Genomic DNA, 265,625 nt, shown 5'->3' on the forward strand with positions numbered 1-265,625 from the left:
TCTTCTCACTTCAAAGTGAGTGAAATTCATTAGAGCACATTCTGCAGGTGGAGGACTGAAAAACATCGGTCTAATCAGGCTAAACTGTCTGCTAGGAAAACAAATCGTCAGCACCAGCTGCATCCTTTTTTATTTTTTTACAGTGAAATAGAATTATGCGTTCAGTAAGTCATAAGAGTTATGAGACTAATGAAATGCACAGAATGCCACAAATGTCAGTGCGTGATGTTGGGATCTTGTGTGACAGACTCAACACAAAATGGTGCTGAATTCTGAAGCGGGAGGAAGAAGATACATGGTCTAAAAATCTTAAGTAATTAAGACCTACGAAGTTTAAAGTGCCTCCTATTTAGCTCTGAGTTATTACCTTGTAGAATTGCTTTTTTTCCATTTACAGCTAAAAATATTTTGGTTTATGTCTCTACCAACTTTGTACATTTTAACCTTGTTTCCAGTATTCTTTGCAAAATAATTCATTCGCAGCCTGATTAGATGAAGAACACAAATAAACATCAAAAAGATTCTTGACTGGATTTAAGTATTGTTGACAAGAGCTTAGTCATTGTAACACATTGTTGTAATTTGATCATTCAATTGCAGCTCTGTTTGTATGTTTAGAGACATTCTCCTGCTGTAAGGTGAAACTTCATCCATTATATCAAGTGCTGTGCAGCCGCTAACAGATTTTGTTTCAGTATTGCTCTGTATTTAGTTCCATTCATCCTCCCATTCTGTCTGGCGTTCCTGTCTCTGTTGAACAAAGCATTCCTGCACTATGATGCTGCCACCAATATGTTTATTGTACCGTGCTTGTTAGTTTTCAGTGTTCCGTGTGTGTTGTTAGCTTTGTACCACATGGAACATTTTGAATATGGGACATAAGCCTAATTAATTGAACCAGAGCACCATCTTTCATGTTTGCTGGGTCCTCTGCATTACTTTTGCTTTTTTTCAATAACCACTTTCTTGTTGCTGTCCCTCTTGCATTGGACAGTGAGTGCTCTGTGAGATTATCAAAGCTTGGGAAGTGATGGTACTGTCAGGAATCCAGCGTGCTGTGTCTGTGTGGTGGGTTTTCTCCCACCACACTGATTTTTCACCAGAGGGAGCAGCGCAGCATGGTCCTGCAGGTGTTCTGCAGGTGTGCTGCTACACACCTGCAGATCATCAGGCTCATGAACCAGAGGTTAAGTGGAGCTGGTGATCAGTTCTCCCCTCAATGCCTGAGAATTAAACCAATGCGGTAAAGCTCTAGCTACCTCGCAGTTCTCTTTGAGATTTCCTTGTACTCACTTGTGTGAAGTGTTTGTTCTCCTAGAAAGATAACCTCCATCAGCTCCTAGGACCTGTTCTTTTGTGCAGTTACCTGGACTGATGTACTTAGACTCTCTCTGAGATTCTGGATGTATTATCCAACTGGCATCACATGGTTCTTTCTCGTCCTAACAGCCTAAGAGCCTGTCTGCTCTACTACATTCACCAGCTCCAAATTTCAATCAGGGTTGATTGATGCCCTCCATCAATCAACCCTCTCCGGTTCACCCAGTGCTCTCCAGGCTTCAACCTCCACACAGAACCATCATTTCTAGATTCTGCCTGGCAAACTTTCATCTTCTCCACATGCTCCCCAAGACCATTAATTTGTTTTTTAAATCTTTAACTTTTTATTGTCTCCTGAGAGTATCTTGCATGTGGGTCAGACATTTACCTAAAATCATGACAGTTTTATAACCCAACCGTACATAAACTTTGTAAGTTTATTTCTGACCAGTTTACTACTTTCATTGGTCCTCATGATGCTCTTATGATTTCCTCATGATTCTTTAATGTTCTTTAACAATCATCTTAACAGAACACATTTATACCAAGACAGTACTCTACTTACTGCTACTGAATTAGATTTTATTTAGGGGTGTCAGTAAAAGGGGTCAAATTAAAATTTGTTTTAGGATTTTTATTTGTAACATTTAGATACATTTTTCAGGCTAACATCCTAAATACAAAATATTAGGTGTAAATAAAGGTCTAACTACTTCACATGTGAATGTGTGCTACATTGAATTTGTGTGAAAAAACTCAAGGGGTATGAATCCAAAGTGCTGTAAATTGAAGATTTAGTCTTACAAATAGAATCCACAAAAACAGCTTTAACCAGTTAAAAATAAAGAACCTTTATCGCCTGTTTTGCCAGAAATAATCGCAAATTAAGTTCTAGCTGATAGTTTTAAACCCTAATAGCTATAAACTATACTATGTTTTGGTTTGGTTTATTTATGACATAATATTTCTAGAGCACTTTACGGTTCAGTACACTTGGCCAATGTATGTCTTGGGGGAATAGAGAAACATATTTGATATTCTAGAGTTTTCACAAATTTGAGACTAAATCTGGATTTAATAGATGCTATAAATGAAAGAGAATTTGACCTGTTTTTGCCAGCTTTGTGGAGATTTACTGTGATATGGAACAAAAAGGCAACTGACTGACCCTCACTAATCTCTTTGTTTTTGTACTGTACACATAAAACGGCTGAGAGGCAAAGCTTCATTTGAAAATCTGGGTTCATTCAGTGTTTCAATGACAAATGGAAAAAATTACATATGCAGCACCTCTTCTAGCGCTTTGTTGGAGAGGAGAATTGGAAAACCTTTGTTTTTAGTCACCCAAACCGCAGTAATTACGTCATATGGTCTTCTATTTGGTTGCTTTGGAAATCATGGACCACATCCTTTAACTGTGCTGTGTGCCACTAAATGGATCTTTGAATGAGAACGTGTTTACAGCAAGGGTTGAAAAGGTGTTACATTGTAAGCCATATGAGAAAATTAGCTTCTAAAAGAAAAAAAGATGTTGGAGCAAAACCAAAAACCACCATCTCAATAAACCACTCCACAGAAACGTAAAAAGGTTGCATTAAACCACATTTAAGAAAATAAAATAATAAATTAGGAGCTCAGAATAAAATTATGTAGTCACCTCTCAATAAAAATGAGTTTAATAAAGTGTGGGCACAGTGTCTAAACTCTGAGAAAGCCCTGAGGACTTGCAACACATGTTAAAGTTTAATGGCCAAACGCCTAGGTGTAGGAAATTATTCAAATATATGGTTTCACTTTTTCCCATGACACTTTCCACATCCAGTAAAGATGCAACTGCAGACAAAATCATAAATCACTCATTGAACATTCTTAGACCTCTAATGTTCCCAAGGTCTATGGTTAGCTGTGGATTTACATACCTCTTAATACAAACACATGATTTTGTTGGATTTTCTTAAGCTAAGACACAATTGTCTTAACCTTTCAGAGACTTATAAAATAAAAGCACAGCAATTCATTAAATAAACCATTTTCACTCTGATTTTGACCATTTTGAGAGGTCAAAAGGATTAAAACGAAGGTAGCTATTTGGAAAATCCACTGAGGTACAAACTGTTCCTGGACAGACTACTAATTAATTCCAGATTAAGATCCTGAGAAGTAGGTTTAGACAATGTTTAACATATTAAAGACAGATGCTGTATTTTGTGGGAGATAGTGGAGCTAAACTAAACTAATGTTCAATTCAGGAGTTATAATTCAGTCATTCTTTTAAATAAAACAGACATGCATACAAAAGTGAATCTTAGGTTGCCCCTCAAAGTACCATCTTAAAAGTTACATTTTCCAGCAAAAGTAATTTTGTTTCCTCAATTTTACATCATAACGAACTAAAATTACAGTGAAGAATATAAAGTTCCAACACCAATTATTGGTACACCTGTGGATGAAACCTATAATCATCTTCTACTGCAATCAGAACAATAACATGAAAATAAAGGTGTTGGTTTTTTTTTTTACATTTCTCTTTTTGACATTTATCAGAGTTCCCAGGAACTATTAGTGTCTGTTTTCTTCAAGTAGAAATAACACAAAATACAGAAGACTGTTTGTTTTAGCCACAAGCCACTGAGTTGGATGAGGACCTAATTTTATTTTACCACCACCCACAGTAAGCAAGATGGTAACAGAGATTTAAAAGAAAACATATTAAACTCAATGTTCCAAAACTACTGCAAAGATTGGCCTCTTGGGATCAACAAGTCTGCATAACAATCTTAAGATGGATCCTCTAGAGCAGGGGTGTTCATAGTGCGACCTTGCAACAATTCTGGGAGGGTCCTTACGTTCAAGAACAGCCTAAATTTAGTTTGGCAAATATGCAAGACCCTTTTTCTGTTTTAAATTCACAGTGATTTACTCATCCTTTGTCTGCAGAAATCTGACCACTGTGTTATTTCAGTAAAATATAGTGATTCGTTTATTGTTTATCTAGCAGGCAAAAATAAAAAAAAAAGAAAATATTTTTCACAACTAAAATGAGAAAGAAAATTACAAAAAGGTTTGTGGCCTCTGGTGTACTTTAGACTTGACATTTTTGGTCCCTCTGCCAAAATATTTGGACACTACTTATTTAGAGAGATTATGCAAACAAGATGCTTCTCCTAGATTTTCCAATCTTATTAAATACTTCATTTAGCAGTATGTTTAGTAAGGACATATTGACAGCAAGGTTGCCAATAATCATAATCATCCCATTAAATATTTATTGACTTTGCATGTTTTCCTTTTACAATTAATGTTCTTGGTAACACTCTATTTGATAGGGTGGGCATAAGACTGACATGATACTCTTATAAACATAACATAATAGCTGTCGTGAACATGAAGGAATCTTTATTAATGTCTATGACTCGTGTCATGAAGTGTCATTCGGTAAATAATGACACTTAATGCAAAGTTGCTTTAAAAGTTGCATTAAAATTCATTAAAAGTGCCAGCTTTGCATTATTTTATAAATAATGAAACTTTAATTCACAGGCAGACAGCAGCAGGGACAATCTCATTCCTGTGGTCTGGCACAGTCAGGATGCTAAAGAGAACTTCAGCCACCATTCATGTAGCAGCGTGATCCACAGATTACCGCATTGTTTCAGCAATTGCCAACTACCACACAAACTGCTTACAGCATGTGGAAAGCATTTTCCCACACGAGAAAGACTGACCATGTGGCAAAGTTACAAGATGCAGTCAATAACTTTATTGCACCACTGTGAAGTGGATTTTAAAACGACATGCACATAGGCAAATAGCTCAAATCAAAGGATTACAATGGCTGGCTGTTGCTTTTAATAGAAGCTCAAATGTACCTGGAAAGCATGAAGAGTCTGGTCTTAGGTAAAGATTGGATAACCTTTAAGATGTAAAATGGGTTAACATGAAAAAGAGCCACTTTTCTGCTGGAATTGTGAGTAAGAAGAAACAATTTAAATGACCTTTTAGTTTTAATTTATGAATTATTCTCAATCAGCTGTGCAACCCACAAGCGTAGCCTCTTGAATTAACCTCTTATGAGTGTAACAGTTAAGTTTTAGTGCATGGCACAGACTCCCAACATCTCTGACCTGCTCCTAAGGCTCTTAAGCGTTCTTTTGTAATTACACACTCATACCAATAAAGAACAGCAAAAAAGGCTCAAGCTTCATCAAAGGCCAACCATGGTTAATCTTAGGGCTTTTATCACCAATGCCGTCTTTATTCCATTAACAGTAGCTGCACAGAAGTTGACTGTATCCAGAGGCATGTTTTTTTTTCTGATTTTTCCTCACCTGTGACTACAAGTTAATATTAGTAGGTGGCTACATCTGGTATATCTTCTCTGTTCTATTTTAATAGTTTTGGTATTTATTTCCAAGAATACATTGAGCAATTTGCCAATTGGAGATCAAAATGAGCATCATTTCCCTAACCCTGAGTGAACCCTCTTGCTGCCAAGCAACATTGATATTAACTGCAACGCTATCGCAAGTCAGTGTTGGTCTAGAAAAGCCAGACTGGTGTGCATCTAGTTCATTTGTGAGGTTACTAAATTATTGAGGAGAGAAAAATTTATTTATTATGAGTTCTTTATATTGTGTGAAAAAAATATTGTTATTCTGTACTGAACAATTACAGAAGAGCTGCTTAGCATTAAGATTCCTTATGAATCTGCTGTTTCTATGCTGGAAATGTGAATGCAGTAAATTGTCTGAAAACATGATCCACAGAACGTAATATTTTTTGCAGGCTCTAACACATGTTGCCCCTTTGACCTTATAGCATGGCTGTTCATAACCTATTAAAGCTCAACAGGAGCTCTGTTCATTGAGGCCACCACCTGACAAAAAGACAGAGTGAAGTAATCCCTGTCAGAGTAGAGCACATTTAAAGAGCTAAGCATAGATAATAACCTCTCCGAGTTACAAAAAAAAAGGAAAGGAAGGAAGGAAGAGAGAAAGGAAGAAAGAAATGTGCACAGTGCAAAGTACCAACTTGACACACTGCATCCACTCATCATGAAAGTTTACAGGAATCACACTGACTCCAAGGATGAGAAATTCAGAGAGATCTTCCAAAGCAGAGCAATGTTATTGATCAGGTGTTCTGTATTGGACCTCCGATGAAAGATTAGTTCCTTTGTGTTTGTACTACATTGCTGAGATGAATTTTAAACTGTCATAGCTTTTGTTTGACTTTCAAATATTTTTGCCTCCTTGAGATAGAAAGTCTTGGTTTCAACAGGGAAATCAATGCATAAGGTCAACTACTTGAGACACACTTTTATTTCTACACTCTTAGGTGAAAAGAATGGATGCCAATATTGATGTTTTTGGGGAGATAACTGCCCTAGAGCCAACTCAAATCTGAAAATGGAACAATGGCCCCTCAGTAATGTGCAGAATAAACAGTGAACTGTCCCATGAGTAGCATATGAATGAATTGGCCCTGCAGTTATTAAAACAACTTAGTAGCAACATTCTGAAGGTCATACACTGAACATATCAAGAAAACAAATAAGGTGATAAGTGAAGAAGCATAACTTTTGTAAAAACACATAAAAGTAAGCAACAAGTTCAGGACAGAAAACACATAAAACTCTGGGAAATGTGTTTTTCAGATGTTCCAGACTCCTTTAGCTGTTATTTGTTGAAAGAAATACTTCTATTTGTGTACAAATGGAATAAGCAGTATCCAAGTATTCAGGAGCGATTATTCAGAGCACATGATGCTGTATAATACACAAAAAAAAATAAAAAATCAGCCCTGCTCACTCTTGTCAGAAACCTTGGAATACAGTTTTGCACTACAAAGTCACCTACTTCCAATATTTAAAGAAATCTGACTATGATATAGAATTGATTTTATGAAATTGTTATTTTTAATTTGCTATGGTGTTTACATACATTCAGAGGTTTATTTATACTGGTATAGTTGAAAGCAAAGTTACAAAGTCCTTCCTAAAAAAATATTTTCCTTCACACAGAAGTCATTGCTCCTAACCTCCCCAAAACGCCTCATTTGCAGTTCTATCTCTTTTTTATTTTCCTTGACGACAAATTTAGAAAACATATCTGCATAATGCTTGCCTTGTAGCTATGGTACACAAAAATAATAATAATAATAAACAGCTGCTGAGCCATATTTCAGCATTTGATCGATGGGACCAAACTGGGGCCTCTGTGCTAAAATGAAACAAGAATTTAAAATTAAATCCTCTAATACAAAACCCCAAACATTCAACCATTATCCCAATCCACTCAAAGCCCCTGAGGAAAATGAAGCACATATGAAAAATGAATGAAAGAATCCTTATTTGGTAAAATGTTTATTTTCAACAGAGATTATGAAAATATAAAAATGTTCCTGGTTCAGAGCTAAATAACACCCTCCTCCAACTAAGTTTACACTCACACTTTACACATATGAAAAAAGCAGTAAATAGATGTGCAGTTGTATAACCGTATCTTTGACCCTTAGTCAGACCCAGAAGCAGAAGTAGATCCTCCTGCACAATCAACAAGATTACAGCAAGTAGTTTCTTAATAGTAAATCAACAACAAAACACTTGTCTTTTCCAGCAGCTATATACATATAGCAGTAAAAACAGCTGACTAAATTTGCTCGAGTTCTGTTTGGGTTGTTAGGTGAGGGTCGAGACTTGGCAGTGGTTGCTAGGGTAACAGGGTTCAGAGCTGTTACCCTGAAACCCTAATTGTGACTAATTGTGACTGAGTAATCAGGAGGTTTTTGGAACGGTTTGTTTTCCACACACTAAGAAAATGCTAAGTTTTTGCCAAAACGTTACTAGGTTTGTTTGTTTTTAAGCACTTGGACTGTTTCAAGAAGCAATAGACACACAAATGGAGATAAAAAAATGTCCAGAAAGTAAAATTTGCATAATAGTCGAGTCAAGTTTATTGGTATAGCACATTTCAACAGCAAGGCAGTTCAAAGTGATAAATACATAGGGAATATGTTGATTAATGTTGAAGTTGCCAAATCAGAACTAGGACCAAACATGGAGACACAGCATTCAGTTTTTTCAACCAAAAATCTGAATCAAATTTCCAGAAAACCGCAGAACAGCTGAAAATCTGAGTTCCTTTAAATCAAGGCTTAGAGCCTACCTGTTTAGAGTTGCCTATGATTAGTGGTAAGTGAAACATTGATCAACATATTTGATGTGTATTTGCCTGGTGATTTTGATTATGGCCTTTGGTAAAATGAACTGTTTACTGCTTATTTCATAATTGATGATTGTGTGATATTTTTGTGATGCAAAGCGCTTTTGAACTGCTTTGTTGCTGAAATGTGCTATACACATTAGCTTGACTTGACTTTGTTTGAAAAGTTATATTTACAGTAACTAATTTTTAAAAAATTGTTATGGGAAAATGGGAAGCACAGTTATATTTATTTTGGAGAGCTGAAAATCCACAATCAGCTGGAACAGGCAAGTGTGCATGTTTCTCACCCATTTTGAACCACTCTGGGTAGGGAGCCACATAGTTATACCAGGAAATTGCCACTGACTATGGAACCATGCTAAGGAAAGAAAAAAATAAATCCTAAAAAGAAAGGCAAAATAGATGCTAAAACATGAATACAGATATTTTTAATGGCTTTAGTCTTTAACATATTGTCAGGTTGGTAGCAGTCAATCACTCCTCACATGATGCAAAATCAGTTACAGCTAGGAGGTCGGTACTAAGCCAAGTTTCCATGTTACAGTCATGTTTGATTGCATACAGCCTGAGTTCCACTTTATAATATTGACATTTATTTTAAAATCAATTTTAGTTGATGCTTCACCTTCACTGTCACTAAAGCTCGGTGCTTTGGATTTGCTTTATTAACCACACAAAAGGAGAAGGGGCTGGGGAAGTTTTCAAAGTAAAGCCCTGATAAGAAAAAAGGAGTCGGCTTTGGATTTGCCTTTCTGGACATGGCGTAGGTTTAGAGATTTCCACGCTTGTCGTTATCACGGAGCATGATTTACACACAATCCTCAGTGCAATATGGTGGTGACTCATTTCTGCATATGTCCAAGCGATTCTATGGTTCATATCAGCTCTTCCAACACACTGCCAAAATGATTCTCAATGGTTCAATGCATCATGTCTCAGTTAAACCAACTCTAACCTCATTCTTCTCTTTGAAATCCGGTGTGTAGCCGACTCTGACTAAGCTCCTCGTTTTCAGCAAGCACATTCACAAAAGTGTCCATCTGCCTACTCCTATTGTTTTCAGCGATCACTCAATGTTGCTCACAAATAATCGTTCAGTGGATGCTTTGGGGCGATCTTTTAATCTGTAGCCCACATTCTGACAGAAAATGAATAAAAAAAAACACAAGACTTAAATCTAGTTTTGTGTTTTGTATTTTGTATTTTTCCTTATTCCTAATGTTAGAACGTGGGGCTCTATTTGTGTGTTGATGAAATGAAGAAGTGTGTCCACAGCCCCACATTTGACAAACCTCTTGAAATTAATTTTCCAGGCTCTGTCACTGTTTAATCTGCAACACAGCACTGCACTGTGGTTTTCTGTGCTTTTACCCATATTTTAACCAATGTGGAGCAGGCATTTCCCAAAGCTCTGCAGCCTTTGCTGCTGTTGACTCCCACACAGTGCAGCTCAGGGCACAGTGGAAAACATGCAGTTTTTACTGTTAGACAAAGTTAAGGGTTTTTTTTTATTAGTTTCTTTTTTGTAATTTTCTCCATCCTTTTCTTTGTTCACTTTGTGAGTAATTCTTCTGAAAACTTAGAATGATCATTGCGAGTTTCACAACTGATTCATCTGTTATAGTGTCTGCATAAAATAATGTCTGTGCTGTTATTTATTTATTTGAATAGCACATTTCAGCAACAAGGCAGTTCAGATATACATTATGCAAATTCTTATTTTAGAAGCAACTAATTATTCAGTATAGCAATGCTGTACCATCGGTACTTTGTAGCCCCATTTGTACACCAACACCCCATCAAGGCTTGCCCTGAGCTGGCTTTTACAGAGATAAAATGAACCTGAAAAAATGAGTTTTTACACTTATCCTAATTATTTTTAGTAATAAATACATTTGCAATTCATGAGATAAACACAAACCAAATGATCTACCAAACATCGCTGAGGTCTCTTCAGCTAACCATTGGCAAATTGTGATGAGCTTCAAAGAACTGAGTCAACTATTCATATCAAACACCACCACATTTTGACCCCTAGCAAATGTCAGAATAAGGTCAAGTTAAACACTTCATCGTGGTAAATTTAAATAAAACACTATCCTTATGAGATGTTGGCTTTATATCATATGCTATTCTAAAGTATTCAGGTTTTAGCATTAATAATAATCACATTAGCATGAATAGACACCGAAACAGAACAAAATGAAATAGTTGGGCACATCTCACTCGAGATATATATATATATATATATATATATATATATATATATATATATATATATATATATATATATATATATATATATATGTATATATATATATATATATATATATATATATATATATATATATATATATATATATATAAATGGTAATGGCGAACCAACCAGACATTGTCGTAGTGGATAAACAACAGAGGAAAGCCGTTGTGATAGATGTAGCAATACCAAGCGACTACAACATCAGGAAAAAGGAGCACGAGAAACTAGAGAAATACCAGGGCCTCAGGGAGGAACTGGAGAGGGCCTGGAAGGTGAAGACCACAGTGGTGCCTGTGGTCATCGGGGCCCTTGGGGCAGTCACCCCCAAACTGGACCAATGGCTACAACAGATCCCAGGAACAACATCAGACATCTCAGTCCAGAAATGTGCAATCCTTGGCACAGCCAAGATACTGCGCAGAACCCTCAAGCTCCCAGGCCTCTGGTAGAGGACCCGAGCTCAGAGGATAAGAACCACCCGCGGTGGGTGAGAAGGGAATTTTTTATATATATATATATATATATATATATATATATATATATATATATATATATATATATATATATATACAACTGTAAAACTTGAATGAAAAAATGTAAACTCAAACTTCTTTCATTTACAATATTTACTCTTCCTTCCTTGCAAAGACAATGTATTTCAGCCAAGATTTAGATTCCAAATGCAGGAAGGAGTTTCAGGATTGCTTTAAATGGTCGTGTGTTTAGAAAGAGTGCAGTGGAAGTAATCAAACAAATCTGGCTCCTAGGCTATGAGGCTGTCAAACATTTCAAAAGTTCAAATCTACTTTGTCTGTTTAGTGAGCTGCCTCTTCAAATCTGAAAGAAACTTGGCAGAAGAAACTTGCCGAGCAATGTAAAACTCAGTAGTCAACTATAACAACATATAACACAGAGAACCAGAGGCTCTACACCACTAAGCAGGATGGATTACAGACATGTATCTTTGTGCCAGCTTGCTTAGTATGCCATCATGTGCTCAAGTGGGACTTTTCCACCGCCCAGCAACAAATAAAACATCTCCCTCAAGTTCCATTTTATTGTATTTTTCAATTTGATGTACTTCTTGCTTTTGAGAATTTGAGCTTAACTGTGTTTTTCCTTGTCTGTAACTCAATAAAAGTACATACATTTCCAAATCTTTGCTGGCACTGCAAAGGTTCCTAACAAAAATATTTGAGCTAAAAGTTAGAAATAAGAATCATGAAAACTTTTTTGTTTTTCCATGCAACCTAGCAGGATGCAGACACATCTAAGTAGCATCATTGCATATATGCATACTTGATCAGTTAGTGTAAAATAGCTGTTACACACTTGTATGAAATTGCTTGTAAACCACAATAGCCAGCTGGATTCTTGAGCATGTTTTCATCAGCACTATATAGGACCAGAGCTTTGCATGATTAACTTTCTTGTGGGGTTTGGTTTTCTAATTTACATTGCCATAAAAACAAAAAGTGAATTGTTTATGCTTCCCAAGTTCATATACCACAAATTCCCCAAAGTCATTATGTACTGAATGGGACATGTACCAAATGATGCCAGGCTTGATGCACATGAACATTATTATGACTTTAGGATTATGATTATTCTGTTGATGAATGTGGGTTTGAAATGAAAAAAAGGTCACATCTCGGGCCCCGTACATGCCCATTTATGATACATTTCACATTTTGAGGGGATTTATTCTTTGCAAATCTATGTGTTCTCTTCATTTTCATAATGCTATTACACCACTGTGTATCTACCTTATGTTTAGATGGCGTAGGAAGATGGGCTGTGTAGCACTCACTGCCTCCCAACATATCTGATAGCAAAGCAAAGAAACCTGATTCAGATCTAAATGAATCTATGCTCAGAAGAAAAGTACATATTTCTTTCATTTTTGCTTTTTTAAAAAAAAAATTACACTTATATCTTTTATGTAATCAAAAAACAGTAATATCAGACAAAGATAACCTGATCAAATATAAAAAAGGTTAATTTCAGATATCCAAAAGGCCTCTCCAATCCATCGAGCCTTATCAGATAAATTAATTGCCCTCTAATCTCTCTACTTTACTCCATTCCCCTTGCACATTAAAATACAGACACAATACATTATTTTTGAGCCTGAATAGCCTGTTTAAGATCATATCTTGGCATCCCAATGCAATTTGAATTTAGGTATTAAAATCTTTTTAAACTTTTTATCATAATTCAGCACCAAAAACACTCAAACATTACCCCCACATAGAACAGAACATTCAGTCCGTTACAGTTTTGGGTTTTTAGGCTTGATGTGTATTTTGCTTTTATCAATAAGTGATCACTGTGGTAGATTAGCCACCACTGCTATTAGCCACGCTAACACGGTGGATGATTAGCTAATTTAAACACCTGCTCTACTGATGATCTGTCCAAAACACACCTTATTCCACAGCACATCTATTTGTTAAGTTTGTCAAAGTCACGCATAATTGACCTACTTCCCTCTCCCTCACTAGTTTTTTTTCTTAGTTAAAACTTATTTCTCACCTTATGATTTAACGTATGGATACTCGCGGATGAAAAATTGATACCGAGAGGGGAAAAAATTGATAAATATCGTAGAATCGATATAATTATACAGGCCTACAAATTTATGGTCGGCATAAAATTAAATAATCCCAAATACGTCATTTGATAAAAGCCTCTCATAAATGATGGTGTTGTCGGCTGTAGAAATTTACCCAGCAATCGCTGGATCGCCAGTTCAATCCCTGGTCTACCTTTGAGATTTCAGTTTGATATATAAAAGGCATTATTAAGAAACCAAAATATCACACCAGCATTCTATTCTTTGTAAAAATTACTTTTGCAGTCTGGTTTACGGTTTTACATCGTAGATATAAACATCAGCAAAATTTATTTGTATTGTCAATTTTAGGGTAATTGGCTGCTGGCAATATTACAATATTTTTATATGAATTTTACAGTTACTTAGATTTTTACAATAGATTTCTGTGTTTCCTAAATTTCATGACTGTCAAAATCATTTGAAATATATATTTATTAAGTTATGGTATTTTCTACGGTAATAAAGTGCTTTTTGTATTACAGTCAGTAACTGTAGGTATTTTTACATTTTTTAGCAAAAATTTACAGTTTTTTTTTTTTTTTTTTGCAGTGTTGACTTACTGTAATTCCATATATTTTCTATGGTAATATAATGTTTCGGATATTACGGTCAGTAACTGTTGCTATTTTACCATTTTTTACAGTAAATTTACGGATTTTCTTTTACACTGTAAGAGAATATGTGCAGTTAAAGATCTGAAGTCACTGCTGGATAGAGCTCAAGAATCATTATGTCTCTGACAGAAAACTGTTCTGACTGCTGCCAACTTGCAAAATCTCTTAATCTATGGCTTTGGGAGGAATCGGAATCATATTTCTTTTCTAGTTCTTTTATTTGTGTGTTATTCTTTGTGAAATTAAGTTGTCTTATTGAACTTATTACACAATTTTGTTGTGCACCACTGCACCTATTGAAAAATAACTTCCCCTCCTAATCTTTTTTTCTCCAGGGCCAATTTTGGTATGCTTTTTCCATTAGATACTATACACACGATAGGAAAAACGGCTCACTGCCAGATCTAGATAAAACTGCAGCTTCAATGAAGCAAAGGCTTTAGGATGTAATTAGAAATGCAAAAAATTTTAAATATTTTGTAATTAAGGCAGAAAGGATCACTTCTAAATAGTTTTAAATGTTTTTTCTTGACTTGGAAAATGAGTCTCTGCTGGTGGAATATTCATGGGGTGGGGTGACGGGGGGAAGATCTTTCAACAGCCAAGAAAAAGATTTCACAGTTGTTAGAGCACAGAGTTTTATGTCACTAGGACAAGACACTGCCTGTCAGATTTGTTAAAGCAGTTTATGCCTTAACATGCCAAAAAATACAAACCAGCTGCAAAACAGAAAATAATGCATGTAGATTCATGCTGTTCATCCACACAGTCTTCCCAAACTGTTACATGAAACTTACAGTATGTGCTAAATTCAAATGCAAAATTCACTTCGAAATCTAAACATACACATTTTCATGTGATATTTCTCTTCATGAGTGTTTTGTTTTAGTTGACCAGTTTTGAACATGTTATTATATTGGCTGCTTCATCGTTAGTTTTATGGATTTGGACATTATCTCTCCTAGATAAAGTAACTGCAGGAATTATTGTTATGACTAACTGCTTTTCATTGCATAAAAATTACTACAGGCATTACTACAGACTCAGAGAATATAGCTGTTGTAATGGAATGTATACAATTAACTTTGACATTAATACAATACATTATTGTGTGTATTGTATTACTAATACAATGCATACATTGTCTATATAGTAATTTTATATTTTTGAGTGTCTTGAGATGAGATTTGTTGATAATATTTCATTTTGACAGTTGAAAGGGGTAAAATAAATACATTAGAAAATATTTGATAGTTCAGGAGTAATGGCAGCCTTCTATATGTAAGGTTTTAAGATAAGAATATAACTTTATAAAAAAAAGTTATATTCTGAACTTTTTGTTCAGAATATAATTCTAAATAAATGTTCTGTTCTTGTTATTTTTATTTATTTTATCTGTCCTTATTTTTGCAGGCAAATTTTATTGAGAAACAAGGTTTCTCTCACAGTCCAAAAACTGACTGTTAAGTTAATTGGTCTCACTAAATTGCACTGTCTTAGTTTGTGTCTTCATGGTTGTTTGTGTACTTTGATGTGCTTGCAACCTGCCCAAGATTCTCATGGATGGGATGGATGGATGAATATTTTTGGCATCAGAAAATTTGCTTTAAGTTTTATATGGCATCTGGAAAGAAACTGCTGCAAACAGAAAGTCTAATTTCTTCATATAATGTTGGGATCATCTGAATTATTAGTCTCCAAAGAGAAAATTATACAACGCCTCCTCTCCTTTCCAATTGTTTTTGCCATAAAAGACAAGTTCACAAGAGGCACACTGAGGTGAATTATTCCCAGTTACTCAGAGATCAGTCACCCCACACTTGTGTGGACATAGTGCCAGTACATGTTGCTGTGTATTAGTCAGAACCAAAATTTTTTAACAAGGAAAGTCTAAAGCTATGAGTGATGCCACAAAACAGCAGCAGCTGCCCATATCTGCAGGAAAGAAGATCATTATTCGAAACAGATTCAGCTTTCATAAACTTTCACACAAAAGCTGTTCTCGTTGGTTTTTGAAAAATCTGGTACACATCCAATTAAATGACATCAAGAAAAGTGACTGTGACTGGCACTAAAGATAAACTCCTTCATTGTTTTATTCATGAAGTATTTCAGATGCAGCAAGTCTGGTTTATGGTAAAAGAAATCCCAGATCTAGAGTCAGAGCAGAATATTGAAGATGAAACAATGTGTGCATAACATGATTAGTTTTATTTGTCAACGTCAGCACATAAGGATTTCATCTAATTTAAGATGCTCCACCAAACAGGACATCCAAAAGTTTTTACATCCCTGGAACTTTTTAACATTTTGTGTAATTTAACCATAAACCTCAATGAATAAATAGGATTTCATTTGAGCAAAACAATGTCGAAAGATAAAGTATGTGCAGTGTTCAAACTATAAATAATGAAGCGGCTCCTCTGAGTCAATATTTCTTATAACACTTTTTTAATGCAGTTATGGCTTAAAGTCTTTTATTGGAAAGGATATTTATAAGCTTTTTACATTTAAAAACTAAAGCATTAACCCATTGTTCTTAATAAATTAGCTTAGGCCTTTTCAAGGAGCATCTAGGAACATCAGTTTTTACAGCTTCCTGATTAGATTTAGGTCTAGACTTTTCCATTCCAATACATGCGTATGTTTTGTCCTAAATTTTTCAAAAGGAGCTCTGGTTCTGTATTTCATGTTGTCAGTTATGGACCTCCACCCCAGTCTCTTTTACAGTTCCTAGCCTGTTTTTTCTCTATTTAAGTTTTTTTCAATTAGGTGAACTCTGAAGTCAATGCACTGGTTTTTATTTGAGGGCATTCGATGAATGCATACTATCAAGATTTTGCATTTGCATTGTATTTTGTTGATTTCATTTCATTTGGATTATTAAGTCCAACTGAAATACTTTGAAGTATTTAATCATGAGCTGACAAAATATGAAAAAGTTAAAGATGTGTGAATACATTTGTGAGATAATGTGCATCAAAACTCCTACTGAAGAAAATGAAAGCAAGACCTTTCCCAGCTTTCATCAACACCTTATCACCATCCGAATTATGGTCAAATAATTGACAGAGTCCAAATTATAACCAAAAACAAAGGCCTCTAAAATGGGCAAACATTGCCGGCATAAACAGAACTAATATCATTAGACAGAAAGTGATAAAAACAGGATCCTGATTGTCACTCATGCTCTATTCCTCCATGAGGCACAGAGCAGAAAAAACATTTGTCAGAGAATTTTACCCCCAAAATAAACAGAATTACCAGCCATTCTGAGATGTGTTTTGTAATGACATGGACATTGAGTGTGCAGAAAAAATTGATTTGTTCTTGGGTCATTGTCTCTGGCTGAAAAGAAATAACTTCATTAGAGCGAGCGGGCACACTCCGAGCTTGGATTACTGGAGCAGGAACTAATACCGAAAGGAAAGGAGAGTAGAAACAAATGAATTGAAATGGAATAAATTAGGCGAGGGTAAACATAACACAAACAGCAATTATTCAAATTGTAAGAAATGAAAATGTCAAACACATGAAATCCATGTATTATTTATGTTTCACTTTATACCACACAGCAGTTCTGAAACAGAGGTTTTGAAGAGGTAAACTCTTGACCTTCATGTACTCTGCAAAATTATTTAAATCAAATTTCATAAAAAAAAAACAAAAAAAAACAAATCTGAGTCATTATCCAAAGAAATTATTGGATGCTGCTAGCTTTGACAACCTAAATGTTTGCACTGCATGAGAACTGTTTTGACCTTTTGATAAGACAAGAACAAAAAAATAAAAAATACAAGAGACTTTCTGAATGTCATATTAGACCATGCAGTATCTTGTTATACTGCAACAGTTTTGTTGAAGCCACTGAGCCTTGCAGCAAGTGATTTTGCTGCAGAGGAAGTACTCTGTCAAAATGTTCTTTCAGTTAGCTGAGAATGTCCGTGGATTAGTGCTGTACGTGCTCTGCATGCACAGCTGTGGACCTTAACAGACTGCTGACGACCTAACATGTCCACCCATTTCTGTCAGAAAAATAAGCCCGAAATAAAAATGCTTTGCCTGTTTCATGATTCTAGTATATAAATTAAACAGTGTACAGATATTCTGCAGCCATTTAAGCCTATTTTAGCAGCCAGGCGAAAGAATGCCATATTTTCTGCGTGAAGTTGTCATGTTTCCAAAGCAGAATGTCCATTTTATAGCATCAACACAAACTTTTCTTCACACAGATGCATCGTTTGAGGCCTGTAAGAGACAAGTCAATGCATCTCCAACTTTGTATCTCTCTCGCTTTCTTTGCTGTCCTATCTAAATTCTCTTGTCCCTGCAGTCTGTCAGGAAATGCAATAGATTCACTGACTCGTTCAAGCCGCTGATAATGAAAAAGGATAAGAACAAATATTGGAACCTCTCTCTGTGTAAGCCTCAGTTGCCACAGAGTCTTAAAACTTTACATTATGGATGATGTCATTGGCACCACCCTGTATTCAGAGTGTATGCTATAATTTATCTGGTTTATGGCTCTGTGCCACTCTGCCACATGGTTTTTGGAGAGCCTCTTACAGTTCTGTATCTGGATATAATTTAAAGCAGCTTGTGACGTCAGGACTCAAAGTTAAGAGAGTTGTAAGAGGCGCAGCCAAAAACAATTTCTTGGGAGATTTTCAATTATTTCTATCTGTAGGGGCTGAGAAGGGCAGGATATGTTGGCAGCACTGCACAAAAGCTTCAAACAGACCAGTTCAGCATACATTTGCTACTTTATATGTGTAGTAATTGTGAAATGGTTTGCATGTCCCTCAAATGGTTACTCCATATTTGCCTGAAGGGATTTGAGTAGGCCTGACCTCTATAACAGCGTCTTGCAATTCCAGCACCATGGAAACACTGGTAAAATTAAGTTAAAAAGCATGTTTGATGTTATCAGTACATGTTGTGATGACAAATAACTAGTTGCTCAGGAAACACAAGTTCCCTTGCCCACTTCTTGATATGAGTGTGATTGGTCATATCCCCTGGAAAGCACCTCATCAAGAAAAGTGAGTTGTGTTTATTTGCATGATTTCTCAATGGGGAACTTGCCGTTCGCTGTGTTGAAAAGTCACATCTTTTCATACATACAGTGAGCAAGTAACTTCTCCAGTGATTTTCTGCCCAGGAAGAAGACAAATACAGTAAACATAGCCAAGTGTATCATCTTTAGAGAGAGAACATGGAGGACATGTTGTTCCGGTTGTAATGTCCTCTCTTTCTGCTTCCATTTTATTCACATAACTCTACCAATTTTTTTTTTGTTGAAAATATTTGATGAATCATGGAGATAATCACAAAATTGTTCAAATCTCATGTGTAATGTATGTTGATTAACATAGCAGATTATGATCTCTGAATGAACCAAAATAACTCTAAAACAACCGCTCTAGATATTATTTCTTGGAGTAAAAAAAAAAACAAAACTAAAAAAAACACACTTTTGTAGTAGACTTTACATAAAATATATAAATGACTCAAATTATTGCATCAAACATCACCATGAACACTATGGTTGGTGTGAAATACAGTGGCAGATCGCCATACAACCAGCTACAAAGTATAAAACCACAACAACCTTCAGCTAGAACTTATTGTCTCTCCTAACTAATTAGGTCTTATTCAAGCATTACTATCCTTGAATTCGTGAAACAATCCAGTAAAACTGTTATATTTTGTTGTTGGCCACTGACGCATTCCCTGAAGGCCACATTTTCTGCAGATTAGGGAGACATGAGAGCATAAATGTCAGGCACATTTATTTCAGTTTTCTTCTAGACATATTTTGCCTGGCAACCTTTAAACTTTTTTGGACAAAGAGATGCAACAATGCCATCAATTACTGCATCATTTTAACATGCATTTATGCAAGCTACGGAGAGTTACTGCTATGTACTGTTTGTCTGCTGAAACATATATTACATTTAATAAGCTAGATATGCTGAAATGCATGTGGTGATGTTACCACAAATCCAGCCATTGACCAAATTTATCTTTTACTTTCGATATGTTGGGATGAAAATACTGTGATTTCCACTTCCTGCATCAAGGCCATCATCCTGCCTGCTATACTTTCAGCAGATGCTCCGCTAAACCCTCTTTAACTGAAAATTTCCTGCTGTGAGCACATATTGTAAGCAGTGGCTGCAGGAAAGGTCTGGACCAGATTTCCATCAAATTCTCCTTAACAGCTCAGATGTTTTTGTGTGAAATGGCTTACAAAGCTTCAAGGACAAGAGATGTACAAAATGTTAAAGTGCAATGAAAACTAGCACCAATGCTTCATTTTTTACCACCTTTAGCAAAGTAAAACATCATCCTTTTACAAAGGAGATAGCACAGTTCAAAGTTTACATATTTCATCAGCTTCAGTTTCACCTCTGCAAACTCAAGTAAAAAAAAAATCATGTACCACATTTTCTTGTCCTCTTTACATTTTTCATCAAGGTTAAAGAAAAACTTTTACCATCTATGACTTCCTCTCCTCAACTACTGAGCATAACCCCAAATAATGATCAGATACGTTCAAGTTCAGCCTGTAACCTGTTCTCACAACTCCAATGGATTTTAATTTCAGTTTTTCAGTTTTTGTCTCGTCTTCAGTTCATTTAAGTGAACTATTATGGCATTAGAATTATTGTAGTTATTTCATTAGAATAGTATTACCTTTTTGTCCTTTATAACTGTTTGGTTTTTAACAGTCTTTTTCTCTGTTGTTGTTACAATTGTTTTTGTCTTCCTCTGCGCGCTGGTTTTCAGTTTGTGTGTAATCTTGCCCTGGCTTCTCACTGTTCCTCCTTCACATCTGAGATTCATCCCTCAGTCAGGATTAAATGTGCCGTATCCCATGTTGACTGGATGGTCAGCCAGCCTGCCTTATTAAATTAAGAGAAGCCATTTTGATTCTTTTGAACATTGTAGCATCTCTTCAAACTGTGTCTTTAACTAAAGGATGCAAAAGTGTAATTGAGTTTATGCTATCACACACATGCTAATTTTGGTGGAGATTAATTTGAATATAGCACATACAATATATATACAGCTAAATATGATGGCAATTAAAGACCTTAGTCAATACCATTCAAACAAATTTCCCAGTCTCTGGCATAAAGATTATTTTATTGATGATAGATTATTTATTGATTATTTTATTGATGCTAAAAAGAGAATTTTGCTGACTTACATTATAAGCTTATGCTTTCTGGACAATTCATTATGCTCAATAATCATTGTATTTCAAATACAAGTTACAACTGTAAAATCAAAGCCATGTTGTTCACACAATACTCTCTGGCAGTAAATACTTGCAGTATGATCCCTGCAATGTGGAAAATATTCATCACCAGCCATCTTGGCTGCATTACTGCAGTCGTAAGCGCGCATACTTATGCAGCCATGTTAGTGTCTTTCACAATTTTTCCCTTTGATAGATTTTATTTCCCTTTTATTTATGCAGAACATATGTCCCATACGGGTGGAAACATTCTTAGACAGATTCATTTTTTTAGCAAAACAGGTCTCTGCAAGGAGAGTTTGTATTTCAATGGGACAACTTATACAAATAAGTATTCAAAAATATGCAATAATTTATTACAAGACAAAAACCTGGAATTTAAGGTGATTATTAACTGTATGTCAGTGTTGGCTTTATCTATGCTAAAATAGTCTGAGTCTTATATTCTGCTTTTGTAAATCTTAAAGTCCTACCAAGTTAAAAAGCTTTATTTCAGTATTTATTTTTTTTGCCACAACTGAAAAGCATCCAGTGGATGAGTTTAAAATGTAGCCACAAACTTTCCTGCTTCCTGCTTAAACACTTCTTAGTCATCATACCAGGTCTAGCTTCTCTTCAAATGCAGTTTACAAACTTCAAGGCTGCTAATTTACTCAAGTGGTTTTCTTGTTCTCCGGGTACTTAGTCATGAAAAGGTGGCATATTATGTTGTTAGAACTAGTCTAATTGTTTCTGCATGGGGCAAACTCATTCTGAGTTCACAAACATAATGAAAGACTGCATTGTTTTTAAACTGCCTGCATAAGCTTTGTGTCCCGGTTACTGTGAGTTTAATTCAGAAAAGGTTTAAACCACAAACTTCTGTCTTTTTAATTACATTTATATTTGATAGCCTAAACCAAAGTTCTGCATAGTTCTGAAGTAGAAGGAAATGACTTTCACATTTTTTAACAGATTAAAACCCAAAATGTGTTGGGTGTCACTCAGTCCTCTGAGGTAGGTCTCTATTGACCTTGCACATTTGGAACTAAACCTTTTAGGCCACATTGTTCAAAGCCATTTCATTTCATTTGTAGCTCTAACTGCAGATTCTAATAGGTTTTCATACAGCATTTCATTGTATTTGCTCCATCTGTCTTCCCATATCATCCACCATGTTTCAAAACAGGTATGGGGATTGAGGGTGATTATCAGCATTAGTCGTGTCTTATTTTGGTCTCTTCTGAACAGCACTCTGTGAATTATTCAAAGCTTAAGACATAGTTTTTAAGCTGGCTGGACTTTAACCTTCTCGATACTTGCAACGTTTCCAAAAAATATTCTTCTAAAATGTTTTTCAGTAATTTAATTTAGTGAAGAACATGTTTTGCTTTGTGATCTCAGCTTACAAATGTTTTACACAAAGGTTTGTCTTAGATTTTCAAGGCGAATATTAGTTTTTTGTCCTAGGCTTTTGTTTACATTTTATATTTGGTAATGTTCCATTTTCTGTTGTCTTCTGTACGACAAACTTGGCTTTAGTTCTAACTGCCACATCTGCATTGCTATAGTCATTTTCTTCTCAGAATTGTTCTTTTCTCAAATTCCTCTCTTTATGTTTATTATCTGCATTAAGTGCTGTTAGAAGTCCTTTTTTTTCTTTCTATTTTGTATGTAATGCACTTTTGGGCTGAAATTTTCTGGATTCCCAGTCTCACCAAGACAGGTTGTTTACCTTATTTACCTTCCTCCTGAGTCCAAGTCTGCATTTGGGCCCTAATGCACACACAGCAAATGTCAATTTACAGAGTTCCACTAACATAATGCAATTCGGTGCTGCCCTAGTATCAACTGGTGCCAAAATCTGAAAATAACCCTTTGCCAACAATCAACTGAAGCACTCTTAGCCAAGCTGCTGAATCACTCCAAGTCAAGTTCAGTTTGAGAAGGGTTTTGCAAACTGAGATTAAATCTAAGTATGGTCAATTTAAATGGAAGTTAAGGGCACTTTATTCCCTAATTAGGAAATTAAAAGCTGCCAGGCATACTGTAAAATGCACATTTCATCCCACATTCTGACATCAGTAGAGTACCTGTAAAAATTTCTTGCTCTTTTGCCACTATAAGATGTTATCCCATGACTCCTTTGCGAGTAGGAGTGAAAATTATTTATATGTAAATTTGCATACTTTTAATTTTAGATGCATATAGCCAAACACTTCCAATCAAAATAGCATTCCACCCTAAAGCCATGCTGTGACTTCATTTTCTATATTCCTTTTTTTAGTCTGACACCATATTAAATTTCTTCTGCAGCATAATGTCAGAGGCAGGCGCTTGTTAGGCCTCTTCATGCCTCTTTGAGCTTGACATTATTCTCATTTCTTAGCAAAAGGCTTGCTAAATTTTAAGAAAAACAGAATTAATGAACAAGTCATTATTTCTATCCAAACAGGCAATTTTTGCTCAGCTATTTTATGTATAAAATATGGTGCGATATCAAAATGCTGTTAATGCAATCTCATGAAAACAAGTCAAACCCAGAAATGATGCTTCAAGTTAGTTTAAATTGCTAAAAGTACAGCACACTGTGGCTGACTCTGTCTGCAGGCAACCTGAAAAGGCAATGCACATCAGGAGGAGCCCTGCCAGAAGCTGTCAGAACTTTCTAACACATCTCAGTACTTTAGATTAAACCCATAATTAGAAATCTACAGAAACCTCTGAGCTGCAGTGATACTGAGACAAAGCCCAAGTGATCGAATCACGTCAGGCGGTGTTGTTTTAGTTTTTCATGTTATTGAGGTCGGATACTGACAGAAAGAGGAATGAGAAATGTGGAATTTCTGCACATCGTCAATCACCCTGATACACATTGCAGACAGTGGTTTATGTAAGGCTTATGTAACATACTCACTCATGTTCCATTTGCCAATTTTAACCCTGCTTTCATAATCTGAGAGGCAATTTAAAAGAAAAGAAAGTATTTGTTATAATTTGCTTTAAATTACTGGAAATAGTACAATAAGAGATTAATAGAATAGCTGAATATGTGAAATTGAATTTTAGAGAAATCATATTTTAGATTTAATTTGTTTCAGAATCGTCTTGTGGGTGTGCTGGTGGCTTCATTATCCTCTCTTTTAACAAATCTTTTTGAAATTGAGCGGACTAGTTGCAGCACAAAGAAACAGAGGGACAGTTTGTCGTGGCTTGATCAACCTCGCTTTTGTAAAATTGTACACTCTTGTTAAAGAAATTGACGAATCTTAGAAAAGCCCAATTTAATTTAACTTGCAACATTAATTCTAAACAAAGAACAGTTGAGTTTTTGTCTGTTGAACAAGCTACGGGCTACGGATGCATTCAGATGGATTTGGCTCACACATTTGAACAATTCTCATTAAAAAAAGCAAACAGGTGAAAACTTATGTAAACATTTTTGGCCTTTCAAATGAGTAAACAAATCAGCATATAGCCCTTTTTATACATAAACCTGTTAAGGGGTTTACTGTGGAATCTTAATGTGAAGAAATTCTTATTTGACTAATGAGAAAATGATTCTCAGATGATTCTTAGGTTGCTTTAATGGCCTTTGAAAAACATCAACTAATCCCCCTATTAGACTAATTGCCATTCTGCCTTTTGTTTTATTGCCTCATAAAGATATGCAGTTTAAGGAAGTTGGCCAAGCTAACACTAAAAAAATCAATCAACTTGTATAGTTCACCCTTTGAAAAAAACTAATGGCACAAACACTTCTTTTCTGTGCTTATTTTGTTCAAATACAAAATCTAATTCAGCTTTCCATGCACATGTTTCAGATATGTCCTAAACTGGTGTATAGCCAAACTAGAAAAACACACACAAAGCACAGTGATTTGGGTTTTTATATGCAATTTTAATTCACATTTTCAGGTTTTACTTGTCTTCTGTACAGCTGCAGAAAATCCCTGAACTATATTTTTAGAACTCTACTAACTTTTTGGATAATTACGCTGCAGGAAAAGCAAATGCACAGAAACAGTTAATGAAGAAGACGAAGGCAAACTGCAATAGACAGATTTTATGTTGAAGCACCAATTATATATCCTACAGACAGCTGCAAACAACCACATCATCTGTTATGACTGCAAAGAATGATCGACATGCAGAAATATCAGTGTTAGTCCAGTCGAACTAGCTAGTTTCAACATAATTGCACATAGAACATGATTAGCGGTAGAGTGAGATTAACCACTAGATTTGCATAAGTCACAAAATGCGCTCTATGAAGCAGTCAATTTGTATGGCTAGTGTTCCAGTGGTAGAAGCCAGAGCAGTCTAATTTTATGTTTACGTGTGACAAACAAGTGGCGAAAGCAATAAAAGTTTAAATTGTGAAGACTGATCACGATGACACTCAGTAGTATCCGTTGTGGCTCATGGATCATTATTGTCATATTATGACTCAAACATATGACGCAGATGAGGTCTCCATCTTGCAAAAGCTCATCTAACTGGATGAAAGTGTTTTAGAATGCAGGAAGAAATCCGTTAAAAGCCTTTTACCCAGCACAGTGTTCACAAAAGCCAGTAAATCACCTTGTTACCAGGATCTCTTGTTACCAGAATTGCTATTCTGGCAATACATTAACTTACCATTGGATCCCCTCTGATATGGGGTGATTTTTATTATGGAAAAACTACATATTTTGTTGAAATCCCGTAATAATTTTTTTTCTTTTTATATCACTATGGTTTCTTCATTCTGTTGATGTTCCATTATCAACAATATCAGCCACTTTCCAAAAAGTGATTAATAGATCCAGTTGTTTTGAGATAATTTCTTGTTGTCAAAAGTTCAAACAGAAAAATACTATTTTAGTATGGGAAAGGGATAGAATTAGGTATTTCCAAAGATTATAACCATATGCTTACCATGTGAAAGTCTTTCTTCTCAATCCTAACTCCTGCATGTCAAAACTCTGAATAATCACCCCTGCAGTGGAAAGAATGAGAGCAGTATTCCTCAGCAGGGGTAGGCGATCTAATGATGTCTGCTGTTTCCTCGGGAAAAATATGCACACACTCTGTGACACTGTGAGTCTAAGACATTAGATCACTCTTAGCATGTTAGTGCATGTACTCATCATGCTAAAAATCTAAGCAGCTCTTTCTTTAGGACATTCTTCTCCAGTAGCTATCTGGAGAAGGTTGACCCTGTTATTAAATTGGTTTCAATTTCACTTTTAACTTTACTGGCAGAAATTTTAAATACAAAAACATTTCTCATTGTATTTCTGTTGCACCCAAATTAGTAGCTTTGGGAATAGAGAAGTAAATATTTAAATATATTACAGGTCTAGCCTGTATACATTTGGAGTTCACATCACTCAGTGAGTGGTGTATTTTTGCTTCTTTTGAACTAAACTTGACGTCCTATTACATTGCTAACAAATTACACAGACATACAGAACTCAGTATGTGATGACATTTCACTAAATGATAAACATAAAAATTCTAATTTCGACAGCTGTTCACAAGATCAAATCACTAAATTGTGCAATCAAGAATTGGACATTAAACCTTGAAATTTCTAGACAGCTCTTCTGAGCAGGAGCTGTCCCGCATTTTCACAGAGACAAACGCTTTACTTTGGGCACACCACATTTGCGAGAGAGCTCTCGTAATAGTTTATCTGTAGATGTCAAAATGTAATACCCTTCCAATTATCCATACAAGTTTGAGATAAACTGGGGCATTATGTGTTCCCCTTTAGGACAGAAGAAACCTTTCTTTCTTAAGCTAAATAAAAGTTTGAGTAATCCTCTTGGATTTACCAGAAAATGCATTATAACTGAGACAAAAAAACAGGACTGTTTCTAAAGCTCATAAAGCTTTTTTTTCCTTTTTTAAATGTGATCCTAACAAAGAATAAAGAAGATCAGCTAACATTTTTGTACTTTAAAAAACCCTATCATTCATGGTAAAGATAATAAAACCAGGTCATCATTGAACTTCTGCCCTAATATATTCTGAATACTAAAGGTAAACAAATATATTTTATGTTATTAACATATTATTTCTTAATAATACATTTATGCTTTGCACGTACTTTTTATGACATAAGAACTTAAGTGGCTTTTACACTTGAGTTAAAATATAGGGGTTTTAAACCTTATGTTCTGTGACAATATGTTTTTGTAAACTAATGCTAATAAACATGAAACATCTGAAGAGAGAAGTATAGTGACCATATTTTTGCTCATTCTAAATAAAAGACCATTTCATCACCTTTAAGAGGTCTCTATGTCTGATCCATTCTTGATGCATCCTTTGCCTCTGATGACCTTTATCATTTTGACTTTCTGCAGGATGCTTTGGTACCAGCCTGGTGCTGTTGCACCACCACTTATGCATCTGTGTTGCTCGTTCTAACAGGCCAGCTTGTTGTAAACCACATCACTTACATACCCATCTTTTATTTGCCTCCGCACCAAATTACACTCAAACAATTCCTACGGGGTACTGAGCTGTTTTACACATTGGCATTGCAATATTTGATGAACCTCAACAAAGAAGAATCATTGAGGATTTCATTAAACTACACACTACAATGTCCTTCCGCAATAAAAAGTGTCTGTTTTCTAAATTACCATTTGATGAGTTCCACCCTCAACAAGAAATCTACTGGGAATCATCTCTACCCATCCTGTTTGCACAAATACTAAGTATTGTTTCATGATAATTTTATGATTTACCATACAACCATATTGAAAAATTAAGTTATCAATTATGGTAATTGCAACTTTATTTATTTTTAGATGAATTATACACAGACACAACTAGAGGCAACAGACTGCAGTGGGTTTTATTTAAGAGTATAGAAGTGGACTTATGCATGTTAAAGTCATGGAAAATCCCTATGAAATATATTGACGTTTGTGGTTACAAGGCTCAAGGGAGGGGTATGAATACTATTGCAAGGATCTGCAGTTATTTTATGAATAGTGCTAATATTTTTTTTATAATGTTAGCCAATGTGCTGTTATTTAGCAATATAAATTAATGCTTTTTTATTTATACCGACAATACTGTGACTATTGGGATTTATTTATTTTTATTTTTAATGTAATAAGATTTACCACACTGCAAATACTTCAGTCAAATGTCATTTGCTATTAAAAAAAGTATAACATTTTTAAAAGTGTGTGCCTAGACTGTAATTACAGGTCTGGTTTACAAAAGGGCATTTCAGGTTTATATGTGGTCACTTGTATATTTCTCAGGAGTGTAATAATGTTGAATCATATACGCCAACTTGCAACGGATGTGCGAATTAACACAAACTTGGTCTTGGTTCTGGTTTGAGTGAGGCTTTTTTACGGGCCGGCCCCGGTGGCAGTCTGGACCAGACTGAATGCAGCCTTTTGAAAATGACGGAGGGGCTGTAATCTGAGAGTAGCACAGAGGTATTATTAGTCAAAAACCGAAGCGCGGCACTTGAGACGTCCAGATGTTGCGTTTGAGGCACCAGGCAGAGTCGGGACTACAGCCACGCCGAGGAAAACTTTTTTACTCACCGCTCTCCTGCTCGCCAGCGGTGATGCAAGCTGTCCAGCTGGGTTAAAGAACGAAAAAGAGAAGCCGTGACACAATTTCACGCCACTTTTTTGGTTTGTTTGGAGAGGCGGACGTTGAAACTACAGCCAAGCTTCAACTAACTGCGCAGTTTGGAACCTGTTTGCAGTGTTTGCGCTGAAATGAAATAGCATTTTAAAAGTGCATTTTAGCAAGTATTTAAACCCTGTTTTTTTTTTTTTTTTGCACCCTGCAGCAAGTTTGCATCATGGCTTTTGTTCACTTGCTCTTAAGTGCCTGGATGTTGTTGCAGCCAGCGTGCGGAGCTTTTTACCGGGGACCATTACATCCGGAGATGTCTAATGGCACTTTTCATCATTATTTTGTCCCGGATGGCGAATATGAGGACAACGACGACCCAGAGCAGTGTCAAATGCTTTTTAAGATGACCGACGAGCGAAAGTGCAGTCTGGACGAGGATCAAGACTCTGTCATAAGGGACGACTTCACCCTCATCAAGCGGCAGATCGAGGACTCGGCGCGGGTGCTGGAGGGGATAGGGAAGAGCATCTCCTACGACCTGGACGGAGAGGACAGCTACGGGATGTATCTGCGCAGGGAGACGGCCCAGATCGGCGAGGCGTTCACAAACTCGGAGAAATCTCTGCTGGAGCTGGAGGTGAAGTTCAAGCAGAGCCAGGAGAGCGAGCTGAAGGAGGAGCACCGGCTCAGTGACGACTTCCTCACCATGATCGTGCACACACGGGACGCCCTGAAGGAGACCCTGGACATCTCCCTGGGCCTGAAGGACAAGCACGAGTTGCTGTCTCTGATCATCCGCAGCCACGGAACGAGACTGAGCAGACTGAAGAACGAGTACCTCAAATTCTAATAGGAAAACAATCCCTTCAAACTTCCCATTACATCACTTTAAATATTGTTTTTATTGTGGAGCGTGACCAGGGCCGGATTTAGAAAAGTGCTGGGCCTTGGGCTAAGTCCACTTTTGGTGCCTTAATCTCACATAATTCATGTGTTTCATGCATTCAAATTTCAATACATTGATCATTAACGGATGATCTGATCCAAGTATTTTTTTTTTCTTAACGTGTCCTTCCATTTCTCATTTCTAAATAAAATACATACCTGGCATCAGTTATATAATGTATAGAATTATATCATACAATTCAAAAAAGTGTTATAATGCGTTATAACAAACATCAGCGTCTTTGGGCTGAAAGACCAGCGGGGGCCCTAAAGAGCAATCAGTGTCTTAGAGAGTCAACTCTTTAAATTTATAGAACAAATGTAATACATGTTTTTTATGTAAATTTGTTACAATTATTTAGGTATAGCAAATCTATTGTTTTTTATTTCATTAAAAAATAAATATATTTACAATAGTGAGTAAGTGACCAGTGTAGCTTGAAAGGATTGACAGTTATAGTTTTCACAGTGAGTAAAAATAAATTGATCGAAAGTATTAATTTCAAAGTTCCCAAATTAGAAAACTATTTTTAAATTTGTGTGAAATGTGAATATGTTCAATGCAAAATGGGTTCCGCCACTTGTCAGAATTAGTTTTGCGGTCAGTTAAATTAAATAAATTGTTTTAAATATTTTTAAAAAATAATAAACTGAATTAGTATGCGTAATTATGTACCTGTAAAAAAAAGTCACTAGAATCTTTGCTCACAGTAATAGAGTATTAGAGATTAAAAAACAATCTGGGCATACAGCTTTTAAACTATCTCTTGGTAAGAGTAATTGAAAATTGAAAAATATATTTTTTTACTCTACTAAACTGGATTGTAACCACAATGAACAATGAATTATTCACATTTTTATAAGCTGTCAAGTGCCATCATGGTTGTTTTCCCCAGTATATGTAAATGACATATTGGGGATGCAATTTCTTTTTCTGCCACATGGAAAAATCTTAATGGATCAAACTACTGGATATCCTGGCAAGACAGTCTAAGTACCTAGCAAATCATAAATAATAGTTATTTGACAAAACAAAGATACATCCTCATATTTGACAACGTTTATTTTTAATTATCTAAATTGAAACTGGCTAATGGTTTGCACACACACACAAAATGTAAACACTAAATGAGACACGGGTAGTATTTCCATTGTATATTCCCTAGATGTCAAATATTGCCATGCTGGCAATGCTGGATGGATGGATGGATGGATGGATGGATGGATGGATGGATGGATGGATGGATGGATGGATGGATGGATGGATGGATGGATGGATGGATGGATGGATGGATGGATATGGATGGATGGATGGATGGATGGATGGATGGAATTAGAGCTAGAGGCTTTGACTTTCAAAACATAAGATTTAAGTAAGTTTTTAATATGTTTTGCGGATTTATATAGGAATAGAATTAAAATCTAATCACATTGCCCAGTTTATAGTGTCTATACTATGTCCTGAATGCCTTGTGCAGTGGAATAGCTGACCATAGTCAGGGTGAAAAATCCTATAAAAAGAAACAATATTTGTGTCTCTTTGACCCTCTTGAAGAAGGTTTTTCTGAGAAAATCAAAGAATGTTTACATGTGCATCGAAGCATCAGTTGTAATTTTCTCTGGCTTTGTTTTATTGGCTTGCAAATGTTGCACAATTTTTACTGTCTAAGTGCTAAATGTTGTGACTTATGTTTTAAAGTGGGTGCCCCTTGCTGTGCTGTTTTGTACAAGGAGTGTAGTCTTGTAAAAATATACAGGTTAATATTAAAAGTAAATACTGTGAGTACCTTTATAACAGAATACCTTAATCTGTACTAGTGTTTATGTATTTTTTTTTTCCAACTCAAGGAACACACATATCTGTGTTTATGTTTTTGGTGTAATACTTTGACAGTCAAGACTGCAGGCAGCACTCATGTACTTTTGAGTTTAAGGAATAATCTGTATGACAACATACTTAATCGACTATATTGTGACTTTTAAAATAAAGTAATTAAGTACAACGGACTGCTGAGTTGCAACATGAATCAAAGCATTTTTCCCAGCATTCTTATTTTTATCCATTAGTTTGTAATGTCACTATGATACGCAAGATTCTCATTAAGCCTTACCAGTGAGGTCCTGTGGCGCATGGGGGACCCTGTGATGTAGCTGTGGCACACACATAATTTATAGCATACAAAATATTACCACATGGTTGAAAATGACAAAGTTCCTACCATGTTTGCTTAAAACACTTTGAGGTCTGCTAAGAATTATATTCTCAGGCACTGGCCTAATTACGTGTGCTTTGAAGGGAGAAGCTGCTTACTGGTATTTATGGGGAACAAAGTTGTAAGGGTGCGTGTTTTAGGTGCTGCGGTCGGCCTTACAAACAGCCTGTTTGTTCTCATCCAGTGAGCTGTAATCTACTATTTGTTTGTTTATTTTAACCATGGTTCAGTCTTTGAAGGTCACAGATAATGTTGCATAAACACTCTGACACTTTGAGGCAAAGGAATTAAAATGTCATAACTACATAATGTTAAATACCAGGGGTTGTAAATTATGTAACCGTTCAGTTTCGCTCACAAAGACTTTGTGCCGACCGATTAGACAAAGCATGTAACATACAGCTGAGGAACCTTTAACCTGATTTGTATGTTTCTGCAGCAAGGGGAAGACACCACTTTTCTTATTAAAGTTTAAATAGACAATGGGTACCATATAGTGGAAAAGTCATATATTTAACAGGCATCTTTAAGAAATACCACAAAACAATTAGCTTTATTCCAAAGTGAAGATGTTGCTTAAATTTATATTCAATATTGATAATAATACTATATAAGTTAGCGTTTATCATGAGAGGGCAGAATTTGCTTTGCTCAGATTAATTATTTAGTAAAGGTTTTGTGTTAAGTTAAATTAAATTTACAGGAAGTAACTAAAAATTGTTAATGTAGGTGCATTCTTCCATGGTCTCACTAAATTTATTGCAAATAATATTTTGCTGCTAAAACTCATTTAATTTTGCAGGAGCTTAAGGCAGTAAATTTTTATTATGTCAATGCACTAAGCAGAAATTACACTTCAACCCAATGACTCCACGTCCATTATTCAACACACCTTCCTGCTGCAAGGTGAGTGAGTTACTCAGCCTTTGAAAATTATCTCTGCTCCATAATGATTCTAGCAGCTATCTGTTACCTTGGGTTAATTATTGCAAAAGGATGCTTTTAAAGCTCGGATATGAGCGTATACCATTTAGGTAAACAATCGTGCTGTTGCAGTCACTGGAACAAATCATCCCTGCACCTTCAGAAAAACAAGGCAAAAATAAGAGACAAGAGGTAAGACTGAATACTTAAAGGTTCATATTTAATCTCCATGCTTATGAGTTTTAGCATTCAAGTTGTATAATTGTGAGAGATTTTAGTTTGATCCAAAATGTTAAATGCCTATAGAATTCTTATGAATATTAAATATAATTTCTACTAAACATTGTTCAAACTTAATAAAACTATGCAAAAAAATGTTGCAGCCTCAAAATTAACAACTTACTGACAGCACCAGCATACTGATGTTAATTAGATTACTACAGCCACAGTTAGACAACAAAATATTTCTTTGCAAAAAAACACTTAATTTTAAATAACATTTTTGCTTCAAATAATCTTGAAATACATGTCTAACAATATGAAAGTAAGCTGACAAACTGTCAAAACTGGCTTAAACTGCATTTATGTTACAAAGAATTTTTTCTCTCTCATTTTAGCAATGAGTTTGTGCTTCACTGAGAATCTTTGTCTCCCTTAGTGGCAGTGAGGCAACTGTTGTAGCCAAGCCCTTCTCCGGGTTCAGTCTGTTTCTTTGCTTTGTTTTGACCACAGTCATTGCAGAAACAGGGGTCTAACATAAGTATTTGAAGGCAAATGGAAGAAATGGCTCCACAGCTTCCTCTTTCATGTTACGGAAGAGTGTTTCTTTTCACACAAAATCCACTGTCATGTGGCATGAACAAACCATCTTGACATTGGGAATAATTGATTATTTACATTTTCATTTTAGAATAATAAAACTAGGGGTTGCTGTGGCGGCTTGGAGGTAAAGCACAGTCCTCATACGAAGGCCCTAGTCCTTGACGCGGCAGTTACAGGCTCCAGTCCCGTTCTGATGACCCTTGTCGTATGTCTTCCCCTTCTGTCATTACCAAACTTCCTGCCTAATGACTCTCAATGAAGGCTGCTAGAGTCAATAAAGAGCAATGAAACTGAACAATCTACAAATTTTTGCATGGGTACTATTTTTTAACACTAAAAAAAAAAGTACTCCTTGGAATTCCTTACAATATTCTCATTTGAGAGTCAGTCAGCTAGGCATCTTTAGAGGGGAAATCTTTGCTCCTAATTTTTAAAGATCAAAGAGTAAAATGGGGTCGAATACTTTTACAATGTACTGCAACTTCTATTTCTTGATCATTTCAGTTTAGTTTTATCTTCATAATTGTGGCCTCATGTTTTATTGTTAATTATAGTTAGTTATGTCACACTTTGTCATTTTAGGCTAAATTACTTATTATTTTAATTCTCGTCTTGTTCGATGTCCTTTTTTTTTTTTTTTTTCAAGAAAAACTTAACATAACACTTACAGTATGTCCTTGGACAGTGGGAACATACAAACTCCAGGTAGAAAGACCCCAATCCAGGATTTGAACCAAGGACCTTCTTGCTGCAATACAACAGTGCTGTACTGAACAACTGCACTATCCAATTGCAATTTGTTTTCTTGTAAACCGTGTACCAGTTCACTCCTCTCAACAGCCTTTTTGATGCAGAAAATGCATCAAAAAGGCCTTTTTTGATGCATTTTCTGCATCAAAAGACAACAGCCACATCAAAAACAGCCACATTTCTCTTCTAATCTGAATATGGTTATTTCTTCCCGTTTTCCTCATTATGGGGACTTGTCTATGAATGTTATAAAGCCACCTGTTTTTCTTTCCCATTGTATCTCCACTCCTGACCTTTTGTGTAATTACTGGTTTAATTTCTTCTTTACTAAATGGCATCATTATATCAATTTGACTTCTATTTGTAGCATGCTTTTCATATTTGTCTGCCTGCTTGTTTCCTTTTAGTTCTTCAAGAGAAGGTATACAGTAATTATTAAAAAGTAACTATTAACCTCATCGCTTGAATTCTTTAAGGTTGAATTTCCAATAATATGAGTGGCCTGCTGTCTGAATTTTTGGTTTCAATGAATAAATTGATGAACTATAATTAGAGAAAACTAACCTATTGGGGTAAAGACTTCCTCAATCTATCCCGCAGCTAAGATGATTCCCAACATTTGTCCTGCGAGCGCTGAGATTTCTGATCAGTTACAGTTAGTAGCACTGTCGCCTTGCAACAAGAAGGTCCTGGATTCAAATCCCAGCCTGGTATCTTTCTGCATGAAGTTTGCATGGCTTCTCTCTGGTCATGCCAAAAAATGACTTTATCTGCTCTTCTTTCAATTAACATAGGTGGAGTTAATGCTACAGGTTACATAATAAATTTTCTTATAGTTTTGTTTAAACCTCTTTTTTTATGAATCAAGATTAAAAGACAGAACTAGTTAGCCTAGCTAAGCCTAGTAAAATAATTATAGAGAAGATGGCAAGAATTTGCTGATAAGGATAATGTATTTGAAATTAAAACCTTACTTTGATTCTTTGAAGCCACCCTGTGTGGTGAAATTAATATTGTTTAATATATAGTTTCAGTGTGAAAGCAGGCCCGTAGTTGGTTTATCCGCTAGATGTGTGTCTGAGAATAGAAAGTAGAGCAAAGTTTACACACACGCTATGATTGTCTTGTCCCTGTCCACCCCGGCAGGCACGGCCGACCTTTCACCTACTTCCCCTCTCAAGCTAACAGCTGCTGCACTGCTAAAGACAACAAACGGCCGGCGTTTACAAAATACAGGTAACGTTTGTTATTGGCGACAATTTGAGTGTTTTCACTGTTTATTTGTCAGCGCCGCTTTAATTCATAAACCTTAACGGAAGTCGGTAAATAAGCCCACGGGGAAAAGAGGGGGAGTGTTTGTTTCGCTTATATGTTTTTAAACTGGATTCCGGATGTAGCTTTAAAAACCGGCTTCATGCTAACAGCCTTGTTGATAGCTCAGTCTTTAAAGCCAGCAGCTGGCGGCTGTATATGGGATTTCTTGTGAGGCTGTTTTCAACTTGAATGTCGGTGAACTCTACGATAAAAGCTGTGTGTATGCTGTCAAACACCGAGTCACGTGCAGTATAATAGTTGCATGGTATTAAAATATTATACTCTTGCTTTTAAACATTATCAGTAATTTGATCCTTAATGAATTGAAAATTGTTTATTTTATCAAAACTATTAAAGGCTAATAACTAATGTAGTATACATTGTTATGACCAGGGATTGTTTGTTTTTCGTTGAACTAAACTTATTTCAGTTTCATGAAGAGGCAAGTCTCTACACACCCGATTCAAATGGATGAGACCTGTAGATCTTGATGCCTTGCTGAGGAATTAGTTCAGAATTGCAGAATAGAATAGAAATAACCTTTATTGTCCCTCAGTAGGGAAATTTAGGTGTTACAGCAGCAAAGTGACAGACAAGTCCAAGCATTTAGATGTACACAAAAACATAAAAATAGGTCCGCGAATAATAGCAAGAGTAAGAGCAGTAAGAGCAAATTTACATAATAAGAAAATACTGTACAGTTATTTAAAGTAACTGTACAAATAACAGTTTGGAGCAGAATTTGTTAGCAGCGATGGTTATAGAGTCTTAACTGCTGGAAGGAAGGACATACTACATACACTCCTTTGTGCACCTAGTATTCAGCTGTCTGTGACTGAAGGAACTCTTCAGTTCAGCAATAACTTCCTTTACTGGGTGGGAGACATTGTCCAACAATGATGCAATTTTAGGATAAGCTTGTATCTAATGAACTAATCTAACTGCTTCCTCTTAGCTCAGATAAGCTGCTGCTCCAACATAGAAGATGACTGATGTCACCACAGAGTCAAACAAAGTCTTTAGGATTGATCATTTGAATCAGCTATACTGGAGCAGGGAAACATCTAAAACATGCAGGACAATGGTCATTGAGGACAAGATTTGGACATCCCTGCTTAAGATGATTGCTATGAAGCAATATTTCTCAGCAATGGTTCCCAGGGCCCACACCCCTTCATGTTTTAATTATCTCCTTCAGCACAGCTGATTCAAATGATTTTGTTACCTCTACAGCAGGCTATCAAAGACTCTGTTAATCACCCATTCATTTAGTGTGGCAGTAGGGAACGCCTAAAACGTGTAGGACAGGTCCTGCCGACTAAGGTTGCGAAACCCTGATATAGAGCAGCAAGTGTGTCCACCTACAGGCCCCAGGAGGTTGGTAATGAACAATCATTTGACTGAAGTGCTGTAAACTAGGCAACGAACCTAAAGCATGCAGGATACCGGCCGTAATCCTGTATATAATCCTTCTATACAGGATTATTACTGTTTTGATACAAATGATTTAAAAATGTAAATTTTGACAAGTTACAACCACAAACTTTACAATTAAATGAGACACATGTAGACTCTTACTAATTTAATTGGAAGACTTCTGGAGCCAAATGATAGCTGTGGATATTTTTTATGGATATCAGAGTAAAGGGTGGGCGATGCATAAATGAATCCATGCATTTTAGATTTTTATAAAGAAATGTTGAAAATAACATACATTTGCATAAGTTGGCACTGTAACATACTTGATTACGTAAAGGCAGACTAATTCCTATCAGGTAAGGTTTTGTTTGCCTTTTTTTTTTTTACATTAAAGTAGACTTAAATAATTCTCATAATTTCTTTCTCCTTCTACACTTTTTTTTAGTACTGGTGATTAAAGCTTGGGAAGAGCATTTAGAAATGTGGATGAGTACACTTGCACGTTTTGCTCGTCCCGTCTTTCAAAGGAGCCCCTCCCCATTGGTCTGCAAGGCAATGAAAGCTTGTCGTAGGATGGAGCTGCCTGCACCAAGTTTCTGCATGACACCAGTACATATTCGCAGACATCAAACCCTCGGTTCTGCCCCCATGCCTGTGGCTTCTCACTCAATGAGACATGTACGTGCTCTGGATGAGGAGAGGCTGATGGCGGTGGAATGGGAAGATGGAGGCCAAAGCTTGTACCCATTCACCTGGCTGAGAGACAACTGCCAGTGTCCGCACTGCACCCTGCGGTCAGCTGAGGCCCGCTTGCTGTTGATGGCTGATCTTGATATCCACACAGGAATGGATTCTGTGGAAGTTACCAAAGATGGCAAGGTTAGTTGTTACCTAACTCTCATCTATTTCCTATGGTTGATTACTCTTTCCAATATTTTATGTTGGAAAAACATTTTTTGCTTAGTTTTAAGCTCTTTACATTGTGTGGTGTCAGCCCAGTATTGAGTAAATGGGATCTTGTGTTCCTTTGATTTTGAGTTGCTGTTTCAAAAGGTTTTACAGCTTAGCAGTTCAGCTATTTGTAAGTAGTAAACAGCGCTGGTTTTGTTCATTGTTGCCTTTGTTCTTAGCCAACAAAGTCAACAAGGAACAAGTACCAATGAACAAGAAATTTTAATTTCTGCAGCTATGATATTTCATACTTATTTGTAGTAAATGAGAAAGTGGCTGCACATGTAACATAACCCTGCCTGGCAAAAGAAAAAGTCACCACCTGGATTTAATTGAGCAAATAGGTACAAGCCTCCAATTGATTTGTTACTGGATGATTATCTTTCAGTTGGCAACAAGTTACTTATCCCCAACCACTGCAATGGGCTGCTCCTCACTTCTTAACAAACATGCTGAGACACACATGCTGTGGTTGTGGAAAAGATGCTAGTCTGTTTCAGAAGGAACAAATCATTGGCATGGATGAAGCTCAAAAAGACATCTAAGGATATTCCAGAAACTATAAAACTTTGGTTAAGAACTCTGCAACGAATTAATAAAAACTGGAAGGAAAGAGGGAACTTGGAAAAAGAAATGTGGTCAGAATAATACCCCAGAATGATTGTGGTTGGAGATCACTTAAATGTTTGAAATCAAATTGATAAAAAAAAACAATGGTGGAACTCAGAGCTTTACTTAATTGTAAAAATAAGAGCATTTTCACACACACAAAGCAAAGGGAGATCAAAGCTTTGAGACTGAAAAACTGTGTAGCCATAAGAAAACCACTAATCAGTGAGATTAACCAAGGACAAATGCTTTAATTTGCAAGGTACTATGGAAGATTGTCAGGTGGTGATGAGTCTACATGTACCCTGTGATGGTCTGGAGAAGGCTTTTCGCAGTGGTCAGACTCTCCCATCATCAATATAAGATCTTGGTGAAAAAGTAAAACAACATTGTATGGAAGTAAATCTTCCATACAGAAGCTTATGAATGATGTAATCTAAGCTGAAGGGGATAAAATATTGTGCGTGACCGTTTTTTGTAGGTGATTTGTTTTTTGCCTAGGCAGTATAGATTGGTTGATGTTTTTTGGTGGTCGAGCCTTTTGCCTCTAAATTTAGCAATGATTTATGTTTTTGATCCACAAGGGACACTAGAAATAGTTTATTGATTGTGTAAATATTCATCATATTCCCATGATATTATCATATGTTTAATCCTTTATAAAACTGGTGTATGAGTAAGTGCTTAAATGTTCTTTTAAAATATGCATTTATTTTGTATTAGAGCAGTTCTCCTTATAAAATGTACCTAAGTACATAAACTAGATTATTATTTGCTTTTGTATTTCTACTAGTGATGTGTGTTAAATTATATGCACACAACTTTGTGCTCAGGTACTAGAAATAGTCTTTGCCAGGACGAGAATGACTGACCTCTGAGTGCAGCTGCCTTATGATGAAATGCTGAGGTCAAACAGGGAGATGGTCTAATTTTGGTAGGCTAGCCATGAACCTTAGGTCCTCCAACAGAATCATCTCTGAGCTGCCTGCTTCTCCCTAAGGATTCGGCTCCTAAAGTGGGACGCAGCTTTAAGCAGATTCAGTTTTGACTGTTCCAACCATCCAGGAGAGTCATCCTCAGATGTTTTTTTGCCTTTGTTATGTAAATTGACTAAATTAACCCCTGTATAACTTTCTGTTTGCACTGTACTTACTGTTCTTGAATTCCTTGAAAAGTTCATTCTTGCTTTTAGTTATTTAAAAATACTGAAACTCTGACTTCATTAAGTGCCTTTAAATGCGTTTTAGTTTAAAATAGTCAAAGTACATCATCATAATAAAAGATATGTCCTTCAATATGTTTCTCCACTTGTGGATTAAACCATTTTTGTGAATTTCAAAAAGTAGATATTAAGGAAAGAAAACCTACAGTGGGTAGTCAAAAACTAATTTTTTTTAAAAAAGCAATGCTTTCTTTGTTAACATGTTTCAACATCAAAATGTGAAGAGTTGAAAACAGGAACCTTTTGATGAGAATCAGTATCTAGTTATGTTTCTTCAGGTTTCCATTGTGTGGCCCGACCAGCACATGAGTGTGTTTGATGCAGAGTGGCTGAAGAAACGCTGTTTTTCTGATGCTGCCAGACAAGCAATGCAGGAGGAGCTGTTCCTCAATGGTGAGTTTATCTTTATCTTTTCTCTTCAAAATATGTTTTTCTGTATTTTAGAACTCAACCTGTTGTGGATCCGTTTGATATAATATTTTTTTCTGGTGTAGGAAGCGCTTATCAAGTAATCTTTTCAACAAAAATGCTACAAAATAAAAGTAGAGGTAGAATTTCTCTCTGAGTTGTTTCATAAAGGTTTGAGACCATCCCACAAAGTCAACAGTAAAGTCCTTTTATTTTATAGGCCATAAAATAGGAAAGACTGTGTAAAAGCAGAAGTTTGAGATACTGGTTATAGTTATGGTAAGAGAAACAGATTTGATTAGACATACACATATGAAAAATGAACCGTTACCTCTTTGGGACATATAAAGTGATTTTAATGAACATTTGAGTGCATTTGATGATCACTAAACATGTGCCATGTTAACTATAGACTGTATGTTGTTTAAAAACAACACACAAAGTGTCAGCACTATTAATATTAAAGTTATGTTAGTATTAAAGCACAAAGCCATGAATATTTTTCTAGCTTATAACACTCAGTTGAAACTGGAGGATGCCATGTCATGAGACACATACTGTAGTTATTCCAACATTCAACAGTGATATTGTAGAAAGAAACTTATGTCTTTTTGGACTTTAACATAATTGTCTTTCTATGGAAAATAACCCATTGAAACTCATTTAAGCTTTGCTTTAATTCAGCAGTTAAATGTAAGAAACATTGGGCATTAAAAATATGGTACTGATTCCTTAATAGAGATAGTTTTCAATCCTACATAAATAAAAGGGATTATATGGTCCCATAATTTTGAAATAAAGTGCTTCAATGAATAAACTGGTATTGGTGTGTTCACTGATCACTGAAAAAGTGGGAGTTTTCAGTTTAGCTGTGTTTAACAAATGGAAAATTACCTGTTTTTATTTGCTGACCTGGTAACCACCAACCTGAACCAACTGAGGGCAACCTGTTCAACAGAAGTTGTTCTCACTGTTGCTTTCCACATATTTAAATTAATCTTTATTGACATAATAGAAAGAGCAAAATTTGTGAGAAGATATTAGACCAGAGACCAACGGCAGGGATGGTGATGCAGACACAGGTAAAGAGCGATTTTAACTTGCTGAGAAAAACATATTTATTGAAAGCAGAAAGCAGGCAGTTGTCAGGACAGGATTTTTACAGATCTTTCAGAATTATGCTCATTCATACTCTGAAATATTTCTATCTGAATTAGCATAGAGAGAAGGCCATGTGTAGTTTATATTTATTTATATCACTTTCTGTGTTCATGCCATTACATTAAATTATGTGGCTTATTACCCTGTTACCTTGTCAATTCCTTTCAATTTTGTGTGCAGAGTATTAATTTACTTACAGGAATGATAGTTTGCTGAAAATTTCATGTTCAGTGTTGCCATTTGGCATTTAATGATCTGGCTACTTCCCCTGAAGATGTTCAAGGGTAAAGGGCAGCTAAAGCTTTAGATAGTTTAAAGAACTAAAGTCGGTCTCCTGGTGGAGAGCTGTGGCTGTTAGTGATTATTTGTGTTTTTAGCACCTAAGAGGAGGTGCGGTTGAATGTGAGAGGATGACAAATCACTCAATGGACCTCTAAAAAATTTGTTCCCCCCATTTCTGAGATGATAGTTATGCCTCTAACAGGAAAACTGCACCAGTTGCTTTCACAATTTATGCCAGGTACTAAAATGTTCATAAAGATGCTAATTACTTCAAAGCTAATTGTACAAAGTAGTAAGTATTAACACAGGATTGCATGGAAACCTCTGTGCCTGTACTTACTCTTTATTTAAGACTTTGTACACACCAGATAACATGTTAATATGTCCTATTTTGATGAATATTGCACAAGCTTGCACTCGTACAACTTACACGAAGAGAAATTTTTAAAATGCCACAATGTATATCTTTAATAATTGCCGTTCAGACGGGATCGGACAGGATGTTAGATGAAGAGTAATATGAAGGTCCTTCTGGTGTCAGACCCAGTCACAATTTATATTATTTTGCAAAGTATGCTGTAGTTTTGTGACGTGTTGGGGATAATTGAGCTCCTTCCACATGTATTGGGAAAGATTTACTGTTAGCTGTTACCTTCCACTGTAAAGATAAGATTTAGAATGATACTCTCTGTCTCTGTGTTCTGAGACTGGTGATCACTTTCCAATTATTGTTGATCTCATGGGCAAAGAAATAAATTTTTTAGGAGGCCATAAATCATAGCACAGCTGTCTCCCAATTAAAATGAAGAACAAACACTTCGGTGAATTACTTAGTTTCAGAGCTGTAACTAAGGGCAATTTATCAGCTTGCCAAACAGCAGGTGTTTTCTGGTTGTTCATAAATAACAAACCAGCATGTGAAATAAAGCTTATCACTCATGACAATTCATCTCGTGTAGCAATATGAGTGCCACTGGATATGCCACAATGATAGCTCAAAAGCTTAACTAACTTTTTTATATTCTGAAGGACATAACAAATTTGCACTTTATTTTATTTTAACTCAATACACTTCAGCTGATAAGTAAATGAGGCTGAAATTCACTCAAGTGAACATATGTCTTCCCAGCGATTGCTGTTAAATGACAGACTTCTCAGTTTGGTCTTCATCATCTTTTTGCTTTTTGTTTTTGCAAATATTACAAATTTGCTTCAGAGTTGCATTTTGACAGCAATATTATATTTTTGGACTGTCTCAGTTGATTGGTTGAACTGAGACAGTCAACCAATCTATCCTTGAGTCCAAGACTCCTTTGAGTCCAAGACTCAAGGATAGAGTCTTGGACTCTATCCTTCTGTTATTCATACATACTTTTAAATTTAGACCTTTAAAGCCTATTTTTCTGAAAATGAGCTGCTAAATGTGATATTTACTGACTGTCATGGGGCAACCTGGAAGAGAAATTTCCTTTTTGAAATTGAAATATAATGGGTACTTACCCAGTGGTCACAGCTTTAATAAATTAGATAAATAGAACGTGCATTTTTTATTTAGTCGTTAGTACGCATCGAGTGTGTATGTGTGTGGCTGTGAGAAAGACTATTAGGTCCTGCTCAGACATGAACATTAATGGCTTCATCAATCTGGTAAAGCGGTTGTATTCAGTCATTCAGACGTTGCCCGCTTTCATGTTAATGTTCCTCGCTGCGTCATTCAAACAGTGACAAAAAGAGCCATAGTGTGCACTTGATATTTTGAATTTGCATAAATGAGGTACTTCAGTCTTCATTCAGCTGTATCTTTTCATGTTTTTGAAAGTATCTCATTATATCACAATAATAATCCATATCTGTCTGAGATTTGTGGAGTGTCATGAAATAGCAGAGTTGTTGGATAATAGCTCAAATTTAATTTTAAAGGTTTTTCCACCTCAAGAATAGACATGGTCAAATGTTTGTATTCTGTCCTTGAAGGTCAGTGAAATGTTACTTTTTCTTTTTGAAAGTTGAATCGGTTCAAAGAAATTGCTCAATTTATACCTAAATGTTTTTAGTACCAGTATGTCTGGAGTGAATTAATAAAACAGATTTTTTTATGATAAATTCACAGATTTTTTTGGTGGCCCTTGAGACTATTAGTCTTTGCTTTGTAGTGATGTTTTAAGCTATGCATTTATCATTATTTAGTATCATAGATGCCTTTCAGCTTTTCATCGGCTTATTTGAAGGGCACAAACATGCTGCAGGGTACTTTGGTATTGTTGTGTGCACCATACTGAACATGGAGCAGAAAAAGCAAAGGTCAGAGCTTCCTGACAAGCTTAGATTATAGCTATCCATGTTAATGGTAAAGGCTATAGGAGCATCTCCAGCAGCTTCATGTCCCTTTGACCTATTCTGAGAAGACCTGAAACCCCAGCTCGATCAGACTGATGGTCCAGATAGTGGAAAAGGTTAAGAAACCATTCAAAACACTTCAAACTGTATGCAGAGATATAACTAAAATATTACTCTCTGGTCCCTAGCAATTTATGAAGACTCAGAAAGACTTCCACATAGAGAGAAAAACATAAAACAAACAATTGCCAGATTTCACAAAATCGGATATTTCTAGAATTGTATATATAGTATATATACAATACTGATGAGACAAAACTGGAAATTTTTTTCCCAGTTTTGCTCTGTCTAAAGAAGGAAAAAAGTGAAGATTTAACAGAAAAGGACACTGCATGCCTTCTGTAAAACATGGAGGGGACAACCCCATCGCCCAGGCATGTGAAGAGTAAGAAACTGTTGTAAGTTTCCAGAAATTCCTCCATCTACTTTAAAGTTGCTGTAGACCTCTCTGTATCCTTTCTGAACAGTCTTCTTCCTGTTTTTTTTTTCAGCAGTTTTGGAGAGGCATGCAGTTCAGTTTGTTTATTTAGTTTTTTTCCACTTGATGATACCAATCTTCATTGTGTTCCTTGGCATGTCTAATACTTTGAGAATAATTTTGTACCCGTTTTTTGACCAATAACTTTTAGACTTGTTGAACACTCTGCACACCATGGCTTTCACTGTGAAATGCGAATAAGAAAATGTCAGAAACTCTAAATTAGTTCACTGTTATTTTGAGTTAATCAGAGATACTCCAACAAGTGGTTGTTGGCTCTGGTGTAGATGTTGTGATTAATTTGATCACAATCAAATCTGCAGATTTTAAGATTTTCTCTCTTAAAGTATTGGTTTTGTAGTGGTTATCGAGTTCATTAAAGGTGGAAAGACCTGGTGTTTTATTGGGGATGTGTAGACTTTTATGTTCTACACACATTACGATGTGCGCCTTGTCATATTTATGATGTAAAATTTGAAATTAACTTGCCATGCTGATTCAAACCACACACTGTCCTGTTCTGTGCTCTTTTAGTACATTAATTTAAAATTTCTCTCTTTACCTTTTTAAGAAGGGTTACTTTGTCATTGATTTTCTTAAAGACTGGAAGGGAACTCATTTTACAGTATATTTACAATGGCTCAGTACACTTTACAGTCTGCCAGACAGCAGAGGAGAAAGTTCAGCTGTGGAACAAGGTAGCAGCACTTCAGTGGAGCGGGGGATGGACTGCAGTCAGTTTGTGTATACACACGTGGTCCTGAAGGACCCACAGGGCTAAGCGGCTCTTGTTCTACACTGATTAAGAGTTCATGTGTAAGTGTTTGTTAAATTTCATAAGTCCTCTATTCATGTGGAAGTGTAAACAGATCCCACTTTACGGATGAATAGTTATGTTTTGATTTTTTGATTTCTTTAAAAACCTTTACTTCAAAGGTAGAAGGACTTCACAATGATGCTATTTAACTTCTGAGCTTAAAGACAATAAAACCTGATATGTGTGTGTACACATACACTTTGAGTTTAATTATTTCCTCCTGCGCACCGGTTTTGCATTCCTTACACCAGTCTAGAAAAATTTACATTCCTCTAAGATAAATTATGCTTAATTTTACTCTGCTTCCCACTTCCTGAAACAAAGTCCACAGTTTGAATTTCTCTTGTCTTTTTCACGCAGCACAGCTAGATTTTACAGGCCCAAGTCTGCCTGTTTAAGAGTTTCAGCTATGAAAGTGTGGCACTCAGGGGACGCTGAGGTCAATATGATAATTGAAGCTTTGGGGTTATTATTCACCATGCATTATATCGTCTTTTTCAAGTTTGAGGTAATGTTCTTTTCTTCGACTTGTACATTTCTATGGAATTTCAGATCTGAAACCGCAGTTCGCAGTTCACAAGAGAGACATACAAACATTTTACAGTGTACATTTAGATGAATCATGTAAAAACATTAACTATTTCATGCTAAGTGAACTAAATGAACATTTTGTTTCCTGCATATTTATGCAGTGTTTTATGTGATGGAGACAGGTTTAAGATCTACTTGGCAAACAGAATAATTCCTGTTCTCAATTATTCTCAAGATGTTACATGCAATTTTTAATTTTCTCCTCAGTCAAGTCTGCAGCTTTATCTCCATTTTGTCACCATAAGTGTAATGGATTCACATGCAACTGTCAGTATATTTAGCTTAATGTCTTCATACAGCTGCTCCAGAAAAACCTGAACTATGTAAAGTGTTGAGAAATGGTATGAGTCAGTGAAGCATCAAAAAGGCTGATGTCTGTATAACTGAGGGACTTATTCAGACCCCTCCATCTGTCTCTGCCATATGGAAAACTGATTTAAAGTGAGGGTCGAAAAAAGAGCTGCATGTTCTTAAAAATACATTCTCAGTCCTGTCAGCGTCGCCTTTGGCAACAAACAGAATGCTGAGTCTCCAAATCCATGTTACAGGAGTTCAAATAAAGAACTTTCTGCTTTCCAAAAAAAAGTTCTTGCAGGCTTCCCTTTCTGTCTGCTCTCCTGTGTTTATATTCTTTAACACAGGTTTCTGTGGCAATTGGTCTACAGATGTTTGGCCAGGCGAGTTATTCCTGATAAACATTGTTCAGGTTCAGATTTATTTGAGTCCCAAAGGGCAATTAATGTTAAAGCAAGTAAAAAAGAAAAAAAAGACATAGAAATTAGGAGACATACAGATAGCATTAAATACTGTTCTTATCATATATTGTTTCACTTTTTAACAAAATGCTGTAACAAATCAGCATTTACAGTAGCCACTACACAGGTCAATACAAGAGTATGTCCTGAACTCTTATATTTAATTATAATCTCAACTTTGATGTATTCTAGTGAGCTTTTATGTGATACACCATCAAATGGCAGCATATTACAGTGAAGGGGAAGGAAAAGAACACACGGTTTTAATTTTTCATGCAAATATTAAATATGATACATTCTGAAGCAAAAAAAGAAACAGTTTGACATGTGGATCCTGCTCTCTTTACATTGATACCTCTAAATAAAGCTAATTTATTTCAGAAGTCAGATAATAAGTTTTATCCAACTGACCTATAAATAATCAGTTCTATGAAGTCCTTGGAGGTTTGTTAGAAAACATTAGAGAACAAACCACATCATTAGAGCCAGTGAACACTGTGATAGGTTATAAATTAATATAAGATTGTGTTAGTATTTCAAAGGCAGTATTTGAAATCCAAATCTACATTAAATAGACAATATCTCCATCCAATCAGTTTGAGCTATTTTCAGAGGAAATAGCTAAAGAAAAATTGTCTCTATGTGCAAAAGTAGTAGAGAAATACTCCTAAAGACTTTCAGAAGCATTCACTTAGAAGGCGTGAATACAAATGCACACAATACTTTATAGATGATTACTTTAAAAATATTTTGAAAACCGTATAAGCTTTTGATTCCTCCTCATAGTCACAGACATCCCAATAAAATGCAATGATGTAACATGAAAAATTTCAGGGGTGTGAATACATTTTGAAGGCACTGTAATGATTATTTAAGGACAATTTATTTATTCACAGTTCCTGTTTTAAAAAAAAACCTTGTTGTACATCTAAGGTTTGTGTATCTGAGTTGGTGTTGATTAATATTACATCTAATGTTTGAGAGGAAATAAACCAAGAATGTATCAAATATTTTCACTATGACTCTCAAATGGATATGCTTTAATTACATATTGATTCGTGGTGCTTTTGTTAGTCTCCCATCAGTAGAAATCTTTACTTGAATATCACTCACATGGTGTTTACCCACTTCCTAACCTTTAGGTCGCACACAATAATTTTTCTGTTCTGACAAGGTGAACTTTAAATGTTTCGCGTCACTTAGGAGACCGAGGATTTTAAATTGTTCCTGGGAAACGCTTGTGTCAATCACAATGCAGTGCAATGACTCCTGCTTTCACCAATAAATCTGCCAGTGATATACTCCACGCCTGCCAGATGCTTTCAATATTTAAACCATGTCATCATCTTAAGCCTCCCATTTTGTGCCTGTCATGTTTGTTTAGTTGAGATGGGAATTATGACAAATTTTATGTCACTGCATATGGAATGAGGTAAAAATTATGCCCCAAGATTGATATTTAGTAAATGTATTCTGTCTTTCTGCTAAAGATCCCATTACGATCCTCACCCTCAACAAGGCGTAAAGACAAGTGTTTGTTAAGAGCTCGAGTCATTTATTGGTTAGAGTTACCTAATTAGGTTTCAGTAATACAAGCAAGTACCAGTGCTTTGTGTTCTTCGGCCCACCTCCCCTTCACATTTAGTGTGATTTCACACATCAAGTGAACAATGCTTGACTGGTAATTTGATCGTGTAGTGGCAGGAAACAAAAAAGGCTTAATGACTTTCTGCTCCATTTACATTTATCTTTTGAGAAGTGCAGTACTTGGCTCTGAGTGCAAAAAGCAGTTGATACGCACACATTTGCAGTAGAGCTTCATTTTTTTGGCCAGACTGATACATCAATATTTATTTCTTTATTTATTTTCGTCTTTAAGTAGTTATCGATTGATATTTTGTGTGCTTGTAGAAATTTCTACCTTTTTGATTGTTTTTCTTTCTAGATATTAGTTTTAGCCATTGTCATATAAATAAATTAAGGAACAAAAGACAGACGCAAAAAGGCCCAATTTTTTCATCGGCTTGAAAAAAGATATTTACACACACATCAGACATTAAGTCAGACTAAATGACACTTTTTAGGTCAGATGAGTGTTAACAAAATTATTTCCATTTGCTAAGTGTCAGAATAATGAGAGGGACATTTTTTTATTACTGTGAAATGAACATTTATGCTTTTAATTATTCTATTTTCATTTTTTACTTAAAAAAAGTGTTTTCCTTCATTAGGAGACTTTTAATCAGTTTGACTGCCCTATATTTTAACTATTATCAAGTTGCAATAAATGTATTGAATTTGGATGTGTTTGATTGCAATTGAGATGACATTTTGGAGACTTGGTGCTATATAACAAACTCAAAATTTCCATTGAAATTACCATCAGGGGCCTGTATTGTGAAAAAGTTGCCTTGGAGCTATACACTAAATATAGTGTGTGTGCATGGTTGTCCTGTGATGCACTGGCGACATCTTCAGAGTGTACTCTACCCAATGACAGCCGGACAATGGATGGATGGATGCATTACGATGTGGAAACACCCAATCTTGTTTCTGTGCACCACTTACATGCTCTATTGTGTCTTGGCGAATCACTTTAATTCTTATTTGTTTTTAAACAATTCTCTTTGCATATTTTATTAGGTTTTGAAGTTCCTTCTGTGTGGCTTGTTTCTAACTCGTGTTCCAGCTTTAGACATATGATTTTCATAAGTTAGTAATCCATTTCAGTTACACATTCATCATAAACTTGCTGAATGACTTTGTCATAACTCTCCTGCACTGTTTGAGTTTGGACTTTTCTTCATTAAAGCTGCTGACTGATTCTGTTAAGCAGCAGCCGATTTGTCAGGTTCTCGTCTTGCTGGTGGATTCTGGTCTTGATTTATTCTTTTTTTTTTTTGTCAGCCAACAGCCTCTTGGAAGCGTGTCTTTATTTCAGTGGGAATTGTCTTTGTTCTTCCAAACATTAACATAATTTCACACAACATTTAGTTCTTTAGCACAACCAACTTTCTAAACAGTCGCTCTCATATATAAGTAAGTGCTGTGTTATCAGCCTGAAAGTATTTAGGGAATTTGTACTGTAAACCACATCTTGAGTGTTTTTAATTTGTTATAATTAGCTTCTTTCACTGTTAGTGTGTTATAATGGACGTCGAATGGTTTCAGCAACTAACACTTTTCAAATAATGGACTCAGTCCAGGAATTTAGATTCGGCCCTTTTCAACAATTTTTTTTTTTTTCTGTTTTTCACTCACAGCATTTATCTCCCTAATTGTTCACGGATCAGCTATATTTAGGTCACTTCCCACCTCTTTGTCATCTCTTTTGAAATTTCAACATCTTTGTCAGACTGCAGGGAAAGCTTAATGAACATAATGATTGGATTTTTCATTTTGTAAAACCAGGCGTCCTGCTTGGCAGTTGAAATAACACTGAAAGCATTGAATAGAAGTTGCCAAAAAATTGACTCCCGTTTGAGAAACTTCTGCAGGGCTCGGCTTGGTTTTATGCACCCAAAGTTGCAGATGGAGAAAGTGTTAGGTTTGGATTAGTGTGTTGAGGCTTGGAGCTCTCCAGCGAGAAAACAGAAAACACTGCTCACTTTGTCTCCTCAAGCTGGGAATCCAGGAGTTAGCTGCACTGTCATACTGCTGCTCTGTTTTATAAATAGGTGTTTTTGTTGGATTAGTAAAAGTAAAATTAGTAAAAAAAATGTATTTTACTTTGCAATTTGACGATATGTTAGATAAGATATAACCGTGTACCCCAACATAAAACATGCTATCAGGAATAAAATCTGGAGTCAATGTTTCCCTGTTCAGTCATGACTCAAAGTTTCATTATTGAGAAGCTCAGATGGAATTTCCTTCTTTCCAAGCAAAACAGTCATTAGTCATTAGTCAGGACAACATAACGTCTAAAATTAGAAACTGTCTTAAAACTCAGGTGTAGGTTTTGGTCCGTTTTGGGAAACTGTTTTAACACCAGAACTCGACATTCTGATCAATTTCTTTATGACGTGTAGAAAAAAATGAAAACATTTCCAGTTAAATTCTACCTTCATCCACTCCCTGTCTGAAGCCAGAAAGAATTGAAGTGGTGGTCTGTTTCATTTATTACCAGTTTGTTGGGTCTGTTGAAATAGTTCAGTGTCTGATTATTCTCAGCAGACGTGTCAGCCTATTAAGAATTAGGCTTTTTATTAATTAGGCTTTTTGACTAAATCTGTGGGACTTGTTTTTGCATTTTGTCTTAAGCAAATGAACTGAGACACAATTTCAGGTAATCCCTCTCAGTAAAAATAATGATGTCATATATTCAAGGTTACTAAGGTAAATTATAATAGCTTTTAAAAATTTTAGAACAAGCACTGCTTCAGTAATTGCTGTGGTTTCAGTGTGCGACCATACTGAAAGACAATTTAAAATGCGAAATCAACATGGCTTGAATTTTTTTTTTCTCATTTGTTTTGTCCTGTTTTATTTATCCATCAGCACTGTATTTTAGGCTGAAGGTTGTAGTTCAATTGTTTGGCCTTTTCAGAAGCCAGTTTAAAATGTAGTAATACCTGCAGTAATGAGTAACCTTTTTGCCCTTCTCCTTGTTTGTACCTGCTGAAATATTTTACACAAAGTCCCCTGCTGCTAATCTTTTTGAACGTGCTGTTTTAGTGTTGCATATTTCACTGGTCATCCAGGATGAAGGACATAGTTAAGCTGGGTTTTGTTTCGTTCCCAGAAACAGGATGAAATTTTCAGAGGTAGCACCTGACAATAGTTTTTGGTTCATTTCTGCCTCCTTGCATTTAGCCTAGAAGTTTTCAGATCCTTTTCACTTCTCTTTTTAAAATTTCTGTTTAAAACAACTATTTATCTTTTTTTTTTTTACCTTGTAAATAATTAGATAGCAAAATTTAAAAGAACTTTTCTAGTTTAGCTCATGTTGTTGAATTCTTACAATTTGACTTAAATAAATCTCTAAATTAATGACATGTTTTATTGTAAAAATGTGTGAGAACTGTAAAAGGAATGCAAGTTCAATAATATTTTTTTAAGTAAAACTCCTAATAAAACCCCCCAGCTCAAATAAACCATTAGAGATATAATATGAATGAATCCTAAAAACTTACTGAATTGTACACTCTGTCTTATAATAGGTTTAGAGCCATAAGCATATGATGTTAGCAACTGAGAACATATCATTTCTTTACCGAAGGATTAGTAACAATAGCAAAAAGATGTAGTCAACAATGTGATAATTTCCCTGTAAACAGCTGCTGAAATCATCCGGCTACATTTGGATTTATTTTTTTTTAATCTCACGTCACGACCAGGTTGAATCTGATTTTCTATGCTCGGCCGTTTCACAAGAGTTTATACCATCTGGCTTTGAACCTTCCTCAGTACATTCCAGACAGACCACTGAAGTGAGCTGATCCAAGCTCAGAGATAAAACTTATCCAAGTCAAAACAAAAGCTCTGTGGATAACGGCAGTGATTGAAGCGGAGCTTTAAAGGACTCCCACCAGAGGAGAGCAGTGCGGGCCTCCAAGCTTCAGCAGAGCACAGTGAGAGCAAAGCCAAAGTGCCATGAACTGCGTAACAACCACAGGAGCCCGGGCTTCAGGTTTCCTCATCTGGAAAAGCCACTGTAGCACTTTACAACTGTGGGAGAAACAGAGGAGGGAATTGTCTGCGTATACTATCTTGTCTGGTTGTCAGAAGCTGTCCCTTCAAGCACATGCCAGCATTTTATTCCTGTGAACGCCACAGTAACTTTACACAAATGACCACACAGGAAAAAGCTCCAGGCAGTCATATAGTTTGTGTTTTTATTGCTAGGAAGTTATTAAAGAAACTCTGGCAAATTCTGGTAGTTTACTGTCTGTTAGTCATATCCTCTAGGTTTTGCAAGAAAAACAGGGTCGTTCAGAAAGAAGATATAACTTATAAAAATGTAACAGTATTTTTAATATAATACCTAAAATGTTATGCATAATAATGTTCCTAACAAATAAAACATGTCAAGGATAACAGTCCTATCCTTGATATAGACAATCATTGTGCATCATGTTCTTAGAAAAACCCAAAAGATCGTCATGCTTAGCTGCTCTTTAAACCTTAACTTATAATCTAAAACTGTAAAAATAAAATTCTATTACTTAACTTTTATAATTCGCTTTGCAGTCACACCACATAAAGGTTATAATATGCACCTCAGATGTGACAAAAAATGCAAACCCTTTAACCCTCACCCCTGGAAAATACCGTTCAGTTGCAGGTTAAGGGGTTGATATATATAATATATAATGGTGGCAGCATCATGCTGTGAGGATTCTTCTCTTCAGCAAGTAGAAGGAAGCTGGTTGGATGATTTAGGAACATGAATACCGGACACTTATGAAATAAAACCCCGAAAGACTTGAGACTCAAACAGAGATTAACCTGAAACTTACCTTTGCTAATCTGAAAATGTTAGCAAAGGTAAATTTAAAACTGAGTTGAAGAAACTCATGTTTAGTTAATAAGGAGGCAGTTCACTGCTGCAGGACACTGGCTCTTATGGACTGCAGATTAAGATCAAAGGATGTCCATGCTCTAAAAAGGTCCAGTCAAAGTCCAGACCTAAGTCTTGTTCTGAATCTCTGGCAAGATTTGAAAACTGCTTTTCCCATCTGTTTTGAGTTGGAGTTTTGCAAAGAAACGTGGATAAAAGTTTTTGTTTTTTTTTTGTGGCGTACAACACTGTTGAAGAAAAAGCCCCTAAAAGGTTTGAGGTTATTTTAAAATTAATCATCTCCACACGCGGTTCTACTTTAGCTTATACTGTCCCACCTTTCCGTAATACAGCAATCTGCAACATTCAGAAAGATTTCTGGGAGGTGCAGTCCTAGTCTGTTTTTTCTTTTTCCTCTTCTGCTTTTTTCCTTTGCTGTTGCTTATTTTCCCTCATATTTATGCAAATACACAGAGCTACATCAGGTGTGCTTGTCTTAAATGGGTTTTTTTGTTGCTTCTCATGCATGTCAGTACACATTCATCAACACATACTGCAGGTAGGACAGCATGTCCCTGCAAGAAGCTTTTGACCTGATGTAAATACCTATAAAGAGAAATTTTCATAACAGGTTTCTGATCATGTGAAGCTCCTCCACACTTCCAGTGTAACGTGCTCACATGAGCTGATGGTTCAGTTGATATATTTCTTTCAGTCCAATAAGGCGCATCTCGTGGTGGATGCTCGAGACATCTCACTCCAGCAGCCTTCCCTTCTGAGTCTCTTTGCTCTCACAGCTCCTTATTTTCATACTGTGTATGACTTCAATGCCATGTCTGTTGTCAGTGAGGCCCTCTGCGTTCCCCACCATCAAGGCCCTGTGCAGCTGCTCCGCCTGCCTCTGGCTTTGCTTGCGTGTGTGGAAGGACTGCAGCGTCCCAGAACAGAGTCATACTGTACGTTCAAATGCTAATAACTGCTAGTGAGAAGAACAGTCTCTTTGAGTCAAGTCATCCCAACTGAACTAAAATTAAGCCTGGATAACTATTGAATTTTTCATGGCGTTTCTGGTGATCCTGCACTGTCACGTCAGTATATATTTTAATACATGCGTGTGTCTAAGAACATTTTCTCTGAGATAACTTTACTGAATTCAGAATTACTTTAAGGACATGCATCGGGTCAAATATTTTTAGTGCTCTGAGAAACAAGCATAGACTGTGTTTGACTGGTGAGGAGGAGGCACAACATCCAGTGAATCTTTTTTTTTTTTCCAAGAACATCATGTCTTTTACTAAAGTATTCATATCTCTCCACAGTTGATTATGTCTCTACAGAGTTTTTCGTTTTTATTTGGATTTTAAGTTCTAGAGTAATTCTTTTGAAAATGGGAGCCCTGGTCTCTGGGGAGCGCTAGGGAGGCTTCAGAAAGTTGGAAAGAGAATGAGGGAAAAAAATGCAAAAATAACAAAATTTAATCCCATACATCTTTTAAACTCTACATATATACTTTAAAAAATCAAATCTGTTTTTCAATTATTATAAAATATAAGTTAAAATAACGTATTGAAATATTATTTGCCATGTCCATCTTTCTGACTGCCTGCAAGTCAAATTCATCCAGCTGTTTTGCTCCTCGAGCTAACGTAGAAGTTTCTGATAACATAAAGATCTAAGGAGCTGTCCAGCAGTTCTGTTGTGAATTGTGGTGATGAAAGTTTTATTACGATTAAAAATTATACATATATTACATACATATACGTACATATTACGTACAATCGAAATAGGGGATTGTCATGAAAAATTTAATCAGGTAATATATTATGCTATGGACATCAGATTTATAAAATCATAATATATTACGTGATAGTACAAATTTTAACCTCAGAATTCATTTCCAACTAAAATCAGAAGGTAGAAGTTATTTTTTAACAAAAACCAAATGTAATCCAATTCTTTGTGGACTTTTCTGCCTCAGCCACTAACAGTTTTCTTGTAGTATTTCCATTTTTGATACCTCCATCCATCTTGCCATCAACTATGACTCACATCCCTGTCCCACCCGAGTTCCTACATCATGGTTCTGCCACCACCATGTTTCATGATGAGGATAACTTGTTCAGGATGTGTTTACTTAATGTCACTTTCAAATTCAAGGTATTTTTGAATTGGTTAGCTTTTTGTATTCCAAAAAGTCACCATTTTGACCGTAGCATATTTTTCCACATGCTACTTTCCTTCAGTGCACTTTTAATGACTTAATTCCTGGCTCTCATCCTAAAAGGCCAGATTTGTAGAATATAAAACTAGTAGTCTGAGTTTGGTCTTCATGGCGCTGTTTATCCCGCAATCTTTTTCTTTCTTTTTAGCATTAAATTCGTCATCCACGCTTCATAAAACTGCTTTCACACAGCCCACACATGATTGTACTTTTAGTTTCATCTGTTTACAACTTGACCCGATTCTGAACTTTTCACTGTTTAGGTTAAAAGGCCCTCGTTATTTTCTTTTCACCTCACATATCTAACATTTGTGATTAACTCTCCCAATCGTAAACAAGCTGCTGTGCGTCTCTGATTACATGATTAGACGGTAGACATTCAAGCAAGGTTCTCATCTTTTGTTCAGCCCAGCAGGCACATGGTGAACTGTCCTGATAATGGTGAGCGTGACAAGTTTCAGAATGAGATTTGTGCTGAGCTGCTGCTGGGACTGAACACGTACAGGAAGACTACAACCCGAGCCAGAAGCTTTCTGTAAAGATCGACGTCCTGAAGTGAAAAAACTGAAGCACTGCTATGCCTGTGCACGTTTCCCAATTAATTATAGCATTCAGGTTTGACCTTTGCCCAGGTTTCCCATGCTCTCTCTGTTTGCCTCCATCCTCATGACATGTTTTAACAGGCAGCAGATCCTTGAAGTGAGTGAGTTGTGAAGCCAGTAACTGATCATTTGTGACAACAGCCTGGAGGGAGGTCTGCGAGTCATGATGACCACCGTGCTCCTGACTCGTGTAGCATCGGTCTTCGCGCCTCACTGGTTTTAAAAAACAAGGCAATAAAATCACCACTTGAAGTTGTTTTGTTGCGTCTTTAAATTTTCACAGGCCTCAGCAAACAGGCGTATTTTCTTTGGTGGTTTTGGACACTTCTCATGAGAATAAATCATGCTTGGGTTTCAGCAGGAACATTCTGACTCTGTCAAATCCTCGGTTTAGTTCTTGTAGGCTGCTTTGTGCTGCAGCTTTATTAAGCTTTGTTTTGAGCATAGCGGTTACTTAAGAGACACAAGGAGGCGCCATAAACATCAGACAGGTACACACTTCGTGTGAAATCCCCCCCCATCCCCCTACCCACAAATGTACTTAGCAGCTGTTCCTTTGGAAGTCGCTGGAGGGAGGCTGCATGGAAAAAGGAGTGAAGCCAGCTGGGTGGAGAGCAATGGGAAGATTCTTTCCATTTCTGTCTGTCTTATGGAGACGTGCTGTTTTTTTTTACTTTTTTTTTTTTTTACTTTTCAGAGAACCATTCATCTTCAAGTGAGCAGCAGAGTTTAGAATATTATTCAGCTCCAATAAGCAAAGGATGCAGTAATGGATTTGGAGATAAATTACTTCCTTTCTAGAATAAAACAAACCGTCATAGTTGATCTTGTCAAATGCAAAAGAAAGTTTTTAGGACAAGAAAACTGGAAAAAAGAAAGTGTCTATCTAAAAATGTTTGTCTAGCAGAAGTCTTTTTCTCACAGTAAACAAGATAACTAGACGTCAGATGTTTTATAATGCCTGAATTCAACATGTGCTGCACATCTGGACAGCTGTGCTCCATCTTATCAACACAGTCCAACTTACATGGAGGATTTCTGAATGGTGTTTGTCTGTGATTAGATTTACGGTTGTGTCCTGGATTAAAAGTCCATTGGAAAATAAAGCTTCTCTTTTATTAACAAGAACCCAAAACTGGTTCCTAACAGACACAAAGAATGCAATAAAGAAACATCAACGTGAATGCTACCAGCTGTAGTTTCTATGGAGCAGCTTAGGGGTAAAAACCATAATGTGTTTGCATTTCAGAGCGTTATTATTGGGACGCGACGCTGCGTATTCCCCAAGCTGACTTCCAGGAAGTTCTCCATGACGATGGGGCTGCGCTCGCCTGGCTCCTGGCCCTGCGGCGAGTTGGTATCGTGCACCTAAAGGGGGCGCCTGCAGAGCAAGGTCAAGTGGCCAGACTGGCTGAGAGGATTGGATATCTCAGGCTGACGTTTTACGGGTAAGACTGTTTACTGGAAGCACATTCAGCACTGTGACTAAGAATAAAGGTTGTGGAGAATTTTAAATTTAATCAACACCAATTTGTGCTAATATTACAAAAATGTAGGGCTTTTATTTATTCATACTACTTTTTTGAAAGGCTGGATCGCTTTTACAACAAATACCTTGAAATATTTTTAACAATTACAGTTGGGTGCACAAGGTTAAATTTAATGTTAAGTTAATAGTAATACTTATGGGCTGTGAGTATTTATCCCTCCCTTGGTCTTTAGAAACTGTTCTAAGAAAACAACCAGTTTTAACAAACTTGACCAATTCTGATAGGAAGAGCAATCAAATATCCAGGCAGAATTATGCAGGGAGAAAAGACATGTTTATTTTTACAGTTTAACCAGATATTAGTGGGGATTATTGCATACTCTATGCTCTATAGTGATTTTGTTTGAACCTTAGTTGACTAGAGAACCTGTGCATTAAGTTTTGTTTTTTTAAGGTGAAAATTATTCCATGTTGAAGAAAATAGATGAAATGTGTCTTAATTATTTACTCTTATGATGAGTGCATGCAAACTTCTCTACATTCAAAAGGAAATCAACCTTTTTAAGCACAGATGTATAGAGACCGTATGCACGAGTCATTCATCTATTGCTTTGGTTCATATTGACTCCAAAGTTGAGCTTAGTGACTGTCTCTTAGCCTTTTTCAATCACAGCAGTTCATCACTTTGACTTGCTGCAGGGCTGATAGTTTGATGACAGAGAAAAGGAAAACAAACTACAAGTATTCCATCTTTCCAGAGGAATATCCTGGTGCACTCAGCTGCAACTGAAGTTTGAATCAGAAAGCTCTTCCACCAGCAGGAGATGATCTCATTCTGCAGGAAGTGAGAAGTTGGTAGACGAAAACTAAGAGTCTGCCATGAGAGAAGTTGGTAATGACTCGAGCTTCGTCCAGAACGAGGCGTACAAACAGAACATTGAAGATAACTTTAGCTCATTAGCGCTCGACTCATGCTGCATCTCAATGAAGGATCTACTTAAGAGTCTACAGTCTGAGCATTCCTGTGAAGCTGCCCGGTTTCCCCTCAGGGATCCCTCCGAAGTTCATCTCATCTCATCCTTTTCTCCTCGCTGCCTAATTGTCGTTGCTGATCTTCTGTTGCCAAAGTGGAATAATTATAGTGGGGTTTATTAATGAATGTTATCTTTGTCCTCAGGCATACATGGCAGGTCCAGGACAAGTCCATGGCAAACAATGTGGCGTACACTTCAGGGAAGCTGAGCCTGCATACAGACTATCCAGCTTTACACTTTGCACCTGGGGTGAGTAAAATCTTTCTTAAATGCCGTTTAGAGGATTAAACAGGAACGGGATCAGCGATGAATCATGTCTTGGCATTTGGCCTCCATGACTTCAGAGCCTTAAAGGGAGCATTTGCTCGGCATGTGTGCCTCGGCCTGCTGTAGGTGCAGTTCCTGCACTGCATTAACCAGGCAAAGGAAGGAGGGGAGAGCGAAGTGGTGGACGGCTTCCACATGGCTGAGCAGCTGCAGCGAGAAGATCCGGAGGCCTTCCGGACGCTCACCTCGCTCCGTGTGGACTTCACCGACACCGGGACGGACTACTGCGACTTCATGCTGCAGTCCAAGAATCGGATCATCGAGTAAGTACCGATGAGACGTCAGGTGACTGTTTAACAATACACACACATCTGATTTGGTGGTACATCCTGTAACTGTAAGACTGTGTGTGTGCAGTTATTTCATTTGGAATGGAGACACTGCCATCTGCTGTTCAGAAATATTAAAAACTGAGATGTATTTTCTTTGTGACTCTAAAAAAGATGCCTTCAGGGGCCTTTGAATTTTGAACCACAACATACAGTAAGTCTTTGGCTGAAAAATTCATGAAAATTTAGGATGTCTTGATCCATTTGTTTAAATCCACGGGTTCACAGTGCTTATTCCAACATGTGAACATTGAGGTGATTATAAATTACTTTGACAGAAAACAAATCAGAATCAAAATTTGCTCAGTTGCTCAGCTTCCATGATTATTGAAATAACTGTCAATTAATCTAGAAATGGATGAATTGTTAACTAAAGTATAAAGACTCTGAAAATAGTCACTGTTATTGCATTTCAGGCAAAAAAAAGAGTTTATTTTACTTATAAAAGGAATTTAGTTATATGTTTGATTTTTATTTTGCATTTTTGATATTGTACAAAATCGACTCCAATTTAATCTTCAGAATAATCAATAGATTATTGAAATATTTGGTAGCTGCAGCTCTACATTTCCCTATGTACTGTTTTATATAGGTATAAAACAGGATGTTTAAAAACATTACAGTTTAAGTTAAATAATGTCCTGGAAGAAAATTGTTTCAGCTCTAAGCATCGAAACTCGTCAAAGTCTAAGTCTGTAATATCTCTAATCAGTGTTGACTCCGAGGGAAAAGTCACAAAAATAAACTACAACAACGCCACCAGAGACTCTGTGCTGGACCTCCCCTTACATCAGGTCCAGCCCTTCTATAGAGCCCTGAAGGCCTATGTGGACATCATGAACAGACCGGAAAACGTGGTCACCTACACCATGAAGCCAGGTCAGTCTGTCACTTTGAAAATGAAAAGTTTACATATACTTTATTTACCTGACCAACACAAAATAGATCATTGAAAGATTCAGTTTCAGAATCAGACTCTATTGATCCCAATAGAGAATTTATTTGTAGCCTACTGGGCTATACATTTATCTCAAACATTAATCTACTAACCAAATTCATTAATTCTGTGAAAACAAATATGCTGTATAAATACAACACAAGACAAGTACATATGAAAAAATACCAAAAGCTGTAGGCATCATCTATACTCAACAGCCTAATTGCAGAGAAAATAAAATACTTCGAGTAACAATTAGTTCTGGACTTGGGCATAATATAATACGGACCTGAAGGCAACAGTACCAATGTATTGTATGTGTTCATGCTGGCTGATCATTTTTCCAGCCACTTCTTTGTTCTATAGAGTTATATAATAGTCTAATGATCTGGGAGCAAACATTTACAATACTGTGTAGACTATTCCTGTATATTGTCTAACAAATAAAGGAAAAGGTTCAAAGACTTTTAGCAAATATTAAAATATTACAACCATTAAAAGTCTCCATAGTAAAGAGATCCTCTGTTGGTTCCTCTTGACAATCAGAACTTTAACTGACTATCAAACACAGTGCTGAGATACTTTGTAGATGATATCTACCTTCTCATTGTGAGTTTTGCTCATTTCTAGAAGCTCAGACTTTTAAAATAAAAACGCTGGATTGCTTTAGACAAATTATGATCCAGGTATTGTCTGAAGGCAGTTGCTTTCCACTGGGTCTTATTAGGGGACAGCAGAGGGACACCACACTTTTCAGATAGCTAAAAAAAATATGCACCTCCATTCATTTTCACCTTTATTTATCAAGAAATCTTAGGAAAATAAATGTAAGTTTGTGTTGTAATCAACAATCTGTAGAGATTTACAAAAAGCAAGGATAGTGTGTTTTCAGAGTGAAGGATGTTGCTCTGCAGGCTGCTTCAGCTTGTCGTAAACATGGTGAACAACATCTTTGTCATTGTTGAGGTCGCGGTGACATTAAAACATCACTGCCATCTCTGTCACAGCTGGCTAAATCAAGTTACCAATATCTAGCAAAAGTCATGACATGCATCTGTGCTGCATCTAGCAGCTGAGATTCAGGACATTAATGTGCAGCAGGATGGATCTGTTGGCTCCCACAGCATTATTTCAAGCAGTAAACGTCCAACCCATTGGTAACCTCTGTATGCACTGAAGGACTGCCCTCCTATAAAAAAAAAAATAATAAAAAAATTTCTCATTATTAGATGGATAAAACCGGATTTGTTTCTGCCGTGTCCTGAACTTTAAATAATGCCTGACCTTAAGCTTCTTGACGTTTAGCCTTTCTGGTTTGTGTTATACATTACCTGCACAATACCATCTCAGATCAACAGCAAACACTCTTATGTCTGATCCTGCGTGTTTTATTCCAGGTGACATTGTGACCTTTGACAACTGGCGTCTGCTGCACGGCAGGAAGAGCTACATCAGCAGGCCAGACAGGCTGCGACACTTGGAGGGTGCCTACTTGGACTGGGACGAGGTGATGTCTCGTCTCCGGATTGTCCGCAGAAATGTCCACGGAGACGCGTGAGCGTCGGACAAAAGGTCACATTTACATAGAAAGACTTAAAGCCTCTTCTAGGATCTGAAACTTCTATTAAAACTACACATTGGTCTTAAAAAGTGCTGACAGAATTAGATAGTAAGCTAAAAGCAAAGTCTATTTAATATTCAGATTGGAGCCTGAAACTTGTGCAACGCAACAATGCAACGATGAATACGCCTTGTTTGTAGATTTAAAAGGTGTCTTTGGAGGTTTTGTTTTTTTAATTAAACCTAACTATGTGGTATTTCACATAAAATATGCTCTAATTTATTTTTATTTTTAAATGTTATTCCCTGTTCTGATTAAAATATCTGGCATACATTTTTTTTATTATAAATATTTTTGTGTATTTTGTCTGATAAATATCCGTAAGAAAAATTTGGCAAAAAAGAAAAGATTAAATATAATTAGTGCTGTGTCTTTTTACATCTTTGAACAAAAATAACCAATTACAGACAAAAAGCAGGTGTTTAATGATTGAATTTTTTCCAAGGGGAAAAAAAATAACTACCCGAACCTACCAGGCCGTATGTAAAAATGTAATCGTTCTATTCTCAGCCTTCAATTGTTGAATTAAGAAATCACTTAAATCCAATTTGTCTGACAACATAAAGTACATGTTAAAATCAAAAAGCACAGCAGCATATGTTTTGACAGGATTTGCAGGAGTTCCCTTTTATTTTGAAAGAAATCATGATTCCTTGCATCACAAAGATATTTTGACAAATGTCCTGAGATGTGAAGTTAATTGCAACAAAGTTCACATTTTTCTGTCTTTGTAAACAAGCCGTCATGTTTCTCGTGCGTCCGTGACTATATTCACACAGGTACATTTTTTTTAAAGTGAAAAAATGAATATACCACATTTTTCTTGTAAGAGCTAATTTGAAAGAAATTGGTTTTAGTTTATTTATGGGCAGCTCTGGTCTCAAAGTGGTACCATTTGTACTTTTAAGGGTTTAGTATGAAGTTAAACAGCCATGTTTCAAACCATTTCCTGCAATACGTCTTACAAAAAAACAACACAAATTTAAGTGTGTTTTGTCAAAAAAAAATCAATTACAACAGCTTCATTTAGGACAACTTTATTATATTGCCAAAGCTGTACATAATCTATAAATACCTTTTTTTTTTACCTCCAAAAACTGGAATGCTTACACCTGGCATCTCCTTACTGTTTCCCTCTCTTTCTCAGCCAGTGAGAACAATAACAGAGATGAATTGTAATATTCCAGATTTTAAAAAAAAATACAAACAAAAAAAAACTTTGTAGCCAAAGCAGAATTCGCAGATCAGTTGTAGAGATGAAACATCATCTTCTCAATGACATCCTAAAATTTCTACCTTGCACAGTTAAGTTACTAAAAATACAAGCATGTCAGGATCAAAATAAAACCTCTTCCAGTGACATTACTGTAGCAATATATTGCTGATCAGGAAACTGTTCGCCACGTGACCACGCATGCACTCACTCATATACACACACACACTGTGGAATGGGCCTCTTTTTCACTGTCATGGAACACAAAGAGAACTTAAAGACAAAATCTCCTCACAGAGTCGGTCATGATTATACATGTTGGCTTGAACACGTCTGCAGGGTCGATCACATGACAAATATCTGATTACAAACGTCATTTTGAGACCAAATTTGGATTTCTGTCATTGTTCTGTCTTTACATCTGTAGTTTTGGATTCTGGATTTGACTTTGATTTCCATGATCCAAAACCCCCTCAGGTTTTCTGCCGGCTGCTCATCACAATTTAACATTTACATTCAGCAACTCACTTCCTGGTGAAAAAAAATGTACAGTAAATTTACCATTTCATGTCTAGCAAAAAATTTTTATCATTTGTACTTTTTAAATTGGGAGGTTTTCAAACTAATTAATATAAAGTAAAGCCTGGGCAGCTGAGTCAATTCAACCCTTCATAAATTCATACATTCGTTTCGTACCCAAGTTTTCTGCTGCTAAGAAAAGTAAGAAATCCCTCCATTTTCAGTCCATGAACAGATATTGGTTGAGAGAAGTCTAAGCAAAAATAAGATGGGGACATGCTTGGTATAAATTGTGAAAATCTTGTAGTTCCTGTTGGATTCAAAACTATTTCTACCAAGGAATGTGATGCATCTTTTCTTCTGTTTTGGTCCTAGTACAAGCATAATTGAGATGATGTTAAAGCAGGTGAAATGTGAAAACTGAAGCAAGAAACGACTAAAAATGGAAAATTGGGGAAGTAAAAACTGCTTATTAAACTTTAAATAAAAAATCAACTTTGTTTATGCTTACTTTATTAAACTGCTGCTGCACTTCTCAAATGCTGCTTTTCATAAGTGAATCCATAAATCTGTCCATCAAATCAAAACTTAAAAAGCTCATTTCTGCTCTAAAAAATTTTAACCTTCAAATAATGCAGATAGAGCTGGCTTTCCTAAGCTTTCCTCTCCAGTCAGCCCATGTTTCATACAGACCCATTTTTCTGCTTGCAGAGGATGTTCTGTCTATCAGTTGAAGTTGGAAGTTAATCTAACTTTAATGATAAACCACCATGAAATGTTCAGTTTTCTGTCTTGTGATTGACCGATAATTAACCATAGAGGACACTTTGAAAAGTCATATCACACTGTATATTCAGTAAACACACAATAGAAAAAAAAAACAAACAAACAAAAAAACATCTTACATTCTTCACCCTGTGGGAGCCAAGAGAACCCGACTCTGGCAATGGCTAACTACTTATTAAGTATTGCACATCAAGCAAATCAACATTTTGTAACTTTTTTCCAGAGAAATGTACAGTCTAAATGCATATATTAAATAAATACTATATATAGAAATATATATATAATATTTATTTTCATCCTTATAGTAACATGCAGTTAATACCAGAGGAGCACAGACGAGAAGTTTTACAGCAGAACTAGAACAGTTATTCAGCCTGGTGGGCAAGAGAACACATCTGAGAACACCGAAAGTATTTTAGGACCAAACACCATTAAGAAGAGTTTACATGCGGTGCTCTAGTGCAGGATGCAGTTGCTTTGTCACTGCACTCTAACAGGGTCTCCCGGATGCTTCACCAGTTTCAACTTGGACAAACTGGAACTTTACAGTAATCACACGTCACAGAATAACACAGAGCTGTATGGAGGCGGGCAGGAGGTGGTGAGCTGTGCTGCTGCACAGGACCTGCATGCAGCCTGTGGCTCAGACCTGGCGTCGCCAAGGCCTTCACACAGAGCTGATGAACTGCTTCTCCGACTCCAAGGAGCAAGCAAATGTGGAACTAGTTGGGTTTGGAACATCAGGACAACAACGGAGAATGTTTGGAGTTATTTACACGACATCAAGGACCAAACATGTCTACACAACTGGATCTATAAAGGATCAGAGGCTCATATTTATACAGGAGGAGGGAGGGGGAGCAGGGATTGTGTGCTTAGATTTAAATTTGGGGATTGTCTGGTTAAAGAGAGATGAAGTTCAAGTAGAGAGGCACACCGAGGATGAGGAAGGACGTTAAGAGGAGGGAGGGGAGCAGGAAGTGTTGACTAGCTGGGAAGGGGTCTTGGTGAGAGCAGCTTGGGTTTTCCTTCCGTTTCCTTCCCCTTCACAGCCGCCACGTAGGAGAAGAGGCAGAGGACAGAGTAACAGATCTGATGTGCCTGCAGAGGAGGAACAGAGGCGAATTATACAGGAAATAGAACCAGTAATAAGAACAAGTTAAACCCATTAAAGTAAACAGACATCAAACACTAAAACTGTAAATGCACCAGTCCTTAAAGGAGCAGTATTATGTATTTTCAGGTACTTAGTGCCATTTTGCAGCACAGCAATTAACTGTTAACTTTAGTTGTTATAAAAATACTAAATATATCCGATATGATTTAAAAGAATTTTTACTTAGTAGTTTATCTCCTTGACATTGGTCCTCTGTCTCTAAAAATCCTGCTCTTTCTGAAACTCCATGAGGAAGTCATCATCTCCATTAACCCTTTAACTTTTTTTTTTTACCAGTGTTGCATTGAGAAGTAGCTTGTATCGAGGTCAGCTGGTACACAGTTCCATCAGGTATTTGCTAATTGCTGCTGACTAGTCTGAAGGAGCTGAGTGGGGGAGTCGTGGGGTGGGAGTGCTCTGTGAGCCCGAAGCTTGTAAGCTTGGAGCAGGGGTGTCAAAGTCCAGTCCTCGAGGGCCGCTGTCCTGCAGTTTTTAGATGTGCCACAGGTACAAAACACTGGAATGAAATGGCTTAATTACCTCCTCCTTGTGTAGATCAGTTCTCCAGAGCCTTAATGACCTAATTATTCTATTCAGGTGTGGAGCAGCAGAGGCACATCTAAAAGTTGCAGGACAGCGGCCCTCGAGGACTGGAGTTTGACACCTGTGGCTTGGAGGCAGCAGCACTGAGGAGGAGCTGTGCCTTGAAGGCAGTGTTGGGTCCACCCAGGCGTTTTGCACAGATCAACTGTTGCCACGGGAGATTAAACGATTTCTCAAACATGCATGAAAGAATCAAAGCAACATCTGTAGGTTCCTAATGAAGAACTAGGACTATACCATGATGTAAAGGTAAAAAAAAAAAAAAAAGTCAACTGTACATAATACTGCACCATTAAGAGGCTCTGCAGATGCATGATACAGAATAATACAGCAACTTTCAGGAATATTAGATCTGCATTTTAAAAAAATTAAATTAGAAACTCCATAGGTCAAATATAATGTCATGTATCATGCAGAGCTATCTTGGCTGCTCATATTCAAAAGTATTTGAACCTTGAGCGATGCTTTACTGCAGGTTTGTGCAAAATTTAATACGGCACACAGTAAAAGCTTTTATGATCCTGTGGGGAAAGAGTTACTGATGTTGCTCAAACTGGAAAAAGTTACAAGGCCATCTTGGAGTTTAAATCCAGGATCAGGCAGGTCATGTAGGAACGCAGGAAATATAAGACCAAGAGTAAACTTCCCAAGAGTGGTCTAAAAGCAGAGATTACGCAAAGTGCTCTGCACTCATTAGGGAACAGAAGCAGACTTCTAAGAAATTAAAAGCCTCAATCCCTTCAGCTGTGCACCTTCATCAACTGCTAAAGATCTCGGGATGCAAAAATTAATTAATTAATTAGTTAATTACTTTAAAAAACACATCAAATTTCAGCTAAAATCGGAGTTGAGCACCAAGAGCTACATCAAAGAGTAGATCTAAATCCAATTGAATTTGTGTTGCAGGACATAAAAAATTTATGTTTAGGCAAGTATACAAACTTTGATTTTGATTTTTAATTGTGATAAATATAAAAAGAAAAAGAACAAAAAAAACTTTTCACCCCAATTTAATTAGAAAATGTTCTCAATATGTTTTATAATTTTAGAAAACCTTAAATGATATCGAATTGTGTTGGTGCGGCATGTTTAAAATGTGCAAACATTTAACAGGTATCAATATTTTTGCAAGGTACTGTATTAATATTATATATTTCATCAGTTTCTTTGGATGTTTCTTCATCTAAATTTAATAATTTCACCAACTATTTCTGGGGACTTTTGTTTGAAAACCTGGTAATACCTCAGGCTTTTACTCATATATATATATTTGGCCGTTTTTTTTTACCAAAAAAACTGCCAAATTGTACCTCTTTGTCCTAAACAATTGGATTTCTTTCTTACTATCATGTATGAGACATACATGACAAACTAATCACCATACCCACGGCAGCTGAGTCATCACCATATTTAGTCACAATACATCCTAAAATACTCTAGGCAGAGGGAGATTATGCTTCAAACAACGGCAAAAAGCTTTCTAGCTCTGATTAAAGACAGAACAAGAGGACTCACCATGGGGGTCTTGTACTTGTGGATCACCACTTCTTTAGTTTCAGGAACTATGTCGGTGCAAGAGACAAAACATAGAATTCAAAGGCAGCAGGAAATTGGATGAGTTCATGATTGAGAGCTTCAGGGAAGTTACAGGGTTGGAATTTCAATTATGTGTACAATGGGAAGTGGACCAAGAAGTTACACCGCAACAGACAGAAAGCTTGTGAATAAATTTACAGAATTCAAGCCAAGGATAAGAGAGCACTGTTTGGGAAAATTATGTTTTACTCTTCGCTACTTTTCAAAGAGAAGCAGCTGGTATCAAAATGACAAACAGGCTGCTGGTGACACATCCATGGCCCACTAAATGGACAAATAAAACACACAAGTTACTTATAACAGACTGTAGAAGTTATAAGATTTGAATGATTCAAAAAGAAATAAATAGAAAGACGACCTCCTTTTTCTAACGCTTTCCCCTGTGACCTGCTGCCACAGAAGAGCAGCTAGAAGAGGCTAAGACCCTGCCCAGAGGACAGACTGACTTTTCATTAGTAACTGTGAACCCAGAGCAGAGATGAAGAGGCTGAGATCTGGACAGATGTCGGGGGATTTTGGAAATGCTAAATCCCTTAAAATCAACCCCCGTAAAGCAGTCGTCCCACCTGAGATCCCAACTGGTTGAGATACTGAGGCGGACATTCAGCAAACGACGGCCACATGAGGAATAATGTCAGGATGGATGTTCAAAGCAAAAAAATAGCAAGTGATGAATGAAGGAGAGGAATACTTATTTATACAAAAATGGTGAAAAATAATCAGCGTAGTGATGGAATAAGGAAATAATCCGCATGAATCTAGTTTTTTTTGCTGGTTTTTTTTGAAGAAGAAAGGTGGCAACACTTTACCTGCTGGAGAATGAAGGTTTTCATAGTGGCAAAGATGAGGGCAACATTACAAAAGCAGCACAGAGGCACGACAGTAACTCAGCCAGACATCCAACTTCTACCTCCTGTGATTCTTCTGTGCTGCTCTGTCAGAACTGAATCATCTGTTTTAACTCCAGCTTGCATAAATAAACAGAGCTGTAACTAATCCAACTGTTGATCACGACTGTCTGGACATAGAGACCGTCATAGGTGCAAAACAATTCTCATTTTATCTCAGATTTATTATTCTGAAAAACGTAAAAAATAATAATAATAAATAAAATTAAGATTATAAATAGATTTATTGTCCCATGCTTTAAAAATGGTAATAAATTTGAATAAAATTAAATTATTTATTAAAATATGTGACTATTATTCCTGTGTGTATGGAGTTCACTGAAATTACAGACTCATTTATCTGCTGCTGATTTTTTATTGGTCTGACTGCACGAGTTGCTGTGGCAACGTCGGCTGCTTTTTTCTGCGGAGCTGCTAAGAAACAAAGAAATCTTCTGTGTGCTGGAGTTGTTTGCCTTCACTCATTTATGGTAATCAAATTGTGGCGGTAAAGCCTCAGATCAGAGTGTGCTTTCTAGCAGCTTGTGGTGGAGAATTCACAAGCGTCTGCAGAGGAACATCTCAGGCTGTATGAAAATGGATGATAGCAACTTCACTAAGCTGCTAGCATCTCTCCGTCTACCAACAGCCACAGGAAACATGCCTCATGATTCAGCCATCTGCTGAAATCAGAATGATTCATCTAATATTTTTTCTGTTTTAGACAAAGTAGGTCACCTTATAAATCAGCAACTATGCGCGTCAGTGTTATGTTTTGATCCATAAATATTAATGCACACCAAAGGTTGATCTGGTTTCCTATCAGCTGATCCTATAAAAAATAGAAAAGATAAATCTGGCACCTAATTATTGTTGAAGTCAAGGTGAAAGAAAGTTTAATCAGTGTTTTTTACAGCCCTTTGTAGTGTCATAATGCAGCTCAGAAGTGCTTTAAAAGTCTTTGATCTTCTGTGTAAGTTTTTGCTGTTCTGATTATAATTCACTAATTTACAGCAGCTTTGAGGTGTCAGTTTTCCTTCTTACATTGCAGTACACTCGTCAGCTTGACTTTAATGTAAAGTTTAATCCTGCTTCTCAGATTCTGAAGTAAAGATTCCCTTTACTTTAGAATCTGAATCTTTATTAGAGCTACCTTTTAAGCGCAAAGTAATTTAGTCCTCTTGATTATGGAACTGAATGCTCAGCAACATTTATCAGTGATACAATCAATCAACCAAGCAATTTTACCTGGATCAGTCCTGATTGTTGATTTATAGCTCATTTTATCAATTTGTGTTTTTGTTTTGTGTGTTGTAATTCATACTGAGAAATCGAGGTGTTATGCTTTGACAAAGTTGCAGGTACCAAAGACACCTACATTTAAACTTGGGGAACTAAAACACTCTTCAGTTATCCAGTAAAAAATTCTTTACAGAAAAGGGAATTATTTAAAACAGATTTAAACAGTTGGGTATAGCCATTAATAACTGTTAGGAAGCTTACCGCATAACTTTAATAAAATCTACATGTAAAAGCAGTGAAATTGCAAGAAAGAGATGAATAAGAACTAAATACACCAATTAATTTGTTTTTAGTAATTAAGTTAATTTATTTAAGTAAGATTTGCACAGGTAGTTTTAGTCTTAAATCTAAAGGTCTCTGAAATAAAATCGGCAGATCAGAAAAGTCGGTATAGGCCAGTTATAGTCCAATCAGTGCAACTCCAGATTGTGCAAGTAAAATAATGAGATTTCCTGCTGCTTCCATTCAGGGTTGCGTTTTGCCTAATTATAGTAATTTTAAAGATAATATGACACATTTAGGGAATTGAAAAATATGGAAACAGAGCATCTGTGATGTCATAAGTGAATGTTGTTGCTTTAACGAACATCTTATGTCTGAAAAAGGGTTTTGCCACCTGGTTATAAAGAAATGTTAAGGTTTTTAAAGACACCTGCCTTGATTGTAAATAAAAAACATTCAGTGGAAGACAGCAGAAGAAACATCTTCAGACACTACTCCTTCTTATCAACTACATCAAGTGCTACTCTGACACTGTTCTGTGTCAGATCCTCTATAAAATTCAACTCCCTCTTCCCCACCTGCAAATATCAAAAACCTCAGTCTTCCTAAAACAGAATGATGATTCAATTTAGCAAGCCGATCTAAGCTCTCGTCAGTGAATTTGCCATGAAGCTGAGTTACTGCCGTGCCGAGTACAGGCCTAGAATCAATAGATGGTGTAATTACCAAATTCCTCCAGGACAAAGACTCCCTTCACTGTATTGCACTTTTTAATGTGACTCAGCTCTATGAAAACCTAAAAACAAACAAAAACAAACAAAAACAAGACAGAACATTATTAACTCAACAACACCGGATGAAGAGTAAACACTTCATATTTAGAAATTAAAAGAAATTAACCGTGTTAAACTCGTTTCATTCAGTATGAAAGGTAAAATAAAAACAACTACACATGAAATGCAAGCGCTTAACAGCTACCAAAAGAAAAGAAACACACTATGAGAAGTTTCCATGGTCAAACGCATACATGGGCAATGAGAAGAAATGCATTTAATCTGCTCAACAGTAAGTCAGAGTAACTCGTTTAGTCAATGAAGTGCATCAGACGTATAAAACGTGTACTTATTCATATACAAGAAGAATTTATAATGGCAATATGGCCCATATGATGCATACATGGAAGTTCTATACAAAATGGAGACAAGGACACAAAATTAGACTTGCCATACACTACGACAGTAAAAAAAAAAAAAAAAATAGAAAGCAAGAAAAACAGGTAGAGGAAACAAAAGGAACCCAATAAGATGTAACTGCTAATAAGCAAACACAGCAGAGGTTGTGTACCTTCCGCTCCTTGCAGGGGGAGAGAGCATGGGAGAGAAATGGTTTGGATTATTATCGGACAGAAGAGCACAAACACTCGACGACACTCCGAGAGGGCGCTATCTATCTGCAGGAGCCTCGTAAAGATTCAAATCAAGAATCTGAGAGCCAATGATTTAAATAAAAAAACACCACAAGAAGAGTCAAACACAAGAGCTAGCAAATAGGAATAAGAGAAAAAGGAATAAAGTTTGACTAGAGTGTTAAGAAATTGATTCACCTTTGTTTTCCTGGATTTTAAAACATCTCAGTCCCCCAGAGCCCTCCATGCCTCCTCCTCCAGCAACAACGGCTGGCACCAACATAACTCACTCACAACAGCAGAACAGGTAACATGAGGGCAGACCGCTAATCCCACTAGCATGAAGGATGTTGCCTCTGACACCTTATCACCTCAGAACAAGTCATCTTAGCTCAACTCTGAGCAGTGGGGGAAAAACAAAAAAACAAACAAAACAAAAGAAACACTTGACAAAACACACAAGAAAAACGGAGTCCAAATGTAAGCTTTAATATACACCAATCTTCCATCAGATATTTCTTTTCAAGAAAAATGTGTTTGTCTTGAAATTGTTACTGTCTACAGTAGCATATAAATTTAATCTTTGGAAAGGAAAAAATCAGGCCCAGAGCCTGAAAAAAAATTAAAAGAGGAGATAGAAACTTTAATAGTGTTTACACAGGTCTTGTAAATGTACTTTGTAGATGTCACTTTTAAAATTTAAAAACCACAAACATCATGGTATTGCATTGGAATTTTATGTGATTGAGGGTATGGAAGTGCATACTTGTAGAGTGGAAAGTAAAGGATACCAGTTTCTCACAAATAAATATCTGAAAATTGTGGCGAGTATTTCTTTGTAATCCCTGTGTAGAACCACCTTTTGAGGAAATTACTTTTAGGTTATGTCTTCACCAGCTTTGCACATCTGGATACTTAAATCTTCCCAGTCTTCAATCCCAGCAGCTCAGACACATTGCATGAAGAAACCATTTAGGTGGCTTCTGAAGGCAACTGGTTGCACTGGATTTTATTTAAAAGCAACAAAACAAAAGGGACAAAAGGGAATTATTGTCCTACGCAATTGTTGTCCTACGCACCAACAATTGTCAGATTTTTATCTGTGAAAACATTTTTTATGTTTTTCAGGTCACAAAGACACATTACTGTGTGTTTGTCTATCACAAAAAATCCCAGTAAAATACAGTGAAGTTTCTGGTTGTAGCATGTCAAAATATGAAAAAGTTGAGAAGTGTTGTAAGCTCTTGAAAGGCCCTGTGTGTGTAGGGGGAGCCTTGTTAAACGTCCATATCAACATGTTCTTGTTTGGTTCCACTTTGATTTATAAGCCACAGAATGATCTTTCAGTTTAGTTCAACCTTGGAGTCAAGTACACTGTTGCCCCATTCATGAAAACAAACTACCCTCCACACAGATTTCTCGGCAGAAATTAATGCTGTCAGACACAAATGGGAAAAAAAGGGTTTAAATTTTGGGCTTTGAGGGCTTTAAATAAAAAACTCAAAAAATGTCTTTGGGGCAGAAAATCTAAAAGAAAAAAATACTGCACATCTTAATGTTTGCAGATAAGTTTTCTTCAGTAATTTGCTTGAGCAAAATATTATTCAACAAATGTAAATGTTCTGTTTCATCATCTTCTTTACACCTAGTTATGGAGGGATCAGTAGAACTGGCCTGCTATGATCACTCTGCCATTGGGAAGAGTTTGCCTTCAGCATTTTGTGACAGTAAAAAGTTTCTTTCATTTCATTCTAATAAGATACAGGACAGAAAGATAATCAAGAGTTCCAAAGTGGGAGAAAAAAAAATGCAGTTAGACAAAATGTGCATCAAGTTGATAACTGAGTTTTTAGTTGTTTTCTTTGAGATGATGATGTAAAAAATGTCTGTTGACCTTATTTGGATCCTAAGCTTTCAGGTCTTTGCATCAAATGAGCTTGGTTTGCACTTTAATCAGCTAAGCAAATACACAAGCCAAGACTGCCGCTTCCCGCACAGATGTGAAGACGACACGACAATGTTCAAGGGTCCAAACTTAAAATGAAAAGTTGCTATTATAATATAGCCAATTATTAATGAAAAGTCTTTGCTTAAGGTCATCTGTCTAATCACTGTTGCACAACACACACACAGATTAACACATCGTTTCCTCCCACACAGTAAATGAACATGAGGTCCGAGCACCACAGATGTCGACGGAAACTTGTGAGGCAGGATGTGTTAACATTTTTTAGAGAACGTCAAGCATGCATAAACACAAAAAAGAGCTAATCCAAAAAAGCAAAAGCACAAACAGAAATTCTTCCTCTAGAGGAAAACGCACGTCAGGACCAGCCAATCAAATGCGTTGAAATTCGTAGTACACGTCACGTTTCTTATCAAAGTTTTTAATGACAATAGAGGAAGACGTCACAGGATGAAAAGAAATGCTACAAAGGCAAACGGGAAAGACAAGGAGAGATGGGAACAGAAAAACGTGATGAAGTCTGAGCCATCATGAGTAATTGTTTTTATTCTCATGCCCTTATGTGAGATGAGAGGCAGTTTCTCTGCTGTGGTAATGGCCTCCTACCTGGCTGTGCATGAACTTCAGATTGATTCCTTCCAGCGTAACCTGAAGCAGTCCACCTTCACCGGTTTTCATGTCCTGGACGGGGAATTCACCGCCAAGCTCCGGGCCTGAGGATAAGGATGGAGAGAGGTTTTCTAACCACAAGGATCAGACGGGGTTTTTTTTCTAATGTAAAATTTCACACATTTTACCAAAAAAAAATGCAGAGTTCAGTCCTCATCAGATAACTTTTAAAGGTGACCTAGTATGTTTCCTTCAACAGGAGAGGATAGGTCTATTGGCTATACAGAACATGTTCACTAACTTTCGTGCACAAAATCATTCTGAGATGATAAGATTTTAGTTTACTCAGTTCTGCCTATTTTGAGCTCCTTTCAGAATGAGCTACTTTAGAACCTCTTATCAATTTGGATTTGGCGTGGCACGCCAAATCAACATTAGATTCTAACTAAACTCAACATTAGATTCACATGTAAAAACAACTGCACATAAATGTGCAATTAAACAAGTGTACATCCCCCTGCAGAACCACTAAGAATGCAAGTGGTTTCCGAATGGAATGAAAACAACATACAATGGTAAAACCAGCTGACCAAATGTGCTGGAGCTCCGCTTGGGTTGCTAGGTAAGAGCACAGTGCCTGTAAAATGTGACTTAACAACTGGGAGGTTTTCAAACACTTCGTTTTTCGGACACCGAAAGACATCATCTTAATGTCAGAAAACAGCTGTATCTCTATGGACTTTTTAAACCCTTGGGCTATTTTTAGAAGCAGCTGAGACCCAAATAGAAGAACAACAACATGCAAAACGTGAATTTTGCAAAATATGTCTCCTTTAAAGTGCAACTACAAACATGCATTAACTGCAAGGATGGAGAGATTAAGAAAATATTTTTTCATTCATTTTCATTCCTACACTTCTGATGAATTTGAAAAATACCTAAATTGATGTTTTTTTTAAGCCTGCAGTAGTGTTTTTTTTTAATTCTAATCATTAAAATTAATTAATGATTAGAATGACTTAATTAGAATCGTAAAATTCTAATTCAGAATTTTATGAATAAAATTATCAGTTATTTTAACAATTTAAAGGATATAAATTAAATGTCAAATTAAGAGTTGGCAACATAGACTGAGCCCCCGTCATCTCAAAGGTATCAACCTGGTTTAATGCTTTGCTGTCTTGCTGCGGCTCTCTCCATGCTGTCTTTGACACAGTAGTAGAGCTCGCGACACTGAAACAAACAGAGAAAAGTTGCTTTAATTTTTAAGCGGCTTTAGGATTTTGCTTTTGCAAACTCCTAAAGTTTGCAAAAGCATATGATGCACAGTTGCAAACCTTTTTGGTATAGAACTTGTTGAGCTGCGTCTCTTGGCCGTTACGTCTCCACAGACACAACACCTTGGTCTTGGGGCAGTACGTCATATTGATGAGCTTCTCGTACCACCAGCGCTCATAAACCGTACCGATGTTGCTGCGCAGGACTATACAGTCATCACAAACCTTTAAACATTGGTAAACGTTTGTTAGTGCAAAAACAAGAACAGAACATGAGATATGCAGCACTGATGAAAGCCTTTTCCTACCTCCATAAAGAAGATGTCTCCTGTTGTATCAGTGCCAGCATGAACAACAAATGTTTGTTTCTTGATGTGACGACTTCCACTGGGCCTGATGGACAGCTCACGACCATTCTACATAGGATTGGTAAAAATCAATTACAAAAAACTAAGAAAGGTCAAATGAAAAAAGCGGAAGATATATTCACCATATGGGCCAGTTTGTCCAGTATCTCGTTGATCTCTTGGCTGTATGTGAGTCCGATGTGAGATTTGCCCATCAAACGTCTCACTTTCTTCCTGATGTCATTTTTGTTCACCTAAATCAACAGAAAACATTTACATGGATGCTGGTCCACTCATCTCAAGGAGAGAGAAAAAAATTAAACTACAGCTGCTTAAACAGAGCAACAGGCTGTCATACTTTCATCATTAGCATGTAAGCAATCATGTTGTGCAGAAGGGTGGCCAAGAGTCTGTCCTCATCGTCCTCCAGACGCTTGCGATCATGCTCTCCAAGTGACAAGTATCTGAGTTATCACAAAAAACAGAGGGATTAAAACTGTTTTAAAACTCACATTTGGATGGTGAAAAAATAATAATAATAAAAAAGAAAACCTTTCAATCATTTCCTGAGGTCCCTGGTCCATCCCCATTCCTTCGCGCTCCAACATCACAGCATCTAAGAAGGCGTCCTCCCAGAACTGCACTTGATCCCAAAGGGTGGAGCGCTCCTTACCTGAAAACAGTTTGTTTCTCAAGTGAGCAAATCTTCTTGGTGGTAACTTGGTTCAACTCAAATCGTATGCCAATTTCAATATAAAATTTCTAAAGATATGTATTTTTCTTTTAGAATTGTAATTTGGGGCATGCCGTGGTGGCGTAGGGGATAGCACGACCCATGTTTGGAGGCCTAGAGTCCTCGACGCGGCTGTCGCGGGTTCGACTCCCGGACCCGACGACATTTGCCGCATGTCTTCCCCCCTCTCCGTCCCCCTTTCCTGTCAGCCTATTTTCATATTAGGGACACTAGAGCCCACAAAATACCCCCTGGAGGGGTGAAAAAAAATAAAAAGAATTGTAATTTGAGGAACACAAAACACCCAGACTGAAATTCACATTCATCTGGACCTACCCTCAATCACTGACTTAGGCCTTTTTAGAACAAAGTTTAAGGTCTTTTTAATCAGGAAGACTTTTAATAATTATATAGATATAAATGGGACATTTTATTCCAGATTTCTAGTTTTTGTTTCTTTGTTTATTATTGATTTTTGTGAAGCATTTTAGCTCTCTGACTTTTGTAAAGCAGTATATAAATCAATAAATTTATATTATTGATATAAATTTATTGTGTGTAGCCTTTTATTTGGCTACACACAAATAAAAGAATTTGTGTGTAGCCAATGTATACAGAAAGATGATAGGTGTGACAGACTTTTTTTTCTGTTTTGATATTTTAAAAAAACATATTTTCCCACCCTTATTTGCACAGATCTACACCTCACTAGAGAACAGGTAAAACTCTCATCAGATAAAAAGACTGAACAGAGCTAGATGAGCTAAGCAAAGAAACACACTCCACCAGCACAACACACAAATAACAAAAAAGGGGCAAAGGCAAGAGATCAGCCCTACTTAGAGAAAAGGTTTCCATGGCCGCATCCTCTAGCTGATCCCAAACGGAGCTCTTATCCCGCCCTGGAGAAATTTCCCATGAGCAGCAGAAGAGAAAAAAGCAGCGAGAGCAGCACCGGGGTTAGGCAAAGAGGTGTGAGTGGGTTTAATGGCAAAAAAACGAGAGCTGAGCGAGCCGAGATGCACACCACAGAAACATGACAAGGATTAATACAGAGCGTGATTTTTAACACACCGCTTAAAAGCTTCAAGTTTGCATCAGACATTTTCACAGACAAGGACAGATAATGGACCTGGAGTTTGTGTTGACAGTACTACATTAATCCTTCAAGTATTTTGCGTTTTAAACACAATCCAGGACTCAGGAAATGATGCTGTAATATTCTACCATTACAGATTTTAACTGTTGTAGAGCTGAACAATGATTACTAAAATATTCAAGACATCTTGTTCACTTACAGACATCTAAATAAAATGTGTATAGCTGTGGTAATTTAGAATAACCTTAAAATAATGCATGTAAAAAAATATATACCAGTCAAAATACACAATGTCAGCAAAGCAGAACAATTTAAACTCAAAGGAAACAGAGCTGTTTCAGTAGACATGAAACTTCAAAAGCATAAAGTCATCTGTAGAGCAAGTTTACAGAGAAAACGGAAATCAAGAGAGCAGCACCTACCCAGCAAACCTTCAAACAGATAAATCCTCATACTGATGTCCTCCATCGGTTGAACAGGAGGTCCTTTGATCATTGCAGGTAAATGATCTTTTGCACCTGGTTTAAGAGTGTGAGTTTTTCCCTATGGAAGAAGAAAAGGACCAGGTTTGTCAAACTGCAAGCACAATTATCACAGTTTGCTTTGCTAAAATTATCACTCAAAAATTTTTTATTTTATATATGTTTTTGGCAGTCGGTGAATTGTTTAGTACTTGCAGAGTTTATTTTTAGTAAAAGTAAAACAAAATTTAAGTCCAATGTCAGCTTGCACTTACAAGAGAAAATGTATGCAGATATATATTTAATTGTTTTTGGACAATTCTACATGGCAGTAACAAGGTTTAAGGACTCTCAGAGAGGATTTTAAGCAATCAGTATTTTTTGGGAAGTTGTTTTTTTTACTTACGAAGACTGAGCTTGTGGCTGGATTGGTTTCAATCTCGCTGTCAGACAGAGTTCCTCTGGACTGATTCAAATGAGGAGCAGCTCTCCCTCCAAGACCATCTCCTGCTGTGCTGCTCAGGTCACTGTCGGCTCCAAGAGTCTCGCCAGAGCTATTGCTAATCTAAAATGTTAAAATTCAGAGTATGAATAAAGGTTTTGCACGTAGACTTTTGAATTTTTACATTCATTGTTCACTTAATGCAATAAAGGTAAATAGAACACAGTATTTTCCAATTTAGTCCAGCTTTTTATTAATGAAACTGTAGCTCTGTGTCTTTGGGAGTTTTGCATATTTTCTAATTACATGAGCCATCTGAAAATTCAAACTTATTTTCCTTACCTGCATTAAGGAATTAATTCAACATACAATGGATCATTCTTATACCACAAAAGCATCATGTCTCATTTTTGAGGGTTACAGAAAACGAACACCTAAATTTATTTTATATGCTAAATTTAAAATAAATTCAATATTTTGGATGCAATCTACACACAGTAAAAATTGCATCTAGGAACTACAGTATATTAAAGAAGAGGATTTAATAATTATTACACAGCTCATTCACAGGCATGTGTCAGTTATCAGTATTAAGGTTCATCGAAATGTAGCAGTTAACATGTTCCATACCATACAGTTTAATTGAGAGGCCAGCAGAAGGGCCAAAAAGTCCTGAGTTTATTCTGGGTTGATGGGAGTACAGAGCAGTGCTACCCCTCCCCCACTTGTTGCTCAGCACTGTGTCAGCTGGCTAAAATACAGCAATTAAGGCTGGTTAACAATATTTCCGGTCACAAAAAATAAAAATAAAAAATTCTAAAAAAAACAATTTAATATACAGAAAGTATTTTTTTCTAGGTTTTTTTTTGCTCAAGCCTATATCAAAATACACAATTCAGACAGCATTGTTATTGTGGTAATAATCAATACAATACATTATTGAAACAACTGATGGGAAAATATGATTATTTTAAATAAAACCAAGTGGCTCATTTCATGTATTTATGTTTTGGATGAATGATGAGTGCATTCCTGATGTCCAGATGGATTAATAAAAAAATAAATAATAAAAAAGAATAAAATGCAAGTCATCCGAATTGGCCGTGCCCTACCACTGTGCTGGCCTCCGAGTCCTGGCTGGTGCTCCTTGTGAGGATCGGCGGCTCTGAACTGGTTACAGACTCCGTGTCACTCTTCTATACAAGGAATGAAGAAAAATTAGATCAGCCGTTGCAAAATGTGAACTATCCCTCTAAATAAGGTGCATTCTGGTTATAATTATAATCTCAAATTAAAACAGTCCAATGTACTATAACATTACATCCAAGATTTTATCACTAATATGTTTTCACACGGCAGTAATTAGAGGACAAACCTGAGAACCAGATGCGACACTGAGTCCACTATCAGCACTGATCTGTGATTTCTTCTCCTCTGCGTCAGACACCTGCGGGCGCTGCTGCTTTGCCCCTTCAGCCCCTGCAAATTAGATCTAATTATCAGCCTGTTTTCACATGTGGCTTCATGATGTTCTTACCTTACAAAAAGCCGCCTTACTCAAAGCCAGCACAGCATAGTAGCCCTGACACTACATCCATTTGAGGGGTCAAAGACTGCTTAGACATCTCACTATGTGTGTACACTGTACACCCGATTACAACAGCTTTATGAAGTTTGAGAAAAACTTTTCCTTTCCAATATATAAGCTGCTACTAGCTTTAAAGTGTAGGGAGGCATTTTTCTTTACTAATTATACAGAATAGGAAAGCTTATTTCATAAAAAAAAATTCAAAACTTCCTGTGCAAGTTACTCTGGTTCAGAGTAAGATCATCTTAACAGGACAGAGAGAGAAGACAGAGGCAAGCACAGAAAGCAGAAAACATTGCAATTCAGAAAACATTACAAATGAAAACAAAAGTGCAAGAGCGAGACATTATTTTTCAATCAGTGTTGCAAATGTGTCCCAATTTACACCAAAACCCCACAAACAGACACAGGCAGTTAGGCATGCAGACAAACTCATGGTCGGTAAAGGAGACATTTTCTGTTTCAAGTGTGACTGTTATTTATCATCTTTGAAGGTGGACATGTGGCGACACGTACATCCATACAGGTCCGTGTAGTTCTCACTTTTTTGTGACATTTAACTTTGGCAAAGCGATTCATAATGCACCAGAAAACTGTGGGAAGTTGGCTGTAATGTTACAGCAAGTCACTTGAAACTGGAAAAAAGTACAGTTAAAAAGAGCAGGACAGGGCAGCAGGTATTCATTTCTGCTTATCTAGATGCATGATTGCAAGAGAGGAAAAAGAAGAACATGATAAAACAAGAATACACTTTGCTTCAGCTTAAGCCAATAAATGTTACGGTAAGCTTCTGTAATTTTTATGTCAGGTACTTCAACAATTCTAAAGATTGTAACTTTTTCCCTTCATTATATTCTGTTTTTAGCCTTATATAATAAAAACACAAGTTGTGCATAATTCTCAGATAGAAGGATGAGGTATGTTTTTCACCTTTTCTTTTGCTTTTACAAATATTAACAGTGTGACATGCATCTTTACTCTTTTAGAATAAAAAAATGATGATCTAAGCCTAAATTAATCCTATCCAACTTCAACTTTTAATGCATACTCAAATATTTAAAACACAGTGACACTATAACCCCTAATTTGGGGAGGGGTTGTCCATTCGGATCTCGATTATTGCTGGTTATTGTTTCACGCATAAAAAAATACAAGAGTGAGAGAAGAGGTAAAAAAAAAAAAGTGCAAAGATAAGGGGATTGAAAAAAATTCACTTTAACACCCCAGTTTTTAAGTTAGTTTTTTTTTTTTTTGGTGTGTGAAAAGTCTCTTACTCTGTTGTTTTTCCATAGCTTTTTGCTTATCCTGGTGCTTGCTCCACAATTCTACCCAAGATGCATTGCAAGCAAGGAGAGAAAGACAGAGAGAGAGTCAGAGAGCTGGTTGAAAAGGCATGTATGGTGGGTGAGCATTAAAACCAAACTCAAAACAAAAGAAGCATTAAAATGTTTTACTTTCTAAAAAAAGGTGTTTTGTAATGTTGGCATGTAGTGTTGATTCATTTAGGACAAAATTATATTTAAAAAAAATGTTACAGGGCTATATTGGATTTGTTATGCAACATCTACTTAGGTAACATTACAAAACACCCCAAGCTCTCCACACAGAGTCCTGGAGAGCCACACAGTGCTGTTACAGAGCTTTGGCTCTGACCGTCTACGTTCATCCATCGCATGTGTCTGGCTTTCCAGAGCAAAGGTGAAAATGAGGAGGCTGATTGGGAAAAAGAGCGTGGGATGATGTTGATAGCCAGTGAGTGGAATGGAGTAGTTGCAGAAGCTGAGATGCAAGTCTCACAGCATTCTGTAGAATTGAAGGTGCAACTTTTAACAGGTAGAAAAAGGGGCGAGGGTAGGAGAGGTGTGGGTGGACGAACTGAGAGGAGTCCCCTGTAGACAGACCCAGAATTTTATTTGAAAAATCAAGGACTATATGCCCAAAAAACAAGTCTGTTGTAGGAATTTTCTATATACTGGGACTGTTTACTGGGGAGTTTTGTTTCCACCCTCCATGCTGATAGCAAAAGGAGCTGTTTTTTTTGTTCATTTTCTACAGCACACCTTGAAGAAACCTGCAGTAAAGGCTCAGACGAACACCGATTTGACCATCGATGTATATAACTCTACTTTTCCCTTGTCCCCTACTGCAGATTTTCACACTGCAAGAACAAAACAACTACATGCATTCAAGGTGCTAATAGGCCAACAACAGAACCCCGAATGGGAGGAAAACAGCTTCACAGATGTTTAAGGAAAAGGCCACAAACACACACAGTCCAGGCTGGAAACAGGATGCATATTCCAGACACTTCAAAACTAATTTATTATACATCTTTAATTTAATTCAAACCATTTTAATATAAAATTTCAGCTGGTTAGCCATTCTACGTGATTATCAACAGTAAATTCAGTTAAAGTGTGTGGAATATAATAACACCTGTTGGTTGTTGTCTGGGGGATCTTTCACTGAGACGGCTGGAAGTAGGGTGGGGGAAGTTTAAGGTTGATGAGCTTGTACGGTGGGGGGCAGGGAAAGGAGAGGGGGGGTTACAGTGCACATGCAACCAGGCTTGAGTGGTGTACACACCAATCGAGGCAATAAAGTTCTCCTCGTTCAGACTTCGGGTATCAAAATGGCGGGCTCCTTTGCCCGTGGTGTGGTGAGGCAGGTGCAGCTGGGGGATATTCAGGAGGCCCTGAGGTCTGGCTGTCTCCATACGACCAGAAGGACTCTCTTTACTCCCCGGGCTGCCAGCACTGTCTGTGGGACTTCGCTTGCGCTTTTCCGGGTCTACCAAGTTACCAAAATTAAGGGGCCAAAGACAAAGTTCATCAAACACAGGAGAAGGAAGTATGTTAAAAGTTTAAAATGGGAAGAAGAAAAAGATTATTTGACAAAAAAAAAGCAAAGAACAGCTTTAGTTAATGCCTTAGACAGATTGACATGCATCAATATATGCAGAGCAAACGCACTGACAAGTAAACACTACAAGCACCCTGATGTTAGCCTGGACACAGGATCTTATACACTTCTAAGAGTACTTCATATGAATCTCACAATTAGGTATAAACTTTATAAAGGCAGTTGTTAAGTTTTAGGGCATACCTTTGGTTTGATAATGTGTGCGTGCTATTTCCAGCAGGCTGAAGACACTAGCCATTCCTCCAAGACCAGCATTGGTATAAGAATGCTCCAGACTGGAAACCGTGCACTTCAGGATGTCCAGCATGCCTTTGTAAACTTTTCTGTTCACCTCCTGGAAACAAATAAACTGGTTATTGAAGGTTTGACATCACAAGCAACTCATAAATAATTAGAAAAACTACTCTGATGCAAGTTGTGTGAATATAACTTGAGAGTTAATAAATTTCTTCAGACCCATACAACAGCAAACAAATACACTAAAAACTATTGCTAAATAGAAATGTAATATTCTTATCAAACATAAAAGAAACTTGAATATTCTTTGTATTGTTGAGGGGACTGGGTCTGATTAAAACAAAAGAATTGTATTTGTCACTTTGGGATCAAAGAACACATTGCATCTGGATGAAAATGGTACTAGGATTTTACAATCTCCAGATCATTACAAAGACAGAACACAGCCCTCAAAAATACACTACTGCATGCCCTCCAGAAACAAACTTCAGATTTGATTTGCTGCAAATTAAGTCTCTGGCAAAAGTATTCATACCCCTTGGTCTTTCCATAAGATAAGATGCATGTTATTTGGATTTCATATGATAACCCATCAATGATTAATTGGGAAAAAGTTTGAAAAATAATTTTCTACAATTGTCATTAAACTTCTTCCTCTGAAAACACTAAATAAAATTTGACATTTAGTTCCTATCTTCACCTTCCCTTTTTACCCATTTCTAGTTTAATTACTTTCAACTGAAACTACTAAACCTTTTTCAAAAATATTCAGAGCTCTGAACAACTTGCAGTGCAATGTTCAATCTTTTACTAGAAAATGGAATCACTAACCTACCAAAACAATAATAAATGTGAAAAAGTTCACGACTCATGAATAGTTTCTATTTTGCAGAAAACAAGCATCTCACCACATCACGTATGATCTCCTGTCTGGCGTCTTCCTCCGACTGGACGGCTCTGTTCAGCTTACTCAGCACAAAGACGCGGAGCTGCTCGTTCTCCAGCAGTCGGCGAACCTTTTTCATGTTAAGCCAGCCGACGCCCTGTCCTTCCAGAACACTTTGCACCACTTCCTTTAAAAACTGCTGGTTCTCACTGGGTCAAAACACGTCTTTAGGTTATTTTGCAGCTTTTGAAGTGAACTACAGTCATCCCTATTTTGTCTAACATCTCTGATTGCTGATGAGGTGTGACAAAAGCTTCAAGTACCTTGTGTTGTTGATCCGACCCTGGGGTGAGGGAGATTCTCTCTTCACAGTCGGGCTGTGTTTGATCACTGAAGACTTTTGGTCCACAAGTGCTCGGGGTGCACGCGCCCCTGCAAAAAATTATCAAATAACACCCTCACAATCAGAAGTGCTCAAAAAAAAAAGAGCACTCAAGTGGACTGGACTCAATGGGAATTTAAAAAGCAGGAAACTACTTGCAAACTGCTGTGTTTAAAATGTCACACAGGGCTACGAGCATCATTGTGTACAGAGGATAGAAACATTTGGGAATTTATCTACCTCAAGACAAACAAATTACAGGGCAGAGACTATTATTATAAGAAAAATAAAAGGACAAACCAAACGGACAAAATGCACACTATCACACACACACACATAAGAATCCATTTGGCTCTCTTGGTAAGGGCATTACACATTAGCAGCATAAAGTAGTCAAGGTCAGTGGAAGGACAGCGTCGATAGTAGTTAGTAAATGACATGAACAAAAGAAAACAATGAGGCGAAAATGGTGTTTATATTACTGTATTGTTAAAATGCATAGAGCCTGACCATCTGTGATACACAGCTGAATTATTATATACTAAATAGAAGTGGTAGATGTGACAGCATGTGAGTCAGGTGTCTGATCTGCACCACTCACACCACCAGCAAAACACTCAACTGCTGTTTATACCAAGGAGTCAACATAAAAGAAAAGTGTTCTTTTTTTGTCAAGCATAACCATATATAAAATGAGATGGATTAATTCCATGTACTTTCATATATTAGAATCAACTTCAAAAAAAGTGGCAGGAGGGATGTTGAGCTAAACAGACTAAACTGTAAATCCAACTTTAAATCTGAAATAAATAAGACAGTCTTCTTTTCTATGTGTAGACAAGTTTAAATGCACAACACAGAAATTATTACAAATTATTTAGGTGTTCCTATAACACCTGTATTTTAGTCAGGAATGAACTGAAAATATTTTGAAAATATGATGTTCAAAATATTTCTGAACACCACTGAAAGCAACACATTGTGCCTTAATTTCTTTTATTTCTAGATATCAAATATAATGTATTCTCTAATGGTGGATGCAGGAGGATTACTATCATAATTTCTTACAAATACAAGTATTGTAGAAAAAAAAAAATCATAATAAAAGCCTAAAGCTTAACCTCTCAGTTTTATTTCTCATCTCACAGTAAGAAGATATTTTGATTTAGATAATTTTACACAAAACTCTACACCACGATAAGCTACTCAACCCTACCATACTATAATTAATAATCTATACTATAGCTACATTATATATATTAAAAACTTATAATTGTAATATTACTGTAGACAAAATCCATATCGCAAATTGCATGGACTGCAATAAAGTTTTACTAAGTATTTAAGCATCTTTTTATGTCTGCATTACATTTTGTGAAAATTATTTAATGTAGCATAAACTGTTTTAAAAGGTATGCGTTTATGAGGTCATCAAGTCATTAAAGCTACAGTTAAACTGCTTCAATGCAAAAACCGCAGCCAGAAAACTATTTTGTAATAAAACCTTATTGTCCAGATAAATATCTTTGATTTTATGTAATTTCTTCCAGTGGTTGGTGAGACTCATCATATGGGCTCTATGCTTACTTTGAGCCCAAAGTAGAACTACAACACATGTTAATTATTAGTTTATTTATCACAAGTCATTTTTTTATCGCAACATTTACAATTACTATTGCATATCTGTTCATTTGTGCAGCCATATTTAAAATTAGAACAAGTTTAAATAAAAGACAAATTCATATGAATGCCACAGTTTGATAGACACATAAAATTACAGGCTGGAAGTAAATTTAGAACTGATGTTAGTTTTGTTGACAGACCTCAATTTAATGTGTATAAAAATGAAAAGTAAAATTCTTATTTCTTAAAACCAGTAATAAAAACTTAATTGCTATAAAAATTCCCAGTGTGTAAACAATTGTTACCATATATACCACAGGGCTAACTTTTGCCCTGTGTACATTTAGTTTTTGGATGTCCTGAAAATATCAAAATCAACAATGTAAAACTTTTACACAAAAAAGGTATGAGGACTGGGGAACAATTCAATCCAACTTATGTCTCCATCCATATACGGGTAACTAACACCATTCAGTCTACTTAAATATAAATGCCACTTAGCGAAAGGGCTGTTTAATATTAATGAATCTTGCAATGTCAATAATGGTAAATATTGTGATAATATCAGGTGTGACATATGTCAGTTTTCTTCTTTCCTCCCTTTTTCATCTGTGCTTCCATAACTTTGACCTTTAGCATTTTGGACAGTGTCATTTGTGTCTTGTGTGAGCATCTGCTGCCATTAGACTTTTACAGAACCAGCAAACAGCTGGCACTAAATAATGTTTAGATTAAGGCTGCCTGCCAAACACTTGAAGAGATGCAAACAAGTTCGAGAGAATAAAAGTTTAATGAAGAAGCTAATCTTACATTTTTTCAAATATTCTTATCCTCTTTCATGTGTCAGTTGTGATAAATCTGGCTTAGCAATTATTACACACCTCCAAAACACGACTCTTCCACCTCCCTTAGATATAAACCTGTCTTCTAAAATCGTTGGTACTTTATTGAAAGTGAAAGCAATAACTGCCATGATTCAGTTCTCATTTATCCAGTGGAAAATGTGGATCACCCTTTACGACCTGTAGTCTGACATCCTCAGGATAAACACAGCATTTCTGCTAGGTGTTCTGCTCTTTTCCAGCCAGCCAGTATCACTTCCCTCATTTACTTATTTCAATGAGGATAAAGAACTAAAAAAAACAAGGATTCCAGCTGCCACCTTCATGTTATTTCTTTAACCAAAGTGCAGTCATTCAAGCATTTGACAAAATCCTCACAGGCCTTGGGCAGATCTCTGCTTTCAAGAGGCTCATTGCATCTTGTCAATCACTCTACAGTAAACTCTCTACATTTTCCTAAAATAGAGTATATACGTTTGGTTTGAATAGTACTCCACTGGAAAGAAAAAAAAAAAAAGAGTTAGGGCAAAGGAAAAAAACATTATTGCTTTTCCAATGAGGGTCATAGAGATAATTTCATGGGCTTTTTGGTTTAACTGATGTAAGAGTTCATATCCAGTATCATCCACATTATTTTCCATGTAGGGACACTTCTATCGCTTTAAAGGCACTGAGTTGGTTTATTTTTATTTAATTCAAGTTACAGCTAATGAGACTTATATATGACTCAATCAAATATAAGTACAGCAAATATATTTGTGTACAGTTATTTCAATGCAAATATTTGGATTTACCAATATGGATCTGTTTATAAGACTAAAATCCAACATCAGAGCCTAATGTACAAACAGTGTACTCTGTCTTTGCTGAACACTTTTCCATGCTAAAGTTTAAATACATAATAAACTGATAACAGAAATGCGCACAGCCTCATGGCAATGCCAAAGCTGCCGAACATTCGTCTATGCTTTTATAGGCCCATTTGGCGACACCTAGAGGCTACACTGCAAAACTCATTGTGAAAAAAAGCTAAGATATTAAAAGCATGCAGTGTTGTGCAGAAAATACACTTTCATAATTACTTTATCATCATTATTACAATAATAATCAGAGGTTTTACAAATAGTAAGAGACAAAACATTTTCCTGTGTGAACAGATGGGTTCTTGATCCTTTGCAGCATGAAGAGCTTATGGTGCCCTGATTATGTTTTAATATTTTAGATCAAGTTAATTTTAATATCAGACAAAAATCACACAAACAAATTACAGATTTTCTAAATCTGCATCCATCCATTTCAATTTTTACACAAAAAACTACCCAAACCAACCTGGAAAAAAGAAATTATATCTTAAGCCTAACAGTCATGGCATTTAGCTTGTAATATAGAGCAGTTTCTCTTTTCAGGTGCTGTGAAGGAACTTCGACCCTCTCTTCTTTCCATAATTGGTTTTGATTTAGACCCAGTATTTTCAGACAAGAAAGGCATCATTAACATCATGACACTCAATTGGATTAAAATCCAAACTTTGACTAGGCCACTCCAAAAGCTTCATTTTGTTTTTCCGAACAATTGGATTTGATGGTGTTCTTTGGATCATTGTTCTCCTGCAGAACCCCAGTGTGACTGAGCTGAACTTCACAAACTTATTGTCAGACATTTTCCTTCAGGATTTTCTGACAGAAAAGAGTTAATGGTTACAAATCCTTCAGATGCCATACAAGAATATTTTCCTAACGTCTGGGAGATCAGGATGATGTTTGTTGGGGAAAAAACTTAAATGGGCCTTTGTGATTTTATATGAAGGGTATATATAAAAAGGGTATTCATTTCAGAATTAAACATACAAGAAAGTGAAATCTCAAAGCACATTCATAAAACTATACCCCTGTATAGTTTTATTGGTCCAAACCTTTTGAAGAATGTTTTTGCGTGTGTCTTGTAAACAAGCATTTTCCTCGGTTCTCCAAATCCCTCCAGGAATTGAGATGTGGGAGGTGAATTCAAAATAACCACTTGCTTTTATCTTGCTGAACAAAACCTTGACTTTAGCTTAGTTTATTATTTTATTTTACTGCAGTCATGTCCTCTTGTTCTCAAAACAGTTACAGTACAGCAAGATTCAGCCAAACCCCACATTTTGTACTCTGAAGGAGCACGAAGCAGAAAGGAGTAGCAAAAGATGGTAGATCACTAATATTATTATTCAGCATTTAAAAGTTATTTTTATCTTGATGGCTAACTGGTGGGTTATTCACCAACTTAATGTAGAGCCTAAATCTAAAGTTATATTATTTTTCTGCGACTTAACTGTGGTAAGGCTAGTTTTAGAAATGAAGCCAAACACTTTATGAGGTGAAATAAGACTGAAATAAGGAAAGTCATTAGAAATGACAATATGACTGACCAGACAAAACACTCAGTTTTCACGGCTTCTGATGAGGCACACAGTGATTGACATGAGAGGAAAACACGGTGGAAATGCTGGGAAAGATGTAATTGACTGGCTTGGAGAAGCATGCAGCTCACTCAAAATAAGGGGCAGAACCCACCTTCTCCGCTCCCCGGGCCAGCCTCTGTAATTATCTCCATTAGAGAATTTAGCCCAAATACTGCACACAAAACTCAGGATTAGTGCAGCGAAAAGGTGAACAGAAAGAGGGACACCGGCCCAGACACAACCAGTCCGAACATCAACCCAACAAACAGACATGCATACTTAAAATGATGCAAAAGTGCAACTAAAAAACAGAAGGCAAACAGAAAAAAGAAATAGCATGAACTCATGAACCTGGATGTGGCTGAAAATGTGAATAACAATCAAGTTTTTAGTAAGACAATTATCATTTACAGCTGGTGAGTACACTGTAAATATGTTGGCAATGTACACAACACTACTTGAACTGTGTGAATAATGCTGGACATTGTAACAGTTACAATAAATGGGAACAAATCCTTAGAAAGTATTCACATTTATATTTCTTCTTCCCCCAATAAGGGAGACAGGCTTCTAATGAGAACAAAACACAAAAAGATAAGCAGTAGAGTAACTAATTAAATTAATTATCTTGCTTAAAAGCAAATGCTTTTAGATGGTTAGTAATAATCAAGAGCAAGTATCACCAAGCACACAAATAAGGCAACAATAAAAAAATGTCAGGGAAGGTTTGATATTATTCCATTAACTATGGACAGATCTTTCTGTGAACATTAACTAAAGAGCCAATGGCATTTTATTAATTGATATAATTAAGGTACAAAGATATAGATGCCACATCAAGAAATGTTTGCAGTCACAGAAGAAAAGAAAAAAAAAAGACTTTCAACAGTGACACAAACAGAATAACAGAGGAACAAAAAGGGAAGGTAAACATAAACATGTAGCGGATACTAAAGGTGTAACTTCTATCTTCTATCTCAGTCCTACTCTGAGAACAGGATGCAAGGCAGGAACGTGTCACTTGTCACTTTGTAAGGTCACAGAAATGTCTAGTCAAGGACAAACTATCACACCAGACATAACATACCCGGACTGTCAGGGGAATCTGAACAACAAAGACAAAACAAATCACAATCAACAGGAACAGAACACCTTTAATGGCAGCTATTCCACATTGAGTGGAGCTATTGAGTATCTTTACCATGATTCATCTGTTGTTTGTTTTCTCTCAGTAGAAGAGAAAATCCATCCTAAACAGAGTTTATACTAACCCAGAGAAAAATGACAGGGACTATGTTATAAGTATGTAATGTGATATGTTCATCAATTTATTGGTAATTCTTTTACCCACAATGTTTTGTTTCAGTTTGTCTTGAAATTTGATTCATTTAAAACTGTGTTGTGATAGTTACTGGAACTTTTAAACACAGGAAGAAATACTGTCTTTTTTTTTTCCTTTATCCATATTACCCAGTTCTCCACCTTAACTTACACCTACAAATTAGGAGTCAGTGGAGTGAAAAAAGCTATACAAGAGAAAGAAATGCTGAGTTTTTCCTTTTGACAACATAATAAAGTCTGCTTTGGAGTGGATTTTCCTGAGAGAAAATGTTTCACGTTTCCTCAATATTCTCCTTTAAATAGTGCCATGTATGTTTGGCAATCCAGTGCAAGGAGAGAAAAGCTTTAAAATCATTTTACAAACCTGCTTGCTCCATTTCCTCCTCAACATCAAAATTAAAATATTCTTTTACACCCCCAAAAATGTCAGAGAAGGCAGAAAAGAACAAACAAATTTATAAACAAATAAAAATGTTTTCTTTTGACATTTAGTGTACATAGTTCAGCTCTTAATCTGTAACAGCTGGAAATATATTAAAATCTGTAGCATAAATATGAAAAAAAATGAGCAGTTAGGATCGACTTATCCTAGGATGGCAGAAACAGACCTTGTGTACAACTTGAATCTGTGTAATTGTCATTAGTTCCCTCCTACCTTTCAGGCTGGGAAAAGGTGTTGATTTCTCCCGGGCTGCTTTGTTGGGAAGGGCCAGATTGGACAGGCTGAAGCTGGTGCCGTGGTTCTTGTAAAGATTACCTGGTGAAGGACCAAAGAGACAATCACTAAAGCAAAGTATGATCAAATACTGTTGGTACTATTCAAGTCCATTAAATGAGATCCTATAGACTTGATTGGTGACATGGGTATTCTCTGGGTTGAAATATCACCACATCCTGCCTGTTGTTGCGCACTGTCAATCAGCTAACTTAAGGACGGCCCCAGCTTCTTTCATTTCACCAAGAAAGGTTTTGTCACAACCAGAAATATTTCTGGTATGAATGAGGCTATGCATGGAAATAAAAAATGTTAGCTGCTAAAATGTAAAATAAACATAATGAACAACACTATATTATATAGGTAGCAGTGGGAATGTCTTCAAATAAAAAGGTTTTTTTTTCATTTCCATTGAAATGTAATGAGGCAATTTTAACTTAAAATACAAAACTTAATCCCATGAAAGGTGTTTTGTATTTAACAGACTAAATTGAGCATTTGCAATACTAACTGTAAATTTGCCATTTTGATACATTTAACTGGATGCTGTTTATGACAACAAACAAATCATCATTATAAAAAAACAAAACAAGAGAACTGCCAGCCATCTTGTCTGTCAAGGGAGCAATTTTTCCATCTGGAAGTTTTAACTTTCTTCTGTTGATTCTATAGTAATCACTGAAGCTACATTCAGTACATCTACACTAATACTTGATTTATTCTTACTGGCAAAAGACATAAGTCCACCAAATCCATCATTGCTGCTGTTGGAGATGGTGGAATTGGGGGAGCTGTTTCGCGAGTCTCCTTCTCCATCAGACTCTCCTGGGAGCCTCAGGCTACTGGGACGTAAAGGCCGCTGAGCCCTGAAACCAGAAGAAAGGTCACATGAGATTTTAATCACACACACACAGGTTCACGCAAAAATGGACAGTAAGATCAAGACATCCATGACACGAACATAGCTTGGATGATGAAAGAAAGAGCATCTGAATGCTGCATGTACATACTTGTTGCCATTGAGGTTCTGGTTGAACCGAGGGGTGTAGGATTCCACTTGCTCTTCTTCCGCATCTTCCTCAGTGGGGAAGCCATACTGAGGTTCAAAGTATGGGTTGTCATACTCTTGCTTTTTGTTGACAGAATCCACCAGACCAGAATCTGCTGCTGGTCTGAGAAACGGCTGACTGCCAATTCCAGGGACTGGGTTCTGCAAAGCGGCGCTTGCTGATGCTTCAATCTCAGGTGCTTCAGCTTGTTCCTGTCAGCACAGATACATATGCATTGCGTAAATCATTTCTTATTAGCAACACATAAGAGAGTTGTATGAAGATAATCTCTAAAGTTGAATGAAGTAGTCACACACATGGTTGACTCCTTGGATGATTGTGCTAGGGCTTGAGCTTGCAGTTGTGCTGGAGCTTGAACGAAGAGGCTGTCCGTCTGACTGTTCAGCAGCTCCTTCCCCACTAGAAGGACCATCCACACTATGGCTATCCTTTAAATCGTGTAAGTCTTGAAACTCAACCTCGCTGGCATCGCCTAGTGCAGCATGAGTTGGAGGATCCAAACCTAAAAGACACACTACTCGATGAAAACGCCAAACAAAAAAGGAAACTATTCATACTGCATGAGTTGATTTTGAATCAAAAGATCATACTTGGTGTATCCCCCTGGATATCACCTTGAATCATCTCGCTCACTAAGTCCCCAAGTGAAGAATAGGAAGAGCTGGAGGTGTCGTATCCATCACTGTCACTACCACTGAGACAAAACCAAGAACAGAATATCTGAAGCTGCTCAACAAATATGTTACAAATGAGCCAGATCAGACATGGACCTGGTTTCCTAACCTGTCTGTAGGATCAGACTCATTGCCTTCATCTTCCAATGGACCAGCCATAGCTTCCACCAGGAGGGAGCTTCCATCATAGACTCTGTAGACCACTGGCTGCAGCTGATGCGCATACCATTTTGACTTGTCTCCGATTAAAGATGGATCATATACATCTAAAACAGATAGAAACAGCAGCTTGGTGGTCAGTTCAACTCAACACGATTCATCAACAGATTATTACCGGTACCATGTTAAATGAGTCTTACTGTTGTGTATTCTCTGAAAAGCAAGGTTGGTGGGATTGAGTGCCCACTCTCCATAGAATTCTACCGCCTGGGTGTGGGACAGTTTATCAGCAAAGCAGGAGCGGCGTGGGCGAGACGCAAGAAAAGACGAAGACTGAAAAGCAACCACTGGTCGCGGAAAGAGCCGCAAAGTACGCGTGTGCATTTGGAAGCCCTGGAGGACATTGGGAGAGTTGAAGAATCGCACCATGGCAACCCTGAAATAAAAAAAGAAAATTAAGATGTTTTAATTAAGGGTAAATCATGTTATGTGATATTATAGCTGATACAATGTTAGAATAAAAAATAAGGCTGCACATTAACCCGAAAAACTCTAAAATCGTGTTTGGGCTAAGACTTGTCACTGATTTTGAAAGTTTTGAATAGTCATTCTGGCATGTCTGTTTAGCCAACTTAGGCACAGAAGTTAATTCTTAAATTAGTTTTTAACATAAATTGTATGTAATGTGTTGTTACTACCACAAGGTGGTGGCAGCACACTAACGGAAGTGGTAGAAAACACACCAAGTTGCTAGATTGTTGTTTCTGTTTTTGTCATAGCTGATCTTTAATTTTCATCTTTAATAAGTTGTAGTACTTTTCAGTAGTTGTAGACTGGAAGTAGTGTTGCCAGTCTTTAAAAAAATAAATCAAAGAACAAGAAGTGATCTCCAATTTGTATTTTTGATTAAAAGTAGGATCCCTACCATGTGTCACCTCACCTCTATCCACATGGATAATTTGAAACTTTTGATTTTTATGAAAACGTAAGTTTACTACTTGCCTGGTAGCCACATCAACGGAATCAACGTCATTGCCGTATATCAGAGGGTTGAACTCAGTGGAGGATGGCGAAGCCTTGTCTCGTCCTGGAGGGAGCAGGGTCATCTCCTGGCCTTCCTGGAACTTCTCCAGGTTCAGAATAGGTTGTGTGTTCAAACTCATGCTTGCCAATGCCTAAAAGGCACCAGTGATACAAATTACAAAAGATGCTATGAATCTAATAAAAATGCTGTGATGAACTACTCCCACTACAGGCATCAACAATTTCTAGAAATTGTGTTTAATGGAATATAATGTAGGTACATTTGTAACCACCAACAAGGGAGATAATATCTTTGCATCTAAAATTATTCAACCCCCACTGCAAATTAAGCTTATTGGCAATGTGCCCAAACTAACAAACTAAATAAAAACCAGTGTTGCACAATTGTTGTGTTGTTTACTGCCATCTTAGAATTATTCAATCCCTGTATATCTTGTCATCTAAATGCTGCAGGATTCCAATGTCAGATGATGGAAAGTCCATCCACAGAATCACGGGGCTACTGCCCTGCTTCATAGTAAACACAGTGTTCTTGATAACATATGCTTATACCACTTTTCCTTATTTTGATTTAAAGCAGAACCAACTTTTGCTTTTGAGTCAGTAATGGTGTACGCCTGGAGATCTTCAAGTGTGCCATACTGTGAAAACCGAAATCTCAGTGCCAGCTGCCACAGGTGTTTATCAGCCTAATAATTGTTTCTGCCTCAACGGGAATCTGATAGCGGTTGTTGATAGCTTTCAGGAGGTGAATCCTTCCAGCTGTCACTATAGGACCTTGTCCACCTTTTTTGTAAGATCAATTGAACAATTTATTTGACTTGACCAGTTTAAAACATGTATTGAAATGTTTTAAACTGCGGTTTAAAACATAGCGGTTGTTGATAGCTTTCAGGAGGTGAATCCTTCCAGCTGTCACTATAGGACCTTGTCCACCTTTTTTGTAAGATCAATTGAACAATTTATTTGACTTGACCAGTTTAAAACATGTATTGAAATGTCGCCATCAACTATCTAGTTCCATCCATCAATGAAACCCTTCATTGGTTGTATTGGGGGTGACTGAGAACATGTGTGGTCTGCAATGTGTGTTGTTATAAAGCCTTTATTTCAGTAATTCTAAGACAGCAGTGGTCATTGGAAATAGTGTTGAATTCTACACTAAAACCTGGTAATATGAGGTTTATTTAAACTAATGTTACGTCTTGCTTATTGGAAACACCTAAACAATTTCGAAGGTAGACAACAAACTTAATTTGAAGTAGAAGCTGCATAATTGTAGGTACAACTTTATAAATTAGTCCCAATCCAAAGATTCCCCATCTTTATGGTTTTGACTCAACAATAAATAAGGTCATTAAAGATCGAAATTACACATGTTAATGCCTGTGGTGGGTATGCCATTTTAGAGAGGAGAAACGGGAAGAAAGTAAGTCACTATGCATGGTTTGCTTAGAGGGAACTGCTGCAGTCTCAGGAGTGTCAATGTTTAGCTTAGCATAATGGAACATTTAGTTGCTGGGTCAGGATGAATGTTAACTTTGTCAAAGGGATAAACAGATAAGCCTTTATTGTCTTATTTTGGTTAAGAGAACACTCACTATGCCAAAAACAGATGCACGCACATTCATACATGCTCAAGCCAGAGTTAAGCAGTGTATCAGAAACAGTGTCCAGCGACATTCTGAAATGTTCTTTAGCATTTTTCTATAGGTCAAGAGAACAAGAGACAATAAGTAATGACAGGCAAACCAATGTGTGAGAGAGGATTTCCGTGCATGGGCATTACACATTCCACAGGAGGAGAAATGAGTAACCTTATTTTCAGAGGAGAAGATCTGCTTTTGGGTGATCACGGTCAATCTAACCAGACACTAGGAAGGGGAATAAGAGAGATGCCAGGAGAATCACATGTAGGCTGGAGATGACAGTTTTGTGACAGACACTGGAACATCACATGATGGAAGGGTAACAGCATCTGCCTTTTCACTTTCTTTTCTTTGCCTCCTTTTAAAAGTACTTCCCACTTTTTCTGCTCAGCTGACAGCAAGTAAGTAAATTTTGTTGCCACCAACATGTGAGTAATTTAAAGTTACAGTAGTGAGGAAAAGGGTTTATACTAGAGTTTTGTAGTGAAACAACTCTAGCTCTGTCATTTCGTTTTTAGATTCTACAACTGACTTGAGTTGGATAATATTTTTATTGAGTCTGGAAACAAAGAGGATTTAAATTTAGAGAGACATTGAGAAAGCAAGACAGAAAAAAAGGCTGATGAAAAAGTTGAGATGATTTTATACCAAATATGATAAGACATTGAGAAATCGACAAATCAATAACTTGATCAAAAACCAGAATTCACTATCAGAATCCAGCCTTTGAGAGAGACGGGACAAACATCCATGGTCACCAACAGGGAAAACCCAGTGGTTACAATGGAGAGGAGATGACAGCACAAAACAGCAGATCTTTTCAGAAATACATAAAATGCTTGCACACCTCTGCATCTACAGAAAATGGAAAAAATGAAACTAATTCCCATTTTCTTAAAAAAAACAAAACAATCTGAGATTTGCAAAAGTAAATGAATCAGTCTCTTGCAGGACTAATTTATTTGTAAAATGAAGAGTCGAGTGCAAGTATTTTCAGAGGCTCTCACACAAGCAGCATTATGCTACGGCATCCAAGTTTTTAGAAAAATCAGTGAAACATTCCTCTGTGACATGTTTTACATTCACAGAAAAAAACATTGTGAGCTTATTTCCAAATATATGCTAGCAAAAACTGAGGCTTAGCACACTCCTACAAACCAGCTTCTCAGTCACACACACAAAGAAAGAGCTGCTAACCACACACTGCTATAAAACTGGCTCTGATTCAAGGTGGATGAAACCAATTGATGACTAAAATGAATAGTCAAATTGAGTTTTATCCTGTGAAAATTTTGCTAGGCAAAACAGTCTCTGAGCAACTAAACACAGTGTTTTCCCAGTAAAGTGGGTTGATATAGATAGAACTGGTATAATTAGTAACAATCCATATCTTAAAGTACGTTGGAAGACATCTTGCATTTGTGGAAAAAAATGTATGCAGATTCTTGAGTTAATTTGTGTATTTAGATCAAGTAAAGTGAGTTGTGAAGCTTTGCATATAGCAGTATAAAAAAAACAACAAGCCATCTCCAAAACAATCTTAAACAAAATAAGATTCTGAAATTTTATGTGAAGTCAAAGCTTCATGTAAACACTTAAAACTCAAATACTTTAAAGGAAATTCAGATTTAATTTTTTTTTTACATTTTACTTTTCTGTGAGATTGTAAAACAAAAACGTCAAAAAACAATGTCTCTGCTGCACCAATAGCTGTACCAATTAGCAATCCCAGTAAGTCCAAAAAAAATTAAATTAAAAATAGCACATACTATGAATATCAAACCAATATAGATAGGAAAATTTGAGAAGGATATCAGCAGGTGGGGTTGTCCACAGCCCCATATTCATTGCTTGTACAGGTTTAATATAGGATGACAAAGGGTAAAAACTCAGAGCCAAGCATGTATAAGATGTGGGCATTTTGAATTTGTTTTCAAACTCATTTGAGACTCAGACAACAGCTACAGAGGGTAAATAAAGTTTGTTTGTAGGGTGCAGGAGTAATAGACAATTTTATAATGGCCAATTTTAAAACTTGGCCATTATACGTTTATACTGTGGAACTAAAATCCTTGCAGCAGTTTTATACCCCTCAAAATTCTTCAAATTTTCTCATGTTACAACTACAAACTTCCATTTATTTTATTGAAATTATTTGAGGTAGACCAACACAAAGTACTGCATAATTGGAAGTGGAAGGAAACCTTTTTTAGAAATAATCTGAAAAAAGTGGGGTGTGCATATGTATTCAGCCCCTCCAAGTCAATGCAAGATGAACCCCCTGTTTCTGCAAATAAAGCTGCAGGTATTTTGGGGGTATTATCTCTACAAGTCTTGCACATGTAGAAGCTGACATTTTTGCTCAGTGCTCTCTAATTTTAAAGTCTTGCCACAGATTCAAAATTAGACTTAGATCTGGACTTTGAATGGGTTTTCAAACACATGTATGTTTGATGTTGTTGTCCTGTTGGAATGTGAACCTCTACCAAGAGATCAAATGTTTTGTCACAGTTAAGTTTTGCTCCAGGCACCTTATTGTCAACAGTGACCAACTTGTATGTCTGCTGAAGAGGAGAAAAGTACTCTCACTGCATTATACTTGTACCACTCCATTTAACGTAAGGGATGATAGACTTGGGATCAAGTGCAGTAGAAGGAAGTGTATTTTTTCCCTCCGGCAATGGCTGTCTTATTGCCATTCTTTCATAAAAAAAAGAAAGTTTGTGGAGTGTAAACCTGAGCTCAAGATCTCAGCAGCTCCTCCAGAGTTATCTCTGGTTTCTTAGTGGCTTCTCTAATTAATACTGTCCTGTTCGGGTCTGCCAGTGTACATGGGTGTCAATTTCTTCCTAGGTTTGCAATTAGTTTTTCAGATGAATTGAATATTGCTTTGTGAGATGTTCAGAGATGTTGAGAAATTGTGTTGCTACTATTTTTACAAAAGACAATCAGTGGGACATAATTTCCTTTAGGGGTATCATCTGGTGAACACATACACACACCAAAGTTCACAGATTTGTATTTGTACAAAATTTCAAAAACCAGAGCCAATTTTCCTTTAGCATCACTACATGTGTAAAATCACAGTAAAAGCCATGAAAGTTTGTGGTTGTTAAATGAAAAAATAAAGGAACTGAATTTAAAGCTGTTTTCATGAATCAGAACCAGACTCTGAAATTGTTCAGTAGACTTATAGGGGGAAATTGTAACTGTGCCATCAGTAACACTAAAAGGTTTATTTGGATCCAAGTATCCGACTTTACCTCCAACAGCTAGAGCATGCAAACAAAATGGAAACAAAAAGAAAAGAGAAAAATAATAATAACATGTTAGTGCACTAAAAACAAGCCCTTTTAAAATCTCACACACTCATCTACAATACATACAACCGAGATGATGAAGAAGCCACCTACTCTTCAAATTGCTGAAAGAGAATTTTTACATGTATACAAGAGTGTGGTCAAGTCACAGTAAAAAGAAACAGCCATATAAAAACACTTGTGTTATACTGGGATCACTGGTTTCTGGTTGCCACAGGGCAGTTGAATGAAATTAACTTTAAAAAACAAGTGCTGATTACCTGTTTTAGATGCTTCTTTAGCTCCCCTGCTTCAGGTTCTGGCAGAGGGGGCAGATTCTCTGCATTAGTGGGTGCTATAACCTGCAAGCCACATAAGACATATGATTAAAATTCACTTTATTAACATAATCTCTAAATAGGAAGGAAATAATTCACAAAAAATGGGATTATATAGTTCGTCTTCAATTTCCTGCTTTATTTTTGACATCGTCTTATAGCAGCATTTGGTAAAAACACGCCACTGGAGTGACAGGATGTGCAAAACATTGTGTTAACAGACACACCTTACTGCTGTCAAGGTCAACAAGCCAAACATCGTCTGGCATTTTGAAATCTGATTTGTAGAGGAAGAAGCTGGCTGGAACACCAATAATGTAGGGAGTGGGAGCCAGAAGAAGCTGGGAGGAGGACAAAGCAAAACCAGTTTGTACATAAAGTTGGCATTCCAACAACAGATGGTGTTTACAATTTTAATAGGCAGCTAATTTCAAACGTTTCTCAGACTTGTTTCCATGCATTTCATTTTTACACTTACCTGCTCAGCAGAAGCCATACATGTAGGGAGCAACGGGATAACAGGGAACATGTACTCCAGGGGGTAGATCATAGCAACAAAGGCCATGACACTCATGGACAAAGCATTGTAATCACGTGACTGAAGAATGACCTTAAAGGAAAATAACGGTAAAAAGAAACACAATTAATGTTATTTGACATAATGTTACTAGTCCTGTTTCAAGCAGTGAATGTCTCATTCCTATTATGTTAAGGCTTTACAAATATAAAACTGTCAAGTTATGTCTGTCTTTTAATAACTTCGCTGCTTTGTTCTTATTCCCTTGTTATCTAACTCGCATGCAAGACTGCCCGTTTTTGTCTCAAGTTTGTAACAGCATTATTAAAAGCCGACTTTCAAGAACAAGTGAAGCTGAGAGAAGAAAAAGCTCAAAAGAGATGTCAGTGTGACAGCTTTCAATTAGTTCAGCTTGGCTGGATTAAATAAGAATGTGAAATGTTTTTCAAACAGATGAGCACAAGGAAATTTTACACATATTGACTTTTTATTTTACAAACATTTTGTATGTTAGCTTCTAATCTATATGACTTTACTTTTATTTTGTTGTATTTTTTAGTAGTTGAGATAACAATGCCTTTATATGCATCCTGTAATATTTTATAATCTTGAACCTGGGTTCAAGATTATAATGGGATTAAATGATACCTTGGGATTAAATGATACCTTGTTCAGCCAGTTTCTAATTAGAGAATTCATATTTCTAAGCACTACAATGTCACAAAAACAACCACACTCTTCGGTGTGGAAGTTGTTACTGCAGATCATAAAATTTGCAAAAGAAACACAAAAAGGTTACACAGCAGAGGAGCTTCACAACATTGTGTATGAAACTAAAAGCACAAGTTTTGGTCTGGAAATGCTTCGAATGAGCCTATGTATCTGTGCCACAGTAACATTACGCCAGCTATCTGAACAAGGATTCCAATTACATTCAAGTCAATGGCTCAAGGGGTGAAAGACAGCAGATGACAGAGAGAAAAGAGATGCTTTCCTCTGAGTTTTCATTTCCTCTCTCTTGCGCTTTGTGTAAACTAAATGGCTATAAAAACCATAAACAGAAACTGAATAATAAACGTTACTCATTTTGGCAGATTTAAAAAAAAAAAAAAGTATTTTGCTCAAAGATAAAATGTCACTAGTTGGTAATTGCAATAGAGCTGGGTCTTAAGGGAGAGGTGCAAAACATAATGCTTGCAAACCTAAGTAAGGCTAGTTGCTTTAAAGAAAACAGAGTGGGTTAAGTTAAACTCATTCACTCTAAAGAAAATAATTAAATCAAGTTTCTTTATCAAGAAATGAATAAATTATGAGGTATACAGCCTGGTTGTAGAGCTTGGTCAGTTTTTTACTAGAATTCACAGCAGAAGAACTGTGTTCAGTGTTTTGCTGATCTTCTGAGGTTCTATTTAACATATTTTATGCATGAAAATTACCTTAACTGAAAATGCAAATACAGATATAAAAAGGTCCAAGGTATAACCAGAGCATATCTTGAACTCCTGACTTGTTCCCATGCTTACCTTGTGCTCCAACAGGACACAGCTGAGGACCTGAAGACAGGCGTCAACACCAAGCAACTCCAAGGGCAGGTGCAACGGGAAATCAACCAAGGAGAAACGAGAGTTGTCAGGCAAGGCGAAGGTGAGTGGCCGTTTCAGTTCCTGGGGCAGCACCTCCACATCCACGCGCCTCTGACCTGCCAGTGGCACTGGGGAGCGCAGCAGTCGGTACACCCAGGACTCGATATCCCGTAGGTCGACCAGCAGCTGACTGCCCTTCTCTTCCACAGAGAGCGCTCCAGTAAACACCCGCCACATGGTGTCCCTGCATAGGTATACAAACAGATCACACACATTAAACCAACTTCTATGTTATTATTCCCTCTTTATAGCTGGATTCAAATAGTTTAAATTACGGTAAAATATTTGCAATCAACTTAAATATTTTTAGTGCATGTCTGCTAATCGCAAAATATCCTAATTGACTGTGCAAGAGTTGTGCTTAAATTGCAAAACAATTTCTAAGAACACTGGCGTAACAAATACAGGTGAAATGTTCTCCTGTTGCTAAAAGCCATTTCTTCACACACAAGAGAATGCAATACTTATTCTTAAATTTCACAGATGCACTTAAATTCCAATGATACAAATACGACTATTCAAGAGAACTTAATCATCTAATTGACATGGCAAATATACAGAGTTTTGCTAATAAATTTAATGATAAAAATATCTTGAAGCACATAAGCGATGACTAATTTTACTGCAGCAGACAGCTACCAATAAGCATGACCAAACCAACTGTTAAATTGGTAATCTGAAGGGTAATTGATACTGAAACGCAGAAGAGCCTCTTTGGCAATCACCAAAATGTTGATTTGAAAAGGCTCAACTTAACACACACGTGACACCGTTCTGGTTCTTGAAGGGTATATTTAGTGTGTGAGGCGGGGAGTGAGGGTAAACCATTAGTCCTTCAGAGCCCTCCCACCTCGCAGCTGCTGCCCAAAGGCAGCTGGAGACCTCAATCTGTCAGAGCTGCCATAGTGAGAAGTGCTCTAAGCCATTATACAATGACTCTCCTCTTTCTCTGTCACCGCAACCCAACATTTCAACCAGGCAATCCAGGAAATAAAATAACAAAACAACTCAAGTATGTTAAGCATTTGGCTTCAATACACTCATTGAGGTTGTACGATTAACCACAATTTCATGATGCTAATTACTAGACAGAATGGACCATTTTACTGAAAGAGAAGTGCATTAAAACAATAATAAATTGTAATACTGAAGGTTAAGAAAATATGTATTTTTACTCATAATTAGCTTAAAAGCTAAAGTCTAGATAATTTCTTTATTCAAATGTATGCACAGTCACTGAAAGCATGAGATATCCCAAATAGAATATTTGAAAATAAAAAGCCCTGGAGTAAATCAAGGTATCACCAGCTGTATCGACTATAACATAGTGCTGCCCCTCATCCACATCCCCCTCAGAACAGGAAGTGACTTTTTTTACTTGGAAAGCTGCATCGTTGGCTCTCTTGACCTAATCAAGATGATCTTGTGTCAGATGACAGATAAGTTGATCTCACTTGCTTTCAAGCGCCAAGAGTTTTCAGTGGTGGGCGGGGGCGGGGCGGGTCACAGGTCACGCCACTGCCATACGTGACCTGTGACATCTTTCAGCTCAGCTGCACCAAACTCACTGAGATCAATCCTTGTCCACCCCCTGATAGGAATTCGGTCCAATATTTAGTGGGCGTGGCCTAATTCCTCCACAGTGCCCCCTAGAATTCTTTTTTTTTTTTTTTTTTAAATCAGCCCCAAGTCATGCTTTAACCCAGAATTATGAAACTTGGTACATATGTGTATCATGTCAGGACCTACAAAAAAGTCTCTTGGAGCCATAGTCCAAACCAAACAGGAAGTCAGCGATTTTGGATCAAAGCCGCCATTTTGTCTATTTTATTGATGTCGTATCTGAGTGAACTCGTCCTAATGCTTTTGAGATCCAGGCTTCAAACTCAGTCAGCACAGTCTTGAGGCATTGAAGGTCAAAAATTATCAAAGGAATTTTCCTATGTCAAAGCATGTGGTCAAGCCTCAAATCTGGCCATTCACCATGAAACATCAAGATGGAATAACTTTCCCATATAAGCTCCCAACTACATCAAACTTCATTTGTATCATCACATTCAAATGGTCAATTGGTGACATCACTTTAGACCCGCCCCCTTCCAACAGGAAGTCACCTGTTTTCCTACTATTTCTCTTCCTCCTAATCTCTACTTCATGCAGATATCCAACTGTGTTTAATGAATTAGAATAATTCCTTATTCTAAATCCTTCTTTCAATGATGGCTGCTGGTGGGAGCAAGTGGGCATGGCTGAATAGCAAATTCTAATTCTTTACCTGAAAGCAGAGAATCATTCATTACCAAGCAAAGAGCAGTTCTGACTAACTGGAACGATTCCTAACACTAACGGTTCCAGTCGCTATAACTTAGCTTCCTCTTATCATACAAGTAGTCCTGGAGTTCTTTTCTGTCCACTGCGGGGTGCCCTCGCACCACAAATGGTTCAGGGACCACAGTTTGGGTAAGACTGCTGTAAATCATACATGCTTGCTAGGATTGACCTTTGTTAGTCTCTAAAGAACCCATTAGCTTGAATTTGCAATTTGCAATTCGACTGCGCTTGTCCGTTGTCAGGAAGCGCTGCCTAAGATGTCGGTGTGTGTCGCCAGGCGGACAGCTGCGGGAACTGCGCGAGAGTGTCGATGGTGGCGAGAGCGTGGTGTTGCTGGAACCCCCGCAGTCGCCATGAGGCCCGAGGCGCACTTCGCTGCGAGGGCCTCCAACACCGCTTGTGGCTTTAATTTCATTTTTGTTTGATTCAAAATTACTCCCTCTGTCAAAAAACTGCAACAATGTCTTGTATCCAGATTTTAAAAATTGGAAATGAAAAAAAAAAAAAAATCAGCAACCACACACAAGTCAGAATTGGTCTGGAAAAGCCTGATTGGTGCTTGCAAACTATTTAAAAACACAAGCCAGTGCCTTTTTGTTGTGCTGTTTACTCTTTGAGTAGTACTGCTCTATTTTCTTGGCATTTTCTAAAAGGTCCTTGTGAATAGATGAGCTGACAGCAAAGTATTTATCCTGGAGACAGTAAAAGGCACACCAGTCAATACAACAGTTAGTAGATTGAGCATTGTGCTAACAATAAAAAATAAAAAAAATCAATTTTGTGAATAAAAAGTCCATTCAGACGGAAACAACGTAAAAAAAAAAAAAAGCTCGAGTACTGCAATTCTGGCTAACCAAAGATTTGGTTAGCTACCTTTTCTGGGGGTTTTTTTGTTGTTATTTATAAACGAAAAACAGAAAATCTAGCGTTTGACCTCCAGAACAACAATATAGAAGTCTCACCTTTGGGTGGCACGAGAGAGTCCCGCTCGTTGGGTTAGCCTCTGACTGCAGCAGTCCACCAGCCTCTTGAGAATATATAAGCATTCTCTAAAAGTGGTAAAGAAGGGGTAGTGGCTGAGTATGCACACCGAGGTCAGTGTACTGTTGCGGTTCCTGGCAGCCATCTTGGCAGCTCTGCGTTTGTGCTGTGGAGACTTGCCAGGGGTTTGCTCAGGACCTGGTTGCCCACTCTCTTCTCCGGATGAAGACGGGGCTTCAGACTTGGAGTTGTCAGGAGCGGATGATGCAGCAAAATGGCCTCCACCGCCTCCATCAGATGCTTCATTAGTACTCTCCACTGCCTGCGCTGCAGTTTCTGTATGGCTACTCTTGTCGCGAGGGCGGTGATGCCCGCGCTGAAAAGATCGATAGAAGTTGACACAGATTCCATAGCGGGTGATTCCAGAGTCTTTGTCGGTCAGCGTGAAAACAAACGAGGAGTCATCACGCAGGCTGACCCGGCGCTGGCGGATGCTCAAGCAGCCCTCTGGTTGGCAGAAGAACACCACATCCGGCGGGAGCGGGAAGTCGTGGTGATCCTCCAGGGGATAGCGTCGGAGAAGCTGTGGAGTCTGGGCCACACTGTCACTACTTGGTTGCCTGAAGAACAGATGGATAAACATGCCAGGAAATTCTTTGTTTCTCTTAGGTTTTATAACTGCTACAACATCAATTTGCAAAAACTAAAAGAAATTAGGAAATTTTAATGCTTTGATAGGAATCTAAACTATTCAAGAAGTGAACTTCTAGGCAAATCCAAGTAGGGATATCGGATGTTTTTGAGTGTGTGTCAGTAGCTCAAAAACCAGAGATATAAAAGGTGGAAAGAATTAAGCTCTGATAAAGAAAATCAAAAATGAGCATGTCTAAAATGTCCATTATGTTTTCTAGAAATTCAACAAATTTTTCAACAAACATGGGGGGGGGGATTGCTCATACCCACAAAGAAGTGGTTCCAAATAGGTATGCTCTGATCAGGTTTTTTGCTGCCAATTCCGATACCGATCACCCATGAGGCCAATCTCTGCCGATCACCGAGCTTTGCCTATCGCCTGGATTGACTGTTAATTTTTCGCTTTACCGTAGGTAGAAATGATACCAAGTGATCTGGCAAAATTCTACTAAGTAAAAAGGGCTATAATGACAACACAAGGTGTGACACATCCCAAAATATGTTTTTTTTATCTATGTGAAAGGACAGCTTTATGTGTTCCAATACTTATAAATATGTTCATTATCATTTCTGCTATTTAATTAAATCGTCTTAAGGGAATCTTAAGAAACTATACTTAATTTGTGGCCCTGCAAGGGGCCAGAACCCAACTTAGAAAAGCCCACAACAGTAACAGAAATAACTTGAAACTGAAAAGCAACTATAAATAAGTAACTGAATAGTACCAAATAAATCTCAAACATTGTTTCTGAATTTTAGTTTAACAGAATTATTTCTAAGAAAAAAATCAAATCTAAAAACAACTGGCTTAGGCAAAAATTTCCATAAAGACATTTTTAAAGGATCAAGCTTTACTGAGGATGATAACTTTGCATTCTGGCATGCAGATGGTAAGGCGGAGCTGTGTTTTGTGGGGGCCTATGTGTTGCAGCACCCTCCCCCATGACTCTTCTTATGACTCAGATACATTTAAGACAATAACAGATTCATCAGTCAGGATCAGTGCTTACCTTGCTCCAACAACCACTAAGTAGTCAAGAAGACGTGGGCATATTTTCTTTTTCTCCATTTTGGAATATTAAAATCCTGTATGTCAAGACATCCAGGATATATGTTCCCTTCTGTGTCAATGGTGTATTTTCATCAAAGGAGGTTTGTAGCTGAAATTCAGATCCTTTGTCATCATTATGTCCATTCACTACAGACAAACCTGTAAAAACGCAGGAAAATATGACCATTATCAACCTGACAGTTTATTTGACAGTTTATTTTTGAATATGCATGTTACTATGAAAGAAAACTAAATACAAAAAAGAGTGAAGAAATCGGCAGTTAATCGGAATAGGCAGATTTTCTGCTTGAACAGCTAACTGGTGATTGGCAGGACCTTAATTTTATATTTTACAAACATTTACGCCAAGAGATCGGCTGCAGGTTGCATTCTTGTGATTAAACAGCATTACAGCCGTGCCAGGAGATGACAGCTCAACACTATCTTGCCTCACATTTCCCTTTACAGGAAATTAAAAACACAATGCACAATATTGAACTAAATTTATTTTTACTAGACAAAGAACGTGACAAAGAAACAAGCCTGGAACAGCACAAGAGATTTCTAGCTGTTGTTTTTCCTCCCCAATTCAACAATATCCCTTTAATAATTATTCAACTCAGAAATACACTGTAAATCCCTACTGCACTTCTAGCGCTGTGTGTTTTACAGTCATTTTTATTCACTATTGTGCCGGCTGGTTGTTGTTGTTGGAGGATAAAAAGAGGCTCGCTGATGTAGTAAGCAGCTTACAGGCTGTTGGGAGAATGAGGACCATTGAGAGCGTGCACTATGGCCCTTAAAGCCCTGGGAATTACAGGTAACAGGAGCAAACTTAAACACCAAAACATAAATCTACCACCATTTACCAGCTTTATTTTGACTCTTAAAGCCAGGATCTTTAAGATCCTGTAATCAAAAATTTTTGGCAAGTACAACTGCAAAGCTATTTTATGAAAATGATCCAACTTTTAAATTGACTGAGCTACTTTTTTGTTTTGGAAAAATGCATTTTGTTATGTATGTACAGAGGAGTAAAATAAGTACTGAACACATCATAATTTTTCATTGTAAGCATATTCCTAAAGGTACTGTTAGTGACATGAAATTTTCATCAAATGTTAATCCAAGTAATCCATTCAGAGAAAGGAACCTAAACAAATAAGTTCAGAAATTATTATTCAGAACTTGTATGTAATAATGTGAAATGGCAGAGGGAAAACGATATTGATCACATAGAGAAAGGGAGGTGAAAAAAGGCACGGAAAGCCAAACCAGCTGAAATCTATCAGTGATCAGAAAGCCATACCGCTCCTTGAAAGTGCGGAAATGAATATCACTACAAAATGGTCGCCATTTTAAAATGATTATTGATGAATAAGAATGGAAGCCTTGATTCAGCCAGTACATAGCAATATATGGGGTAAAAAAGTTTTTCTCCTTTCTGGCATCTCCACAAAAGGAGTTCAAACCACAGCAACTATGTAATTTACATTTTTAGGGGTTTTAGAACTTTTTTAAAATACCTTGATACCAGTAACTGCTAACAAGAGGAGGGAAATTATTTTAAGGCCTCTCCTGTTATAGTAACAGCAACATGTCTCTGAAGCATATATTCTCGAGTAACAAGAGCTTTCGCAGTCGGCATGCCATGGTGAACACACTTTACTGCAAAAACAAACACCGCATTGCTCTTCCCCTGAAATGCCACCCTGAAAAGCAAACAATAAAGTGGAAGAACATGCTTGCATGATGTTACCCTGCACTGATAAGGTCAAGGAGCTATCCATTTACCTATGCACACATTATGATGCCATTTACTAACACACCAAGCAATGAACTAGCCTTAAATATGCCAGAAAATCTACTGGAATTACTGTTTTTCACTGCCTGAGACAGTTATTTATACTAACCAAGACAGATGCCGAGAGGTAGGTAGGACGGTAGACATCCAAGGTATTCAATTTATTCTGAAATGTTTTCCAAATTCATTACTGTCCCATAATAATAAATGTATCAGCAGTTTCTTTCTACATTTGCTGAGATGCAACTGTTTGATGTTTTCAGTGTTAGTATCACAACAGAGGGGAAATGTGTAAAGTTGAATGGATAAAACTTTGATGTTGGGTTTCAAACACAAATACTGAGGTTAAGACTTCTCCTCTGATCAGTAGTTGGCAATCTTGTTCGTCTTTTGGAGTCACCTCAGCTCACTAAGAGTTTTGACTGACATGGGACTGAAAAGGTATCTGTTATGCAAAACCTGGAATGGAAAACCGATACAGACATCCACACTGTTTTAGTGAGGAATAAAGTAGACAGCCTCAAACTCACTTCTACAGAAAAGTGCAGAACTATGCTTAAGGAGAGAGTCTTTGCCAGGAATCCAACATCTACAACCAACCTCAACAAACTCTAAAAAGTCACCTGTTTAGAGTTACCTGTGATTCATAACAACAGGAAATTGACTAATATATCTGATTGACGATTTTGATGATGGCATTTGACAAAATATACTGTAAATTGTTTCATAATTGGTTACTGTGTTATGTTTTAATGGTGTAAAGCATTTTATAACTGCCTTGTTCCTGAAATGTGCTGTACAAATAAACTTGACTTTTCAATAGAAACAACAAGCGTGCGGTTTATCTGTAACTTGCTAAGGCACAACTAGTACAGGGAGTATATGAAAATATTTGATCCAGTGTGCAAAATTTTGACAATGCTTGGATTGGAAAAATTAATCATGAGTTGAGATTTTTGTACCTATTTCTTTAACTACTGAGGGGTAGCTAATTATTTTAAGTTTTAATTTCTACATTTTCCAAGTCTTGGGGATTCTAACCACAAATCTACAAAATCAACATTTCTATTGTTTTATACAATAGAGATAAAGAATTTTTGATAAGACATTGGATATGAAAATGTGAATAAATGTAGAAAAACTCATGGGCTTGTCTTGTCAGACACACCACAGCAAGATAAACAGAGGAGCAAAATGAGCAGCACATAAATCAGGAGTGTGACCCTACAGTCACACACATCCCGGCCAGGGCTGTCATTAACCAGGAACCACAAAGGAACTAGTAATCGACACAGCTGTACGAAGAGGACATCAGAACATTAAGGCGAACTTTAACACACGTTGCCTCACTTATAATATGGCTCCAATTATCACTAATGGGTCTCCTTGGCTGTGGAGAGGCCATTTACACTTGAATATAACACCTATCTGTGGAAGACTCACTGAGAATATACTCAAAGATTAAAATATTTGTTATTGCTGAAATCCTAATCTTTGAATTTTCTCATATAGCCAAGTTCAGCATTGGATATCTGGTGTGCTATAGTGAGTGGCTTCAAAAGCACAAAAAATGGGCAGAAATGTTTTATGGAGTCAGCTTAATATCAGATGTCATTAGGCTTTGTGTAATTATTCAAATACAGTGGAGACCATAGAGTTTCTAACTGGATTATGAACACTGTCGATTGTCAGGACCATGGTGTTAGAACAGGTCAACTCTTCTTGAAATATTTTTGATCAATCCAGAGAATTTGTAGATTCATACATTATTTAAAAAGGGACTGGTGATATTTTAAATTTACAAATTGCAATAAGATCCACCTTTCCTAAAGCATGTGTCAAACTGTAGGAAGAAATAAGCCTGCTATTAGGAAATGTTGTGCAAGGCAGGGCTGGGCCTGAACAAACTGTTATCCAGTCATCTTTATCTTGCAAAAGCATCAGGACAATGAATCTACATGCTGGTCTGGCAACATGAAGGCTTCCTGGTGCAATGCCAAAATGGCTGTTTTATGAAGCAGCAGAGCTGTAGGCACACAGCGCAAAGAACAGAACCACAGATTTATTTTTAGATGAGGATGGAAGGTCGGTGCCACCTCACTGATGGTTCTGAATAAGTGGGCTTGGTGCTGAACCATTTGTCTCTCAGTAAAGGAAATGAGAATCAAGGCATGCAATAACAGTCTTCAAAGGCAACAGAATAATGCATTTTAAACACAACACACGGATCTCTTCAGAATTACTGCAGGCGCCAGTTGTTGGTTATGCAAGCAGAGAGAGGAGAGACGGATTTGATTCACAGACCTTTCAAAATGGGTTGCAGTTCTTTCCAGTCAAAGTAAACTACTAAAGCAAAGTGATGGAGTAGTTTTAGCTCAACAAAGCTGCTAAAACACATGAAGGACGACGTGTGCTTCAAAAAGTATCAGTCATCACATCAAAATATTGCTCAGTTGAGCAGCGCTGGTATCGTTTAGAGCCTGGAAAATAAAACTTAAAAACATCAAGCAACCATTTGGATTCTTGACGTTGACACGACCAGAGGACTGACCTATTCATTTATTTTCAGCTAAAATAAATGTACACGTTAACTAGAATTGTGTGCTTATTAATATTGCAAACTTAACATCCAGAACCTGAAGTAGCCCTTTGACAAAAAATGTGGGTTCTTCAGACTCAACTGTGAGTCAACTGTTAATCGATGACTCTCAATGTATGGCATCATCAAATTACACAATGTAAAAACAGCACATTTTTATTTTAGTTATTCCTCTTAAAACAAAAAAAATGTTTTTGCATCAGCAATTAAGTAACGCTTTCTGTTAAATGTAAGTCTGTCACCACAGATATTTAAACATTTTTGCTAGCTTTAGACTTGTAAAAAATTTTTAACATTAGGGCACAGATGTAGCCTTTTTTGTAAAAGTAGAGTAGAAAAACTCTAAAACAGCAGGTGTTTTAGAGTTTTAGAGTGTAGATAGCTTAAAGGTCTATCTACAGATACCAAGCTTTAAAAGGTGCGTACAATTCAACTACAAACTGGGTTTTCACTTATGTGAGGTTGTTTAAGGTTTTTCAAGCCATGACAAAAATATTAAATTTTTTCCAGGCTGATGAAAGAAAAATATTCAATGTGTATATCATGATGGGTCTTTGAACTGAAAGCCGCTGCCTTTGATCCTGAGGATAAAAGTCACCACTTCATTGCTTTATTTTATCCTGTTCAATATTTTCAAATTCACATCTTATTTAGCATATGAATTATCCATTATGGGTCAAAATGTGATTCATCAGGCTGCAGTGACCTTCACTATTCAACACTAATATTTAATAAATCTGTTCTTGTATCTGAGAAGATGGTTATCAGATAACTAATGTCGTTTAGATGTTTCTCGGACATCAAAAGACATAAAATAAAAGTGAAGTATTCCCTCTAAGTGCTCCTGCTTTGGAATCTTAATTACACCTCCAGAAATACGAGTCATAGGTGCATCCACACAAGTCAAAATAATATATTTAGATAGTCAAAAACTTTTCCACCATTAGATTTACAGAGTTCTTAGTCCATCCTTTGATCTACTTTCAAATATAGAACTTGTTTGTCAGCCAGTCTTTACATATGGATCCAAAAATTCCCATCTTGAAGGCTGCTAAAATAATAGATGGGCAAATGGATAGTGAAAACTCAACTACTATTCCGTCATTCTTTTTCAAAATTTATCCAGACCTGGAAAAAAAATGAAATGCTGCATGGGAACTCAATAAGTAGTGATAGATGGATTTACGTAGGTAACAGCTTGTGCGGGGGTCATGCACACACCAAGCTGTTCAGACTAATAGTGTGAGACAAGCTAGTATAAATGTTTCATCCACATATACACATCTTATAACTAAAATGTCATTTATTTTATACCAGAGAGGAAGATCGTGCTCAGAGGCTGCAAGGCACAGAAATAGATGCATTAATGCATCATAATTCATTCCATAATGTACTAAACTGATACTTCCTTTCCTGTAGTTATCGTGTCTGTGTACATTCTGTCCTCAAAACCCGTCTTCCGCATTATATTTCATTAAACCCGACAAAGCATATTTAATCATACATTAAAAATGTAAATGAAAACACAGAGAAACGTGACGCTACAACGTTTCTGAATACGGGTGTTAAAAAGCTGCCTACGTACATGTTTACCCAACTGCAACAGCCATTCAATCCTTTTAAATTAATTGCCTGATCGCAGGACCTTTCGGGAAGTCTGCCACATGCTAGTTCGTGACCCAATATGTTCGAATAACTCTCCTCTGTGTCAATAACGGAGTGAAAAACCATCCACTGTGAGCTAGTTATAAGCTGTAGTGGGAATACTAAACTAACTGAGGAGATAAGTGTAAGGGCATTGGCTGTCATAGATTAATACTTTAACAAATATAATAAGGCAATGCCAACGCCTCTTGACAGCCCACTGTATAACTGAATATTTTTATATTTAGAGCATGCAGTCCATGTTTTGTTTGTCCTTTATAAGCATCCTCTCACCTCCTGTCCGCGCTGCCTGTGTGCTCTCTACGCCACCGATGGATTAGCTAGCAGGCTAACTAGCTGTGCCACTGCTAACCGGAGCTCTGCTGCTGAACCTCTAAATATTTAACTACCAACTCCCACGTCAAGAGGCCATATTAAAAAATTATCAGCCAGGAAATATGCAACCAATACGCCATGTGGGTTTTAATTCACAAGCAGCAGTAGAACATCCTTACCTGCTCACATTAGCCTGCTAGCCGCTAACGTTCGCTGTGAAACCAACTGCCAAAGACGACGGCCTGTGTCTTGAATGCCTCTCTCGGTCACAGAGACTGGAGAGGAAGGGGTGGTTGTATGAGTTATGTCGTGTTTTCTCAAGGTTACGGTTGGTCATTTAAAAAGCCGGACACGAACAATAAATGGGAGGGCTTGTCACTGAGTGTGACTGGTTGACAGCGTAGTAAATGATGGAAATGCGTGTGTCCGCCTCCCTACTGGATGAACGAGTGGTTCGGTCAGTTACAACCTGCCTTCACAACACCCTACTCCTCCTTTTCAGTCTGCACGAAGTTCCGCATACTCAAAACCCAACTTAAAGGAAGCATTAAACTTGCAAAAAAAAAAAGAAAACACACAAAAAAACGCATTGTTCCCACAGTTGCTTTCTGATTTGATTTTGTTGCTTTTCAACTAAATGGAGCGACCGATTTTATAAGTCACTATACCTGTCAGACAGTAATCTGGGTTTATTATTGCCTGCGAGTAAAATTCACATAGATAAATTAGTGAATTACCCAAAGTTAAACATCACAAGTGCTTAATCATAGTAAAAAAAAACATGCAACAAAAATGCATTGTATTGACATTGTACTAATAGGTGAGAACAGGTACAGCCCAACATATATGCAATATTTGCCACTGCTTAGAGCCCCCTACTGTTCATGGCCCCCAAAAGGAACTCAGTCACAGCATAGGTTAAGAAATGCAAATACTCAGAAATATTTTCATACTTATCATTTATAGCCCTTATACTGACAGTGGTCTGAAAATGTTTGCCCCCTTCCTGATTTCCTGTTTATTGTGAAACAGGACCTGCAGAGACTGCTTCCCTTGGAAACTAAAACAGGTCCCACTTTCTACTTGCATCCTCTCTCTACATTCTGCAGCAGTATGGATTAGTATATGTGTTTGTACTGCATCACAGCATCTTACTCCAGCTGCAATCTGGCAGACAAGAGACTCCTGCCAAGGATGGTGAAAGTAGCTGAGAAACCTATTGGGAGTGTTCCTACCCTTCATCCAGGACCTGTTGCAGTACTGCAGCAGGAACCCCTTAGTACTTTGCTGACATGAGGCTAACAGTACTGCAACATCAGAAGCACCCCACTGCTAGTTTTGCCTCAAATTGTTAAAATGATGAAGTGCTACAAATGTTTTATACTTTTAACTTCATAAATGTAAAGCTTGAGAAATGAAGAACCCCAACACATTAACACTACAGCAGAGCTTTAATTTATACTGTACATACAAAACAGGTTGTCTTTAGAAGTTACAAGTATTAAAATAGTTTTGCATTTCTATATATCAATGTTTACAGTCACCCTTTGAAGACAGGAATTAGATCAGATGTTACAATTGCAGTATATACAGTAAAATTAACTTTGATAGCTAGAGCATTAACATGTACTCACACACAAAAATTGTTTTGAGTTGATTACACTACAGCACACTCAGCCATGATAGTTTCAGTTTTATCTTTTTCCCCTCAGTCAGTGGGTTGGATATTTGATTGGGGCACCCTGGATCCCTTACACAGAAATTAGTGTTTGGCTGTCGGCGTCAAACCCAAAAGTTAAGAAACAATCTCACAAATTCTGCTGCAAAGGAACACAAAAGCAAAATGTTCAAACCAAAAGAATATTGTGTGCACTCTCAACAATAGACCTCTTTCTGAAAATATAATTAATTCAAAGAATTAAAATGTTGTAAAAATGACAAAAATAACACAGTTACATTTTGAGGAAGAAAGCAAAATGTCTGAATCAACATGTGGTCAGAAAAATACCACGGTACGCAGACTCTTTGTTTTTACATTTATGCTTGTCCTGACCCAGTCTAGCTTTGTTTGCATGCCATATAAATCAGTTCACAGACGGTGGGTTTGGGATTTTATTCAAGTGGCTTTTAAATTAGCAACGCAACTAGGAACATCTGAAGATGGGAAAAAGCCCAGAGCTAATTAACCCACAATATTCAATCATTCACATTTATGCCGTCTAAAGAGGACACTGAGAAATAAACTCCACCAATTTCACACTTAAGTTTTTGATTATCTGAGATTTCAACTTCACACTGACAGGCAATTCATGGAGAACAGCCAAAAGAACCAAATCCCAGTAATTATAAAGTTCAATACAACTTACATTCTAACGTCTTTGCTCTTTGCTGAATTTTGGTGCCTTTTTATTGAAGGTTCTCAGCATAGATGCTGGTATCAAGTTCAAGAATGCTTATGTAATAGACCTTTTAAGTTAGCTTTATAACTACATTTTCTTTTTCAGTGTGTTGTTAAATAAAAGCAGTTGCAAAATTTTATTAACTGAAATTTTAAAAAATAAATTTTTTCATGGTATTTCTCATGAAAAAAAGTATTTTTTCATGAAAAAACAAATCACAAATAAAACAAAATGTCATACAGGTAATATTGAATAACAATGAGATTCCCATTTAGGAATTCTTTAAAATGAGACTGGAGCCTAGTCTAGTAAAGACACTTCCTTAATCCACTTACTAATCTTTGAGAATACAGTAATTTAAATGCATTCATCGACTTTATTGACATCACGTGAAGGAATTTAGGATTTCGTTAGATGTAATGATTGTACATTCTTATGGATATGTGATGTTCAACTTTCATAAACGTTAATGGCCATTTGTTAATGACCAAAAAGGTCCCTTTTTGCAGTGAGAAAGAAAAAAAAAGAGTAATATACGGTACTTAAAATTAAAGAAGCCTCTACTTCTCAGAGGTCTGCTTCACATTACTTTACCTGAGCAATGAATTCAACCATAAGACCTCTGAATTTACTCTGAAGGAAATGCAAACTAGTTGTTACCATACATGAATCAGGACAAAATACAGGCAGAAAAGCGTCTCTGCCTCTGCACAGCTGCAGAAATAATCTTTTCCTCTTAATGAGACATTGCAATTTTTAAGACAGTAACAGCCAAGACCTGCTCAGTGCTTCCTGATTTTAATTAGTAGAAGAAAGGTACAGAACCACGAAAGTGACCGACTTTAACTTTCAGCAAAGACTGAATCAAAGAAAAGTGTCTCAAAATCCTTAACGCCTAAACTTAACCACAATCATGTGAGCATCTACAATGAAGAGAAAGAAAAAGAAATGTTTGTGTGCATGTTTCCTCCACTGCACACAATGCTGCTTAACAGTCTTTTAGGGAGCAAAGGGTTAGAGCACTCTACTCCCTTCAGGGTAAAACAAAAATCTCAAGGCAATATCCAGTCCCTGACCACAGGAGAAGAGAGGAGTTGGCGGTCTTTTCATAGAAGCCATGTCCCTCTCAGGGTCCATAAGCCACGAAGTGAGACACCTGGACCACAGTCACTCATTGACATCCCAGATTTCAGACAGCAGCGGGGGAAGCTTTTTGTCCTGGAGGCGGAGAGCAAAAACCTGCTCCGAGTGGACACTGCTCAATGTGCGAAGGCTCACCAGTTTCATCAGCATACGGGGGAACATCAGGTGATCCTGAAGAAAACATTGAAAAACTATCAATTCACAGCACATTGTTAGCAAAGGAGATCTTTTAAAGACATGAACCAGGACTAACAATGTTTAATACAAACAAAAAATGATTTTTTCTCTCCACATTTTATAAGAACTGCCTGAGTCTTATAAAGGAGAAAAGTAATTGCTTAAGTCCGGATAACTTCTATCAAGTATTTGTGTAGCATTATGATAAGAAACCTTTTGAGTAAAAAGATATGCTGTGAAACAAACTAAGTATAGGGGTAGTGACATACAATGTCCTGGGAATAATAATTGGGCAGCTACATTTTTGTACTGCAGTTAAACCTTCACAAGCAAAACAGGAACTGATTGTGTGTGGAAAATTGAGACTTTCAATTGCTTCCATTCACTGCTGCTAGTTTTCACACAGCTCACTTATGCAAATGTTCCACTGGCAGAGATCCGGCACATTCAAATCAAAACAACAATGCTGGTCACAACTGGGCCAAAAATGAAAACATCATTTTTGGCTATAAGACTTCTAGTTTTCTGCACTAGGATTTTAGTCACAAGCGGTCACTCAACAACTTTGTAGCAAAATCAAACCTTATGAATTTACAGTTTCTTCATGGGCGGTGAATGTGCCATTGACTGATTCCAGAGTTTGGTGTTCTGTATGAGACACACTCTTGAGCAACTTTTGGCTGCTTGGTTTATTTCTTAAGCACTTTTTTAAAACAAATTCAACAACTACACAATTGAGCATAATTAACATTTCAGATACTTCAAAATATAAACATTCCAACTATGTTCTTACTAAAATCAAAAGTGTATAAAATTATGAACTACACCTCTTATTTTTTTTGACTTAAGTCTCTCACTTTCTTAAAAGTAGAGAAGCTATTGTGAGAGGATATTGACAAACCCTCCATATTTAGGGGAACATTTTTCTAAACAAATCATCAAATTGAAGCCCTTTTAGATTATACTTAATGTAACAATTTGCTTTAAATTTAATCTAAAGTCCGCATAACCTTTTAAATCAGACAACTGCCAAATTCAACCCTTCACCATTAATATCAGGAGTATAATATGACCTCAGTTATGATCTTATGTGCCTGTTGTGCTGACACACTCTCGGTCACAAGAGCAGAGATTACATAATGTGGCGGGAACTTACATTTGGTCTCTTTATCATGATGTAAGAGCGCAGAGCATCCACATAGGGTTGCTGCAGCCTCTCAACAAGATCGTGATCCTGCACATTTGGCCGATCTACACAAATTAAAGCAAAGCACAGACAGGCAACTTAAATCTCTCACTGGAGAATTTTTAATTTTGTTAAGATATGATAAATGTTACTCTAAATGCACAGTCTGCAAGCTTAAATGAACCATTTCGTCCTTAAGGGATTATAAGCATTTGGCTCACTCTGAGCCCTATATAATGATGATGAACAGCAATGTCTGCAGTTTATTCATTCTGACCTGCAGAAAAGATGTTGATAGCAATGAGCAGAGCGTATTCGGCCTCATCGAGGTGCAGGTCGTTCATTCCTTTTGAAAACTCGAATATGGGGTTAATGAACTCAAACTGAAGCCCTGGGGGAATGGAAAGGGAGAGAAAAGAAGGAGATGGGTAAAAAGAGGAAAAAACTGGGTTTAATAGGAAAATGCTTCAAGATTTTAATGAAAAACAGTACATAATATGATTTCTTTCATTGACTAAATGTACCTGCTTTGGCAAAATCATCCTTATTATAGCTGAAATCCTTCAGAAAAGTAATGCTGTCAATGGCTGGATTGTATCGCCGGGACGTCTCTAACAGCATAATCTGTGGAGGTCAAACACCTGAGTGACACACTGATTCTGCAGAGTCAAAGTTTTTGCCACAAACCCAACTACTTCCAACATTCATTTACAAAAAAATAGGTACAAAGATGTTGAATCTTGAAAAATGCGCTTCAATTATTTTAACTTCAGAATCGTTGAATCAAAGCAGCTTTGAATGACGGTAACTCAAAACGAACCTCAATGGTGGAGGTTTTGAGCAAGGCGATCTGGTCTTCTCTTGTCAACTCCAGGAAGCCAGGAAGCTGCTTTGCAAAATCCACAATCTCTTGAACGGACATTATTGCGAGCTCTGTAAAGTGGGCGAACCTCTGCTGTCGCACTTCTCGGTTTTGCAAGTCTTGACTCTGGGGCCAAGGCTGGAAATATTCACAAGCAGTCTGGTGAGACCGATGCCAAACAAACAGCAACAGCATTTGAAGACCATTTGTTGGACTACATGTCGTCCATTTACCGTAACTTTTGGTCGGTCAAGGAAAGACCTCTTGTTGCATTGTTTCTGCATGGCCACCAGCTTCTCGATCATCTCCTGCTGCTGTGGGTCGAGAGTGGGTGCTTCCTGCAGAGGGGTTGGTGTGACCACTGTGGACGTGTGTGCAGTTTCCTCCTCCTGCTGCTTTTTCAGCTTTTTTAACCGGATTTGTTCCTCAGAAAGCACGCCTGTGGGTTACAGAGGATGCTGGTTTGCACAAAAAACCTCAATCTCAGAGTCAAAGAGGCAACTTTATTTACAGTAGATATAAAAGTCAAGAGTTGATTTAGCGTGAAGACACTTACACTGCTCAAGCATGCCCGCCTCCCGACACTTGCGCAGCCGGCATTGCTGGCACTTGCGGCGCATGTACATGTCCATTTCGCAGCGGCCGTTGTTCTTGCAGGAGTACTGGGCGCTTTTGATGACGCTGCGGCGGAAGAATCCCTTGCAGCCCTCGCAGCTCAACACGTTGTAGTGGAAACCAGAAGCCTTGTCGCCACAGACGCTGCACACCTCGTTGCCCAGCATCTTCGGAGCAGGACCCTTTTTCCTCTTCACCGGCTGCCCATCTACACAAGAATCCAAAAAACATATTAGATTTCTGAAGGGGGGCTCGTAGGAAGTTAAATATTTTCACAAAGATTAAACCATAAACTTTAAAGTATGACATCTAAGGAATGCCACAAGATCACAGATGTTTGTGGATAAGTTTGCAGATTATTTTCTAGATTGTAGATACTCTATAAGTGCAGTTTGGGGGGACACATTCTTATAGATGGAAAGTTGAAGGATTTGGTGCAGAGGAGCAGCACCTAGCAGGGAAAAAATATTATGAGCAGTATATGCGCACTGAATATGGTGGATGATGTTTTTCAGTTGCAGTGAATGGATCTATATTGGAGTAAAAAACGTGAGAAGTGTCAGGGCCTAACCAAACTCTGCTTTAAAAACTGTAAAGATCTTCTAAAGCATCTGCTGCAGTGATCATCCAGATGTAATCAGGGAGTTGACAGATTATGCAACAAGTCTACAGTACCTGCAATGCTGTAAATATCTTCACTTGCAGCATAACATGTTTGCATCATAACTTCATATGGGTGCAGCTCTGTGTGCTGTAATCAATGTGCTCTGATCTAAAGTAAGATTATGCAATTGCAGTGTTTGAGTTGAGATATGTCCTCTCAAAAGGCAAGCGATAGACAACCGCTGCACATATGTGCACCTAAATGCACGTGTGGTTCAGTTTATTAAGCACATTGATCTTTGCGAGGAGTCATAATCAAGCTGCTGCCACTTCCTTTGCTTTAAACTTAACATAAACAAAAAGCTCATCCCCTGACCTCCTAGACTTAATATGCTGAGTTTCAGCTGGGACTGAAACCATCTAGAGGGGTTGAAAGAGACAAGATCTGAGTAAAACCACAACTTACTGTATTATGTCACATCTTACTTTGCTTTTGAAGTATCATACAAATTACCAATTAGAAAGTTGTCTTCAAGATTTTGTACTCAATTTTCCTTCTGCACAAGGAACCATGTAAATAAAAGGAGCTTCATTGTGTGTACACATTATTCAGAAAGTTGCTTCATCAAAAAATTAAGGAATTAATATGAGCATGTGAATTTTGCTCAAAATGTTTGGGTGGTGTACTTGGAATACGAATCAATTCAGTTCTAACCTGTGTGAACAGAATTAACTGTTCTTGTTAAAAAGTGACTATCTTTTTGTTATACATGTGTGTGTTGGCATGCTAATATTAAAGATCTCCTCTGTTTCCATATTTAAAAGAAATTTAATTTAAAGATTTTATACTTTTCATGTTTCAAATTTTCAAAAAAATTTAATTGGAGTATAAAATATACAGTTTTGACTGCTTCATTAGCAAAAGTGTCTTTATGTCTTTAAAGTGTATTGTGAGCGTATTCCACTGCTTTTTTGGGTTTCACATTAAATAAACTCCATTTTAAAACCTATACATAAGGAATTGTATATAAAAGTGTGAGCTGAACTATAAATGCTAAGGGTCCGTTTTGTGAACACTGGAAACATCTCTCGGTTAAAAAAAAAAGCTTTTAGGCTTTGGTTGGTATTTTAAACAGGCATAAATTGGGAACCACAGGCCCTGTTATAAAAGTCCATATTTGATATGTTGTTAAATGACCAGCCTTCCAGTCAGTTTAATGAACAAAATTTAAAAATTAAGTTGTGATGTAGCAAGTCAAATATGAAGTGTGTCATTTGAAAATAGATTTAAAATCCACTGATTTCTAAAGCGTTTTAAGAGTTTTGTCCTTGAAAGAGCGAAAGAAAAAAGTCTGGAAAAGCAAACATTATCTACACTTCATTTAATTTTCCCAATACTTATTCAGCCATGAAAAAGGTAGATGCTAATTGAATACTTTTCTAAATGTTTCAGGTCTGTATAATAACCCTGCACTTCTGCAAGTCTTAGATCTTTCCAGCAAAAATATAAAAAGAGATCTAAGAAAGCACCAAATTGATTTAATGATGAATTCTGCCAGTGGAAAAATATTTAGAACCTTTGCGTCAGTATATCTGCCGGTAATTATATACTGAATCTATTGTTACTTTTGTATCACTGACATGATCTAAAATTAGGGGATTGGAAATCCCCAAGAAGAAAAGGAGGACAGTTATGATAATTTAAAAGATGCTTCAGTTGTGCCTTGTGAAATTCTTACAAAACAAAGAAAAAAATACTATTTTCTGTTTACTTCCATCTCTTTTATAATGTATCTTAAGACGATCCTTCTTTTTCCAAGAACATTGCAGGCACAACAAGGTTATCTGTGCCACCACCCACATATTGCTAAAAACAAAAACAGAGAACTCGCTACAACATAGATGAAGCATCGTGTCCCGCCTCCTTCGTGCTCAACTCAGGCTGGCCTGCTGAACGTCCTGCAGAGACTCCTCCTGCTGTGTAGAGCATGTGTGAATAACAATCCACAGAGAAGTTGGGACACCAAGCAGGAGAAGACGGATCATAATAAGCAAGCCTAATGTTCCAGAACCATTTTGCAAAATTAAGAGACTTGATTGAGATTATGAGAGGTTTGAAAGCAAGAAAAACCCCTAAATAAATCTAATTATTTAGGCAGAACTGGACATCACTCCAGGTGCATTATAAACACAGCAATAACTAATCTTTGCTCCACTTGTCCTACAAAAATCAAGAATAAGCGTGCACAATAAACAATAAATCAATTAATCGCAAGATAAATTAAAACAAACTCAATAATTTCATTTGAATGATTTATTGTTTTTCTCTTTTTCTACCAAAAACTGGATGGCAAAAGTTTTTAGCCTGGTGCATTGGTTTCAGCTAGCCCTTTCTTTGAAGGACGATTTGTTTTTTGGGGGGGGGTTTAACAGAGACTTCATGATTCATTATATTTGTAGTTTCAGTTGTTTTGTTTATTTATTTTAGACATTTAAATATTTAGTTCCAGTGTTAACTGTTTGTTAGAATTTAAAGCTTATTCATCTTAAATTTCTTGCATTATTATGCCCTTACCATTAGATAACTTTAAAATGATCTGAAAACAACAACATTATCACTTATCGCAATTGTTCCTTAGAAACAGATGACTGCAAGGTCCTGCATTTAATCTGTTTCTTAAAAGCAAACTCAAAACAAAAACAAGGAAACTTTTATTGCTCTGCTTACCTACGCTACCAGACGCGTCACCTGCACACGGATCCAGTTTGATGTCACTTGGCTCCACCGGCAGAGTGCTGCTCATGTCGGCAAGCGACGGGCCATTGTGGGAGGCGACTGGGAAGTCATCTGGCTGGGTGAGGTCGGTCAGTGACAGCAGGCCGCCGGGCTTCATTGTGGTGTTTCCACCGCTCTCCTCAGCCAAGCAGTCCAGCTGCAGCTCAGAGGCCCCGTCAAACACCTTACTCTCATCTGACAAAAGAGAAACAAACTCGCTGGACTCAAAGACTCATTGTTCGGCTTCCTCTTATCTTATCTGTTTTAACAGGTGTCCAAAACAAAAAATTCTTAGAGAACGGAGAAATGTAAACAATATGATAGGGAATTAACAGAATCAGCAGTAACTTTATGGTTATTACAATTTAAAAACAGTCACTCCTTTAGAGGAAGCTTGGAAATAAAAACATAGCTTATGCGTTCTATGACTTTTATCTTGCAGAATTAGTCTTATTTTTTAATGTGGGAGAGTATATACATTTATTTTAACTGGAAGAGTGACATTGGCGTATTTAAGAAGAAATAATCCTGCCTAATCTCTCAGATTTAAGAAATAATCTTTTCCTCTTACCATGACCAACATCTGGGATATCAGTCACAGACAGCGTGGACATCTTCTGCACAGCAGCTTGTCATTACGAAATCAACGTGTACCTGTGGAATAAAAATAACCAGACTGAGTTAAAACAGCAGAGTTTGCCTTGCAGAAGAATAAACACCACTTGTGACAAACCTTTCAAAGGTTTGTCACAACTACAAACTTTAATGTTTGCTTTGGCCATCTGATGTATCACTGCGTAACTGTGAAGTGGTTTTCAACTTTTTTTAAAAAAAAAAAGAACATCTGAAACCTGTTGCACCAATTTATAGTCAGCACCATTTGCACATCTTCTCACGTCACGTCTTTTAATAAATGTTTCTAAAAGATTGTTTATAGATTGAATTTTTTGCCCATTCTTCTATGAAAAATGGCTCAAACTATAATTAGAAGACAACATAATTTTTAAATTCTTGCCAGTGTGGAGTAAGGTCTTGGCTTTGTCTGAGCTATAAACACACAGATATGCATTAATCGTTATAATTTCCCTGAAGCTCTGGCAGGAGGTTTAGATTCACAAGTCATTTTTAAGCCTTTGGCAGCCTCCAGCAGATTTTGTTCAAAAGCTGCAGCGTATACAGCCTTTATTTTCATTTAATTAATAAAATAAGGACCCATTAAGAAAAAAATCTCTTGGACAAGTTTGACAGGATCAAGAGCTTAGTAACATGTTACATTTTCCAAAAGAAAAATTATAAATAATATTTTAAAACAAAAAGCTACTCTGGCTTCCTCCTACAATTGTTCAAAATCTATCAAATCACAATTGTAACAGTTTGTAATTGTAAGGAACTGCATGGAATAATTATTTGGTAGGAGGTAATATGTCTAGTAGCCCTGCAAATCTCTCACATATTTGGTCAGAGCCATCACAATTTTCAGCAATGGCAATGTTTCCCTAAAATGGTGAGGACCAAATTTATAATTACTGAACTAATTTGGTGACTCCCAGAGGTAGGTAGACACAATTAATTTTATTTCAGGTAACAGAGTGGAGGGGGCTAAACATATGCTGCAATCTACAGGTAGTTAAAAACATTAATTATCATGCAAAACTTCAAAGTTTTTTGTCAATTTAGAATGTGAATCTCATTAAATGGAGTCAGTTTTCCAAGTGAAAAATTTCAAGCCTTTATTTCTTGTATTTCTCCATTTTTACAGATAAAAAAACCCTCAAAATTCAATATTTCAGAGATTTTGAATATTTGAAAAAGTTCAATGTTAGAAAATAATGGTGTCATGACTGACCCTAGTCAGCTAATTAAGCAAAAACATCTGTAAGAGTTTCCTGAGCCTCAGTCTGGGTCAGTAGGCTGCACAATTATGGAGAAGACTGCTGACTAGACAGTCACTGGCATCCTGCATAAGGAGGGAAAGCCACAAAAGGTCACTGTTGAAAAAGCTATGCGTTTACAGAGTGCTATATCCAAGTATGTGCACAGAAAGTTGAGTGGAAGGAAAACATGTGGTATTAAAAGGTGCACCAGCAAAAAGGGATAAACAGCTGTTCTTCAGTGCTACACTGTACTGAAGTAGTGATTTGTGCAAAATGAGCCACTTTTGAATGAAATATTGATTGCATTGAACATCCTGTTCAGAATCTTCACATTTCTGTTTAGAATGACATTTTGTTTATCTTTAGCAATATTAAAATTTTCTGAGTCAGTGAATTTTTGTTTTTTATTCTCTGTTAGCATAATCATCAAAATTAAAAGAAAAAAGGATTGCAATATTTCATTATATGTAATGAATCTATACAACACCTATGTATATATATTTTTATAAATTTTATATCACTTATGGTTATGCTTGTATTTGGTAATATTTAACACTTTGGTTGGAGAAGCTTGTCAACAAATAAGCAATTTCCTTTTGGGGATAAATAAAGCATGTTACATTCTATTCCATTATAGGATTACCAAAAAATCTTGAAACTTTTTGTATTCTAATTTTATGAGATGTACCACTACATTTTCAAAAAAAGGAAGAAAAAAAAACTAAAGTAAGGTTGGACAGAGAGCTTTGCTTGTTTGCAGACATGACAGGTAGAGTTTGGATCCTGATGAACTTAAAGCTTCCAAAATCTTTTAACAGTCAATAAGATGACAAAATATGCAAGATTCCTAACAAAGACATGGACAAATACACACAAAACTTTCGAATTTCAACATGACTGTGATAAGACGGGTAGATGTAAATAAACAAAAGTTGTATTCTCACTCAAAAAAGGGATGCGGTCCACAGAATGAGATGACAGGGCATCTTAAGCAACGATGTGTGGTTCTTAGAAAGACTTGAAATGCCAGAAGAATTTAATTGTAGTTGGACACTCCTAATATCAAAGTGTGTAAAAAACCCAATTGGATGCAAAAGCAGAAATGAAAGTCTGTCATGTGCTGCTGGGGGGGAGAGGGTATATTTCAGGAAACTGATTCAGCACACACACCAGCATAAACTGAGGCTATTCTTAACCAGCCTGCAGGACAGACAAACCTTAAACAAAATGCATTCTATTGTTAATTTTGATATGTGAAGAAAGGCTAAACAAGATAAACAAATTCATGTATGGTTATCTTATAACCTGTTTAGTACGTCTGCCTAACTCAAGGTGAAGTCTTGAAAACCTGTGTTGGATTTAATTGATTTTTAAATAAAAGTGCTACAACAAAAGAAGTAGTTGTTGTCGACTTTCATTTCTGTGGCTTGATCAAACGGCTTCCGCTATTGATAGAATGCAGTATGGTTAAGCCCTGTAAATATTAACAATGGAATGGATTTTGTTACTGTTTTAGTTCTTGGTTTAAATAATCTATAAAAAAAAACAAAAAAAAACGGTTGGAAGCCACAAAAGCAACCCAAACCACGAGCTGAGTCAGAGCTCTGAGCCTCATAAACTGGATTTCTGCCATTTGCCAGATTTAAAAATAATGTTCACCTCCTTAATGCTACGGGGGCAACACAGAGGGAGATGCATAAAAATGTCCAAGTGAATTTATGTCATGGATATAAAGTATAGATGCAGTAATAATTTTAGCAGAAATTAGAAGTGGCCAATTTTTCCTTGATCAGTGCTGATTGCTTATCAGCAGGTCAAATACTAATAAATATCAATAGCTTTTCCCTCAGATCATTAAATCTATCACAACTAAGAACTCCATACATTTTTGCTCTATGGAATGATTAACGAACATCATGTACTTTGATGTGTCTTTATCTGTATTCAAAAAGCTGCAGAATGTATTTCTGAATCAGCGGGTCAGATCTAAAAGAAACCTCCTTATCGGACTTTAATCTATAGCTCAAACATAATCTAATCTGACCATATTCTGTTAATAAATTGTGCATTCCCAATTAAAGAGCTGGTTTGTTCAAAGTGTGGTCCAGAGACCATTTGCAGCCCATGGACAGATTTTATGTCCATGGGCTGGACATCATTCTTGACAGAAATTCAAGAATGATAGAAATTTAGAGACTTTTTATTTTAAATTTAAATCTGTCGAGTGAAACATCAAGGTTTATTCATTCTCTTTAATTTCACAATAAAATGTATTGCATCTATCCAGCGACTTTCACTCAAATGCAGACTTTGGAGCAAAGAAATTAGTTTTTAAATAATTTATGAAACCAGGCAGAATGTAGAGGTGTTATCAAAAAGAGTGAGATCCAAATCTTGTTTTTATTGCTGGTAACAGACTAAATCTTTCTCTAGTTTTTTTTTTTTATATCTGAGCTCAAAAGAATTTGTAAACTGAACGCCTTTCTTTTAATAAATCAAATGTGCAAAACTCTTTTAAGATTTACTTTGACAATGGTTTACACTTCTCTTTCCTGCAGCAAAGTAAAAGAATCTCACAACTTTTTGTTCAATTATTGCCTGCTTGGTTTATTGTTGAACAGGTAAAAAAAAAGGTTATTTTTTTATTTTAGTTTTTTTGACTTTTGACCTGCCATTTCTGTCCCACATGGTAAAAGTTTAGACGGAACACTGAATACACGTGTTCAGTTCTTTTGACAAAGAAGAAAAGTGATGAATAAAACTGAGTCAGTGGAAAGGCTGCAGAGCTGATGATGGGAGTAATTCATTTCTCCAGCCTCCACAGACCAAAAAGAAAAACTTTCATTATATAACAAATAAATATGCTTGTTATTATAAGGAAGAAGATATGAACTTTATAATATTGGCATTTACAAATGCTGACCAAATGTTGGTTTCTGTTTGTGTTTGTACACTGTAAGCAGATTTTCTCTTTTAAATTTGAAACAGAAAAACTTTTTCACTAAACAAAACACCCAAAACAACCTAAAAAATACAACTCTGCTAAAGAGCATCATTAGGCTCAAATATATTCGCAAAAGTGAGCATGTGTCAGGTGAGACTGACCTTACCTCTGAAGTGGATGTCCCAATTACTGCCTATCCATCTTGCCCATGCCAGTCCACAGCTTGAGTCTGTCGATTCCTCTGCACTGATGGAGGACCGGCTTTCCCTGGTGGGCGTTATGGGACGCCCAGAGCCCACTGACTTATTGTGCCGAGGTTTTAATGACTTGATATCTGGAGGAGAGCGAGTAGGAAAGAAGTGGCTTTCTACAATGCCCTATGGGAGACGGGAGGAAAAACAGAGTGGGAGGGAGGAGAAAGGGTGAAAAAGAGAACACCAGGGGTTACTGTAGGTCATTGACTCTTGAATATTAAAATGCACTGAGGTGCTTTGGTCATTTTCTCCTGAAGCAGCTCGTTGTATTTACGTAGACTTTACCAGTTGTCCTAATGTTTTCCCCCCAAATATTAGCTTTTTCTTAATAAAAGAAAGCTAGCAACATGTAAAATCATATATCAGACTTTGATTTTATTCAATGGAAAGTAGATAAAGTGAGGTCTTACCCGTTCAAAAGGCAGCAGGTGTAATAATTAGAGATATGGTTTATTGACTGAATTTTACTTTCTGCAGTAGTAAACCATCTCTGCATTGCATAATGTCTCCTGTTATCCACACCTTGATCTGACTGGTAAAGTCCAATGTCCCCAACATCTTATCGGTCGCTCACCTTTGCCCATGTTCCATTTTGCCACAGATGGCTGGAAATAAAATCACCAACAAATATCAATAATGTCTTCCTGGCCAACCTCATTGAACCACACATTCATTTACATAAAGAAAGTCTGATTTAGTCAATTTAATTACTGATCACAAATCAAACCAAACTGTGGAATAGCATTTATTTTGAAATCCACAAGTTCTTATCTTTCCAGACTCCTGGGCAGACAAACATCAACCTGCCCTACAATAAACAATTCCACCAGTTATTTACAGCCAAATATCAAAGTTGTTACCGTCACAATTTAGGTGACTGATTGTACTCATTTTCAAAACCAAAATCCAAATGAAACAAAGTATTAGGATCACTGGAAATGGGAAAACATTTTATCTTCTTTAGGCGGAGCTTATTTTTCTTATCAGTTACAGGATAAAAATGAAATGTAGAGAATATGGTTCAAATTTCATTTCAAGAATAAATTTGAAATGTGAGAAAAGAATTTCAAATCTTTTTATGATTAAAGTCACAAATGGTGGTATGTTGACACTGCTGTGTTCTTTCAGAGCAGGTTTGGTGTGTTTTGAGAATACGTGTCCACAGAATGTTTACAAGCTGAAAAAAAAGGTTTTTGTTAATAAATCTTATTCTTAAGTCCTTGTCCTTAACAGTGTTATTTTGACTTTACTTTTTACTATTTCATCTTTTTTCTCACCATTTGAATCCCCCCCCCATTTATATTGACTTTAATCTTAAAATGGGTAAGCAACAAAAAGTATCTTCCACTTCTTTTATCAAAATGACCCCAATACTTTGCTTGAGCGGAAAGCGTAGAGTTTAGATTATAAAGATTTAGATTTTAACCTAATGACACTCAAAGTCATTTGCAAAATTTGTCTTCTGAAAATTCCCTGTCAGCAAACTTTTCATAAATAACCCCAGAGAAAATACACAGGGCATTGGTATACAGGAACAGTCAGCAAAACTGGGAGGGAAATGTGGCTTCCTCAAAGCGTACCAACTCTCACTCGAAAAGCAAAATGGGATTCCCATGTTCAGCAACAATCTGGTGGGAAACGAAGGCGCCGCTGATTTTCAGGAATCACTGGCGCCACACAAAATTAGGGTTCTCATGCACGCCCTAGTAGAAGAAGAAGTGATTCATTTACTGCTTGCAGATCCACCCTGATGTTCTTACTTCTTCTGACCTGTTAGCAAAATTAACACTGGGTGGGGCTGAGCAGAGAAGTATATTAGGTCACCATGGTGGTGGACATGATAAAAAGATGGAAGTCATTGTTGATGGAAGTCAACAAACAGGTGAATCAGACATTATCTGGATCGTTATTGAGAAAACGGACTTATCAAGATAAGAAAAGCAAAGCTTCAAATAATAGCAATTGGTAGGTTTGAAACCTAGTTGTAATTTCTCTTACTGAATCAAAAAACTATCCAAGTCATTAATATTTGAGCACAATGTACTGGCATTACATAATACCATTATTTAAATAACTGTCACAACTTTTAGACATTGTTTGTAGTCAGCCGACAGTCGTATAGTGTCTGTTTGGAAGCATTTCAGCACTGATCTTCTGAGGCATTGCCATGGTTTTCCAAAATATTTAGATGAAAAACACAGAAGTTCCAATAGTAAAAACGTCCATCTTTTAAAATAGTCTAATATTAATTTTCAGACGCTATTTACCCTCATATATATACTTGTGAAAATCATCATCCTTTGACATCATCCTTTCTCTCAAAATACTGCAAACAATAAAACTGGAAACAAAAAATATGTAGCACCACCTCCATGGTCAGGATGCATTTCTCTACATGTTCTAAAACCACAACCATGATTCGCCCCCTGAATCTGTTTCAGGGATAACATGTATTTCTAAACTTCTGACACAACTATAACTTGCAGAGATGATCAGATCTGAACAAATTACTTAAATGCTACAGAGAGGTTCATACAGCACAACACTGCAATATATTTTTACAAGATCCCAGTATAATTTAATTTAAAAGTTATTCCACTTCCAGTAAGTTTACACTTTCTTGTAAAGTACTTATTTTTGTCATACAATATATCTACAAATGGTAAGAATGCAATCTGGTGTAGATCTCCTGTTTCTGTGCATCAAAACTTTCCTTGGTTTTCATATTGTAATACATGCTACCCACGTTATCGACTCTCTGAAACGCTGTTTCCTCTTTAGGAGTTTTTTTCCACCAAGAAACTCCAAACTTTCACATGTCTGAATATGTGGGTAGTACACTGACATTTAGGCTATTTTCTTTTTAACCCCAACCATGTTCATACAGAACTGAAACGACCACAATGAGCACAAGAGAAATACTTTATAACATAGTTGGCTTTTGTCAAAGTGAAGTAGTGCTGTATAATTTCATGCCAACTGACTATGGACAGATAACTCGTATGTCTGGAGTTTATATTGACAAAGCTGGAACTTTGTCAATTTTATTTTTCTTACCACACATTCGCTGCTAACATTAGCTAAGTTAGTTATGGACTCTTGACACACAACTTGTTTTGTGAAACTAGCATAAAGAAGATTACTGCTGCTTTACGTCAAAACCTTTGCGAGATAAGTAGTCAAGATTTTGACAATTTACCTAAAACACTTAGAATAACAAGAATGGGGTTGTTTATGGGAGATTAGCTTAATGGTAAACCCACACAGCAAGGCCAACATCATGAACGTAACGACAAAAACAAGTTGAACTTAGCAACCGGAGCTAATTTCAGTCTCCAAACCCAACTAACACACTCAGGAAAGACATAAAACAACTAACTTTTTACCTTCCGAGAGGTTCACGCCTCTGTGACGGGCTGTCTGTTCAATAGGTTAGGAGATTCAGTCCTGTTCGTGATTCCTGACTACGGCTTTGACAAGCCAAGCTAACACGTTAGCTCCTTAGCCAGCGTAGTACATCATGTGACTCAGACGCCCCTAGGCAACGGGGTGTTTGCTGCCCTGTGTTTTGACTTGCAGGCAGATACAAAAAACAGACACTTGATATTCTGTTATTATCTATAGAATAGAATAGAATAGAATAGAATAGAATAGAATAGAATAGAATAGAATAGAATAGAATAACTTTGACTATTCCACTGTGAAGAAATTCAAGTGTAGCAAGTACAGGTAAATGGAAGAATGTATAAAGTACAAATGTTAAAAAACAGGGGGGGGAGGGGGGAAAAATCTAGACTGAACAGATGGGTCAAATTTACAACATAGGAAAAATAATCCTGTACATTTATTAAAAACAAAAATTAAAATACCATACTCAGATCAAAAGAAACATGCAACTGAGTAGGACTATTTAAACATCGATGTGCATATGTTAGTCCATAGAAAAACAGCAACAGGCTATTTACGAGAAATAAAAAAAATGTCTGCTGTGTTGACTGTAGTGTTGACTGTAGCACCTATAGATACACACAAACCTTTTGTTCAGCCATATTAATATCTGCAAATATTACAAAGACATAAAATCCTGCTCTCAAATTGAAATTGTAAGATCTTGGTATTTGCCATTTATTTCATACACATGCACTGGCATGAACTCTCAAAAAAATTTGAATAATTTGCTGCATATGGGAGAGAAAGTGCAACCAAAAGTATTGATCTCTTCCCTCTATTATTGATCTGATACCTGTGCTCAGGTATTGACAGTATTGATATTCAGATCAATACACCCAGCCTTATCTGACACTGAAACAAGACACTAGTAAATTTACCAAGGACTGGAGGAGAATCAAGAAAAAGAAAGTCCAGGGAAATGTCAAAGCCTTTTCTATTGATCTTACTGAACTGCTGTGAGGTGACATAAATCAGCTTAAATTCAAACATGTACTATAATCAGCCTTAATGGGAATTAATCGGAGGTTCATAAACTGAAGTAGATGGAAAAATTGGATGTAACTACACAAATGGCCACTAGAGGGCAGACGACTTCAAGACCAAACAGGAAGTGTGATCATAAAAGAAGGAAAACGGAAGACAACAATTCTGCAACTCTTCTTTATGTTGTGCACGTTTTTAGTGTATTTCTGCCTTCCTGCATAATTTCTTTAAAAAAACCCCATCATGCCCGTAATTTGTGCTGCACCGGGGTGCAATAATAAGTTTGTTAAGGGGTCGGAGATAAGATTTTACAGGTAGGTTTAACGCTTATAAAAAGAAATTGGACGGTATTTTGTTTAGTGCTGCAGAAAACTGTTTTACGTCAGCTTTAATTGTGACTGTAGTCAAAAACAAACGGTGTATTTTCGTTTTAAATGCTTTTATAAAGTGCAACTTTGAACGAAGATTCTTTTTAAGGAGGATGCAATCGCTCTAGTTATATACACTATATTTGTGATAGACAAATCCAATACCATTCTCAACAGTAAGTTGCTTTTTAAAATAGTTAGTCAGGATTTAGTAATAGTATTTTAATTTATCACGTGGTTGAAACAGACTTTTCTTTTCCGTGTAATATCATTTATAGCACTAACTTTTCTTTATAGATTTTGTAAACAAACATATAAGTGGGAATCGTTGACTTTTCAGGCATTGCAGTATTAAAACATGAGGTGAATTTAATCTAATCAATTTCTAAGAACATATTTAATTACTCCATCCATAACTTTTTTCCAATATTATATAGTTTAAGCAAAATCTGTTCAATCTAATGGATGCTTGTTACCAGGCCTCTGAATAACAATGATTGATTGATTTTGTTGTATTGGAGAGGGGATCCATCTAGAAGCTGCAAGGTAGTAGCTCTCTAAGCCTGGACTTGGACAACCCTGTTCTACGTAGTATTATCATACAATATAGTCAGTCATATCTAGACATACATAGCTCTATCACATGCTGTTATAATGATATACAGTCAAATTTAACATAATCAAATGAAGCCCAGGCAGTGTGGTGACAGTGTAGATCAGCTGTGTCAAAGTGAGACATGTTTGCCATTAAACGTATTGTCAATTTGTGAAAAAGTTGAAATCCTTCCATGTCCCCTCTTCTCTGTTTGTCAGATTCCCTCTTAGCAAACCTCAACTTGCCACCAAATGGGTCCAGAGCCTGGGGATGAAAAACTTCATCCCGACCCCCAACACTTGCCTCTGTTCTGAGCACTTCAGGACCGACTGCTTCAGGGACTACAACGGAAAGCAGTTCCTGAGGGAGGACGCAGTGCCCACCATATTCGCCCCAGGACAGGAGTCTTCAAAGGTGGGAGCAGGTTTCCTCTTGTTTTTGTGCTGAAAAATGGCATTTTCCACATGAAGTGAACAAATAACTCTGCACATTTTACAGATTGAACTCCGTAAAAGAGGAGTAATACCAAAAGAAGCAAATGTGTCAAATCAGATGGGAACGCTGGCAGACAGAGACAGAATGAAAGAGACAGTCATGCGTAGAGAAAAAAGAGGAGGAATGAGGGTGAGTTTCTTTTGGTGTTGGTTTATATATTTGTAACTGGATATTTAGATGTGCTGCATATAAAGACACATAGCCTTTCTATTCTAACTGTCTGACTTTAGATACGACTCAACTTTTCCTGTTTTAAGTCACGTTAGAATTACCAAAATAATTTCTGGTTTTTCACACATTGCTGAATGTGTGAAAAATGAGATAATCTTTTAGAATGTGTTAGTTTCTTAAAATTTAGAAGTTAGCTTACATTTTCTTTGCATTTGATAAAATTGTCTTTTAAGCTGTATGCCTTAAGTCAGACTTCAACAACACATATTCTACCAATAACACACACCAGCTTTTTTGAGTTGTTGCTGTAAAATACGTCTACACACGTGTCTCAGTTGAACCTAAATCTTGTAAACTAACCTGTTAAAAACCTTAGAGAAGCCATAGCATTATTAAATGGGCTTTGTCAAATTATATTAGACCATAATAATCTTAGTTTATGTAAACTTTTGATTTTGACGAAAGAAATAAAAAAAATCTCCATCAGTTTTCTGACATTTACCCACCAGAAATAATTTTGTTAATCTCAGTTGGCCTAAAAGAGAGAAGTTATGCGTCTCTTCAGTGTGTGTAAATATCTGGTTTCAATTGTAGGTAATGTTCTTTTCCTCTTTAATGATTTTAATTATTGCAAACAAGGTGGTTTTAATTATGTAAATCATAAATTTCTAACTGAGATCACCCAAAGGATATATCATAGAATGTAAAATGTTGCAGGGAGGACGCGGAAGCCGTGGAGGAAAACAGCTGTCTGACAGGTGAGGCTGTTTTTTTTTTATTTTTTTTTTTTTATTTGTGTATCTGCACTTTAAGGGTTTGTGAACAGAAGCTGGTCCAGTTCTAGATCAGGTCCAGAGCTAAAAGCATTACTTAATCCAAACAGAACAGCAGAAAACTGGTCTGCATTTTCTACATCCAGAGAGCTAGAAACTACTCTTACAGTTCTATTGGACATTATTAAAACTGTACATATACCAGTAGGGATATAAACACTTATTGAGTTTGTTGGGACCAGAGATGGTTATGTAGTCTTAACAGGTGCCGAGATAAAAGATCTATACTAACGCTGTCGTCAGGCTCCTTTTTATGGATCCAAATCTATTATATTAGAATGTCTTATCAAATGAAAATTATTTTAACCCTTCAAGGTTGTACATCGTTAACCTATTTTAGGTTTGAGAGAGTTGTGCATTCTGCATAATCTTTTGCTGCTGTGTGTTGGGGTGTGCTGGTCTCTTGGCACACACTATGTAGGCTTCTATTCACGAGGATATGTAGTTTATTTCAAACTTCCTCTGAGCTAGAAGGAATTTTATTTCCTAGAGTGTAACTGCCGTAAGAAATAAACAAAGAAAAGTCACGGCTTTAGAACTTAGAGATGTGATCCTGCTCATATCTCTTACTCTGCTTCAAGAGCGGGAGAATATTCATATAAAGTTTGTTACGATTATACATTTCTCAAAGATTTTGACTGACTGCATAAGTCATAAAGTGTCGTTGCTAGTGATAATTGTTCTGCTGAAAATCACAACTTCTTTAAGTTTGCAATTGAAGCTGCTTTTCTATCTCCTCCACATACACCCACTGTCAGATTTTTCAAAATCCATTCCAGCTGCACATTTCCACTAAGTTTGGAGTGGTTTTACGCTGCTTGTGCACCATCATTGTCGTAAAACATTCTGGTATTATTGCTGTATTTGTGTGATTCACAGTTTTAATCTCATACCAAACTCTGCTGTTAAGGTGCATGGTAATCAGTCCCCCAAGATTGCTGATGCTCACAGCAGAAAAGCCCTTCCTTTAAGAGGAGCAGCTGCTCACTGTCAGCCGGCATCATATACATAAATGGACCTGTTTCGGACCAGACAGTGAAAACACAAATAACTGACTGACGGTTTAAATGAAAGGTTCTGGGAAATTAGGTTAATATTCCAAATCGCTTTGTCAAAATGTGCCTTAAGCATTAGATTTATGTGGAAATTATTCCCCTTTACATACTTTTCTTTTTTTTTCTTGATTTAACTGATTGAAACTCTGAATAACTGCTTGGAACAGATTTCTGAGGTTATTGAATATTTTGTATTCTTTCCTGTAATTGACAAGTTGATGGCACTTTTCCAGTACAGCAGAAATGGATTAATGAAAAACTCCTGCAATAGTTTTTCATAAGCTTGGACTTTCCTTTTGGCCGTGGTTTGTTTAATTAGATTAGTGAAATCTGAATTTGATCCTTGTTTCATAATGAAGTGAAAGACAAAACTGTCCCCAGGTTTTTACTCTCCTCACTGACTTCTTTATATTAGCCGACATTGCCACTCCGTGTTAGACGATGGCCGTGTTAATGGAGATATACGCAGGGATGGTTTATATCTGGTTGTGATAAATTCACACAGTCATAATGTGCGATATAAAACAAGTGAGAAAGTAATTATAGAAAGCCACTGAAGGGGTGGGAGGAAGAGGCTTCAAGAAAATGAAATCAGATTGTTTTGCATCTCAGGGAACAAATCACATCACGCCACCTTTAACTCTCCATCATGCAGGCAGAACGTCGCAGCCAAAAGCAGAGTGTACGACAGCAAGGGCCGGCTGCTGTCCAACGGCAAAGACATGTGCGACTGCCTGGATGTGGACTGCATGGGTTGCTTCTACCCCTGCCCTGAGTGTTGCTCCAGAAAGTGCGGTGTGGAGTGCCGCTGTGACCGAAAGTGGCTCTACGAGCAGGTGGAAGTGGAAGGTGGAGAAATCATCCGGAACAAATTTGCAACTTAGCTACCATTGATGCCTTTTTTTGTTTTTTGTTTAAAAAAAACAAACTGTTATCGATATATCCTTATTATGTCCAGTGAACTTCAGCCTGTTGAAACATTTTACAGTGCGATACTTTGCATTAAAAAGACAATGTAGCTGTTATTTAAAGTTGTTTTCTAATTATGCCAACATGTGTTAATAAATATTTTATTTGTTATTTTGCTATGTTTTCACTGTTATTTTTTAGGGTCACGATCTCCATCTACCCTGCATTTACTTGAAATGATTTTTTTCTCACTGTTGAAGCTAAATCAGACTAAACTTATCTTGTTTTAGATTATTTCTATTTCGTAAATGCCTGAAGTGAGGACATTTTTTAGAGATTTTTTTGGAAATTGAAATTCAAAAGGTACTTTTATTTTTGTTATTTAATTTGTATTTAGACTTTAAAAGTTTAATTTAAAAGAACTCAAAACTATAAAAAATTGGTTTGGATTGTTTTTTCATATAAAAAATGTGAAGGAACCCTTTAATTCCCTCATAGCCACAGTGATGTCTATGTTGCATGAAAGACACACCAAATATATCTTTTTAGTCTCTTAACTTGTGCTCATAGTAATCTGCTTAACATAATATTCACAATATGCTTGTTTTTCTTTAAGCTGCTTTTTAACCAAAGTTTTCTACACATAAAAACAATTATTGCTTCTCACTGACCCAAGGCAGCAAGAGACCAGTATGACACAGCAGTTTCAGAGCTGCAGCGCTCCTACGAGTATCATTTTTCATTTATACGCATTCTGCTGCCCTTGAGCATCAGCTGCAGGTGAAGTGTCATGGAGCCCAGGGGGGCATCACCTCATGACATTTCTGAAAGAAAATGGATAACCAGCTCTGAGATTCACCATCCTGCTGAGTATGGAACTAAAACTGAAGTGGAAATATTTCTTTTTAAATACCTTGTAAATAAAATAGAAGTAGTGTGCAGTCAGCTTTCCATAAAATAACAGAACAGTGTTGCAGCTCTATTCATTGTTGCCTTTTATTACCTGCACCAAGTCCATTTTATAGCTCATCATACAGAGGCTACAAATAAATTAAGCATATTAATATTTATAAGTGCTGAGGGCGAGTCGATGTAAACAAGTCATTCATCACAGCAACAGAAGTTTTGCTCCATACTGAGTAAACTTCCCGCCTACTACTAGAACATTTTGGGTGGTATATTAAGTGCTTATAGAAAAATTCAGTTTGATGTTTATATTATTAAGCAATATGAAGAAAAAGTATTTTTATTTCTGAACAGAGGACATTAAATTATAATGTCCTGAATGTGATGGGGTCCTTCAGGTTATGTCCTTCAACACTTTGGTAACATTGCTTTAGGGGTGTCACATGGACTCAAATAGCTTGTTAAATATGGCATGTGTTGTCATAACATCTGTTGACCTCTACAAATCTGTCAGTGAACTGCTGTAATGTGTGACTCTTTACATAAAAAAAATATCAGATTGAGTTTGTGTGATACAGTTGAAGTAAGATATTTACCTATTACATTGATTATGGCCTTTTGAACTAGATTAAATATATAGCAAATATCATGACCTCTTACTTTAATTAAATTAGGAGCACAATTTAGAATTTTCTTGGTGGATTTCTTCTAGCTGGGTGAAAATTATTCTGATGGGGTCAAAAAAGGCAAGTACTTGTGTATTTTACATCACAGATATTTTAACTGGCTTTCAGTCAAGAATTGAAAGCCTATAAATAGCCTTTCAATTCTGGACTTCTCTCTCTCTCTTTTTTTTTGTTATTCAGACATGGTGTGCCGACTGATATGCCTATGTCTTTGTGTCTTATTTGTGCTCTGATTTCTTTAGCTTGAACATCCTATCCAAGGTCTGTCTTCTAAGGATGACGGTGTGGGTCAGAGTAAAACGTCAACATAATTTAGTCACACTAACTGACATCAAAGGAGCAAAGGAGAATACTTTACAAAAGTTCTTACAGGAATACTTATAGTGTGTTTTTTGTCTCATAGAAAACTGTTCTGCTTTTAGAGATCTGTGAACTAACAGCATCTACTGTATGTTCTTAAAGAATCCAAAAAACAAACAAAAAAACAGCTGTTCTAAGTTTGTGGGAACTTTTAGGGGGCCTTCATCACACCCTGACTGCAAATCTGAGTTAATTACTCCTCTCTAGCAGAGACGACACAGCGACTGACCCATGTATAAAACTTGATAAAACATCTCTTTAAGCATAATAACATAAACCTCCAGGGATCTGCTGGACATAATACAAATCGGCTATAATAAGACACTAACAACCTGAGCACACATCAGCTTGTCAGCTAAAACTCAGCCTACTGTGTTGCTCTCAGCTGGAGATGTGAGAGAAGATGCAATAAAAGGCTGAAACAAAAACCACTAACATCAAGGTAAACAGGTAAAAGGTCCTTCTGGGTGTTCACAAAGATGATGAACTAATAGAACAATCACTTATACAGCTTTTTATGGTATATTAACAATTATTTTATTTTAATTTCTGATTTTATATTAAATCAAACATAATTCTGGATCTGCAGCATTAGAAATGTTGGAAATGCTACAGAAAATGTAAACCTCATTCCTAATACCATTGATCCTTTTGTATTTGTCCTTTCAGCAATTGGCAGAAACCCTGGGATTAATCTGGAGCCAGTGCTGATGCTTGTTGGTTTGTCAGCTGCTTATCTCTTCACTGGGACATTAGATTGGCTTGAAGTTTACTGTTGTGCCTCTGGCAGAACAACAACTCATTATACAGTAGTTTGGCATTGATTTAGAAGCAAGATTTTTTTTTTGCCTAATTACAGAAACAGAGATTGATTTCTAAGTTAACCTCCAGGGCTTAGGATCAGTTCATTCAGTTTAACTGAAGCTGGATGCGGTGGATAGTAGCTGGATAGACAAATATTTAGAAATTATGGAGCTTTACATTCTCCTAATCTCTGTGCTCTGACTTCTTTTTTATATTTATTTTGCATTTATTTTTTGCTGCCTTCAGGCTGTTTGCATTGATGGAGAAACTGATGATGTTGTTACACTAACACTGGGCAAAATAGTCCCTACCACAATTCCTTCTGGGAAACATTCAATATCTCCACCTGCTGAATTTCTCTTTAGCTTTGGTCAGCTTTTTTACTTCAGGCTTTCTGCCTATAGTCTCACCTCCTTGTGTTTTCCAACTCAACACAACAAACTGCAAACTTTCTAACTTTACAACAATTTTGTCTTGACTTGGAGTCCACTTCCATGCAAAAGTTAAATAAAGATAAAAAGTTTTTTGGTTTGTGTTTTTACAAAGAAAGAATCTGAATTTTGACCTCCATTTAAATATATGATGATTTTTCTTTGTAGAATCACCTATTGCTGAAAATACAAACAGAAGTTTTTGGGGAATATTTCTGTCAGCTTTCAACATCAACAGACTGAAATAGCTTGAGCCCTATGAAATTTAGCATTTATGAATGTAAATATTCAGGCTGTACAATCAATTTTCTATGGCTTGATTTAAACTGTAGATGTCAAATTTACAATTTTCTCTGCATTATAAAGTCAAAGGTCTGGTAGATCTGATAAGCAGGACATCAACCACTAAAACCACAAGTCCCTGAATGCCCTGCTCATTGATTGGCATTTCAATCAGGACCCACAACACACCCTTCATCTGCTGACATTCAAAAGTGACCACAGGTAGTAGAGAGCGTACATCAGAGTAGAAAACAGAATGCTGAATGTCTTTTTCTTGCTACATTAAAATTTAGCTCCAAAGATTGCAGAGAAAGGTAGAAAGATGTAAAAAAAAATTGTTTTGATTTTTATAGCAGTGTTACATCTTTTTCATGTGCCTGCAGTGTGAAGCTTTTTATGTTAAAAAAATGTATCATAATGTCTGAAGTAAAGGAAAAACTTACTGACATTTTTTTTCTCTTTTGATGAATATCAGTATGACACCCTGATCATAAATCTGGCTGCATGTATGGGTTTTTGTTTGTTTGTTGGGAGCTAAACTTTTCAGGTTTTCTTCCGTGTTACCCTGTATGCACCTTCATCCAGATTCCAACTGTGACCAGTTTTGTGAGGAAAAGAAACTCCTCCGCACAATACTATTACCACCGTGTTTCTTTGTGGGGACACTGCATTCACTAACATGTCCAAGAACAATTCGACATCACACAAAGTGCTTTGTACATATGCAAAACCCTCAGTTTAGAATTCATTTGATCAGATAGTCATCTTCCTCATGTTGCTGTGTTCCCACATGGTTTCAGGCAAACTTCAAATGGGAATCTCTTCTAAAAATCCTTAATACTATCAGAGAGTGAGTCTAAAAGTTGTGGTACCAACAGATTCCCTGCCATAGCTGCAAATCTTTGAGATTTCATAAGAGTCATCTATCGGCTGCTTTACTGAATAATTCCTCATTGATCACAGTTTGAGTTTTGGTAGACACTCATGTCTTAGTTTACAGTTGTGACCTAGTCTTTCCATTTTTAGGTGCTACTAATTATGTGACTTCTGTTAGAGATGAGTTGTACAAAATTTTATTTAGTCTTTCTGCATGTAATCCAACTCCCTCTCTCAGGTTAAAAATGTTCAGGTCAGCTGGTCTCTCTAAATTTCCCTATGGAGTGTGTGTGTGCATAATTGTTTGTGTGTCTCTGTGTTGTCCTGCGACAGATACACTAATTAGTAGATGTTAATGGGTGTTCTTGGCTTTAAAGAAAAATCTGAGTAGTCAGCCGTGTTTCATATGAATATTCAGCACCTCCACCAAACTTTAACTATTACCAAAGTCTCTTATTGGAAGTAAAGAGTTAATCAAAAGTTTAAAAACTCAGAAGTATTTGTGATGTGCCACAACGAACTAGTGACACGTTTCACAAGCAGAACAGAACATTTATTTTTTCAAAGTAAATGAAATGAACTCAATGCTGACACTTCAGAATCTCATTAATGCCTTACCATCAATTATCTCAAAAATGCAGTGGTCTACTAGACCATTACATTTATTATATAAAGGACCATTCGCTCACACTTGCTGAAATATGATTTTTTATTTAGAGCAGTAATAACTTGCTATACCGTTAATTTACACGACCCGAAAAGAAGCTTTTTCTGCTAAGCATAAAAATCTACCAAAGCAATGCTGTATTCCAGGGAAGTTTCAAGTTCATTACAGATATACATGTTTTGGGCTTACTAAGCTGTTTCTGCATTTAGCGGCACCCCTGGAGAAGAGCCAGTGAGGAACAGGGACTCCAGTGGAGCTTTTAGAAATACTGCAGGCCGTATATTTTCATTTCCACCTGTCAAAAAGAGGCAAGCCTTTTTTATTTTCCCTTCTGTGAACCATTTTGCCAGAATGAAAAACTGACCAGTAGAATTACGGCACTTTCAGAGTTGGTCACCTTGTTTGGGAGGAAAGGTGAAACCGATACTCGGACATTCAATCTCTTACTTCTGATGATGATAAAGCACCAGGCCAATCATTCTGGTTTAAGGCACTTTAAAACAATTGGTGTTCATAAAGAAAAAATAAACAGAAATATGAGCAGTATCTTTTTTTATTTCAGTGTCAGACAAAGAGGTACAATAATAAGTATACGTTTGCTGACCTAAGGAGTAGTTTAACAGCTGGGTATGTGGCCATAAAAGCGGCCGCAGTATGTGTCCTCTGTGTTGCATGTGGAACAGTTGCATTTTGTAGCCACGGGGTAAGTGATGCTTCCCGGACACCCCTCGATGTTTTTCACCTCGTAGGACCAGTCCCCTTTGCAGATCTTATGCTCAGGTGCCTCTTCAGGGCTTTCAAAGACAGGGTCCTGTTACCAAAATGGATTAAAGATTGAATATATGAACAGAATTCAGTGGGAAACACTGGTGGAAGATTTTTATTACATCATATTTAATAAAACCAGTAACTGCTTGTTTTCCAGCAAACATTTTCACAATGAAAACATGAGCTGACAGAGTTGAGTTCAGCACAGTTTTAAAGACGAATAAGTCTCACCTTGATATGTTTTGTTAGTGATTACGTACAATTGGTTATCATAAATAACTCAGACAGTTTGAATCCTTCCTCACCTGAGAGTAGCACAGCCCTTCACAGATTGTGGTGTGGATGCACACTTTCTGACCGCATCTCTCCATAGGGATGCTGACGTTTTTCAGGTGGCAGCTGAAGCATCCCTTCCCCAGGGCTAGCACCACCACAAAGACAACCAACTGCATCTTCCGCCAGGTGTAGCACAGACTCCTGCTGCAAGAGCAGTTCACGTCTTAGATTTGATATTTCAAATTAAAAAAAAAAAAGTTTTTCAACCACTTTTATACATCAGTTCGATCAGCACAAAGCCAAAAAAAAGAAAAATAAACACCACTGGCCAGCACTATAAAACGATCTCAGCAGAAGAAGCAGAACACCGTACTGTGGTCTGGATCTTTTTGTCATTTCTCAGTGAACCAGACTGGGTCTATAGACCTGTGGTCTCACCACCAATGTTCCCAGAAAGGCATTAAAAGTTTGATAAAAATGACTGTTTGACAATTTTAACAGGTATTAAGTTTGTGAGTAGAGGGGTTGTGTTTGTCTGGCTCAGCCTGTTGGATATTTAACAGGTTTTCTACTTTGCATTACTACAAAAGTGAAGCAAACACAAAAAAACGATTTTTTGTGAATGAAACTTACAATGAAAACATTGTAAGTTGGAGGAAAAGTGATACAATTATCCAGGAATGCTTTGGATATGACAAAAGCATAATAAAACACAATTTCTGTTCCAGCATTTTGTTTTAGTGTGAAAACTAAAATTATCTAACCACCCCCTTGAAAACTTTCTGGCCTTTTCTTGGTGAATACATTTTTTTTGTTGTTGTTTGGACTTGTTTTTCAGGTTATTTAGTGAGAAATTAAAAACTGTTTTAATAAAACATGAATGGCTTTAAAAGAGATGATTTAGTCATAAATATCCATTTTGTATTTTGTTAGTTAAAATAAAAAAATTATAGATCTTGTTTGTTTGACTCTTTCTGAGTATGTTTGAACATAGTCGTTTCTGATTTTTTTTCCCTAGTGGTTTGAAGGAAATTGATGATCAATGCAAATCTGATTTCTGAATTAAAAATAAAAATATAAATGACATTTACAGAACATGTTTTGTGTAAAATTAACTTGCTTCTTTTAGAGGGACATCAAAAGTCTTATTTGTTACACCACAGAAATAAAATTTGTTGTTAAAATTAAAACACATAACTTATTTTTTAAAATTATTTAGAACATAATTTTTAGTTATTCTTAAATATTTAAAATAAGTAATAGTAAAATAAGTAAAAATAATATTTCTTCTGCTGAAAACAAACTGAATGTGAGAATGTTTTTTATCCAGCAAAATGTTGTACACCTGTTGGAAAATAAAGGTTCCTAAAATAAATTGCATAATTTAAACACAGTAGTAACACATTTTTGAAGACATTTCATTCAGTTTAAATCTCTCTAAACAGACAGCTTACCTGTAAATCTCTTGTTATTTGAAAATAAAAAGAAAATATCTTCTCTGTCACTCTTTATACATCTGCAGCAGTTTGCCACTTGAAATCATCTCTGTCTGCTTAAATATTGCTGCTCGTAATCCTTCTAATCTTCTCAGTCTATTTCCTAATGCATCTTCTACCTGCTGTGGCTTATCTCAAATCCACATCTTCCCCATCGACATGTCATGAATACCATATGGTTCAGGACCTTTGCTCCCACACATGGGGGTGAACAAGTCTGTAATTTTAGAAGTGTTGTTTAGATTAGATTGATGGAAAGACTCAGATGGAGCACAGAAACATTATAAGTCCTCTGCCCCCACACTGCCATGGAAAATGTTAATATGCAGTATGCTGTACTCTACATCTTTTGCTTGTTGTAGCATAGGTCTTGTCAATTTGCAGAATAAATGCACATTTTGTGTGCCTGTACCTAAACAGACAATATGTAACCTATGCAACAGTTTGTCCACCCTTATTTAGACTGGATGACTTATCTATCTTGATGGTTTCTATCTTGGAGCATGAATTTATGTTTTTTGGTCTGCAAAAGTACATTTTTGTTGTCAAATTTAGCTTAACAAAATAAATTAATGCGATTTTGGGACCGAGGTTGATCCTCAACCACAGCTCTGATTACTCACCAATAGGGCTACAACTCTTCAGCTTTAATTAATTGATTGTCCTATAGATTATTCTGATGATTAACCAATTAATCGGAAAAAAAACTGGCACATTCTGCAAATTTTTCATTGAACAATCTGTCTTTTTCATGCAATATTACAAATAGATTTTTAAAAATCAAATAAATAATTCAATGTACATGTTTTTTGTACAGTTTTGGCTTAATTACTGCTCTGAGTATGTTGTCAGCAAATAGTCTTCTTTTGAGTCTGAATAAGAACCATTTCCTGTGGGCCATTCTCATCAATAAACTTCAAAGTTACATTATTGCAGTTTGGTCTTCGTTAGTGAGCCTTTTGGACAATTTCTGTAAATCTATATTCCTTATTAATACAGCACTGGACACAAGGAATCAGAATACCTTATATAATACTATTTTGATGTCTCTACTTTAGCTTTGAGTTGTTTTAAAACTGCAGCCTGAGCTGGACAGTCCACAGTGACAGTAAAGCACTTCTTTGGCAAGGCGTCACGCTTCATCCAGCAGTGCCTCAGTCTGTCTTTGCAGCCACAAGGGAGTTTATTTCTCCACCATCCTGCAGAACAGCCACACCTGTCTAACAAGGATACAAGGACTTTTAAAATGTCACCCTGGTCCTCTGAAGTGCTGCTTTCTCTAGTAAACCTCAGATATGTATCATTGTTAGTATCCATTCTGTTCTTAATGAGCACCAGCCATAGCTGATTAATTTTGCATTCAGAGTAGGACACCTAATTTGCCAATTTCTAAGCAGCTTATACAACAGCTGGTAATTTCTCTTGATATGCCTGCATCTATACTGAAAATATGCTTCATTAAGTCTGCAGACACACATACGGTACATTCACACACTCATCACACGAACAGCTTTTTTTAATATTAGACCCAGAACTCTGAAAGGGCAGAAAAGACATTCAAGTTTATGTCAACATTGTAGTCCCAAAAATAGCCAAGTCTACCTACAGCAAGAACAAAAACACACAAAAAACCAATGCAGGGCTGGTAAGGATGCTTTTTCTCTTTTTCTCTTTCCAACAGCAAAAAGAAAATGGTTTGTTCTGTAATGTCACATTCATGTCCATGAGGAATCAATTTATATGTGATGGATGAGGTGACAGTTTGTGGGCCCAGGAAGATTTTCTGGTTCATATCTCTGAGCAGTACAATAAAATAAAGCTCCTCTGGGTGTAAAAAAAGACCTCATATGAGTTGTATATGAAGAGATATAAAAGAGCTCTAAGCTGAACAAGTTGCTGACTTCAGGAATTCGAGTCACAGGTTAATGCTTGAGCGCTTTGGAACAGAATCATCTTGGTTTTTGTGAGCTCAGTGTAAACACTGTCCTGACAAGACTAACAATATTCACAACCCCACTTGGTCACAACCAGATTGTTTTTCTGCGGAAACTTTGCTCTATTGGAGCAGATTCCCCCCGATCACACCGGAGACAGAAAAACACACCCTCCGGTTTTGTGATGAAGCTGAAGCCTTCATCTCGAGGATCACCCACACTAATCTCTATAAACAAACGCCTCTACAACCCATTTAAGGTCAAGGATTTTGCTATGTGACTTGGATTCATGTTTCCATGTGAACTGACTGAGAGGCATAGTTGTAGGAAATATTCAAAGTGACAGCTCCCTATTAACCTCTAAGGAATAAAATGCCTTGCAAAAATATACATACCCACTGAAACATTTTTTTAATATTAAATTATTTTAACATTATTTTTTACTTAGGAGAACAGCATCAAATCAACATGTAGGGGTAAAGTGAAAGGCTTCGGATGTTTTTGTATTTAACCCCGTTTACTCTGATAGCCCTTAATAAAATCTAGTGCAGTCAATTGCATTCAGAAGTCACCTTCTTGGTAAATACACATTAGTCTGAACATACCATCTCCATAATGAAATATAAAACATGTTGTGGGAAAGGTGGATGGAGGGCTGCATGACTTGAAACTGTTTTAGAGGCCCACCGTCAAGGAGTACAGCAACACTACAAAGGAATGTTTTAAATTAAAGTATGTTCATGTTGTAAAATGGTTCAGTAAATGTGCAGATCAAAAGTCAGTCCATAATTTGTGGCAAGGCTTAAAAACTAAACTAAGACTCCCCAAACAGACTGATGGGTACTTTTTGTTCTTTTACAAAAAGTCATCTATGTAGATGAATAAAGTTGGTGGAGTGTTGATTAAGGAAGACAGAAGATAAATACAGGCCACAATTTTTTATTTATTTCAAAGGATATTTTTCTTCTATTGCATAAAAAATGTACAGATGTGGAAGGGGTATGAATACTTTTTCCAAAATACTATGTATTGTTATTTCTTTATAGTTACTTGAACCTCTCTCAATTTCTCCCTCCTTACTATGTCAATGTCACTATCAAGCATTATTTTATGTCCCAAACTTTGTTTAGGATATATATACAACCTATTTATTATATGCAGCAACATTTCTAAATAAAACTTGATGAAATTATTTAGGGATGATAAGAGTTTTTTTTTCATATTTCTTGTGTTTAGCCCATATTGCTGTTCCTTTTATTTCTTTAAGACTGAAGTCACAGCTTTTAAGTTTGTTAGATTCAAGTAAGAAAAATTGGGATGGGAAATTGCATCATTCATGCATTGGAATAAGATAGAAGATCATACTATTCAGGCCATGATGACATGACTGAATTATGCACTTTTTACAGTTTCTTCTCAAAAAAACTGGGTCAAACCTAAATTTTCAAACTGCTAGATAAACTAATTAAGTTTCATATTACAATCATGTTTAATACATTAGGCATTCTGATGAGACTGGTTTGTCAGATTAAAAGTAAAATTTTTAAGCAAGTATTAAAAACATTTCTGTATTGAAAATGTTTTTTTTAATTGTTTCTCATGTATTCTAATATTAGTCTTTTCATGAGCTGTAAATGGGAAATCATCATCACTTTACAAAAGGCTTGGGAACATCAGTTGGACTGTGATTAATCCATATAATGTGTTTAATTTAGCCAACCAAGTAACTGAAATAAATGACCCGTTCAATAATATGTTAATTTATTGAGTATAGCTTCACAGCTGACCTCACCTCAACCATCAGTATCTATCTTTCTTTAAAAGCAATTTCTTTAGTGTTTACCACCCATCAAAGTCAAACATTGTCTTTGGAAATACTAATATTTATTTTGGAAATACTAACAGTAATATATTGTTTTAAAATATTTCTATGAACTAAATCGGGAAAACTGTCACAGTCAGCCTTTACTTAGGAGTTACAATTACATTATACAATTGCATTATAATCATATAATGCAATTGTACTATATTTTTTTATAGTACAGTATTTATCAATACACATCACAATTAGGACAATTCACAGTAAATTTATTGATGTCAGCATATCTATATAATAAAAATCTAATGTATCCATCATTCACTTTCTCCATGTTCCAGAAAGTGCATAGAGAAAGTGAGAAATTTATTCTATACATAATGTATGTTTGATTTTAAATTCAGGAACTACTGTAAAACTAAACTAAACTAAACACAAAAAGCTCAGAAAGTAGCAACAACTGTCAGCTTGCTTCTAAATTAAAAGTAGAAAGCAAACAAAAGTAGCAGAAAGGCACACTTAACATCGGATTGACTATTGTTTCATAAACAAATTGTTGATAGAGGCAATTGTCAGTTAAACTTGCATTTTAGGACATCTGAAGCTGACAAAGGTGAAATAAAAACATTTAGGAACCTCAACCCTTATTTTTACATAAAAAATGTTACAACTCCTATATGTTCAACACTGGCAATTGTCCAAAAAGTCAAATGTATTTTAATCAGTCTGAAATAGCAATGTATATTATGTTGTAAAAATTAAAAAAGGAATTAATCCTATGCCATTTAAAATGTTTATCAAATGTGATTTGTGTGTGAAAAGGTATTTTCTATATTAATTAAATAAATAAATGCAAGCTAAGAATTACAATAATGTAACATGATTCTTTGGGTTGGATTTGTTCACTGCATACAAGCTTTGATCTGTTGCAGCTCTGACTTCTGTTTAAAATGCATCTTAACCCTTGTATAATAAAACACCTCGCATCTCCACTTCATCTCACCCTATTACTAGCCTCACAACTCCCCCTGGTGCTGACTGAGGTGGATGCTCAATGAGGTGCAAGAAGTAAGGTTGCATGATGAATGTTAGGTGGGTGGAAGGTTGCCTACATGTTGTGCAGACAAGAAAAGAGCTCCTCTGATGTATTAGGTGAGTTTGTGAAAGACAGAGACTGTGGAGACAAGCTTCTTAGAGACACTGAGTGATATTTGCACCGGCAACAGGACTGATTATTACCAAAGTATGCTGTGCCTCGGCATAAAATTTTACAATTTGTTTCAGATATCTTCTTAGCTAAAAGATGCAAAGACTGGGTTACTTTCTGAACAGGCAAGCACCCAAAAATACCCCTGCAGGAATATTACAACCAGAGATTTACTAGATACCCTCAGGAGAAGATTAGAATCCCTTAGAGGAATATTGTTTCTAGAATAACAGGCGGTTCTGTCCTAATTAGAGTGTTTGATTCAAATGAATCAAATGGGTAGAGGTGAATTGGCTATGGCTAATGATTGTTGTGTATATTCCAGCAGCAGGCCTGCAGGGGTCCTGCAGAGAGAAAAAAAAAAGCTAATTATCTGAGCAATCTGATTCAAAGTAGTAGGCTTAAAAGGTGCAATGAATTAGGCCCTTACTCCACCATAGCCCAATGGGGTCCAAATAAATCTATTGTGTGACAATCAGGGGGGCAATCAACTGTTACTTTATTAGCTGATATACTACTTTATACTTGCAAATCTCTAAACAATTATATTGTTTATTAAAACTGTGAACATCTTAATTTTTATTTTCAACAAAGCTTTAATTTGGCATAAACATGGAAAACATAGGACCAAATGTGACCACATTAATGATACTCACTATACCAACATATCAGTATTTGAATCCTTAATTGCTTTTCAATAGTAGAACAAGGATTGACTAATTAATACCTAACTGCAGTAATTTGTTAGACTGACAGTTGTGTTACAATCACCAAGCTGGTGCATATGCCTCAAACAAATCAATTTAATTCAGGTCACTTTTCTCTGACTGATAAAGGAATTAATAGCAGTTCTTCTCTACACCATAGACTATAATTCCTCAAATAATTCAAATATTTCTACAGTGCACTGTAATTCAAAGCTTGCCTCTGTCCAGGGGACAAGCATGGCTTTTATTTGTTGTTGTTTTTTGAGCAGGGTAGTTGGAATTATGATCATGCCAACACAAATATGCAGTTTTGTCTGTTTTCTTCATTAAAAATATGCCAATTGTTTTGCTTCTTAAAAATCAAAGCTGAAATATGTGCTGCAAAACTATTTCTACCCCTGGGACATTTTCACATGGTGAATTGTACCAACCAGACTTCAGTGTGGTACAGTGAATTTTTATGTGAAAGACCAACACAATGTAGGACACCATTTTCAACAATATTTTTTAAATAACAAAAACAAAACAAAAAACCCCCTGAAAAGCACGGTCGGCTTTACTATTCTGTGTCCCTTCACTTGGATACCCCAAATATAATGTAGTGCAACTTTGTAATTGTAATTTGACAAAGGGCAAAAAAGCTTAGGTTGTATGAATATTATTATACTAATACTACTATATTTTCACTTTTGGAATGACTGTAACCTGTAGCACCTTTACATTGGTTACCATTGTTTACTTTTAAACATAAGTACATTATTACCAACATTATGTAGTATTTTTAAGTTGCATGCACAAAAAAGACAGTTATGACTAATGAAATTATAAAGGAGGATTTTAATTTTCACAAATACCAACTGAGTAATTTCACTTTCTAAACAGGTGATATTCCCATTAGAGTGCTCTCTTAATTATACACCAGAGGGAGGGAGAAACAGTGGGCAGTAATAGTGTTTACTCCCAGAAGTAATGTTAATGTATGCAAAGATTTTTAAAGCTTTAAAACATGAAAATAACCTTCACTGAGTTTATTATGAATGTACAACATACATAACAGATGTGAATTTAAGAATATTAACAGTCTAATGGAAAAACAGCTCAGTAAACAGGTAAAATAAATACTTTGTTTAAATTCAATAAAAAAAATAAGCAAGGCAACCTTAAGATCTTACGAATAATTTCTAAATAAGTTATTTATTAACCTGGCTTAATAAATAGTGAATAAGTATGAGACTTTTCATTCATTGATGCAGAACCCCTTTTTGGCAGTTAGATTATAATTTTTTAATTATTTTGTTATTTTAAAGTAGTTCCTTAAATAATTACAGATAAAGACCAATTTGGAAGAATGTATGTGTGCAGGGTCAAATGTTAAAAAAAAAGAAGAAATGCACACTCTAAAATGACAAAAAATCTAACTGGTGCCTGGGAAATTAAGGTGCATTTTTATTGAAAAGTGTACGTTGTACTCTACAATCTTATTTCGTAGGGATGAACCCAAAGTAACGCATAAGGTTTTTACAGAGAAGACACCGGTTGCGACCTGATCAAGGACAGAGCAGGCTCGGCTGTGAGACTGCAGCACGGTGCGCAGTGACCGGCTGCATCCACTGGGGGAGGACCGAGCTCCGCCTGCACGCGCTGCGGTACATGAACGACTTTCTCACTAAGACTCTCCATCATCACACACAATGGGAGGGATACAGGAGTATAGGTAAGGCTACAGCGGCAGACATACAGATGTGTGATGCTCAGACTCAACCATGGGGCCATTTACCCTCGCCTGTGCCAATGTAAACTTTTACCCACCCTCCTTTCTATTCGCCGCTATCGAGTGGAACTGTCTTTGATGCCAACTCGCTGCTGGCACACCTGCTTTTGCTTTTTGCTTTTTTTTCTCGTCTTGATTGGTGTTGCCGGTACACCAGGAGCGATGCAGCACCAACGGGGGATGAAGTGCCAGTAGATCCTGTTGAATTGAGGCACGGCGTCGAGACGCAGCCAAAAAAAGTGTCCTCCTCAGAGTGCGTCAGAGCACGGATGTATATGCTGGATGTAGATGTGGATATGGTTGCCCACCGGATACGACGAGGGATTTGTGATATTACACCCCAAAATCAAGAAGAGGATTTGAGCACAGACGGAGAGCTGCATCCTCACCCAGCATTCCTCCGCCTTCTCCTCTTCCATCAGATTTGTTTGTAGGGGGGACAGAGGCTATTTCTTTTGGCCCCCCATTTAAATGTAAGTAAGGATGAAAGAATTATACTTTCATAACATAATTTCGTGCGCAATGTTATTGTAAACATATATTTATTTTTGATGTACCAACGCTAATAATAATAATAATAATAATAATAATAATAATAATAATAATAATAAAGCCGTGAAGACGCGTAATATGAGTAGCATCGTGGTCAATGTATCCACAAAAACAACTGATATTACCATAAACGCATCCCCCTTTTTTGCATAGACCAATTGGTGTTTTCTCTTTTTTTTTCTCGCAGCTGCTGAGCGCATCGTAGGAACAAAGTCATTCAGATTCATCGGAGCTCCAAAACATAAGAGCGAAGACCCATAAAAAATCTCATCTCATAAAATGGCAACCATGGACGACCACGGAGGATCAAAAGACACCTTTTGGGGCTGAGAAATTAACCACCTGATGGGCACCAGAGAAACCGAAGAAAGACTGTTTGGGTGTCGCTTGTTGACTCGGTGATTTATCATGCTGAGCATAAAAGGGGCGCTGCAAGTTTGACACAGCGTCTGCGTAACAGGGTATGCCACCGGCCCTGGTGTTTTTTTGGTTATGGTAATGATGTCATAAAATATATACTGGGCGCAACAAGATATGCTCATCAATGTTTTTTTTTTTTTTTATCATGTAAGTAGCAAAGAGGACTCCAGCCAACATGGACCTTACTGAGGTGTGTTTGTTAATCTGACTTTCTAAACGATTGATGCCTCAGTCTCTCTCTGTCTGCGCGACAGAGCTGCAACTTTTATCCGCTGGTCTGCATCCCCCTTGACGAGGGTTCTGTAGCCTTCGCGGACCGAACCTTTACAAAAATGGAGTTTGCCATGGTGGGTGCGGACGGCGGGTGCAACAGTCACCTGCCGTATGGATATGCCCAAGCCCGCGCGCGGGAGAGGGAGCGCGAGAGGGAGCGTCAGGCTGCCCAGTCGAGAGCGGCGGCGGCGGCCGCGGCTGCAGCAGCCGACGGTGGCTCATGTGCGGAGGGAGGCGCGGGGGGGCCCACCTCCGCCACCTCCTCGGGCGCTCATCTCCTTAACAACCGCCAACATCAGTCTCGCGCCGCCTCCTCCTCCGCTAACATCAGCAGCAGCGGCGCCGCCTCGCGCCCCTCCTCCTCCTCCACCTCCTCGCAGCAGGAGCCCGAACAGCAACAGCAGCACAGAGTTCTCAGAGAGCGGAAAAAGCAGCGCGGCGTCGGTCGGTGGAGGCGCAACCGGAGCACTCTCGGAGGGGACTTGCGCCACTCGGAGCTGGCGCTGCTCGGATCCGAGGAGGACATCATGATAGAGGAGGAAGAGGCCGAGGGAGCGGAGGAAGAGGAGGAGGAGGAGGTGGAGGGGGGAGAGGCGGCGGAGGGCGGCCGAGGGAGCAAGAGGTCGAGCTTTCTGTGCAACATGGATGATGAGGAGGAGACCGTGTCTATCACAGACAGGCGTCCCCAGTCCGGATACGAGAACGTTTACAGCGAGTGCGGCTGCTGTGAGAGGGTCGTCATCAACGTGTCGGGGCTGAAGTTTGAAACTCAGCTGAAGACGCTCACTCAGTTCCCGGACACCCTCCTGGGAGACCCCGACAAGCGAATCAGGTACTTTGACCCACTGAGGAATGAATACTTCTTCGACAGGAACCGGCCGAGTTTTGACGCCATTCTTTACTATTACCAGTCAGGAGGGCGGTTAAAAAGACCTGTCAACGTCCCGTTTGACATCTTTTCCGAGGAGGTAAAGTTTTATGAACTCGGCGAGGAGGCGATACTGAAGTTTCGGGAGGATGAGGGGTTTGTGAAGGAGGAGGAGAAACCTCTGCCGGAGGACGAATTCAAGCGCCAGATTTGGCTCCTTTTTGAGTATCCAGAGAGTTCGAGTCCTGCCAGGGGCATAGCGGTGGTGTCTGTCCTGGTCATAGTCATTTCTATTGTCATTTTCTGTCTGGAGACGCTGCCCGAGTTCAGGGATGAAAAAGAGTATCTGCAGCCACGCCACAACTCCTCTCAGCCTGACCACGGATTTACACCTTTCAATGACCCGTTTTTCATCGTGGAGACGGTCTGCATCATCTGGTTCTCCTTTGAGATTATAGTTAGATTTTTTGCGAGTCCAAGCAAGACAGCTTTCTTTAAAAACATAATGAATTCCATAGATATCGTGTCCATTTTGCCTTACTTTATAACCCTCGGCACGGACCTGGCGCAGCACCAGGGCAACGGGCAGCAGGCGATGAGCTTCGCCATCCTGAGAATAATCCGCCTGGTCAGGGTGTTCCGCATCTTCAAACTATCCAGACACTCCAAGGGGCTGCAGATCCTGGGGCATACCTTGCGCGCCAGCATGCGGGAGCTGGCCCTCCTCATTTTTTTTCTGGTAATAGGCGTCATCTTGTTCTCCAGCGCGGTGTACTTCGCCGAGGCGGACGAGCCCACCTCGCAGTTCACGAGCATCCCCGACGCTTTCTGGTGGGCCGTAGTTACCATGACCACGGTGGGCTACGGCGACATGAAGCCAATCACTGTCGGTGGGAAGATAGTGGGCTCCCTTTGCGCGATCGCGGGCGTGTTGACCATCGCGCTCCCGGTGCCCGTAATAGTGTCCAACTTTAACTACTTTTATCACCGGGAGACGGACAACGAGGACCAGTCGCCCGTGGTGGAGAGCATGCCACCGGGCTGCCCGTACTTCCCGGACTTTCTTAGGAAGTTCAAAGGCTCGCCGTCTGGCTCCTCGCTGGGTGACAAAGGGGAGTACATGGAGATGGAGGAGGGGGTGACGGAGTCGCTCTGCGGGTTGGACAAAAGCCCCAGTAAAGGAAATGGCACAGACATAAGTAGAAAAAACAGTACTAACTCGAAATCAATTCAGACTGACGTGTGACTAAGAGTTTTATTTTATTATTTTCTAAACAAGATACACATCCGATTAAAGACTCTTCTTCTTCTGGCCAGCAGCAGCTGATTCATACTCCCAATAGGCCTATATACGTTTTACGCACGCCTCAGAGACCCCTCACACACACTTTCACACTCATAGGCCACCAATTGGCACCTTAATAGCATCCATGCCTAAATTTGCCTGATAGACACAAATATATCCGTTTATCCAGTGTGGGCTTCCAAATCTGACATGGAATCTAAATTAGACAACAGGCTATGCATTCGCACTTTATGACTTTCATCTGTCACATCACAGGGGTAGGGATGGTCGTTTTTTGCTGTTATGCAATAAAGTTAAAATTTGTTTGCACTATAACGTAGAATTTGCGCTGGGTTAGAGACAGTAACTGTAGGCCATTCAGATGGCAACATTGTAGTCATCCTCTGCTCACCTGGATACAGAATGTATGAGTAGAGAAAAGGGGAAACTATTTCACTTAGTCTGCCAGAAAACAAAAATGTAAAACTGAGCTCTACTTACATAAAAAGCCTAAGAAAGAATACTTTTATCTTTGTTCATTTAAAATACTCAAACAAAAATGACCTACACATTGATGAGATATGTCATAATGTAGGCATTAAATAAACCAGGGCTATATTGAAATAAGCTTTTCCTTATGAGGCCAAAAATAATAATAAAAAAGACCCACAATGAGAGCTAAGCACAGGTGTCATCATTGTTTAAAATGGCTGAAGAAGTCACCCAGCCCAGGTTTTCTATGAACGCTCTTAAAGCCTCGGCTGCAACATTTATTTTTTTTCATTAAAAGCACCTCAAAATGACAATATCCCTTTACAAAGATGAATATGGAAAGTTACAGCGTACAAGACTCTGACGTGGGAACTCTTTAAAAGGAGAGATTATGAGCAATTTTCTCGCCTTTCTGCTGGACTCAGTGCACAAAAAGGTATATATATATATTTATATATATACCTATATATATGTTTTTTGCTCAAGAGGACTTTTATCTCCGAGCACAGAAGATAATCAGGCTGTGGATGTCTTCCAAGGTATGTAGTGTTCAATTTCTGTGTAAAGCTAACTTTTACTGAATTGTGATTGTGGGTTTTTGATGTAGATAATCACAATTGTGAATCATTGCCCAGGGTGGCAGAGTCTATGTTTAAAAGAGATCCTGAAGAGCCTGGACTCATTTTTCTGCCATTATTAGTTAATGGTTCTCTTTTACAACATGCAGGGATCTAATTATATTTGATCAATTAATAACAGCTGCCATTATCTCACTCAAGGTGACATCAGGTCAGCTTCCTCAGAACTTATGCCAAATGTTTTTGGAAAGTTTCCAGCTAGGAATTTTTGCACTTTGGTACAATCACTTTTTATTTGACTTTTACTTAAACTCAATAGGATATTGAATGTGATTATTTTTGTATAAGTCTTGATATAGTTCTGAAGTAGTCCAGAGTTTTCTTCCTTTCCCTACTAGACAGTTCAGACATAAAATGCTTATTTATAAGACTTGTCAGGTCTCAGCTTTCTAGCTCTTTTACTGCATGCATTTTCACTCCAAACAGCAGATGTAGTAGGAGGAAACTGTAACATGAGGATCTGGTGTGTAGCACTCATAATAAGTCCAATAAATTAACTTTTATGATCTCAGTGTTTTAGTAAAGCTTTCTTGCATACTCAATCTAACCATGTCTAAAAGGTTAAAGCTTTGGACCAGGGAGAAGTGTGCTTTGGATGTGTAATGGTTGCAGTTGTGTTTGTGCTGAGCAGCATTTGGCAGTAGAAAGATGGCTTTACAACCAGAGGAAAATTTCACTCTGTTTACTCTAAATCTCTCAGTTAAAAGTGTACAGAGGAGCAGGACTCCATGACATCAGCTAGTTTGAAAGCTGAATATGCCTCTTAGACAAAGTGGAAAATTTTCAGCCTTCAGTGCAGTTTATTCTCAGAATGAATGCACAGTCCTGTCCAGACATTTACAATCACTCATCAGCACATGTGGATGTCATGTTAAATTTGAGTAAATGACTTTAATTTATTATAAAGACAAGAATTGGGTTCACAATTACAAATGTCTTACAGTGCATCTGAAAAGTATTCACAGCGCTTACTTTTTTCACATTTTATGTTACAGCTATATTACAAATTGTATTAATTCATCTTTTTCCTCAAAAGTCCACACACAAATATGGGGAAAGGTTTGTGAGATATTTGTAAATTAATTAAAATAGAAAACCAAGAAATCTCATTTATGTAAGCAAGCACAGCTTTTGCTCGGTACTTTGTTCATCCACGTTTGGCAGCAATTACAGCTTCAAGTCTGTTTGAATATGATGCCTCTAGCTGAGCTCACCTATCTATAGGCAGCTTCCCCCATTCTTCTTTGCAGTACTTCTCAAACTTCATTAGCTTGGGAGATGTCTGTAAGCCATTTTTTAGATCTCACTAGAGAAGTTTACTCCAGGACATTCACAGAGTGGTTCTGAAGCCATTCCTTTGAGAGCTTGACCAAATGCTTTGGGTTGCTTTCTTGCTGAAAAATGAACCGTTGCCCCAGTCTGAGGTCAAGATGCTCTGGAGCAGGTTTTCAGCCAGGTTTCTCTATACATTGCTGCATTCATCTTTCCCTCTGACGTTAGTACCACCAGGCTTCACTGTAGGGAAGGGCTGATTGTTTAAACCTGAAGAAAATTGGATTCCAGTGTGATAATAGTACTAAATAGACATGAAAACCTTTTCTGGCAAGGGCAAAGAAGGCTGACATTAAGCCTAAGGAATTGCCCCAACTTAACCCCTAATGAAAATGTATAGACTATGTCTAAAAGTTAAGCGTGTAGTAGGAAACAGCTTACACCTAAGATGTAAGATGCTAATTCTAATTTGCTAATTATACCAAAAAAAGTTATCTAAACATCAAATCCAATCAATTGCTTTTGACAATAAATAATTAACATTTTAAAGTGGCACAACCAGAGTTCGGACTTAAATATGAAATAAAATCTGAAGGCAGCCAGAGATTTAGGTGATGGTAAGAAATAATTTCAACCACAAATATGTCATGCCCATCTACAAAGATGAATAATCAAAATATCAGTGTCAGCAATTAAAAAATGGATTGGCTGCTGCAGCCCAAAAAATGCCTCCAACTGTGAATAAAAACAGGAAAAGTATTCTTCTAAAACTGAGGCCCCTTTCACATTGCTTTGTTATCCATTTAGAGATCTTTACCTCATTTCTTATCAGAAACAAACCTCTTGGTAAGTTCATTACTGTGAATTTGTTATAAAAATAGCATACTCCAGTGCTTTTCATACAGCACCAGAATATTTACATAAAAACTTAATTTCCAACTTAACTTCTAATTTAGCAGACTGATTCAGCCATCACACATTACATCAGCGCATCTCACAACACAATCACAGCACCAGTGCATAATAATTTGTTGCATAGCTTATATCCTCGGAGGAACTATTCATACAAGATATTTTTAACACCTACACCCACATCCAAACATCCACAGCACCATGCTGGCACCCAGCCAGCTCCTGACACCTCACACTCTGCACTTACATAATGTGGCTTATAGCAAGAGGCACAATCCAAAACATTTTTCAGCAAAGTGTGTGTGGGTCAGGCATATTCTAAGGCTTGTGGCTGCTGAGCTGACTGTGAAAACAGCCTGTATCATCTTCAGCCATGGAGGCACTGTGAATCCTACTGCCACGTGCAGGCTGATTGTTTGTAGTGCAGATACCAACCATATGGCTTGGCTACGTGAAGAGAAAATCTGAGGTATTTATGGGTATTTCTCCAAAGGTATGTCGAGCCTGTCAAAGGACATAGAGAAGAAGTGGAAATAAATCAGCTGTAGATAATGTCAGACTAGGTTACGTAACAATAGGGCAGAGTCCAAATTAGTCTGGCTGGGCAACAGAAAATTAAATGGCAGTTCTGCTAATCAGATAATAGTCAGAGACAATTTATCTGTAATACTGAGCTGGTCAGAAGGATTTAGATGTTTTTATTGAAAGTAGAAGAAATACGACCTGCATTAGATTTTTACACGAAATGTCTGATCAACACACAACTCTAGGTTGTATCAGTACATCTGTAAGAAGTTCTGGCCATTGATAAATGTGTACTCCTTTCTAGTTCTCTGCAGTGAATCTCATCCTGTAGAACAAAGTCTTGAGGTCACCTTTGTAAGACATGTAACCAAAGTCAGAGAGAAGTCAGTAACTGTGCAGTGCCCTAAAAGGTTTCTGTGTTGCATGAGCTTGATTTTATTAATTACAAATATATGTTATATGATACAACTCAGGCTGATCAGGCTGTTGTAAGCCTTTTTTCACATGACTGTGCTTCAATAAAGAACAAAACAGTCCAATGTTCATTATAATATTGTTCAGGGGTTTTCCATTTCATATATTGGTAGTTTTATACCTCTGTCAATATAAGTACTTCTTAATTTAGTTTTAGTCCAAATATTTTAGTAACCCATTGTCATTTTTGTTTTTCTCAGACCAAATTTTACCACATTTTAGTTGACTAAAATATACTCAATATTTTTCTGACAAAACATTGTTCTTTAGCACAACGCTCTCACACCTTTAAGAAAAATAATTTCTTGAAATATTTATCCTTGGGCAAAATAAAGTTAACTTTTTTAAAAGTTAGTTGATTTTATTTATTTTTTTATTTTTGCAATATTATAGTATTAAAAAAATTATTAGGATATGCTTTTCAGATGAGTTCCAAAAACAGTAATTCTAAATAATGCATGTTGTACACAAACTGCAGAATAAATTAAATAAATAAATATACAAAAAATTGTGATAACAGGGCAACATTCTAATGCTTTAAGTTAACTTTTAGCATTATTTCAAAAACGAAAATTTCTATTTTAAAAAAGAAGTGTACATGAAACAAGTTTAGGTTTGGTGTTTGGAAATAAATATAAATATGAAGTGTTACCTTTTTTTTCTCCAATTGCTAATTTGCTGCCCAATATTTAAGCAATTTCAATTTACAAACACTTTAAATGATTAAATGATTTGAACTGAACAAAAATGTAACAGACATTCCTCAAACAATGCCACAATTAGAAAGTGTAACCACTCTTGTGGAAAAAAATACATTTACAAACAGCAAAGTGTATTGCTGTTTGTAAAGCAATACAAAGTTGCTTGCAAAGTGGACAGAGAATGTTCACTTTCTCTGTCTACTTTCTTTGTCTCTTGTGGACAGAGAATGAAGTCAGTTCATTCTCTATCCACAAATCAATGCCAATCGACAACCTCCTGGGCGTCGGACTGTCGCATTTTGAATTTTTGGACTTCAGATTCATGTTTTTCAGCTAAGCAGCTTATTTTATATTCATTTAAATATTTCATTTTTTTAAATATTTAAATCAGGTAATTAGAAAATGATCCCAATAACACTACTTGGTATTAAATTCTAGTGAAGCTACTAAAACCTGATGATTTTCAACAACTTTGCTGTCAGCTGAAGTGCATAAAGCCGATTTCAGTTTCATGCAGCTCAAGAGACAGGGGAGCTGCTGCTTGCTTCCAGCTGCTCCTCCAACAATCACAGTGACACAATATCTTTCAGTATGTAGCTTTGTAAAACACAGTACCTCATGTTATATGTTACTTAAAGCATACTTACCTACGAACTGATTTCAGGATGGCTTGTCACCAGATGTTGCTTCAAGTTTGTTGTGTTGGTGACACTTGTTGTTGTGTCATATACCTTGCAAAATAACTTTGTTTTGCCATGTGAATCATTTAGTCCAGAAATGCGCGACCACCTCCTCGGCTCCACCATTCACTTCTGCCTTTCAACTTACTTAATAAAATAAGATCATATTAGATTTCACCTTCTAACATAGTTTCACCCTAAGTTTTCTTTTTATTAATTTATTGTATCAATTTCATCAGTTTTCCTTTTTCTAACAAGCTTCAGTCTGAAAAAAGAGAAAATTATGCTGAATATCATTGCTCAACAAAAAAAGCAATACTTTGTTCCAAAGCCTTTAGAGTATAAAACAGAGCTGTCTGCTGCAGGACATTTTGTGCCATCCACACATCTATTCACATTTGCTTTGGGATCGTTCTACTCTGAAAATAAGCTAATTTTAATATTTTTTGATATTTTACTGATAGTATACGATGGAAAATATGGTTTTATTACTTCACTTAACATCCATATGCAAGTGATGGTCTTGAGATATTCTGGTTTTGATCTCATATTTCATAAGGGTCAATGGAACTAAATGTGAATTAAAACAAAAGTAAATAAAAATAAGGTGTAAGGCAAAGTTCCAGGACATATCCAATTAAATTGAGTTGCACTTGAGGTTTGAGCGTCTCTGTGAATATTTTTACAAACATAATCTCGAAGACTAATGAATCAATATGCAAAGGTTTAAGTATGGGTAGGAAATGGAAGTTTGTAGGGACAAAATATCCCTCAATTGAAGTGTGGCTATAAATATAAATTATACCCAAAACACACCAGAAACTGGTGGTTATTGCTCTGTAATAAAAAACATAAAAGGTATAAAAGGCACCGTAAAGAAAAGTAGAAGGGCTGCATTGCTTGTTTAATATAGATCTGTGAGATGGAAATGTTCTTAACTAGGGGTGTAATTTTCTCATGCAGAGGAATGTTTGCTTGATGATGTTTTCATAATAATCTAGAGTTCAATCAGCTCAGCATTACAAGTTTTAAATATCCCCTAATTTAGCTGTACATTCTTTATGTGACGCTTCATAATGGTGGCCTCTTTTCATAATGTTTCTTCTTAAACAGTTTCATGTGTGAATAATATACTCAGCTTCAGGTTTTCTTTGCCCTGTCTGCTTCAACAGTTGTGTCACTGAATTAGGCTCCGCACATTCTGCAGTCTGTGTTTTAGTGACTCCTTCAGACTTGCCTGATCTGCATAGAGGATACCAAATTGTGCTGACAACCGAAAGGTCAAAGTCACGACTGACCCTCGTGAATAATAGCTCATTTAGCTGTTGAGAAAATGACTCCCACCTGCAGCCAGGACAGCCATCCATCTTCTGGATCTGTGTAGACGTGCTCAGGGTCACAGAGTGCTGGAGTCCATCCCAGATTATACCAAGCGAGCTACAGGGGACATATCGATGGGACACTGTAGAGTCAGATAAAAAACAAAAAAAAGCGCATTGAAATTCAGCAATAGCTAAAAGTCTAACACAATGGTCCTGCAATCAATTCTTTCTCTACAAAAGATCCCGCTTCAGAGAGGTGTTGCTTTGCCTACCAATTATCTAGAAGGAGGAAATGTGTGCGACAGTTTTCTCGTGAGGATTTTAAATATTTTGTCTGCCCCCTGAAGGCAGACCGCAGTCGATACTGGAAACACCCACCAGTGTAACTGCACCCTTTAAATGTGGGCATAAAACTGAACGGTTACCTGTCTGAAAAGGCCTTTAGATAATCTTTGATTTTCATCAGTGCTGAAAATACGTTCGTGGTTACTAAACAACTGTAACTTTTATTTTTTAGAGTCCACAAAAATGGAAATGAGTTATTTTGCATGTTTTGATGCAATGTGTGCATAGATTATCCACAGCAAAAGGGGACTAATTGGACAAGGCTTTTTCAAACTAATTTTTGGGGGGTTTAAACTATGTGCTTTACATTGTTAAGTGGGCTACTCGTCTTTCTTTATTTTAGTATTATTATCAATGGAGAGGATTCACTCAACTGGCTTCAGTCTACAAAATAAAGATATTTTTTTTGTCTGTTGAGTTTTACATTATTGAACATAGTGAAAATAAAAGAATAAACAAAGTCATATAAAAAGAAAATAAATTTAAAACAAAAGCAAGCAAAAGAACAGAATAAAAATCTGAAAATAGAAATTAAGCTTAGTTTAATTTCATTCCCTTTCAAAATGACACATTTAATGCTAAACATTTTTTATAAAATATAGTATGCTGTGCATGAAACCAAGTATGGCAATGTGAGAAAGCAACTCATTAAGTGTAGTGGAAGATTGCTGATGTTGTGGGCCTGTTTCTATTCCAGAGGCCTGGGAGCATTGTTAGCGTAAACTGCATTGAGAACTCTTTAAAACAATTAGACATTTAAAATAAATTCTAGTGGACTTGCCAGAAAACTGAAAATGAATTGTCTTTCAGTCTTTGATTTGGGTAATAATTCAAAACAAATGACAATATTAACACAGAAAGCCAACATCCTTCTGTGGTCATCTCAGTTCTAAGACCAATAAATTTTAGTCATGAGAGCTTACTGGAGGACTGAGGAGTCTGAACAAACCAGAGGAATGGTCTGTTTCTCAGCATGTTTTTTTCCTGGTTATTTTAAATCAAAGGTTGAGATTTTCTTTTTTGTGTAAAATCATGCTACTGAAAAAAAAATAAATTTATTTTAAAGCTTTGAACATCTTTACAAGACTTGCACATACCGGTGATGTTGAGAAAGTGCTATAACGTCTTTCTCAAAGCCGCTTAACTGCCAATTATGCTTTGTCTACACAAAGTTTTGGTCATTCTTACTCACCCCTCCATTTTGATGATGCAAACCTTCTATTCTGGCTGCATCACCACTATCAAAACAGCAAAGGAATAGTGGAAGCTCTTGCCATTGCTATGGTTTCCATGCTCTTGTGTTTGCACACTTGTGTCTTTTTACATGTGTGGCAGATAGAAACAAAAGATGGATGTTTAAAAATTACCTTACATTTGTCAAAATCTCTGATGGGTAACTGTAATAGTAGAAGAGCTCTAAATTGCCCAACAAACTTTCTGTATCTGCCTGAAAGTGGTGGGATAGTGACAGTAATTAGCAATGAAACATTTCTGGATGTTGAATGTGATCTCAGCAGTGTTAACCACACACATAACTCCTTTTGTTGTTTGCCCTAGTTACTGAAATAAGGAAAACACTTTTGCCCAAAAAACACAGTTCAGTAGAGGTTAATCATTGTAACAAGATTAGATTTTAAAATCATATTACAAATAAAAAGTCAAGTGATCTTTAGTGGTAGCACAAATATCACTCCTGATTTTGAGGGGCAGAAAAGTGAAATAATCTGTAAATCAAAATATCCCACCTTTCTTGATGTACAAGGTTCCACAAATAAAGCTACATTTTAAACATAGAAATTGATCAAATAAAATCACAAGTAATTGATCTTATACTGGTGGAAATTAGTGTTGAGTCAATTGACAACCAGCAAATTTAGCTTAAGCAATGCTTTCTTCACTGGGATTCAAATTGACTGTGGATTTTGTTACATTAATGGCTATCAGTGTTCAAATGGACTGCAGACACATGTGCAGATGCATTTATGAAGCAACACAGATCACTATGACTACTTTGAAAGATCTTTGTTTTTATCTGTAAAAGTTGGAATTTGTCAAATATTCACAGCTGTATGAAAAATTGCAGACATTGGTATTATCTCTTTTTCAAGATCATTGTGACAATTAAGCTCTTACGACTTTCCCTCCTGGAAATTTGATGGTTCTGGCCTGAACTAAATTGGCAATAAACTTCTGAACTTTGCATCAAGCTTCTTTTGTTATATCTGGTTTTGAAGGACTAAATAGTCACCAGCTGGTGGCATCACATGCAAAATGTGTAGCTGTTGCTAAAAAGTGGTAAGAGTACAATTAATTCTACTGAACCTTTCTATTATATCAGAAAACAAGATTTCTATGAATTCTTCACAGTTATTACAATGATATCAAGGTTCCTACAAAGTCCTCTAAGTATAGAAAAGCATGGAATTTGATAAGATGCTTTTTCCAATTGATAGATTTAGAAAAACAAAATTATGAAAATTGAAATTTCAGATTTTTTTTTTTTAATTTTAAAATTGTTTTATATACAATTTCATTTAGTTTTTGCATTTTTAAGTTACTCACAATAAAAAGGGACATTTTCTTGCTGTAATGCAATTCTAGATTAAATTCAGTGAATTTAACTTGGGGTTCAAATCATTGAAATCATGTTTTTATTTCACAGTCTAATTTAAGATATCACTTATTACTATTGTAATAAGTGATAAACTTTACCTTAAAAATACATTTATTCTTTAATAATGAAGTACAGATTTAAAAAAGTGCTAGTAGTTTCAAAAATAGAGCTGAAGTTAGATTTCCACATTTTTCAGGTTTCATTTGTAATGCCTGACTGCTTTCCTAAATTTATAGTGAACTCTTATTTTTATATTGCACAAATTGGCTTAGAGATTGGACTTTTTTAAATATGGAAAAGTGTGACTTTTTCACAAATCGAACATCTAGGAACCCCGTAAACATAAGACAGACAACCACAGCAGATCAAAAACCCAATGATTAAAAAACATTGAGCAACATCAAGACCAAACCTAACTAGACATGGAGACATAAAAACATGGAGACATCAAAAAACATGACTTTTATTCAGAAATATCAAACGACCAAAACCCACAAGGTTTTGGTCTGTTGGTGGACTTTTTTCTTGTTGTTTTTTAAATTCTTGTGCTTCATGAACTTTTTTTGACCATGCTATTATTTGGACAAACGAAAAAGGCTTTCTGATGTTTTATTTCATGTTAAAAAACTGGCAAGAGTTCTATCTTGTGTGTTTAAAATATTATAGTTAAAGTCTGCAATGCACATATTGAAACCAACATTGAGTATGGGGGCATCATCAAAACTTTAACCACACTAACAATTGTCTTCCAATTAATACCACTGGACCTATATATATATACAGTATATATACATATATATATATATATATATCCAGTACAGACCAAAAGTTTGGACACACCTTCTAATTCAATGGGTTTTCTTTATTTTCATGACTATTTATAAGGCAAGAAATCCCACTTATTAACCTGACAGGGCACACCTATGAAGTGAAAACCATTTCAGGTGACTACCTCTTGAAGCTCATCAAGAAAATGCAGAGTGTGTGCAAAGCAGTAATCACAGCAAAAGGTTGCTACTTTGAAGAAACTAGAATATAAGGGGTATTTTCAGTTGTTTTACACTTTTTTGTTTAGTGCATGTTTCCACATGTGTTATTCATAGTTTTGATGCCTTCAGTGCGAATCTACAATGTCAATAGTCATGAAAATAAAGGAAACTCATTGAATTAAAAGGTGTGTCCAAACTTTTGGTCTGTACTGTATATATAGTATAAATGTTCCGTCTTTAGTGGATTATCACATAGTCTGGAACAATGCTGGTTGCTTTGTCTTAGAAATTGGTTGTTATTTCATAGAAACATAGAAATAACTGGAAGTGTACTGTTTTAGGTAATTACTGTGAATTACAAATCGTGTATGAGCTATGACGTCCACCTGATAAAATATTTTCCTTGGAAGTAACCAAAGCAACAAGAACAACAACATCATAAAAGTAGGAATTTCATTAGGTTGGAATGTCTAAGCATTCGTCTGGGTTTCCAATGCATTAATCAGGCCTAACAGCTTTCTGAACTGCCAAAATACACAATAGAACGAAAATACTCAGCTTGTTTTTGTTGTGGGAGCACTTAAGTCAGTGCTAAAAAAAGACATTTTATTGAAGAAGTCCAATAAGAGCAGGATTAATCCATGTGCTTCTGGGCAAGAAGGAAGGTAACTGAGATTTCCTTTCAGCTGATGTCAGAATCTTCAGTTCTGAGAAAGCTGACAGACTGAGTGAAACAAAACTGGTAAGAATAAACATACAGTTAAGCATCTGTTATCTAGATAAGGAAGCATGTCCAGCATCGGCACTGCTTCTGTAGGGTCAGCTCACCAGCTGCTGAACATCTCCCTAAGACAAACATGTCTTAGCAGCTCAGAACAGCAGCTCTGTCATAATTTGGATCTAGAGGATGTGAATACTTTCTTAAAAAAGAAACAAAATAACCTGAAATAGAGTATTGCTGGTGCATTTTCTGCTGCCAGATAAAAGTAAGAGTGTTCACATAACTAAGACCGACCAAATTAACCGTACTATTCACTGTACTACGAGAGGGAAAATAAAACATCTGCTCAGCTGCCTCTAACCTACTGCTATAAGTTCAGTGTTCAGAACATTCTGATGCTAAACTAACAGAAGCAGCAGTTACATCCCTTTATGGGTATATTTGTCCTGGTCCAGCTGCAGGACTGAAACAAAGCACAACACAGTCTGTAGGTCTTCCCTTGCTCAATAGTAAAATATTAAACAAGCTGTGTGAAAGTATGAGTAACAAAATTCTTACATAGTTTAGATTCTCCTTTAATAGACAGAAACCTTTGCTCAACAGTGCAATGATGTGCAAATGCTTTTCCTTGTTTTATAAAATTTTTTTATGGATTATCATCTGCAGTCTATCCTGACCTTTTGCTTCGGTATATTACTTTCAGCTTCTATCTTTCAGTAACTCATTATGTAATTCACCATCAATCATCAAATGTATGCATAAACTAAATAAAAACATAAATCTCTACTAAGACATGAGTAATTGCCCCTTTCCAATTTCTACATTGGGCACACAATTTCTGCAGCTATCTACAACCTTTTGGTATATTTCTGGTTGAATAGCTGACATCTCTTTATTTAATTTGAATGACTTGCTGGCATTGACTCAGCCTTTAAGCATAACCTCAGTTGTTTTTAATAGGATTAAGGTAGCGTGTTTGGGAAAGCTATTCCAGAAGCCTAATATATCAAAGCAGTTTTAAATTGTGACTGAAATTATTGTATTGTTGGAAAAAAAATGTTCCAATCATCTAGCTGCTAATTTGAGGTGAAGTTAAAGAATTTGGAGTTAGTTCTCCTTCTTACTCCAACCCACTTTGTGGAAACTACCAGTACCACTGGCAACAGCTTAATAAGCTCATGTTTCCTTCACAGGGCTTGGAACCCAACTCTTAGGTTTACAAATCTCAGGGTGAAACTAAATATAAAATATTTTTCTTGCCATTAAATGAAAATAGCTCAATTTTGGTTTCATCTTACTATGGATTTTTTCTCCAAAGGGCATTTGGTGCTTCTTTGATTGTTGCTGAACAATCTCAGCAACAAACTTTCTGGGGTTTTTTTCATCAGAAAGTAGTACTTTAAAGACTTTAGGTCTTTAGAAAATGGTGACACATCTGAATAGAATGTTTAAACTGATTTGGTCTTTTAATTAGCAGGTGTCCAGACATGGCTCCAAACACTTTAGCAACTTTTAAATCTATAATTGGTTCCTGGATCCTTCCTGAATTCCTTGGGTTCATTGTTCCGAGTACTGGTCAATAACAATAACATGAAGTTAACAGACCTTGACTTTGTAAAGTTAAAAGACTTTCTAAAGCTTTCAGAGGTCCCTTGTTAAAATACGTAAATGAAAAAAAGGTGTGCATCAATTGTTGTTTTTAATGCACCTTATATAATCATTCTACACTGAAAAAAAGGAGTGGCTTTGCATAAATCATGAAAACCCTAACATAAAATCATTCTTACAAACAATGAGTGTATGTGTTCACCCTTGGTGGTTGAGTGCATTTTCATGTGCTTCCTGACAGCTATTTTTTAATGTTTCTATAAAATTCCACATACATCCAGTATCCTGTTTCCACCCCCCTTCTACACAAACACGTTATCCTCATGGGCTAATAAAGCCGTCCTGGGATTAAAGCCCCAATGTAAGTTGAAACCATCTTGTGGTTTGTATGTAGCATCTATCCATTGATAGACAGAAACCTGATTCTTTGCACCCTCTTCTGTATCTCTGCTTTTTAATTAGCCACTTTAAACAAATGGTATCTCAGGCTTCAGTGTATTACTTTATTCTAGATGTGCAGAATGCATTGCTAATCACACATGACACTGTATTGGATTTCAATATCCACAGAGAAATTAGCTGGTTTTTTCTGTATTTTTTTGTCTGACTCTTACAGTTTGTCCAACTTCATAAAAGGAACCAAATTTAGTTTGATTTTATATGTTTAGATTAAGCCCAAAGTATATAATACCTAACATAAATCACTGTTTGCTGTAGGATAATAGATTGGATCTCAGCCAGTTTACCTGCAGAACACACAGAGGTATGATTGGTCTAAATGTTGATTAAGAATGCCATTGCACACAGACAATCTGGGGCAACAGAGGATTATAGATTTGTTGGGAAAGGTAAGCATTTCAAAGATTTGTCATATCAAGTTAAGGCTTTTTCCCTTCATTTTCCAGAGTGCAACCTAAAACCACACATTGCTGCCGCTCTCTATGAACAAGCTTGAGATTTGATTAAATGGAGCAGCTGCTCAACCACAGAAAAACTTTTTTGTCCTGCTCTCTGTGAAGATGAGCGAGGGAGCAGAGGACGAGTGCTTTGCTGGTCTTGCAGACAGTCGAGGGGCCACAGGTGCTGATCACCAACTCAGATGTTTAAAAAAACACACACAAGGATGTAACCACAAAATGACTAACGGCTGAGATGAGCCTTGAACAGCCACGTGCATATTTCAAAAGTCATCACTAGTACATTGCATTGTAAAATACCTTTCTATGTATACATCAATTAAATTGTAATTAACTTGTCCTATTATTAAACACCAAGGACTGTTGTAACAAAAGCTATGTCTCATGAAATGACCATGTTGCAGTGAGGTATCCCTTGATGTGATGCCGCTGTTGGCATTATATTACATTAATTTGAATAACAGTTTTGCATTGAAGATTTTTCTTCTGTTTTCATTTTAAGCATTAAATGCTTAGGAGCATTTAAGCATTCGATTTTATTTCCTAGCAGTGCCCAAAAACTGAAATGATTAGATGGTACTCTGGACATTCATTTATCCCAGTAGTGATGACAAAGACATCAAAGCAAGATGTCTTTAATCCTTATACCTGCATTTTTACAGGGCAACATATCACAACCGAGTTACTGTTTCTATAATCCTTTGGCATAAGAAGGATCCGTCGCACAATGACTCAGCTAATTCTTGGAAACATTGTGTCATCCGTCACTGACTCGTGTTTCGTGCATTGCCACTTACATCAGTCATGCTCTTTGTAAATTTTCCACCTGTTACGCAGCTCCACGATTGCTTGCTTTTACGCTTTACAAAATAAGATAATTAAGCTGTTGGGCATTCTGCAGGGATGTTCACAAATTATTTTCCCTAAGTTCAGTCTCAAGTCTCTAATGAGTCTGCCAATAACCCACTGTCGAGGGTTTAGACGGTATTTAGAGTACTTAAGTTCTGGGTCATAAAGATTCAGGGCAGTATTATGACAATATGCCTATAAAACATATTTCTGTTACAGGAGGGAGGGGGCTGGCTGGTGCTATCTCCAGAGGTTACTGGGTGAGAGGGGGGTACACCCTGAATAGGTCATGTGTATTCATATTCTTTTTTAGTTCATTCAACACATTGCTCCTTGGTACTGATAAAGTGAAGCTTAAATTTTTACCCCTTGTAAACATTAAGCAGAAACTGTTGCAATTAGGTAGGCCGATAAAGTTAATATATTTTGTTCTTTTGTCATGCTGTGAAATTAAATGGAAATTTCAAGTTCACAGCTCTTGTGAGTCACATTTTGAAAAAACATCACACAAACTCTAAACTCTTTCATGCTTTGTTTTTGTTTTTTTTCAATTAAGAAAATAAATTAACTGAAAAATTTTGAAAGTAGATCACAATAACAACCATCTGTTATATGCTTGAATGATTTTTGAATAATTTGACTGTGCCATTAGTGAGGAGTATATCAGCAATTTCTTGCAGAGTTTTTAGATGCATGCTGTATTACTCACTTGCGGTGCATTTTCAAATCAAACAATCAAGCCTTGAATGCAGATCAGACTCAATTATTTAGTACAGTTGAATAAACACCTCTCTTCCTCATGCCTTTTTCACTACTTCTGACCAGCCTGTCAGCTATAAATATTAAACACTAATCAGTAATATCTAGTTATATAAGTGCAACGTGTGCAGTCAGCATCAATTATAGTCAGAACATCTCCCCCTGTGGTGAGTCTAGCTCATAGAAAACATAAATCCCAGTTGAGACTGGATCAGGGGGCGTCTTTGCTTGTATCGATCACTGTTATGCAAACTTGAGCCTGGCTCTCCAACTTTAAAGCTCTCTGGGTTTCTGTTCTGACCGAGTGTTGCTTTTATATGTTGGGAAATGGCTGCCATGGCCAAACCTCTACAGACCTCCTCTCCCACTTGTTCTCTTCTGCTTTGGAGCAACGAGATGCTTTTATGTGGAGTGACTAATGCTCACTCTGAAGGGCCTGGGGTATATCTCGCCGGGTGTGCACGTGTCTGGTTGATGCAATGGTGTGTGTGCACACGCGTGCGAACACTGCACACATCCAATCGGAGTACGAGGACTCAACTCGCTTACATGAAAATGAGTCACTTTCATGGTCAGTGAAGACCAAGATCCCCCTTTTCTGACACACATGCACACACTTCATCTTGATCCATGCAAATGGTTTGATTTGTAAATGTGAGGAAGAGTTACCGTGTACCATGATGCCATAGTGTCAATCCAAGCTAATGTGAGGACAATCAGTTACTGAGTTCAGAGTTATGGTGAGAGCCTGCAGGGATGAAAACTTGCAATAGGTATCATTTTGTGCTTGGTTTGTACTTTTTAAGTTGCCTTTAATGTGAACTTGTTTTTAATCTTTTCAGTCCAAATGTTTTCACTTAGGTTATGCAGATATAAATGATAAAAAGATGATTACCGGGGAAAAAAGAAAACCATCAACGAAACAACAGAAAAATGAAGAGACTGATCATTTAAAAGTTTACTAAATAGCTATTGACTACACTACACAAATTATTAATAGACAAATTTGAGAAATATTTGTGCCAAAACTGTTTTGATATGTCCTGTCCTTTAGGAAGACCCAGTTGTGTTTGGGGGAGGAGATATGTCATTCTTCTTTATTACTCCATCCACACTGTGCAAGGCACTAGTGGATGGAGTTTTGTTTTTTTGACAGTGTAGAAGCATTTGTTTAAATTGATCAAGAAGTAGCCAACATGTACAAAATATATATGACAATGAGTGTCACTGAACAAATAAACGTTGTCAAATATTCTTTATAAGTTTATTTTAGAATAATTTTAAAACCAGGTAAAAGTCAGATTTAAAGCTTTACAGCTGATAGAGGGTTCACGTTTTATATTTCTAATGGTTGCACTTCTAGCATTGTTAATTGCAAAGTGCCTCTATGATATGAGTCAAATAAAATTTAATAATTTAATGATTCAAAATTTATTGTCAAAATTTAATGATCAGATATATTTACAGGGGTTCATTTCTTTGCGCTGATATTGCCCTCTGTGATGTCATAAATCACTTATGTTTCATTTTAGTTATCTCTCTTATTCTGTCCAGTAGATTTAGGAAGATTGACATCGGTACTTAATAGATCAGGAAGTAGTTCAAGGGTCTGAATATATTTGTGACATGAGATAACCTGCTGGTGTGGTTTGAAATTCAGCGGATAATGTGGAAGCAGAGATCTGATTATGCAAGTCAAATTTTTGTGAACACCGGTGCTTGAAGTTGTCCACTCTTATCTGATTCAATCAAGGCAAATGTTAAAGCTAGAGTAAAACAGGGCATAAAGAATCATAAGACTGTTTTTATCCTATTATATTTTATTCTTACACAAGTGTGGAGCAGCCGTTTACCAATGTTTTGTTTACAATAGGCCATCACCTTAATAGCCAACACAGCAGCAAGTAATGTAGTAGGGTCATCATTTTTTTATATTAAGGTATTGGTTTATCTATAAAGATTAATTTCATCTTAAATCTTTGTAATGTGAGTATGAAGTAAGTCGCAGTATGTGCACTTTCTCACAGATTTCATCATACTGCATTTGTGATCCTGGGACTTATTTGCAGTTCACATTAATAATCATTAAAGGTTGTTAAATTTAGCCTATGAAAACTTATATTCACACACTTATCCTAACTATATATTGCTCTTTCAGCTTTTATCCATCTTTATCATTACTTGTATAATAGTTATTAGTTTTTATCAATGACTTTATACATTCTACCACATGGACAGTGCTGAGAAATTATTTGCCTCCGTACAGATTTCTTCTGTTTTTGTTTTTTTTGCCATACTCAAATGTGTCCGATGAAACAAATGAAATTAAATACATATTTTTTTTAAAGTTGTAGTTGATAATTTAATAAAGCCAGGATGAATGCTGCCAAACCTTCACAATCAATAAATAATCTGGATGACCACATGGTATTGGGAAACAGATCTAAAAAAGTAATACATTTTGTCCAAATCCAAAACAATTTAACAGATGAAAAAGAAAGTAACAGACATCAATTAGTCTGAAATTGATTAATAAGCAATCTCTAAGGATTTAAAACCATGAACCACTGTGATGAATGCAAGAAAACATGGATCAGTTGAGAACCTTTGCAAGAGTGGTTGGGCTGCCAGAATTACTCCAAGTGTACACCAACAAGTCATCCAGGAATCATTTTTTTGTTATTTTTGCATTGCATATCAAACAGGATTTAAAGCACTGCACAGCAAGCACTGCACATTAGGCAGAGAGACAAAACTAAAAGAAAGTTTTAATGATTTTGGAAATCTGTGAATCAATTTCTTATTAAATGGCTACAAATCTGGATCACTTTCATGATATTTTCTGTGAAATAAAGGGACTGACATGTGTAGGTTAACTGGACGACCAGCCTGCACATACAGTATATGACCTGCAGTAAAATGACAAATTGTTTGGAGACCCTGGTGTTAGTGTGGGATTTAGCAAACCACCTATGAGTAATTTACCTGTTACCTCTGGGCTGAGTCAAGTGAGCTGTTTTGCCTGTTTTCAGGCATTATGCAACCATCCAGAAACCACTGGTGGCAGCTGAGTCATGAGAGTGGGATTAGTCTTTGTATCTCACTCTACAGGAAATCAAAGAAACATATTTCCCAAAATGTGAAAATATTGCCTTAAAAAGACCAGCAGCTACAGGCTGACATTGTTAAGCCAAACAGCACTCTAATTAGTGTTCAGTTTGCCACAAACTATGTAGAGGACACAATAAACATGTGGAAAAGCGGGAAAAGAAAAACTAATTGTTGACCCATCTCATATGGGTCAACAATTAACGGTGGTGGTTATAACATGACTAACAGTCAGGAGGGTCAAGAAATGTGAATACTTCTTTTGGCTTTCTTTCTTCACATTTATGGAGTTCATAACTCATATCTTTCTTGTGAAAAATGTACTCCAACTGAGTTTTGCATCTCTGCATTTTTGGCAAAGTAACTATAGTTTTCTTGGCTGCCTCTGTGAACAATGATCTTCAAACTTGGCCTGTCATTTTAAAGTGAGTGGCTATGTCATGTTCAGTATCCAGATCTGTCATACTCTTTCCGTTATTGGATTAGGGATTTAACAGTGCTCTGTGAGATGCTCACAAGTCAGGACCTAGCTCTCTTTAAAGCGTTTTACAATGTTATCATTTTCTTGTCTAATGTGCTCCTTGGACTCCGTTATGCTGTTTGTTCATTAGTATTTTTTGATACACTTTAAAGCCTCACAGAACAGTTGTATTTAAAATGAAAGTGTTAAAATGAAAAATGTAAGTTTAAACATTTAATTGAGTTCAAGAAAATAAGTCTGAAGTTTTTAAGATGTTAAATAAAAGGTAAAATCTAGCAAGAATTCAAAGAAATAATGGGACATTTGAATGATGTTTTTAAATTTAATGTACAAGTCAGCGAAAAAGTAAAATAAATGACAAGCTAGTGAGTTAGTAAATTTATATTTTAAACCTACTTAATTTAAAGAATGTGCATATGCTGTTGTGGTGATGTAACCATGAATCGGATTAAGAAACTGGTTTCATCTAAACATTTAAATCAAAGCAACAGTAAGAAGGAGCCTCTTCACAGAGCAGCTCAGTGGCTGACTTAAGCTGCTTCTGGTCGTCGGTTCTCTTCTGGTTGCTTGACAGTTTTCCTCAGCAGCACATCGGAGCCTCCCTCTTTGGCTCCCTGCTCCCCTCTTTGATCACACGTAGCCTTACACTGAGCACTAACACTCCCCCACTGACATTCAGTTTCCTCTCTGTGTCTTTCCAGTAGCTGAGTAGTTTTGCTCTTAATGGTTAATTTTAAGATAGAAACTGGTTATTTTTTTGTGTCTTTTGCACCTGAAACTTGTACCTTATTTGGCAGAGAAATACAGATCAATGTGTTGTTTAATATATGCACATTCTGTTGCTATAAGATGAAAATGAAAGTATTTACCAGACATCATGTAGTGATTCCAAAATTCTAGATTAAAAATGTGTAAATATTAATTTACATAAATTTGAAAAAAATAAAAATAAATAAAATAAAATTGCGCATAAATGTGAGCAAGAGCTCATGAACATATATATTTTTTATTTTTTTGCCAAGGCTGTGGCATGTTATTAATAACATTATGTGGAAATACTTCATTCTCCCAGCAGCCAACTGGCCAGCTACTTCCAGTTTTGGCTTCGCTCATACCTCCGAGGCTGAAAACCGTCTTTATGTTCAAGGGATTTTTCTTGGAATGGCTCCGCGCTGCTATTTTGGTTTGCTGTAACTGACGTCTATTGGGTTATGCGGGGAAACCACAATGTCCTCTTTTAGGAGTTTTGTTTTATTTCTCTTGCCACTAACAGTTTATCCTCTCTGCCTCCAGCCAGCTCCTGGCTTCATGCAGGCATGGTTTTCTGCCTCTCTGTTGAGATATTAGGTTTTGCAGTTGGCAGATTTAAATGAATAGCACAGCTCTAATGGAAAATTCCAGTAATTTCTTACTGTTAAACCACAGGGCGTTATTTTTATATTTTCTTATCTTTTACAGCAACAGCTATCCATTTGTGATTTTTGAGATTATATTAAGACAAAAAAAATACATTAAAACAAATCTTGAATCAATAACAATTTAATTGAACATGTAGCCTACAGTAAGACATACTCTAAAACTTCCTTTAAATTTAAGTGAACAAACAGTAGGTTGTTACTAAAAGCAATGTAAAATAAGTAATATAAAGAATTGTTATATCTGAACAAAGATCTGCCATGCACAGAGCACTTCACTATTATTGGCACCCCTGTTATGTCTCAAAATCAAACTTGCTGACCTGAAGATGCTTCTTTTTTCCTGCAGCTAACATTGAGCTTTGGAGATTTTTTGCTGTAAACATAAATTAGGTTCTTAATCCAGCTTTGCTTGTCACACTTTCAATTGCTTCAAACTTTAGCTGACTATAGATTTGGGCAAGTTTAGGCAAATAGATTGCTGAATATTTGTTGACACTGTGATCCACTTGAAACAGTAAAGAACATATTTAAAAGCTGCTCCTAGTTGAATTGTTAGGGGTGCCAAAAATTGTGGCACCAGCAAATTTGTAAGGAAACATGGGATTTTTTTGTGCCTTATTAAATGTCCTTTAAATAGTTCCTATTAATTTTTTGCAAGATCTTATTCTACCAAAAAAAATATCCCTCCTTTCCTGGTGAGTTTCTTGTAGAAAGGTGCAGTAAATTCCTTTTATTCCTTTCAGAAAAGCTTTTTTATCTAGTTTTCTTTTTCTATTACAGCCCTTATCTTGAGTTTTGAATTTTGGCCTGTATAATTTTTTTTAAAATGGCACTGCAAGATTACAGCATAATTACTTTTGAAAGTTTGCATCAATTATGTTCAGTTAACTATTATTGGGCGACAAACAAACCTTTAGAGAAAATGAGTTTGATTTACTAGAACTACATAAGAAGGTGCCCAGTGTTACTTGCACCCCGAGCCTACAAAAACATTATTTAAAAGGAAGTATCACCCAACACTGGATGTTTATCAGAAGGCAAAATGGACTTTTAAAGGAAGTCGGAAGGGAGGGAGGGAATATTTACCCAATCCAAGCCTGGACTCTTCTTGGATTCCCATATTTTCAAATTCCCATGTGTTTTCTTTTTAAATTATCTTTGCATTATAAGTTATTTGTTACTGAAGCTTTTTGTTAGTGTTAGCTAATAAAATTATCTTCAATAAGACAACAGAAACAACATGGGAATGCCCTAAATTAAACATTAAAAGACAATTTAACTAAGCTTCACAGATATGCTGACATGGCAATGCAACTCGTGCGTCTTTAATGCTAGCAAGTGCATACCCTGCATAATTACAATAAATTACACTAAAAGGTTTTCCTTTTGTTTCAAAAACAATCTTTGCAGATTCTAGACAAAAAAGTGAGAGGTAAGAAATTGTTGTCTCAGAAGATTTGACTTAATAAAAAGCAAAATTACATCCTGCAACCCAATATAAAATAACTTCATTCCTGAAAAAAGAAAGAAAAACAAATACATGAAACTGTCATTTACTGGCAGCTCATTGCTAAACTCACAAATTAAATACAAAAGTAGATTAAAAAAAATTAAATGTGTCTCACAAATCAGCCAAGTATCAGCCATTAAATAAAAATTAAACAAAAAAAACAAAAACAGACAAAAAATAAAAACACAAAGCAGAATGTTTAATAAAGAGCAAGGTTTTAAAAATGTAGCCATAGGTGAGAATGAAAGCTTTAAGTGGGTCAGTCAGTAAGGGAGGTTGTGTAATGGGTGAGAGTCTGTGAATGAATGGATGAGAGTCGGTCAGTGTGTGAATGGGGAAAAAGCTTAATGGATGTATAAATGTTAAAGACTGAGTCACTGAGTGAGTCCAATAGCAAAGCGTTAATTATTAAAACTGAAATAATGTTTTTTTTTCTCTTTCATTAAAAACTCCTAAAAAAAATTTAATTTTTAGAAAATATACGTTTACAAAAATGAATTGCATCTGTTGAAGTAGTTCTAAATGTGCATAATAATATATATGTCACTGAAATTATATGTCATTTAAATGTCTGGAAGTATGAATTTGTTTTCTTTCTAGACATGTTGTTTCGTCTTCCTTGTGGCACAGTGTGTCAGCAGGAGGGGGAAGACGTATTATTAGTTATCTCAGTGTTTGCCTCTGTGGGTTTTCCTGTGAGCTAATTGGAGTCCTCCCATGTGTCCCAGCTGAAAAAACTGCATGTTTGCAGATAAAAATAGGTACAGCATTTCCTGCTGTGCCAGAGACGGTATTTGTCTCACAGTCTCCACCTTTGTGCTGCTTGTTATTTCCACTGGTAGCTATCTGCTGCAATGAAATTGGATAATTCAGTAGCAAATGCAAAAAAAAAAAGGAAAAGAAAACAGATGATAACATTTGTTGTTTTTTCCTTACTACAGAGATTTTTAAATAGCCATTTTGACAGCTGCTACTGATTTAGTTTTGTTTAATATAACTAGCATTGGTTAGCTCTAAACTAGACCTTATTGCCTTTAATTTGGCTTGTTTACTAAAATATAAAAACTCATGCTTGTTCTCTTGCGCTCCATTTAATTTAATTTCTGAATAGTTTATTGCTCATTAGTGTAGATCACTTGCCAAATTGTCAAGACTTTTTGATAGCCACCACCAGCTTCATTGTTGGGCTAAAGAAAATAATCATCATTTGCATCATTTGTTGTAGGTGACCTATGGAGGAGCAAGAATTAAAATTAATTGCTGCTTTTTATGACTCTGGACTGATTTTAGCTTAATATTACACAAAAACAGTTAAAAATGTAACATTAGTAAGAAGTAAAATTTTAAAAAACTCAATGTATCTTGCTTTCTCATTAATTGGTGCTCCTTTAATAATAGATTTGTTGAATAATTTTAATGGTGCTGGTCAGTTAGCTAGTGAAAGTATTTATGTTTCTAAATACTGATCAGAAATGTCATTTGACATTGTGGAGTTATCCTACAAATACAGTACTATCACTTAGATGGATAGTATGTCGCAGTTTGCCTTATTTATAGATCAACTTGAAAAAATGGAGTGAAAATGTAGATGTTAATAGTTCTTAATAATCACATAGCTGCTGTTTGGTTCAGATAGCAGTTAGTTGACTACTATGGACAGTACACTGAACAGAAACTTTTTTCTTGAAGCAGATTTTCATTGAGAGATTAATTTAAAAAGCCCTGCTAAAAAATCGTCAATGTAGTGTTGAGTTCCAGCTTAAAAAGAAAGACGAAAAAAAGATTAAGTTAAAAAACCAATACATACAAATGATAAATTAGGTGATAACCTGTCTTCTCATTATATCACTACATCAAACTGGAATTGTGGTTTGCACTAGCAATTCTCCTCTGTGCTATTTTTTAATGCACTCTCTGTTCACAAGTTCACAAGTGCTGCTAAGGCTGCTGTTTTCCTGTTTCTGACACCAGATGGTAAGATAAAGTTAATAGAGCTAGAATCACTCAAACATTTTATCAAAGTCTCAAAGGCTGCACCTCGACTTCCTCTTCTCCCTCGCGCCGCTTCCTACATGCTGAGAAGTGCATGCACCCCACGGAACAAGCGTTCTCCAGCAGGGAACATGTGGGAAGAACTCAGGAAAACGATTGTAGTAATGGGGTAGAAGCATGATTGCTCAATGCCTCCCAGTCTCTTAATCACATGCTGCATTGTAACTGCACCATGTCTTGCAAGATAATATTGCAGGCTTTCTTCTCCAAGGATGAATACAGGTTGTTTTCTAGAAAGTTAATAGAAATATTTTTCATCATAAAATCTCCTATGCCTAATCCATTCATGTATTTTTTCCTCCTATAGTGACAGCCCAAGTCCTTTCACAGCTATATTTGACTCTGGCGAGTGCACTTATAGAAGAGGTTTATTATTAGCTGGTTTGCAGGCAGAGCCTAGGGCTGTCAGTGCAGATCGTACCTTACAGTTTAGATTCTGTCAGAATACATCCATCACACTCCTAATCTTTAATATTTCTAGATTTTCTTTGAAATGTCCAGCCTTGAATCTTAATATGTTCACTGCCACAGTTGTAGAGACACATTTGAATGTACATCCACATTGCTTTTTTTTTTTCTCAAACTTGAAATTTTCAGGTTATTCAGCTAATTTTAATATTTCAACCACACTGGTTTGTGAGCATGAACGAAGTATGAGTTCAGCACCACTGTCCCAGCCACCAAATATGTTTGGTTAATATTCAGAGGTGGACCTGCTGGAGTGCGTCACACAGGGGCAATTCTAGGATCTGACTTTCAGGGGTGCTTCAGGTTAATGACTATTGAAAATGAGTCCTTAACCTGAACTTTATTTGAAAATCATACTTAGAAATTGCATTACCCTTATTTTTATCTGAACGTTATGTCGCTGTTGGCCTTTTCTCTTTAAACAAGAATGAATGTCCATCTATGGAAAAGTAGACATGATGAGTCAGGGTTTTACTATTTCAGTTCACAGTTCATGAAGTGGGCCCATTTGTTTCAGTACCAAACACCTTTCTGTTCACACAGAAACAGAAATGCCTAACATTCTGCACTGTTCTTTAGTTTTACCTTAGTTAAGTGACTCAAGAGAGTTTTGGGAAATTAATTACAAAACAACACAACAGTCACTAATCAAACTTCAAAAAAGACCAATAAGAGTAATTAACAAGGCTAAGGACGGGGATCAGACTAACCCATTATTTATCCAAATATTTTGCACATATACAACATTTTGTACAGAACTACAAAATACTCTTCAAATAAATAAAGCCAATGCTGTACACAATTTCATTCATAAATATAAAAATAATTCTAAATTAATTAAGTTCTGCATTGCCCATTTCAAAAAAATCACTAAGCATAGTACTGTATTTACTGTTAATCTATTCGTATGATTTGTTCTTTAAATGGACACTTATTTTGGCTATTGCTATTATTTATTAAATATCATCCAAACTCAACCTCCTAAGCAAAGAATCAAACCACAATAGTCAACTAAAATCACAATAAGAAACTTAATCAATCATAACTAAATATACTGTACCATGTCAGCCTCAGGAGATGATAGAGGATGAAGAGACGCTGATTTGTGGTTCTTAAGGTTCTGATGGGTCTGCAGTTCCTCTCCTGATCCATTCTGTCTATCATACAGCAGCACACTGCACCACAACGGACACTTTTTTTTTGTCTTTCAATGTACACAGTATCCATCCTCTCTGAAATTGTTCAGCTTATAATGCTCGTCTTTTCACTCACGTCTGTATTTTTAAAAGCGTTTTTGCTTCTAAGGACATGGAATCGAGTCGAGGACGTTTTAAAAAGACGCAAGTTGATAGCAGCTCACCTTGGCTGAGTAGTGTCCGTCTCTAGGCAACGGTGATGTTCAGCGTCAGTCCGTAGCGTTCTGAGGTCCTTTAGCTCCCGCCACAACAATTTAGCTGACCTTAATTGTTGAAACACAATGTTTCCTGTGTTTTATTTTGGTCATTATTGTTAAACTTAGTGTTGATGTGTGTATGATAGGCGTTTCTATCGGACAGTTATGTATCGGTTCAATACGGGACACACATTTAATGGCCAAATATGGGACGACTCCAAATTTTACGGGAAGGGTGCAACCTGATTCAGGGGTGCTGAGATACAGTACCTAAAACAGGCCTAGATACGCCACTGGTGTCACATAATTGTTCTCCTGCATAACTCGGGGTTATCATATTGATCTGATAGCAAAATCATCTCTTCAGAATATTTGAATATAAGCCAGAGTTATTATTTCCGTCAACCAAGACAAGTCGTCCGGCTTGGCTCTTGAATCATTGACAATGAAATCCACAAATGTTCCACTTTTGACTAATCCTTCCACAGAATATTTCCCCAGAAGTCTTGGGATCATCAAGACATTTTCATCATATCTTTTAATCTGCTTCATATTGTCAGCCACTTAGTAGTGGCTAACCAAATTGAACTGACATTAATGTCTTAGTTTTTGCTTATATGGAAAGTACTCCTGGATCAGTGCTGCTGTTTTTTGTGTATCTGCTGTCTTCTCAAAGCTCCAAGATAGCTGGTCGGATCTGCTACAGGTGCCTTCTTGTTAAAGGGGGCTTTTCCTTTCACTACATGCAAGCTCAGTATGATGAATTGCTGCAAAGTCAACAACACTATGTAAGTGATTGTCTATTGTCGCTATATTTTCCTCCAGTAGGAGTGAAAGCTGCAAGTTAATAACTCAGTGGAATCTGTGGGGTTTCCTTAGACAGAAAGCTGTTTTTAAACGTTGAGATTATATGTGCTATGAATTGGCGGTATATAAATAAACTCAAATGACCTGAATTGGTTACCTTTTTTACATATTTGAAATCTGTGTTTAGAATTTTGTCAGACTCTTTGTACTATCTTTGTCTAATGTATGCATTTTTTTGGCAATCTGAAAACTCTTGTTTCTTCAATACTTTTTCACAGCACTATAGCAATCCCACAGATCACTAATACTGATTTATTATATTAATCACAGTTTTGTTTAAGACATTGTGGTGCCAGAGAATTAAACAACTTTTCTTGTCTAGCATTGACCACTTTCTGAAAAATCTGAAGGAGTTCTTTATCAGGTATTCTGGTTGCAGTCTACTCTGCATCCCCAGAACCAAACATGGAGAAAGAACAATCCTTTTCTATACACCACAAACATGGAACAAACTTCCAGAAAACTTCAAAGCAGTTTCCTTTGATTAGTAGTAGGATATTGATCAATATATTTGATGTGTATTTACTTGATGATTTTGTTAATGGTATTTGACAAAATGCAATGCTTATTGCTCGCTCCATAGTGACTGATGTTTTTATGATGTAAATTACTTTGAACTGCCTTGTTGCTGAAATGTGCTACACAAATAAACTACATTTGACTTGACTTTATTGTAATGTAGATTTGAGAAAGTATCTTTAATTTTCATACCATAAACCTAAACTTCTGCACTGCTAGATGTACATTCTGGCAATGGTGGTTAGGCAATGGTGAATCAATGAAAACAATACATTAAGGCCCCTTTCAAATAAATGATTCTCAAGATGAATGGTTCTTTTGGATTCTGTAACTATGCAAAGATGTTAGCAATGCTTGAAGGAAGGAATATTTAAATAATCTTATGTCTAGATACACAGTGTCATTGCACTAATCTAATTCAAAGCAATCTGCCCATTCACATATATCAACCTAGAATCGTGTTTGACATCCAAAAAGCATTTTCTCCTTTGCAGGAGCACTCAATTTTAACATTTGACGTGGTGTTATCTATCTGCTGCCTGGTTTTATTTGATTTTCAGCAGTATATATCTCAAAAGACGGATTTCCTTTTACTTTTCTTTGCTGACAGACTTTGACTTTTTTCTCACTCAGGGCAAATGATTAGATTTTTGTGGCTGTGTGCATCAGTGAATGCAATTGCTATCATGTTAAAATTGTAAACAGTTATTCCTCTTTCAAACCAGATATTAAACATTCAACCATAGAAAATGCTCAGTTGCTAAAGGTAGTATTTTGCAGATTAACTCTGAATAAAAAAATAAAATTTTTTATTTACTTTATTCCAGCTGTAATCACCAAATTCATCTGGGCATGCCAGGATTTTCCTGTCAAATTTAATCAAGTAGTTTTATGTTCAAGGGCTGAATTGCCATACATTATTCTGAAAAAAATAAATAAATAAAAATAAAAAATCCCACAGGATAGGGCAAAGGGCACCATAAGTCATAACTAAGAAACTAGAGTTTGGTCTAAATGTAATTATTTTCATGGCAACGGGGGCTGGAATCTCTGATAGGGGCTATTTGTCTATGGAAAACACTATCCTCAAGAGTCTGTGTGAGTGTGCCACACACCAAAAAAACATCTGTGTGTGAACATTTGCACTTTATGTAATCCTGCTGTCTTTTTCCATGTATCACCCATAGTTTGGAAACTGTGTGTTTTGGATAGCTGAGTGATTTTCCCCCCACACAAACCTCTGGAAAACACGAAGACCTACATTTATATATAAAAAAAATGCCTTTCTTGTGGGAGTCGATCTGCTGCAGTTTCTGGAGTGAAATTCAGCTGCTGAACAGCCAAAAAGGAGCCTCATGATATCAGTAACAGCTCAGGGTCCCGGCTGTTGCGCTGCACGCTGTTTTTAAGTGGCTCTCTGTAACAGCTGGGGAGTGGAGTTTAATCCACAGTGCGAGACTGAATTATGCATTATACTGTGAATGTTACACCATGTCTATTTAAATGCAGTGCTTTTCGTGTCTCCCAGTCTGCACCATTTTTGAAGCTCCTGGGCTGTGACAGAATAACAAAACATAGCAGTCATTATATGTGGTGCTTTCCTTGTTACTGTAACGTCATCATTCATAAATAAATGGATTTGCTGTAAGATAACCTTTTAATATCATTATCATTAAGGGCATATCACACTATTTGCAAGAAGAGTGTATTTTGTGAATGCCTCAAAAAAATTTTATCCTTAACTTGTATGAATTTAAAAGTTTTTTTTGGTGACAGTATATGACACAAACATGCCCTGACTATAAAAAAAAAACAAACTTGCAGTAGCTAAAGCACAGGAACGACCAGAGTTTCTTTTTTTAATATTGACAAGATTTCAAATAAAAGCTTATTCAAATATGTAACTTTTGATATGTGCTTGACAATGAATTCAGACTGAACTTTTCCTACATGCTAAATGTCCAAAGAGACAATATACTTGTTTTAATTTTATTCAAATACAAAAGTGTGCATATATTTTCTCCGCATTGGGTAGAATTGTCTTTTAAACTCTTTTTAGTTGCTGCCCACAATAGTTTACTACAATTTTGCCATTCATTTGGAGAGAAATGATGCAACTAAATCTAGTTTGTAGGCCACATTGCCCACACAAAACTTTTCAGCTTTACCCATTCATGTTCTAGTTCACACCAGTACTTTGTAATTGTAACTACAAAAATATTGACTTTGTTCCCCTCAAGTGCCTTTATAACTGATTTTGCAAAATTTCTTAATGATTTTCCATGACATGACAAGGACATGTGGAATGTATGATTTTTAAAATTGACAGTTTAATTCTTATATTCAACAAAGATAGAAATCTACATAAAATATGAATGCATAATGATCACAGTTCCATCGAGTTCACATTAGTGATTCCAAATCAGGTGCAAAGGGTAGGAAACCTTGATAGAGAGGGTTACTCCAGGAATTCGGCATCCCAAAATACATCTTCATTAGTGTAGACTGAGAATCTGAATATGGTAGCATGAGCTTAAGTAACATTAATCCTGTGATTTAAGATGTATTTATACATTTTGATGTAGAGGTGGGAGCTGTGTGGAAGATTGCAGCTCTAAGTTTTGTTGTGAAATTCAGGAACCACATTTAAGGAATTAGATGAATGCCAAACATGTACAACAATGGAGGACATTAGCTTTTTGGAGTATAAAAATGTCAATTGAATCCTTTCTATATTTATGTGAAACTGAAAAACCAACAAAAACAGATCATTGAATGACTGAAGAAAGAATTTGCTGTACTTCTACAATCCTGCTGTCAGTGAATTGCTGAAATTAGGCTTTCTTTTTGTCTTTACTGAAATTACCAATGGAGACATTGGAGGTTACTGCAGGATTTTTGGCAAAAGTTATGAAGTGACAATGTGGAACACCTAAGGAGTCACATGAAGTGCTGGTGTGACAGGTCGCACAGACTTGGGTGAAGGTCACAGTTTCAGCTCCTGTTGTATGGAAGCTTTGTTTCTCCAATCTTCATCTTTTCAATGTTATTGATCCAGAAATCCAATGTTTGTTGTTCCACAATAACAACCCAATAAAAACTGCAAAAAAAACCCTGTTTAATCTCCAAACTCCACAAACAATGGGCAAAGTCTTTTAATGTTTCTTAGAGGTCATTTTTAGAATCGATGTGGTAACTTCTGAGATGGAAAACAGTACATACCTCTGTGACCAAAATACTGAGGAAAGCAAACATTAGTTGAACAGATATTTATTCAGACAACAGAGGAGCAGCTGGTGTATCAGTTTACAAAGCCACCAAACAAACTCGAGTTGTTTTCATGTGGAAGCCAGTCAATACTTTACTTTGCATGAATCATGGATGGATGGAAGGATATGTCAGAATTTCTGTTTTGACTGCACAGTATTTTTGTTTAGAAAAAAAGAGCATAATTCAACATTTTAGCTCAGCTTGATGACAATGTGAAAAGATATGTTGTGTATCTCTTATACTGATAGCTTGTGTTCAGATTTGTAAAACTCTGCTTCTCTGAATAAATGGAGATTTTTAAAATATGTACGTACAGTACAGACCAAAGGTTTGGACACAACTGTGTGTCCAAACTTTTGGTCTGTACTCAGTTCAGACCAAAAGTTTGGACACACTTTTTCATTGAATTCAATGAGAAACTTTCTCATTGGATACAATGAGAAAGTTTGGACACACTTTCACATTGAATTCAATGAGAAAGTGTGTCCAAACTTTTGGTCTGTACTGTATATCAATTACAGAGTGCAATAGAAGTAGTAAAAGAAGTGGCCAAGTTATGAAATAAGATAAATCTGTGTATCTAAATTGAAATATATTTGTAAACTGAGATCAGTGACAAAGCACAAGAAAAGAAAAGCTCAAAAGCACAGAGGTGAAGATCTATGTATTCCTCAGTTTGTAAAAGAAGAAGAGCCTTTGGTGCACGTTTACAAAAATATTTTTTTATTGAAACATGAAAGGATTAAGTGAAGGTGCCACTGACTGACAGTTTTGACAAGAGTGTCTTGGAGAAAATGGGAAAATAATTGTCCTCAGTTTGTAAAGCAGATCATTTTCCAGGCACTTTCCCAATATTTATGCTCAGCAATTTAATGAAATTATAGGAAGTTGATAAAAAGGTTTTGGATTGTGTACAGAATCTGATTACTAATAATGAAAAAAACTTGTAAAAATGAAGTCTGTAAAATGTTATCATAAACCAACTGAATATTTATTTTCAGTCAATAAAAGTCATCACAATGAGAATAACTACCCTGGTATGGATGTTTTAATGAATGGCATTGTGATTTGTAACTATTGATTAGTTCACTCCTGAGTCAATACAAATCTTTAATAATAATAGTTCTCCAAGCAGAACATAAAACCATAAATGCTAAACTATATACTGTGACATATCAACTCAAAACAGCATTGATTAAAAGCATTTCCTTGTTGTCCATCCATTTTCTAACTCCCTTGTCCCTAGTGAGGCTGGGGTGGGGTGGGGGTGCCTATCTCCAGTGAACATTTCGGGCGAGAGGCGGGGTTCACCCTGGACAGGTCGCTAGTCTGTCGCAGATTTCCTGGTTGTCATTTTTCTAAATGATAAAAATCTGAAATCTGGAAAGTGTGGAGTGCATATGTATTCAACTCCCTTAAGCTAAATTAGAGTCTACCTTTGTGTAAGTTAAGTTTATTGTAAATACATGATGATGATGATGATGAACAAACCAGATATGCAGGTGAAAAGATATAACTAATACAGTGGCCCATTTTTCTTGCATTTTGGCTTTTGTTGTTGCTTTGTGACATTTTGATGTTGTGGCTTACATAGTTGTGTTGTCACTGTTTTTATTGCAATGTGGCTTTTGGTGTTGATTTGAACTTTGTTTTTGTTGCTTTGTAACTTTTGCATTTTGATACTTCTGTGTATTCCACAAATCTGGCATTTGAGATAAATCAAAATATAAAAGCCATGATTAAAACAGAGCCATTTGAAGGTCCTTTTAGCAGTTTACGTCATGTAGAGGACACAGCAAACATGGAGGAATAAGTTCTGGATAGATAAGAGTGATACTGAATTTTTTGACTGATATGAAAATCGTAAAGTAAAATAAAATAAAAACCAGGACTGGACACCATTATATTAAACATGATTGTGGCAGCATCATGCTTTGGGGATGCTTTTCATTTGCAAAAATATAGCACATGGTCTCTGTTAGAAGCTCCAAAGCATTTATTTACACAAAATATTGACCTGCATAGGATTGGCTGAATAAATATACATTCCTTTTCAATCCCTTTAATTGTAAAACAAAATTGTAGTGCTATGGGCTGGCCTATCTCAATTTCATATTGTGATAGTAAAGTAGCAAAATTTGACAAAGCTTCAGGGGCACATAGCCTTGTAATGTAGCTGCAAAGTTAATAAGAGTCATTGGTTTATTATAAATGTAAATAGTCAAAAAGTAAACTAAAAAAAATATATAATTTTGTAAAAAGAACTTAAAAGTTTTTCTTTTTCTTAATGACATCTCTCAACAATTCTAATCTTTGAACCAAGCTAAGATATCCCTAAAAAAATGCCACCAGCCATTTTTTCAAAGGTTTCTAAATATGGAAATATTAAGTATCCCTCTTATATTTTTGACAGAGAGAAAACATTTTGAACATACATTTGAACGGAAACCACAACAAAGTGCCTTAAAATCTAAAGGATGCAATGCTATTGCATATTGACACTTCATTTCTGTTGTGCATTTGTGTATTTATTTTGCATACAGGGTTAACTTGGCAAAATAAACAGCTTTCTGAGTGCATGTCAGCCTGCAACAGATTGAATAATGCTGAACTGTGGCCTCCTGTGCATCACTGCTTCATTATTCATGCTTGCAAATTGCCAAGTGGACCGTTGAGTTGAGTAGAGTTGGGTTGAGTCAACCCAGGCAGGTAAACAGGGCCACGTTGTGAGTCACTTTGCTCATTACTCTGGGCAACTATACAAATTTTTAATAACAATAATTTGGCTGATTACAGCCCTGCATCTGCCATTCCACACAGCTCTTATTTTCACATTAGTTTTTATACTGAAACAACCAAAAGGTTGAAAATAAAGTAGACTAATTCTGCCTTTAAATCATCCATACTTTGCATAAATTTGATTTATATCTTTTGGCAGCAGTGCTCAGTCTAATTGGATGGGGTGGCTAAATGCAACATTAACACAGATCCAAGTATCACACAGGAAACTGCCAACACCAAACTATGCCCCAATAAGCATAAATCATTTCACTAAATTCCCAATACTGAAAATAAAGAAAATGAATTCATGTTACCTGACTAATGCCTAGACAAATACACTAACATCAGCACAAACTTATGGAGATTGAAAACTTCCAAAAGTCTAACAAAAATAAAAAAAATAAAATAATGCCTCACTAAAATAAATAATATGACAAAACAATTATCAAAATAGTTCATAATATAATTTAATTGATCATTTAATTAATTATGCATTAAGCATTAGTTAAATTAGGTAATTAAACACAGATGTTTTAGGGTGAGTACTCTGGAGAACTAAAGCTACCAAAAATAATGATAAAATGAAATTAGACTTTTTATTTTGTCATCTTCTTATTTTCTGTTTCTGATTTTTTTTTATGTAAATCTTTGCTTAACTGTCATTATCCTCATTTAATTTAGCAATTTATTTGACCATTTTTCTACAGTGCTGCCAAAATAAAAAATGCACACGTGCCAAATGTCATAGATATTTAATGTATCACTTTATTGTTGATCTCTTTCTCTTCATTTAATTCAATTTAAAATAATATTTGTGAAGGAACTTTCATTTTTACAATCATGTTTCCTCTGAATATATGGCTATTTTTTTGTATCTACATTTAAGTTTTCCAACAGAATGAAGCAGCAGAAAAAGGAACTTACTCTGCTCTTAAATTAAGCTGAAACTTCAGAGTGACACTGCTCATTAGGAGTTCCTTTTGAAAGGAAGCAAATAAAGATTTTCAAAGCGAGGTTTAGGCCAGACAGGACACACTCTGGGAGAAGTGACGGACAAACTAATTTAGCCATTTGACAAGAGACTATACTGTTATTAAGATGTGCAAAGATAACGGTGAGAGAGTCAAATCAAACTGTTTCTCACATGTTTTACATCAGTTTGGAAGATTCTGACTTCCCCTTGTTAGAGATCATAAAACCTGTTGATTAGGCTCATCTGTGGGGTACTTAAGCTCAGCAGGATCACCTGTGGTCTTTGAAGACAGTGGTTACTGCGGAAACATTTTAGTCTATGAAGCGTTTAATGAGCAATTATGTCTGAAAAAAACACAGCTCTAGTTTGTGTGTGTGGCCCACCTTCGCTTTGCCATGGTCCCTTAAAATTTATGTGGATGCCGGCAGGAGAAGATGTTGTAGAAATTAATCAAAAGCTTATTGAAAGGGATTGTTGAAAGGCTTGGACCAAGATTAATCAAACTGTATCTTTTACTAACACTCAGCTAGTACAGATTGTCCAACAGCACAGATAGTATCTGCGGTCATTTTTGTTGCTCTGAGGTTACAGTATGCGTACATGCTTTCAATTAAATGAAGCTTTTAAAGTAGTCATGATCATAACTTTATCATTTTGAAATGAAAAACACTTTCAGAAGGTTGGGACTGGATTGATGTAGGTTCCATGGCAATTTATGCAAGTAGGTTTTTGGCAGCTTCTTGTGTGCTGCAGGAAGAGCATTGATGTCTTCAGCCTCCAATGCAACAAAAAAATGACCACATAAAATGCACATTTTATCAACAAATCCGTGAAAAGGAACTTTCATCTTGAGTGTAATTAGTTTTTAAAGAGGGAAAGAAGTTTCTTATTAATCTGTTTCCAGACACACAACGGCTCCACATGGTGAATTAACTAATTGGACTTGAATAATTACAAAAAAAGTCCTAAATCTGCCTCTGTTTAAAAAACCAAATAAATGAAATAGAGATTTCAAAGTGATTGCTTGGCCGCATGCATTGAACAACTGCTGTAAGACATCTAATTTGGTGCTGGTCTGTGCTACAAAGAATTCATTAATCATTAAGGTTGTCTGGGGAAGAATTTCAAAGCATGCCTTTTTAACTATCCTGGGTGGAGTTTAAACTAACATTAAAAGTAACGATGACATATTTTCTTAGTTATGAGGAAACTTCTAAAAGAAGCATACTAACACTTGCTCTCCAACTTTAAATCTGCAGTATGTAAGTCTTATAAAAAATCTTTCTTTATTTTTAAAATATATTTGTTATATTTGTCACCATGCAGGTTATGAGATAGATAATCTGTGATCTCTTCCACCTCCTCCCAGACCTACTATTGCCATCGGATAAAATGCACCACGCCTGGTCAATAACAACCAATCAGAGCCAGGAGGAAGGCCTTAGCGCTGTCAATCAACTTCATGTAATCGCTGCTAAATGTACTAATGGCGGAGAAAGTTACCGGTTTTATCCGCCGTCACCGGTGGCCACACTAACTAGTCTAAGCATTCATGACAGGCTGTGCTAGCTGCAGCATAACAAAGAGCAAGGTGGTAGAAAGAGGAGGATGAGCTGCGCTTCATGGAGGGTTGATTGACCACACAAAGTCTGCCTCCTGGCTCTGATTGGTTGTTTCTAGATAGTATTGGAAGCAATAGGAGATGGTAGAGGAGCTTGATTTCTTTCACAGATTATCTGTCTCATGGCATACTGCCACAACAGTGACAGTTCTAACAAATATGTAAAATATATTTTTAATAAGAGTTACATACTGCAATCTTAGTCCATTTCATTTCTGTAAATCTCAAAATAAAATATTTCCATGGATGGTTGTTTGACATTTTGTGCAGCGTTTTAGCTCTAAGTCCTATTCAGTCTTTTTTCTTTTCATTTCTATTTCCTAATTTTGTACATAAAGAAGATCCTTAACTTAGAGTCATTTTGTGTTTCCCCCCACTCCTTTGCTTTAAGTTGATTGAGAAAGTACTGTCATTCAAACATGATGAAAAGTCGAACACAACCCACCAGCTGCACCAACACAAAACACACTCCAGTGCACCACTCACCTGACCTTGACTCTAACACAGCGCCAGGGCGACGGCCGCAACATGCCAAAGACTGGGCACCCCACCAACCTCACACCTATGAACCCAGAGTCATGCTTTTTCACTGTCCCCCCAAAAGACACACTCTCACCGCAAACACTACACCCTACCCACAGCCATGCACATGCATTTATTCCTAAAAATGGGACATTTTTGCCACTGTGCTAAACTACTGGCTTTCTCTAAAATATTCTGTCATACAATAATGTTACTGCAATAAAAGATGCAATTATTAGAAGACTTCTACCTGTGGTGCTAACAATTGTCAAAGGTGCTGTGCAAGTAAATGGGCTATTAATGTTGATATTGTCAGCAGACCTTATCAACACATACTCTCATGTTACCATGCCAACAGTATTAATAAAGCACTTTAAAACAACCACAACTGAAACAAAGTGCAGCAGCTCACATATGCTTAAAAAAAACAACAGAAAAATATGAAATGATAAAATAAATACAGTAAAACCAATTGAAACAAATTAAGGTCAAAGTCTCACTGAAGTTGAAAACAAAAACATTTGTTCATACAGCATTTAAAAAACTGCTAAATTGCATGCATAAATTGTGGACCAACAAAATAGCATAATTTATCTAAATGAGATATCTAAAGATATTAAAACTTATTATTTAAAAAACACTCAAATATACAAAAAGTCTAAGCCCTAATACATTGGACTATTATCAATATGCATTAATCTAGCTGCAATTCAAGGCAAAAGTGAAAGGAATGAAAAGTAGATAATATATATTTAAGACAGCAGGCATTTTTATTTACCTCCTGTATAGAGAGCAAAAACATCCAGAAAATAGTTTTTACACTAATGTGCAATTCACAGTTTTGAAAACACCCATCTGCATTTCTCTTTCATAGCATTCTAAAATGGTTGTGCTTAGACTCTCAACTAATATTCATGAAAATTGACTCAGAAGCTCTTTTGTACTGTAATCATCAAAGAAACAACTGCAGAGGTTGCATTCATCAACATCAGCAAGCTGTGGAGAAGTAAATTATTTAAAAAATAAAACTAGAAATGCTGACTTGCACTTGGTATTTTGTTTTATTTATCCCTCAAGCATTACAGTAGTCATTTATAGTATAAGCATGCATATTCTGTAATAACTGTAAATAAAAACAACGCTTCTCTGCAAAAGAAGATAAACCACCTGTATATGCACCGTTTCACTGAGCATCACAACAAATCACTGTTTTGTTGGTTTCTGTGCAGAAATAGGACAGTTAATTAAAAATTAAACGTGTGGCATGCGATGCAATATTATTATGCTGAAAATTATTAATGATATTAGTAAGTTTCTCAGCCTGTTAAATACTTAAATACTTTTTTAGTTGATATTTTTAAAGTTGTTGCAGAAGATAAATGATGAAGCCATTTCTGAGGTTTATAATAAAATACCCCAAAAACACAATTACAGCGGGGCAAAATGAGATCTGGTTTGTAATTTAGTTTGCAAATTGGGGGATATATTGCCGGCAGCTACCATTATCAAGGGAAACAACATGGTAATTTTTATGCTTGGAAGCACAACTGGCAGGCATCTGCATCTGCTGTTGATAAGTGATTGTAGGCGTTTCATTAAGTCACTGTTGCAATGCACATATGTGAGAAAAGCCTGCGGGGGCCTGAGATGGAGGAGGCTGGTTTGGAGGTGGTGCGTTTTGACTGACATGGAGGAAAAGATAATGACAGTTTTTGTTCTGTGTAATGCTCCTCTTCCCTTTTGTTTGCACAAAATATAAAACGGTGCTTAATTTACCAGAACCACAGTTAAAGACTATATATGTAACAAACACTAGTGGAGGAAGATAAAACAGTACATGTATAATACATACCATACTTGAAGCTTTTAACAAAGTATTCAGTAAATCTTAACAACTGGTACTTTGCATAAGTAATGATATTTTTAAACAATTCTATATTTTTGTCCCATTAATTTAGGGCTATATGAAATAGATCATATGAAGTTGATGGAAAAATGACACATGGCTAGGGCAACTATTCCTTCAAAACAACAGCGGGGTTTTCTTTTTTTTTTTACAAAACTCAAAATTCTGCCCTGACATTCATATATATTCTCTTGATTACAATTATGCTCTACTTTTTGCAGCATTTCTTTGTTCAGAATAACCCTGTATTTAGCACCATCCAGTTTTCCATCCACTCTGACCAACTTTCCACAGCATGATACTGCCTCCACCACAGTGATGATAATGTGTTCAGTGTGATGTGCATTGTTATTTCTCTAACAACACACATGAATAATCCAATAGCTTCAGGTTTACATAATATTAGGGGAAATAGAGCAAAGGAAACAGTTAAATTTAATTTACATAGAGCATGTTAGTCTGCCATTTGACAAGGTACTTGAGTTCTGTTTCATCGCAGAAAAAGTTTACTACTGCTCTTGAACTTGGAACTGTTAATAAGAGGTGACATGTCCAGCTGCTGATGTTGTTCTGTGCTTCGGTTCAGCGGTCCTTCAAGCTAAAAGTGAAGATCTCTCCAGAGAACAAGGCAGTTCCAGGGAGGTCCCACCTCACTAGTTACAGGATTTGAAGGATGTCTAACTGTCGGCTGAGTGACAGACACCCCACCAGACGTTCAAGTGAATCTGGCTGGTTGTGGTTTTTTTGGATTCATTCATTCATTGCCTCTTTCCTAAATGTGTTGCTAAATCTGACATTTTGGACAGTAAGCCCTTTTATTCTGTCAGTTTTTGTGAGCAAAAAGATTAGATAAGAGCTGATGTCTCATTTTGTCAAACTGACAGAAAAAAAACAACCTTCAAACCATATAGATTTTTTTTCTGCTGCCGACATGAAAATAATTGATGGTAACCCAGTTTTAAGCTGCTTCTGCCATGTCATATCATGCTGCAAATATTGTCCATCGGTTATGCAACCGATGCTTGGATCATAATTGACTTGTTGAATGAAAACGACAAAGATGAAAGTCGGTTTTTCTCCTTCCAGTCAGCCTAATTCCTGCCACTTCTGTCACCTACAGGTCTAGCTTGTGGTGAACCGGAGCACTGTGGCATTAACGATTTTTTCCCCGACGCCTGCCTCCGTTTGTGTTCCAGCTTTAATTCACTGTGACAGACTGTCACGGTGTAATGTGAAGTGTTGCGTCGCACATGTGCTTTCCAAACGGCACGCTTCTCACACTCAGATGGAGGCACAAACAAAACACAGCACCTGGAGCTTTGGCAGGTCAAGTAGCAACAGACAAATGGGATGAGTACAGCGACGGCACCGCTCCTATCTGGGCTCATCGACAAGTTGGCCTAAATGAGCATTATCAGATAAGCAGATGTGAGAAACGTTTTTTTTTTTTCTTCAATACAAAATATTGCTGACAGAGAGCTTGGTGGCAGAGTTGACATAAATACAGTGTGTGTTGTATCCCCATTGTACATTGTGCTGCACATGTAGCCATTCCTTGCCAGAATATTTATAGTCTATCGTGCTCGTCTGTGTATGTTTGGGTGTGTGTGTGTGTGGGGGGGTGTGAGCAGGAAAGAGCGTGGATCTAAGAGCCCTGCAGGGGTGTGAGGCAAGAAGCAGCAAGAGGCAGAAAATCCCCGCTGCCTTTGGATTAATGTCAGCAAACAGGAAGCCAGGCATCATGTTATATGTGCATCTGTACTATACAGAAATCTGTCCCAGATGAATTGCAATTTAGTTCCTCCAATTTACATTCAGAGCAAAACAAATGTTGCTCTTTGTACAACTTAAATGTTTTTAAATAGCTCTCTAATTGAATTGGAAAACTGACCTGAAGTGATGCCTGCGGTGCTTTAGATGTTTCTCTGGGTTCTGTTGTGACCCTATGAATGTGTTGTTGACCAACTTTTGCAGCAATTTTTGTAGATCACCAACTTCTGGGAAGGTTCACCACTGCTTCATGTTTTATCTATTAGAGGTTAAAGATTTTTATTGTGGTTTCATCATAGTCGCATATGGTCTCATAAGGATTTGTTTCTCATATGGTGTTGAATTTGTTTTAGATTGAGGCATGACTTTTTGTGTTTTGAAATATTTTATTATATTTTATGTTGTCATACAGGTGCCATAGTAATACTGCAAACTGGCAGTAATCAGACCTGGTTGCGACTAATAAATTTAAACTTGGTTTCCAAAAAAATTCAGTCCAATGCAATTAATTTATAATTTAACAAGAGAGCAATTATTATTTTTCCCACATAGGGTCAATTTAGTTTGGATAGCTAAAGAAAATAATACTTTTTAGGTTGCATTTTGCTTTATAAATTGAAGCATCAGTAATAAATAGTCAAAAACAGAAGCAATCTGTAAAGAGGTATATACTTTTTCACATCACTTACATCAGTATTTGACTATTTGTCAATAGCACAAATACAAATAGTATTTGTGCTATTGACTTTTTCCAAATTATTTTGAATGGTTTCTTTACATCTTTAATGTCTTTTGGCAGCAAAGCTTTTATCTACAATAGTACACAGAGTAAAGTTGAAAGGACAAATATAAAAAGTAAAATATTTCAAATTTATGCCATAAAGCTTTGAGTTTGGGATCTTGGAGCCTTCGGAAGCTGCAGCATCAAAAAGAGGCTTTCTTCTGTAATGGAAATCACTGCCTGAGCTCAAGCACATCTGGGAAGTACACAGACTGAATGCTATTATTATTTCTACATATGCAAGGCAAAAGTTGACCATGAGAAGAAAAAAGAAAATCCATAATTTAGATTCAGAAACTCTAATATCTTCCCTAAGCTGGGATAATTTTTAGGTGAGGTGAGAAGATATTCTCCTTTGGTTTATCCAAGTCACATTAATTTCTGTGTGTAATAATTATGAGGGTACATTTCAAGATGTTTCAAAAGTGACTTTCACATCTATAAATTTGGAGTATATTTAACTTGTTTACTTTTCCTAAGTAGTCCCTTCTATGCTAACATTTATGTAATTTCTCTTAAACATGAGTTAAAATCAATCCAGAAAATCTTGGATTCAGACTTTCTGCACTTTGCAGCACAATAACTTCGAAGCCTTTTGATCTCACCTTATTCTGCTCTCCTTGTGTGTTTGCCAACACAATTTAGCAGTAAGCCCAACTCCAATGAAATGAACACTTGAGTCCGGATGCAGGTTCTTTACTCCCACTTTATTTTGGTGACCCAAGCACTCATATGACATGGAGTAAACTGTAACATAAATAAAATAGCTGCATTTATTATGAGCACAAAAAAGTCACAACAAAGAACACACTTCTGACTAATAAGGCATTAAATAAAATCTACTCTTAAATACTAAATGAAAACTTACAGACGGTGATGTCGATGGCATAAACAAAAGGCGGATTGTGATGGATTCACCTCCTCATGTCTGACTGAGCAAAACAATCCCAACAAAATGGCTGACTTCCTGTCCCAGACCCACCTTGACCTTCAAAATAAAAGCCTTACTACTCCAACACAAAAACCAAACTCAGAACCTACTTCACAACAAATTAAAGAGCAGAACACTCCCTGCCTGGTATCTGCCAAGATGCCACATAACAATACTTAAAACATATAGACCTGTTAATCTTCATTCTTTAAAAGCATAACAACTTCTGTAATAGGCCTGAGAAACTTTTTGGCGAGTCCATCCTTGATGACCTTGACCTCAATCCTGCGGACCTTGCCATCGTTGCCTGGGAAAGTGTCAGTCACAAGAGCCATGGGCCAATCATTGCGACATGTACGATCATCCTTCAGCAAAACAACGTCACCCTTTTTAACATTGGGACTTGACTCTTGCCATTTGCTGCGGAGTTGTAGGGTGTGAAGGTATTCGTGTCTCCAACGATGCCAGAATTTGTCGGCCAATCTTTGAACTTGACGCCACTGTTGAGTATACAGATCCTTTTCAGTGAACACCCCTGGAGGAGGTAAAACACTCTGCTTCTGAGTGAGAAGCATTGTTGGGGTAAGTATCTGTGGAACATCTGGATCTGACGAGACAGAAACTAGAGGTCTTGAGTTGATGATGGCTGTCACCTCTGCCATAAGGGTGCACAGGACTTCATGAGACAAGCTGGAGGAGGGAGTACGCATCAACATAGAGTCTAAGATTCTCCTTGCGATTCCAATCATGCGTTCCCACACACCCCCCATGTGTGAAGAGTGAGGTGGATTGAAACGCCACGTACATCCTTGATTGTTTGCATACCTCTGGACTTCTGATTCCGTCACCACTTTGTGGAAATCCAGCTCTCTGCAAGCACCAATGAAATTGGTCCCACAGTCTGAGTGTAGCTGCTTGGAAGGACCACGGATTTGTCAAGAAAATCCGAGCTCATCCCACTTCCCCATGCTGGAGATTTTAGTTTAACAGTAATAATAAATAAAGTTATCTTTAAAATGAATCACTCAAGTGACATCAAGGCCCAACAGTAGACTTAGGTGTCAATAAAATAAATCTGGTTGTGTGTGTTGTTTTTGTCTAAAGCAAACTTTGCTTTAATTCTACTTTTTTCTATCTAATCATAAGAAATCATAGTCAGTCAGAGAGAGTCATTAAACAGGAAAAGCAGGTTTCCTGGAAAAAGAGGAAGTAAGTTTCCAGCCTGCAGATTTATAAAAATAGCTGAGACTATTACTTATTTTAAAACATGAAAGTTTTAAAGAATGAAATCTAAAACATTTTGAGTAATTTGATAAGATTCAAAGTAAAACACTTATATTAATATTGGTTTACTTGTAATCATACTTACACTTACATTTGTGGGAACACTTATAAGAAAAACAAGTAACTGTAAACGTGGGTATCAAATAATTAGAATCATGGATTATTCTTGGTTTCTTTTCAGAAAACATCTGTAATAACTCACATTAGGATTATAATAAGGATAATTAATAAGTTATGGTTATAAAATCATAAATGAATGATAAATCAGAGAAGCTAAAGAAAATAAATGTGATATAAATGTGATTTTGACATTGAACTTGAAATGGTGTAAAAAGGTGTAACTGCAATTAAACATCACTGATATGTTATAGGTAGATAGTAGGTGAAAGGTGAACGGTTAAGGGAAAAAGGGGAACTATAGGAGAGCAGAGATGATCAACGCCTTATTTAGAGAAAAGGTGAAAGGCAAGAGACACAGGAGGTTGAGCAACCCTGAGACATTAGCACAGACAGCAGGACATAATGTCTGAAGGACAGTGATGGATGTGAGGTCATCTGTCTAAGCAGACAGCCAATGAAAACGCACCAAAAGGGTGGATAAACCCTATATAAGGTGGGTGCAAAAGAGGAACCGTTCGTTGGATCCTCCGGGCAGCTTCGAGCCAAGAGATGAACAAAGAACTCTGCAGCTGAAGAAGAGCCGGGGCCACGGAGCTGAAGACTGTCCTGCCATGAGGACCAACCCGTCAGCCCTGCAACATGTGGCTTCGAATCGCACTTCTCTCATCGGCTGGGTTCAGACCCCAAAGACAAAGATGAAGACAAAGGCAAAGACAAAGAAGAAGAACTGGTGCCTTTTTTCCTGCCAGCACCAAGTCCTGTGTGACCTCACCATCCATGCGGAGAAGAAGCTCATCAGACCTACAGAGATTCCTGCCTTCGCCGATCAACTTCTTCCTCCTGCTGCAACACCTTCTTCATCATCAGGCCAGGTCTGGGGTTCGAAACGCCAAACTCCGTCCGTCTCTCTCAAAGGTTCTCTTTTTTAGTTCTCAGTCAGCAGTAGGAAAAGATAGACTAGATGATTGATTTTACTTATTTGATTATTTCTGCTACTGAATTAAGCTGTACTGACCCTTGCAAAACTGCCTTACTAATAAAATATTTAGCATAAAGAAAATCTAAAAGATGTTGTGGACATTCAGTTAATGAGTCACCTTAAAGTTCTTTGATGGTTGTAAAATAGCTGTGATGTTTGATTCTGGAGAGGAAAAAGTTTAAAATGTTTTAGGTTGCTGGTAGCCCAAATTTAAAACGTCATCCTTGGGACTCGCCCGAGTCACTAAAACCTACCTGGTTCAATAACAAATGCAAGTTGTAAAATAGAGAACGAGCGACCGTTAACAGGTGTGCTCTGTGAAACTAGTTGGCTGTAGGCTGCTCAGTCTGGCTAATTCACAGGGGGAAGAAGGGTGGGACACCTGGATGTTGGCCGTCAGAAAACCAGGCGAATCGTTTCTCGAAACCAGCTTAAACAGAGTTTACTTCAGTCCTGGACAGGGTAAATCCCGGCAGATTTAGGAAACTCAATTAACCCGTTAGAAGGAGAGCTGGTAGCACATCTCCCCTCTCAGAAGAGGAAGTAGAGAGTGAGAGAATAGAGACAGAAAGGAGGGGGGGGGTGTTGCGCAACAACAGATTGCAAAGAACCTTCTTAAAGCGTTGATGAATGAAGAAGTGTCTAAGGAGTCAATGACTTCAATGTGAACTGCACGTGTGCTCATGCAAGTGAACAATACAGCCCAGCGCTTGCTCTGAGCCATGCCTCCTCTTGTGCGCCTAGCTGTCACACTCCAAGGACCAAAAACGTCCAGACCAGTGTAGGTAAAAGGTGGTGAAGTGCTCAGTCGTTCTTGCGGGAGATCTGACATCTTCTGCTTCTCTCTGTTTTTACGCAGCTTTCGGCAGATGACACATGCATGAAGAACAGCACTTATACAACGCTTGCCCCCAACTAACCATATGCCAGCAGCTCGAATGGCGCCTTCAGTGAATGTCCGACCTTGATGCTCAACCTGCTCATGATAGTGTCTGATGAGCAACGTGGACACATGGTGTTTTCCTAAAAGAATGACTGGATGTTTTTCTCTGTCGCTTAAATCAGAAAGTTTAAGCCTTCCTCCAATCCTTAGCAGGCCTTCGGAATCAACAGTCGGATTTAGCTTAGTCAGTGGGCTTCCTTTGGGAAATTCATCTCCCTTCGAGAGAATATCCAGCTCTTCTGAGAAGGAGACTCGCTGCACAGCAAGAATAATTGCTGTTGTGGCTTTCAACAACTCATCAGTGGTAAAAGGTTTTGGACACCAGTGCCAACCACTACATTCTGTTGTCTTTCTTTCCTTCTTGAAGGAATCCTTAACATGAATGAGTGTTGCAACTGCTCTTTGTAAAGACTTCCAAGAAGAGAATTTTGTAAACCTCTGAGGATCCAGTTGGTTGATCTTTTGACTTGTGACACAGCTTGTTACTTGTGGTCGAATTTCCACATCAGAATCTGCATTGATGAGCTCAAAGGTCTCTTGCTGTTCAATGGTCATCTGTGATTTGCGTAAGAACGCTGGACCTGTGAACCAGCTGATCTTAGTGATCTTTGAGGCTTGGACTGACCTAGAAGCATGGTCAGCTGGATTATGCTCCGTAGGCACATACTTCCATTGGTTTGGTTCTGTAGACTGGCGGATTCTCTGTATCCTGTTGTGGACATACACATAAAAGCGTTTTGACTGATTATGAATATAACCCAGCACCACTTTACTGTCGCAGTAGAAGGTAACAGCATCAACTTGAATGTCGATCTCTTGAACAATTAGTTCGGCCATTTCCACAGCTAGAACTGCTGCACAGAGTTCTAACCTGGGTATGGTTGGTTCAGTTGGAGGTGCAAGTTTAGCTTTTCCAAAGACAAAACCCACATCTATCTGGCCGTTTTCGTCTGTAGTCTTCAAGTACACTACGGCACTGATTGCTTTGGTCGAAGCGTCTGAAAACACACATAGCTCTTTCCGATTTGCATTTGAGCAAGAAGTAGTATAAGCTCGAGGAATGTGAAGATGTTGCAATTCCTGTAGCGAATCCCTCCATGTCTCCCAAACCTCAGCTTTATCTTGAGGGAGTGGGCTGTCCCATTCCGTTCCATCCATGGTGAAGTCCCTCAGCAACGACTTGCCTTGAATGCTTATAGGAGCAACAAAGCCGAGAGGATCGAAGAGACTATTTATGGTGGAAAGGACACCACGTCTGGTAAATGGTTGGTCACTGATAGATACTTGGAAGGTGAATACATCCCTTTTGACATCCCAACTCAATCCAAGGCTTCGCTGTGTGGGTACTACGTCTGTATCCAAGCAGAGGTCTTTAATGCCCTTAGCATGATCTTCAGTTGGAAAGGCTCTTAAGACTTGGATGCTGTTGGTTGTGATCTTGTGAAGTCTTAAGTTTGACTCTGAAAGAGATGCTTGGGCTTTCTGTAACAGAGAAATTGCCTCTTCTTCTGTTGATGTGGAAACAAGGCCGTCGTCAACGTAGAACTCCCGCTCTACGAAGCGTTTGGTTTCTGGCCCGTACTGTTGCTCTCCCTTTATTGCAGCTCTCCTGAGACAATACGTTGCCACAGCTGGAGACGGGCTGTTTCCAAATACATGAACCCTCATCCTGTACTCGATGATGTCCTTACTGGAGTCATTATCTCGATACCAAAGGAAGCGCAAATAGTCTCGGTGATCTTCTTTTACGACAAAACAATGAAACATCTGTTCTATGTCGGCCATGACTGCTACTCGTTCTCTTCTGAAACGAATGAGAACTCCCAATAGACTGTTATTCAAGTCTGGTCCACTGAGCAGCACATTGTTTAGGGAGATGCCATTGTATTGAGCACTTGAGTCGAAGACAACCCTGATTTGGTCAGGTTTCCTCGGATGATAGACTCCAAACATTGGCAAGTACCAGCACTCTTTTCCTTTTGGTAGTGGGGATGCTGGCTCTGCGTGATTGTTGTCGAATATCTTTTGCATAAAGGCAAAAAACTGGTCTCTCATTTTTGGCTTACGCTCTAATGTGCGCTGAAGTGAAGAGAGGCGATTCATAGCTTGTTCTCGATTGTTAGGCAACGGCGGCCTAGGGGACTTGAATGGAAGTGGGGCCACCCAACTGTTGGAGTCGTCCTGAAAAACCTCATTGTCCATTATTTGCAGAAACTGTTTGTCTTCTATTGAGAAAGCCCGCTTATTATCATCTGCTGTTCTCTTAAAGACTGTGAGGCCGAGTGAGTCGTGATCCACCACAGCAGTGTGGTAACTGTGAGATAGTCCATTTACTGGACTGAAGTTGACCGTTTGCTTGAGATAGATGTGTTTCTCACAGGGTCTGAACAGTGAGGGTCTTCCATCTTCTAGAATGTTTGTCTTACAGTTATGGACAATAGGCTTATGGACCTTTCCCAAACACACATCACCCATTAACACCCATCCGAGGTCAAGCTTTTGTGCAAAAGGAGCATTGCCTGGACTATTGATCTGCTGTCTCACCTTGTGAACCCGGAGAATGTCCCTACCAAGGAGGAGAAGAATCTGTGCGTCATTATCCAATGGCGGAATTTCACTGACAAGGCTCTTTAGGTGCAGATGATGAAATGCAGCCTCTGGCGTTGGTATTTCATCACGATTGTCCGGTAAATCATCACATTCGATCAGTGTTGGGAGTGGAAAACTAGTTCCGTCATTCACTGCCTCAATTTGGTAGCCATTTGCTCTCCTGCCAGAGGTTGACACTAAGCCAGCGCAAGTCTTCAGGGTGTAGGGATATGAGTCTGCTTTGATTTTAAATAAGTTGAAAAACTCTGACCTGGCCAGAGATTTGTTGCTCTGGTCGTCAATCATAGCATACATTTTGATAGCTTGTTGTGGTTGTTCTACTGGGTAAACCTTGACTAGACAGATTTTTGAACAGGATTTTGAAGTGAAGCGGTCGCCACAAACTTCAGTGCACAAAGGATTTACAACTGGTGCTGGTATAGTGTCCTCCTTTTCAGGCTCCCCGCCGTCATCTATCACAGGCTTGATGGACCAGTGGGGTGGACCAGGGTGAAGAGCTGCGATGTGCTTGTCACTGTCGCATTCATCACATTTCAGTGTGACTTTGCAGTCACGAGCGAGATGAGTAGTGGACGAGCAGCATTTAAAGCAGATTCCTTGATCCTTAATGTAAGCCTTGCGTTCTTCTATGGTTTTTAGCCTGAAGCCACGACACTTCTTCAATGGGTGAGGTTTGTTATGGATGGGGCAATGCTTGGCCACATCACTTTTAAGTGGTACTTTGTTTTGTATAACTCCAGAAGAGACTTTAGTCTTGTGCACTGAAACTGGGGTTCTGAAATTAATGTGACGTGAGATTGGATTTTCTGTCACAGAACTGCTTCCAGAAAGGGCAAAGCTAGGATCGTTTCTAGTTTTTGCTTGGTAGCAAATGAAGGAGGTGAAAAAGGAGAAGGGTGGATAACCAACCTTGTAGTCCTCTTTATACTTTGACCCCTGAGTGATCCATTTTTCTTGAAGGTTGTATGGCAACTTTTCCAGAATGGGTTTGATGCCGCGAGCTGTGTCCAAGAATGCCAAGCCGGGCAGGTAGCCATCCTCTTTTGCTGAGAGTAGCTCCATCAGCAGATCCCCGAGTTCTCTTAACTTACGATTATCTTTGTTTGTTATTTTAGAAAAGTTATCTAACTTCTTGAAAAGAGCACTTTCTATGACTTCTGGAGCACCATAATATTCATCCAGCCTGTCCCAGGTCATTTTTAGTGCAATGTTTGGGTTGTCAATATGAACAGCTCTTAAGCGTTTGACATATCCAGAAGACTCCTTACCAAGCCATTTTGAGATTAAATCCAACTGTTCACTGGCAGTGAGATCCAAATCTTTGATAGTGTTTGAGAAAGAAGATTTCCATGCCCTGTAGGACTCTGGACAATCATCAAAGTGTGTTAAACCAGTGCTCACAAGCTCTTTGCGTGCCAAATACTTTGCCATGTTCATCATTACTGAAGACTCTGGCGGGTTTGTGTGAGAAGTGTCAGAGTACTGTGGAAAAGCTAACTTGGTATTTGGCCGAAGTATATTGGACTTTGGTTCTTGTAACTGTACCTCACTTTGAACTGGGAAGCCATCCTCTCTAGTTAGCTGAGCTGGTGTAGTCCAGATGTGAGCGGTCCGATATGGGTTAGATGCTTCTGAACTTGGTTGTGGCTGAAATGGTGGAGGCCAGCAGTCTTTCACAATATACTCCTCTTTATTGATGTTCTTGGTTGGTGGTTGTGGGTTGTTTTCAATGGGATACTCTGATATCGACGACATGTTGACAGATTCAGTGCGTTGGTTAAGCTGCATAGATTGGTCTTTGATGTAGTCACTTACACGTTCATGTGTATTCTGGACCACGTTGGGAAGGCTTTTCCAACTACGGTGTTCTTCATTCTCTAAATCTGCTGCTGCTTCCAAAACTTCGGCTTGGGCAATAGCAGCTGCAGCTTCTTTTTCAAGATTAAGAGCTTCAAGGTTGGCTTCTAGTCTAGCTTTGTCAACTTTAATGCTGATCTCTCTCTGTGCGTATGAGACACGTGCACGAGCTGCTTCAGCTTTAGCCCGAGCATGTGCTGCTGCAGCACCGACTGATGACGTACTTGAGCGGTTTGAACTGGAACAACCACTTTTACTGCTTTTAATCGACGCCCCATCTTTAAAAGGCTTTATGTCTTTTGGTCTTGCTCCTTTGAGGTGTGCTTCCTCCATATTTTTCAACGTAGCCGCTTTAATGCTGTTCAGCCAACTGCACACCGTCTTTTACTATTCTGCTCTCCTTGTGTGTTTGCCAACACAATTTAGCAGTAAGCCCAACTCCAATGAAATGAACACTTGAGTCCGGATGCAGGTTCTTTACTCCCACTTTATTTTGGTGACCCAAGCACTCATATGACATGGAGTAAACTGTAACATAAATAAAATAGCTGCATTTATTATGAGCACAAAAAAGTCACAACAAAGAACACACTTCTGACTAATAAGGCATTAAATAAAATCTACTCTTAAATACTAAATGAAAACTTACAGACGGTGATGTCGATGGCATAAACAAAAGGCGGATTGTGATGGATTCACCTCCTCATGTCTGACTGAGCAAAACAATCCCAACAAAATGGCTGACTTCCTGTCCCAGACCCACCTTGACCTTCAAAATAAAAGCCTTACTACTCCAACACAAAAACCAAACTCAGAACCTACTTCACAACAAATTAAAGAGCAGAACACACCTAATATGTTGACATACAGTATGTCATGTTGACAACAAAAGGTTCCAGATTGTTGTCACATTTTGTAAAGCTACTTATTAGATTTGTCAGTAAAACCAATCAAACCTCTGTTACATATTTAGTATAGAGTAGTGAAACTGTCTGAAACATATGAGGCAAATCAACTTGGAATTTAAATGCAACTCAAAAGATTCAGAATCTATGCTTAAATCTGTTAAAGGTTGTTTTTTCTGTCTGTCATAGGTTTTTCCAATTTGAATTAGCTCAATTGTTGTGCCTCTTGTAAGACAAACAAAGCAGATATTCCTTTTCTTCCTTCTTTTTACTTCAGAGCCATCTAAAAATAACAATAGCAATAATAATATGAATGTCTTGGAGTATTGGAAAATACTCCACATAATTTTTTTTTGGAATTCTGCTGTTGAAATCTAGAGGTTTTTTTACCCTTCTGTTTTTTTTCTATGCCTATTTGTCAGTGAAAATAAATCACCATAGGAAGGTATATTAATTCTGCATCTACTGGATCTTATCCAATTGCATTCTCTATCTCATCTTTGTTTTACCCTTTTAAAACCAATATGCAGGTTTTGCCCACCCTACTTTTTCTTGTTTTACACTTTGTTCTCAAACAAGAGGTATAAATACTGTACATATAACGTAGAATGTGAAATGCTAAGCAATGTATTTGAAACAACAGAGGCATCTTGTGCATTGGACTGACTTCTTTTTCAATTGTAAAATGGCTGCTTTTCTGTGACGTGCTCGTCTCTCCTTTGATAGTTTTACTTTAAAGTGTTTTAGACAGACCAGAATATTTAAATGAGATCTTAAAACACTTTGTTGCCTGAAAGAATACTCCCAACGGAGAGATAGTTTAAATGGGAACTGTCACAATAATGCAAACCTATTTAATAAAAAATTAAAAGATTGAGTTGACAGTTTTCCACCTGCAATTCAGCAACAAAGCATTTTGTAGTACTTCTTTGCTTCTTTTTTTTAATTCCTTTGTTGCAGGTCTAGATATTTGCTCAATAATTCTACCTGAAAGGAGAAACTCACATTGTCTTTGGAGATTTCCATATTACAACGGAAGCACCAATTAACACCATGAAATATAAGATCAGACTAACTCAAGGGCAGCGAGAACCTGTAGACGTAATGTGCACACAAGGTAATGAGAAGCTGCTATGTCTCATTTCCCAACTTGATTCAGCTATAATAGTTTTTTTCCTGCTAATGTCCTTTTCGCCCTCATGCCTCTTAAAGAGTTTGTTCTGGTCTGTGGTACAGATATTATCTGTTTATTCATGTGGAAAAGCTTCAGCTCTGGACTTTCTTGCAGGGAACTAGGCATAACGTTTTCTCTAAATACACAACTAGCAATTGGTTTCAACAAATATTAGAACAAAAACTTATCTTTTCTTCAGCAAGTGTTAAAATTAAGAATACTGAACCTTGACTGAAAAATATTGCACAGTTTTATGCATTCAAATGAAACCAAGAAAAAAATGCAGATTTGTAATTCAACAGCTACCTGTTCAGCATCAATAAAATAGTTAATTTTTTATAAGCCCTTGTATTGTTCACTCTTCTTTGCAGCTTTTACTTTTTATCTTTCTAAGACCTTTGATTTTCCACAACGGCTACTGTGGATGAAAACTTTGAACATGAGAGTGAATTCTTAAAAAAGTATTTAGTTTTTTTTTTTGGCTTGAAATGATAGATGTCACATGGTACACTTTAAGCTTGTGAAGGCTGTTAAAGAAAACAGCCAACTGCTCCATCTGTTCCTTTTTCTCCCTCCTGACCATGTCCACACAAAAACTGCGACCCAGTATGCAAGCTATCCATGTACAGGCCTGGGAGGAAAAGGGCCTGCAGGTCCTCTTTTCACAGCCTGATACTGATGCATTGCTTTAAATTCTTTCATTTATTATTCATATTTGTAGAGGGAAACACTTCTGTTCATCTTATTAGTTTGCACGTGAGAAAACAGGCATTTGCATATGTGCATACAATATCAAGATAATTTAGATGTAAGGAAACAAAACTTGTAAGCAGGCTTAAATATCCAGTAATAAGAATGCAGATATCAGGTAATGCCACTGCGACAGAAGGTGTACTTTACTTTTACTGTTTGCTTACATTTCTTAACTGCAGTTGTTCTATTTACAGTATAAATAGCATTGTCAGAAATAACTACATGCTTTGTTTCCCCAACACTTGTCCTTGTTCACATGAGATGTTTATTTAGTCACCTTCCTTCACACATGCTTATGTTTATTTGTAAATTATCTGTATCTAACTGCAGCACCTTCAGCTGTAATCAGATGCACCATGCAAGTCAGCAAGATATAAAATTGAGCCCATAGAAAGGCCTTCTGCAGTAATTGGTTCTTTTATAATGCAGTGACTTGCAAAAGTATTCATGCCAGTTAAATTTACACATTTTGTCATGTCATGACCATAAACTTCAATGTAGCTGATTTTATGGCAGAATTTTATGTGGCAGAACAAATGGGAGGTGGAAGGATGCTTGCTGTGCAAAATTATACATTGTGTGAAAAAAGATCTACAAAAAGTGTTGCACTATTCATCTTTGCTCTGATATTTCTAAATAAAGAGTGCAGAGTGCAAACTCTTTTTTTTTGTAATTTGACCACAAAAATTAGCTAAGATAAATAATAAGGACTAAGATTTCACATATAATTTAATTGTATGTAGTTTTCTGAAGATTGTCTTTAACATTGTTTTTAGTTTTATAGTAGTTTTGTGTAGTTTTGTACACTCGTGATGCGAGAGATTTATTGATATTGACCATGATCAAACCAAAAATAACTCTGCTTCAAGATGTAATAATGAAAGACAGTTGATGCCTACAGTACACTGTGAACAAATTATGAAAAAGTGTTTAATATCATTGGTTGTTAAAGCAGGTAAAGAAAGTCTGACAAGTTGGGTACAAATTGAACTAAGCCAGGGGTGTCAAACTCCAGTCCTCGAGGGCCGCAGTCCTGCAGTTTTTAGATGTGCCACAGGTACAAAACACTGGAATGAAATGGCTTAATTACCTCCTGCTTGTGTAGATCAGTTCTTCAGAGCCTTAATGACCTAATTATTCTATTCAGGTGTGGTGCAGCAGAGGCACATCTAAAAGTTGCAGGACTGCGGCCCTCGAGGACTAGAGTTTGAGACCCCTGAACTAAGCAGTTCGACCTGAAATGAAAAAAATGACCTGAAAAACAATCACATAAATAAAGCACAAAATTTTAATGTGTAAACGGAGGGTTTTTTGTAAGTTTTTAAAGAAATATTGGTTCATTAAAGTTCCCAGTAGTCTGTAATTTTAATAAATTCTGTTTATTTTACTTTGCAAATCATTTCTGTTTTTCTTTTTTTTTTTGCCGCTGATACACATACTCCACTTTCTCTGAAGTTGTGTTTGTCAAAAGTATTTTGGAACAAAAGATTTCTGTATTGATGCAGTAAACTGCATCCAAGCTCGTTACTTTTTTTCTGTCAATACCTTTAATGAAGCTTCTGATCATTGTTAAAAAAAGGTGCTGCTGTCAATGGGCAGAACAACAGCACTAAATGGATTAGTGAAAACATCAATAGTGAGTTTGAGGTTTGAATGAAGCTGAACTCAATCTGCACAGAAAATAAAATAGTAATTGGTTAGAAGATGGCTTAATTTAAGTTCCAGCAATCAAAGCCTGTTTGTCCCTAAACTGCAAAGTGATTTTCAGAAATCAGGTGAAGTAGCTGTTGAGTCATTTAGTTTTAATAATTCCATCAACCGCCTGCAGTTTTGTTAGTTAATATCATTTCATGCTCTGAGGCTCTAAAAGTCTCCCCACATAATTGTTGTACCTGCAGGATCTCTTTCTGGCAGTCTCGACTGGCTCCTTTCTGCAAACACTATAATCATTTTAAATCCAGTCCCACAGAAAACAGCTGCCGGGCCCCTGAACTGTGAATAGGGATGACTTCTTGGCAGAGAGAGGGTTTTGTAGATCGTAACAGGTCTAATGCGGTGCTCTCGGCTTCCCCTTGAGCAGACGGTGTCATAATGTGGCAATAAAAAAAAGGAGCCATGGCTTCTTTGTGCCACAGAAGTGAGCTGGTTCAAGGGTGCACAATCCATCCAGATGGACACATAACATATTCAGAGCACTCCTATGTGTTGGTTTGAGAAAACATATGAGGTATATGTCCTATTTATATTAAAAATTATTTATTATTAACCATCATGATGTATTTTGATATTCTGGGTGGGGGCAAAATAAAATTTCATTGCATAACCCAGATATGGAAAGATAATATCCTAATATGAATAAAACAAAAATTGTTGCTTAAAAGCTTTGTATTATCTTTTAAAAAAATATTTTTTGCAAGAATTTCTATTAAAAAAAGCCTAAACTGAATTATCATAGTCTAGTCAAAACCTGAACTTAAATTTAAATTCGGTGGCATTATCTTAAACAGATCATGCATATTAAAATACCCTCCATTGTGGCATTAAATCAGTACTGTAATGGTGCTTTAATTCGGTTAGGCATTTATTTTATATACTGGGCCTGTCTTAGTTTGACTTGATTTCCATGTTTAATAAACAAAACATTTAAAAACTGCATTTTGCACTTACTTGGTTTATCCATTTTCATATAAAAATATTCACTGATAGTCTGAAAAAAGAAACTGAGAAAAAAAAATTATGATAGAACAAATCTCTAATTAGGTACATACGTTTTCATGGCACTGTGTGTAGTTTTTATGTTACAGAGTTTGAAAAAGAAGAGATTGTGGAAACTTTCTGCCCTTATTAGAAATGTCAGAATTTCAGCTGAGCTTACTCAGCAGCTCCTCAGTATGTGAGCAGAACGCTTCTTTGAAGATTACGCCATAGCTCTGAGTGTGATGATCCCATATGTGTTTTATAAAGACTTCTGTGGAAATGTGAGTTAGTTTCTAAATATTCCATCCTCATGGAAAATAAGTGAGCGCGATCATTTATCTTTGATATTCTGTAAACAAAAGGTTTTACACTACATTCAGCTAATGATATGTGGTGATCATCTAATTCTAATGATCTTATTGCCAAGAAAATTATTAAAAAACCCACTTCTTTTGTGTTTTTCTGCATAGAACAAAGATTTCATGAAACTCAGCTGTGTCTTTAAGAAATGCTGTTCACTTCAGATTTGATAAATACTTTAGATTTTGTAATAATGATGATCAAATAAAGCCCAGACTCATCAACAAACTGTAAAATAGCTCTTTGGTTTTGCTTAAAACAAATACCAACTGTAGCAGATATGAGGGGTTCTCCTTCATGTCTTTTTCTGCTTTTTTCTACAAAAAAAAATTTAAAAATCTAAATGCTCCTCAATAAAAACATGAACATAATAATAATTTAAAGGCAGTACAGGGTCATTCATTATTTCCATTTCCATGTCATATCTGGGAACAAGCCAATTCTTACCAATCTTCCTAAACTATCTTGAGTTGTTTATTCATTTAAACTGATTTCACTCATAATTTATAAATATATATTAGATTTTTATAAATCCTTTTTGGGCTGACAAATATTTATTTAATGTAATTTACCCATATTATCTTACAATGGATTATAGGCAGAGAATGGAGAATTACTTTAAATCATCAGTTGTCAAAGTGGGTAAGAGACGTCTGGCTAGCAGGCACAATATGGTGGGTTCAAAATGTCCCTGCGACAGACGGCGTCATTTTATGTCTGAAAAGTGTGGTACAAAGATCCAAAACTGCTAGTGTGCAAAATGGTGAAAGGGAAAAATGATCAGATCTCATCAAAAAAAATACTTTTCTTATTTCAAACTATTTCTTAACTTGTGTACACGTCTTGCAGCAGGCAAAAGCATAACAACTGTGCTCCTCCACATTAATGAGACTTATTGTGTGGTTTTAATGCTATCAGACTTCAAAATGTTTTCACATATTTAACATTCCATGCATTTTCTTCTCCCTCCTGTGCACTCTGTCCAGGTGCATCAGGAGAGTATTTTTAGTAGTGTGATAACAATTCAAGCAGGAAATCTCCAGCTGCGAACTGCATGTATAAATGGTCAACTTTAGACCAAGTCTGCACCACATTTTCTTTTTTCCCCACTCTAATCTCTAATGTATGGGTTGCATTCATAAATTTAGCTCTTACATTTTTCTTTATGTCACATCTTTCATAAAAAATAGGCCCGTCAGCTTCTTCTAGTTAATATACAGTAACAAGTGAAAATCTGCATGGGGCTGACAGGTCCTGCTTGTCTTCCATCAGTCATTCCCTGAAAGCTAATTGCAGTAAGTTTCTTTTCCAAACCAGTGCTCCATCCTAATGAAAGTCCCTCCCATTGAGATGAAATTAGATTGAATTTTCTAATATCCTATCTTCCAATAAAACCACAGATTTTCTATTTTATAGCCTTCATACGAAATACCCTTATATTAAATGTGAATCTCAGCGATCCTGGCAGACATTATACTGTATGTCTTCATTTTGTAGGAAGAGACACATGTTTAAGATTTTCTTTTTTGTGTAAATTATCACATTAATTATCACCATTCTGTTCCTCTTTCTGTCCAGGCATTAATTTCCCACATTAAAATGTGAACCTTGTTTTCTCATAATGTCTGAATTCACAGCCATTTATACCCCTTGAAATCCACATTTTGTCATTTTATAGCCACAAACTTGAACGTGTTTAACTGGGATATTATATGAAAGATGAGCATGACGTAATAAAATCTTTGAATTGAAAAGAAAAGGATGAATGTTTTTTTCCGTTTTTGTAACAAAGAGAAATCTTAAAAGTGTGGCATGAATAAATATTGATGACAATTTATTCTGATGCCTCCTGAATACAATATAAATATAATCAAGTGCAACAATTGTCACTAGAAGTCACCTAAATATTCAAGCACAAAACAATAGACACATTGCGGATAAAATGGTGGAGATCTTTACAGCATATTAATGTTTCACGAAGAATTGTTCAGCTTGTCATCTGAAACTTGAAATGCTGAAAACCAACAAAAACATCGCTGCCCATCTCGACTGACAGGCTAGCATGGTAGCCTTTTGAGGAGTTGCAAGAATTCAAAGCTCACGTCACGTGGAAGAATCTGTCAGCAAGACAACTATTAATAGAGCCTTTACTTGAGCCTTTGTGAAAGCGTGCCAAGACGAAAGTTACTGTTGAGGGAAAGCTAGAAATCTTTCAGTATGTAGTTTGGTTCATGCAAAACAGGTAGTGACAGTATTATGTTGTGGGGATCCATTTCTACATCAGCGAAAGATGAGTTTGCCATAGTTGTTGGGCAGATAGATCACACTAAGGAACAGACCTTAGGTGAGGGCACAGGTACAATCAAATGGTTTCTCAAAGCACATTCATGAGTTAAAATGTTCTTAATACATTTGAGAATCTTGGGGAACTCTTGAAAGATGATGAGTACAGATAATCTAATCCAATCTGACTGAGATTTAACTATTTTGCAAAAAATAGTTCACAATGTGCCACATTTAAAAATCTGTAAAACTTGGTGCTACATTTGTCTATTTGGCATTGGTTGTGTAGGTTTTTTTTCTAAAGGTAAACAAATGTAAATAACCACATGTTTCGCTCTGAAGCCTTAATAAGAGAATTAGATAAAACACTCAGTATGTTTGTTATAATTGCCTTGCGCCTGCTGCAGCTATGATTGCATACAGAATGTCTTCAACTCCTATGAGACTATGGAAATCCTCAAATTATTGAGGTAGAGAATTATACAACAGCTGCTCTGTTTAAAAAGAGGACACTCGTCTTTAATAGTGTGCATCTTAATAAGCACAAATAGCTGTGACACAGAACAGTTACTCTGCAAAATGTTTCACCCCAGAGGGTGTAACCAAAAGAACATAAACACTTCATGAGGAAGGAATTGCAATTCCAGTTGAAACTCCATTTAAAAAGAAAACAGAAACAGAAAGTTTTTCTAGGCTCCAGGCCAATTAGAAGTGGTGTTGTTTTAAATGCAGTTTTGCCTACATTTTTCAAAGTTGCTGTTAATTTGCCTTAAACAAATCTCCATTGTTTTCATTTTTAATTGAGTATTGCATAGAGTAATTTTTCTTTTGTGAACCAATAGTTGTTCAGTTCACTACTGTTTTGACAACGGACTGCCTTTTGTCAATATATCAACAATTTGCTGGCAACGCTACCACAAGGTGGTGATAATGCTCTAACTGGTTGGTAAAATATTACAGTTCAAACGAAAAAAGAATATTTACCTAAATGGCTGAGCATCTATTACTGGTCTATTTTTTAGCAACGACAACAAAGTATAAGAAGAGTGTTTACTTTGGATGGTATGATACCATTTGTGCCAAAACATGCTGAATCAAAGTGCACACATTATAGAGAAAAAAGGACAGTATTTAATCTTTGGTTGTGGCTTTACTTTGTTTATTTTACATCATACTGTATATTCATTTTTTTTATGTGACCAATTCTTCTCTTCAGAAACAATACAAAAAGCTATAGCCTTTTCTGCTGAGATTACTAAAATTGTATCATTGTCTATTAAAATGAAATAATAGATAATATTATTGGATAACTTGGTTAACATGTACTAAGTAATGATATTCATATTAAATGATATAATAAAAGACCTTCTGTATGCACACAGTAATACCATTTAAGTAGCACTACACATGTTGATATACATATGTTTCTGTTTCAATAATAACCTTGAGCTATCTGGAAATTGGATCACAGATTTGTGATGCCATGATTTTATTGCCATCATAGCTACCTTCGTTTATTACTGTGCCAGAAGTTTTCTGTTCAAGAAATACAAGATGCCTTGAGGAATTTGGAGTCATTGTAAAAAACAAGTCCATCCTGTTTAAATTATAGGGTAGTAAAGTATAAATGTGGTTCTCTTTATAACTAGAGCATCTTATGCGGTGAAGACAGTTGGTCCTAAATGTTCAATTGTAGGACCAGTTTCTTCTCTATTTATGAAACTTTTTTGGGGGAAAAGGCCTGGGATCCGCTAATGTTTGCTTTTATGCAGATGATACACTTAATTATAAAATGGCATAACCTTTATGAGTAGCATAAGACACTCTTTGACTTGTGTTTAATCCTTTTCAAAGTTCTCTTTCCCAAACTAATTTTATTTCTTAATGTCAAAAAGACAATATATGTTTTCACAAGATCCAGCTTATTACCTTACAGATACTACATTAGATGGCACCCTTGTGTGGTGGGTTGTAAATGTATTTTGGCATCTGACTTGACTTTAACCAAACCCTTGATTATCTTTTTGATGAACTTTTGAAAGTGCTTAGATGAAAGTTGGATTTTTTGGTAATTTTTGTTTCATAAATGTTTTTGCTAGACAATTCCAGAGCCCATCCTTATCATTTATAGACTACAGTAACATTGTTTACATGAATGCATAAAAAAGGGGAATATAAAAGTTTTATAAGATACTCAGCACTTTGATTCAAATGCAAAACCAAAGAGTCATAATTGCTACTTCATGAATTGGTCAATTTGAGAACTTGGGAGAACTTTAAACTTTTCTACACATGAAAACAGTACAGAGGATGTGTCTTCCTTTTACCATGACTGGCTGACTAGCATATTTAACATTTCATCCTGGAATGCATTAAAAGTATTGTAATTAACTTGCTTTACTTAACTTTATCTGTCTTGGTATCAAAGTGCACAACCACTGGAAGGGAAATGAAAGCTTGTGTTTGGGCTAATTGCTCCACTCTGAAGGTGCCATTTTCTGAAGAATGATGACGAATTTCCCCCATTTCCTGTTTCTCTCTGTGTTGCAGCGCTGCCAGTTACAGAGAGAGGGAATATCCCCCCCGTCTCTGGAGAGTGCAGACAACAAGCAAAACATTGTGACCAGTCAACTTCAAGCACTAGTGGACACTGAAAAAAGCAACAACCGGACGGGACCTCGAACAAATTCTGAGAAGCAGGGACGAAAGCTGCTGTAATCCGTCAGTACACAAACCCTCAAAGGGTTGAGACCGGACTTGGAAAAAGAGTAAGTCGTGGCCCCAAATGATTGCCTTAATTACACATATATAAATGTATGGAGTGATGACACTAAGAGACTTATAAAATTTAAAGATGTTTTCTTTTGATGTGAAAAAGTGTCTTGTAAGGAACAGATGTGAATATTTTAATATGATAGAGATGTTCGGTTGTAATGTCGACATTACGTTTTAGCTGGGTCGGCTTTGTAGGCATCATAGGTTCTTAAACAGTATGTTGGCTGTCTGCTCTTATGCGGACAGTACACATTTATTTTTCTTGTTACATATTGTCAACAGAACAAGGCTGGCCTGAGTTGCTGGCAACAGAAATCTTGATTTATATTCATAACACAAGAAAATCCTCATTTAGGCGATGTATAAAGTTATGGGAGAGAGCGCAGCACACGGAAATACATCGGAAGAGTATCTTCTTTTATCAAGATCCACTTACACTAAAGCAAAGATGTCAGTCACATAAACACCTGTCATAAATATCTGCCACATTCACTTTCTATCAGGGTGAAATGGCAGACGAAACTCGGCGAGTTTTCACCTTGCGGTTTATTGATGAGATAAAATACTTTACTCTTTTTCCTTTTTTTTTTCTAAGATTCAAATTTAGAGCTGACCAGCTGCTTTGCTGATATGTTTCACTCTGAATTTACTGTATGCAAAAGTAACATGAACATGTGTTCTATATTTTTTTAAACCTAGCCTTGATAATTACATAACCAAAGGTGAAACCCTGAATTTATTGTATGTTGTGGACTTCTGAAAACGTTGTGATATAGATGCACTCCGAATAGGAGGGGGATTTAAAAAAAATGTAAATATCAGACGTTTATACATGTGTGTCCGAAGATGTGTTGCAGGTACAGTAATTTTTTTTTGAGACTTTTTTTTTACTTTCTTTGACTGTTATGACCATCAACCACAAGAATCTATGTTTGGTTTGTTGAAAACATGATAAAATCACATTCCTCATGTTGTTACTAATGCTGCTCAAACATTCTTCATTGCTGTTGATTTTTTTCTTGCATTTTTCTTGCAGTAGTACATGAGTTTGCCAATCATTGTGCAGCTTTATCTGAAAACCATTGGACTTAGTTACATCTCTTAGACCTGCAACGTTGCCTGTGAATGAAATGAGTAGAAAAGTCAGCTGCCCTACCAGTAGTACTAAGTAATAGCTCATATTTATTTTTTATAAAGACAGTGTTTTATTTCCTTATTTTTTCCTTTTCCATACAGTGTTAGTTACCCTGGCACTTAAAAGCTTGAATTTAGACTTCTTAAACTTAGTGTTTCCTAAAGAAAATCCAAAGTTCACATTCCTGCTCTTTCTGAGAATTTGTATTTGTACTTGCCTCTTAAATTGTATCCCTCAGAAAAAAGAAAAAAATGTTTACTGAATGTTCCAAATATTTCCTTAGTGTCAAGAAGCTTGTAACCAAGAAATAGTTTTAAAATAAATGTTAGGTAGTTTACAAAGAAAATCATTATGGAGAAGATGTATATTGAAAAGACGTAGACAATTATTTTTTTGTCATTTTGTTAATAAAAATATTTTTTTTTTAACCAAGACCCAGGGTTTATTTAATGAAGAGAAAATTTATTTCTTCTCCAAAATACAAATGATATAGAAAATAAAACATGAAAACAGCAAGAGATTATACTATACAATATTGAGAATTTTCTTCCACTGAAAAACAAAAAATGTAACTTTGGTCCAGGTATAGTTAATAAAAGATGAGTAACATGAGCAAAACTAAGAAACATTTTGTGTCATAAATATCTGACATGAAACATTAGGGTTATGGTGTTGGCACTGTTTGCTTCTGCCACTGTTTATGTCTGGATTTAGCACGTCTGATAATATATTTACCTGTCAAAATATTATTAGTGATTGGTACATCATCACAAGAATAATGCAGAGTAATACTCTTAGTCTATTATGATCACTGAAGATTAAACTGTATTTTGGCAAAAAAAACAATGTCAAAGTTGTGAATTATGAGACAAAATGAACAGTTTAATTTGAATCAGCAACAAAAGAACTAAAATGATGTCATCATCATTTCAAAATTTGAACTTTTTAAAAGTTGAAATTTTAAGATAAATATGTCCCTCAGTTTGTGTAAAACCTGTGGAAAGTTATGATGCAAAATCAACTTATTTCCCTCTTTAAAAGGGAAACGATCTGCCTTGTAAACAAGGCACTAGGCTAATATTGTTTTATATAAACATCATAGGAAACGTTTGAAATTGAGATAAGAACAATTTCCAGGTTTGGATAGAAAGTGTAATTTGTTCAGTCTAACTATGAATATGCTCATGTATAAAATAATTTTTATTAGTGTTTGGGAATTTAAAAACATTTACCAACTGATGATTTGATTCATTTGAAATGTTTTATTCCTCCTCAAGTAAAATTTTGTTAATCAAAATTTTGACAATAATTTTTACCATAAATGTATGAAAAATCACTTATGTTTACATTCACCTTATGTTCCCAGTGGGATTTCTCTGAACTTCAACTCCAAATAGCAAATGAGAAGCGGACTTTGAGGGAATGTTTAGCCAGTATTGTATTCTCCATTCAGGAGTGCGGAGCACAAACCGCAGCTTCAGTCTTGCGGATAACAACACACTTACTTTTATATGGCGGACAAATATTACACATAGTATTATTTTTAAAAAATGGGCACCTAATCTTTGACTTGCAGAACAAAATCACAATCAGAGTAGCCTTATATTTAACTGGTGGTCGTTAGAGGTGTGATACAACCAAGCTGTTTCCTAAAAGCTAATATTTGAGTCAAAGCACCTCATTAAAAGATCAACCACATCCTGTCTACAGGACATATTAGAAAAAGAATAATCCGACTCATGTATTTCTCATTTTTTGAATGACAACATAACCAGGGTGTAAAAATGTGTTCAGAATTGATTTTGCTCAACTGATCTTCTCACATTATGCACCTCCAGTATGAGCTGTTTGACACCAGTATTGGCTCCCTAAATCCCATCAGCTCCGGTCGAGGAGCAGGACATAACCTGAGGATTGAAATCTGAACATTTGCTCCCCCGGTGCTTAAAGACCTTAAACGGTGATATCACACCAACACTAAACTGTGCCTGGGAGGTACCTACTTAACACATCTTAAGGTACAAATGATTCAGCTACAGCTTCATATCCCCACATGGGAGGTTAAGCCTAAGAATAACATGCCCACAGGTTAGGAGATTCAACAAGAACATGACCAGCCTGGGAATTGATCCTCCAGTCAAGCGGAACAAACAATCTGGATAGCTTCTAACCGATTTCCTTTATCTGTGAATTAAAATAATTTGTCTGGTTGTGGGGCTGCAGTGGCGCTGATGCATGGCTTACTTACACCTGCTTTAATAAGCGGTAGAGTTGCAACAAAGAGAGGATTCATGCTAAGTCATACAAAGGAGACAGAGCATCCCAAGGGCTGATAGTGTCTTTGGGCTGCAGGGAGCAAAAAGCATAGACGCTAAATTAAAAGGAGACATTTATGCAGAACATCTCATGAGTCGAAGGTGAATATGATTTTGTATGCCAGTGCTGCTAAATCATCAGCGTAATTAATGATAATTGGTGTGAATGAGCAAATAATCCAATAAGGTGTGAAGGCTGAGATGTAAACATCTTAAATCAGAACTACTATCAGACATTAACTTAATAGATTTAAATTAATAAGTTAACAAATACAAAAAACACCTTGTTGAGGATTTGTTTAACAATCAGAAAAGTGTTTTTTCTGTTGAATAAAGTTTTAATATTTTCCTTGAGAAAATGTATAGAATCCCAGAGTGTTATTTAAATATTTAATTCTGACAGTTAAACTGTCAACAAATAAAATAAAAATGATCCCAAATGATCCAAAGGAAGTCGTGAAAATTGTATGCTTTTGCCAGAAATTTAAATATGTGCTATATAATGTGATAAGGTTTTGTTTTGTCTTAAATAAACTGACAAAATGGGATATGTTTTCTTTCTACGCAGCCAGTTCTGTAACCTGCTCTAAAATGCCTTATTATTGACATTCTCTACAGCAGATAGACTGCATGAATTGAAAGTACTGCAGTAGTCTGAGCATAAAAGCTAATGTAACAGCCTTAGAGAAATGTTGTCTTGACATCAGAATAAAATCACACCTGTCTGGAAAGTCTTCTGAAATGCAAAATCGCGACACAAGTTGAATTTGTAATGAAGTACAATACAGTTTGATAGGAAACCTTTCAGATTGCTTTTAACAATTTATCTCCTGCAGAGCAGAGTCACTGCTGCAAACACTGTCCAGAGGCTGGATGCTTGCATTTAATCTACATGAATTCATATAAAAATGCTATTTATTAAAAATACATGCTAATGAAGGACCTTACTGCTAAAGCATCAGTCAAGTAAAACCTTCTGGGACATGTTTGAAGCTCTATGGAGAAAACAGTTGACTTTTTCCACAGAGTGCAACATTTTTATGAAATGAGGAGCACAGGTTTGAAACGGTGAACTAATGTGTGCTTTGAAAACAAAAGCAGCTATGAAAACAGAAGCATATCTTATCACAGCACCTGTCCTCAGCCCTTTGAGTCTGCTTAGTATTGAAGCTAATGTGAAATAACTTAATTACACTGGCCTCCCTATGTCAAGCTTTGAGATTTCCCTCTTACAAGAAATGGTGAATCAAGTAGGTTTCTCCCTGTGGACACGAATAAAGCGACACAAACCGCACCTAGTTACTAAGCCATTAGTCTAAGAAAAGTGAGAAATATCAACTGCTTGCTGACTGAGAAAACTGTGTTTTTGTTTTGGCTGCAAACTGAGTTTCTCTAATTGTGGGTCAAATAAAAAGCAACTGAAGTACATTGACTTTAGCAGTTAGGGTGATAAAATTTACAAATCTTTTCAAAATTTTAAATATCTTGAGAGACGGCACAAGTAAGAGTCGTACCTTGAAGCACTAATAAACTAAAAACAGGTTGCAATTATAGTGCAGTTTGTTCAAATGCCTTTTAAAAGTATTCTTAATTCTTGAACTTTTTCAGTATGTTAAATTACAATCAAGCAAATTTTTTTTTTGAACGGTACATCTGGAAAGTATTCACACTGCTTCACTGTTACTGCACATTTTGTTATATTGCAGCATTACTCCATATTGTATTACAATGATCTCTTTTCTTAAAATTATATAAACAAATATCCCACTATGATAATGTGGAAAAGAAGTTTTGAGATTTTTGCATATTTTGTAAAAATAGAAAACCAAGAAATCACATTTATGTAAGAATTCAGTGCCTTATGGCATTTTTACAGCCTAAATGGAGTCCACCTGTGGTAAATTTATTTGATTGTACTTGATTTGGAAAGGGACACACCTGTCTATATAAGGTACCATAGTTGACTGTGCAGGTCAGAGGTCAAACATGAAATATTGAATCAAAGGAATTGTCTGTAGACTAAGATTGTCTTCAGGCACAACTTGAGGTGCTGAAAGATTGTGAGAAGAGCCTTAATTGTAGAGGTGACCGCTGGAGTTCTCTGAAAATGACTGATTGACTCCTTCCTTCCAACCTGATGGAGCTTTAGAAGAGCTGAAAAGAAGAAAGAGCCAAACTGACTAAAGACTGTTGTGCTTAGTTTGTCATTGCTGCCATAAATGACAGAAAGACTGAATACTTATGTAAATATATATTTTTTTCTATTTCTAACATTTGCAAATACCTCCAAAGCCTTTTTCCACTTGTGTGTAGAATTTTGAGGAAAGAGATTAATTTATTACAATTTGGAAGAAAGCTGAAACAAAACGTGGAAAAAGTGAAGTGCTGCTGTGAATACTTTCTGGGTACTCTGTAACCTAAATTCAGTGGAATTAAATGGAAAATGTCTGTGCACATCAATTTTCAAGTCTATTCCTAAATTCTGTAGGTCTGGAGTTTGACTGGGAAATGGTAACGCATGGATATACTTGGATCTTGTCCATTTTAGCTCTGGCTAAATGTCTAGAGTAATCTTGTTAGCAAGTGAACCTCCATCCAAGTCTTCTGATGCCTTTAACTGTTTTTTTCTGGGAGTGGCCTGTATTTGTGTCTCACATTAACTCTAATCAGTTTCTCTCTTCCTGCTATAGAAAAGCTCCCCAATAACATGATGGTGTCAGCACCATTTTTGACCATTTTTCAGCAATGGTGAAAAATGGTCAACTTATAAGTTGCGTCAATAGGAAGTTAATTGTTTCCAAATCTGGCATGCTTTTGGAACCAATTAACTTCCATCAACTGAGATCTTTTCAGATTTTATTAGTAAAACAGACAAACAAACAACCCCCCTCCCCCTCCCAGAAAAGATAGAAAACCATAGATCTGTTTCCTTCCACTTGACAACTGTGAAAAAGTTCAGAGTTGGAATACTTCATACTCACTATACTTTTTACCAAAAGAAAAGAATCACTTCTATGATTTATTTTACATGCATTCAGCTGTTTTCTCTTGCTGTAAAATTAGTTTTTGTGCACATGTGCTGTTGAAGCTGTAGCAGATGTTGCCTTCATTTAATTGCATTTTGTCTATTAGCATGTTTTCTCATTTACAGACTGAGAGCTTAATGAAGGAGGGCCGGTGTGTGTAAATGATAGAAAGTTGCACACATAGTAAACACAAATGAACAATGTATATTTTTACTTTTTAATCCGAAAAGAAAAAAAGTGGGACAAGCAAACCAATAATCATCACCTTTCTATGCAAACTAGTGCAGTTTGGTCAGCCAAGGCTACAATCATATTTACATTATGATTGAAATCCAGCATATCTATCATCATTAATGATTCTCGTGGTCGTTTTGAATGCCCAGAAGTAAACAGTTCTTTAAGAGATTGCTGTAGATGTTCTGTGATGGAAATTATTTCAGTTTGTGGGACAGTAAAGGTGGTGGGTGCATTTATTTTCAATGTTCCTACTTCACTTCTGTGCGCGCCTAATAATCAAACTGTTCATTTGTCACCGTCACTCAAAAAATATCATCAGTCAGCAACAGAAAAACAACAAAATGAGTATAAATGAACTTGTAAAATACTTCTACAGTTCAGGTGTTGAGAATTATTCATGTGCGTTTTGCCCAGCCTTGCTTTTATTCTGCATGATGCTTTGTTTTGAGAAATATGCATTCTAACCCAAGGTATGTTTGTATTCTTTTCCAACGAGGGTGCTCCTCTTCTTCCCTTTCTCTGTATCTCTGGAGCTCGTCACTTCTGACCTTAATTCTCTTGTTCTGTTTCCTTCATTTTGTTTGATTTCTTTATTTTTGGTGGGGTAAACCTTCCAACTTCTGGATTTTCTACATTCATAACATTTTGTAGACAGCAATATGAGATGTGATTGAAAATGGAATATGTGCAATGTTGATTAAAGAAAAATATAATATATTCAATAAAAATTCAGAAAATAAAACAGTTTTAAGATGTCTTTTTGGAAACGTTTCAATTCCGTGGTGTTTGCTGTTTGAAGCAGATTTAGTCGGAACATCAAAATGCCACTGATGTTGATGAAACCCAGAGAAATGACCTAGTCTATGCAATTATATTTGTTTGATACCTAAAATATTTAATCCATGGTAGTCTAACAAAAGCCATTTCCAGAATGGTTTCGTGAACAATTTACTGACTACCAAACTGTCGACAAGTAATCCATCAAAATACAATATCTTAATTAGCTAATATCGTGTAGGGGTGGGGAATAGAACTGATTTATTTATCCAACTTTCTATTCATCTGCTGTACTCATTTGTCATCTTATTCATATCCGAGATCAGATCACAGGGGCAACAAATCCAGGATGGGAACACAGACATTTGTCCTCCAGAGTGATTCTCCTGCTCATTTTTTATCTTACGGTGTTCCCAGGGCACATGAGATTTAGAGTAATGGCAATTAATTTAAGAAATTGCTTTATAAATAGCCACTTCAACAAATTAGGGGATTTATCAGATGGTGGTGTGCTTTCCAGTGACAGTAAGATCCTAGTGTTTTTTGTCAATACCCTAATAATTCTATTGAGTATCTAAGTTCATTTAGTAGCATAAAACGTCATTGGCTTTGGCAAATATTTCAACATTGCCTCTCTATGCATCTGAAAAACATGTGAATACCATTACTTAATCCTAGATGATGCAGATGCTCTGTCTGCACATATGAAAATAAACTCACATCAGCATGTTTAATGCTTGGAGAAGCTCCATCTCATTGCAGACCGATATATTTTCTGATTGATTCAACTAGTAATCATTTCAAGATCATGGGGCAACAAGAAATCTCATTTCTTGGGAGGTTCAAACTCTGCATAAAGCACCAACTGTTTGGACTGAGATGATCAGCTGAATCTTAAACATGGGAAAATATAGAAAAGTCAAAGCACATATGTTTTTCCTTACGATCTTACAGCAGCTTACCCTTGTCCAGGCAGCTGCATTTTAGAAAACATTTTTTATATCATCTGATAAGTTTATTTAAGGGATTACTTGAGTTTCTGTAATCAGGTCTGGCTTATAAATTTGATCTCAAGTTTTAGACAGGGCATTATTTAAATGTAATCCTACAAAAATTATAATTTGTTTTTCAGTTAATCTTTGTTTTACATTAAAATGTGCCTGATGATCTGAAACATTTCAAAGTATCAAAAACTAAAAACTGAAAAAAGCCCCAAAGAAAAATTCTGGTTACTGAAAAAAAAAGCTTATGGAGTTAAATTCTGAAAACAGAGCATGGGGGGAAGTACTTTATCCACCAGCCTACACCTTGGTTAGCCCACTATCACACCCATGATTTGAAGCTGGTCCTTTATAAGTTTGTTTATGGAGGAATGAGGCCCAAATCTGATTAAAATCATAACTCACTGAATTCTCTAAATTACTTTTCAAGCAGTTTCTTCTGCTTTGCTATGAATGCCAGATGGACGTTGTTGTACAAGACATCTGGGTAAGTTCAAAAGCAAAATGTTTGTTTTTTAAATAATTCACTCCCTCTTTTTTACATCCCTACTGATCCTAAACTATTCTGTCACTGCTTTTCTGGTTTGAAAGCAGATCTAAACGGATCTGAGAAAACATGGCACATCTCACTCTCTCTCTGCTTTCTCATCTCATTTGCAGTCGACTGAAGTGTTTGGACATATTTTTGAAAGTTTCTTTTCCTCAGCTCTGTCAGCAGGGGGTGAATATCACAGTGACAGAACCTTTCATCCACACAAGCTTTTAACGACGGCTGCTTTTGAAACTCGATGACCGAGCTGTTCATGTTCAACAACGTTTAAATATTTTAAGTGAGTCCGTTGTGGTGCAATTACTTGACTCTTGGACAAACACCAGGTCATTCGTCAAGCTGCTGATGGATGAAGTCGGCAGAGTTTGTACTCTGCCTCCTCGCTTCACAACACAAAGTCCTGTTGGGATGCACAATGTTTTACTTTTAAAAATTCTCAGGTGATGCAGAAACAGATATCATATATCTTAAAGTTTAACAAACTTTTATCAGGAGTTTGTTGACTGAAAGGTACATCTTTTGATTTTACATGGTTTGAAAAAAAGAAGAGCAGTGTAAAAGATATATTTAGAAACTCAACCTTTACAGCACTCTCTACAAAACACAACACATCTCACTGATCATTCACAGGAGCGCCGTGTACTACTGTCGCTCATGCTCAAAGCAACCAGAAACATGAGTTAATGTCTGCCACTAACTCATTCAGATGGCTGCATTGTTCTGCTAGTAATAGAGAAGAGGCAGTGATGCAAAAACGCATATTTCATTCTCAAACAGCCTACTTTCAAAGGTAAACTATGTGTATATGAACATCCAGCGCAGATAATTTCAGTAAAAAAACTTTATAGACTGAAAATCATGCAGACATTATAAAGTAGAAGTAGTAAAGGGTTGTATTTCCTCATTTTATGCTTCTTTTTATTGTCTGTTGCATCTGGACTAGAGTTTAAACAGTTATTTTGTCAAATAAAAGTCTAAATAATAGAGTTTCAGCTTAAATTAAAGAGTTCATTGTTCCCTAGGTCTTTGACAAAAACTCTTTGTCTGAAACTTAACTGGTGGATCCCAGAGTTTATAAAAGCAGAGTGGGAAGTAGCTCTTTTGGTTCTTCTTCTTCTGTTGAACCACATCCTAGCTTTTGCCCACGTACCAGACCGTCCTGTTTTTGTATGACATTTAGTCTGTGATTTCGATTAGCGGCTCGCCAACTTTTTAAATAAGTAACACCCCACTAGATAGAAGTTTTCCATGTACCTAACATCTAGAAGTATTGTAGTACTAGTACTATGTCAAAATGTCAGATTTTTCTTTCAGTTTGTTGTGTTTTGCTACAACTAATAAGAAGGGAAACATTGCACATCAAAATTAGAAACTCGCAAATTCAAGAATGGAAAAACAAACAATGAGACAGAGTTCCAAGAAAAAACCCATGACCTCAAAATACAGTCTGGCCGTCAAAGGTTTACAATAGAAGTAGCTGCAGTAATAAAGATTTTAAATCTAATTAAAACTTTTCCATACATAAATAAATGACAGCCTTGATTTGTGAACAAATTTCTGTTGGATTGCATAAAACATGGCTGCATATTTATGAATCTACACACTAGCTACTTTGCCTTTGATTCGCCTTGCAAACAGCTGATTCCAAAAGGGCTGCCAAAGGTAGCCCAAGTAGCCTGAGTGGGTCGTGTACCACAGTTAAAGAACCACCATGGGTTTATATTATCCTGAGCTTACTCTGTAGTTACACTGTTTTAAGGTTAGGTTGCTGTGGGACACACTGACTGCATTTCCCCACTTTGTTGTTTATTTGCTGCCATTAACTTTGTGTACTTTGTTTTTCTTTCTCTGGAAAACACTGCATGCTCAGTGCTACTCGTTTAAGTTGTGAACTTTTTTATGGATGGCTTCATTTACAGAGCTATTGCTATCATTAACCAATGTGCTCTCTCTGTTTAATGTCTCATTAAAAGTACAACTGGATCAGTGCTTCTGCTTTTAACAGTGTTTCTTCTGGTCAGATACATTGACAGTTATTGCTAGCACTGATGGGGTGAACTCTTTGTGATTGAAAGTACTCCTTGTTCAGTGTTTATACAGTTAAATGCACCTCTTATCTGCCCTCTTATTCCTGAGTCAGTCCCTTCTCACACACATTTAATGCTCGACATGCTTCTGCTGGAGGTTCCTTCCTTTTAAAACAGTAATTTCTCTTCTACTGTTGGCATATGCTTGCGCAGAACAAAGGATTACAGGAAGGTAAATGACTGAATGCAGTTGTCTGAAATCTTTCTTAGATAATTGGCACTATAAAGTCAACTGATTTAGAGTGAACTGTATCCAAATCACTGTCAAAAACTTTGTAAGCCCTTGAGAAGTTTGGTTTCTTTGGGCAAAAACATGTAATAAAGAGACAAAAAGTGAAAACAAACTCTTAAATCTGAATGAGCCTTTAAATGCAAGAACTCTTTCAATGGGAAATAGGTCTTGACAAGCATACCAAGATATACTGTTTAATTTTTTTTTTTTTACAATAGAGACAACATAAAATTCATAATCTTTGGTTATTGATTGTAAAGATGATGCTTTTGCAAAGCTGTCTTGACTTCAAACTAGTTACAGCATCCGTTTCCATCTTCCAGGAAAAGACCCCACTTCTCAGAGGTGTAAGACAACACCTACCAGAGAACAATATCTTGTCACATGGTCCGTGGTTGCTTCCATTCAGTCATGCCAAAGAATTTGGCACACACCGTTACTGTCTGGATGGAAACCCAATACCACAGCAGTGTACACTTCGGGACCCTGAAATTCAATCCCTCAAACCCCTAAAGGGTACCTGGCTGCTTCTTTTATAAACAACAGCGGTGTCATGGGACAGCTGATGGAAAAGCTGTCAGCAATAATTGTTCCTGCTGCTATGAACAAACTGCTTTTTTACATTCATAGGATGTGAGTAGGCCTTTTGCCAGACAAAAGTCAGCATGATGCAAGGCAGTGACCTCTATGGGGAGCATTTACCAGCTTTTGCACAGACCCAGCAGTGCTGACCTTGAATATACTCCCTCAGCATACTCCTTTCAATTTCCTTCTATTATAATTGACAGACACGTAGAAGGGTGTGTTTTCTGGTTAAAAATATGGCTTCTGCTGTGCTGCAGGATTCACGTGTGTATAAAAAATGTAGAAACTGACAAAAAATGAGTTCACAAGACTAATAAATGTATGGAAAGAACTCCAAATGCTAACATTATGCTCCAAAAAGGAAAGGCAGAAAGACATGAGACACTAGAACAATGAATAAACAAATTTACTTCAAAACATCTGCAGTTTGCACCAATTTAACTTCCACCAATGTGATGTGCTCTATCACATTGGTGGTTTTGGAGTTCATTAGTTTAAGCAGTTGTGCATGCCATAAAAGAAAGGTAACAGTATTAAGAAAGGTATTAAAACAGTTTCTAATGTAAGTTCCAATCCAAATGTGTCACTACGTACAACTTAAAAAAAACCAACAAATTATCAGGCTAGATAAATCATTTAGACTGAAAATTGTAGAGTGTCTTTTAAAGCATGTGCTAAAAATAAGAGTAAGGTTTAGAAGTGGAAGGAATATTATACATGATTTTGAAAATCTTTTTATGAATAAAAAGATGAAATATGTGGGTTAGATTTGAAATCACACTCCTTTATTCTGATGCTCCTAAAAAATTCAGTGCAATTAATCAGTAGTTTATCAATACATTTAGTATAAAATCAGCTGTTTTGCCTCAGTTTTGGGAAACATGTAACCCTTTTTTTACACTTTACAATTAAGCACTAAGGGATCAAACTGATCCAGATTTGATGTATTCAGAAGCTTTTGTTTTCGAACACTAAGTTTCCTTCTGCACTCCTCGTACGTACTGTCCTCCGGAAAAGGTGGAGGAGAAAACTTTTTACTGTTCAGAGGCTAAAAATGTGTATTTTCTTGCCTCATCTGGCAGACGACCCTGAACAGATGTCCTTTTTGCCCTCACTCATCCATCTTCTGCAGGTCAGACACTTCTCCTGTGTGGTTTTCCCAGACTGGGTCACCATTAAACACCATGTCACTCTACCATATCTGTGAATAGCAACTAAATTCACGCCACTTCAGGCTGATTCAATCAGAGGAGCTTATTGTCAAACTGAAACTGCATAAAAAGTAAGGAGAACTGAGGCATATCTATAACTTTGGAACATGTGACCAGTCTTGTGCCCAAGGATTGGAGTGCATTCCATAAACTGGGAGGAGAGAAGCGTGGAGTTACTTTGCAGGGAGTAAAGAGAATGTTTTCAGTGATGAAAAAGAGCACTTAGGTGAAATGTATGAAGTCAAATTTCAGTTTGTCGTCATGGTAACAGGCAGTGTAGTCTGGAGCAAAATAAATAAAAAAAAATAAATAAAGAAAAACACCTCCTTGCTAACATAAAGGCTTGATCAGGATCCAGCTCTTTTCTGCACAGGCTCCTTTCCTCCATTTTATACATGCAAACGCTGATTGTGTCACAAATGTTTAATGATTCACGTTGCGAATCGGATCCAAAATGCAGCTCAGCCGAGCCGAGGAAGTACAAAGGCAACTCGCATTGAAAACTCAACTGTTGTATGGTGATACAAGGCAGGCGAGTCACTGAATTATTGCTGAGGATATTTAGTTTGATGTTGTGAGACTATGAAGTATCCATGTACGCAAAATAGTGTGATTCACATTAAAATGTTGCATTAGCAAAAATAATAAAATAAAATACTTATGGCAATCATGGTGAATTTAAAGGGAAATGTGTAATTTAAAAAAAAAAAAACTTGTGCGAAAGTCTGGCTTGTCTCTGCTTGGAACATTTCTGTTTGGTTCAGTGGATGTGCAAGACATGCACAATACCTGCAACGGGCACAATGCTGCAGCCAGGTCAGGAATGACAAGTAGTAAAAACAACAGGAGCCCAAAGGTAGAGAAAGCAGCAGATGCATTTTTTCAGTCTGCAGTGCGCGATCATTTAGAGGTTTGTGCCACCTGTAAAGTATTCAGAAAGTAGTAGATAGGTTATCCAAGTAAATTACATCTCTTTTGTCTCATTTGAACAAGCATATCTAATGTAAATGGTCATGGTGACCTGATGCACAGCATTTACAACTCTGTACAGCTTTTTGCTGCGTTACAGAATTGAGTAAGTTTTCAGAAACTTCAGAGTTTTCTTTTTCATTATTTAAAGTTACCATTGAGCAATCAGAGACAGTGCATAAAACTGCAAGCGCTGCATGCAAGCAGTGTGCAACACCTGCTCCTGCGTACAGTAGCACGTGCGTTGTGTTTGCTTATTTAGGGAGAAATCACCTGAGTGAACACTGATGATGCAAGAAAAAAGTTTTAGTAAGAAAACAAGTTCTGCTTCATGTACCTTTTAAGCAGCCAGTAAGTCGTGTAGAATTTCTCTTTTGACGATTCATAAGCAGAAACCATGAAACTATGAAAAATATGACAATTAAAAACTTTGCTTTCTAAATGTGCTTTCCTTCAAATCTAGGTTTCTACAGCTAGATTTAATGTCTCTTGGAATTTCACATATATCTTCCGCTGATCTTTGTATCCTGCTCCTTATGCTCAAATTTTATTCGCTCTACTCTGTTTCCTTTTTCCTTTAGAAACCAAGAGCACAAGTTTTATCCCCACATAACACCATGCTATGTTTTTACCCATAATTTACTTTTTGGACTGATTTGCTTTGATTTTTTTTAATGTGTGCACCACTTCAGTTGCTGCAGATATCTGTGAATTTTATGCCAATGACTTCATTAGAATTATCTAAGAATCTGATATTTTAATACTACTCTTCTACCCACAAATTGAATTTCAACTGAATTGGACTTTGTGAAATGCCTGAAAATGTCAGTTGAGTTGAGAATTTAGATGGAAAGCCTTTTTGCCTTTCCAAGAATTTTACTCTGGCAGTTTTAGATTTGCAGTCCACTGTTTTCCATTCATATTTTACAAGATATTCAAAGGCACCCATGGTACAAGGCCATCAATTTATTTAGTCATCACTTAAGGCAAGAGGCTCTCAGTTCATGGTTAGTGGATGTAAGCGATAAGAACAAAAAATGGAAGAAGTTTTAAAATGTGAAAGTAGAAAAGTAAAATACCTGCCAAGTGGCAGAATTAGGATTAAGTTTAGGTCACAATGAGGATTAAAGCATGGAATTAGAAAAAGACAGGGATTAAGTATTGGGTTTAAGGAGTGAACATTGTCAGGGAAGGTTGTCAGGGGTGTTGGGAGATAAATGGGTGTGCACTTATGTGTGTGTTTCAGAGAGGTGGAAGACGGTGCATCAAAAGGCAGGAAAGCCGCCGTGTTTGTCTACACAGATCCTGTGTGAGATGAGGAAGCTTCTTTTACAAGCTGACAACTTTAAGACTTCACTGTGAATGAAGCAAGCACATAGACTTTTTCTTTCAGGGCACACAACAGAAAAACATTCATCCTCCTCTACAAATATCCATTATTTCTCACAGTGGAGGATAAGTGAAGAAACGGTGGGATACGACTGTCATTGACTTTTGACTGTAATCCCATGCTTCCCCACAGATGTAAACCAATGTTGCTTTGATCTTCTTTGTGCATTTGAGTGAAATGAGTCACGTCCCCATCCCCCTTCAAGAAAATATGGCTAAAATTATCATGACCTTTTCTTAAAAAAAAAACATCTTATTTTCCAGACACAAAAATAGAAATCAAATGTCTTGCGGGGAAACAAAAGCCATTCCCTCTCTCTATACTGAACATCACATAGTCTGCGCCTGGGAGCTCAGGCTTTGCATAAAATGAGCATTGATAAATTTAGCAGCACTTACGCAACGCACGCTCAGTTTGAATCTCACTGATGAGGCAGAAAAAGGAGTTTATTTCATTTTGACTTTCCTCTGCTAATGAAATTTTTGCGGCAAACCTGCAAAACGTGCAGCACCAGTGGCGGCAGAGCTTGACGGAGAGCCCCACTAAGCTGACAAACGGCATGCTGTGAAGGCAATGTTACAGAAATGGTTTTTAATCTGCTCCTCTTTACCAACCAGCAGAAATTATGTGAATATCCATGTAAGAAAAAAAAAAGACAGAAAAGCTTTCAGTCTGTTGTGGTTTTACCTGCAATCAGAGCTCACTACACCACTTGAAGGGCTTCTGCCTGACAACCCCCCTTCGTTGTCACCAAAGAACAGTGGTTTTCCAAATAGCTCTGACAGTAAAAAGAATAAACTCTGTCAGTTCTGCAGGATGTGTTCTTTTCTCTTCACTGCGTCTGGAGGCAAGAAACGCTCAGACGCACTGAAGCATAATGGTAAGAGATACTCATCAAATAGTGTGTTAGCAGAGAATAGGCCACACTCTTTCACTTTAGAAGGACGATTCTCATTCAGTTTGAATAGTGAAATACAGTTTCACCACCACAGAGCTAAATCTTCATATTATCTCAAAAAACAAAACAACAAATAGAGACAATTACTTTTTATTTACACTTCCAGCCTGACTTTTGTGTTTGCAGAGGGAAGTAAACACCACAGCGGACACTGCAGTGAATTTCTATTCACCTAATCAACAGGAAGCAGTCACCTCTTTATAGTTTGCTACTTAGCTGCCTCTCTGCTCCACAGCCACATCAAGAGACATGAGGGGAGAGCACACTGAAGGGCTGCACACAATCTCTTCCTATTCTCCCCTGGCAAAATGACCATCCAGCCATGCCAAATGTGGATCAGGAGTGAGAGGGATGAACATAACACAGGCAAGCAGAATCCAGGGCAACACAATGCAAGTGATAAGCCTTTAGATACTCCTCAGTCCGTTTTATTCAACATGAGGAGACAGTGCGATAGTAGTGGGGCTCATGAACGCTGCTAGGTGGGAAGAACAGTCACCACTGCTACTTTTGATGATGCAACACGAGCAAAGCAGGAAAACCAGCCTCTTCTTCACTTTGCAAAGAAAACTCACTTTAATTATTGTTTTCCTACCACAGAAATACTGATGTTTTAGATTTGCAAATGGAATAAGCACCTACTGGCTACAAAAAAGGGCCTGAGAGCCACAGGGCTGAAGATATCATGAAGAACTTGGCATGTTGGAGCTCGTGGGTACAGCGCCTTACAAAATAATTGATTATTTTTCCACTAAAAATAACAGCTGCCGGGTTTTATTCATAAGAAAAGTTTGAAACACCACATCTTCTTGCTTCCTAAAATTCCAACAAAATTCTGTGAATTTTGTAGCCATACAATAACTAAATGTGAAAAAGTTCAAATTGTTAAAAATGTTACATGGCAGTGTGTCGCTAATTATCTAAAAACAAGAAAGATCAGATCTGAAACTAATAATGAATCAATATTTACTGGGTCAGCCACTATGTTTGACATTCTCCAATCAGTAGCCGCAAGCAGATTTTCTCCCAATTTCCTTTAAATATCAGGCTCAAGAACTACCACAAAAGTCTGACTTAAATCCAGAACACAAGAGTTTAAAAAAGAAGACTTTAAAAATTTCTGTCACTTTAAACTAGTTTATATACACTTCACATTGATCTGGACATACATGCTACATAATCTTACCTCAAGCAAATGGGGCTTCTTACTGGTGTAAATGCATTGAAAACTGATTGAGGATGATACAATCACTGCACATTGCACAGAGCTGGTCTTACATGCATCTCTGCATTTGTTTGGGGGCATGAAAACATTTCACAGAAGGACTACCTACTGATAAAGTAAAGCTGCGTGGAAAACAGCTTAAGGTCAGCCAGTAAGGAGTTTGTTGAAAATTTTTCAGTTTCTGAGTCCGTTAGGTGACATGTTTAAGATGTCAGCAATTTGGTAAATAATAAAATATATTAAATGTAAAGATTCAAGGCCAGTTTGATAAGTTGGCTTTGTGACATTGGCCTCACATTCACTTACCTGTAGATTCAATAACTCTGGATGAAAGCTGGAGCCCAGACCGAAAAGGGTCAAAGACGAAAACGTCCATAAAGTATGAATATTATGAAACACTCAAATGTTGGCCACCTATACACTTTTCTACATTGTACAGGTATCAGTGTGCTTTGCTGTATATCATAAGGCTTATTTATTTTTTATTTGATTTGCATCAGGCTTTTTTGCTATGGTTTCATGCATGCAGAATGCATTTCAATAGTTAACTATTTTTTCTATATTACAAAGGTTTGTTAATGTTATTAACAACTTGCTAAAGGACCAGAAAACTAGCTTTTCTAAAATTCCCTTTTCCTCAAGGAAAAAAAAGCACAACAAAAGACATCCAATGTCAGTCAATTCCCTTAGTCAGGAGCTTAACTGATCAAAGACCACTTGCAATTAAGTATGTACAAGCATGACATTGTTACAAATGTCATTTCAACAATACGAGCACTTACTACCTTAATGTGACATTTTAACTTTTTTACAGTAACAGAAAGCCTTTCTAACTTTTTGTTTTGAGTTGAAATGACAAACCCAGCCAGGTGGATAGAAAATCCCCAGATCCCCAAAGTCAAATTTACTAATTAAGGTCTAATGATGTGTGTTGTTAAAATTGTCTACCAAAGTCATTTTTCACCACATGTTTGGGTATAAAAGTCATAATCTTTGGCTTCCACAGATGGTGTTTTTGATTGACCCCCAGATGGCCTTTTGTTTTAATTATTCCACCATTTCACAACATTACTTACATATAAATTAGTATTTGCTGGAGCAACAAAATAAACAGAGCAGAGAGTATAATGCGCACTAAAAATGCTGGACTAACCTTAGATCGGTGTAAATTCTCAGTCATCCCGGATTTGAAAGTCTGAGGAACAGATGAATAAAAGACCAGGTTTAATACAGATTTACAAGTATAAAGAGAAAGTGACCGTTAATAGTCAAACAAGCACACAGATAATAAACTGTGTAGAGTACTGCTTATTTCCTGCAATCATAATGATTATCACAGAGCTACTTAGAAACTTCTATCCCCATATTTCAGATGTCAGGTGTGAATATTTTACTTCATACCATTTTGAAAAGAAGCATTTTGGGTCAAATTTGAAAAAAGAAGAAAAAGATATTTGAGATTAAGTGCAAAACCTTAACCCATCCATCATCCACACTCATACCTGAGGACACTTTTAATCTAAGCCCACACACGCTAAAGGAGAACATGGAAACTTTATGTATAAAGATGGGATTTGAATCCAGGACCTTTTTACTGCAAAGCAATAGTTCTACAAAGCATGTCATAGTGCAGTCCAAATCCTAATCTCAATCTTTAAATAGATTTAGCAGAAAATAAATATTTTATAAAGCCAAATTGTTTAAATCATAACATTTGACATTTACCATTCAGCCTCAAAATGCAACATGTTTTAGTTCAAGTATTTGGATGTCTGCCTCTAAGTTGGGAACATGGAGTGGAGTATTTCTCCATGAACAGAGCTGTAGTCAAAAATAAAGTGTAATGACTCTACTTTTTGTATTTTCTTTCATTCCCTACCAAATTCTGATTTAGTCCACAACACATATCACAGGGTATTTTGTTCAGACTCATCAATAAGAAGTTATGACAGGCTCATTACGTCCATGCAATCTGCAGTATAGCCCTCCCAACAAAAAGACAAATAAAATGAAGCTTAAATATAATTGTAGCTGAAAAAAATATTAAAACTAATGAAATATTAATAAAGAGTTAAAACCAGTAGCTAAATGGCTAATAAATAATTAAAGATAAATGCTTTCAGGCAAGACATATGAACATATGATCTTACAGAAAACAAAATACATAATTTAAAAACATTATTTAAAATGAACCAAAAAGTAAAAAATAAATTGATCAACTGTCTCTGAAACCTAAAACAAACTGAATCAAGTCCCATAAGTACAAATGTCAGGTTTCACAGACCTGTCAACAAATCTTCATGTACAGACTGTGCTTTGTTAAACTGTCCCCAGAAAGAAATCTCAGCTTATAAGGCAATAGCAGTTATTTAAAACCAATATATTAGATCTGATATTATTTCTAACAGTTCGTAGGGAATAATTTCAACATAAATGCTTTCTCAAAGTTGCCAGCATTGAGACGAGTGGCCGTTAAGTAAAAATAAAATACAATCTGGCTGTCACTTTAAATGTGTACTCTGAGAACCTTCACACTTCAATGGCTGAGCTCAGCTCAGTCAGCTCCAGCCAAAAGTTGATAAAAATATGATCAAGGACTAGATGAAGCAATTTAAATGCATATATGCAGCCCCTCTCTTTTGTTTTGAGAGAGAGCTTTGAGGAGCTGATGGTGGAACTGGAACCGCAACCCAAAATCTCAAATCATATTTCATATCCTTTTTAGCACAGCAATATGACACCACATTAAAAAAAAGTAAAGAGAATACCAAAGAAAATTTTTTGATGAGAAAATGTAATATTGCTGCTATAATTAGAGTAATTAGAGGGTAACAAAAACAATACTTAGTGTTATTTGAGTATAAAAACCAAAGTAAACAACGTTTGGCTCTGATTGTTTATTTTCAGCTTTAAGCAAGCTGGTACCCTCTTCCCAATGACTCAGTGGGATCTCACTTGCTAATTTCAGTAATTCCAACAAAAAGACTGGTGGTCATTAAAACAAAAGATCTTAAATTATTGAAAGTTTTGAGTAAAACTATTATGTGCAGTAGGTCCTCACTGACTGCTATATGGCCTACCTGCTTTAGGAGCTCTGCTAAGGCCTTGATCCTCCTGGTTCAAGTAAAATAACCTGGTTTCCTCCTGGTTAAAATATGACATATTGACATATTTTATGTCAATATGAACATATTCATATTGACATAAGATATGTCAATATTTTAGTGTTTTGGATGTGTTCTACTGGGAAATGACGCAGGGGCAGCCTTAGAACTTAAATTCTTCATAAAATGAAAATATTTACAGAAACCTGAGATTGTCATACAACAGTCAGAGGCTTCCTTTGAGCCACTTTTCAAAGGAAGTGGATCTGACTGTTTGCAGTCAGAGTTGTAATAAATAAAGGCAACAATTGGAGTTAAGGTTACTTGTTATTATTACGATAACATAAAATATTCTTGTGCAATGGCTAATGTTCAATGGATTACCTTCTGTAAAAGCATTACATTTTTTGCATTGTTACTGCAACAAATCGATGATGTTTCAGTGGTTTTTTTTATTCATGCACCCATCAGTTACATATGACAGAGATTGTGAGGCTGGGAACAGAGGGTTGACTAGGCCAGGTAGATTAATGAAAAGTGAAGGGTAAATGCTGCAAACTGCAACACTTCTTAGGCCATCCAAGGTGAGATAACTTCTACAGTTTCAGTTTATGTAGTTCAATTGTTCATTAGACTATTTTCATATATAAAATGACAACAGAAGAAGCTTCCTGCTATAAGAAAGTCAATTGGCAGCATGCTCAAACTGAGTCACCTGAATCTGTCCATTAAATGAAACTCTCTACTGATCTTCTGTCAGATCAATTTCAGGAGATATTTGACATCCAAAACAATAAATCAACATTGATGATGTTCCTGGAAAACAAAGACAAGATACAGATAACCACTGCCACCAGACTGTAAATTAAAAACAATACGTGCCTTTTTATCTGAATTTCAACAAGGACTGTATGATTTAAAATGCGTTTCTGTGAGTTCTTTTCATATTCAGTAGTCTGCACAGGTCTCCTTTTGTATTGCAGTTTCTCAGCTGACAGTTTATTTATAACACATATGAATAAATTGGAGATAAGGCCAATAAGATTAAAGACTACATGGGAAGAGCCAACCAAAATGAGCTGGCACGTTACGAAAGTTTAGCAAAGCAAGCCTCCAGTTCCCTTCTGTTCATGGCTATTGATCATGTGAAGCGGCAGACTGGCAGGATTTAGTGGTGCTGTGCTGGTCCAAATCTCCAGATTTACTTTGCAGAAGAAGTATTGTCTTTTTTTGCTCTAGGCACAAATTATATAATGAGTCAATGAGTACATCTGCTTGAAGGCACTTGTTTCAGCTTTTTTACATTAAATATTTGATATATTCTTTTATATCTTTTCAAAAACAAACACCAGGACTAATCTATGCATCTTTGAAGCAAAGTAAGAGCAGTGATGATCTTAAGAGGTGCTGATTCATTTTATTTGTACTCAAAACATATAGAAATGTCTTCTTTTGCTAATGCACCAACTTAGAAAAGGGCAACATAGCCTAAAAGTTGGCACTGAAAAACTCCTCTCTATCTGCTTCAAATTTGACCTATTACAATAAATTGTATATTTTCCCAACGCATGTAATGACAAAGCGATTGCACAGACACTCTTATGTAAATTATAGCCTTAAAGGCAGCTCCAGAAAATGCTGAAAGGACAAGTGTTCAAATCAAATAAACAAGCTGATTTGCAATTTGAAGAGATTATTTAGGTTTAAAGTGCAAATCCAGAGCATTGAACATCCCTAGAGTGACACACAGAATACACACCTTGTACTTGTGGTTAAACTGAGACCTGCAGTTGTGAAACTTTAGGTATCAGAACATAATGCAGGTCCTTAATGGGCCTTGAAATTTGGTGGAGTAGCCATGCTCAAGTCAAAGCTGTGGTCATCCAACACTTCCAGTCTTTTAAAGTTTTACAGGGATCGGACATCTCTGTATTTCTCACGAAAACATATCCATCAGCAATAGATTTAACGTGTCTTTTGTTTAGCTCAGTGTGTTGGGAAGCATTGCATTTAGAATATTCTTGTTCTATAACAAGAATAGATTAAAAAAATCATATTGAAATCTGCTGCAGATTTAAATATTGGTAAAAGTTGAAAATTGATCAGATTTGTGAGCTATGTTCACAAATAGCTGCTCAGTTGCTACTCACAAAAAACAGTCAAAGTGGTGTAAAATTCTGAAATTGTGGGGGTTGTTTGAAGCTAAAATAGCTGCAAATTGTAACGCTTGGGTTGTATTTAAGGGAGGAGAGGAGGCGACAGACGGTCAAAAACTCACAACCACACTGGTACTGGGAATTCCACAGTGTTGTCTTTTAATAAACACATTCTTCACCAACCTTACAAGCCCGGTTGAACGGCTGCTACAGTATCAGACATGAAGATGAGCAGAGTCCAAACAACCCGTAACATTACTAAAGAAAGCTAACATGTCCGTCTAGCACGTTTCTCCCACGCTCTCTACAGAGAAGCCGTGGCGCATACTTGTGACGTCATTAGCAATACTAAAGTATCTTAAAGAGACACTGCGCAATTACGGCTGCTACAAAATTAAAGCAAACTAATAAAAACAAAATACTGAAAGTTTATATTTTCTGATAGTGTAGTGAAGCTGTTTGCATATATTCTGTTTCCAATTATTTGGTTTCATGTCAGTCTTGGTGTTTGTTGCTCTGTGTTGCTTCTGTGCTTGCGCTCAAATTTTCTTCTTCAACTTGAAAATACACTTTGAAGGTTTTGGCCGGTGCTTTGGAATGATTAGTGTGGCTGAGCTTCTTTGGATACAGTATGGAGAGGGGTAGTATGGCAGGGCTGCAGGCAAGCAGCAGAGAAATGAAGCCTAGTTCATTTGCATATTTATTGATCTCTGCATACTGAAGGAGGTAAGAGGGTAGTATTAGATCTAAGCCACTTTAAGGCATGAAAAGATTATTTTCATGGGAAAGAAACTTCAAAATGTGCAATTTCATTGAACTGAGATTAGTTTTAGAGGTTTAATTAATGTTTTGTGAATGACTAACTCTTAATAAAAGTGCCAAAGATCCCAGCCTTTTCTGTGAAACAACCCTCATGAATTTTTGATTTCTTTCCATATTACCATCTTTGCTGTTGATGTTTTTTATTCTATAACCGCATGAGGAACGAAGTTAAAGCAGATCTGTTGGAAAAGCAAACAGGACTGGCACTCAGAGGACATACAATGACACTGACTTATTATCTCCAGCTTAGTGCACTACTGCAGCAGTTACATTTATACAGTAATAGAAAGCCATAATATGAACAGGAGAACAAACACACATTAAATAAATCAGGTGCTGATATTTAAAGGAGGATTTACTTCAACATTCAGCTTAGAAATTAACAATAAGTATTTGTTTTATTAAGCCATAGCACATTCAAACTCAAGGAAAGGCATGGAGAGCTTTTCACTGAGAATTTTAACAAATGAAGTTTGCAGACACCAGAAGTTTACATACACTATTTATGGACATTGATTTCATATTCATTTTTGAGCCGTAACTTTTTATTTGAACAACACTTTTTTCAGGATGTGCAAGATCCAGCAAATATATATATAATTATTATCTATAAAACAAGATGGATGCGAATATATAAAAACATTTTAGATTCTCTTTAAACATATGTATAAACTAAAATTGCCACTTATTTTTGACTTATGTTGTTCATAGAGTTTGCTATTAATTTAGTTTTTATTTTTTCCACAGAGTACTATCACTATTCTCTCTCAGTACCCTCAATAAAGTTCCCAACACAGCTGTTCTGCATTTTGTTAATTAGATTTAGCTGGATTCTATACTACTGATCATCATCTTCAGCCTTTATAATTCTAAAAATGTCTTTCACTCCCTGGCAGATCATTCCTATTCTCACGTCCGTCATCAAGTCTGTTTTCTACCCGTCCAGTTCTTCTACTCCTTCTTGGACTATTCTCTCGAGTTTTTGTAAGTTTGTTTATGTTGATGAACCACCTTGATTATTAGACTGCATTCTTTTAACAACATAAACATGAAAAATATATGACTGCAGTCACACTAATGAAGATTGGTATTTTAAATCAACGAGCACTAAACCAAGGTTAGGTAGAATATAAACTTAAAATTGAAACTGAATGCATCAGCTTTACTTCAAAACAAATATATGGTTACTTTCTTACTTATTTCCACACAAAAGTGTTCCAGATGGAGAATAGTACCACATACACATCAAAATTGAATTTAGGACTGAAAAAGAACAAGCTTTTGATCATAAGAAGAGTTAATCAGAATGATGGCAGAAGATTATGTGTTACTTCTTTGGAACTTGCTCTGGCACAATTAAACATGTTAATTTTGAATAACTTTTATCCTGTGGGGATTGGAGAAAATCTGCAAAAGACTTATGAATCCAATTTTTATTCTCAGAATTCATGTACGTTTATTCCACTTAAAAAAATAGAGCAGCTAAAATGCATAGTAGCCTAAAATTTAAGTGACATTGCTGCCCATGACTTCATGAAAACATCTAACTGGAACTTCTCTGTCTCACTAATAGATTCATTTTCTGCATAGGAAAATTGTAAAGAGCTACAAAAGTGTATAAGAGGTAACAAGTTTTAAATAAATTTGTCTGTTTAATGTAAACTATGCGTAAACATGTGAGAAGGGTTTCAGAAAAGGGATGGATCATCAAGCCATGCTTTATGACAGATTTCTTTTTGAGGCTAATACAAGCTAAAGTGTTGATTCAGCATAATGTATCCTATTCATGTCAGTCCCTCAACAACCTACTCCACCACTTTTAATACAAAATTCAGCGATAAAGCTGCTCACGACATCTTATATAATAAAGTGCACTGAGGATGTGCTGAAGATGAAACAGCAACATTGTATCTTTGATTGTTTGTCAGCTTTTTGCTTGATTTGTAGATCAAGGACTTTATCTTTGCTCCCTTCTGAACTTTCTTTAAAACAGATTTAATACAGTACAACTCCCCTGGAGATGAATTCCCTAAGGCTTGACAACAACAATATTTTTCAATCACATGGTTCAGCAAGAGTATTTGGGGCATATTTGTTGTCTTGTTTTATGTGACAAGACAATTTTCATCTTGTAGAAATGAGGGATAATCTGAGTTCACATTGTGTGCTACGTCCTTTAGCTCACACTCAATAGATGAATTAGTCACTGTCAACAAATGCCTAAACTTGTCAATGGGGAAAATTAAATGTCTCTAATAGGCTTTGAGCTCGTTTTCAAAGTGGGTACAAAGCTGCATGATTTTTCTACACAGAGCTGGAGTGTTTTTTATCCATCACTAAATTAAAACCATATCCAGAAACATTGCAAACTTATAATCTTTATCAAATGTATTTTATTTATTTAATCATATGCAATAATCATCATGTTGCTTGTGAAAATAATGTTTAACTGTAGGAGAGCAATGGGATAAATTAATAATCATTTATTAATTTGGTAAAATGTTTTAGTAAACCTATCCAGTGTTGTGTATTGAGGCACACTAAAATCACAATTTAATCTAAATGCTCTAAATGAACAGTAGGCCAAAACTTGAATAACAAAATGATTTACCTAAACAAAACACATCTTGTACAAAACACTGGCATCTACCTGTATAGTGTGCAAATTTTTTTCATTAGATTTGTTTGTTACAATGTCTTAGGGCACAGGGAAATGTTTTTAGTCACACAATTAGCCAATTTAGCTTAGCATAGCTTAACTTTATTTTTAGCACCGTTATGCCAACTCTATTCAACTTAGTCAGAATTATTGAACCAATGGAGATTACAAATTGCAAATAACTATTTAATTTCCCTCTACTTCAATAGTTTTTTTGTCTGCAGTAGCCTGAGGCTGTTTTTTATTATTATTATCAATAAGTAACAATCAAAAAAGAAGGAAATTAGCCCCTTGGAGAGAAGTAATACTTTAAGAAAGTTCAAGTCTCACAGAAACATCAATGACAACAACCACCAGTCAAGAAAAACTCACCAAGCAAGATGGCACCATGACTGCACCCAACAGCAGGATCTGGTAAGAAATGAATGAAAGAGAGAGCATTCATATAGGGAAGAGTGATTCATGGAACAATGAAAAGTGAGTCTAATTAACTGAATGAACTGCAGCTGAATGGATGGGGAGAGACACCATGTAAATGCTAAATCATGCCACAGAGGAACTAAAGCATAGTAAAACAGAGGATAAATAACATATACCAAACAGGACATGAGTAAATACAAGAATCTGCCATCAAATTTATTCAAGACCATTATGAAGCTAAATGTCCTAAAAGCTACATAGGTATGACTGTTTAATCCTTCCTACAGATTGCTTTCAGCTTTAGCAAATAATGCAAACTAAAGTAACATTACACATCAAATAGGTCTAGAACAAAAGTAAATGTGTACAGAGGACTTAGTCTTTGTTAAATATTTTAAATAATCCACCCTATATTGAAGGTTCCAGTAAGGATTTCATTTCCCTACAAAAGGCTGAACTGTCAAATCCATTTACTTTTGTAAATTTGGTCACTTTATTTTGGTTGGTGTGTGATTTTGTGAATAAAACAATGTGTTACATTAAAACTGACTACAAATGGAGTGACCTCTCTTTGTTGTTTGTATGTTTCTATAGAGTATGCTTTGGGTTCTCATATTCATAAGGATGTAAGTTTCATAAGCAAGTAGCAGTCCTGGATGGTGACTGCCTCCCCTGTGGGATTCTGAACTTGTTAAAAACTGCCAGATGCCAGCTTCTTGACCAAGTCTCCAAACATGCCTGGTAACAATGTGATCCTTGGGACATATCCAAGCCGGTCTGCTCTGCCCAGGCCAAATCTCTAAAAGTGACAGGTTCTGCTGTGGAGTGGTAACCCTTTATTTTTGTTTTCTAGTTCATCTGTATGTTAGACATTTTAACTTCTCATTAATAGATGTGGTAGATGAATATTCACAATAATTTATCTGTAGATTATTCACTTTTTCATTGTTTTCCTCATGTCTAAAATGTTTAAGATGAAAATGCTTTAACTTTACTATAATGTATTGTACTTATTCCAAATGATTTTGTTTTAGCACCGATTGGACCTTCCATGAGCATACTGATTCTGGCATAGCTGGCGATTATCATCCTGGCTGGGAAAGCGACCCACATCTGTCAACTGCCAATTTATTATTTGCTGTGGGAACCACATAAGCCAGTGATGAATGGACCTGCCTCCTCTGCTCAATATGATGCTGCCTGGCATGCTGTCCAGCCCTGGGATCGCTGACAAAAACTGTTGAAACAGAGAAATCTCACAAATGTGAGTTTTATAAGTAAAAATAAAAAAGTGAAACAAAAACCACAATTATATATTACAATTTTGTATACAGATTTCAATTAATTTAGATATCTATAGATAAAATGTTATTGATCCCTTAAAGCTGCAGTATGTAACTTTTACAAAAATGTTTTTTATCTTGTTAAAACTGTTACTATGTCATGACAATTTAATATGACAAATGAGGTGAAAAAATAAAAAGCTCCTTTGCCTCCTCCATGTGGTCCTACTGCGATCTGCAGAAATATACCGTTTGGTTAGAAACAACCAATCAGAACCACGAGGAGAGTTTAACATGGTCAATTACCTTGTGTAAACCTCACTCTCTGCTACGCTACAGCTTCTTACCCACAACGGCACCTGTTGCGAATGCATATGATAGTTAGCATGGCTACCAATGAAATTGCATAAACAGTTTTCCTGTAACTGTGAGTTGTTTCTCTGCCATTAGCATAAACATTTCTTCCGGGACATTAAAATTTCTCTAGAAAACCATATGCGACAGACTGGCGACCTGTCCAGGGTGTACCCTGCCTCTCGTCCGGAACGTTAGCTGGACATAGGCACCAGCACCCCTCCTAACCCCTTCAAAGAGACAAGGGTGTACAGAAAATGGATGGATGGATATAGCACCATAACATACAAAAGATGTTTTGTAACATACAAAAGAGCTCCTATTCATATTCAAGCCTTCCTACATACAATAAAAAACATCTGAATTTCTTTTCATAAAAACATTTTACTTCTGAGGCAAAAGATTTCCTTACTTATGAGGAACTTACAAAAATGCAACTGGAACTCTCTAGCTGTTGAAAAACAAGCCAGCTCTGAACCAGCGCTAGCACTGGCTTAGGATAAGCATCATGTCAAAAAGTGGTAACGGTGAGATGAACAATTCCTTACAGTGAAGTCACACGGACACCTCCAGCTGTCTGGCTGAATGGCTGTCAATGTCTCAACACTAACTTCACAGTTCAGGCACTCATTCACCTGATGATGATGTAACCAAAACAACTTCAGCGGAAGAAGCTCATCCAAACACCTTGCTGACACTCAGCCATACGTCTTATATCATTCAGTGGGGATATTTGGCAGCCTCAGCACTGTTAGCTTACAGACATGCACAACAATTTTGAGGGCTAAAACAGACTCTGCATGTGTTGTTGCAGCAGAAACTGAAGCATCTGCCAAGAAACAAATCTACTAGTAATTACATAAGATATTAGATGAGAAACTCCTCATGCTTATTATTACTTTGCATCATACTACATCATCATGACAGGCTAAAAAGGGACACAGAAATTCATTTGATGCAAATTTGAATGGTTTTGATTTACAAAACTTCAAAATAAATCTACGACACACACTTTTCAAATCCAGAAATCTTGAAGCATAAAGTAGCTTTTCCCAGAATTAAATATAAATGTATTGTATGTGATGAAACTCAAAATGATTATAGACGTAATCTCTCTTTAGGCTCAAACTATATTTTAACAGAACGTATGAAAATGTTACTTAAATCAACTTGAAACAATATTTAAACTTGTGATGCATCACATTCATACCAGTCTGGCCTCTATCTGACATACAACATTTTCCACATCTATAAAAAAGCACAATGGGTGAATTTTCATCACCTGACTTGAAACACACTGACATTTTACGCAGTTATAGTATTTACCAATGTTTTAGCACTTCAGTAGCCAACATTTTTACAAAAAGGACAGCATTAAAAGTTAAATTAAATTTTCCATCAGTTATTTTTTCACATCACTCAAGAATAAAAGTTTAAAAACATTACATAAAGAAAAACATTCAGTGAAGTTATGGCTTTTTTTGAAGCATATATTTTTTAAAAGGTTAGCCACACATTTAAAAAACAGAAGGATATTATTCTATACTACTGTCCTCTATTCCATTATCTATTCTATTCTCATATGAAGAACCTTTGTAACACAAGCCTGCAATGAATCTCTCTCATCCTGCCCTTTCCCCCTGCTGTCATCAAAAACATTGTAGAAAGGGTGAAATAAGTTGCTGTGTTAGCTGTCAAAGGGGAACCATGATGTCTGAAAATGGTGGAATTCCTTTAAACAATGAACTTGGTCTATGTGTCTAGTGCATTTCCTAAAGATATGGTGAGCAAGACTGGATTTGAAATTGACATTACACTCTTCATCTGGCTTGTCACAACACCTGCTTTTAATTTCTTTTGTTTGCAAGAGCCAATTTGCAGAAGACATTATAGGTCTCTCTCATGGATACTTTATCAGCTGACCTAATCACTCATACATTAAATAGTTGTAAATATCTTTGGATTTGCATGTCAAGGATTTTATAATTAAAGTATAGAACTGATAAATATCTGTAGGACACACTGTTCCCTATTACAATTTGAATATTGCCATAGACTTATAGCAATATGTATATGGCAATATGGCATATTGCCATCCACTAGAGCAGGGGTGTCAAACTCCAGTCTTCAAGGGCATTGGCCCTGCAGTTTTTAGATGTGCCACAGGTACAAAACCCTGGAATAAAATGACTTAATTACCTCCTTCTTGTGTAGATCAGTTCTCCAGAGCCTTGCTAATGACCTAATTATTCTGTTCAGGTGTGGTGCAGCAGAGGCACATCTAAAAGTTGCAGGCCAGTGGCCCTCCAGGACTGGAGTTTGACACCTGTGCACTAGAGCAATAATATATTAACTTATAGTATTCTATTTTTGAAATGTGTTTTTTCATAACTGAATACTAGAGTTAAGAAATGAGTACACAGTGTTGAATGATTTTCTATAATTCCCATGGGATTAAAATTACAGAGGCCAGGAAAATGTATCCTTACAGCTCCATGGTTAGTTGTTTAAATGTCGCAGAAAAATACAATTTTTGAAATCGACATCCTTCTGTTGTTCAGTCTGAATATTGACCTCTGAAAAACTGTGGAGCTCATTTTATTGCTTAGTTTCATAGTATTGACTTTTTAGCATAATCTGAATATTTTGAACAGGGTTGCGATAGGAGCCATTACACAAGTTTAATCCTAGCTGGCTTTATCAATTCAAAATCCTTTTTATGCATGTTTAATGTGGAGATATTCTTTTACTTTATAGGTGTATTTATTTCTGCAATATATCTGTATGACTCCCTGCTAAACAGATCCATGATATATAAAATCATTCTCCAGAAGACATTTGACTTCCAGTTGAGTTTATGGGTGCTGATTTTGGAGCAGACGATCTGGTCATAGTTTGCACTTTAAATGGTAATGTTAATGTTAAACTGGTGTTCAGACACGTTGTAGTTCACAAGATTGAGCTTGGCGGTCCCTTTTTCTCCATTAACCAATTTCCCTTGTATCTCAGACTGACCATTTGGTTTAGATTATTAGAATTTGGACAGCTGGGTGTTAAAACATGCTTGGAATAGATAAAGGCTAACATTAATATTGAAGATGGCACACTCAGAGCCTCAACCTCAAGTTTTTTTCTTCAATTTCTAGACATTTTATTAGCCAGCCAATACAAGGAAATCGACCAGTTTAAATGAGATGAGCATTGTTATGTCATGTTTAGTTTAATCAAACCCAAATGTAGGCAGAAGCAGAGGCATAAAGGTGAAGTGGAGAATTTTTAATAATGAAAACGCAACACTTACAGAGTTGTCACAAAGGGAGCAGGGCATGGAACCAGGGTAAGAGAAACAGACCGTGTAACATATGAAGAATCAATTTATAAATGAACAATGGACAGCAGTGAACTTTTATACTAAAGCAAAGGTGGACAGTGACAAAGAACCAGATGAGCCAATCAGGAGAAATGTGGTACAGCTGTGGCTGAGAAAGCAGGGGAACTGAGGGAGGAAGATTAATTAACACTGAGGGAGCTGGACAAAAACTGGAGGACCTTCAAACCAAAAGGGAAAGGGAAGACGATAATCTAAGAAAATTCATTTGAATGTAAAGGGAAAAGAATGTGAAAATAAACTAAAAATATAATTACAAAAAAACAAACTTATATGGCAATGCAATTCTAGCCATAATGAACACAGGAAAATTAACAAGCTTCTGAATATAAATAGACTACAATAAAATAATAAGAACATGAAAACCCAAATATCTAAAGCTTGTAAAAATTTCCCTGAAATATGCTTAGATATAGCATCTGTACAACTGTTGATGGTACCAGGAGACATAAAGTGCACATCAAGCTCTTGCAAGTGATACTCAAAAACTGTTTATGGTCATTTAGGATATTGATTTAGTGAATCAGTCATTTTCTCAAAACGTTTCTAATTAAACCGACCTTTCAATTTTATCTGTGAAATGCAAAGATATGCTCATCTGTGATTTGATTTGTTTTGACTTGAGTTTTCCTGTACTGCAGCTTGTATGTTTGTGAAAACCCTTAGTCAAATTGTAAATGGGTATATTGAAGCTGATCTCAACATCTCTGTGACAATCAAGAAATACAAAAAAAGACAAAAGATCCTGAGGATCCTTAATTCAGCATAAAGTGGTGGCAAGTTCATCTAGAGACCTTAAGTACTTTCAAAATGTTACAAAACTATACACTTTACTGAACCTCTGACTGGAAATTGGAAACATTTGTTTAAAATGATAAAACTACAGTTTCTCCAAAAGCCAATGGCCAGTTACCTTCAAAATGCACCGTCACACCACATTGGATTCTCTGTGCAGGCGTTTGTTCTGGCCAAATACCAATTGATTTCCTTTTTACAAAGACAAGTGGCTGGCACCCAGATTGTTATATCATCATTCATTGTTTCAAGCCCATTCAGATTAATTTGATCACAGCAGGATAATAATGGTCAATCACACTGTAAAGTAGCTTTAATGTTGCCTTTGACATGCTGTTCCAACCCCTGAAATAGAAAGACAGCCAGCAGAGTTTGCTGCAGAGGCAGGAGGCAGAGGGGTGTTAAGTATTCAAGGATTTTGGCTATATGAGGGTCGCTGTGGTCCTTTATTCCAGCAAATAATTTATGCTTGGTGTGACTTTAAAGTGTAAATAGCAAGTTTTATTTGAATTGTTAGAAGAAAATTATGTTATATGAATCTAACCTAGTTATGACCTGGACTGTAGTTAGTGAAAACATTTATCACAGTGAAAATGTTAAGGAAAAAATAAATATTTTGTTGGCACTAATTTTCTGACGCCTCTCTTTGTTTTCTCCAATTCTGGTCTTTCAATGAAGTTTTAGATAAATTCAGCCAAAAATGCAGATCATACATGTTCAAAGGCTTGTTTGTTTCGTTGTGATTTTGTTTTTAATTTACAAAGCAAATTTTTGATTTTCCTCTCTGCTTGTTTGTTTCGTTGTGATTTTGTTTTTAATTTACAAAGCAAATTTTTGATTTTCCTCTCTTATAAAAACTCAATCTAAAATGATCAGGCATTTATTAGATCAACTGCTGACATTTGTTTAACATTAAATCAGGGGTGTCCAAACTTTTTGCAAAGCGGGCCAGATTTGATAAAGTGAAGATGCCCAGGGGCCAATAGTTTGTTCGGACATTTTTTAACTACAAAAGTTTCATGCAAATACACACTGTTATAAAACTATTTTCATTGTCACAATTATCTTTATTTTTCAAATGACAAAATAACCAAATATAAGCCACTCAGGCAGATGAGAACAACTCTAAAAACCCAAATTCTGCCTTTCATTCATATCTGGAGAGTCAGATAACATTGAACAAACTGTATGAAATACCTTAAATTTACATGAGTTTAAAAATATCTTTGCCTCAAGAACATTTTAAACAGGAGTTATAAGTAATGCAAAGTTGTCTATTATTATTAAATCTTAAAACAAGTGAATTTTGCTCTTGTCATTTACAATATCTTTCAGAAAGTAATAGTTTGTCACATCTACAGGTTCATAACATCAACAGTAATAACCAAATCTTACTCAAGAGTTTAATAAAAATAAGTGCCATAAACCCAAGTGCATAAATGTTCTTTTGGCTCTTCACTGTTGATAGTGACAGATGTTACCGTTCAAAATACTCAATTTCATGTCCTCAACTCTCCGTGCCACACTGTTACGTGCCAGGCAAACATTCGCAAATTCTTGCTTCTTCTCAGGGCAAATGTTCTCCACCATTTTCATAACAGTCTTTGATAAATGTACCTTCAGTAAAAGGTTTGCCATGTTTAGCTATTAACATTAACTTCGTAGCTTGCGTTGGTGGTATTTTCTTTTGACTCACAGGCCTGCGTGAAGAATCGCTGTTGTGATGCCAGTGCAGCTTGGAGCTGCGTCAGTTTTTCAGCACGGTCACTTCCTGTTAGCTTGTTGTATGAGTTAGCATGTTTAGTCTGGTAGTGTCTCTTTACGTCAAAATCCTTAAACAAGGCAACCGTCTCACAAATTAGACAAGCACAATTGCCTTGATTTTCAGTGAAGAAGTATTATAATTCCCATCTCTCTTGAAAGCGGCGGCCCTCACTGTAAGCTTTCCTCGTTTTCTTTGCAGCGGCAGAAATGAGTGGAGAGCGGTTCGCTGCACGAAGGCAGACTGATAGTATTAAAGTGGTGCTGCCACCATTTGGTGAAAGGAGGAATTACAGTTTCAAGTTTTATGATTTATTTATTCTGTTTGACAGTGCAGGCGGGCCATAAATAATACATTATAAGACCGAAGCTGCGGGCCGTATGAAATCTGACCGCGGGCCGTGATTGGCCCTCGGGCCGGACTTTGGACATGCCTGCATTAAATCCTATAAACTTTTGCTATTCAATTTCAATGAGCAGGTTTCTTTATCACATCTTTGGTACTGATTGTTTAAAAGTCAACGTCATCACATCTTGACGTGTGCAGCGTTGATGTGTTTGTACAGTGAAATCCATGGAGCTCACCGAGTGTATGTGTAGGCTTTCCTTCCTGACACTGAATGTTAGTGGGGTCAACTCCTGGTTACGTCATTGCTTGGCACTCGGCCTAATAAAACTGCCGTGGGAGTGTATCGGTCCTGGCGACTATGACTGCACATTAGTACCTTCAGTTCATGTAACATAGAGGCATTACAGTTTAAACACTCTTTTAAAACGCATTCATCTAAAGTTTTCCAATGCACACCACCATGTGTCAAAATTTGCTGGTCATGAGCATTAACACATTTCTGTTTGGAAAAGTTCAGCTGTCAAAGCTACTTTGAATATAAATACTTGTCTGGCAGCGCAGCACAACAGGGAGCAGGAGCATGAAGAAAATAGCACCGCAGATTGTCCTTACTGTCACATCATATTGACTCTAATGAGCAAGCTGGAGCAAAACAGACAACAGCATCCATTCTGATTGAAGCCGCAGCCACATTACCAACAACTTTAGCAGCCCAGAGCAAGATTAACATCCTCAGATGCATCTCAATTGAGTCACTGATGCAACTCCAACCCATTTCCAAATGAGCGTCTGGCGAGACCCTCCTTGTCGAAGCGGATAGGATGACAGGACAGAGTTGTACGGACAAAGGGTGAGGGCGTTGAGCTGCAAACAGAATGGAAATGACTGAGAGAGACAGACTGAGATGCACAAAAAGAGACGGAGATGGAAGAAGACTTTCTGTCTTCCCATTTTGTGTGTTTTGTTTTTGAAAGAGTGATTCTCTGATGAATCGCTGTGTGACCTAAATCTGAGCTCTCAGAAGAGAATTAAATAGATATCATTAGATGGTTGCTCAAATTCATTTCTTTCAAATTACAGTACTTTAATAGCTAGAGCAGACTGAAGGAGACTGGTGCTAAGGTATTTTATTATTAGTGTGTGTTTGGCCTCAGAATGACAGATTTATGATTTTGTTTGATGTATTTTGTGTGTTTTCAGGATGATTAGAGCCGTCAGCAGAAAGTGGAACTCATTAGCTTTCTGCTATGTTGTTGCATGGCCTGTAAAAACTTAAGAATTTGTAAGAGCAACAATTACAATAATTTTTAACCTTATATGAGTAATTATTAAACCCAAAAAGAAAACACTTAAAAAATAAATTTAATCTACCTTTACACTTTTCACACATTTGAATCCAGACCACGAGAAGAGCAAACATCAGCCTCACTTAAGAGGACTGTTGAAAATGTTTTGAAGATAACCAGACACTCCTCCATATTTAAGTGATGCACGTTATGTTTAACCCTGCGGATCTGAACAGCTCATTCTAGTTTAAGGGCCGATAAATTATAATAATGAGACATTCGTGGTTATTAAATGTATGACAAACATGCTGCTGCAAACTTCCCTGAGGCCCTTTACATGCACACACAAATGGCTTCTTCATGTGAGGCCACTCCACTGTTGACTGAGTGATTTGGACCAGTGCCTTCTCCTGGAAAGTCTTTCTTTCTTCATGAGATAGGGCAAAAATCCAAGGATCCAACTCTCATGGATGTGTAAAAATGTCACACCAGGACAAAGCTGAGTCAACTGGGTTTTCTTTGTGTTGTTATCTTTGTCTAACAACAATGTGGTGATCTGAACATTTTTAAGTTTGTCAAAAGGGAAGCAATTTCTTGTCACTATAAGTGATTTGTTGTTAGGTCGTGCAGTGGCTTTTTAAACATTGTCAGTGTTGTGTTGGAGCAGCATTCAAATCTGTTCTGTGGAAACTAGGACAAAATATGTGTTGCTCTCAAGAAAAATGGATAATTCCACATCTGGAACATCTTAAGTGAGTGAGTTAAGTGAGACAAGCTACTGAGGTTTCAAACATATTCACGGCATTGACTTCATAAGTTCAAGCACCGTGTTGAATTTGAACTTGGTGCCAGAAAATGCCTAACCTTAAATAACTTGAATCTATATCAGGGGCAACAATGTCTGATCTGGGACATACTCTTTTTTTTTTTTTTACCATGCTGCCATTCATTTTGAAATAACAGTAGATATTGAATCTTTTAAACTACTGATTACTGTCAATGTGCCTTTCTACAACCTGTGTTTTTTGGTTAATATAAAACGCCTGTGATATACTGCTTGCAGCGATTTATTAATGTCATTAAGTCTGACCAAGTAAAACTGCTGCATAGCAGTGTTAGAAAATTACACCAAAGCGCTTGCTAAAAATGAAATAAACACATTGAGGGGATCTTAGATTTATGTCCAACTGTGTATCTGACACAAAGCTTTAACAGCTTCAGGCTGTAAAAAAATCCTGTCAGAAGTTTAATTTCATGAAAGTGTAATAAAGACAGATTCTGAGTATTGGTTCATAACCTCCATTAAAACTAGATGAGAAGCACTTCAGTACCAGGAAGGAATTTAAAAAGGATTTTATGTAATCACAGCAGAAAATGAATATGAGAGCTAGAGTAATAATTTTGAAATGTGACAGAAACACAGGTACTTTCCTTTGGCCCCTTCTAAAAGACTTCATTTCTCTTGCCTGGTTGAGTCCGGACTCTGTCCGAAACACAACAAGCTGCCACAAAAGAGTCATTGTTGTTTTAAGGTAGCCTCCATCTCCAAGCCTAGGGCCAATTTCAGAGCCTCAGAATGAAATAAAACTAAGAGAGGGGAATCTGTGATCACGTGTTTTTCCTCAGAGCTTTCAAACAGTAAGTCTGGCACATGATCCAAATATAAACACTCACTCACTCTCACACACATGCACTTGTTATATTTCTCCCCTCAACATTACTCTCACTCACAGTTGTCTCTCACTGCTGCCACGTGTAGCCAAAGCTAGAAGCCATAAACCCCCCATCCACTAAAGACAGTGACAGTGGCAGCAAACAATAGTACATGTGCACATCAGAGTGAGAATCTATTCTCGACTGGCTTCACTCAGTCACATGCATCTTCGTTTATGGTACAGACAAAGCTAAAGACGTTTGTTGCAAGTTTCAGAAACTCATTGGTCAACTTAAAAATATCTGAGCAACATTAGGAATTAGTGAAAAAAAAGAACTGATCTGTCAAATGGTTTCAAGTGTTAAACAAATCTATGTATTAATACATAAGGCACAAAAGCCTCTTGTTTGACTTGAAGAATTATCTTCAGACATTTATAAAAAAATTTACCCAGAAAATACTAAACCAGAGAGACATTCAAAGTTTTTACACACTTTTCTGAAGTGTATGCCTCCACTACATCTTGACGTAGTTATTTTTAGTTTATTCCACCGCATTTTGTACCTTAGAAGCATTAAAAATGGCTGCAGACATGTTGTTTTGACTTTGAGCAAACTTTACAAAGGGTGAAGATTGACAGAACAATTGTTTATCTAAGCTAAATTGGAAACAGATGATTAAATTTAAAGAGATAATTATGTGCAGAAAACAATGAATGAAGTACAATCAGGCTTTATTTCATAGTGATTGTTGTGAAGATTGTTGTTGCCATTAAGTTAAACTGCTGTGATCACAACATCATAAAATATCGTTTATCAAACTGAATCATGAAACTTAGCTTGCCAATATTATTTCTGTGGATAAATGAGACCAGTGTAGATATTTCCACCCATCAGCTATTTGACTGTACAACCAGCTCTGCTCCCAACAAACCCAACGAACCCAATAAAACCAGTGAAAAATGAGCACAGACGCAGACAGCATTACATTTCAGTGAATATTTTATTTTTATGCGACCACAGTTAATGGCCAAGACAGTTTATATCTCTGCAGATGTTATTCGTGCAGATCTGTCTGCTCTTTTGCCTAATAAAAATGATATTTGAAACAAGTTCACATTATGTACATTTCACTTTTTAGTACAATTATCTACTTTAGGATATTCATTTTTTTTTAACAACTTTATACTTTTTACGTTAGGGTTTCTGTAATTGTTTTTAATGTGTGTCCTTCTTGCTTATACACTGGGAACATCCCCATTGTCAATGGATGAATAAACTATTCCTGTATAATATCTTATTATAGATATTTTAGATTATTATTGTGAAATATTGTTGTGGACATATTGGTTCTGAAAGCCCACCTTGCCTTTACTCTTCTCTTTTTTTTCCATTATATGCAAGATGCTGAGGATATAATGTCCCCAGCATCACTGTAAGCATTACCATCTCAGTCACCAAAATGAAACTGAAAATATTAAAATATGTCAATTTGACATAATAAAATTTGATGATGTCCATTTTGACATAATCAAATAGATTAGTAATTTCCAGTTAATAAGATGTCAGAGATGGTGCTGGAGTACTGGAGTTTTTTCCAGCTACATGGATAATAGTGTAAGGCAGTTCTACCCCACCTCCACCTGTTGCTGCAGACTGCTGGCCATTCTGAAGTAAGTTACCTAGCTTTCCTTCAAACCTTCTTCACTTTTTAACAGCAGTAGGAATCATATTTGCTTTTCAGTTGTAAACAAAAATAGATTATGTTATACATTCTTATTTAAAATTGTGTAGACAAGGTGATAGTGTATTTTTCTTTTTTACTCAAGGTTATACAATGAGAATCGAATTCTGGCCCATGGCTGCTGCACACATTGATATTGTGTTCAGGATTGCATACTAGGCTACTATGCAGCTCTTATTATTTCCCACAATAATACTTCAGTGCAGTGTGCTGTTTGGCCAACAAAAAACAAAGGAGCCAGTAGAAATTCAGAACAAAAGAGAATGTTGTATTTCCTGCTACATCACAAAAAAGAGTGAAAATATTTCATAATGACCTTCGGAATAGAAACTCTTTGAAGTCATTCAACTCCTCCGTAATCCACAGCACAGCAAAGTCAGAATGCAATTGTGAATAAAACAAGATGAACTCACACCCACACACATACGTATATATCCATATCGATATATATAGAAATATAGATAACCAAAGCTACACGCATACATGCACTTTTCCACTCCTTCAGTTACATAACCTTAATGCAAGAGACAGCTTGACTAAGACATCCTTAGCTCATCTTGTGAGCTCCGTTTACTTTGGTCTACTGGAGAGTTCATTCATTCATTCATTACGATGTTGAGCTGATGACCTGAGTGTCAAGAGAGATGAATCATGTGGGAAAGCACAGGCCTCTGGGATGACCAGTGTTTGTTCTGCATGTGCATTTGTGGAAACGACATGCTACTGTTCATGTCCATTCTTACATGCCGTCTCACATTAATTAGACCGATGTTCCTTCACATGAAAACATGCTCTGTGATACTATTTTGTGCTGGGTTTTTTATTTATTTATTTATTTTGCAGTTGTGTAAGCATTTTGCAGGTGCATGGGAGACTTTTGGCAAAATGAGGTGCACATAAGCGAAGGTCATGTTGGAGACAGATACAGCTGAAGGCTTTAATAAGCCGCTGTCGGTGCCACTGTTATGCCAGTCTCTACTTGTACAGAGTAAGGAAGCTCATAAAGCTTTGCCAGTAAAACATGCCATGATCTGTAATGTTATAATTACTTGAAGTATGTATTAAATAACCCCAAATAAGAGAAAAACTTACAGTGGATCATTGGGGTCACTTGGTTTATGGTTCAGGTCCCTACTTTGGCAGTGAAACAAGTACAGTGACTGTGGATAAATAATATTCTCTTGCTCCCCAATCCCACTTCCACTTTCCAGCAGGCATTCACATGCAAAGCGAGCAACAGGCATTCACGTTCCTGCCTGGCAGATGCACACAGTGAGATGCTCCCAGAGGCCTTCACTGCCGCATCCAGGCGGCCGCCACTGACAGCCAGGCGCTGAAATGGACGGTGACAAATAGTAGTGGACTTTTTATGCCCCAGCTACTCTCAACCCCGCCTCCACCACCACCACAACAGCGCCAACTTCAAGACTCTTCCCCTCGGCACCCTCGCCTCTTCCTCCTCCTCCATCTATTTTTCCCTGCAGATGACACACACACAAAATTGGAGGCACAGCTTATCAACAGCTCCTGGGATTGTGTGAAAAGAAGAAGAAAAAAACTGACGGCACACAAAAAAGTGCAACAAAATGCGAGTTTACTACAGTATAATAACCAATGTGAATGGCTGTAGAGACAGGAATTGTTTTAGAAATTCAAATTCATTTTTTAGTCATATAAAAACATAATCCACACATTCAATTACACACAATTAATCTCAATAACATTCAGATCCATTGCCACACTTAAATCTCAATAAGCCTTGTCATCAATAAAAACAAGGCTAATAGATTGATAATGTAACTCTGCAAACTGATATAAAACAATCTCATTTGATCTGCCATGATAGTTGTACACTGGTACTGCTTATTTTTCTGTAAAACATTTATAACAGAAACCATTTAAAACAGGCACTCTATAACTGTCTGCTTTTGCCTTACTGGGGATTTTAAAATAACCTACAAAGACACACATGTCAACAACTGTGAACAACTTCTCACAGTGTCAGCTGTTAATGCAAAGCAAGTTTATTTGCACTGGCAAATCATGAACATGATTATTCAATGTGATTTATAGAAAAAATTAGAATCAAAGTTCAGTGAATGAAGATGTATGTACCAAGCAAATTAAGGAAAGATGATCTCTGTAAAATCTCAATTTATCTTTTTTCTATCCCACTTCTACTGCTAACTAATACATTTTTACCTTTCAAAATCATGATTTTCAAAAATGGAATTCTTTTTGGCTTATATTTTTGTTATTGCTACATTGTTCTTTTGCTAATTTCTTTTGGCAGCTTGGACCATATTTTGAATAATTCTCCAAATAAATAAAACATAAACTTTGCTGTCCCTAAGCCTTTGTGCAACTGATTGCTCTTTGTCTATTTGAAAGAAAAACAAGTGCGGTTTAAGCTTTAGCGTCCTGCCAAATATCTGTAGATGATCTCCTTTGACCATTATTGTATCTCCTTAGGAAGTGCACCAGTCCTTCCTGCAGCAAAACATCCCCACAACATGATGCAGCCACACTTGTACTTCATAATTAGAACTGCATTCTCAGGTTTGTAAGCACTTGCCATTTTTACAGATGATTTTGGAACATCACTCATTTTACTGTGGATAGCAGCGCTTCCTCACCAGCTTAACCCTGCACAATGTCTTTTATTTTTGCTCTGGTGATGATACTCAAAAACAGAGAAACTGTCTCCTGCCTGAACAGCATGATGGCTGGCCATTCTCATAGAGTTTACATTTGCATAAAAAATTTTTAATAGATGGTGCCTTTAGGCATCTGGAAAAAGTAACCCCAGATGAACCAAACTTCTCAAGGTCCACACTCATTTTTCTGATATTTTGGTCAATTTCTTTAGCTTTTTCCATGACATCCCACAATAAAGAAGTGTGCTTGAGGTGTTATCATAAAGCATATCAACTGGTATGCCTCCATTTGACTCAAATGTCATCAGATGTCATTAGAGGGTTATAAAGCTCCGACATCATTATCTGGACTTTTCCAAAATGTACAAAAGTAATGTAAACTTAAACCAAGTAAAGGAAAAGCAAAAAGCAAGGTTTAGTGTGCAATGCAAAAATGCAATCAATATATAAAAGGTATTGTTTGGCTTTGTTAATACTAACTGACAAGACAAAAATGTATGCGTGTGTTTGTGTGTAATATATAATTTTCATTCAATGTCACGATTATCTTTTACAGCTATGGTTCAATTTAGCTATTGGGAGCCATTATGGATGTTCCCAGAACATGCAGGCCCAGCATCAGTTGTATGTATGAAACATCCATCATCATCCACAAACCCCCATTACCCTGCTTAGCCCATCAGATGAGAGGCATCATGGACCCAGTGAACTGACAAAGATGAATATAAATTCAGGAAATCCTCTCATACCCGTCATAGACAGGGGGGCCCACAAAATATAGCAAATTAATAAATATAACGACAGACTTTCCAATTTGAAACTCTGTCGCACAAAATGTAGCAAAAAGCAACCAACAGAAAATGAATTTCACCACATAGAAGTAATATATGATACCGAGAATACAGCTGTAATATGAGAAAATAAAGTCCTTCCATGGTGATGACTCACTGGGCAGGAAGAAAATATAAATGGTAACACAAAATTATAGTTTTTAAAGGTTAAATTACTTCTATTTTTGACTTTATTACTTTAAAATTATGATCTTGGTGTATGGTGTTGTAAATTTCCTCTTAGGAAAAAATGTTTTTTTAAAATGTGTACATATAACAGGTTACCATCTCTGAAAGGAAGACAATAAATAAGTTTATTTCTAAAACAAGCTTGATTGTCTGGAAACGTTTTTATTAGAACTTTGAAGAGAGCCCTGAAATTCCTTATTAAATTATTTAATTCTACCATTATTTTTTTATTGTGTGTAGCACATGATAAAAAAAACACATCTATAAAATGATCTGACATAGGGGTGTCTAACAAATAACACAGGTAAATTTGCAAAGCTTGCTGTGTCTGATACCAAATGTATTTACTCCTAAAAAAAGTTTTCTCGCAGATGCACATTTCATGACTTTATCAAACTTAATAGTTATTCATAAACTCCTCAACTGATATATACATTACATGCCATTCCTTTAATAAAAATATTCCAGATAACAAAATGCTTTGTAAATACTGGTTTTAACTTTTATATAATTTACTTTGTGCAAAATAGCAAAACACCCCAAAGTTAGCATTTTAAAATACAGAATGCAAAGTATTTGAAAGTTATATGTAGTAAAGTAATGAAACTATGGTTTCATCACTGTAAATAATGAAAAAATCATATTTTCAGATTATTCCAGTACAATTAAGTAATCTTGCTTCAATTTTAAAATGCCAAAACTTCTTAAACTATCCATCTCTATAACACATTGTGAGGAACACTTTTGACACCAAAACTCACACAGTGAAAAAGAAAGACATAAAGCAGAGAGTTGAAGAGCTGAGATGCATGATTGAATTATAAATTGGCAGCTTTGCCGAGTGAAGATTGCAATTGCGTTTCATCACGCACCACAAGAGGAGCAGCCTGTCACTGCAGGAGCTGCCAAACTCTCTCAGAGTTTCATTATGATGGTGGAAGGTGTTGTCCATAATGACCATGAGTTGTACCATCGTCTGTCTCCTCTGCTTTGGTTTCACCAGCAGAACTGATGTAGCATCCCGATGCAAAACAAACGTTTCTTTGCTGACCTTTCCTGCCTGTAGCTCTGACATCAGTGGCCAAACAGAACACTTTTTCTCACCACAAGGTTTTATTTCACCAGGAAAGTGCCACGAAGTACAATTGCTTGATCACAAAAGTCATGGAACTTTTTATTTTCTAAATTTAGTCTATTTATATCCATTTTACATCATTTTACAAATGACTTTTTAAAGGTAATTTAACTTTTTTCTGACAACAGAATCTGGCTTAGTACTGGCTTGTTAAAATCTTATTTTTTAATGAAAATGCCATCTGGGGAAGGAAAATTTACTTTTCGAAGTCTGTGATGCTGCAACAAGTGTTTGAATTATCAATGAATGCTATGCAAAATTATTATTAATAGCCCTAAAACCTTTTCACATTCTGTACTTAAACTCTGGAGGAGCTACAGAGATCCACAGCTCAGTTGGGAGAATCTGTTGATCAGATAACTATGAGCTGTGAATTCCACGTTTCATGTAGAAGGCACAGCATGTAAAAGATTAATTGATGAGATTAAAATGTAATGTATTTTTGCTTCATACAAAACACTAAATTATGTAGTGGAAAACACACCATTCCCACCACCAAAATGTCAGCCTCATGCTAGAAAAAATTCAAGGGTAGACGGATGTAGCGAAATACAAAAGATCAGCAACAGACTGGGAGGTTTACCTCGCAGCAGTGTAACGATGACCCTAAACGTACAGTCAAAGCTACAATGCAATTGCTCAAATTAAGATAAATTAGGGGCTAGAGCTAAACTTAATTAAGAAATTTTGGCAAGATGGTCACCAGATTTGCAAAGCTAGTAGAGGCAAACCATAAAAGACTTACATCTGTAGTCACAGCAAAGGCAGTTCTACAAAATATTCAATCAGGCAGCTGCACTTTTCAAATTTTTGCTTGAGAATTATGAAGCTGAGACCTAGTTTTATTATTATGCTTTGGTTTATCACAAAAAAATCACAATAAAATATTTTAAACTTGTGGAGGTCATGCTTGAAAAGGATTAAGAGGTATTATTACTTGGACAATGTAAGATGTTAATTTACTACTTAGCTTAAACTTAATTTTAAAAATGAAAATAGGAAATTATATTCAGCTTCATCAACCAACAAAATAAGATTGTTCAAAATTGTTCCAGAGTTCTCTTCAATTTGAAACTACTTTACAATAGTTTGAACTGTCTGGATTACATACAATCCAGACAACTGTTAATCTGTAATTTGGGTTAGATAAATGTTCACTTTTTAGTCAAATAATTGAAATAATATAAATAGCATAATGTGTTTATTACCTAAAAACATAAACAGAAAAAAACTGAAAAAACTTGTTTTCAGCAAAGGAACTGTCACAGAACGCCGACTGTATAACTGTGCCAATATTGCGGAGCAAACCCCCCTGAGGGGCTTTTGGATCAAATATTGAATCTGCAGCTCAGTAATGAAAGGTCAACCAGAAAGAGAAACTGTTGCAGACTGTTATGCATACCGGGTTTATCTCAGTGGAAGGATTTATGTAGAGATTAAAAGGGAAATATTGCTGACCTCCTGTAAACTTTATGTAGTTTATTGGATAGTTCATCTCTTTGATGATAACATGACCACAATATTATTTTTTCTTTTTTGCTAAATTCAGTACATTTACAACAATATTGTGCATTCATTAGTATGTACTAATGTCCCACTTGTTTAACCTATTGCCTATTCTTCGTTTCTAAGTGGCTCAAGTTCGGTCAGTTTGAAATTAGAGTTTTAAGTACTGTAATTTATAAGTATATTAACACATTTTTGGTTAGATCTAGGGCTCAACTTTGACTAGGCAATTTAAACAAATAAATATGCCTTGATCTAAATCATTCAACTAATGCTTTGGTTGTTTGCTTCAGTCATTGTTTTCATTGTCTCAAGTCTTTCACAGCCTTTAGCAGGTTTTACGCCAGGGTTGCCCTGTATTCAGCTCTTTCCATCTTCCCATCAAATCTAGTCAGAGTTCTTGTCCGTGTTGAAAAAAAAGCACCTTCATAGCATAATGCAGATTATTAACTTAAAAAAAATGGATAATTTATTTACTACTTTTTGCTTGTTTAGAACATAAAACCCACCTAAAATAAATGAAGATTTGTGATTGTAATTTGTGAATACTCATAAGGTGTGAGTATTGCAAGGTACTGCAGGTAACCGCTATTCACAGTAACCAACCGATAGCTCGACACTGTTGAACCTGAAAGTTGGCTCCCCTAAAAGTACTGGTATTTTAAAAACGAAAATGCGCTCCGTGTTCTTCAGGTAATGTGCTTGGATAATGTCAGGCACCATTTTTATTGTGGATTTATATCAGCAGTGACTTCACACTCTCCTCATTCCAGATCTGCAGATGAAGTCCTCCTGCTATCCGACTGGGCACACATCCAGCCAATTTTCCAAGAACAGTGCTTCCAAAACCTTTCAGCTGCAAACTCTGCCAGTACCAGTGGATTAGCGTTGCAGCGCCAGCTATGCAAGGCAGTAGAGCACAAACTTTATTAAAAAGTTAAATATGGGCCTAGTGTCAAGACAAACACCTTAAACAACTTATGAGCATTGATTTGTTTTATTTTTCGGTAACCACTGCTCCAAAGTGAGATCAAAATGCAGCTAGGAGGTCTGAGACATCAAGGCTCAGAATCTCCACTGCCTGATGAGGGTGTGACCCAGAAGAAGTCAAAGCTGGAGAGGCCAGATGTTGAAATGCCAAGCTTCAACATGTCGAGCTTAACTGAGCCTGCGTGAGCAAGTGAGTGACAGAGCGTGTGATGGATGCGGTGTGTATAGTACGGTATCAGCATGCAGGGGGATAAAAGCCACGTTCAAGCCTCCCGTCAGCAGACAGCAGCTTTTACCCCATCCGTGTTCTTCCTAGTGGCAACAGATGCACCATTGACAACTTCTAGAAGCTGAGAGGCAGCTCAGCATGAGGCTTTATTCCCCGCAGCTCTCTAGTTTCAGTCCGGAGGGTGCTTGAAAGCTGCCGAGGCTCAGCCGTTTACTTCGCTGAGGCAATCACTCCCCAATTGGAGGAAATGTAAATGACTTACATAATCAGCCCCCTCCTTTCTCTCAACCTAAATAACTTGAGTCAGCACTTTATAACACTTGTACTAACTGAGTCAAAGTGATTGAAAATAATCAAGCAAGCAAGATGTTTTTTGGAGCTCATAGTGCAGCAAACTTAAAGTCTTGATACAAATAAATTAGAAGCTGATGCATTTTTTGTTAACCTCTGTGCATCTTTCTGATTTTTTTGTATGAAAAGCTTGAAAAAAATATTGAGAAACAATATCTGGCTTTAGAGTCTCACTAGTACACAACAAGTGGACCACAAACAGTGAATACGTCCTTCTACTTTTCCAACTTATTGTGTAATTTATTCCTCAATTTCACATTAATTTCAATTGCAGTTGGCATCTTTTGAAAGCCAAGAAAAAACACACTTTTTTCCTTTTTTTATTGAGACATATTGTTCCAGAGTGCTGCTGCCATCTACAGACCCAAGTTTCCATTTATTACCTACACACACACATGGACACACACACAGCATGGATTTCTATCTTCACAGGGACTTTGCATTACTAGTACATGTCTAACCCTAAACCTAAGCTAAACCTAATTCATACCCTAGTCCTAAACCTAACCCATAGTCCACAAAACGGCACCTTTTTTTATGGGGCCCCATAAGGAGCAGTCGGTCCTCACAACATATTACTATTTGGAAAACTGGTCTTTACACTGTATCAAAAACAAGAACGCACTATTTTTCCCCATATTAGTTGACTTCCATTTATCTTAGTAATTGCATTTATGCCTAAACCTAACCATTACTAGTTTATTCTCAATCCTAGCCTTAACCAAAACTTAATTCACACCTTACCTCTAAATTCAACCCCTAGCCCTAAACAAGGGGGTTTACCGTATTAGGACCAGGCTTGGCCCCCATAAGGCCCATTGGTCTTCAGACGGTTAGTAAATATGCCAGTTATAGTTTAACATATTCAAAATATAGTGAAACTAAGTAAAATAGAAAAGAAAATTAATTTGTTACCCCAGTGGATAAATCCCCACCACATTTAAGCAGAAAATTATAAAGCTTTTAGTGCAACATGAGATTAGACAGTCTCTATATCATTGGGGTCCACAGCTCCTGGGTAACCGTGGAAACGAATGCCTGCATGTTCATCCTCTTGTCACCAGCTGCAAGCAAACTGCATTACAGATCCCAGCTTGCTCCTCACATCACCTCCCAGGTAAAAGGTGGAAGGTAAAGGGTCTGTGAGGCCCTGCGTATACTGAAAATAGCATCCCTTTCTACTGAACACAACCAAGAAGCAGCAGGTGACATGCACTGAATGGACAGCTGCTCAGAGAGAAGTGGAGGAGATATTTTTGAAAATGTCATGCACTGGGATTATTAGCATACCCCTTGTGCGAGTCTGTATGCAGGCTGTCACTGGATGCAAGCATAACGGGCGAGGATGTCTGCTCTCCTGCAGAATCAGAGGAAGATTTATTATATCGTTCCTTTCGTAGGACGCATTTGTTCAGGACACGCTGTTTGGTGAAAGGGTCGTCATCATTTCTGCCTTGTATCTTCAGTCAGATTCAGGGAACAAGGAAAAGCAATGACCGTGTCAGGAGCAAGACGGATGACTTGCATTCCACAGATGTCTGATCCTTGGAAAAGTTCCCTGTACAAACCGCCACGTGTTCAGCTACTTACACTGAATGAAAACTGTAAAAGCTGAAAGAATCTCCCTCATGAAAGACAGCAGGAAAAAAATAATAATTTGCTCAATCTGCCCAGGATGACTCAGCTTTTACAAAGAACGCTGTATGAGCACCTTCAAGGGTAGTGTGACCACTGATTCCTGTGGCTTTTATGCAACACGTGTTGCTGGTACACAGAGGGGAATTGTGGTAACACTGTCAGGCACACTAACTGGAAAACAG

At 36.7% G+C, this 265,625-nt stretch overlaps 7 protein-coding genes across 37 annotated transcripts; 4 read left to right on the forward strand and 3 right to left on the reverse strand.

Annotated features, from left to right (window-relative positions):
• The first annotated feature begins 28,662 nt into the window (after positions 1-28,662).
• Positions 28,663-31,840, forward strand: fibinb (fin bud initiation factor b). Its single transcript, XM_032560124.1, has one exon. The coding sequence runs from the start codon at positions 29,115-29,117 to the stop codon at positions 29,736-29,738; it is 624 nt and encodes a 207-aa protein (XP_032416015.1). The 5' UTR covers positions 28,663-29,114; the 3' UTR covers positions 29,739-31,840.
• Positions 31,841-35,633: 3,793 nt separating this feature from the next.
• Positions 35,634-63,228, forward strand: bbox1 (butyrobetaine (gamma), 2-oxoglutarate dioxygenase (gamma-butyrobetaine hydroxylase) 1). Its single transcript, XM_032560109.1, has 8 exons — positions 35,634-35,778; positions 37,721-38,154; positions 40,336-40,450; positions 57,521-57,719; positions 58,938-59,043; positions 59,188-59,384; positions 60,163-60,329; positions 61,785-63,228. Exons 1-8 carry the CDS (start codon positions 35,658-35,660, stop codon positions 61,943-61,945), a joined length of 1,500 nt encoding a protein of 499 aa, XP_032416000.1. The 5' UTR covers positions 35,634-35,657; the 3' UTR covers positions 61,946-63,228.
• Positions 63,030-113,905, reverse strand: madd (MAP-kinase activating death domain). 28 transcript variants are annotated; one of them, XM_032560068.1, is made up of 38 exons: positions 113,619-113,905; positions 107,016-107,215; positions 105,294-105,932; positions 101,881-102,184; positions 100,319-100,450; positions 100,068-100,181; positions 99,784-99,864; positions 96,372-96,428; positions 94,513-94,685; positions 93,711-93,946; positions 93,461-93,617; positions 93,268-93,371; positions 92,974-93,179; positions 92,618-92,868; positions 92,334-92,473; positions 91,548-91,649; positions 89,664-89,723; positions 84,588-84,696; positions 84,287-84,473; positions 83,325-83,475; positions 82,806-83,009; positions 81,494-81,544; positions 80,007-80,110; positions 79,747-79,827; positions 78,596-78,754; positions 78,151-78,271; positions 77,469-77,531; positions 76,449-76,569; positions 76,255-76,360; positions 76,040-76,150; positions 75,858-75,965; positions 75,610-75,774; positions 75,433-75,505; positions 74,270-74,376; positions 71,637-71,645; positions 71,019-71,088; positions 67,801-67,847; positions 63,030-65,627 (listed from the first exon to the last, which is right to left on the reverse strand). In XM_032560068.1, exons 2-38 carry the CDS (start codon positions 107,072-107,074, stop codon positions 65,514-65,516), a joined length of 5,076 nt encoding a protein of 1,691 aa, XP_032415959.1. In that variant the 5' UTR covers positions 107,075-107,215; positions 113,619-113,905; the 3' UTR covers positions 63,030-65,513. The 28 variants fall into 28 exon arrangements, with proteins under 28 accessions (XP_032415959.1, XP_032415957.1, XP_032415958.1 ...); XM_032560066.1 differs by having other exon boundaries at positions 79,744-79,827; XM_032560067.1 differs by lacking the exon at positions 113,619-113,905 and adding an exon at positions 113,398-113,419 and having other exon boundaries at positions 79,744-79,827.
• Positions 113,906-114,871: 966 nt separating this feature from the next.
• nr1h3 (nuclear receptor subfamily 1, group H, member 3) lies at positions 114,872-131,791 on the reverse strand. Of its 3 annotated transcripts, XM_032560113.1 has the most exons (12): positions 131,659-131,787; positions 128,683-128,877; positions 128,185-128,395; positions 123,772-123,854; positions 123,153-123,395; positions 119,763-120,029; positions 119,440-119,645; positions 119,165-119,344; positions 118,869-118,968; positions 118,622-118,735; positions 118,315-118,409; positions 114,872-117,152 (listed from the first exon to the last, which is right to left on the reverse strand). In XM_032560113.1, exons 4-12 carry the CDS (start codon positions 123,812-123,814, stop codon positions 117,006-117,008), a joined length of 1,395 nt encoding a protein of 464 aa, XP_032416004.1. In that variant the 5' UTR covers positions 123,815-123,854; positions 128,185-128,395; positions 128,683-128,877; positions 131,659-131,787; the 3' UTR covers positions 114,872-117,005. The 3 variants fall into 3 exon arrangements, with proteins under 3 accessions (XP_032416004.1, XP_032416001.1, XP_032416003.1); XM_032560110.1 differs by lacking the exon at positions 128,683-128,877 and having other exon boundaries at positions 131,659-131,791; XM_032560112.1 differs by lacking the exon at positions 128,683-128,877 and having other exon boundaries at positions 128,180-128,395; positions 131,659-131,791.
• Positions 131,792-132,834: 1,043 nt separating this feature from the next.
• On the forward strand, positions 132,835-137,307 carry arl14ep (ADP-ribosylation factor-like 14 effector protein). The gene is made up of 5 exons (XM_032560123.1): positions 132,835-133,020; positions 133,888-134,083; positions 134,168-134,293; positions 135,053-135,093; positions 136,879-137,307. The coding sequence occupies exons 1-5, from the start codon at positions 132,950-132,952 to the stop codon at positions 137,105-137,107; spliced, it is 663 nt and encodes a 220-aa protein (XP_032416014.1). The 5' UTR covers positions 132,835-132,949; the 3' UTR covers positions 137,108-137,307.
• Positions 137,308-142,172: 4,865 nt separating this feature from the next.
• Positions 142,173-144,772, reverse strand: fshb (follicle stimulating hormone subunit beta). 2 transcript variants are annotated; one of them, XM_032560125.1, is made up of 3 exons: positions 144,643-144,772; positions 143,218-143,392; positions 142,173-142,955 (listed from the first exon to the last, which is right to left on the reverse strand). In XM_032560125.1, exons 2-3 carry the CDS (start codon positions 143,362-143,364, stop codon positions 142,761-142,763), a joined length of 342 nt encoding a protein of 113 aa, XP_032416016.1. In that variant the 5' UTR covers positions 143,365-143,392; positions 144,643-144,772; the 3' UTR covers positions 142,173-142,760. The 2 variants fall into 2 exon arrangements, with proteins under 2 accessions (XP_032416016.1, XP_032416017.1); XM_032560126.1 differs by having other exon boundaries at positions 143,218-143,389; positions 144,643-144,766.
• A 2,609-nt stretch (positions 144,773-147,381) lies between these two features.
• On the forward strand, positions 147,382-222,894 carry kcna4 (potassium voltage-gated channel, shaker-related subfamily, member 4). The gene is made up of 3 exons (XM_032560105.1): positions 147,382-152,592; positions 152,859-156,548; positions 216,222-222,894. Exon 2 carries the CDS (start codon positions 153,424-153,426, stop codon positions 155,476-155,478), a length of 2,055 nt encoding a protein of 684 aa, XP_032415996.1. The 5' UTR covers positions 147,382-152,592; positions 152,859-153,423; the 3' UTR covers positions 155,479-156,548; positions 216,222-222,894.
• The last annotated feature ends 42,731 nt before the right edge of the window (positions 222,895-265,625 follow it).

This window comes from Xiphophorus hellerii, chromosome 4 (genome assembly GCF_003331165.1).
Source record: "Xiphophorus hellerii strain 12219 chromosome 4, Xiphophorus_hellerii-4.1, whole genome shotgun sequence".
Taxonomy (NCBI): domain Eukaryota; kingdom Metazoa; phylum Chordata; class Actinopteri; order Cyprinodontiformes; family Poeciliidae; genus Xiphophorus; species Xiphophorus hellerii.

Bases quoted from the DNA above. Each gene is read 5' to 3' on its own strand.
- fibinb (XM_032560124.1), top strand. From the start codon at position 29,115: ATGGCTTTTGTTCACTTGCTCTTAAGTGCCTGGATGTTGTTGCAGCCA.
- bbox1 (XM_032560109.1), top strand. From the start codon at position 35,658: ATGATTGTCTTGTCCCTGTCCACCCCGGCAGGCACGGCCGACCTTTCA. The intron at 59,044-59,187 runs GTGAGTAAAATC...GGCCTGCTGTAG, and splicing joins CTTTACACTTTGCACCTGGG to GTGCAGTTCCTGCACTGCAT. The intron at 60,330-61,784 runs GTCAGTCTGTCA...GTTTTATTCCAG, and splicing joins CACCTACACCATGAAGCCAG to GTGACATTGTGACCTTTGAC.
- madd (XM_032560066.1), bottom strand. From the start codon at position 107,074: ATGGAGAAAAAGAAAATATGCCCACGTCTTCTTGACTACTTAGTGGTT. The intron at 102,185-105,293 runs GTGAGACTTCTA...ATACCTATGCAG, and splicing joins CTCTCTCGTGCCACCCAAAG to GGACACCATGTGGCGGGTGT. The intron at 83,476-84,286 runs GTGAGATGCTTG...ATTTGTTTCCAG, and splicing joins AGGAGATCATACGTGATGTG to GAGGTGAACAGAAAAGTTTA.
- nr1h3 (XM_032560110.1), bottom strand. From the start codon at position 123,814: ATGTCCACGCTGTCTGTGACTGATATCCCAGATGTTGGTCATG. The intron at 118,736-118,868 runs GTACATTTAGTC...CCATTCCCCCAG, and splicing joins GGATGATTTTGCCAAAGCAG to GGCTTCAGTTTGAGTTCATT. The intron at 118,410-118,621 runs GTCAGAATGAAT...TAATTTGTGTAG, and splicing joins TATCAACATCTTTTCTGCAG to ATCGGCCAAATGTGCAGGAT.
- arl14ep (XM_032560123.1), top strand. From the start codon at position 132,950: ATGCCCGTAATTTGTGCTGCACCGGGGTGCAATAATAAGTTTGTTAAG. The intron at 134,084-134,167 runs GTGGGAGCAGGT...CACATTTTACAG, and splicing joins CAGGACAGGAGTCTTCAAAG to ATTGAACTCCGTAAAAGAGG. The intron at 134,294-135,052 runs GTGAGTTTCTTT...AAAATGTTGCAG, and splicing joins AAAAAAGAGGAGGAATGAGG to GGAGGACGCGGAAGCCGTGG.
- fshb (XM_032560125.1), bottom strand. From the start codon at position 143,364: ATGCAGTTGGTTGTCTTTGTGGTGGTGCTAGCCCTGGGGAAGGGATGC. The intron at 142,956-143,217 runs GTGAGGAAGGAT...TTTTGGTAACAG, and splicing joins AAGGGCTGTGCTACTCTCAG to GACCCTGTCTTTGAAAGCCC.
- kcna4 (XM_032560105.1), top strand. From the start codon at position 153,424: ATGGAGTTTGCCATGGTGGGTGCGGACGGCGGGTGCAACAGTCACCTG.